This window comes from Labeo rohita, chromosome 10 (assembly GCF_022985175.1).
Source record: "Labeo rohita strain BAU-BD-2019 chromosome 10, IGBB_LRoh.1.0, whole genome shotgun sequence".
Classification (NCBI taxonomy): Eukaryota; Metazoa; Chordata; class Actinopteri; order Cypriniformes; family Cyprinidae; genus Labeo; species Labeo rohita.
In genome coordinates this window covers 3310950-3574275 of record NC_066878.1, presented here as the reverse complement: position 1 = coordinate 3574275, position 263326 = coordinate 3310950, and the positions used below count along the sequence as shown (strand labels likewise).

At 36.8% G+C, this 263326-nt stretch overlaps 2 protein-coding genes across 5 annotated transcripts in view; both read right to left on the bottom strand.

Moving 5' to 3' along the window:
* smfn (small fragment nuclease) overlaps positions 1–750 on the bottom strand; it is a 3341-nt gene extending 2591 nt beyond the window's left edge. The window contains exon 1 of the mRNA XM_051120640.1: positions 495–750. Coding sequence (XP_050976597.1) covers positions 495–725 — 231 coding nt within the window. The 5' untranslated portion in view covers positions 726–750. The remainder of the gene's footprint in view (positions 1–494) is intronic.
* Positions 751–29751: 29001 nt separating this feature from the next.
* kirrel3a (kirre like nephrin family adhesion molecule 3a) lies at positions 29752–207973 on the bottom strand. Of its 4 annotated transcripts, XM_051120606.1 has the most exons (17): positions 207424–207972; positions 106982–107131; positions 93259–93408; positions 83198–83355; positions 77090–77240; positions 67708–67813; positions 58290–58438; positions 56475–56602; positions 55673–55799; positions 46636–46736; positions 41746–41944; positions 40679–40786; positions 38010–38093; positions 37723–37832; positions 36481–36567; positions 30548–31056; positions 29752–30434 (listed from the first exon to the last, which is right to left on the bottom strand). In XM_051120606.1, exons 1-16 carry the CDS (start codon positions 207470–207472, stop codon positions 30592–30594), a joined length of 2322 nt encoding a protein of 773 aa, XP_050976563.1. In that variant the 5' UTR covers positions 207473–207972; the 3' UTR covers positions 29752–30434; positions 30548–30591. The 4 variants fall into 4 exon arrangements, with proteins under 4 accessions (XP_050976563.1, XP_050976562.1, XP_050976564.1 ...); XM_051120605.1 differs by having other exon boundaries at positions 29752–31056; XM_051120607.1 differs by lacking the exon at positions 207424–207972 and adding an exon at positions 107396–107529 and having other exon boundaries at positions 29752–31056.
* Positions 207974–263326: the final 55353 nt, after the last annotated feature.

The window sequence follows — 263326 nt, the reverse complement described above, 5'->3', positions numbered from 1 at the left end:
ATATGCATCACAGAAAACTAGTCAATCCCACAACTGCATGATCACATTAGGCCATATTTAACTGTAAAGAGTTTCTGGATAAAATTCCTGCGTAGGCTAAATCCAAAACCAAAGACGACGTGCAAAAACTGGTAAACAAGCAGGTCAGCTGGGTATCAGCTGCAGTGATAATCTAAATCTAAATCTTGTCTAAAGTTTTTGACATGAATAGATTGTGCTGGACTTGCTATATAAGCAGATCGTACATTCGAAAAGGGATGCAATGATCATTTTGAATGTTTTACATACTGTATTTTATAAAAACCCATGCAAATTCATTGAGCATCCAACGTGAAAACAGCTGTCAAGCTCGATCACACAGGCGTTTGCCATGTAACGTTAGGCCTAACGTTTCGTTGAAAAAAAAAATCTTGATTTTCGATTTAAAAGCGAGTCAGCTAAATCTTATAAACAATGTACTGTCCTGTTTATTGTGTTTATCTGCTGCTGTTTACCTCCAGATCTACCCAGACCATCCGCTGCGCCAAGGTCTGTGACATCTTCCTGCTGTGAGGTCGTCTTGACATCAAACCCTTGGTGAGCACAAAGGTACATGGACTGAAGAGAGAGATATTGTGGGCTGTAAACACCGGTAGGGGTGTCTTAACCCGCTGTGATGACACACAAACTCGAGTCAGGACTCTGAATGCTGAAACACACGCCGCACTCCACATGTGTGCCCGCATACTGCCGTCTTCCGAACGAAAGCGTCGTAAATATCAGCGAGGCGCAACAGTGACGGGAGTTCAGCGGCAGACACGTTGATAAGTAAACTCCATGGATACAGCAGAATACGAACTTTAGCGCAACTCTGCTAATATTTTTTAGTTTGAAAAATATTACAATGAATATAATGTAACTTAAAAACTCAATTTTGATAGAAATTCATATATATATATATAATTATATATGATGTATGTATGTATATATATATATATATATATATATATATATATATATATAGTAATGATTTTAATTGGCCATATTACTTACAACTTACTATACCATATATCCATATATATGTGTGTGTATATAAATTTAAACTATAATTTTTAGAATTGGAATGGAATTGAAAAATGTTAATAGAAATTATAATATGTGTGTGTTCTTTTAATTTCTCTCTCTCTCTCTAGTAATGATTTATATAGTAATGATTTTAATTGGTCATATACACTACCGTTCAAAAGTTTGGGGTCAGTACATTTTTATTGTTTCTTTCTTTTTTTTTTTTTTTTTTTTTTTTTTTTTTTTTTTTAAGAAATGAATACTTTTATTCACCAAGGATGTAGTAAGTTAATAATTAAAAGTTTATTAAAAGTTAATAATAAATAATTTACATTGTTATAAAATATTTATATTTTGAATAAACACTGTACTTTTTAAACTTATTCATGAAAGAATCCTGAAAAAAAAAAAAATACACAGGTTCCAAAAAATATTTGGCAGCACAACTGTTGATATTATCCAACATTGATCATTCTAATAATAAATCCGCACATTAGAATGATTTCTGAAGGATCATGTGACACTTAAGACTGGAGTAACAGCTGATAAAAATTCAGCTTTTCATCACAGGAATAAATTCTATTTTAAAGTATGTTAAAATAAAAAACATTATTTTGTATTGTAAAAACATTTTGCAATATTACTGTTTTTTGTCTATATTTTTAATCAAATAAATGCAGCCTTGATGAGCATAAGAGACTTCTTTAAAGACTATTACAAGTCTTACTGACCCCAAACTTTTGAATGGTAGTGTATATACATAGTGTTCTTTCAATTTCTCTCTCTCTCTCTAGTAATGATTTATATAGTAATGATTTTAAATGGTTATATATATATATATAAACTTACTATACCACATATATATATATATATATATATATATATATATAATAACTTACTATACCACACACACACACACACACACACACACACACATATATATATATATATGTGTGTGTATATAAATTTAAACTATAATTTCAAAATTACAATGGAATTAAAAAATGTTAATAGAAATTATAATATGTGTGTGTTCTTTTAATTTCTCTCTCTATCTCTCTCTCTCTATATTCTAAATTATATATATAAAATTTAAAATTAAAATGTAATTTAAAATGTCAATTGAAATTATAATATCAAGAAATATAATATGTGCGTTAATACATTACTAGTAATGTTTTTTTTTTTTTTTTTTAGGTCTTTAAAATATAAAACATACATAATATATTAATTTAATACTTATATTTATATTTAAAGACGTATGCTAAAACATATGGTACACATAAACACTTTTTAAAACATTTTTACTTTTATGTATTTCGTACAAAATTGTATCTGATTCCACATGGACAAAACATCCGCCAAAATTAGTATAGCTGCATTAACGCACATCAGCCATGAGATGGCGCAGATGGACCATCACTGGAACTGAAAACATACAGCAATATGGAAAATACAGGCACATCCCATAGAGATGTTTACATCATTGCACATGTTGAAATCCAAAGTTTTGGTTTGAATGGTCTCATTTAGTATTGAATTAGCTTATCTTTGACAAACTGTTGTCAGGCGGAGATATTGCTTCACATTTGTGCACAGCCACACAGTCTCTAATAATTAAACTTAATGTTCGTCTTAATGGCCGGTGTACATCATTTGGCGTGTAATACAGCTTTCACGTTCAAATCAAGCGACATGGTCACCTAATCAATTCTGTGGTGTCTACCGAGCCTGTCTTGGATATGAGATCTCAATTCTAACACTAATAGCCAGACAGGACCGTAAACATCATATTTCAGCTCTGACACAGATAAGAATTTAATGGCTTGGAGTCACCCTGTGAAGTAATCTGTGTGATAAAAGCGAGCGGCCTCATTCAGACCAGAGTCTGACGGGAAATAGATAGATAGATAGAGAGAGGGGGTGGGGGTGCGACTGGGGGGGTGAGAGGGAATTAGGCTGGAGATGATGTCTTTCCACTTCTCTCTCTGATGGCTGTAGTCTAATAAAGGCAGGAGAATAATTAGCAGAGTCGTACAGATGCAATGCTGCTGATGGCCTCGCTCGCCGTCTGATGGCACTAGAGTAATGCGGCACGGGAAAGGCCTCATGATGCGAAGACAGCCTTCATTATTTCTCTCCCGCACACGCACAAATTCAAACAAGCGAACTGAAAAAAATGATGAAACACAAGGTAACCTGAGTTCAGGGTTAAGATAGCCCCGCCACCCCCTTAATATTGACTACTTCTTCTGTTATTCAATTGCAGAGCATTAATGTCCTGAAAGTAAGGTACTCACATTTCAACGGGCAAACACCTCTTTGAATATATAATATAATAGATGTTAAAGAGATTTGCACTATTATGGAGTCTCTTGTAAGTGGGAGGAATATTTTTGCCCGACAAAACACGAGTGATTCTGAAGGCTACGAGGCTTTTGCGCACTTCTGGGAGTCCATTTCTTGACATTTCAATCAAGTGAGGTTGCTTTAGCCCTCACATTACATTGTGGATCAGTTCAAATGCACTTTCAAGACCCGAAATTAAAACTTAATGTGTTTTATGTCATGTCAGTTATTCAACTACCCTCTACACTTTTAAAAATAAAGGTGCTTTAAAAGGTTCTTCACATAAATAAAAAACACAATTTATTGAGTCAGCTTAAAATAATTTGTTACCCTGCTGCCTTAAAATTTTAAGTTCAGTCAACTCAAATAAGTTTAGTCAACTTGAAATGTTAAGTTGTACTAACAACTTAGATATTTGTGTTTGCCAAACTTAACAGCTGGGTAAGTAACCCAGCTGCCTTAAAATTTTAAGTTGAATCAACTCAAATATCTAAGTTGTCACTTAGTATAATTTAACATTTCAAGCTGAATAAACTTTTTTTGAGTTGACTGAACTTAAAATTTTAAGGCAGCCAGGTAACAAATTATTTTAAGTTGACTCAACAAATTGTTTTGTTTTTTTACAGTGTAGAAGAACCATTTTTGGTTCCACAAAGAACCATTTAGTCAAATCTCTTTCTTACCTTTTTATAATCTGAAGAACCTTCTTTTGCCACAAAGAACCTTTTGTGAAACAGAAAGGTTCTTCAGATGTTAAAGGTTCTTTATGTAACCATATAAACAAAAAACATTCTTCTGTGGCACCGTGAAGCACATTTATTTTTAAGAGTGTAACGGTATTTACATACATGCATTTGTCAGACTTTTAATAAAAAAAAGTTAATTTAATTGGGAATTGAACCCATGAGCTTGACATTGTGAGCGTCATTCTATTTTTTTTTTCTTTTTTTTTTTTCTTTTTTTGCAGTAGTATCATAGATAACTTTTATCAATATTTCTCATCAGTTTTTATTTTTATATTTTCTGTTTTCTCTCAGAGTTTTAGTCATTTTGTTATTTTTCTTAGCTTTATATATATATATATATATATATATATATTATTCTAATTATTAATTTTATTTTAGTTATTTTAGTATATTAAGTTAAACTAAAATAAAATAGTTGGGCAACTACCTACAATGAAAAGTTTTTGATATTTTATTTTTACAATATTAATTTCAAGTATTTTTTTTATGATTTTTGTTTCAGCTTTAGTTTTAGTTAACCCTGATTGTTTGAGCTTTTTCCACACGTCCTTTGTTTAAAGTGTTTTTAAAAATGCTTTAAAAAAGTACACTGTAAAAAACAATTTGTTGAGTCAACTTACAATAATTTGTAACCTGACTGCCTTAAAATTTTAAGTTCAGTCAACTCAAAAAAAAGTTTATTCAACTGTTAACTGTGAAATGTCAAATTATACTAAGTGACAACTTAGATATTTAAGTTGAATCAACTTAAAATTTTAAGGCAGCTGGGTTACTTACCCATCTGTTAAATTTAGCAAACACAAATATATAAGTTGTTACTTAGTACAACTTAACATTTCAAGTTGACTAAACTCATTTTAGTTGACTGAACTTAAAATTTTAAGGCAGCAGGGTAACAAATTATTTTAAGCTGACTCAACAAATTGTGTTTTTTTATTTTTTACAGTGTAGTGTTGAAATACTGTAAAATTGTGGGAAAAGTAAAAAAAAGTGAAAATAATACTAATAAAAGTGTAAAAAATTGTACATAAATTGTGCAAATGTATTTTCTGAATGTTAAAAGTTTACTGTTGTACCTGTTTTTTTGTTTTGTTTACATTTATGCACTCTGCAGATACTTTTATCCAAAGCCACTTGCAGTGGCATTCAAGGTATACATTTAATCAGTACTTGCTTTCCCTGGGAACTGAACTCATGCACTTGGCGTTGTTAGAGCCATGCTTTACTGTCTGATGATAAAGGAAGGAGCAAGATGTACATTAGATTAGTTAAACTATGTACGCTTGATGAAAAATGCAAATGGTAGCAGCGTTGGCGTTTTAAAAAGGGCCATGCGGGTCGTGTTAAAAAACGACCCTTCGTGTCCGACATCCTGGAAGATGTTTGGGGTTGAGCCATGTCATTACACAGGGGCTCAAAGTGATAATCCAGCAAATGGATTTAAGCTCTTGAAAGCTACTAGTGCATGTCCTAATGCATCCGTCACTTCTGAACTCTCGCCAGATAAGAGGAAGGAAAGTGCTGGCTGCAGCCATAAAGTGGACAGACTAATGCAGGCCGGGCGTCTGATATCATCCACAGCACAGATCAGCTCACCCACAAACTGCTACTGTCACGAACAGCCACCGCATATATCAAAACGATGGAGACATTTATTTTAAAAGCATATCTTGCCTTCTGGATAAATGCCTGAAGTTCCCAATTCTAAACTTTTTGGCTGGGTTTCTGTTGACCCGGATGATTTGGCCACAACTTATTTCTAAAATCGGAAAATCGACAGGCTGAAGTCTGAAGTGCTTTCCACTCCAAAGAATACAAGGTGCAAGGTCACAGGAACCCATTAAAACTGTAAAAAACAATCCCAAATGATTGATTTTCAGAGAGTCGGCTGCGCACACCTTACTGTAAGGTGTAATTGCGGTGCGTTTGCGTTCGGAGCCGAGTGCTACGTGCAGGGCGGATGTGCCATGTAATGTTTCCAAGGTGATTTGTTGATCTTTTATCTTTAAAGGATTTTTGCAGGAAGGCTGTTTATGGTGCTCGAAATGCTAGTTCAGCTCTTCACTGACACTTGAAGGGATAGCTTTGTGTGAGGAAAGTAGCCACATACAGTATAGAGGTTTGCAATGACATGAGTAAATGATGACAGAATTTTCATTCTAGGTGAACTGTCCCTGTAATGAGGCTTTTTGGATCAGTCCTTTCCCTCCTAAAACCTTTGGTCCTTAAAAATCGTGGTTTTCTCAGTGCAGTAATGGCATATATATGTAATTGTTCTGATCGGCTGTCAAGCTGTCTGTGTTCACACTGTGGGCCAGTGTTTCTTGCACTGCTCTTCGTGAACGGTTCTCCCCCCCTGCTGAAGCTTCAGCGCCTAAAAAAAATCATATTTTACCTGAGCTGTCTGCATTGAATGTGATGCAATAATAAGACGTCTACCGCAAAATAATGGCTAGAAGCATATTTCTAATGAGTTCCATTTGCAGGCTGCACAAGTAAACAAAAATACAAAGCGACCACAGTCCAGTTCAAGAACAAATTACTCTTATGAGTCAGTACTTATATATATATATTTAGATAGATAGATAGATAGATAGAGTGATATTACAGTCCAACAGAACTCCAACAGCTGTTTCACCATTTGCCGAAGCATGTCATGGCGGATGTCCAAATCCACTACAATGTCTACAATGTTAAAAATAATACTCTTGTGTCACGGAATGTAGAGCTTTTCAGGCGAGAATGTACTTGTTTGGACTTCAAATATGTGGTTTGTTAATAAAGATAACATCTATGATAAGATAGCGTCTCAACTTGGCCAGATCTTTCTAAATTTACCGCTGGCTCAGATGTCTTTGCAGTGGTTAAACATGAGATGTAATTTGTTTTGGGTAAATCTAATGGGCAGTCTTTGGTCTCATTTATGTATTATTTGTTCCAGAACAAATAGTCTAAAAAATCTAATCATGTTAATGTAGATTCAGTGCTGTATATCAGAGACCTGCCTGTGTTTAGACTGAATTGCCTGAACTTATATGATTCAATAAATAATATTTAGATAAATAATAGTAGTATTTAGTATTAGGAAACAGTGTGTGTGCATGTGTTTTTTATGATGGTGATTTTAGTTACATTATTCTGCCATTAGATGGTGACGAGACTGTTTTACGAGTTATCAGTAAGGAAGTTATTTTTTCTTTCAAAACCAGCTTGTACGCAGCATCAGCAGCGCTGTCATCAGAAATCGCTCATAACAGATGAAAGGTTAGATAATCGAGTAGATAATCGACAAAAGAGTATCGGACATTGATTTATTGTGATATGAGATTGAAGAATGAATGCTGTATCCCAACAACGGTCCTGGAGGCCCCCCACCACTGCACATTTTGCACCTCTCCTTTGTCTGACACACCATTTTCAGGTCTTGTAGTCTCTACTAATGAGCTGATGATCATGTTTGATTAAGGAGACATGGAAAACATGCAGTGTTGGGGGGCCTCCAGGAATGTGGTTGGGAACTACTGCTGTATCAGATGCAGGTAATCATGATCTCTTAGTCAATCTTTCTCTCAATACTAAACATAACACACACTTTTTAATACAGCAATACAATAAGCTTTCAATGAAGCAACTCAACATTCCTTCGTTATGAGTTCTAATGTGATGTTTTGGAATTAGTATTGGAGGCTTGGGCTCAGCCGTTCATCTGTCAAACTCTGATTTTATGGCGGAAGGAAGCAGTTCTGCAGAAAAGAGGGCTTTTAAAGACCAACGGTTGTTATTTTATGTATTTACACACTTGTGCCATTGAACTGTTATATAAATGCAATATCACACTCGTAGACTTTACATATGCGACCTCATGCCTACAGCCAAATCACAGCCGTGCCGATATACAGCCATATCTGACGTCTATTGTATATTGCTTATATATATATATATACACTACTGTTCAAAAGTTTGGGGTCAGTAAGACTTGTAATAGTCTTTAAAGAAGTCTCTTATGCTCATCAAGGCTGCATTTATTTGATTAAAAATATAGAAAAAAAAAACAGTAATATTGCAAAATGTTTTTACAATATAAAATAATGTTTTTTTATTTTAACATACTTTAAAATAGAAAAGCTGAATTTTTATCAGCTGTTACTCCAGTCTTAAGTGTCACATGATCCTTCAGAAATCATTCTAATATGCGGATTTATTATTAGAATGATCAATGTTGGATAATATCAACAGTTGTGCTGCCAAATATTTTTTGGAACCTATAATTTTTTTTTCAGGATTCTTTCATGAATAAGTTTAAAAAGTACAGTGTTTATTCAAAATATAAATATTTTATAACAATGTAAATTATTTATTATTAACTTTTAATAAACTTTTAATTATTAACTTAATACATCCTTGGTGAATAAAAGTATTAATTAAAAAAAAAAAAAAAAAAAAAACAATAAAAATGTACTGACCCCAAACTTTTGGTAGCGGTAGTGTATATATATTGTGTGTGTGTGTGTGTGTGTGTGTGTGTGTGTGTGTGTGAAATAGTGAATATGAGCTGTCAAATCGGTAGACCAGTGATCTCGAAACGTAAAAAAAAAAAATGACGCAACTGAGTTCTTTTGTTGCAGTTTTGCTTTATAAAGACATACATTCATTAATATGATTCAACTCACATATAGCTAATAAAAAGTCACACATAAAGCAGATTTTAACAAAAGATATTAGAGTTAAAGTCAGGAAGGTCCGGTCCTTGATTCTGATTGGTTGAGCCACATTCAAAGCTGTTGCTAATTATTTTATTTAACAAACATACACCTTTGTTTACTTTTATGTGTTACATGGCGATCACTTTATTGCAACCACAACTTTCTATGGAACTACATTGTTTGGTGGAAGAATACTGTTTTTATTAATATTGTTACACTTTATTAGCGCTGTTTAATGTAGTAAAACCTTACTACGTATATGGAGTAACCGTTTTATAAAAACAAAAAGCCCCATGAAGCCGTGGTTTACAGTGAATATATAACAGCTAAGGCAGTTTTAGGCACTCCTCTTCACATCTTGGGGTTTATTGCTTTAGTAAAAAGCAATTTAGAAAATTGTTTCTAAACACATTATAAATGTTAGAAATGTGTTGCTGAAAACAAATTACAAAGACTGTGAACTACTGAATTGTGGAAACCGTTAAACAGTTTATCACTATTTTTGTGCTCAGGATTTTTTGGGTGGGCCTAAAATCAAATCTTGATGATGCAATGGAGCCACAGAGCACAGCCCCTCCCCTAACTCTATCAGAGCTAAAGCGCATATCTCGAGTTACTGTCATTACTGTTAATTACTATAGACTACAGTTTGCTAGCTAGCTATACCTTTGCCACGTAAATGCATATTATCGGTTGCGGTAATTTGCAAAACAGCTCAAGTCTCCTTATTAAAAATGTATTTGTATTTGACAGTTGAGCGAGGCGGCAGCTTTCCCACAAGTGGGTGTGGTTTCAGCACAGACCGCAGACACGCCCCCAGCATTTGAGAGCAGAGAATAGTGCTTATTTTTTATTTTTTATTTTTTTAATATAAAGATTTTCACTTATTTTATTTACTTGGTGTTTTTTTTTAACATTTAAATTTGCCTGGGTGGTTAATAACACATTTTTCTGTGGTGTGACAAACTTAGACCATATATTTATTATTGTTTTACACAGAGTTTAAGACTAACATTTTAGTCAAGAAAACATCATGGTTGTTTTAAACCAATAAGCAAGAGTCATTCTCCCATCATAGGCTTACTTTTAGTTTGCAGCTGATAAAAAGTAAATGCTGTAATGTTTCACTTTTTAATAAATATATATATATATATACCATGGACAAGCATACTGTAAGTAAGTTTAAGGGGAATCACCCAAGGCCATGGGACTTGAAAGTGGAACTTTAAATGGTATTTGTATTGAATGCAATAACCTGTGATGATCATTTAGTACAATTGCTCACAAGCACTCATCATAGTTTGACAAACTAAATCAATCACTTCACAGTCTCAGCAAAGCAAAAATAAAACTATCAAGTCCTAAAAGTAAAAACCCTCTGAAAAGACTTCAGAGCTGCTTTCTATTCAGAGGGAGTGAATCTTGTATGTGCAGGCAATCAAAAAAGAAAATGTGTTGCTGTCTAAGCTGAGACAGGGAGGGAGATCAAGAGATCATGTCACACTCTTTTTTGTTTTTTTTTTTAAAGCTTGCCAACACAAAGCCTGAAGGTCAAATCAAGCCTGGCGTCTAATCACTCATCCGGTGGTCGTCTGCTGTGATTGGTGCCCCTGAGGTGAGGGCAGGGTCTTTCACGAAATCCCAAATACCAGAGCAGAATTATTTGTTTAGTTTATCCGGATGCCACCTGAATGAAAATGAGCACTTCTGATTGGAGGAGAATTGCTTGAAGGGGAAACCAAACGCAGAAGGCACACACACATAAACCTGCACTGTTATATGCATATTTGCCTGTTAGAACAGAATGTTTGACATTGATGAGACATCTGTGATGTTTTGAAGAATAAACTTTTTCTCACAGCCGCATGGGTGTAGTCATAATAGTCATCGTGAAAACAGTAGATGCGGGTTTATGTTGCTCGTCTTCACCTGTGCGAGTGTCTGGGGTTTCCTGGGAAATGTGAAAATCCAATCTGATAAATTGTTTAGTGGCCTATGTGAAACCTGTCACTACAGAAATACTGATGGAAGGTGTTTTAAAGCTTTGCTACATGACTCATGATTATTTCATATCATAACATGGTCTAGGGCCATTCTGAGCATTGCTTAATACCCCAAACATCATATTCTAGGGTGTTTAAGTCAGTAGAAATCAATGCTACCATTGACCGAACAACCTGATATTTTTGATCTTTTGCTTTAAGTACTCCAGCATCTTCTATATTTTCCATTAGAGAACCTGGGGAGAGTTCATGGGAAGAACTGTAAAAATGTTGTTGGCCTAAAAAATATTGCCTTCAGCTTCCTTATAGCTTGGAAAAAATAACAGTATATAAGGAATCTGGGCTTGCAGAACTCCACAGAACATTTCCATGGAAATATTTGACATTCATTAAATTCTACAAATCCGTTGCATGTGTTTATTACACAATATTAATATAAATAATTTTAAAATCCATACACATTTTAAAAAATAAGGGAAACCAGGGAAAAGAATTATATATATATATATATATATATACACATCATATTTGGGCTAATTTGATTAAACCAATAACACTATTTTTCTCTGAGCTCTATTTATTTAATCGTATTCAAATCAATTTAACATAATTCCACAAATTTTCCCCAAATCAGCACAAGAAGTCTAATAATATTCTGCAAATTAGTAAGCAGCCATCTAGCAGACACGTTTATCCAAACTGACATGAAGCACATGTATTACAGGCCTTGAAAAAAGGTGTTTTATAATATCTAGAGAAAGCTGGCTGTTAGCAGTCACATTAATTTGCAGTTTTTCATATGGCACAGGAATTATGCAAAGTGCCTTGCTCAAAGGCTCATAATGGCTCACTCCATATGAGGCTTGAACAAGCAACCTTCTCATTGCCAGTTCTGATCTGTAGCCACGCCATGGTGAAACATATGGCCAGAAGTCCTATAATCCACTTTGATGCATAATTAAACCCGTGTCTAAACCAACAGTGTGACCAAGAACCACTGAACAAACACTTGGCCTGTAGTGACACACACACACACACACACACCCACACACAGACCTAGAGCACATACTGACATTCACATGGCCTGAGACAAAATCTGGATTTGCTTTTAAAGAAACAAACACAGGTTACAGAAACGCAGCATGTATGTGAATTAATCTTTTGAACTGGTTCTTTTGAATGATTGAGTTGAACTGATTAAAATGACTTGATTGTAAGAACTTTGGAGAGTTTAAATTGTGAGACTGATGAATCAAATCCAAACAAACACAAGATCTGACCTTTGTTATATAATCAGTTTTAAGGGGTTCCTGTAAGAAAAAAGACAATGTAAATATCTCACAGAGACTCTTAGGGAGTTATGACTCAAACAAATCAGCGAATCAGTTAAATGAACTATCCAAAGCATCCAACCTGACATTCAGAAGCACAACGTGTATGTGAATGAATCACTCTTTTAAATTCTTTTTTGTTTCTTTAGAATGAATCACTTGATTGTAACAACTTTTGGGAGTTTAAACTGTAAATGATGAATCAAATGCAGTCATGCACCATTTTTGCTATATAATCAGCATTATGGGGGTTCCAATTAAAAAAAGCATGACTCTCAGGGAGTTGACTCAAATGAATCAGTGAATCAGTTAAATTAACCATCTAAACAAACCAACCTGACATTCACACAGCCTGAGACCAATCTTCTTGGTTTTGAGGTAAAACATTTACAGAAACACAATACGTATGTGAATGAATCATTCGTTTAACCTGGTTCTTTTGAATGATTCAGTTACACTGAATTGAATCACTTGATTGTAACAACTTTTGAGAGTTTCAAGTGTAAATGATGAATCAAATGCAATCAGAAACAACTGACAATTTTTGTTATATAATCAGCGTTAATGGGATTCCTGTTTAAAAAAAAAAAAAAACATAAATGAAAAAAAGCATGACTCTCAGGGAGTTATGACTCAAACGAATCAATGAATCAGTTAAATGAACCATCCAAACAAACCAATCTGACATTCACACAGGCCAAGACAATATCTGTTTGGTTTTACAGAAACACAATGAATATGTGAATAAACTGGATCTTTTGAATGATTCACTTGAACTTATTCGCATCACGTAACTGTAACTTTTGACTGTTTAAACTGTGAGACTAATAATTAATCGAATACAATTTAGAAACGCAAGATTTGTAAATCTTTGTTATAGAATCTGCTTAAATGGGTTCCTGTAAGAAAAAGGAAGAACATGTAAATGTCTCACAGAGACTCTTAGGAACTTATGGCTAAAACAAATCAGTGAATCAATTAAATGAACCATCCAAACAACCCAATCTGACATTCACATGGCCTGAGGCAAAATCTGTGTTTGGTTTTGAAGAAACAGTTACAGAAACACAAGGTGTATGGAAATAAATAATTATTTTAAACAGGTTATTTTGAACTGAATCACTTGTAATGACTTTTGTTTAAATTATAATTCAAATTAAATAAAAAAAAACAACTGATAATCAGCATTAATAAGGTTACTGTTAAAAAAAAAAAAAGAGTTATGATTGAATTGAATCAATCAGTTCAATGAACCATCCAAACAGCTGAATGTCAGACACTGTTGAACCAGGTGTTTTTAACAATTATCTCAAACTGTAGTCACCAGTTGGTAGCCTTGGAAACCAATTTAATTCATTCTGCTCTTCCATCTGATTAGAAATCAATTTGAAACTGACTTACGACTTTTCCACACCGTTTTAGAAATGCTGAAGCGGTTTTGCCACTGCACAACCAATCTTTGGCATTAGACGCCAGCGGCCCAGGTAATTTCCTTTTCAAAGAACTTCGTTTCAAGCCACGGGTTCATCTGTGCAGACAATAAGGAAATTCTTTCACCTCAGTCCATTAAAAAAATATAAGCCACGAACACAGCACTCATTCCTAGAAGCACTGCTCTCACCCCGGCTTTTAAAGCTAAACCTTCATTTTAAAAGGCCCCATACCCTTTACTTTAATTAAAACCCAAAAACCCAACGGCACAGAAGCGCAGCACCTAAATCAATGGGGAATTTAAAAGGTTGAACCTTTTTATTTAGGAGATTTTTAAAAGTCAGGGTGATAGAGGATCTTTCCGAGATTTGATGCTCTGTTTTCATCATGTTGGGGAAATGCCAGTCTTTTATCTGCGCAGTCATTGACATCTCTGTTTCAGTCTGACGACTTCCAAATGAATCCATGTAAATCCCTCAGCTGAGATGAAACTGTAAAACATGCTCGTGAAGAACTGGATTAGCATGAATGCAGCTTTGTATGCCGCCAGCGTGGGGGTCGACCCATGCCGGCATTTTCCAAATGTCAATAAGCGCACGGTGATTTATCTTTAAGTCTAGTTGCAAAGTGCCCCGTGTCAATAACAGCTGTTGATGGAGCGTCTGCTCATGTGCCTTCTCAATGGCTTATAATTTATGTAGAACATAAAATACACAAACAGACCACGGCTGATCTGTGGGTCAGCAGAACCAGAGCCTGTGTCAAAGATGTAATTGAGACCTTTGAGATTGATGTCTCGCATATTTCTCCATAAAAAGGCCGGTGAATTTTATAAGCTACCATATTTCTCTGCATTTGTATTGATTGTAATTTTCTAATTTTATCCAGCTGGAATGATTTATCATATTTTTACATGTCTGCATTGGACCTACGTAACGGTCTCTTACATACACCTCTCCAACAATTAACTTCTAATATAGAATTTCTTCTTAACAAATAACTTCTAACAAAATGCTGCATGCTAGCAACATGCTGGTTTAAACAATGCAACTCATGTATTAAAGAGATACTTCACCTAAAAATGAAAATGCTGTCATTAATTACTCACCCTCATGTTGTTCCAAACCCGTAAGACCTTCATTCATCTCTGGAACACAAATCCGTAAATGGTGATTGAGTGTCAACAACACTGACTGAAATTTAATGACGTCAATGCTATAATGTGATTGGTTATTAAGAGACACGTGATCCAAGTTACGCTTTCTCCAATAGTAAATAATACACCTCATTCTCGGTGCGTTCCAAATGGGATATATCGCCCTCCAAAGGGCACTTCGTAGTGAAAACAATCAGGGCCGCCATATTGAAGGGTTGTTCCAAACGGAAGTGCTCAAAACTGGACATTTCAAAGGGCCATTCGGAATGAAGGATTTCGAAGGGTACAAATGATGGACACTTCGGGCCCCCATGATTCTATTGCGCTGATTCTTTCCATAGAAGGGCACTTCAAGAAACAGTTGTTTGGTCCCCTTCAACCCTTCGAAGCTCTTACTCCAGAGGGTAAACCCTTTGAAGGGATTAGGGCATAGGGATGAGTTCTTCCGAATGGAACACATGGCCTATAATTAGAAAATCTCTGACTATGCTTTCTTACCGGAAATAACGTCACATTTATGAAATGCGAAATATAAACCACACAAACCAACGTGATAAATATAATGACACACAATGGAAGATTTGAAAAGACAAACTGTTTTTTAGTATAATCAACATAAACACACATGGCTAGACAGGTAATGAGCACATCTAATTAACATTTACAATTTAATATTCAGCTAAAATTTTGTAAGAATATGTAATAGAACAATGTATTTAAAAAGAATAAAAAGATAATATCAAAATGAGATAGGTCCTGCCTGTTGATTATAAATTCCAGCAATGATGTTCTACAATGTTGTCCGTTGACGCTGTACGTAGTGATGTCACTGGAATTCTAGTCCCAGTGAGCTAGGGGACTTACTAGTGACTGAATTAGTGTACACGATATACTGATTCACGAGCTCGGGGGCTAGGGAGCTGATTGAGATGCACCCAAAGTTTGCTGAAATCACGTGACTTTGATTCAAGCTCCAAACCCCTGATTCAAAACAAAATGATTCATAAATGTTTTGGAGCTTAGTTTAGAAAGTACCTGTCACTTAAAGGAGAAATTTACTTCTAGAATGAAAATTTCCTGATAATTTACTCACCCCTATGTCATCCAAGATGTTCATGTCTTTCTTTCTTAAGTCAAAAAGAAATGAAGGTTTTTGAGGAAAACGTTCCAGGATTTTTATTCATATAGTGGACTTCAACGGGAGATCAACGGGTTGCTGACGTTGATTCAATATTGATTCTCAAAGGCCATAAATTGATCTTTTCTGTTCAGCAAACATATAAAACAAGATCTGATCAGGGTTGCCAGGTTTTCACAGGGTTCCCCTGGTAAATTCGTATTTCTGGGCTAAATATGACGTTATTGGGGTCGCGAACATCAAAAACAACCCGCGGCAACAGTAGTAAAGTTGGCAACACTGGATCTGATTAATGTGAATCTTGTCATTGGTCTTCTCCACTAGATGTCATCCACTTATTTACCTTGCGCGATGTTACAACAGAAAGCCTGTCATTCATTCAGTGCTTATGGCGGAGATACTGTTGACAAGAACCAAGAACAAAGCAATATGCGTGATTTGCAATGCTCAGGTGAAATGCTATAGTAATACTACAAATCTGCAGAAGCATTTGACATCACACGATTTCCGCAATAAATGAATGAATGGCGGATGGCGCGACACATGTTTGTTTACCACACACACACAAACACACACACACACGTTTGTTTTTGTGAATTGTGGGGACTTTCCATAGACTTCTATAGATTTTATACTGACCAAACGATATTGTCTATCCCCTAATCCAACCCTAACCCTAAACCTAGCCCTCACAGAAAACATGTTTGCATCGTTACACTTTCAGATAAACACCATTTACTATTTTTAATAATTTTTTAACATTGTGGGGACCGCAGGCCAGAAATTTCAGGTTTTACTATCTTTGTGGGGACATTTGGTCCCCACAATGTAGCAAAAACAAGTACACACACACACACACACACACACACAAAAGCGCGGACAGCGTTCGCTGTATTTTCAGCTCGTCTATATGACGATATGAGCAAATAATATCGTCTCCAGCCGCTCTGAAGCCCCGTTCACACTACAAGCGACACGCAGCAACAAAGCGACGCGATCCCATTCATTTTTAATGGAGAGCTGGCGATTTCCGGCGACAAGCGCAACATCGAGCTACAGCGACCGTTGGCGACCATGTGGGACGTGTCCAGCGAAGCGACAAAGTTCAGAATCCCTCAATTTTATGCAAATGAAGAGCAACTTTCAGGAGCAACAGCCAATAGGAAAGAAGACGGTAGAGCTCATGTGATCGTTCTCCTCTCAGCCATAGATAAACATACTCAATGAAAACAGTAGGCTCTGCTTCTCATTCGTTTTTGTTTGTATGTACAGATTTAATTTATATTTATATTATATTTAGTCTTTTGCCTCCAAAATGTTTGAATTTAGCGGCAAGAAACCTGATTCGCTGTCAAGGCAACCAGTAGTGAGAACGCCCACTAGCAACCTCGTCGCCAGCCTCTGGCAACATGCAGCGACAGAAGTTGCTGCTAGTGTGAACGGGGCTTGAGAGTCACTTCATTAGCATTTTACCATTTGACTTGAGAAAACTACAATCATATCACATACACAGCACTTGCAAGTTCTTAACGGCAACCCATCAAAATAAAAGTTTACTTTAACATTAAGAAACTGTCAGAACTAGATTACTATTTAGCAGTCTTAAGACTTAATGCAGCAACATTGCTACTCCTACTACAACTTCTACTATTAAACATTAATAAATCTTTATTTTTAAATGAGTAATCACATTTGTTTTCTTCTTAAGTTTTACAGTAAACCTCTGTTGTGCAGCACTTTGCCAAAAAATAAAAGGGCTTAATAAAGCAATAAGCCCCAAAAAGTTGGGTAAAGCACAGAATGACACACACCAAAACAAAAACAGACATTCTGACACGGAAAACACATTTCAAAATAGAATAACTGGCTGTAACACTTTTTTTTTTTTAGCCACAGACACAAAGGTAAACAAGCGTCTGCTACTACTTACGTGTTGCTTCTGTGGTCACTAGCGCCATTAGGGTAATTATTATGGTTTAGACATGTACAGTAATATCAGAACTATAAATGTATAAATATAAAATATGAATATAAATATAAAACGTTATTTTCATTATTGTAATGTTAGCACCCTGTGTCATAACTTACATTAATATGTAGAGACTTCACAACACCTGAACAACGTGCTAAAACACAATAGCATTGTGTTGGCTTGAAAAAATGTTTAGTTGGTTAAAATGCTGCTCAAATGTTATTATGAATCCAATAACTTCAAGAAGGTGAAGAAAAAACACCCACTTATTCTCGCTCTCCGTCTCTTCTTTTTTAAATGCTGATAAAGTCAACCTAATTAGTCTGTGATTGTGCAATCATGAACAATTATTGGACCGTCCTCATGTGCATAATACAAATGACAATTAATTACAGATGGTAATTGTCAGCGTTTGGTTAGCGAGCAGGTATCATGCCGTGAGGTATGTCAGACCTCATCAGGAGAACGAGACGGGATTTGCAGCTCATCGGCTTTCATCACGCGTGATGAAGCCGTCCATTGAGGGAAGTGGGTGTTTGGCTGCTTGAGCTCTGTAAAGTTTGTTTTTGTTGTGTTTATTATGTTTTTTTTTCTCTCTGTTGACATTTTGTGGTGCTATTTAATAATAATTTATCACACTGCAACTATTTGACTCATATGCTAGTATTAGGTTTGTCCTGAGGGAGAGAGCATTTGAATTTAAATCTCATAATATGAATTATACTGTCAAATAAAGGTTTAAAAGATTTATGCTCTGCAAATAGGAGCTGCAAAAAGACGACTCATTAAAAAAAAAAAAACAACTCTTTAATTTTTCAAGATCAATTCACCACTTCTGAAAGAGTGGATAACCTTAAACATCCATCTTTAAATAAATCATCACCTTGGCATCAACAATGCCGGTCTGAGATTGAGAGATATTTTATTGATCATCAACAGGGCAGTTAATGCAGAGGTGTTTGTGTCGCGAACAGAAATGAAACCCCAAGAGACGTTACAGAAGGACAGACTCATTCAAAACGCAATCAAGTTCTAAAGCAGAGCGAGCCAATTAAAACTGGAGTTTTACAAAAACATCTGTGTGTAGACCATTATGGTCATTATCTGTGAATAATGATCAATCCTCTTTCAGCTGGAACGAATGACTCATTTATGAGTAATTTTAGCTGTGTAAAAGCCTGGATATTTTGTGATTCTTCAGGTCAACAGACAGAACAATGGAAGCTAAAAAAGAAAAATTGACAAGCATATTGATTTGTGAGGGTCCTTTGGAGACCTTGGAGACAAAATGTCAGAAGTTAGTTTGCCATCGACCTGCAGCTCAACTGCCTTTGATATTAATTACACAAGGCAAATAGTTAAAGCAATACTGAGCCTGTCCATCATGCTAAATGTCTCTCTAGAATGGGGATAAAATCATTAGCCCATGTATGGGTTTCCTTTGTATGCACTAAAACCCGGATGACCGAGTGTGTTTGCCAAAATAGGGCCAATATTACATACAGTAACACACTTTAATCAGACTGTGTTATGACATTTTTACACAAAATTAGATTAAAAATGCAAAATACATTTAGCTTTTGGAAGCCATTAACGAAATTAAAAATCCAACATGGCCACTGTATTTTAGCGCTTATAGTTTTTGTTAATATTTTGCGGTTTTAATTGTAAAGTTTTACAAATTTTTGTATGTTTAGTAACAGCTAGTTTGTATTTTTAGTTTATATAGTTTTAGTTATTTCAGTACTTAAACTAAACGAAAAAGAGAATTTGCCTTATCAATTAGCTGAAGTAAAATCAATCAATCAATCAATATATATATTTTGTGAAGAGGCAAAACTCTCCAGTATGAGGAGTTCTGTCATATGATACAAATATTGCATGTATGTGCGAAAAAAAGGTGAAATCTACAATCGTTTACGCCCTTAAAAAGTGCTTTTTTTAGACAGGCAAATGTCCTTATAGACGCTTGTCGTACTTTGGACCAAGACTGTGCACAGTGATTTTCATGTTGAGAGAACAAATGGTTATATAGGAATAGCCATTTTTATGTTTTTTTTTTCCCTCTTATAGTACCACCAAGTGGGCAAGCCCCATGATTTTTTTCCTGTGACCTCAGATTGAGCTCTTACATAAGTGTTATGAGTTTGCCAAAGATATCTCATTCCTTTCAGGAGTTATAGGCATTTTACTAAAAGTGGCCCTGCCCCTTTAAAACGTTTTTGGTGTCCCTTTGTGACTCAAGAAAAGAAAAGCTCAACTTTTTTTTTGATAACTATTGATATTCACTCTCCAGAGAATCTTTCTGCACTGGTTTGGTTCCGATCGGGTGAAAAACCTAGGACTAGTTCGCAAAAGTAGGTTTTTCAAAAAATGCAAAATACCCAAAAATTTCATGATGGGTGAATCCAAGCATTTTGTCCGACGTGAGCCAAGGATTCCAACGTCATAGACACTTGAGCCTGCAGAGTTATGAGCGATTTAATACTTTTGATCACAGTAGTGCCCCCGTCAGGCCGATTGGGCTAAGCCTTAGTGGCGTTGTCGACGGTGTGAGTACTACCATCCCACCAAGTCTCAAGTTTATACGACTTACGGTTTGGTCTGCATGATTAATTTTACGTGGAGATTGCTGATCCTTGGCCATTCTAACAGTTACATTAGGGTTTCAACGCTACACGCTCCTAACCCCTAAAAAATAAAAAATAAAAATTGCAACTGTTATTATTTGTCTCATTTGTCCCACTGGAAATGGACAATCAAATGTATTGTGCCACACTTTGACTAATGAATTTTGTTTTTCTACTGACATTTAACCATTTTATTAGATATGGGAAAAGTCATGGAAATTAATAAAACGTTAAAAGGTCATGGAAAAGTCATGGAAATTTTTTTCTAGTCAATATGCTTTTTTTCTAGTCATCTTTTAGATAGGACATTAGATAGGACATCTAAGGACATCTAGGACATTAGACAGGCCCCAAAAGGACCCGACAAGAACAAGCACTCTGCAAATGACAGGGCAATGCACACAGTTCTGAAATCATATCATTTTTTAAAAAATAATTTGATAGACTGCACTCAAAAAAGTAATTTCTAGCAGAAGACTGCTAGCATAACTAGAAAAAAACATAGTGTCTATAGAAATTTCCATAACTTCTCCATGACCTTTTAACATTTCATAGATTTCCATTGCTTTCCCTGGAGTGAAAATAACGCTTTTGAAATTCCAGGATATTGTAAATCCTGATTGTGGGACTCCATCCAGGTATTTTCATGCACACACAGAAAATGTACGTACTGTAAAAAAAAAAAAAAAAAAAAAAAAAAAAAAAAACAGCGTAACAGAACATATCTGTTCACTTTTTCCACAAAACACTTTTTGTTTGACATACAAAGACTGAATTTTCTCAGTTTATGGCTTTTTTTTTTTTTAGTGATAGTTGTAGGCAAATGATTCATATTTTAACTGTGCATGTGTGAATCTTCAGACAGTGGCCCACTTATTTGTTATTCTCTGAGTTTTCTTTGAAAGGAAATGATGAATGAACCAAGCTGAGTCGCTCTGTCACCTGATCCATCTCTTTTTTCCCCTGTTCTCCGGGAGCTCCGCAATGTTTCTATTTGCCCTGCTCTCAAAAAGGTTAAGCAGGAAAGTCAAGCATTCTCGTTTGACAGCTCCGACACCATCAGCGGCTCAGAGGTCCCTTAACCTCGTTCAGAGCAGTTTAGCAGAGAGATGATCTTGAAGAAATCACCTTATTCTGCTGTCATGTGATGCTCTGTGTTTCTGAACTCATCTCAGCTAAAGGTTGCATAGTCATTTCTTTCCATTTTGTGACTTCCTTTTGCCATATGTGCAGCTGGGAAAAAAACAACAACAATGACAGGAGATGAGCAATTTTGAACTGATTCGTTTTTTAATATTTTGTGTTGTGCTTCTAATTGCTTTGTGCTGTTGTTGAGCAGCAGGTTGATTCTAAATGACACTTCAATGGTTCATTACACACTCACGAAAAAAAGTTTTCTACTTAATCATCAAGATGTTCTCAAGAAAAATAATCAGTCAAAAACAGGGTTATTGTTGTTTTGCAAATTTCATTTTTCAAATTAGTTTTAATGGAGCATAAATAGTTCTTATTTCATTTATACTTTCTGAAAATGATTTATTTTGTTTTTATTTACTATAGCATAATAGTTGTAGTTTTCATCACCAGCACCACACATTGTTCCATCTGTCTATGATACATAAAAATACATCAGAAACTGAATATTCAAAAATACAGTTTAAGTTCACAAGCTTAAAGGATTACTCCACTTACAAAATCATCCAAGATGTTCAAGTTTTTTGAGAAATACATTACAGGATTTTTCTCCATATAGTGGACTTAAATGGTGCTCAGCCAATTGAAGGTTAAAAAAGCAGTTTCAGTGCAGCTTGCACAAAGTGCAAACGTGCAAGAAAGCTCAAACACCCTTTACAAAAGAGGTAAAACAGCAATGTAGGACGTTTTTGAAGCGAGGAGAAAATGAGATGGGAATTTTTCGACATACCCTAACTGTCTTGAATCAGAGTGCAGAGCATGTGCATCGCAGAGCTAGACAAGACAAGCATTTGTCGTTAAAAAGTGTACAAGTATTACGTTTTTTAATTTGAAAATGATCGTTTCTTTAGATAAGACCCTTATTCCTCGGCTGGGATCATTTAGACCCGTTTAAAGCTGCACTGTAACTGCATTTTCAACCTTAAATCCGTTGAGCACTATTTAAAGTCCACTACATGGAGAAAGATCCTCAATAAATCATAATTTCTTTGCGACTGAAGAAAGAAATACATGAATATCTTGAATGACATGGGGGTGAGTAAATTATCAAGAAATTTGTAATCTAAAAGTGGTGACATTTTTTCTCTGTCTTCTGCCTTTGACAGCTCAGTGTAGATGTAAATACCTTTTTTTAAATATATAGGCTATTTTAGTTAAATTAATTTTCACAGCTAGTTCACATTGACTTTCACAGCTACAGTACTTCATTATTCACAGCATCAATTAGGCTGAATTAGAAATGTTTATTTATGTCTGTTTATAATACATGAATGCTAATTTAGAACTCGAATGCTAATTTCAAACAAAAAAGTGTTATTCTCGGAATTAACATGGATCAAAATCAATAAGCACTGTAAAAGCACGGTTTATTATCTCTAATGATTTTAGTTTTTACTGTAAAGCGTCACAACCGTAATAACTTTGGGGTACAAAGACAATAAATCACGTACTTTCGTAAGTATTTCTTCTCTTCCTCTCAGATTGTTTCTGTTATGAATTTTTTGTCCATTTAAGCGCCCAGATACAGCATGTCGTTCAGGAGGAAGGAGTGCAGATAAGCGGCCGGATGAAGCTCGTGTTTGTAGCGATGTTTCATCATACATTCAGAGGCTCGAATCATTTTCCTGCAGGTTTCGCAGAGCGCAGGATGAGGAATGACGACATTTATTTAGGGCTTCATATGTCATATTTCCGAGGCTCGCCGCATGCTGTGATCATCAGTTTCAGAGCGTTTGGAGGGATATAAATGTGCATACTTGTATCTTAATTTACATAAACATCTCAGCATCTGCTGTAAACTCTGTCATCGCGAGCGTGCCAGCGCGCGGGCCTGTGCAACTCTGACCACGCAGCGCGCCCGTGCCCGCAACCTCAACCTCACGTGGGCAGCGGCGATAAAGTTCAAGGCACGAGCTAAAAAGTTGTGTGCAGTGTGGATTGGGGTAAATTGAAGCATTAAGCTGCCATCACTTCTGGCCGTGTGCAGAATCAATAGATGCATCCTGAAAGTGGCTGCAGAAGTAATTTACTCAGCGCTGGTCACAACAGATAGGCAAATTCAGCTCCAGCACTCAGGGCTCCCACACACACAGCGCGGGCTGCTGAAGAATGTGCTGATGAAGGCTTTTCCAAATAGCTGCACTTACGAAGTGTGTGACTAGACTTTCGATTAAGATGACAAAGCCGGAAGCAACAAGGACTGTAATTTAATCCAGTCCAAACACGAGGCTCTGTACCTCGAGTAAGATCATCCTTTGAAGTCCATTTAGTTTCAAGATGGATCCGTCGTGGTCGGGCCAACCTTTAAAAGCCAAGATGATGGATTAAAGCCACAGTAGAACTCATTTGTATAAAGATGTTTGGAGGGTTTATGAAATATCACTAATGCTATCGCGGAGAGATTATATCAGGTTTGCATTTCCTCCACCCTGAATCTGACTGCTGCTTTATTCAAGGAGGGCTTATTCAGATCAAATTTAAATAGGGCGATCTTAGTCAGTATCATTTTGTATATGTATTTAAAGACTTTAAAGTAGGCATATTCCACACTCATGTATACATTAGCATTTAGGTATCATGAACTAATAACGAACAACACTGTACAGCGTTTAAGAGTAGCTGAATTATAAATACAGGCTGTAACCCGAGGCTTTTCGGTTCCATTCCTGAATTCAATTCCAACACTAATTAAACACACCAGAACCAGCTAATCAAAGTTTTAAGGATAACTTCATTACTACAAGCAGGGTTTTTGATTAGGCTTATACCTAAAATCTGCTGGCTGTGGCCCTCCAGGAACGTAACTGAATGTCTATGAAAGAATCAGCTCATTAGAGTCATTCGCTTGTGAATTGACAACCCTGGCCACACTGTATGGTTTTGATTCTTTGAAAGAACCACCTCACGCGAGTCATTCATTAGGAAATCAAACTACCCTGGCTAAGCTATATGTGTTTTGATTTCCCAAAAATAAAAATAACTCATGAGAGTGATGAGTCATTCAGGAACTGAACTACCCTGGCCATCAGATTTCTCTGGCTGCCTTTTATGTTGTTTATTCACTAAAAAGAAAACTTGTGAAAGTCATTTGTCCGTCAATCAGACTATCCTGGATGCGCTGGAAGTTTTTGATTCACTAAAAATAACCAGCTCATAGAGTCATGGTGCTGTATGTTTTTGATTCACTAAAAAGAACTCATATGCTACGCTTCTTGTTTGTTGAAGCATATAGCTGGAGAGGATAACTTTTTAGCATTTCTACATTTATGTATGCCTTTAGGTATCATGAAATAACAATGAACAATATTGTACAGCTTTTTTAATGTAGGTTAGGGGTAGTTATTAACACAGGCTACTTTATAGCCCGTAATCCAGGGCTTTTCAGTTACATTTGTGGATTCAATTTCAATCCTAATTAAACACCCCAGAACCAGCTTATCAAAGTCTTCAGGATAACTTAATTATTACTAGCAGGGTTTTTGATTAGACTTATAACTAAAATCTGCTGGTTGTAGCCCTCCAGGAATGTAACTGAATAACCATGAAAGAACTGGTTCCAAGTCATTCGCATGGGAATCGGACAACTCTGGTCACGCTGTATGGTTTTGATTCTTCAAAAGAACCGCCACATACGAATCATTCATTTGAAAATCAAACTACCCTGGCTGAGCTATATGTGTTTTGACTCACTAAAAAGAAGTCATGAAAGTCATTCGTTCAGGAATTCAGCTACCCTACCCATACTGTACGTTTTTGGCTCACCAAAAAGAACCAGCTCATGAAAGTCATTCCCAGACTTCCCTGGCTTCCTTTTATGTTGTTGATTCACTAAAAAGAACCGACCGTTCGGGAATCAGACTACACTGGATTCACTAAATAGAACTCCTGAGAGTCGTTCAGGAATTGGACTACCCTGACCATATTAGCCTATATATTTTTGGCTCACCAAAAAGAACCAGCATATGAGAAGCATTTGTTTTGGGAATCAGATTTCTCTGGCTGCCTTTTATGTTGTTGATTCACTAAAAAAATCAGTGCTGAAATGGTGCTGTATGTTTCTGATTCACTGAAAATAACCGACTCATATGAGTCATTTGTTCATGATTTGGACTACACAGGTGTCAAATGCTACACTTTGTTTAAGCGTAACTGACTCACGTGACTCATTAATTCGGAAATCAAACTACCCTGGCTGAGCTAAATGTGTTTTGATTCACTAAAAAGAACTCATGAGCATCATTTGTTCAGTAATTGGATTACCCTGGCCAAACTATATATCGAGAACCAGAAAGGCCAACTTTACAGGGGGGCCAAAACAAAAACTTACCATAGTTTGATCTGACTTTGTGTACTGACTTTAGTCGTTTATAATAAAAATTTGTACACTCATGGATGACAGTATTTCACAGTAGAAAGAGCTCATCAAGAGCTTTCATTTGACATATATGAAAAGTTCAGATGCAAAAGCCGTTAAGTACGTCTGACATTTTTCTTTAAAATGAGCATTCCTTTCTGGCTACTATGTATAGGTTTCTATGTAAGTACTGGTACTTCTCAATGGGTTGAAGCTGAGATTCAGCGCATTTAAAGTGAAAGTACTTGATGAACATATACTACATATATACATATATATTGATGAACATGTATACATATACATATAACATATATGCATCTCAATAAATTAGAATGTCGTGGAAAAGTTCATTTATTTCAGTAATTCAACTCAAATTGTTAAACTCGTGTATTAAATAAATTCAGTGCACACAGACTGAAGTAGTTTAAGTCTTTGGTTCTTTTAATTGTGATGATTTTGGCTCACATTCAACTAAAACCCACCAATTCACTATTTCAACAAATTAGAATACTTCATAAGACCAAAAAAAAAAAAAAAAAAAAAAAAAAAAAAAGTTTTAGTGAATTGTTGGCCTTCTGGAAAGTATGCTCATTTACTGTATATGTACTCAATACTTGGTAGGGGCTCCTTTTGCTTTTATTACTGCCTCAATTGGGCGTGGCATGGAGGTGATCAGTCTGTGGCACTGCTGAGGTGGTATGGAAGCCCAAGTTTCTTTGACAGTGGCCTTCAGCTCATCTGCATTTTTTGGTCTCTTGTTTCTCATTTTCCTCTTGACAATACCCCATAGATTCTCTATGGGGTTCAGGTCTGGTGAGTTTGCTGGCCAGTCAAGCACACCAACACCATGGTCATTTAACCAACTTTTGGTGCTTTTGGCAGTGTGGGCAGGTGCCAAATCCTGCTGGAAAATGAAATCAGCATCTTTAAAAAGCTGGTCAGCAGAAGAAAGCATGAAGTGCTCTAAAATTTCTTGGTAAACGGGTGCAGTGACTTTGGTTTTCAAAAAACACAGTGGACCAACACCAGCAGATGACATTGCACCCCAAATCATCACAGACTGTGGAAACTTAATACTGGAATTCAAGCAACTTTGGCTATGAGCTTCTCCACCCTAGGACCTTGGTTTCCAAATGAAATACAAAACTGTCTCTCATCTGAAAAGAAAACTTTGGACCACTGGGCAACAGTCCATTTCTTCTTCTCCTTAGCCCAGGTAAGACGCCTCTGACGTTGTCTGTGGTTCAGGAGTGACTTAACAAGAGGAATACGACAACTGTAGCCAAATTCCTTGACACGTCTGTGTGTGGTGGCTCTTGATGCCTTGACCCCAGCCTCAGTCCATTCCTTGTGAAGTTCACCCAAATTCTTGAATCGATTTTGCTTGACAAGCCTCTCAAGGCTGCGGTTCTCTCGGTTGGTTGTGCATCTTTTTCTTCCACACTTTTTCCTTCCACTCAACTTTCTGTTAACATGCTTGGATACAGCACTCTGTGAACAGCCAGCTTCTTTGGCAATGAATGTTTGTGGCTTACCCTCCTTGTGAAGGGTGTCATTGATCGTCTCCTGGACAACTGTCAGATCAGCAGTCTTCCCCATGATTGTGCAGCCTAGTGAACCAAACTGAGAGACCATTTTGAAGGCTTAGGAAACCTTTGCAGGTGTTTTGAGTTGATTAGCTGATTGGCATGTCACCATATTCTAATTTGTTGAGATGTGAGTGAATTGGTGGGTTTTTATTAAGTGTGAGCCAAAATCATCACAATTAAAAGAACCAAAGGCTTAAACTACTTCAGCCTGTGTGCACTGAATTACTGAAATAAATGAACTTTTCCACAACATTCTAATTTATTGAGATGCACCTGTATGTGTGGAGAGCGTTCACTCTGTATCGTTATTTCATTTTTGACCAAGATGGCTTTTGGAGACTTTTGATGAAAGTCAATTGTTTGGGAATCAGACTCCCCTGGCTGAACTATATGTGTTTTAATTCACTAAAAAGAACCAACTCATATGAGTCATTTGTTCATGATTTGGACTACACAGGTGTCAAACACTACAAGCTTCTTGTTTAAGCGTAAAACTGCTGAGGATAACTAGCATAATTTTAGAGGAATTGTAGTTGCTTCGTTATTATTCCTCAGTGCACAGTGTTTTTATTGAATTTCTATTGAATTTGCTTTGTCGTGACCCTAAAGATTCAGCAGTGAATGCAGATCCTGGAAAGGCAGCGAGAAACATACTGTTCATCAGTAATTTATGTTCATGCATAATACATCAAAATGTATGTAGAAATGAACATTATCCAATATTAAAAAAGGCTTTAAAATGGTTATTCATCATATATAATGCATAATATAATTTGAACAAATTAAACATTATAAATTGCTACTTAAGTCCTCTCTTTAAAACTCAGTTAAATGATCATTGTCCATCCTATCACTCATCCTTAAAATAAATCCTGTTTTTGCTACTGTACTGTTACGTCTCTACATATAAAATGCAATGCAAAGTGAATAAAACCCATCTGTTCTATGCAAATCTGACATTGTCTTAACAGTTGTGTAGAGTGACAAAAAACGTACACTGTAAAAAACAATTTGTTGAGTCAACTTAAAATAATTTGTAACCTGGCTGTCTTAAAATGTTAAGTTCAGTTTACTCAAAAAAAGTTTATTCAACTTGAAATGTTAAATTATACTAAGTGACAACTTAGATATTTGAGTTGAATCAACTTAAAATTTTAAGGCAGCCGGGTTACTTACCCATCTGTTAAGTTTAGCAAACACAAATTTCTTTGTTACTTAGTACAACTTAACATTTCAAGTTGACTAAACTTATTTTAGTTGACTGAACTTAAAATTTTAAGGCAGCAGGGTAACACATTATTTTAAGCTGACTTGTGAAATTGTGAATTGTGTTTTTTATTTTTTACGGTGTAGTCACTCATGTTTATTATTTTTTATTTTTGATAAAATCCGAGAGCTTTCTGACCCTGCATAGACGGCGGAAAGGTAGTAGTTTGGAAAGACATGACGGTGACTAATTACAGAATTTTCATTTTTGGGTGAGCTATCCCTTTAACTTGGATATTAAAGTTATCTAAAAAACTTTAAGTTGTTATATCTAATTGCAGCAGCGTTTTTAAGAAGCATTAGTTAAAACTTTCATAACTTAAAGTTATCTTACAGCATACATATTTCAGTTGGTACATTTGCGGTGACCTGCTGTTGACATAATCCGACTTGACAGGAAGTCCCTCCTTTCATAAAAAAGGTTGATGAACCAAAAAAAAAGAGAGGCCGCGTCAGCTTTAATGACCACAGAACATCCTTCCCACACACTGTTTTATTCAACACTTATTTTGTAACCATGATTATTTGATCAGTGTAATTGCTCTGATGCACAGCTCGAGTTAAAGTTTCACTCTGAACGTTCTGCAGGCTCATCCGTCGACGGGAGGCACTTCCTGCATCAATTAGGCGATGTAAACGTTTACGCCAGACATTCAGAGGGCTGCGGGAAAGAAAAGCTTACTTAAAACAGTGAGCTTAAACATATGGCAGCCTTAAAATAAACAGAACAAAACAAAGAATTCAATCATACTCCCACCAGAATGTGGAGTTTATGCCAGTGATGTACAGAACAACAACAACAACACATTGTTGGAGGTATAAAAGAAGCGTCTAACAACAGAGCGTCTGATTTCACAGGACATGTACGTACATAAACGCATTTATTAACCATGAAGTGTTGAAACGATCAGCTCACATTTAATACGTGTTGAGAAAATAAAGTACTGGGATTTACATTCTGGTCTCTGGCATGTAAACACTATGTTGTCCGCGTTAGCAAAGCTCCTGAAGAACTCTCCACACATGCAGTTTGGCCGTGTGTGTTTTTACACATTCGCATTATGCTGAAAAAAACCCTCCAAAGCATGAAATCGTAAAGACGAGAGACCACATAAGGAGAAAGATGTAATTAAAAAACAGTTTAGTGCACACAAGTGAGATCTATCTTACAGAGTCTTTAGAAAAGCACAGAATGATAATTTTTAGAGACGACCTCCGGAGGATAATTCATCCTCGTTTAGATCTCTTTATCAGCAGAGAAACACTACGGTTGGCATTGAACAGACACCCTTGTGCTTCGGGCCACAGTAGAAGAACTGCAAAACGGCCCAAGTTTGGCTCCTCGTTAAAAAAATGAACACAACCCTCAAGGTTCTCCCACAGTTCCAAGTTCCTGCATGGAACAGATTAGATGGGCTCACCGTGATAGTCTATGGCGACTGTGTGGATGGACTCCTGATTGTCATGTTATTGAACAACATCCATGGTTTGGCTTCCCCTGTTTTCAGTCTTCCAAAGAACATGAGATCTAAAAAACACATTACTTTTCAAAATATACAGAAAAATGAGCTTGAGATGTCGGTACTGTCTTTCCGAGCTTGGATTTGTTCACGAATGATGCATGAAGCATAGGTGACTCACCTTTAGTGTTTGTCCAAAAGCACGCATGACGTTCAAACCTCTAGTTAAACGTGCGTTTGCATTCGTTTCTGCAGCGGTCGAGTCAGGTCCGAGTTCTGAGACGACGACTGAGAGTAGTGGGACGAAGACGACACTGAGGCTTTGCTCGTTTTGTCGAACTGCACGTATCCGTCCTGCTTGCTGTAGCTGCTGACGCTGCTGTCGCACTGCGTGTCCTGGAAAGAGCTGGAATCGCTGAGCGATCCCCTCTGAAACTCACGTTCGCACAACTCGATGGAGCTGCTGCCCATTCCCAGTACGAAACGCTGGCTGTAGTCGTACAGGCGGTTGGGACCGGCGCCCAGTGTGTTGTAAATGTTGGTGTAAGACATGCCGGTGGGGACACGGTGTTTTCCGAGGGTCGCTGTGGCGGGGTTTCGGACTTCGGCGTTCTGGTTGGCTGTCAGGGATATGGTCGGGGTCGGCTGTTCCTTGAATGTGTTCACGCTGTAGTATCCGTTGGTCGGATCCTATGAGACATAAATACATTTAATCGATCACTGAATTATTTGCACTATTTTTATTCAAATGAGCCATAGGAAAAAAAGTAACAGTGACTTCATTTTCATATACGTGGCATTTTATCAGCACATATAACATAGGTTTATGGAAGCTTATTCTAACCAGGTAATTGCGACTTTTTATCTCACAAATCAATTTTTTTCCCCTCACAAATCTAAGAAAATGCGAGATATAACTGTGACATATACATGTAAACTTACAACTCACAATTCTGATCTCTTTTCTGACTTTTTTTTTCAGAATTGTGATATAAAATTGCAATTGTGAGTTATAAAGTCAGAACTGAACGATATAAATTCACAGTTATGACCTTTTTTTCAGAATTGCATAATACAAACTATCAATTCTTACTTTTTTCTCAAAATTGTGATATAAACTCACAATTGCGACTTATAAAGTCAGAATTGCGTGATACAAACTATCAATTCTGACTTTTTCTCCCCAAAACTGTGACATAAAATCGCAGTTGTGAGTTATAAAGTCAGAACTGCAACATATAAGCTCACAATTCTGACTTTTTCAGAATTGCGTGATACAAATGTAAACTCACAATTTTGACTTTTTTCTCTGAATTCTGTTACAAATTCACAATTGCGAGCTATAAAGTCAGAACTGCATGAGTTAAACTCGCAATTCTGACTTTTTTCTCAGAATTGTGATATAAAATCGCAATTGCAAATTAAAGTCAAATCTGCGAGATATAAACTCACAATTCTGACTTTTTCCTCAGAATCGCAATTCTGACTTTATAACTCAATTTTGAGAAAAAAAGTCCAAATTGTGAGTTAGTATCACGTAATTCTGAGAAAAAAAAATTGTGAGATTAAAAAGTCACAATAACATTTTTAAATTTTTTATTCAGTGGTGGAAATGGCTTCCATAAAGATATACATTTGCAATTCAGAGAAAAAGTCTGAACTGTGGGCTATAAATTCTGAGAAGAATGAATATTAATATATTTGCGAGAAAAAAGCCTTTTCAACCAAAAAAAAAAAAAAAAAGGTAATTGTGAATTTTTATACTTTTTATGCAATTTTTAACTGCCAATTCTGACTTTTCTCATAACTGCAATAAAAAGACAAGAAAAAAGCCAGAATTGCGAAAGATAATAAACATAATAAAAATAAAAAAACACTTTTTATCTTGCAATTCTGAGTTTATATCTAAATCTCTAAATACAGACTTTTTCGGTCAATTCTAAGAAAATCTGAATTGTGAGATATAAACTCAGAATTCACAAGAAAAAAAGTTTATTTCTGCAACATAATAAAAAAAAAATTCTGAGTTTTTAAACTCAAAATTGCAAAAAAAAAACAAAAAAACTGAATTATAAAGATATGAATTCACAGTTACCTTTTATTCTGTGGACGAAATAAGGCTTCAGGCTTTTTGCACTCAAATGCCATGCTACATAAACCATTTAATGAATTCTCGCTTCAAAGTAGTCAATGAATCATTAACATATCAAATGAATCTCTTTCTCTCCTGTTTATCTCAGTGTTTGTGGGCATTTCGCTGGATGTTTCCATGGAGCTTGTCATCAAAATCTGTTTATCTAAAGTCTGTTAGCACAATTATTCATTTTAGTAAACAATTATTTATATATTACAGGACTTTTACAGTATATACTGTCAGCTGGAATTAAAAGCAAAATGAGAGAAAGAGTGAAAGGAAACTGTAATTTTCCTCTCATGTATTTGTAAGCTGTAAAAAGCCAAGGTCAAGTTCAGCTCACACTAATTATAGGCAGCGTGACATGGAAATTAGGGAACAGACTGATAACTGTCCCACGCTAAGAAGATTACATGGTTTAGTGGTGTGAAACAGTCATCTCCAGCATAAACAGTCAAATCCTGTTATCAGCTAATTAAATGGGCCTTGACGATTCATGTCGGCATTAAATATGCCAAATAATCTCCATAAAATTCACTCACATTTTATTTTTGGCCAATTTCTATATAGATAACATATATCTCTCGCTCTCTCTTTTTAATCCTAGCGGCCTTGTGAGAATGCTGAGGTGAAATAACTCAGAGATTCCTGGAAAAAAAAAAAAAAAAAATATATATATATATATATAGTATGGTATGCAGTTTCACCACTGACAGAGTCAAGGCCGCACATCTCTGAATCATGAGGGCCAACGGCTTAATCATACTGGATGGAATAGAACATTTGAAGACTGAGAGACGATGATGGTTCCACTATGGAGAGATTGTTGAGGCAAGTGTGGTTGTTGAGGAAACAAGATGACCAACTCGATTTTTACATTTTCTTAAGAAAATCTGACTGGTGCGAATGCAAAACTCAAGGCAATTGGACTGAGTCTGTTTCCAAGTCTCTGATATTCTAGTTTATGTGTACTGTATATAGTTTTCTTGCACAAATTTTGCATTTACCTGAGAAACTTTGTGTTTTGCATTCCTCCATGAAACTTTGTTTTCTTTGCAAAAAGTTGTTCCCTTTAGAAATGTCGTGCTCTCTTTGCAAAAGTAACTTTGCATTTGTTTTGCAAAAGTTTTGCCATCTCCTGAAAAATTTAGCATTATCTTTGCAAATCTTTGTGTTTCTCCTACAAAAATTTGTGCTCTCTTTATAAACGTTTTGTTTCCCCTGAGAAACTTTGCGTCCTCTTTGCTCTAGCTTAGTGTTCCCAAGATAAACTTTGTATTCCTCCAAGAAACGTAGTTTTATTTGCTAAAGCTGCGATCCCTTTAGAAACTTTGTGCTCGCTTTGCAGATATTTTGCATTCTCCTGAGAAATTTTGAGTTCTCTTTGCAAAAGTTTCCCTCCAAAAAACGTTGTTTTCTTTGCAAAATTTGTATTCCGTTTAGAAACTTTGGTTCCTCTGAGAAATTTTGCATTCTCTTCACAAAAGTTTTGCATTCCCTTAAACAACTCTGCATTCATTTTGCAAAAGCTTTGCATTTTCCTGAACAACTCTGCATTATCTTTGCAAAAGTTTTGCGTTCCTCTACAAAAATATGTGCTCTCCAGTGTTGGGGAAAGTTACTTTTAAAAGTAATGCATTACAATATTGAGTTACTCCCTAAAAAAGTAACTAATTACGTTACTTAGTTACTTTTTATGGAAAGTAATGCGTTACTTTACTTTTGTGTTACTTTTTAAATCTGGGCAGGGCTTGCTTGTTTGTGTTTAATATAAAAAGTCATATTTTTGACAAACGTTAAAGCCTTTTCACACCAAAAGCCCCAGGCTTTGAGAAAAGTAAATTCACATCTGTACAGTAAACCGCAGAAAAAAAATGTCATATCACATCAGCAATGAAAAAAAAAAGAGAAAAATGTTAGATTATCTTGAGTAATTTTTGCTTTTCAGTATGATTGAACTGGATCATTGAAGGTCAACAGCAAAGAAATTGGTTAATAAAATAGGATTAAATGCATAAAGGATATTTGTATTATTTAACATATTTAATTATTGCAGGTTTGCATCATATTCTGTTGAATTCCACTGTTTTTATTGATTTTGAGTCAACATGGGGACAGGAGAGCTTTTAATCAATAAATGGGGGGAAAAGTAAATGGCGTTACTCATTTTAAAAAAGTAACTCAGATATTTTCTTGTCAATTAAAAAGTAATGCGTTACTTTACCAGTTACTTGAAAAAAGTAATAATATTACGTAACTTGCGTTACTTGTAATGCGCTACCCCCAACACTGGTGCTCTCTTCGCAAAAGTTTTGTGTTCCCCTGAGAAATATTGCATTCTCTATGGAAAAGTTGTGCATTTCTCTAAAAAACTCCCTGAGAACACAACAGTTTTCCTCCAAGAAACTTTGTTGCGTTCCCATGAGAAACATTGCATTCTCTTTGGAGAAAGGTTTTGTGTTCCTCCAAGAAATGTTTAATTTGCAAAAGTTGTGTTCCCTTTAGAAACTTTGCATTCCCCTGAGAAACTTTGCATTCTCTTTGCTAAAGTTTTACATTCCCATGAAGAACTCTGCATTCTCTTTGGGAAAGTTTTGCATTTCCCTGAGAAACTTTCGTGAGAAAGTTTTGTGTTCCTCAAGGAATGTTGTGTTCAGCAAACCCACAATTCACCATTCATGTTAATCAAAAAGTTGCATACCTACGTTTAATATTGACGGAAGAAAGTCATGTTCATAAACCTCTGGCACAAATTTGAAGCATAAAATCCTAAAATTTCTTGGGTGATTTTTCTAAATTATGTAGGTTAGTTTTACAAACCCTGTTGCATGACATTTAAAATATATTATTTCAAGATTCAATTTTTATTGTTAAATCACACTTATCTAAAGAAAAGTAGATGATGTTTTAACTTTGACAAATTTGTTTCTGTCTGTAAATGCGACTCAGTAGGCAGTCACAAAGCAAAGTTTCCACTTCTGGTTAATTATGCATGGCCTAAGCAAATTAAGCGTATAGCGTTAGTTTTGGCAAGTCACGTGAGTCGAGCTCGCATCGACTGACTCTCAGCTTATCACATCTACCTATAGGAATACAACACCTATCACAGCATTCCTATGTAAGCTCTATTCAGTATTATTCAGCAGCTTTTTCACTTGCTCAGGAGCAAAACACCCTTCTCCATCCCCAGCTCCTCCTTTCGCCACAGTCAGGACTTGGCTTCTGATATTCTTCATTGAATAAGACTCCTTTTATCTTGAATAATGTGTTACACTTAAATATCATTAAGTACATTGATATCTGCTTTGTTCTGTTCTTTTCACCCTGGGGGGGTTATTATTGCTGCTCTCCCTGCTCATTTATGACAGGCTGCATGGATGGGCAGTGAGTTTTTGCCCAGAACAGAACCATACCGCCAAACAAAACTGTATGCTAATTGTCTATCCCTTATAGTGGTCCTGACAGAAATATGACTAATGATGGACGTTTCGCCTTAAATGTGCAATTTCCAAAGATCCTAACAAGTCCTTGAAATATTAAGCTTTTGAAATGATCTGAAAGGCTGAAAAGTTCCAGACAAAAGTTCCAGACTGAAGTCTAGCCAAACAGCATTCATTAAATGAATTAGCATGCACATTCAACCAAATGCCTCAGTATTTCTCAATTACCAGAGGATATAATGAAAACTTGAGCTCTGGGGATCTGACATGCAGTCAGTCAGTATGACAACACGTCCATTTGTGAACATTTCTATAATGGACTCTGCAAAGAAAAAGAACATGGCAAGGAATTCTGAAAAAGTCAGAGAGCGAGAGTTCCCACAACTCTGCTTTATTAGATTCCGTGAGATTACGCGGCTGTTCTATTAAATCTGTTTTTTATGAGTATGATGGAGAAATGACTCTCTGGGGTTCTTTAATGGTGACAGATGTGAGTCCTGCAGAGTTCTCCCCCCGTCTCTCCATCCCTCTGTTCATCACCTTAATGTGTTGTAGCTCCCTCTCCTCCTCCTGCAGGACCTCCAACTGTTTCAACACCGACTCTTGCTGAAACTCGGATCGCTCCATCTACAAGCAGAAAGAGAGAAAGTGAGATGATGCGGTAGATGTGTGCCGAAGCACCAGTGACTGGTATTGATTTCAGCCTGTAAGCATGTGCGCGAGAATTTCAGCATCCAGCATGAACAGAAATTCCCTCAAAGCTCAGGTCTGATCCGAACCCGGTCAAAGTTCAAGGATGCTGCAGTGCTGCACTGTGATTTGAGTGCTGTAGGGCAAGAGGCGAAGCAAGACTCGAAGAAAAGCCATGTTCGCACTTACAGTGGCACATTAGCGAAATTTCGGGCAAAAAGTGGTCCAATGTATAACAGCTCATACAATGCTCACTTTTCGGTACTTGAAAATGTGCGAAATTCACCCTCACGCGAAACTCCTGATCATGCTGATTCCTATTGGAAAGACTCAGTTTCACCCATTCATCATGCAACGGTAAATGTGACTGCACCTTTACAGCAATAACGCGATCGGAGCTTGTCAAATGTGACAGCGATGTGGGCGTGTCCAGTGACTCAAGGTTGAGAAAAGTGTATCTTTATGTAAATGAGCGGTGATTCTTCATGCAAAAGATTCAGCGACTACCGATGGTATGGAAAACATGATCCTTCCTCTTTGAGACCTAGTTGATATGCAGGCAGAGGATAAAATATGCGTGGGAAAACTGTGTTGAAATTGACGTTATTCTGAGTAAGTTTAATTCATGCACTGATAATCGTTCATCTTGCTTGTGATATGGTGTATTATGCACTGCTATAATTTATATGCCAGAGTGTACAGTAAAAAACATATTACTTTTCAAAATAGGATTAAATCATTTTTTATTGCCACTGAATCTTATTTGTGAGCAGTTGCACAACCCACCAATAATGTGAGGTCATCTAGAGAACATCTACTAGCAACCAACATTACAGAAACAAAAAAATGAGGCTAACAACAGCAAGATACACTATCATATCTTGCATCTGTAGGATGAAAAGCTTTGACCTTGCAGATTGAAAACATATGCATATGTAGTGAAACTCCTCTGGCTTGATTTTGATACTCCATAGGAGCCAATTTACACTTGCAGTCAGAGCTGTTAACATCAGATTATCCGAGACGGATGCTTGAACCAGATGTAAAGGAAGTCAGAGAGAAGTGCAGGGGGGGTTCGGAGTGCCAACTCACCATCATTTGCTTCATGTTGCTGTGGTCTTCCGGTTCTCTGGCTGCGTTATGGTCCTTATGGACAATCTCCACTCGGATGTCGTTTTTAGCAGATACAACCCCTTTGAGATCTGGCGGAAATCGTTCTGATTAGCCACGGTGATGCGAAACCACACTACATCCTACAGCTTCCGCTGAGCTTTGACATGATTCTGAATATCCCTTGGCATGCAGCAATCGCTCGTGAACAACATGCACGTCTGTATTTTCCCAGAACAGGGCTGCTAAGAGGTGATAGAAGGGCTTACTTTCGCTTTTTAACGTGCCGGAGAGCTCTCGCTGCCGAGAGGAGAGGGACACTGGGAGTGATGACATCACCAGGTGCATGTCCTCTGTGGTACACGGTCACAACATGCGAAGAAAGAAATATCACTTGTTAAATGAGGTCTTTACAGTCCTAGCCAGATAAAGTCAGGCTGCTGCTGGTAAGGAGCAGGAGCTCAACGCTAATGGAGGCAATTTGCGAAAACTAAGATAAGACAATAAAGACCTCAGATAGACTAAGACGTGAGTGAGGTGCAGGTGTGCTCTTATCACTCTGTGGTACAGTGTTGGGGAAGCTACTCGGAAAATGTGCCTTGCTGAGCGGGTACCTTGAACCAGTTAAACTTTTGTCTACAAGTCTCCCTTTTAAACACATCTAGCTGCATTACAGGTTAAAGTATTCAAGTACACTGAACTAACCATGCGGTTTCAGAAATGCATGAACTTTCAAAAAATGAATGTGAGTCACAAGCAGAGTGAGTTTTCTGATTCACTTAAAAGAAAACATTTTTACATATAGAATATATACATTAATGTATAAAAGTTTGGGGTCCGAAATAAACTCTAAATACTTTTATTCAGTAGGAATGCATTAAAATGATCAAAACTGACAGTAAACAAAAAATTAAAGATATAAACTTGCAATTCTGAGAAATGAAATCAAAATAGTGAGATATAAAATCACAATGCAGCCTTTTTTCCAGAGAATCAGATTATATAAACTTGCAGTTGTAAGTTATAAAGTCAGAATTGCGAGATATAAAGTCAGAACTCGTAATTCTGACTTTTCTCGCATTTGCAAGTTTATATCTTGCAATTCAGATTTTTTTCTAGCAATTCTGACTTTTTTTCTCAGAACTGTGAGCTATAAACTCACAATTGTGAGATATAAAGTCCAATTTCGAATGGAAAAAAACACATATAAAGTCAGAATTCGTAATTCTGACTTTTCTCACATTTGCAAGCTTATATCTCGCAATTCAGATTTTTTTCTAGCAATTCCGACTTTTTTCTCAGAATTGTGAGATATAAAGTCCAATTTTGAAGGGAAAAAAGACTGATATTCTCTGAGAATTGTCAGTTTTTCTTTTTTTTCAGAATTGGATGATATAAACATGCAATTACTAGTTATAAACTCAGAATTGCGAGATATAAAGTTGGAATTGCAGGATATAAACTTGCAATTGCGATATAAAGTCAGAACTCGTAATTCAGACTTCTCTCACAATTGCGAGTTTATATCTTGCAATTCAGATTTTTTTCAAGCAATTCCGACTTTTTTTTGTGGGATATAACTTGTGTTTTAAAATCAGAATTGTGTAAAGTAAAAAGTAAAAAATATAAAGTAACAATTCAGACTTTTTTCTCAGAATTGGATGGTAAAAACTCGCAACTGCGAGTTATAAAGTCTCTTGCAACTGAGAGTTTATATCTCGCAATTCAGATTTTTTTTTCTATGAATTCTGGCTTTTTTCTCAGAATTGTGAGATATAAACTCGCAATTGTGAGCTATAAAATTCAATTTCGAGGGGAAAAAAGACTGATATTTTCTCAGAATTGTCACTTTATTTCTTACAAATTCTCACTTAACTCGCAATTTTGTGTTATAAAGTCAGAACTGTAAAATATAAAGGCACAATTCAGACTTTTTTGCTCAGAATTGGATGATATAAACTGACAATTGTGAATTATAAAGTCAGAATTCTGAGATATAAAGTCAGAACTCGTAATTCTGACTTTTCTCACAATTGTGAGTTTATATCTTGCAATTCTGATTTTTTTCTAGCAATTTTGACTTTTTTTCAGAAGTGTGAGACATGAACTTGCAATTGTGAGTTATAAAGTCCAATTTCATGGGGGAAAAAACAATGATATTTTCTCAGAATTGCCAGTCTATTTTTCACAATTCTCACTTGCAATTTTTTGTTATAAAGCCGGAATTGTGAGATATACTGTAAACTTGCAATTCTGAGAAAAAAGTCAGAATTGCCGTTTATATATCACAATTCTGACTTTATTTCTCAGAATTGAGACTTTATTTCTCTGAATAAAGAGATACATATAAATAAAAGTTTATATCACACAGTTCTGAGAAAAAAGACAGAATTGCAAGATTAAAAAGACGCAATTACCTTTTTTAAATATGTAATTCAGTGGCAGAATCAGGCTTCCATAAATAATGAATTATTTACGTAACTGAATAAAAACAGTGATAAATGGCAAAATCTTTTTGTAATTATTTATTTAATATTTAATTATTTATTTAACATTTAAGTCTATATTCATTTTAGACTTTCCTGGAGAGTTTGCGCAGCTGTAAGGCTTTGTAGATTATACTAGATTAAGTATTGCAGTGTTTTGTCACGCTACACTGCTAATTGTAAAAAAAAAACTTGTTAAAAAACTAATTTGACAACATCTGAGTTGCCGTCATGCTAAAAAAAAAAAAAAAAAAAAAAAAAAAAAATTAGTTAAGCGGCACTCCTTTTAATTAGCTATACTCCAACACTCTTGTGCATGTGTGGATAAAGTCGTGCTACATTGTGCAACACAGCATCACAAGTTGAGTCTAAAAACGGTGGGTGTCTCAGTGGACGTGTGGTGCGAGTCTCCTCTGTGTTTCTGTCTCTGTAGAAACAACGAGCTCACTTACTCCTCTGCAGTCGAGCGCAGCAGAAAGCCCCCAGGGTCCCAATGAGGACGATGAGAGCCAGGAAAGCTCCCACTGCAACCCCGATGATGACGGCCAAGCGCAAAGACCCTGAGGAGAACACAAAACCGCTGGGATCATCAGACAACCACTGACAAAACGTAGAGGCGATGCAACGTGCACAGTCCCGATCAGGAGCCTGTTTGTCACTTGAGGAGACATAATGAAGTCGTGTTCCAAGAGTCTTCGATTAAATCCTATGGGGATGAGCTGACCTCTTTGAATAACTCAGCTCTGCACCTTGGGATTCGCCTTTACTAGAAGAAAATGGGCCAGTATTTGAATAAAAAATACCAGCTAATTTCATTTAAATTTTTTGGAGAAATCATAAAGGCGAGTAAAAAGGATTAAGGGCTGTTTAAATTAGATTACAAATGGAAGTTCTGAATATGTCAGAATTCCATTAAGGAAATCCACAGATTTAAGTAGGTGACATTTACCTGAATAAACAGACTATGATCCAGTCTTTGCCCCAGTGCTCTGAAAAATCAAGTCGGGGTACTTAATCACTGCAAGACGTGAGTAAAACTCGCTTACACACACTTGAGGCATTAAACAGCGCGTCCTAACTAGACGCTGCAGTGGAATCTAATTTAGAAACAGTTTCTATTTCATAAAACTATGGCAATAATTATCTCGGGTACTGATTATGTGCTTTATTTAATGCTAAAGGTAACCTTTTAACAGCAACAATGGATAATAACAAATTAAAAACAAATTAAAGAACATAAATGTGAACTCAATATGAGCAAACAAGTGTATTTCATGACAAAGACTGTATCAGTCAGTCTGTATGTACTTTTAATAATGTTAAAATGGTTTAAAATTAATGAATTTGATTAGAGAGAGCACAGAGAGCCCACCCATATGCTCTTCCGATTGATTTTTGATTAATTCTGTTGCGTCTCGTAGCCATGTCATGGCTGGTCTGGACAGACAAATTGCTTATCGCTGGAATCTGAATCTGTTGCAACGTGGTTAGTTAGAATGCGGAGTAACTTGATTGTTACCTTGCTCTTTGAGGCGAATGATCTCCGTGTCAGAGCCGAAACTGTTCCATGCGGTGCAGTTGTAGATGGTTTGGAAGTCAGCAGGAACGATGTTGCTCATGGTGAGGGTGGAAATGACTCCGTCCTCTGTGCTCACAGTCTCTACGGTATAACGGCCCGATGTTCCAGATTCTAGCACTGTTTCTTTCCATGACCATGCCTGCAAAAAATATAAGCATGAGGGGTGGGAGGAAAAAAAACGATTCTCCGATGTATCGCGATTCTCTCTTCAACGATTCGGAATCCATTCTGAATATTTCAAAATCGATTCTGAGCTTGTTTTTCTTTCCCGTGTTTATGCTACGTGTGCGTGCTAGAGACGTGGCGGGCTTAATTGCACAGAATTTGCGCTGTGAGACACGTGCGCATTGCTTGACAGTTTGTGCTTCCACCTGCCGTGTTTTACTTTATATGCTTTCATTAATGCCGTTTAGAATGCAGTACTAATAGATGCACGAAACTCGCACACTGACAGACTTTCACGTGTGTTATGTATTTGCGGTTAAATGCATTTGCATTTTCAAATACTTATATCCAAAATTGATGTTCACACAGTCAGTTATGTTTTCAGAGCAGGACAAAACATCTGATATATTGAAATAGATCTGTGCATTAGTCTGAATGCAGTCTGTTAAAGTTGCCACTGTCTATGATCTCATCAGTAATAATCAAAGAATAATGCTGAGATAAAAAAAAAAAAAGAAAAACCCCTAACTATTGTCTGTAAACTTTCAGATACTTAAAGGAGAAGCCCACTTCCAGAACAATAATTTACAGATAATGTACTCACCTCCTTGTCATCCAAGATGTTCATGTCTTTCTGTCTTCAGTCGTAAAGAAATTATGGTTTTTGAGGAAAGAATTTCAGGATTTTTCTCCATATAATGGACTGCTTTGGTGCCCTGAGTTTGAACTTCCAAAATGCAGTTTAAATGCGGCTTCAAACGATCCCAAATGCGGTTGTAAACAATCCCAGCCAAGGAAGAAAGGTCTTATCTAGCGAAATGATCAGTTATTTCTTAAAAAAAAAAAAAATTTAAATACTTTTTTAATCTCAAATGCTCGTCTCGTCTTGCTCTGCCTTTGTATTCTGGTTCAAGACAGTTAGGGTATGTCGAAAAACTCCCATCGTATTTTCTCACTCGACTTCAAAAATCATTTCACAATCATTCAAAATCGCTGCAGAATTACTGACCCAGTCTTTGCAAAGTAAACATGCAAAGATGATCAAACACCCTTAAAAAAAAGGTAAAACAGCGAGAACATGAGGTGGGATGGGAACATGAGTTTTTGGACATACCCTAACTGTCATAAACCGGAAAAGAGCATTTGACATTTAAAAAGTATACAAACTGTAATATTTTTAGGGAAACAACCAATCGTTTTGTTAGATAAGACTCTTATTCCTTGGCTGGGATCGTTTACAACCACACTTGGGATCATTTGAAGCCTCAATTAAACTGCATTTTGGAAGTTCAAACTTGGGGCACCATAAAAGTCCATTATATGGAGAAAAATGCTGAAATGTTTTCCTCAAAAAATATAATTTCTTTACAACTGAAGAAAGAAAGACATGAACATCTTGGATGAAAAGCGGGTGAGTACATTATCTGTCAATTTTTGTTCTGGAAGTGGACTTCTCCTTTAAAGAATACTTATTATAAATAAGTAATTGTTTTAAAAAGTCCTTAAAAAGCCTGCTTATATAATAAAAAAAAAAGAATTTTGCACGAAATAAATTTGATATAAAATGTATATGAAAATGTAGCAATGTGCAGTAATATTGAAAACCAAGAATGTGACACATCTTGATAATGAAAATAATGAAAATCGTAATTGAACTGAATTGTGAAACCGAAGATTCGCACTACTACTTTTAAGATGGCAGTACTGACATACAGAGATTCCAACTATAAACAAAATGCATAGAAACGGCAATTTTGGTTAAAATGTATGTTAAAGATGTATTTGCACAGCAGAAGAATTAATTGGGGAAAAAAGAATCTGAATCGGATCGGATCATGAAGTGTCTCATGAAGATTCCCACCCCTAATAAGCATAAACAATTATATAGTTTATAAATAACGCTTTACTTAGTATTGCAAACTTTGAGGAACACAATTAAAGCAACTCAGTGCTGTTTTGCTATTATGGCATACTCTGTTTTTTAAAGTCAACCTACAACCACAGTAGGTCAGCTGGATTAATGCACTTTTTAGTTCAAACAGGCCTAGGATGAAAAAATGCTTTTGCGGTTCAGTCCATTCAGCCTCTTCCCAGCATGCTTCAGGACATGAATAATTAATACGGTTGCACTGTCTGACGGTTTGCCAATTTGATTTACACTTGTTGTCCTGTGATGTCAGGAGGAGTTTGTTCCTCTATTTAAAGTGATTGATCGTTTCATATACCAAGTGGTAAAGGTCTGTGTGTGGTGGTATTTCACAAGAGTTTTTTTCGCCTTGTGAGTGATCATGTGCTGTTGTCAATAGTTTAGCATAATGAGCACTTTAGTCTCGATAACGCACGTTTCGCTTAGAAAGTATGAGATTGTACATATAATTAAATTAACCATTTGTTACCATGTAAATATAGGAAACAATTTCCATGAAACTCTTCTTTGAGCTGCTAATTATGTGAGATGAAATTACAGCAGAAGTCATGGTAACTTGACATTTTAAGTTCAATTAAGACATTGAATTAAAAAAAGAAAATGAATTTAACGTGTACCTTCATTAAAGTATAATGTACAGGTTTTTTTACAGTCCACACGTCTAGAAATGACACACACCCACACAGTGTGAGAATCAGAGTTAAAGAGACTCAATTGACTGAAATAAACCCAAACGCTCAAACGATGAATCCTTTTTAATAGATCTTCAGTGCTTTAAAAGATCTGTTTAATGCGTTGAAGTCTAAAAGCATTAAACCTTTTTCATGGAGCCATATTTTGCACCTCTTAACTGTTTATTACCTAAACAGACAGACAGATAGAGGGTTGTCTCGAGTAGCTAGACTCTGGACTAGTTTTGCACTTATTCTGGCTCAGAACTGACCATTTAGACAAAAAGGAACCATTTGACCAACATGTGAAGTGAAAATCCACGGTACATTTTCTCTGTTTAGGAACAGATAAATATAAAACGAGGCATAATTTGTAAAACAAACCATCATTTAAAAGGTTCTGTAAGATTTTTTAAAAATGTTTTTAAAAGAAGTCTCTCATGCTCACCAAGGCTACATTCATTCAGTGAAATAACAGTAATAAAAGTAATATAATGAAATATTACTCAAATTTAAATGAACTGTCTTCTGTCTAATATATTTTGAAACGTTTATTTTTATAAATTTATTTCTGTGATCCAAAGCTGAATTTTTAACATCATTACTCCAGTCTTCAGTTTTACATGATCCTTTAGAAAACATTCTAATATGCTGATTTGCTGCTCAAGAAACATTTCTTATCAATGTTGATAACAGTTGTGCTAATTAATATTTTTGTGGAATCCATTGTCTTTTTTTTAACGATTCTTTGATAAATACATAAAAAAATGTAACTGTCCCTTTTAATCAATTTAATGCAAAGTTATTGAACTAAAGTATTCTTTAAAATTAGTAAAAAAAAAAAAAAAAAATAATAATAATAAAAAATCTAACTGACCTTAAAATTTATGGTAGTGTATAATAATAATAATAATAATAATAATTATTATTATTATTATTTAAATAATCATATTTTAATAAAACATGACTAGATTTAATGTTTAATGATTATATTAAATCATTATTTGTGAACATTAAATACTAGATTTTTATATTACTGACATGACTGAGGAATATTTGACCACTAAATATATTAATAGATGGATTAATACAAACAAAGCTTCTTAAACAAATAAAAAAAATATTACTGAATATTTACATGCATAAAATGTTACATATATTTACACTACCAGTCACGTTTTTGAATAGTACGATTTTTAATGTTTTTTAATGAAGTTTCTTATGCTCACCAGGCCTTTATTTTTAAAAAATAAAGGCTAAATGCCAAGCCTGCGTTTATTTGATCCAAAGTATAGTAAAAACAATAACATTTTGAAATATTTTTTATATATTTATAATATATTTTAAAATGTAATTTATTCCTGTGATCAAAGCTAAATTTTTAGCATCATTACCCCAGTCTTCAATGTTACATGATCTTTCAGAAATCATTCTAATATTCTGATTTGCTGTTCAAGAAACATTTAGTATTATTATTATAATCAAAATTTTAGAAATGAATACTTTTGTTTAGCAAGGATGCTTTAAATTGATCAAAAGGGATGATAAAGACATTTATAATGTATCAAAAGATTTCTATTTCAGATAAATGCTGTTCTTCTGAACTTTCTATTCATCCAAGACACCTGAAAAAAATTTCCACTCAGCCGTCAACATTATAATAACAATAAATGTTTTTGAACAGCAAATCAGAATATTAGAATGATTCTGAAGGATCATGTGACTAAAGTAATGATGCTAAAAAAATCAGCTTTAAAATTTTTAAATATATTAAACATTTTAAAATATATTAAAATAGAAAACAGATACTTTAAATTGTTTTTGCTGTACATGGATCAAATAAATGCAGGTTTGGTCAGCAGAAGAGACTTCTTTAAAAAAACATTAAAAAACATTTGACTGGTAGTGTAAAATATATTTATAAATATTTATAAAATATTATAATATATTTATAAAATAATGCCATACAGGTAAATGGAAATGAAACATTGATCTGAATATCACTGATATGATTCCGAAATATCTGACCACTGAATACAAATAGTTGGATGGACAGACAGGACTCACAATGCGGTCTGGAGGAGGGGTGCTGCGGATGAAACACTTGATCTGGCCCTTCTCCCCGTACAGAGCCTGCTGCGTCTGTGTGCTGGAGATGGTGGGAGGCCCTGAAACAAACAACAGACTGTCAAGCTTCCTGTCTGACAGCTGAACCGCCTGCACACCACATCAGCACACATCCTTCCCGAGAACAGAGATGACAGGACATACGCTTCTGTTTTCATGATCTCCAATCTGGTTTTGATCATCTTCTATCTTAAGACAAGGTGGAAGAGTAAAGAACTGGGGACAAACTTTTGCATGCAGTATATCACTGCTTCTTTGTCACTGACCGCCAACAATCAAGTTTACAACCAGCCAGCCAATAGTGAAATGAAGTCATTGTCATTCTTTTCAGCACAAACATGCTTCCTTTCTATGTAAATTAGGCTCATTATAGATTGTGCCTTATGCACAAAACTCAGTGCTATTTGACTGGCACAATTATCATCATTACGGTAAATGCAATTTCCTTTAAAAGAGATGTTCATGTACATTTTCCCATTTTCCATTGATCACTGCAGCCGCAATTCATCAAATGATAAAAAAGAGTGTTAAAACCACGCACACATCCAGAAAAAGCAAATTCGGGTGTCTGAATTGTGAGATTTTGTCACCGCATTCACAACATTACCTGATTTGCATACTTTGTTTGGTAAATCGGGCACTTAAACAAAAAAAAAAGAGTATGTGCAAATTAACAGACAAATACCGCAGTCACAAATTAATTCTTTGTGAACTTAATCAAACACTTGAGACTTAACTGTTTTGTACTGTGATTTGAGTGAAACAGATTATCGAAAAAGAATCTGATCTAAAGTCGACGTTTCTCAGAAAGATCATGATGGATTTCTTACAAGCACACAGTTTTTCATGCCATAAGACATTAATTTATGAACTGGAGTTGTGTGGATTACTTATGGATTATTATCAGCTGTTTGGACTCTCATTCTGATGGCATCCATTCACTGCACAATGTAAAAAATCAACTTAAAAAAAAAAGATGTTTCAACCTAAAAAAGTAAGTATTCGTGCTGCCTTAAAAAAAAAATATTTAAAATTTTTGATTTACTCAACTCAAATATCCATGTTTTCATGTAGTGAAACTTAACATTTTAAAGGCAGCACAAACACTACATCTAAACCTAACCTTACCCATGAGTAATCCCTAAAATCAGAGGGAATTATAGATGAATGACATGTAGAAGCACCAAACACTGATTGTAAGCCTAAACTTCACAAAAACTATAAACTCTTTGTTGACCCTATAAACAGGGTCAACAAAGATGTCGTACTTGGTAAAATCAGGTTCTGCGATCCAGTTGTGAGCAAGTGACATAATGCTAAATTTCTCCAAATCTGTTCTGATGAAGAAACAAACTCATTTGCATCTTGGATAGCCTAAGGCAAAGTTGATTTTCAACAAACTCTTCTAAAAATGTTAAAAATAAAACCTATGCATTGATGAGTCATTTAAATTAAAGGAGAAGTCAACTTCTAGAACAAAACTTTACAGATAATGTCCTCACCCTCTTGTCATGAACAAGATGTTCATGTCTGTCTTTTCTTCAGTCGTAAAGATAGGGCTGGCAAACGATTAATTGCGATTAATCACATACAAAATAAAAGTTTGAGTTTGCCTAATATATGTGTGTGTACTGTGTGTAATTATTATGTATATATAAATACAAGCACATTCATGTATATATTTACAAAATATTTACAAGTATATGTATTTATTATAATTTTTATAGAATTTATATAATATATAAATAAAAATATTTTGTACATAAATAGCATATTTCTCTTAAATATATACAGTAATTTGTGTGTATTTATATATACATAATAATTACGCACAGTACACACACATATATTAGGCAAACTCATCGATTAATCGTTTGCCAGCCCTAGAAATTATGTTTTTTGAAGAAAACATTTCAGGATTTTTATCCATATAATGGACTGCTATGGTGCCCCGAGTTTTATCTAGCGAAACAATTGGTTATTTTCATAAAAAAAAAAAAAAAAAATACAATTTAAATACTTTTTAATCTCAAATGCTCATCTTTTCTTGTTCTACCTGAACTCTGTGTATTCTGGTTTAGGACAGTTAGGTTATGTTGAAAAACTTGTATCTTCTCCCTCAACTTCAAAAGCCATTTCAAAATCATCCTACATCGCTGCAGAAGTACCGACCCAGTCTTTGCAAAGAGAACATGCAAAGAAGATCAAACACTGTTAACAAAAAGGTAAAACAGCAATATAGGATGATTCTGAAGTTGAGGGAGAACATGAGATGGGAGTTTCTCGACATACCCTAACTGTCATGAACCGGGAAAAAACAGAGTTCAGGGAGAGCAAAACAAGATGAGCATCTTGACATTAAAAAGTATATAAATTTGTATTATTTTTATTAAAACAACCGATCGTTTTGCTAGATAAGACTCTTCTTCCTCAGCTGGGATCGTTTACAACCACATTTGGGATCGTTTGAAGCTGCATTTAAACTGCATTTTGGAAGTTCAAACTCAGGGCACCATAGCAGTCCATTATATGGAGAAAAATGCTGAAATATTTGAAATGATGAAAAAAAAATTCTTTACAACTAAAGAACAACATGAACATCTTGGATGACAAGGGGGTGAGTACATTATCAGTAAATTTTTGTTCTGGAAGTGGACTTCTCCTTTAAGATCAATAAGACTCATTCAGAAAAGATACAATATTTTCATTCCATTTCATACTTACTTCAACGTTTCTTTGTCATAGTTTTTTTTTTTTCACGAATGCACCAAAGAGAGCTAAGGAGGGTGTTAAGATTTGTTATTCACCGAATAACAACTTAAATTTCGATCTGTTCCTCACTAAAAGCTATTATATGACTTCAGAAGACTTGAACATGGATTGTATGGACCACTTTTATGATGTTTTTTTGTCATTTTGGAGCTTGACAGTTCCAGTGCTCATTATATTGAAAAGTGGCGAGATATTCTCCAACAATTTACATTTTGTGCTCCGCTGAAGAAAGTCACAGGGGTTGGAATGACATAAGGGTAAGTAAATAATGACTGAATATTTTCATTTTTGGATGAGCTAGTCATTTAGCTCTTCCCACTGCATCTTATTCAACAAAACAGAAATAATGCTTAGAGTAAACTTCATAATTTCATAAATAATTAAAAGTTAAAGAGAAGGGGGGGGTGGCAGATAAAATCATAATAAATACAATCATAACTTTTCCATTTCTCCTTCCACAGCAGATTGAGGTTCATTATGTGTCTCTATACGAAAACAGATTTTCATTTTAATTGGAATTCTGGTGTCTCAGTGCGCGAGTACTATCCCATCAATTACAGATCCCAGCAGCGTGCAGGAGTCTTCTGTACACACCGAAGCTCCGTCTCTCTAGAGAGAGTGAGACAATGCTCTCGCTTTCCCCGGCACCCTCTTAATCACACACACGCTCAAAGGCTGCAGTCGGGCAGAGGGGTGGGACGCCTTTTCCGTGCTCTTCCAGCGGCAGTCTGTTCAGATCGTGTCCTCTGGGGGAGCCAAACAAATCTGACAGGGGATCATGGCCATAAATGAGGGCTGTAATTAAACAGCTTTATCTCTCAGGCTCAGACGGGAAACGAGCGGAGAAAGGAGAGAGAGCGGGATGTGAGACCGAACCGCACGAGGAAGGTGCAGTCACACGTCTCGCTCCGTGCTTGGCTTTCAACGATGCTCTGCTTGTTCTGTGGGAGAAATGAAGGCCTGATCATTTACTCCAAATGAGTAAATGAGGGTCATAGCATATAAAAAAACAACAAATGAGTGTTTTAAATAAAATGAAATTGATAGTCGGGGATACATAATAATATATAGGCCATTCTACAGAACTAGTTCAAAGTTAGTGTTGGAAATATCTTGAAAAAAATGTATTTTCCCACAAATTTTGTATGTCTGCAAACTGTATAATATCAAAGGTACACATTTCTAGTAATTGTGCAGCTAATTCTCACTAATTTTTCAGAAATTTTTGGAATATTTGTCCTCTTCCCAAATTTGTCACTACTGAAACACAGTAATATATAATTTAATAAGAAGGGTTATATTGACCTATTAAGAATTTGCTTGCATCTTCTTCAAAGTTCATATCATACTGATGTCAATCTTAAGGATTTATTAGTTTGAATATACATTGAACCAAACACTATCATAATATTGTCAGTCGATTAAATTTTTAAAATCTAAATCTAATGCAATTACATGACGTTTTGATTAATTAATTTTGAATCGCGTTATTTTTCATAACTAAATAATTAAGGTAATACGTTAAACTGACAGCCCTACCTATCTACTGATAATACAGTATGCTTTATTTTTGAAAACCATCCCATGTTTTGGTCGTGACTGTACATTTTCATTAATGACAATAATGCTTTGGTAGCGAACACATCATATTACAGAATTTTAGCTCACATGCTAAAATACTACTAAAACATATTAAATGACCAAAAACTTGCATAACTGTACTAATCTTTTGTTTATTTTCCTCAGATTAAGGATTATGTGTTCCTTAAACATTCCTTAAGTTACACAGATTTTCAGACTTCTGAACTTATTTACCTCTGAAGTGATGGGCCCTATCTACTCACACCTTTTAGCTATGAGAGAGAGGAACATATGAATATTTTCTGATTATAAATGTAGGAGTGTAGTTAAAATCAGTCTCAGTCAACGGACTAAAACATACACTGTTTCGGTAGTGACATCAAGAAGATTTTTTTGTAAAAACAACAAAGGAATAAAATGCAAAAATTATTTCAATATCATTTTCATAAGCTAAAATTCAGTGGTTAGCGTTTGGGACAGCCACCTCTTAGCTGAAAGTACTCAATAAAATGATGATTTTATATATATTAAACTTACTGATATGTTAAATATTATTGTGGGTTTCAACAGATAATAGAAGGATCCCAGTAAAAATTTAAAGTGGTCATCGGATGCTAAATTCACTTTTACATGTTGTTTGAACATTAATGTGTGTTGGCAGTCTATGTACAAATCTACCCTATAATGATAAAAATCCATGCAGTGTTTTTTAATTAATCTGTAAAAATAATATCCCCTTTTTCAAATCGAGCCATTCTCAGATGCCTGTTGTTGTGGCGTCACACCGACAGAGGCCGCACCCACGATAGTTGATTGACATGAGCGTTTTACCTCAGATCAGCTGTAACAGTCCGCCCTCTTTTGTTTCAATGCCGGAGCAAGGATGTAAGTTAGACAAGAATATTTCCGATTGTTGTTTTACACAACCATTGAGAATTTTTAACCAAAGTATATTATAGACTTTTTATTAAGACTCTAAAGAATCACATCAACTTGGGCATCCGAAAATGGGCATCCGATGACCCCTTTAAGATTTGACTACGTAAATGCCTTTTAAATGTGTTTTTTGGTTGTGGAACAGCAGTTTGCACCATTTCTGTAGAATGGCCCATAAACAAAAAATGAACAAAAATCAACATTTTAAAAGAGTGTCTGTTTGGTAGTCCTGTAAACCAGCAGTTCTCAACTATCAAGAAGAGATACACTTATAGCATATACTGAGAGGGTCAAAAAGGTTGAAAACAACGGCAATAAAACTTGTAGCTGGAGGACATTGGGTTGCATTTTATTTTGCGATTTAACCTGACCTCTCTTGTGTGGTGCTATAAACATTATCATTCATCCTTTCTTTACTTTCGGCTTCTAGCAAGTAAATAGACTCATCTAATGGGTGAACAGAAAGCAGCAGAAGCGAGAAGGACGGCAGGGAGCTGTTCAGAAAATGTTGCGAGTGGTTCTCGGACACAATTTGTTTTCAATGAGCATCAGAAATACCTAAACTGCATAGCAGGCTTCTGAAACTGCATTCTCAGTTGTTAATGAGTGTTTGTTTTCTTGTTGATTTTGAAGAGGCAGAACTAAGGTTAAAAATCATTGTTAAATTCACCCTCTTGCAGAGAGCAAACTGATCTTTTCATTTTTATCCTCATTATGAAAGCTAAACCTGAACCCGAAGCCGTGATCCATTAGAACAGAGTGTTTCTTGCTTCTTTGGATATGTTGGACAAGAAGGTGCAAAACTGGAGTACTATTTGAAGAAGCTTAAAAACAACTTTTTTCTTAGATAAGACTCACAAGCAGCATAGTGATTGCAGTGATATTGATCTGTTTCCATAAGGCATCTCATTCACGCACGTCTTTAAGGGGTCTCGTTATCAAAGACGCAAAATCATCTGTGTTTGTCAAAGAGACACTCTTGCAGCCTAATGGACTCTAATGTGGTTATTCATTAATGATCTATTATAATATCAGTAATCGTGTTTCCCGTTCATCATCTGCCTAATCCATCTAATTTCTGGTATTTAAGCACTAATGTGTCTCCTGTTTATTAGCATATGGCTGCATATTTCTTAAAGAGACAGTTCACCCAAAAATGAAAGTTCTTTTATTTACTCATTCTCATACCATTCCAAACCTGTATGGCTTTCTTTCTTTCGTAGGATGGTTAAACTAAAGCAAGCACAACAAACAAATCATCACAGATGAACTGGTGTCGCTACACTATTTGTATGTTTACTTCCCAAACAAAAGGTCATGATTTATAGGAGTAGATATGGGTCATTGAGAACAATCTCTGACAATGAGGTGACTGAGCTACATTATCATATAAACCTTAACTTTTAAGGTTCTTGATTTGCATCAGCAACAGAACTTGATTTACACTGTGGGCGGTTTTACAGACTGCATAAAACATTTGAGTTTGAAATGTTCAGTCTGACTGAATTCAAAGCATTTGTCAATGCTCAAGAGAAGACCTCAAGAGTGACCTTACACCCTTGTGTCATTGTAAACCTGTATTGCTTTGTTTATGTGGAACACAAAAGGCAATCTTTGGAATGTACACTACCAGTCAAAAGTTTTTGAACAGTAAGAGTTTTAATGTTTTTTAAAGAAGTCTCTTCTGCTCACCAAGCCTGCATTTTTTTGATCCAAAGTGCAGCGAAAACAGTACAATTTTGAAATATTTTTACTTTTTAAATAACCGTTTTATATTTGAATATACATTAAAATGTACTTTATTCCTGTGATTTCAAAGCTGGATTTTTAGCATCATAATTCCAGTCACATGATCCTTCAGAAATATTTTAATATTCTGATTTGCTGCTCAAAAAAACATGTTAAAAACAGTTTTTTTTCAGGTTTCTTTGATGAATAGAAAGTTCAGAAGAGCTGCATTTATCTGATATAGAAATCTTTTGTAACATTATAAATGTGTTTATCATAATTTTTGAACAATTTAAAGCATCCTAGCTAAATAAAAGTATTAATTTATATATTAATGATTAATGATGAATACTTATCCAAAAAATAAAATAAAATAAAATTAAATAAATAAAAATTTATGCTTACTATGCTGATTGATAAATGCTAATCGTTGGATCTTTCTATCCATCAAAATATAAAAAAATGTACTCAACTGTTTTAAATATTGATAATAATAAGAATAAAAATGTTTCTTGAACAGCAAATCAACATAACAGAATAATTTCTGAAGGATCATGTGACACTGAAGACTGGAGTAATGATGCTGAAAATGTAGCTTTGATGACAGGAATAAATTACATTTTAAAATATATTCAAATAGAAAACAGTTATTTTAAATTGTGAAAATATTAAAATTTTTTACTGTTTTTGCCATACTTTGGATCAAATAAATGCAAGCTTGGTGAGCAGAAGAGACTGCTTTAAAAACATTACAAATCATACAGTTCAAAAACTTTTGACTGGTAGTGTATATGCAACTTTTTCCAATACATCAAAAAAGAGATGATTGCTTTTCAAGTTACCGCATCACATTTGCTAAATTTATCCAATACTTGTTTCCTACTAATTTTGGGGTGCCAAAATTCCAAAAATAGTGTCTGTTTTGCTCAAGCATGTCACACTTTCTTACAAAAAATTATGTGCATTTTGTAGCAGAAAACTGGCACAAAGACTATTTGTTTAATTCTCGAGCCGATTTCCACATGTATGAATAAATATGAAGACATTTCCACTTGTTCCATTTTCTGTGTCATTTTCAAAGCTTACATCCATCAAACATCTCTTTTTGTCTTTCAGCAGTAGTACAGGTCTGAAACAGCATGAGGGTGAGTAAATGATGACAGAATTTTCATTTTTGATTGAACTGTTTCTTTAAGATTGGATTAGACACAAAGTCAGACACGCCAACCCGTCCCAGATCTCAACCTTGTAACACCACAAGAGGAAAAACAGCAAAGATTAAGAATTCATAGAGCGTTGAACAGGCTTATTGCCTCACAGGAGCAGGCCGGTGTTATTGCAAAGCCCTTAGGACTTAAAAGTTTCCATCAAAACAAATGGATAAAGCATACAAAGCTCCATAACACTTTTTCATGAGCTCCTCTAGAGAGAGAATAACCAATAAAATGACGCCTACAGCAAGACAAAACAAAACAACCAAAACACATATGTATATGGCTTTTGCTGGTATAGTATTCGAGCTGTCCAGAATGGCCTGTGATATGTTTTTTGATTACATTTCAGGGGAAGACACTTCTTGAAGTGTGGGGTTAATCAATATGCCCGTATTGATTCAGAAACCTGGTAGAGTCCTTAAAGCAAATCACGCGGCCTCATGTGCCCCGAGTCTGTCATCTATTGACGAGTGAGAAGAAATGATGAGAGCGATTCAAGATCATCTCTCCTGATTACGGCGCCCATATCTCTGAGGGTCATAGAGCATGTCTCGGTTATTGCCAAGCTAAACAGTGTAGAAAACATCCCCTTTAGCCTGAGTGAAATGTGGCCTGATCCTGCTTTTGAGAGCCTCTTCCAGCTCTTGTGAGTCAAAGCAATCAAAAGCCGAAGCAAATGAGAATTCACTGAAGGGTCCTGATCAGACGGACAGACTGAATATAAACAAAGCGCTGAAAATATTTACCGTTGACAGTAAGCGTGACCTCCTTCTCTCCCACTCCCACGCGCGGCACCACAGCTCGACATACGTATTTCCCGGCATCCTCCTGTCTCACAGCCTTTAGTGTCAAGGTGTTCTCGTTGCTTAGCACCTGCAAGGTAACAGATGTTTGAAAAAAACACAACGCCACAGTCTGAGTAAACTTTGTCGAGATCGTTAAAAAGTTTTCTCTTGCTTGTCTTTTTTTTTTTTTTTTTGAAGCAAATACATGAAGCAGAACTGCATCTATAATTAACCATCACTGTAGTCACAAATACAGCTTCTTTCTTGAGTCTTGACTTCATCTCGACATCAGTTGTGCTATCCTAACAGATGACGACCTACACAAACACAACGTGCTCTACTGAGGGTCCATTAGCCCTTGAAACTCAACTGTCACAGCTGTTGTCATCATCAAAAACAGATCAGTCACGTGTGCGCCGGATACATTCATCACGTCCAGATGGAGAACTGAATACAATTCTATAAATTAGGGCTGTGTGCGAATTTAATTGCGAATACACGTTAAATTCCAATTAGATTTGATTTGGTGTAGCAAACAGAATGCAGATTTGAAATTTGAATTTAAATGTAAGGAAGTTCATTGCCTTTACTGTGGCAGCCAACAACAGCATGGTTTAACCCTGCACACAATTTTATAGTTTGCATAGAGTTCAGTCAATATTTTTACCCTGTTTTAACATGGGTTTCTATAAAGACCATAACACAGCAATTTTTGCACATCCCTTTTATGTGTTTTATGAGCAGTGCAGAGTAAATTACGTACAACTCCATGACCCCTTTTCATCCATACAATGGTGAGCGAAGGGTTTCCAATCCAAGCGCAACTGAACATGGCATCAGATCCCCGATCCACCTGGAGGCTCTGGGGTTCAGCAGCCAGACGGGGCCCGACTACAACACAAATACATACACATATTATTTACTTTTGCTATATGCAAAAGAACATTCATGGAAGAAAAGACAAAATATTTAGAATGAATCATTTTTGAATAAACCGTTCCTTTAGGATATCAAAAGAAATATATCTACAGCGGTAGCCAAAATTATTAGAACACTAGTATACTCACCAGCTAAAAAATAGTTTTGCTGTAGTGTGTCAGTAGAAAATATTAGTTTACATTTCCAAACAGTAATTTTGCCATTAATTGTAATAATCAAAAATATGTGAGATTTTTGTTTGCACAAGGAGTCTGACAACAGCCAGTGCTCCACATAGAGATCTGATCTTATCATCCAGCCTGTCTGGAATGACATGAAGAAACAGAACAAACTGACTAAGACTAAATCCAGAAGAACTGTGGCAACGTCTCCAAGATGCTTCAAGAAACCTACCTGCAAAGCTACAGTACTGTTAAAAGTGCTGTAAAATGAGGATGCTATTAAAAATAATGTCGTAAATAGATTTTCTTTATTAATTAACTTCTATTAACTAAATTAAATCAATATTTGATGCTATTTGATTGCGTCAACGAATAAAAAGGAGACAAAAAATGTTAGGGAGGGGCGATTTGGGAAGAGATTCATTGCTGTGTGGTTAGGAGGTTAGATGCGTATATTTGAACTGTACCATAGCCTATTGATCTATCCGGCGGGACATAAGCTAGCATACATTTGCTGCACGTCTCATAAAAGATTAAAAAATGTCAATATCTGGGAGTAAGAAAAGAGCAGAAATATGGATAAATTTGACAACACAAAAGAGAACTCTATTCTGTCTGGTTTTCTGAGCACAGACACCCAAGCAGCGCCTCTTACACAGCACACGAGTACTCTTTCATGACTCTTAAATCGAGAAATACATTCAAAATGATGTTAAATTTTCCGTTTGGACGAGTGTTCACGTAAACACACTCGGTTACGTCTTAGGTGAACGTAAACAGTTGGGAGAATATCGAACATGTACTCATTTGTGTAATGGGCTTTAAAGGGACAACAGTCTAATTTAGTTGCTATTCTCTGTGGCGCTGATGTTAATCAAGCAAAAAAAGAAAGATAGAAATTCACTCACTGCTCTTGACTGAATCACTTTAGTAGCCCTAATAAAATAAACTAAATGTATTCATATCAATAAATATGTCTGCTTGAAAGAATGAAAAATGTGGTAAACAGGTTGTTATAAAGAATGCATAATTAGTCTACGTAACCATTGGCATTTCATTTTAGAGAAATGCTTAATAAATGCATTACACTGTAACTAAACCCATTCGATTTAAAATCTTATGATATTTAGTCAAATAAAACTAGACTAAAACTAAAAACAATTCAGATGACTAAAATATGACTAAATGGCATTTTAGTCAAAAGACTATGACTAAGACTACATCCAAATTTGCTGTCAAAAAGAACACTGTGTTTAAAGCAGCTTTTGTCCTAGATGCACTTGTGCATAGTTTTTCAGGTAGCTTTGCATGTAGGTCTCTTGAAGCATCTCCTTGTGCAAACAAAAATCTCCCTGGATTCTTAGAATTAATGGCAAAATGAATGTTTGGAAATGTAAACTGATATCTCCTCAAGCTGGTGAAAATACTAGTGTTCTAATAATTTTGGCCACCACTGTATACACAGCAGTTAAACTCACAGTAAACATCCACGTTACGGCTGATGTTGGTGCTGCCCAGGGCATTGGTGACCTCACAGGATACCGGCTCGGTGAAGAAGGAATGATCAACCAGCACCTCATAAGTGTCTCCCGTTGCATCTGTGATCATGTTTCCCCCCTTCGCCCATCTAATTATCCATCAGAGACAAAAACAGAGCAAGAAAATGAACAATGCTGATGGACGTTGCCATGTTTTTTTTTTGTTTTGTTTTGTTTTTTTCCCCCAGATCTGCTCTAAAGATCAAAGGCGACAAGAAAGGTTTTTTTTTTCACGGGCAAATGACTGAGATCATGTCTTATTTGCATGGTGTACTGAAACAACAAAAGCATCCTTAAGAGTGTCTAACGTAATTTTCAGGACGCCGCATGTGTTTTTTTTATTTAGGCCTTTTCATTTTCGTCCTGTCGGCAGGCCGTGTCTTCTTTGGCGGAAGAATAACAGGAACACATTAAGAGGTTTTTAGATGCTGCCTCTATCATTGGCACCCTTTGATGCTGCGGTCATTATAGTGAAATGTGAAGAGGAAAGGGAGAAACCACGGACAACACAAGCGAATGCTGCTGCTCGGGATTCAGATGGGAAGATCAAGCACTAAGCAGATGGACTTTTGTTTGCATCTGTGAAGTTAAAGTGGACAGTGTTACAAATAAAAAGAAATTGGTGTAATGAATGTACTCGACACAACTTCTTTTTGTGTTTGGTCTTTTCATCGTTTTTATTGGCAGCTGACGGAGTATAACAAAAGTTTCCTTTTTTTCTGCTCGACAAAAATATGTATTATGTATTATCATTATAAAATCTTATTTACAATGAATTATGAACAAAAAACTTGTGTTTTCTTGTTTACACACATTACTGTTTAAAACTTTGGGGTTGATAAAATTTTTACTTGTTTTGAAAGAAGGCTCTTATGTTCACCAAAAATACTATTTAAAAAACTATTATTACAATGTAAAAAAAAAAAATAACATAAAAACATGCTCAAAAAAATTCTTATTATCTTTTCATCCTACCTGTTCTCATAACAAAAACGTACCTGTGGGAACATTTTTGCACGGCGCGAAATACGTACCAATAAATACATATCACTGCAGTTTCCAACAGAAATTAACACTAGAGGTGGTAAAACAGCGAGCACTTGTAATCATTTTCATACACAGTTATGATTATAGCTCCATATGTTTCTCTTTCCGGAAGTAGCAAGGATTGCTTGGTAGCTTAGCCGGCACGGAATTGGATTTAGGATTCAGAATCCTTGGGTATGAATCCTGTGAAAAAACATGATCTCATGATGAAAGAGCTGAAAGATGAGAGATTGAAAAAAAGCTAAAACGGCATGCTTGTGATTGTGTTTTTACGTCACATTCAGGGTTGCCAGGTTTTCACAACAAAACCTGCCCAGCTGCAACTTAAAACTAGCCTAAAAGTAGCCCAATCGCATTTTTAAAATAATTGTCTTCCGGGGGGGTAAAATGCATGTTTTTGGCAGGGTTCCCCTGGTCAAATTAGCATTCCAGAGACTAAATATTACATTACTGGGGTTGCTTCAACCCACGGACATAAAAAACAACCCACGGCAACAGTGTTAAAGCAGACTTGGCAACACTGGTCACATTCGCTTTTGTTCATACTATCGGCTAGGTTTAGGTTTAGTGAAGATGGTACGTTATTTTGAAATGTCATGGAGCATTAGATTTATAACGCCACTCAACTATCATTTTAAGTCAGAACTGTGGTGACACGTACAAAACCAACGTCACATAAAACATAAACATGTCAGTTCATCTGTTCAGTGGAAAAAACACTTTTAGTGCCAATCAGTGGACATTTTACATCAAATATGTCTAAAAATGTACATGGCGGTGCATATTTTGCATCTCACGAAAAAGTTCCCACAGGCATGTTTTCCATGAGATCAGGTTGCTTTTATCCATGATTCTTTGATGAACAAAGTTCAAAAGAACAGCATTTATTTGAAACAGAAATATTTTGTAACATGGCAAATGTTTTGCTGTCACTTTTGATCAATTTAATGCATCCTTTCTAAATATAAGCATTATATTTTAACTGCTGATCTAATGGATGTCTTTTGCGCATTGTTTTGTCTGAGTCTCATGCAAATGCCTATTTAATTTTTAAAATGACTTGTCAAATTAAAGCTAGTCTTAAAAATGCATCTCAAGATGCACTCAAGAAGCTTGCTCTGTAAAATGAACACTAGATGTGGTAAAACGCGAGCACTTGTAATCGTTTTTTCGTACACAGTTATGATTACAGCTCCATATGTTTTGCTTTTCGGACGTAACAAGCTTGCTCATGCACAGCTGGCACGGAATTGGACTTAGGATGCAGAATCATTGGTATACGAATTGTGTGAAAATCATGACTCGTGATGAAATGAGAAAAAAAGAGAGATAGAAAAACAAGCTAAAACGGCACGCTTGCGATTGTGTTTTTATGTCATATTCAGGGGTGCCAGTTTTTCACAACAAAACCTGCCTAATTGCTACTCAAAACTAGCCAAAAAAGGAATCCAATCGCGTCTCGCAAAACTGTTCCCACAGGCATGTTTTCATCATGGGATCAGGTTGCTTTTTTCCATTAATCTTTCATGAATATCTAAAGAACAGGATTTATTTGAAACAGAAACATTTTGTAACATGGTAAATGTCTTGCTGTCACTTTTGATCAATTTAATGCATCCTTGCTAAATGTAAGTATTATGTTTTAACTGCTGATCTAATGGACTTCTTTTGAACATTGTTTTGTCTGAGTCTCATGCAAATGACTGTTTCATTTTTTAAATGACTTGTCAAATTAAATCTAGTCCTAAAAATGTATCTCAAGATGCACTCAGTTCCATTTCACTGCGCTTCGCCTAGTTGCTTTGAAACGGAAGAACAAGTCCTTTGTGAATGCCACCTCGCTCATGTGCACATCTGCTCTTACCAGCAGCTCTGCATGCCCACTTCGACCAAGACTCAAACTTACACTGCCTACATGCACACCAAGGCTCAATGTGTGCTGACCCCTAGGCCACGGCTCTAACACTAACTTTCTTTTCCACCAAGTTTCCTCTGGGTACAGTAGCCTCCATGTGAACTCAACCACATGAGAGAGATCCACACACAGGACAGGGCTGATGGCTTCACCTGCCAATCTCAAGACCAGCTAAAAATATGGCGAAGATGGGAGAAAAGAAAAGAGGCCAGGAGAAATTTTTTTCCACAGAGATGGACAGGTATGCTTTTCATTCATATATATGGGATTGTGTACGTGTAGCTAATCCAGTGGCAATTGATTAACCATCAAAAGCGTCTAACATGAAGAGATTACTCTGGATCACAGCGGGTCTCATCATGGATTCAAACAAACGGAGGAAAGGGCTTATTACATCCTGTTAGGAAAATTCAATTTCAACAATTCCAATGGTGCCAGTAGTCAGCGTAAGCTGTTTATGAAATTATTTTAATCCTGTATTTGGTGCTAAAATAGGAAAAAGTGCTGTGAACAATTTCCATGGATCTTTGACATTTAAGTGATTAACTGTCTTACTTTAATTTAATCAAGACCCAGAGAAGTTTGAAAAATTACAGCATCCTCCTGCCAGGGAGGCACTTTCTATAGCTCAGATGAGGGCTGAATCTTGACATATTCAAAGATAAAAACATTGTGTTATACACAGAGCTGTGACAACTTTATCTTGGCGAGAGATGTGAGAATAAAACAGTAAAGTAACCACAAATAAAAGATGTCCAAACCTCAGCCGGAAAGACAAACCGTGCTCTCAAACCTTCACAATACACAGATCAAATCCATGCGTTTGCTGCTTTCTCTACATAATTCAACAGCGATAGTATATGTACAAACCCTAGAATACAAAAGAATCCTCTGAAGGTGTAAGCCGATACAACACCCGTGGAAAAGAAATTGTTTGTTTTTTTTAAGATGCTGCAGGAGGGCTGTCTGTGATCCGCCGCATTTCGAATTAAAACGCTGGGTGGTACGAACCGTCTCCGCCAAAACAAGCAATCAGCCACGTGGACGCTGATGCCCACCGATGCCAAGCTGCAAAGCCACATGTTCACATCAAATGTTCGACACGCCCAACAGAGCGTCTTCCATTAGACACTTCAGAGGTGACAAATGAGGATAAGACAAGACAAATCACCTACGCCAGAACAAAGCCGCCAACACCAGCGCTGACAGAAAGCCCCTGGAGGGACACGAAGCACATACTTTATTCACAGGCAGAAAAGCGACGTGTCTGATTCCATCCATTCACGCCCCACTTTTCCACTCTGAGAGTTCAAGAAAAAAAAACAAACAATCGTAGCTAGAATTAAAATACGCTCTCTATTTTCTTCTTTATAGCAAGGTTGTGGATGCAGTTTTGAGCACAGTGGCTTTTATTGAACTCTTTGTGATGGCTTCACATTTCAAGGTGTTATTTTGGCGGAGAGAAGTCTAGGTTTAAGATAAACCAAAGGCCACATTCTTTGAAAAGAAAGAACGGAAGTTTTTTTGCAATTTCACTGTCACTGTGAATTTCACATACATATACACTGCCTCACTGTGACAATGCCGTGCTTTCTCTACTGAGTCCGGCTTATAGACATCATAAATGGCAGTTGTACTCTCTGTTATTTCATATATGCAGTAGGGATGTGCCTGAATCCGAATACCCTTTTCGGAAAGCAAATGACGTGTACTATGGGACCCCTAAAGGAAAAAAATATATATATATTTCAATGCTCTCTATCACAATTATATTGTTGGGTAATTATACTGTATCTTAATTGTGGGCATTTCAGTGTGGGGCACTGATATTGTTTTTTGAATGTGCACTCGCTTTTTACTTTCACTTTCAAAATTCACAATCACACATACTCTGTGTATACTATGGAGCGGCAGTACTTACCACACATTTTACATGATTAAATGTTCGTCAGTGGTGCTCAGGATATGCAAATCATTCAACATCAGTCTCTCAGTCACCTCTCCTTACTCTGTTTATGTGGAAAGTGAAATTGAATGTAATGTATTGTAATGTAACAGGCTATGTTCTTTTAGTGGCTCAGTAGAACGAATTATTCATTTCCCGTGCATTTCCGCTTACGGAATCACTATTCAGCACATCCCTAATATGTAGTGACGCTTAAGCGATATCATATGAACAAGAACGCTATTTTGATATTTAGACTGGCTGCATGATTTATTACAATGGTTCAATAAATGAAAATTACATTATTTATAAATAGTTCATTACTTGTTAACTAGTGCCAATCAAAGGCAGAACGGAACTAACCATTGTAATCAACACACTGTTTTGAACAAACATGAGTGATTGATTCAATGACTTATTTGTTTGATTCCTGAATGAATCAGCATTTGAAAGATTCATTTGAGTAAATGATTCAACAACTCGCTTATAAAGATGTTTAATTCCTGAATAAATCAGTGCTTGAATGAATCAGTTGACTGAATGATTGAGTGATTCACTTAAATGCATTTTATAACAGAATTTTATACAAATATTAAATATTTAAATAGTGAGGCCAGGATATTTATATCTGTATCATTTGCTACATTTAATTTCTTGTATAAAGTGGGGTTCGAATGTCTGAATCTACACTGAAAATATGTGATTCAAAACACTGGATTTAAATGTGGGAAAAAGTTGTGACTTAAAACTTATTTTAAATATTATTCTGTACTATTTGTAGGTCACCATCAGTCAGGAAATGTATGACATTGATCATGATTTGTTACAAACTGTTTTTCATTGAAACGCAAGATGTTCTCAAATCATGCTTGAAAAAACATGATCATTAGGTTCTATGCCAAAATGTGTCTGTTGTCATTAAAGCAAAATAGGGACATAATAAATGCTTAGTCATTTAAATAGGACATACAAATTCATGTCCGTTCTATTCACTCAAATTAAGCTTATAATATTGTTTGGAATGAAAAAATAGGTAAAAATGCTACTTTTGCACCCCACTGTTTCAGCATCAGCCATTGAAGAATCCATCGAGTCGATCACGTCATGCCAGATTCCATTAGACATAAAAACTGCTCTGCGAAATTATGAAAAGCCATGAATGAAAAATACTCAGGGTCTTAAATGGCCATCATGACCGCCGAACATAAAGGCTTTATTTCTGCTAATTAATTTACAGCTTCACTAATCTCATTTCAAATGCCACAGGAGGACAGTGATGGGTTTTATTTCTGCGAGCAGCTGGACTGGACGCCTCCAATAAGAAACGTTACATTTTGTCTTACAGAAAAACAAAACAAAACAAAGTTAAATTAATTTCCATATTTATGTAAACAAAATGAACATGAATAAAATATTGGCTAGTGAAAATAATCCTTCCTCTTTCTAGTGAGGCAGCTCTAATCCTCTCAGAGGAACGGTGTAATGCCCACAGGAAATCTCCCGCAATCAGTAATGACTTTCTTCGTAATTAGTTGGGCTTCTGTGTTCCTGCAGTGTGAATTCAAATGCTGTGTTTCTCTGAGAAGCCAGTCTCCGTGTGGAGAGCTTCCTCGCGCTTGATTGATGATTTCATGACATTACATTTGGCCGAGGGTTCGGGCTGTGGCACAGCGTGCATCTGAAGCCTGCTGCAGCGGGTCAAGGGACAGGAGACACAAAGTGTCCTCTGAGCTTTGGAGATTTTTTGTCCAGCTGGCTGAGGGCACAGGCACAAGAGTCTGGTGTGTGCCGGTCTGTGCTTCTTCTTTAGACCTCTCTGGCATGAATAATGTATGAAACTCTGATGGGGCGGGAGGTGAGATCATCTCTCGCTCTACGCTGATTAAAAAGATGTTATGTGTGACACTGTCTCTCTCTTTATGATGAAGACTTTACAGCAAAATCATGAAACAAAATGTAAACCAACAAGTCTGATAAAGTGGTGGTTTTCAGGATGTAATGATCAAAAACAACTGAGCACTTCAATGATTCCTCAAATCACTGTGTTATCACTTCTGGGAAGATTTTTTTTTTTTTTTTTTTCTGGAAGAAGTCTCTTATGTTGTTAAGTAAAAATGGTAATATTGTAAAAATTCTTATATTTTAAAATGTAATTTATTCCTGTAATAACAAAACTGAATTTTCAGCATTATTGGAAATCACTATAATATGCTGATTTGCTGCTCAAGAAGCATTTTTTTTATTGTTTTCAGTGTTAAAAACAGTTGTGTTGCTCAATATTTTGTTAAAACCATAATAGCATTTTTTACATGATTCTTTGATGAATTGAAAGTTTAAATAAACAGCATTTATTTGAAAAAGAAATGTTTTGTATCATTAAGGGCCAAGAAGGGCCGCTCTGGAAGTCTATGGCAGCGCGTAGAACCACTTGGGGGAAAGTTGTGTAATTTGGCACACTCATACAGGACAGTCTCAACGTAACCACAGCAAATTTGGAGTCTCTAACTCAAACTCTCTAGTGCCACCACTTGTCCAAAGTTTTACTCATGTTTATGCTAATAACTTTTGAACCATAATGCACAGAAGGAAACATCCTTTTGTTTATGCTATTTTTAATTGTTCGAAAAACCTACTTTTTCAAATTCGTCCTAGACGGTTTGTCTGATTTTCACCAAAATTGGCTCAGATCATCTTCAGACCATGCTGGCAAAATTTTATGGAATTGAAGTTGATTAGTCAAACTGTTCTTGAATAATGCATAAAGGAATCCTTGCAAAAAATTTGCACGCAAAAATGGATGTGGACGGTTTGGCGTATTGAGACCAAACTTGTTGTGTGTTGATGACCTGAGGCTACCTGCAGTGTTTCGGCGCAGTGCCACTTAGTGGTCAGGAGATATGAAAAATGGTTATTTTTGCTTATAACTTCTGAATGGTTTGACCAAAAACCACAAAAATGGTCTCTTTAGATTTGGTGGAGCATGTCAGCCATTTTGGGCATTAGCCATTTTGAATTTTGCGATCGCATGGCCTATCGTTACGAAACTAGCTATGTGTCTTCGGCACCATTCCCTGACAGTACTCAAAAAGTTTGTGGAAGTGCCACCTTGTAGCCAAAAGTTATTTTTCAAAAAAACGCTAATAACATTTCATTAAATTGGCCTATTGTCTGCCATTCTGATTAATGTTGAAAACCTACTTGTTCAAACTCCTCCTAGTCTGTTGGTCCGATTTTCACCAAATTTGAATCTTCAGATCATGCTGGCAAAAAGTTATGGATTTTGTGTCGATATTCGAAACGACTTTCGTTTAACACATCAACAAATTTGCTGGAAAGATGCCATCTGAGGCTGTATCTCTGCAAAGCTTTTACATACCAAAATTTGTATGTGCCATTGTCACCTCACACTGACCACACCACATCAATTTGGTAACAGTGCCACCTTTTCGTAAAAAGTAACACACTTTTTCGAACTCCTCCACGACCGTTCATCCAATTTTCACCAAAATCGAGTCAGATCATCTTCAGGCTGTGCTGACACAAAGTTATGGATTTTGTGTCAATAGATAAAACCATTTTTTGCATAGCAATGCAACAAATTTGAGCCATGATGCCAAAATCACTCCAAGGCCTTATCTCTGCAAAGCTTTGACATATTGACACCAAAATTTGTGTGTGTCATTGTCACCTCACACTTAACGTACCACATCGATTTGACCTATTGGTCAAAAGTGATAACCCATTAAATCATATTACCAGTGCTTGTTTTTTTAATTTTTAATTTTTCACCCGTTTTGACTAAAATCATCTTAAAATTACTTGCTTGCCTAGTGCTTGGCCCATAATTGCTGCTTGCAGCTACATTTATAAATGTTTTTACTTTAAATTTATTGCAAAAAAGAAAAAAAAAAAGATATAGTGTATACGTATCAAAACAAATGCATTAATTTGAATAAAATAAAGACAATAAAATAACTAACTTTGTTATCATATTAAAGTACTGGATCACAATTTATTTATTGGATCAGCTTTCACCACATTGTGATGCCACAACCAGAAATAAATAAATAAATGGAAAGAAATTAAAACTTGCTGTAGAGCCATTGGCCACACTGTTTTTTTTTAGACAAAGTAATGTACAAGTAAAAGCATGCAGAAAAAACATGAATTTCAAATTACTAAATTTGCATATGATTTTTGGGTGGTTTCAGAGCGCAAGCTCTCAATGTGTCACATTGTGCCTCAGTTGCTATTTCCATACAATCACGTGTTAAAGCAAAAACACATTAATTTATCATGCAGCTTTGCATGCATACGCGATGAACGTGTGTTCGCATGTGAAATTCATGTGGTTTTTCCGTGAAGGCATCAGGAGAAAAACATCAGGAGAGTGAAAGAATGAGATACTGAGATAGAAAACCAGTTTCTGGTCTGTGTGTGTGAGCTCTCACCTGTAATGAGTGACACGGGGATTCGCTTTAGCGGCACAGTGGAACTTGACCAGATTGCCTTCCAGAACAGGCTGCGGTTCCACAGAGAGGTTCACCAGTGGGAAATCTGGAGAAGCAGAGAGGGCCGGTCAACTTCAGCTTTTCCACAAAACACTCATTAATAAACACTCGTCAGAAAGATTAATTGCGGATTAAAGAACAAACTAAAAATACTCTAAAAAGTGGGAATGGCTTGATTATTCTTTTTCTCGGTAATGGGAGCTACTTTGCATTAAGATTAATTGGCGCTGTAACTTGCCTTCTAATTGCTGAATTAGAATTTAAACAACTTTTAAAATGAGCATGATTAAAGAGAGTTTTCGGCGAAACGAACAAATAGATTGATTACACAAATTAAACAAACAGCGGCCAAATTCACATTAAGCAAAAGCGATATTTACCCCCAGACTTTTTATCGAGCTGTTTCAGACAACAATTACATTTTATTTAGTTGAGTTTAATGCGGTGCTGGAATTCTCGTTAAAAATCTGGCAGTTTCAATTAAAACAAAAGAAAGTTTGAAATATGCAGGTTGGATCAAGGCTATCCCACTTCGTCAGAGTTCGCTTTCGCTCCTTCCTTCCCAATTACACACACACAAACCCCAACAGACAGACAGGACTGACAGCAGATAGACAGGAAGTGACAGCGGACAGACAGGCGCTGACACGCTCAGAGCCGAAGGAACTGTCTGTGAAAGCATGATTGTGCCGTGTGTTTGTTTGGACACAGGGCATGTTGGACATTAACTAGGCCAGCGGTAGAAACATCAGCGACATGCCGACAAATCACAGCGATTCCAGACAGCAGTGGTTCCTCCTGCTGTTTTCCCCCCCAAATCCTGAAACTTTAATATGAGAAAAGCTTCTACAATCTGCCCCAGTCCTGTCAAAGCGCAGTGGACAGATCTGTCACCTCCCACAGGTCTGAATGTGATTAGAGGCCTCTGGAAAGCCCAGACACAACGCTGGGTCTGATTTCTCATTAGCAGTCTGCTCCCGTCACTCGCCCAACGTATTTGTACCTGGGACAGATGTTTCATTCATAATGCCTTATGGCGCGGGACTAGTCATTTAAAACTAACCTGCAGCTTTTCTGCAGAACACTGAAAGGAAAAAGCAGCACATTCGAACACATTAGAGAAACAACAACAGCGATACGGCGCAAGCCGTTAGCAAATGAGAAATGGACTACTCGGACAACTTTCTACTTATCACGGCTCAGACGTTTCTATTCAGTGTACCGTGTGAGTTACTCATGAGAATGCAGATTAATACTACTTTTAAGGGCTGTCAGTTGATTCAAATAAAGAAGCGTGTTCTCTGCGTTAACATGAATTACCTTGAACCACCTAACGTCCAGTTGTCATCACCGTGAAAAATTTTTTTTTCAAAGCTGTAAATAAAACAAACTACTGGAGTATGATTAACAAGAAAATATTAGTTCAAAGCAGTTTCTAAATGTAAATTGTTTCTACAACAATTTCTTTTTTTCCCCCAGTGAACCTGTTGAGTGTCTATTTCTAAGTGAATATGACTTATTAAGAGGAATTGCTTGTGTGCATTGGTGCCCTTTTTCCAGTCTTTTAAAACAGATAAATAAATTGCATGCATTACCTGTCTTAAAGAAATGTATCAGCTTATTTAATTAAACAAATATTTAATTTTTAACAATAAGACAAAAGACATCCAAGATGTTCATGTCTTTCTTTCTTCAGTCATAAAGAAATTAAGACTTCAGTGTGGATTAACAGGCTTAGGATCCTAACTGAAGATTCAATTCAGCTTCAGAGGGCTGCACACGATCCCAGTCAAGGAATAAGAGTCTTATCTAGCAAAACAATCTGTCATTTTATCAAAAAAAAATAAATAAATAAATAATAATAATAATAAAAATAAAAAAATGTATAGGGTACAACAGAGTTAAAGGTACCTTTGATATTATTTTCTTCCAAACCACTAGATGGCAGAAAAATGTGGCGTAGCACACATAGCACTCCAAAACATCCACTTTTCAACATACACAAGCAAAATTTTCTGATCCTTGATGTGATCTAGGGCAGCAGCACAAAGTCGATTCTGTGCTTACTTGATCTAATATTTGATGTTTTTAAAAAATGTTGTCGATTTATGTAGCAAATGAGAATTGCTAAAATATTCAATATATCTTGAGACAAAGATCTTCTTAATGATTTTCAGTTTTGTTTAAGATAATTAAAACAGCAGTTTTTAAAAAACGAAAGAATATGTAAAAGCATGGTATTTGGGGTAGAAAGCGCCCCTACTGTTGGATCTAAAAGGCACAATAATTAACATGATAATTAATAAAAGACTGACTTTTTCATCCGTTGACATTGTTAGATTCAGATGGTAAATATCATATTAGAGATAATCACCATGTTTCGAATGAAACCATCATACTTAAAAACATGCTATTAATCATATCTTATAATAAAACTTGTAATAAAACTAATAAAAACTTATAATAAAACTAATACAATTTGCTTGTAGTACTGTAAATCTATATTAAATTATTATGGCATCTCCTTCAATCTTTAATCTTTACATTTAAAATGATTTTGTTCCTGTATTTTAAAATATATGTTTTATATTAACAGTTTAATGACAGTATATTTATTGAACAAAACATAAATATTTTATTTATCAAAATAAGCAGAAAATAGTATAAACTTTGCTAAAGTGATTATTTTGAACAAGTATTAACTTATACAATATTTAAAAAAAAAAAAAAAAAAAAAAAAAGTGAGCCCCCTTTTCCACCTCATACATTTAGAAGATTTTTAAACAAAATAAATGACTTGTATAACTTTTTTTCACACAAAATCTGTTGCTCCATAAATATTCAATGCAAATGTATGCATTTTTCTGCAATCATACACTTTGGGCACAGTGAAAAGCCCATTTTTTCTTAGGGGGTGCCTTTAGCCCCGTTGTACCCTATGCTTTTTTAACCACAAATGCTCAACTTTGACATTGGAAAGGTCACGTGTGACCTAGGTGGAAGTACCTACCGACCCAGTGTTTACAAAGCGAATGTACAAAGAAAGTCAAACGCCCTTTACAGCTAAAACAATGATGTTAGATGATTTTGAAGTTGGAGGAGAAAATGAGTTTTGTCACCCCACACTACCTTTTTGAATCGAAGTAGACGAAGAACCAAGCGTGACCTTTTCTACATTTTTACGTAATGCATGAAGTTGTGGACGTGCATTGCAGAGCTAGTGCAAGATGAGCATTTGTGGTTAAAAGGTATATCAATTTTTATTATTTTTTTTAGAAAATGACACATTGTTTTGCTAGATAAGACCCTTATTTCTCGGCTGGGATTGTGTAGAGCCCTTTGAAGCTGCAATGAAACTGCAATTTGAACCTTCAACCTGTTGATCCCCATTTAAGTCCACTATATGGAAAAAAATCCTTGAATGTTTTCCTCAAAAACCTCAATGTCTTTAGCTGAAGAAAGAAAGACATTCTTAGATGTTGGATGGGGGTGAGCAAATTACCAGGAAACTTTAATTCAGGAGTGAACTAATAATTTATGGCTAGAATACAGTATGCAAATTTTAAACAGATTTTAGACCGAATTTGCAGTCTGGGCAAATCAGCACTAGTTGGCGAAAGTCAGAGCCAGTCTGCAGATTTTGGGCAGTCTGAAATAACAGATTTCACAGAAAATTATAATGATACCCACTCTGATTTTTTAGCTTCAGACTATGATTCCAGATCTTCTTGCTGACACTCATTTATAGTGGCATTTAGAACAAATCTACAGAAACAAGCTGCGATATTTGAAAATGAAACTATGTCACAAGGCTCAGTGCAAATTAGTCCACATGGATTTCTGCGAAAACATACCAGGTCCTCAGATGGTACAGAATCAACACTGATTTGTGGTCATTCATTTTAAATGAAGTTTGTGCTGGACTGGGGCTTCACTGGGATTTAGGGAGGTTTCTAGGTTTCTGTAAATCCGAAAAAGAATCGCATGCAAATATGCATCCAAAACCACCACGTCCTCTAAACGTAGAGGCATGCATCTATTTTGGATGGAGGACTCAAGGGGGGATGCGAGTGAGTGTTTCCTTGAGCTTGATAAAGCACCTCTTGTCAGTTTCCTTTGTGTAGAGTGAGTGCGTTCACCCGACAGGAGCTCACGAGAGGCCTCCAGACGCTGCTCCATGTGCACATGTGGTCATTAATTATTCCTAACAAACAGCATTGTTTCAAACCCACTCTTATTTACAAGGCAATTACTTTGAGAAGCGGAGAGCCGCTCTCCTGGGTGCTAATTCTTAAACGAACCGGTACGCCAAGGCCCACAAGCTAACGGCGAGAAAGATCTTCACGCCACGTTCGAGCAAAGGGTCAGACGGCATTATCGGCAGCACTTGCTGTGAAGAATATTAGGCGCCTTTACGATAAAGCCAAATCTCTTTTGAATCGTAAGACGGAGGAAAAACTAAAGGGGATAAAGTGAAGTGCGGACGCGGATTGATGTGGGCTGCAAGCTTTTATGAAATATGAAACATGTTGTTTAATGGGGAAGTTTTAATTACTGAATGCGGTTCAGAGGCACTGATGACCTTTAAAGAGAGAACATGTGAATGGAAGGAGAAGACTGTTGGAGATGTGAATGTCAACACGTTGCAGATTAATTTGTGCATCTAGCCTATGAAGACTGGTTGAGTCCAGAGATCCTTTGTAAGGAGAGGAACCACCAAGAAATGAAATGTTTTTTTTTTTTTTTGAATGTCCGCTTCCATGGAAATAATCAATGGAATCTAGAATAGAAGTCTCGAAGGGTGTCAGACTAATTAAAAAGTAGCACCCATATCAATGAGGAGCGATACGAACCCTTAACTCTGGCACACTGGAAGACCATCTGCTCAGGGCCAAAATGATTAAAGAAATGCACAGAGAAAGAAATGGTTTCCCTGCTGAACAGACTGGCTAAAACCACTCTGCATTTACTAAATGGACCTGGTTGGTTTATTCTGGTTTGATGATGGTACAGCTGGAGTTCTGAAGAATTCCATCTGCACATTTAGTCCACTTAAAACCTTAAAAAGCATTTCTGGTACCTAGCATTTCTGGTACCTGAAAGAACTTTTAGCTTTCAGTGAATGATTAGAAATCCCACAAAATGACTGTATGGCTGACTTTTAATGTGTTAAATTAATTGTCTCAATTTACATTTTATAAAATGTAACTAATCTTTAGATGATGATTAAATTACACATTTCTTACTCGTTTTTCCTATTTGTTTTTATTTTTTTTTATTTTGCCTTGTGTTAGACATCAAAAATATTCAATATAAAATATATTAAAATATTCCATGTTATTTGAATTAATAATCATACTTATCATCTATATAATTTTAATATTTGCTAAAATATTTATTTAATATTTATTATATATACATACACATTTTTATTTTTGGTATTAAACGAAATGAACAAAATTTCAGCAAGGATGGATTAAGCACATCAAAAGTGATTGTAAAGACTTAAATGTAATAACATTATAATATTTTATATATACATACATACATACATACATATATATATATATATATATATATATATATATATATATAGATAGACAGATAGATAGATATCATATTGTAAAAAATTATTACTGTTTACATTGTTATTATATAATATAAATTAAATATAAATATTTATATATATAAATTATTCCACATTATTTAGCATTTTTTAAATAAAATAAAATAATATTTATTTTAAAAGTATATATAATAAACATTTTAAATAGTATATAATATATAAAAATTATATATATATACACATACATATATGTATATATATATATATATATATATATATACACATATATATATATATATATATACATATATATACACACACACAAACAAAAGATATTATACATAAATTATATAATTTCATTATAAAATTATTTTACAGTACACTTAAAAATATAATGCTAATATTTACAAATAATTTTTACCAATTTTTTATTTTTTCTATGAACTTTCAGCATTTTCAAACCTAAAACCAACAAGCTTTTATTCTGCTGGGTTGCCAGGTGCTCTAGTGAAGAGTGCAAGTGCAGCGCATCAGCGAATGAAATGTCACAGTTTTGTGTTTTGTAAAACTAGCAGCACATAGCCTAGATTTATACTTTCAGTTTGAATGGAAATCTTAATAGTGTTACAGTTAGAATGATATTACTAAAACGGTAACCCTACGTTAACAGCTGTCAACAATGTTAGTAAGCAAATGAGCGGTCTGAACTTATTTACACAGCTCATTTTTTTATTTTGGTTGCACATGCGCACTACTTATGTAAATTTAGCAGTTGAAAAGGGTTTTGTGGCTCATTACGATTCAGATTATTGTTAGTCAGAAGGACAACCCAAGTGGTCATACAGCAACGGTTGTGATTCACAGCAGGGTCAGTATAGATGAAGCTGGTTCTGCAGGAACCCTGATGAATAGGCCATTGCTTTCACAGCTAAGAGCTTATATGTGATTAGAAGCAAGTGTTTTCTGTCTGGTATGAAGAGAAGGGCCAGAGTACAGCGGAAATGTGAAAAGCAACACGCTTATTTAGGTCACCGGTGAGTCATGTACCCACAGATCGGCGCTGTTTATTAGCCATACACTTTAGGCGGAATGCTAAAACTTCAGACGAAATGAAATCTAAACATTCTCCCGTTCTGCTGATGAACTCTTGCAACTCTTTCACGTCGCTGTATTATATCAGGCCAGAGCAATTTATATCTGTTGTTGTTGGGCAATTACCTACAGAGAAGAATAAATGGAAAAAACAGCATGTGAGATATAATGAAACTGATTTCAGTAAGTAATCTCTGGGAACAGTGGAAAACATCTTTTGCCAGCTCTGCCACAAAACACATTTCCCTCATCGCACATCACTTAACAGCTGTCTTTTATAAATATTGATGGCATGAAGTGTTAGGAAAGCGCCCCTGGTGCCGGTTGGAGCTCCCTATGGGCCGCTGTGGCCCAAAGGTTCTAGCACCTCTCTGCTCTCAGTCATCACTTATTTACCCAGCACATGTTCTTCCAGTGTGTGGCCTACAGCGGGGTCTCCACTTCACTGAACTGTTTCCTCGCGTTAGACTGGCCACATCTCAAACGCCAGACCGCACGGGCTCAGGTTAGACACGGCGTAAATTATTCTGATAAAGATGGCTAAAGGGAAGTTCAAGTGAGCCTCCATGACTCGTGAGCTAAATTAATCTTGACAACAGCAGTTAGCTTATTTGTGGCAATTTCACTGACTTACACATACACTACTGTGGAATAATTAAGATTTAATAAAGTTTAAAAAAATGTTTCTTGTGCTTAAGGCTGAATGTATTTAAATACAGTAAATAATAATGTAAAATAATATTACAATTTAAAGCAACTGTCTTCTATTTGAATATATTTTAAAATATAATTTATTCCTGTGATGCAAAGCTGAATTTTCACCAAAAATTATGCCAGTCCCCAGTGTCACATGAATATGTCACATGATCAGAAATCAGTCTAATATGCTGATTTGGTGTTCAATTTATAACACCAAATGAATTTGTCTTATTAATATGGATAAATAAAGTTAAACACGACAGCATTTATATGAAATAGAAATATTTAGTAATATTAAAATTGTTTTTACTGTCACTTCTGATCAATTTAATGCATCCTTGCTTAACAAAATAATGATTTTTTTAGGTCTGTCAAATGATTAATTGCGATTAATCACATACAAAATAAAAGTTTGACTTTGCCTAATATATGTGTGTGTACTGTGTGTATATATAAATACACACACATTAATGTATATATTAAAGAGAAATGTTATTTATGTACAAAAAATTATATAAAAATTATAATAAATACATATACTTGTAAATATTTCTTACATATACATATACATGAATGTGTTTGCATTTATATATACATAATTACACACAGTACACACTAATTAATCGCAATTAATCGTTTGATAGCCCTAATTTTACACAAAACTTTTGAATGCCAGTGTATCATGGTTTCCACAATAATAAGCAATAAAAAAAATCAACATTGCTAATAAGAAATGTTTCTTGACAAGCAAATCAGCACATTAGAATGATTTCTGAAGGATCTTTAAGTGACACTTAAAACTGGAGTAATGATGAAAATTCAGGTGGTTCATTGGTATAAATCACACTTTTAAATAATAAAATACTGTAATTTTTATCAAATAAATGCCTTGGTGAACATAAGAGACCATTAGAAAATATATAAATATGAATTATTCCAAACTTTTGACTTGTAGTGTAGGAGAGTGGATATAATCTGAAACCTGGCTGATTTGATGTTCTCTAATCATGATTAATTAAACAAAGGATTTCATTGGCCCTCAAAGTGGCGACATCGTCAAAACTGACCAATCAAGGGCGCCTGCGCAATCCAGGGAGGAAAGAGGCTTACAGTTAAACTCTTCCATTGTTTTGCATGACAAAACGATTTGGGCCGAGTCTGGAGAAGGAAAAAAAACACAAACGTTTTCCGTTTTCCGCTTTCAATTCAGAATTTGAGCTCCATTGTGCTGAGGTGCATTCCTTCTGGGCAATAAAACATACTTTACGGACGTGAAGAAAGGAGCTGTCAGAACTTGTGGATCTTTCAATATGATATATTTTCTGCTTTATTAGTCAGACTTAATATCTTTCAACACTTGAGAGAGTTGAAAGAACGCCTTTGTTCCCTATGCATACATTGTCAGAAATATTTCATCAAGAGCTAATCTTCGCGCTGAATTAGTTAAGGCCTTTCATTTTAGTGCTTTCAGATACACTTTTGACAGACTGCTATAAATAAAAATAAACGAAACGCCTGTATACAGAAGCAGGATCTGGCCGTGTTCAATTCTTCCGACATTTAAAAACGAACAATTAGCACTTACGTCTACAATAACCGGCTTAAAGCTTAGAAACGTCCCTGTATGCTGCGTACAGAGAAACTGTCACTTTCACAATTGCTTCTCCAAGACAAAAAACAAGGCAAAACAAAAATTGTGTCAAGTCTTGTGTGTCTGTGGAGCGAAGCACGACATGTGCTCAGACATCAGATCGCATGCATACACAACGGCTGTTTGGATAAAGAAAATAGGACAGCACATAGCGGATTTTCACATGTGAATAATTTATCCACACAGACAGGAAAACACTAGAAACACTCAGAACAGAATGCAGGTCGCGGGATTTGGAAGGGGAACGTGAGCTTGAACGTGTCTGTCGCTAATTGTGTTTGAACAGAAGCGCGGTCGGTGGAAGACCCACTCACGTTGGATGTCGATGGTGACCGTGGCCTCCTTGCCGTTAGGCGCCGCTTTGTTGGAAGCACGGCAGGTGATCTGCTGGCCGCTCTCGATGTTCGACGCGGAGATGTGGAGCGTGCTGACCGTGCTTTCTCTTCTGCCATCTCGCAACAGCGTCTGCGTGAAAACACAAACATTGTGAGCCTTAAAGTGTCAGGGAGCAGCATTTTGCAGATGGTCGATCATATTCACAGGGAAAAAAAGTAAAAAAAAAAGCTAAACAATTCGAGATGGTCTATCCTTGGGCGTCCTCTTGAGCGTAGGTCAAAAACAGATTGCGGACTCGCAATCAGCTCCTCTCTGTTGGAAGTCTCAGAACAAACCATCTACCCAACAACCCTTGAGTCTCGAGTACCAAATGAACATGAAATGTTTTCTTTGTTATCAGACTAGCTCCGTGTTGAAATCTGTATTGAGGAATCTTTCATTGGAAGTTACACACTTCATATGTCAATCACAAAGCAGCTTATTCACGATGATATTACCTGCACTTTCGCGCTCTGGTATTCAAGCTATTGTGGAGGAACCGTGTTTATTGAGGAAAGATTATTAAAAAATTGGTACAGATATTTGAAGGATATTGACTTCATCTAAAACACCCGTCAGCCTCGCAGCTATAACAGCTTCTCTCGCAGAATTAATCAAATAACGCAATAAAGAGTGTTCAGAGTGGAGCTCGATTCCTGGAGAAAAATGAAAAATTCAAATCTCTCGTGCTTTTATCATCTGACATTTTTCTAAAAGGTAATTGTGTTATGATGAGACGAGGCTCTCCAGTCATTAGGCATTCACTGCATTCAGTTATAAATCAAAGTTTTAGGCACATAATCAAGTTAAACTCAATCCAAAATACAGACATGAGGATTTTTCACTGATTTTGAGAGATGAGACACAGCATTCCCATACTTTTACCTGCCATTTGTTGTGAAAACAACAATATTTCCACTTTGAAACAAGATAATCACTACAGTGTTCTTTACATTTCAACTGCTGTTCATTTTATTGGTACACTGAAAAAAAAAAATCTTTAAAAAAAGAAAAACTTTAAAAAATCTTCATAACAATTTGTACTAACACATTAAGTAAATTTTACAATCTAATTACTATTGAACTTAACCATTATAAAGAAATTAAGTATACATTACATAATTATATATCATTTCACTTACAGTTTTATGCAAAAGTTTGGGAACCCCTTGCAGAATCTGTGAAAATGTGAATAATTCTAAGAGAGATCCTACAAAATGCATGTGGTAATTTTTTAGTACTATCCTGAATAAGAAAATTTACATTAAAGATGTTTACATAGAGTCCACAAGACAAAGAAATAGCTGAAATTATTAAAATAACCCCCTGCAAAAGTTTGGGAACCCTTGTTTCTTAATACTGTGTGTGGTTACCTGGATGATCTACGATTGTTTTTGTTTTTTTTGTTTTGTGATGGTTGTCCATGAGTCCCTTATTTGTTCTGAACAGTTAAACTGAGCACTGTTCTTTAGAAAAATCCTCCAGGACCTGCAGATTCTTCAGTTTTCCAGCATCTTTTGCATATTTGAACCCTTTCCAGCAGTGACTGTATGATTTTGAGATCTTTTTCTTTTTACACTGAGGACAACTGAGGTACTCAAACACAACTATTAAAAAAGGTTCAAACATTCACTGATGCTCCAGAAGGAAACACGATGCATTAAGAACCAGGGGGTGAAAACATTTTGAATTTGAAGATCAAGGTAAATTGTACATAATTTGTCTTCCGGGAAACATGCAAGTATCTTCTGTTGCTTTCGAAGGGCAGTACTAAATGGAAAAAAATTATATTTCAACAAAATAAAAAAAAAAACTTGGACATCTTCATCCTGTTCAAAAGTTTTCACCCCCCCGGCTCTCAAATCTTACAGTCACTGCTGGAAAGAGTTCAAATATGCAAAAGATGCTGGAACACTGAGGAATCTGCAGTACCTGGAGGATTTTTCTGAAGAACAGTGTTCAGTTCAACTGTTCAGAAGAAACAAGAGACTCATAAACGAAAGGAGAATCAAAGATCATCCAAGTAACCACACACAGTATTCACAAACTTTTGCAGGGTGTTATTTTAATAATTTCAGCTTTTTTTGTCTTGTGGACTATATGTAAAGATCTTTTATGTAAAATATCTTACTCAGGACAGTACTAAATAAAAAAAACAGCATGCATTTTGAATGATCTCTCTTATTTTGTTAAAATTATTAAATTTTTCACAGATTCTGCAGGGGGTCCCTAAACTTTTGCATAAAACTGTATAAAATTAATCAAATCTACTTACCTAATTTAAGTAAATTTAACAAAGAAAATAAGTAACTTTAGCTTGGCCAGTAAAAAAAAAGTCAAAGCAATAATTTAATTTGACTTAATATAGCACATAAATAAGCCATGCTTTTAAAGTGTAAATAAATTATACAATAGATATCGTGTAGATACATCTACATTATCATTAAATTGACACTTATCCGAACACAGAGACTTCAATTCTAACATTCCGTGGATCATGTTTGAGTATGAATGTGTCATTCTGAGGAGAAAATGAACTCCAGATGGAACAAAACCACAAGCTACTAAATCTAACAACAAAAACGATGCTAAAACTGTGTAAATACAGCCGAAAAACAAGGGGAAAAGTCTACCTTATTAATTATTCATGTCCCAGTGCATGATGGGAACACCAGTATCAAAAAATCTGAACATAAATATTAGTAATCATAAATATTAGTAATCATAATAAATGCTTCTTGAACAGCAAATCAGCATATTTAAATGACTTCTGAAGGATCATGTGACACTGAAGGTTGTATTAACGGCTACTGAAAATTTAGTTTTGTCAAGACAGGAATAAATTAAATTTGTAAGTATATTAAAACAGAAAATGGATATTTTATATTGTAATAATATTTCACAATATTACAGATTTTACTGTATTTGTGATCCAATAAATAAGTAAAAATAGTAAAAATAAAATGTAAAAACTTTTTAAGGTCCCATAAATAATAAATATACAAACAAATGAAGCAAGTGAATCTGAGATGCTCCTATAGCAACACCACTACAACAAAATGGCTAATGCGCACACATCGGATAAGTGTGTGATTAAATGCATTATGGTTATTTTGTCAGAGCTGTTGATTTTCTGTCTGACTGTGGTGACAATTCAATAGATGAAGCTGAAAATCAGTGTGAAACCATCCTGTGATCTCAATTCATCCTTAATCGTGTTGACACACTGAGTTGCGGCAAGGAAAAACACACATTTACTGTGAAAACGGAGGAAGCAGGAGGTTGAACCAGCACCTCTGAACATGTTTAACAGATTAATCCAAAGCAATTCCTGTGTACATTCCTCTCCTCAGTTCTGCAGGGTGTTTTATAACACTCCTATTTTCATTAAAACGACATCTAATATCCAGTTTACACTGCCATGAGTTTAGAGACGTGAATAGCTTTGTTTTTATCTGTCTCATGGAGGCACTTGATTTCAGAAGGATTTAAAAGAGTCTCCCAAGTGTAGAACAGATTTGAAAGCACTACTTCTGTTCGAAAAAAAAGAGGTAACCTGTCTAGCTTGCTTGTGTCTAAATTAGGTCTGGTTAATTAATGAAGGGACTCTCTCCGGTGGGTGCTGAGGGGTTCAGCTTACTCAAAATGAGCAGATTACGCTCTCCAATCATAGTACGAGCGGCCCTTTAAACACATTTCCTGCTCTCTCAATTTTCTCCCTAAAGCTGACAAACTGAGCAAATTGCTGAGGAACACATTCATAATGGAGTGCTGGAATGTCTTTCCATTATGACATATTTAAAGCACTGCATTACAGCTTTACTTTGCCCCAAGGATTAAATTAAAAATTAGTCCTCACTTGTCATTAATTTGACAGAGCCGAGCGTTTCGAGGACACGCAGTCAGGCGGAGTGCAGGATTTCATGAGAGACTCTTTTTTTTGACAAGTAATAGAGGGGTAATATTGAAAATATCAACTGTAGGCAAAAAAAAAACAAAAAAAAAAAAACTGTCAAATATACAGGCCTTGTCTCCAAACCTACACAGTTATTCACCTAGACAGCATTTTTTGCTGTCATAGAAGCGCTTGAACCTTCAAATTGAATTGAAATGTTTTTAAACAGCATATGTTTAAACACTCAAATATGTATTCTTGGTCATAGGCACATTCAGGTCATGATTCAGCCTTCAACAAATAAACCTAGAACCTAGAAGTTTTTGAATGTTCTACAGTGCGACCAAAACTACTGCATGCGACTATCAAAAAATATGTGCGACTGACCCAATCAGCTTATTTGTGTTTACGCTGTGGGGAGCTTCAAAGGTTTCTATGTTTTTGCAACGCTGAGTAATGTATCACAGACAAATCTCTTTGAATCCTTTCATAAACAAAGTGTAGAGAGAGTGTAAATAAGAGATTCAGCGTGCAGTGCAGAGAGCTCCGTTGATTATAATGGACCTTTGTGAGATTCCGATGAGTGACAGCTTTAATGACTTTTAAGGGAGTTTGTAAATGAGATTTTGATTTAATACAACAGTTAAATAAACAAGAATTTAACATTAAGTGACACTGTCTGACTATAACACTATTGCCTGATTTTGCTCTATTTCATTGTCAAAAATAGTCTGAAACAAGTCGCTGAGCCGTTGCGCATCTCCATGCAAACACAGCGGTGTTTCGTTTATGAATAAACGTCTGTTTTTAAATTAATCTAGTGAGTCAATGATTCAATTTTCCATTCATAAAGACATTCACTTGGTTTATTCCTGAATGAATCAGTCTTTCGAACGAATCGAATGAATGATTCAGTAATTAAATCAGTGACTTTCTGCCACCTACTTGGAGACTTAGTTTCCTTTTTAAAGTATCTTTCTTTTAGTTATTTTAATTATTTAATATTACTGTATTCAAAAGTTTACACTTAAAACATTAATCTCAACATGAATTTATGAATTCGATTGCACTCATGCCACTGCTGCGCCTCATTAAACATAAGAAAATACACCTACAAGCCACTTTTGTATTCTTCTATGCCACCTCTGTACAAATTAATTTTGTTAATATTGATTTCATTTGATTGGTAACTTATTCTACTTGTTCTTATCCTGTTGTTTTAATTATAAATTTTAAAAAGCTTAAAAAATATAATAAAAAAATGACATAAAAGATGACACACTTCTAATAAAGTTAGAAAAATGCCATTACAAAGGTAAAAACAAAACTCCCCTGTAAATCCCCTGAGTCAAATACTAATTTGATCAGATTTTTTGATTATTGATTAGAAGGTGCTCCTAAAATTTAACTGTGCTCCTTTTTTTTTTTAAGTAAAAGAAAAGTAAGCATATAGCCCTGAACGAAACCTAAATCATTTAATACATCATTTTTGAGCATCACAGACTTGATTCACTTTGAAATGAATATTCAGTACAGTATTTTTGGTCATTATATGCATGTTTGAACTGAATCGAAAACAATTTCAGACGTTTTCGAGCATCAGATGCACAAGCTGAATCTAAAACATTCAAAACAACATTTTGGGAATGATAGATCACTCAATTTGAAATGAAACACTCAAGACAGTTTTTGGGAAATGTTTGAGCTCACAAATCTTTTGATCATTTGATCATTCAATTTGAACCAAACTTTTGAGACAGCTTTTTGGGGTATCACATGAGCCAAAACATTTGTGGAAAGCTTTCTGAATCAAATCAAAATGTTTCAGGCATCATTTTGGATGTCACACGCACATCTGAACTGAATCAAAATGTAAAACAAAATGTAAACATTTTTTTGGGTCTTACAGAAGCATACAAATGTTCAAAACGGAACATTCCATTATTCAGTTTGAAACCAAACACTCAATAAGATGCACATTTGAACAATCTGAAATGTTTAGCATTTTTTTGGCATAATAGTTAGATATAAATGTTCAGTTTGAAACAAAACACTTTTTTGAGCGCCATAGGTGCAATCAGTTGAAGATTTAACACATTTATAATGCCTAAAATTCCATCACGGTACCGCAAGCAGCAGGGATCTGCCGTACCTTGGTGTACGCGGCACCGTTCAGCACCTCTCCGTTACGGATCCAGATAATGGAGGCAGCCGGTTTGGCGTTGTCTGCATGGCAGGTGAGGTTCAGCGAATCGCCTGCACGCAAGCTCACCACAGGCGCTCCGATTATCACTGGGTCATCAGGAGGAACTGGGGAAAAAAATAAATTTAAAAAATCAGCGAGAAGTTTACCCTCTTGTTTCACAAACAATGGCACATAGTAAAAGAGAGAGAGGGAGAGAAATGGAAGGATGAGTCAAAAAAACAGGTTTCTGAATAGCGCTGATTGCAGTTCTCTTTTTAAAAAGCTCTGATCAGCCTGCTTCTCACTCAGACTCAGGTAAATTATTGATTGGGCACTCAGCTCATTAGGGAGCATATCTGGGGCAAGTCTAAATCAAAGGCAACAAGCAGCTGCTACATCCTGAGTGCTCCAGAGAGAGCACTGGAAAAAGAGAGAGGGCAGTAAGACGTGAGAAGAGGAGGGACTATTTGAGGGTGCCAGAACGGGCCGACTGGGGGGTGGTTGTTGTTGGGGGACGTCCCAGAGATGCTGACTTCATTAAGAGGGAAGCTGAGACTCCATTACTCATATCTTACTGATTAGACTTCTGCCAGCTTTTACTCTCGCCGAGATTTCTGGCCAATCAGACGGCACTCATAAGTTTGTGCAACTGGGTACTTCAAGGCGCCATGGTAACAGTGAAGTTTAGGGTGCAAAGGGGACGTTTTGACCATGTTTCTTCACGAAATGAAAGTCTCTGAGGGAGGACGCTGGACATCATCTCTTCAGATCTTTCTGTGTAGCACATCAGACCGTGGAGACTCGTCCCTCACGCTACGCGACGATCTCAGAGCACAGAGTCCTGTGTGATTTGTTAGCTGGTGTTTCTTCCCTGGAACCAATCAAGTCTCCCTCCGGCTTGAAAAAAATCATACGGTTCTCAGAACGAATGAATAGTTTTTCCCTTCTGCCTCCGTGTATAAAGGCCACAGACACATCTAGTTGTCAGCACGGTTTGGAGAGGGAGAAAAATAGAGAGAGTGGGAGAGATTAGAGAAAGAGAGAGATAAAGAAGGAATGAGGAAAAATGAAAAGTAGAAAACTGATTCGGTCTGTCGTGATGGAAAAGTAAATCTGTTTAAGTGTGCGCAGCCACACAAGCAGCTCAAGTATTATAAATAGGTATCAAAATTATGTAAACAAAAATTATTTGCAGTATGTAATAGATATACATTTAAGATGTTAAAAGATTTCTATTCATTAAAGAATCCTGAAAAATTATATTTGTAGCAACAGCCAATAACAGATTGTATGGGTCAAAATTATCAAATTTTCTTTTACGCCAAAAATCATTAGGATATTAAGTAAAGATCATGTTTCATGAAGATATTTTGTAAATTTCCAATTGTAAATATATCAAATTCTAATTTTTGATTAGTAATATACATTGCTAAGAACTTCATTTGGACAACTTTAAAGATGCTTTTTTTTCAATATATGTATATATATATATATATATATATATATTTATTTATTTTTTTTTTTCACCCTCAGATTCCAGATTTTTAAATATTGTCCTATACTAACAAACCATACATAAATGAAAAATGTATTTATTCAGCTTTAAGTTGATGTATAAATCTCAGTTTCAAAAAATTGACCCTTACGACTGGTTTTGTGGTCCAGGGTCACATATAATAAGAAATCTTTCTTGAGAACCAAATCAGCTTATTAGAATGATTTCTGAAAGATCATGTGACATTGAAGATTGGAGTAATGATGCTGAAAATTCAGCAGAAATATATTCAAATAGAAAAGTTTTTAAATTGTAATAATTACTTAACAGAGAGACAGATTATAGATAGATAGATAGATAGATAGATAGACAGATAGATAGATAGATAGATAGATGCAAATGAGTAACAGTAATAGTGGTTTTTGTTTTCCTACTAAAACAGTCATAGAAAACTGGAATGAAACCCCTTTTCTGCATTTAAATTAGCGTCAGATAATTCAAAGTACTTCCATCCACTCAGAATCCACTCTCATTTCCAGGAGCAATTAAAGTCAGTGTCATATTCCTTTCCCCATCTGGACATCAAAGCCATCCTTAACGGCTTGTTTTAACGCCTAAGTGCTTTGCCTGTTTAGAGCAAACTCATTCTGTTTTTTTTTCAAAGTGCTACAAACATAGCTTACAATTGCATGCTGGGATTGTTTTCCGGGACTGATAGACCAGAGGCTAAGTGTATGCAAATGAGCACAACAGTTAAGTCAATCAGTCTGTCTGCTCAAGTTTCAGTTATTGATGGGGTTGAATTAGAGAGAGCGCTGGCGTTGCAGTCCAACATTCAAGTCCTAGAATTCCAGAAAGCTAAGTGCCAATATATTATGGTGCGAATTCACACACTGCCATTTCCAAGCAGCTTTGGATGGCATCCCGTGACTCTCCATGTGGCACGGATCCCAGATGGTTCATGCTCTCCTCGTGAGCGCCAGAGACCAGAGTAACCATGTTAAACCTTCTTGTGACCGCCATGTTTGCAAATATGCCCTGGTGCGAGGCTTCCAAGCCGGTGCCTTAACGCAGCCAATCATCTTCTTTGTGTTGAGCCGGTCAACACGATGGATTAATCATCCCGCCGTAATTGCTGTTCAGAGTGGGGAGAAACTCTCACACGGAGCCTAACGAACAGCCAGGACCGAATTACTTCTGTCTCTGCCCTCTTGATACACCGGGCCCTTGAGACACCCCGAGTCATTCAGCATGTGGAAGGAGAAAAATGGAGCAATTTCATTTTGGAAACAAGAGAGAAGGGGCATTCTGGGAAATGTGACCTATTTTATAATGTACCTGGATTTGGTCTTACATCTGGAGATGTCTCTCTCTCCCTTTCTCGTTCCCTCTCTGTCTTTCTCTCGCAGGAATTGGTAGCACGGTGGATTAATCACTTTCATCCTGAGTTCAGTTGTTGTACCACACAGCGGCACACAGCCTTTAGCAATTATCCCTCTTTTTTGTTTTTATTTTTTCAGGTGTATTAACTAAAAATACTCACAGAGGTTCACGATAAAAGCCCTTTAAACAGAAGCAGATGTGATCTTGTTACCAGGACACAAACATTTATTTAAATAAAAGCATTTGAAGTGAAATATTCTTCTGTGTTGTTTGAAACTGCGCTCGTGTTGATCAGATAATGATGCTGTGGTGTTTCACCTTTTAAAAGTTCCCGCTCAAGGCCAGTTTGTTAACAAAGGGGCTGCTTAATTTCAAACGAACTGTAGGAAGTCCAATTAAAATCGAATAAACAAGGTGAAATAACATTTTCAAAAGTTTAAATGTTAACACAAGGGCAGGAAATGTTAAATCCAGGACTATTTTTATCATAATTAATGGAAACTGCATTACGTAAAGCACTAACCGACCTTGAATTGCACGTTCAACAACATAATCGCTGCACTTTTTATTGTCACTTTTGTGCAGTAATGTTGACTAAACAGCACAATGACCAAACGGCCTTGCGGCATTAAACTATCTGTTTGTTTTGTAATAGAAATCATTGTCTTACATCCTCCTGTCAGCTTATCAATGCGAGAGCATCCGACCGACCTTGGGCCTGTTTTTTTCAACTGTGAACAGTTCGCTCTCTCTTCGAGGGAAACAGCCTCATGTGAGACTTTTAAGAAATGCTGTATAGTTTGTTCACAAACATCTGTGGAAGGAAAGTTCTTCAGGTTTCGGTAGACACTTCTTTTAATACCGAAAGCTCTGGCCAATCTATCAGATAATTGACTATCATTAAGATTTCCTTCATTTCACTTAATACTAGTATTGTCATTTCACATTAATTTGTCTTAATTATTATATAAAGACAAGCTGTCATGTATTGAACTAGATCTACTGAGGAGGCAATGAATATTAAAAGTTCAATTACGCTTTAGGTTCAGCATGTTTGTTTTTTTGGTTATGACATGAATAGCGAGTATAAATAAATAAATAGATGTCAGCTTGATGAGCTTTAACTACAGGGTGCCGTTATTGACACAAGCGCTGAATTGAGAGCGAGCGATTTATCCCACTCCTTCTGCTCGAGTTCCCTTAAAAGCTTCTCTGGGAGGGAAGGCATGTCACTGAGACGTTTGATACTCAGAAACAGGAGTCATCTTGGGAGGACGCCCCCCTAAAAAAACAGTACAGCATGTACGGAGATGACACGCATGGGCAAGTGGCCCACACCAGAGAGCCCTTTGGCCTGAACAGGCCAGTGAACAGCAGCGCTCCGCTCTAATCAGAACTCTGTATCGTGTTCCACATGCCCTGTGGGAGCTCTACGGTACAGGAGGAGCCTGTCATTGTGCACTTTTTCTTTCCTGTTACTCTCTATGATATATCAATGTGATCTTAATTGGATTTGTATTTGTATGCGGTTACATCTGGGTTGACAATATCTACGAATGGAATTTCAGAGATATAGTAAACATGGTTAATATTGTGTTAATATTGTTTTTTTTAATTAATGTTTTATTCAGCAAAGATGCATTAAATTGATCAAAAGTGACAGTAAAGATGTTGTATTTTAAATAAAAGTTTTTGAATTTTCTATTTATCAAAGAATCCTGAAAAAAAAATCGCCACATTTTCCACAAAAATATTAAGCAGCACTAATACTATTAACACTAATAATAATATGAAATATTACTTGAGCAGAAAATCTGCATATTACAATGATTTCTAAAGGATCATGTGACTCTGAACACTGTAGTAATGATGCTGAAAATTCAGCTTTGATCACAGGAATAGATTACATTTTAAATATATTAAAATAAGTAAGTTACTGAATCAATAACACTCAAAGTCAATAATTCAATAACTTACTCATAAAGTGACAAATTGAATCAGTCATTAAAGACTTGAAGTAATCTGTTAATGAATAAATTGTATAAGTGTATGATTCATTGACTCATTCACAAAGACAGTCACTTGTTTTGTTCTATAATGAATTAGTGTTTTTGAATAAATCATTTGAGTGATTCAAATGACAAAGAATCAATAACTTACTCATAAAGTGACCAACTTAATCAATCAGTCATTAAAAACTTGAAATAATCTGTGTTTATGAACAAATTGGATGAGTGTATGAGTCAATGACTCATTTGAGTGAATTATTCATAAGACTCACTCATAGTAAACAAAAAAAAAAAAAAAATAAATCAAGACACTCAAAGACAATGAATTAATAACTTACTCATAAAATGCCCAAATGATCTAATGAATCAGTCATAAAAGACTTGAAGTAATCAGTTTTTTTGAATGAATCATTTAAGTGAATGATTCAAATGACTCACTCATAGCAAATTCAACTTTAAAAAAAAAAATCAAATCAATAACACTCAAAGACAATGAATCAATAACTTATTCTTAAAGTGACGAACTGAATCAATGAATCAGTCATAAAAGATGAAGTAATCTGTGTTCATGAATAAATCAGATGAGTGTATGATTCAATGACTCATTCACAAAGACAGTCACTTGTTTTGTGCTAGAATAAATTAGTGTTTTTGAATAAACCATTTCAGTGAATGACTCAAACGACTCACTCAGTAAATTCAAATAAAAAAACGTTGAATCAATTACACTCATAAAGACATTGAATCAGTAACTTACTCATAAAGTGACGAAGTGAATCAACGAATCAGTCATAAAAAAACTAAATAATCTGTGTTTATGAACAAACTGGATGAGTGTATGATTCCATAACTCATTTACAAAGACAGTCACTTCATTTTGAATGAATGATTTAAACTCTCAGAAAGAGACACTGAAAACATTCCTACGCACAAAATGAGTGAAACGTCTCAGTGTGGAACATCATTCAGCCAATCAAATACACAGACCAGAGCTAATTAATGAATGAATTAAAATATATAGTTGCCTTTAAATTTTAAATCATCATGTAGCTCAAAAAGTAGAGCATGGCACTAGCAACACCAAGGTCATGGGTTTTATTCCCAGGTAAAGTAAGACATTATAAAATATGAAGCTTGAATGGAATGTGCATTGCTTTGGATTAAAAGCATCTGCCAAATATGTAAATGTAAAATGGCCAACATAATTTAATAACTAATTTACTCACCAATGTGTACTGTTATTCACATTTAGCAAGTTAATTTTAGACACCGCATAAATCTCAGCTGAAGTTTTGCACCTATGTCACATTACTGAGAATTTTTATTCTGCTGTGACACAGTAGCATGATGTACCTGTCTGTGAATTCACATTTCTACGAGATGCAGATGTTGCTGCATGCCTGCTGCCTCTTCAACAAAGTGTAACATTTGAAATGAGGACCAGCTGTTGCAAACTTCAATACATTTTGAAAAATTCATATCACCAACTGCACTTGCAGACTGAGGTGATAATTCTTGCATTTAAAACCAAGGGTGCTATGTAGTGGGGGAAGGAAAAAAAAAAAAAAAAAAAAAAAAAAGCGAACAATGGCATTTGGCTGTTATTCGGGTTGAGACCTGTATCTGTGAACTCTGCATTTTCAATTTCATCACAGCATTGTTTGCTTTCTCTGTTCCCGGTCTGGCTGCGATATGCCTTTTTGCGGCCAATACTGGTGCTGACATTAACATGAGGAGACGGGGAACGTATTTGGACAGGGCTGGGTGAGTTAGCTTGCTGCGAAAGGGTGAGAAATCCGTTAAAAAGAAGGGGGTGGCGGGAAGACAACAGGACTTCTTTTCGCCACCTTTCCATTCTAGTTTTCTGAGAATCGGGTGATGATCCCTGACTGGTGTCTTATCCATGAAGAGGAGGAACCGAACAGCCTCTTTGAAAGACTACAAGTAATTGCCGTCTCCTCTCATTAGGACTGATGTTTGTCTCCCTCGGGGACGGGTTAACGTGGCTTGTTCAACACGCTCTTAAGGCAGAGGATAACATCTCGTACAAAGCTTTAATCCACTAGCTTTTCCTACTACTATGCTGAGAAGTTCACATGTAGGCCTAATTAATGTTACGTGACTGCATAATTAGATTCAAAAAGAGAGTTTTGTGGCTTTTAGCACATCTACATTACTGTTCAAAGGGGTTGTTTGAGTTAGTAATTTGGTAATGCTTTTGTAAAAAAAAAAAAGTCTCAAGGCCACATTTATTTAAATACAATAAAAACAGTAAAATAATTAAAATAACTGTTTATTTTTATATAATTGAACATAATCCTTACATGATCCTTCAGAAATCATTCTAATATGCTTATTTGCTGCTCAAGAAACATTTGTTCTTATTATCAATATTGAAAACAACTCCTTAATTGCTCCTTAATATTTTAGTGGAAAATGTGACATTTTTTTCAAAATCAATAAAAAATACAAATAAAAAGTTCATAAGAAAAGCATTTGTTTAAAACATAAATCTTTTTTTTAAACATGATAAAAGTCCTAACTGTCACATTGAATCAATGTGTCTTTGCTGAATAAAAGTCTTTTTAAAATAGTGCTGTTAAACAGTTAATCATGATTAATCGCATCCAATATTTATTATGTATATTAATACACACACATGCAGTATATATTTTGCAAGTATTTCCATGTATTTCTCTGTATATATTTATATTTGTTTAATATATAAATATTTTTAATATATAAACATATTTTTCTTAAATATATACATGCATGTATGTATATTTATATATACATAATAAATACACACAGTACACATACATACATTATGTAAACAAAAACTTTTATTTTGTATTATTTTTATTTTGCGATTAATCATGATTAATCGTTTGAGAGCACTACTTTAAAATAAATAAAATAAAACTTTTAAACAGCATGTATATTAGTTTTTTGTTGAATTAGGGTTTACAAACCAAAATAAAGACAGAAAGAATGCATTGATTTATGTAATTATCAACTAATTTGTTTTACTTTTTTGTTTTACAGATTTGCTCTGGTTGTGATTTGTGATTATTGCACATTACTTGAGTCATGAAAATTGAAAATGAAGAGCGTTCGTATTCATATTAACAAGAAATAATGTAGGATTGAACATGATTTTGTCAATGTGAATTGATTGTACAGTGATACATTTGCACTAAACATACCAGACTAGAGGTGTTTAGAGGGAAGGTGTTGAAACAAAAGAGCAACAAGTCAATTCAGTGAGAGAGAGCAAGTCATTTTCAAACTTTTCTCTTTGAAATAACCAGCAGATTGTTTCTAATAAGACCAGGAAAAGTGAATGGGTCAATTCTGCTTGTATGTTGACTTTAAGACAGTTTGACACATTGAACGAACTGTACTTTTGTTCCACATAGCCTTGTTTTCATTCGCATCAAATTGCGTCAAGAAGGAAAGAAAGCCTCTAATTAAGTCTGAAAGCAGCCAAATCGCACAAGCTCTTTAACTCCGAAGACAATGTGCAGAACAAATGCTGAGAGCTTACAGAAACACTGCAGTAGCTCTTTTTAAACAATGGTGACCTTTGGAAGTGGCTCGGGTTTCTCCCCACGGTTCACTGAGTTGCTGCGCCGCGGCTCTCGCTCTCTCTCCAGCTCCTCGCCTTGGCTTTAGGGGAATTCCTTGGATCTAATTAGCCTCAGGGGTCCTTCTTCAGCAATGTGTACCAACCCCATCTCATGTCTTATTCAGCAGCCTGGCCACCACAAAGCAAACTGGGTTACCCCACAACTCTCCTACGGCTGTTCAAAGTTCAAATGTCACTCCGGCAGGTCAGCCGGCCTCCCGCTGCCGAGTTCGCGCTCGTGTAATTGCAGAAGCGTGCGTCCGAAAGCGAGACTGATTGTTCGAGAGCCTTATTGCGAAGCCGTGCCGCTTGAAAGAGAATAAAAGAAAGTGTGAACTCCCTCAGAATTTGCATGAGGGCTCCGCGGGGGACCGGAGACGCCATTTAGTGACCGCTGCACACTGGCGTAGTGCGATTTGAGACCTAGGCATATTAATGCATCGCAGCCCTGAACTTACACCCAAACACCAAGCTTCAAAGCCAAAGTCGGGAAAAAGCCTCCACAGCCATTTTTCTCCGTAAGTGGCAAAGACAGGTTTGAGACTTCACGTGCCAGGCATCCAATCAGGCTGCAAAGACCACTCTAGATCTCTGCTGTCAGAAGGGAGATAGAGAAAGAGAGCGAACGAAACCAAACGGCGCATCTGATTGTGGTCACGCGCCGTCGTCCCCCTCGGGAGGGAAGTGACAGGGGATTGACGGTGACGGAGTCCCTACACGAGGTTCATTACCTCGCTCAGGAGCCGCTTGCGGTTTTGTATGCAACTTTTCAGAAGTAAGCCAGTTTGTGTGGGATTACATGTCAGGCTAATGGCTCTGCCCTGGGGAGCACGATGATTTGTCTCTGCTGCCACCGGACCAGCAAAAAATAAAAACAAATGAGCGGCCTCTCATCTATAATTAATCATTTTAATGGACCTAGAATCGCAGGCATCTTCGCTCGGCTTTAAGCGTCTAGACTCAGATTACTGGTTTAAAATGCTGTTACTCCGAGGCTGGCGTAATGAACTTATTCCTCTGGAATATATCATAGTTTTAACAAAGGAAAGAAAGAAATCGATAATGATAATCAGGCAGAGTCGGGCTGCCTGGGAGCTAAGCTGACGCAATGCATTTGTGTCAGGGCCTCTATCGATCGCAAACATATCTAATGTGTCTTATTAAAGCTGATTAGCCCTGATTTCAGAATATCACACATTTATCCGACTCAGAGATTGACTTTGTTCTTGTCTACATTCACAGTATTGCAGAGGCGGTGCTTTTTCATGCTTTCTTGTTCTGAGGGCCTTGCTTTCTTTTACTTCTTCCTGCTCGAGTGCTATTCTAGTTAAAGTATGTATTGATTTGTCTGACTGTCTGTCGGTTCATCCATCAATCCGTCTATCTGCACTTGTGCAAAAAAGGTTTCAATTAGAAAAGAGAAGCAAAAAGTGAAGCACAGAACTTGCTTGTGACGTAATGCACATATATCTATCCGTCTGTTTGCCTGTTTGCTGGTGTAGGTGACACTGACCCAGAACTGTGAGTCGAGCAGGTCGAGATCTGGTAGCAGCCTGGATGGCTTGACACTCAAAGCTTCCGTCATCGGTCAGTTCGGTCCTTTGGATCAATAGGTGATATTCTCCTTTGCTGTGGTCACCAATCACATCGTAGCGTGGATAACCTGAAACACAAGGTTAAATATGAAACAGAAACAGCACATTAACTTTAAAAAAAAAAAATCTGCTTTCCAAGCACTAAAATTTCTGCCCTCAAGCCCTGAAGTTACCCCGAGCATATTTGTTATGTAAAAGATCCAGTTTAATTGGTATGTTTGTTGTTATGAGTTTTGTTGCGTTTTACACTTTGTGCTGTAGCATTGTTAAATTGGAAGTCGCATAAGTGGATAAAATATTAGAAATGCACAAATAGGCCAATATTTCACTGCACAATAAGAAACAAGGCCTATTCAGAGTTGGCCCTGAATGATCTCCAGTCACATTTACTGTTGTCATGAAAGGAAAAACATAAATAAATTCAGTATGTGGCACTTAAACCTCGCAACATAAATATTCATCTTGACTTGTGACATAAAATATATTCACAGATCAAACTGCTGCACAATACCGGATCATAAATATGCTTTACACCGATTTGAAAAGACTGATTAATAGTTAAGTGTTTATTTAAAGGCATCTGATTGAAAGAAAGAGCATATACTATTGATTTAGTATAAAATGACTTTGTCCAAGGATCCACACACCTTTCCAGAGTACTATGGCTGATGAAATATGGTTGTAGATAGCAGGGTTGCAGATATACTCATATACACTAATCCAAAGTCTGGGGTCATGTTTTTTTTAAAAAAAAAAAAAAAGAAATTCAGACTTTTATTAATCAAGGATGCTTTAAATGGACCAAAAAAAGATCAAGAATTTCTACTCCAAAGAAATTCTGTTCTTTTGAACTTTATATTCATTAAAAAGATCTGAAAGAAAAAAAACTATTGCAGTTTCCACATAAATATTTCTGTCACGAATGCGGTCTCTGTGGCTCCCTCTGTCCAGCGCCAGCGGGAACCTTCGCCCGAATTCTGACTACATTACCCACAATCCCGTGCCTGGGGACTCACGCTTCCAGTTCCGGGTCGCTCTGTTCACTTCCCCTTTGGCGGCCATTTCAGCGTGCCACGCCGGCTCGCTCGTCGCGAAGTTTTGCCGGCTATGTCCCCAACTCTGAGCGTTTTTCTATCGGACTGCTTTACCGTTGCCAACCGGACTGTCTTTATCGTGTGTGAACTCTTGCTGCCTGCCCTTTATCGACCCACGCTATTCCCACGGATTATTGCCTTTGATCGCCGCCTGCCCCGACCCTTTGCATGGACTTATACTACCCTTTTGGTTTTGCCTTCACCACGATTGTTTGCCGTTGTTGACCACAGCCTGTTTAAACTGTCCGATTTAAATAAACTGTTGCAAATGGATCCAACGTCTCATGACCCCTCTGTAGCCTCATCACAGAAAACTTCGCCTAACACGGATCCAGCGACAGTCTCCCAGATCGCGACCGCTATGTCAGCCCAGGCGTCGATGCTGTCCCAACATCAACAGCAACTCGATCGCCTAACCACCCTCACGGAGCAGCTGGTTCAAGCCATCCAAGGAATGCGGGCCGCCCCGCCTCCCGTCCCAGTGCCTCCACCTGCACCACTCCCGGCGGTTCAACCAGTTACAGCCAGCCCAAAGCTCGCCTTCCCGGAGAAATTCGACGGCACCGCTGCTAAGTGTAAGGGGTTTCTTTTACAATGCACTCTTTTTGTCAATCAGCAGCCTAACTTGTATGCCTCCGACGAGAGTAAGATCGCTTTTGTCTGCTCCCTTCTGACGGGGAAGGCTTTAGCATGGGCTACCGCGGTCTGGGATCTGGGCCACTCAACTTACCCCACGTTTGCCACGTTCCTTCGGAGCTTTAAGGAGGTTTTTCAACCGACTCCTGACAGCAGCGAGGCGGAGGAGCAGATTGTTTCGTTACGCCAGGGCCGCCGCCCAGCCGCGGATTACGCGTTGGAATTCCGTACGCTGGCCGCTCAAAGCGGATGGAACGATGCTCCCTTAAAGCTCCACTATCGTAAGAGACTTAATCCTGATCTGCAAGTGGATTTGGCGTGCCGCGATGAAAGTCTGAGCCTCAGTCAATACATCGACTTGTCCATCCGCGTTGACAACGTGATGCGCGCTCGCAGACCAGCACGTCCCTTCACCATGCCGCTGCCGTCTCCACCCCCCGCGGCTTCTGGCTCCGAACCAATGCAGATCGGCACAACCAGGCTCACCATCGAGGAGAGGGAGCGGCGGATTCGTAATCGTCTCTGTCTATACTGCGGGGAGGCGGGACACATCCGGGCCACCTGTCCCACTCGACCACCTCGTTCTCCCACCTCGGTGAGTGGCTGTAGTACCTCTGTAAATAAGTGTGAGTTATCTGCGCTGCTCATCTGTGGAGAGAAGTCTATAAGGACCACAGCTTTAATTGATTCCGGCGCAGCCGGTAACTTTATAGACAAAGACTTTGCCAAAGCTAATCAGTTGCCTCTCCTTCCCTGTGTTTCCCCCGTGGCAGTGGCCGCCCTCGACGGCAGACCGCTAGGATCTGGACGCATCGAATACATCACCGCCGACCTCACCCTCCGACTTGAACCTGGTCACCAGGAAACCATCCGGTTCTTCACAATAACCTCTCCTCAGTCACCTCTCATCCTGGGATTCCCATGGCTGGATCGCCACGAATCCACCATCTCCTGGGCTAATGGCATCATCACCCGCTGGTCTTCATGCTGTCTCCGGTCTTGTCTTCACTCAGCCCCTCCGGCGCCGCCCGGTGCCATCACTTCAAGCCTAAACCAAACCATACCGACCGAATACCAAGATCTGCTTGAGGCCTTCAGCACCGCTAAAGCAACTGAGTTACCACCCCATCGACCAGGGGACTGTGCTATAGACCTCATGCCCGGAGCTCTTCCACCTCGAGGCCGTGTCTTCCCGCTCTCACAACCCGAGTCAGAAGCAATGGAGCGCTACATCGAGGAGGAGCTTGCTAAGGGTTTCATCCGACCCTCCACCTCTCCCGCTTCAGCTGGATTCTTTTTCGTAAAGAAGAAGGACGGAGGGTTGCGACCTTGCATTGATTACCGTGCCCTCAACGAAGTGACTGTCAAGTACCGATACCCCCTACCACTTGTACCTCCGGCCTTAGAGCAACTACGGTCGGCACGTTTCTACACCAAACTGGATTTACGCTCGGCCTACAATCTGATTCGCATTCGTGAAGGGGACGAGTGGAAGACTGCCTTCTCTACGACATCTGGGCACTACGAATACCGGGTGATGCCCTTCGGCCTGGCGAATAGTCCATCATATTTTCAGGCTTTTGTCAACGAGGTCTTTCGCGACATGCTGAATCGCTGGGTGATTGTCTATATGGATGACATTCTCATATTTTCTAACACACGTTCTGATCACATCCAGCACGTAAGAGTGGTGCTCCAGCGGCTCATCCAGCACAGGCTGTACACTAAGGAGGAGAAGTGCCTGTTCCACCAAGAAAGAATTGCCTTTTTGGGATACGTAATCAGTCCAGAGGGCGTCGCTATGGACGATTCTAAGGTAAACGCTGTACGGAACTGGCCCCGTCCCAAGACCCTAAAGGAGTTACAAAGATTCTTGGGCTTTGCTAATTTTTATCGGAGGTTCATACGTAACTTTAGCTCCATAGCCACACCTCTGACCTCCATGATAAAGAAGGGGAGTACCCGTTTAAGCTGGTCGCCAGACGCTCTACAGGCCTTCCAGGACTTACGTCAACGTTTTACCACAGCACCCATCCTCCGTCACCCAGATCCTCAGGTACCTTTTGTTGTTGAGGTCGACGCCTCCAGCACCGGGGTGGGAGCTGTCCTCTCACAGCGCCAGGGTCAACCTTCTAAGACGTTCCCCTGTGCCTTTTACTCACATAAACTCAATCCGGCAGAGAGAAACTATGATGTGGGAAATCGGGAGTTGCTCGCCATCAAACTCGCCTTGGAGGAATGGAGACATTGGCTGGAGGGGGCACGGCATCCCTTCATTATCCTAACAGATCATAAAAACCTGGAATATCTTCGCACCGCCAGGGTCCTTAATCACCGCCAGACCAGGTGGGCCCTGTTCTTCACCAGGTTCAATTTCATCATTAACTACCGCCCCGGCTCCCAGAATACTAAAGCCGACGCTCTGTCTCGGGTACACGAGCCTGAGCAGGTCTCCCAACCGACTGAAACTGTGCTGCCTTCCTCCATAATTGTTGCTCCTGTGGCAAAGGATCTCATGACCGAGGTCACGGAGGCCCAGGCCCAAGATCCTCCTCCTGTTGACTGCCCCGAAGGTCTCACCTATGTACCAGCGGTCCTCCGCAAAAGAGTTCTCTCTGAGGTTCATTCTATCCCCAGCTCCGGTCACCCTGGAATAGAGGCCACTGTTCACCTCCTCCGAAACCGCTTCTGGTGGCCTTCACTGCGTTCTGATACCATCACCTTCATCAAGCAGTGTGCAACATGTAACACCTCTAAGACCTCCCATCAACTCCCTGCTGGCTTACTGCAGCCTCTGCCAATCCCCAAACGCCCCTGGTCTCACATAGCACTCGACTTTGTAACGGATCTTCCCCCGTCCCAGGGACATACCACCATCCTCACTGTTATCGACAGGTTTTCCAAGGGCTGCCGTCTCGTACCTCTTCCTAAGTTACCCTCTGCGATGGAGACCGCAGAGGTCCTATGCAACACTGTGTTCCGGTTCTACGGGCTCCCTGAGGACATTGTCTCGGATCGCGGACCCCAATTTACCTCCCGCCTCTGGTCCAGTTTCTTCCGGTTGCTGGGCGTTAACATCAGCCTCACATCAGGCTATCATCCAGAGGCCAACGGACAGGTGGAGAGATTAAACCAAGAACTGACCTGTTTCCTGCGCTCGTACTGTCATGACCGCCAGGGAGATTGGAGTCGTTTTCTCCTCTGGGCCGAATATGCTCAAAACTCCATCCAGAAACCGTCCACGAACATGACGCCCTTTCAATGTGTGCTGGGCTTTCAGCCGCCCTTGTTCCCCTGGTCAGGAGAACCCTCCGATCTGCCCGCTGTTGACTCATGGTTCCGACAAAGTGAAGCCACCTGGAACCTGGCACACATCCACCTCCAGAGAGCCGTCCGGCGCACCCAGACCCAGGCCAACCGTCGCCGCCGACCGAACCCCCCCTATGAGCCAGGACAGTGGGTCTGGCTGTCGACCCGGGACCTACGTCTCCGTCTGCCCTGCAAGAAGTTGAGCCCCAGGTACGTGGGTCCTTTTCAAATAACTCGTCAAATCACACCAGTATCCTTTAGACTTGATTTACCCAGTCAATACCGTGTCTCACCAACTTTTCATGTGTCTCTGTTAAAGCCCGCTGGTCGCCCAGGAGGGACAGAGGTCCTAGACGAGACCGCTCCGCAGAGGCCTGCCCCCCTGATCATCGACGGTGAGGAGGCGTATCGAGTCAGTCTCATCCTGGACTCCCGACGCCGGAGCGGTCGTCTACAGTACCTGGTCGACTGGGAGGATTACGGGCCCGAGGAGAGGTCATGGGTGCCCGCAGAGGACATCCTGGATCCTTCGCTCACCGCTGAGTTCCACTCTACCCACCCAGATCGACCAGGGCCCCGAGGTAGGGGTAGACCCCGGCGTCGGTTGCCTCCTCGTGCCAGGAGGCACTCGCAGGGGGGGGGCTCTGTCACGAATGCGGTCTCTGTGGCTCCCTCTGTCCAGCGCCAGCGGGAACCTTCGCCCGAATTCTGACTACATTACCCACAATCCCGTGCCTGGGGACTCACGCTTCCAGTTCCGGGTCGCTCTGTTCACTTCCCCTTTGGCGGCCATTTCAGCGTGCCTCGCCGGCTCGCTCGTCGCGAAGTTTTGCCGGCTATGTCCCCAACTCTGAGCGTTTTTCTATCGGACTGCTTTACCGTTGCCAACCGGACTGTCTTTATCGTGTGTGAACTCTTGCTGCCTGCCCTTTATCGACCCACGCTATTCCCACGGATTATTGCCTTTGATCGCCGCCTGCCCCGACCCTTTGCATGGACTTATACTACCCTTTTGGTTTTGCCTTCACCACGATTGTTTGCCGTTGTTGACCACAGCCTGTTTAAACTGTCCGATTTAAATAAACTGTTGCAAATGGATCCAACGTCTCATGACCCCTCTGTAGCCTCATCACAATTAAGAAGCACAGCTGTTTTAACAATGATAATAAATGTGTCTTGAGTAGCAAATCAGCATATTAAAGTAATTTCTGAAGGATCATGTGACACTGAGGACTGAAGCAATTATGCTGAAAATTTAGCTTTGCATCAATGGAATAAATTAAATTTTAAAATATACTAAAATAGAAAAAAGTTCTTTTAAATTGTAGGGATATAACAATATCAAAACCTCATGCTACGATAATATCGTGATGTGAAGTCCAATATACACTATTTATTGCAATATTAAAAAAAAAAAGACAAATAAAGATATGGAAAAAACTGAAAATTTAGTACATTTTAAAGTTAAATGATTCTATCTAATGTTCTTTAAGAGTTCAAAATTAAGAGCTCCAACCCATGTTCTTAACTAAAAAAAAATTAAGTCAGAAAAAAAGTCAGTGAATTGACTTTTACCTGAACTTCAAAGGGGACTCAACCCTCTTTTAATCTGTGATATACTGTCTCAGTCTAAATTACATTCACACCAGTATTTTAGGAAGCCAAACAAATTTGAAAATTTGAATATAATAATGACAATACAATAACAACAATAACAGTAATAGCCATATTTTGTAAAACAAATGCTATATATATTATTTTTGCTTTACACTACAGTAGGGAAATTACAATTAATTTAATTTCTACCCTTGAAAGGGATATTTTGAATTTGGACTGCAGAAATGTTATCCATTTAAAGCTTTTATTTTGATGGAAACGGCAGTAGAGCTTTTGTTTTGAAGAAAAAATCTACAGTAGCTTCATTGAAAACACACCTCACTACAAATCTAGTGAAATGGCTTAATCATCTGCCATGAAAATGAAGCATAACTGGTGGCCATTGTGTTTCCAAACGTGCGCTAAACTCACAGTGCATGCCATAAATGAGCTCACTGCATTGTTACTGGCTACTTGTTTCGAAATGTGCAGCAAAAATAGACTTGATTAAAGGATTAAGCCATATTGTGTTTTTGGTTTTAGTTCATTTGACAGATACTGTGTCATAACGGCCCAAAACACACCTTTAAAGACCCTTGTGTTAGAATAAGAAGTTTAAATATATTTTAAAGACTACACTTTTTGCCCAGAAGACCTATTGTTTCATATCGTCACGTGGCCATGATAATATCAAGACAAATTTCACAACATTACAGTATTTTTGATCAAATAAATGCAGCTTTCGTAAGCATAACTGCAATTAAAGGAGAAGTTCACTTCCAGAACAAAAATTTACAGATCATTTACTCACCCCTTTGTCATCCAAGATGTTTGTGTCTTTCTTTCTTCAGTTGATAAGAAATTATGTTTCCTGAGGAAATAATTTCAGGAATTATCTCCATATAGTGGACTTCAATGGTGCCCCCAAGTTTGAACTTCCAAAATGCAGTTTAAATGCAGCTTCAAATGGCTCTAAACGATCCCAGCCGAGGAAGAAGGGTCTTATCTAGCAAAACGATCAATCATTTTCAAAAGAAATTGACAATTTATACACTTTTTAACCTCAAATGCTCATCTTGTCTAGGTCCGGGTGAACAGTTTTTTCCGGCCAATACGGTGAATACAATTAGGGTATGTCGAAAAACTCCCATCTCGTTTTCTTCCCCTTTTCAAAATCAGCCTACATCGCTGCAGAAGTACTGAACCCAGTGTTTACAAAGTAAACATGCAAAGAACATTAAAAGCCCTTTACAAAAAAAGGTAAAACAGTGATGTAGGACGTTTTTGATGTTGAAGAAGAAAACAGGATGGAAATTTTTCGACCTACCCTAATTGACCTGGATTACACAAAGTACGCATGCGCATATAATTATAAAGTATATAAATTGTCAATTTGTTTCAAAAATGTTTCACTAGAAGACCCTTCTTCCTCGGCTAGGATCATTTAGAGCCATATGAAGCTGCATTTAAACTGCATTTTGGAAGTTTAAACTTGGGGACACCATAGAAAGTCCACTATATGGAGAGAAATTCTGGAATGTTTTTGTTTTCCTCAAGAAACATAATTTCTTTATGACTGAAGAAAGAAAAACATGAAAAATCTTGGGTGACAAGGGGATAAATTATCTGTAAATTTTTGTTCTAAGAAGTGAACTTCTCCTTTAAACAAACAAATAAACAAACCTAACTGACCCTAAATGTCTGAATGGCAATTATGAAAATGAAATGTTTATAAAATTGCTGAAATAAAATGAAAAAGTGGCCTTCAAGAAAAAACAAAACAAACAGTGACTACAAAAGTGTAGAATATGGCATCTTCAATAAATGATAAATGGAGCCTCTGTAGCTTGAAAAAATTGGAACAACAAAATTGCTACATGATGCTCTACTCAAGACAGATGTCTCATTTTTAGTTAATCTGCTCATATCAGAAAACAGATCGCAGCCTGGAGCACGTTTAAATCTGAACATGATCTTGTAAACAGTTATCATGGCATGTCTCTGAAACCCTGGTGATCCTTTATATTAAAGACTGTTTGGCTGTCCTCTGCTATCTGGTAATAAGCCCCGTATTAGGAATCGATAGTGTCATTACTGCCTTCAGGTTTCCTGCCACTGGATCTTCTTTTGCCTTTTATTTAAGAGCTGTTTTCATTAGGGATTATTGAGGCATACAGGCGCCTCAATAAAGCTCTGATGAATTCCCCAATATGCTTGACTGGACGGCTTCAGACAATGGCTGTCAATTAGAAGAAACAATGTGAAATGACCCTATTAAAGGTAATGAATCCCACGAAATGGATTCGGCTTCATGTTGGATCAATAGCAGCTGCGATAGAGAGCTGGGACATGGATTTATCACACTGTGGGCATCTCACTGACACTCCAATGGATGGAAGCACGCTTGAAACTTGCCTGAAAGGAGGCAGATCAAAGCTCGGAGCGAGCGAACGCGAAAGCTGAAGGGGGAGAGATACACGGACGGGCATCCTAATCAAGCGTTATGTTCGCCTCAGCCCCGCTGACACAAAATCTGTAACTTCTCAAGCTTTGAGGACACGAGCCCCGAAAAGATATAGATATCTATGTCATATTGATCGCAGGACGTGTCATTTCGTCGGTGTGAAACTGCAGGTGATGAAACATAAGGCGGATTTGAGAAAAACCCAATAACGACTTGTAAAAATACACAAGTTGTTTTTGTTCGAAACAATCAGTAGGCTCAGAGCTGCTTTGAACACTCTAGTATCCGTTTACGTCGGCGCTCGACTTTGTTATACACTTTAGCGAGTGGCGTTTTCACATCCGCTTTGAAGCGAGACTGTCCGGTTGCCACTGTCGGTTAAGTATCACAGCTCTGTACTCGATTGTACTACGGTGCAATGATATCCAAGAGTCCCTGGACACTTATAAACGCTCGGAGAAAGAAAGACGCAGTGGAAAGGAAATTCAAGCCCTGAGAGGCTCAATTAAAGAGCGCCGTCCATGACTAAACGCTGCCTGGGGCCACGGCTAAAAATGACTAACTTCTGGAGAAACCGCCGTCCAAAATGAAAATCCTTTCTTGGTAAAGTATATAGTTTAAAATCACACATCACGAGAGAACTAAACGAGGCCTCAGCTAAAAGCTCAATCTTCAGATATTAATTGCTCACTTCTTGAAGTGCGTACGTGAACGCAATCAGCAACTATTGTTAGTGTTAATGACCTCTCGATCTGGCAATTATGTTTAACGTTAGCTAAATAGGATCTGATCGCTGTGCTTTAAGTTAGATATGTGAATAAATCATTGAATTATGCTTCGTTACACAATAAATATTTCAAAGAGCTAATAAGTTCAACTTCTCAAGCAAGCTGAAGCAAATTTGGAAGCAAGATTCACCAAATTGAAGCTTAAGGGATGATTGTGCAGTGAATTTGAATGAGACTAAAGTTTGTTTTGCATTTCATCTTTTAATCTGACAGTCCACTGCAAACAAAACAGTCAGTAAATGTGACGTAGTGAAGAAAGCCAGTCTGGTAATCACATCTGATTTGTTTGTGATTTACAAAACACGCCGAACTGATTTTGCAAACTTAAACCTAAAGGTTGGCCTTGCATAAGTGAGAAGTTTTCTGAGAACATTTCAATCCGTTCCCAGAAATTAATTTGTAAACCTCGTCGTGTGAATGTAAAACAGCTGCACTTGCGGCGCATCTCTCTGGGGTTCTGCGGATGATGAAGTGCTTGCCTTAATTAATGATAGAAATGCAATTAATTCTCGATTGTTGCTTTGCTTTGCTCAGTCTGACGGTACTTTTGACAGGCACTTTCTGAAACAAACAGGAAAACCTTCACAACAATCAGGAAAAGTTAGTGGTGGGAAAAAAGCTACAAGGCTGCTAGGTAAGAAAATGTCAGGGGAGGCATTCACAAACTGACAGAATGGGCTGTTGTCCTTGTATTATAGTGTCTTACTGGAGAAAAGACGAGACAAAGAAATGTCTAAGGCATTCAACGTCTCTGTAATGATACGAACAGATCTAGCAGAGACGTGCGAATATCTTGCCTTGCACTGCAAACAGAGCAAAGCAAACAAGTGTTTTACATATGAATGTCAATTTGAAAAATCATGGCGGAAATGAGCTAACATTTCAATATAACATTTTGGATGTACACATTTTGATACTTTCATGGTGTTCACTGTATTAATATTTTACACACTTAAGATGGGTACTGTGTAACCTTTTGTGCTTCGCTTCTGACCTCGTATTTGTTCCAGCCAAACAAAAGTTAAATTCTTCTGTCAGTGTAAATGCTGTTTTTGAGTAATTCTGATAATTTGAAAAGATATAGGCACCATTTTCCTGTAAAACAAGTATAAATGGTATCACAGCATTCCGTGGCTATACAGATTTTATTTTGTTCTCCCTATGATTATCATCTCATTGTTTTTTTGTTTTTGTATGGGAGGCCAAAACAGTCCAAAAGTAAAAAAAAAAAAACAAAAACAAAAACCCTCTGACTAACACAGCAGCACCTGTTGGCCATAAAACATGCATGACCCAAGGTTAAGAGCAGCAAACTACTACTCTACTAAACGCAACAGGTATTCAAACATCTCAGACAGATATATAGGGCCCTATGATTTCCACAATGCGGAAAAGTGAACAGAATCACAGAATCCAGTCATAAAAATGGAATTTACAGTTTAACGTGGAATGTCATGGAATTTTGGATGAATTAATCAAAGTATCAGTACACTTAAATCAAATCACGATATGGACTAGTATTTGTAAATAGTAAGCCCCAAAACGACTATTTAAATATGAATTCTGCACGTTTCTGTGTTAATAAAATAACGCGCAGACACGCGTTTTGTTTACTACTGTACTGAAGTGCGCGACACTTGCCGTCTCAGTTAAATGAGGACATAAATACATGAACAACATTTCCAGAACTGCTCTGAGAATCACTTCATGAGCATTTTACAGTATCATTTGATTAAACTATCGTCATATCATATACACATTAATTTAAAGGTATTCACAGCAACCCATCAAAATGAAAGTTCGGTTTAATGTGAAGACATTGTGGCAGAGATACATTACTATTGTTTAGTAGAATGTATGTAATACTACTACCGCTACTACTACTACTACTAAAATGATTTAAACCTCATTTTAAGGAATAATCATATATTTCTTTAATGCTTTAATTGTAATAGTCAATCCCCGTTATTTGCCAAAAATAAAATTTGTTAGATAAATGAAAAGATAAACGAAATTTATGCTTTATGCCTGAAAAAAAAAAAAAAAAAAAAAAAAAAAGAAACATTTCACAAGGCTATTGTAAGAATAAATGAAACTTGTTTTTATACATGTAATAAGACATGCTAGAACATAGAATTGGTAACAATAAAACATAGGGTGGGCAAAAATAAAACATTTCATAGAGCCCTAAACATATAATTTTTGTTAAACTTTTAATAAAACTAATGTTAAATTGTTTAAGTTTCATGATTTTAATTAATTAGACATGCTTTTTGATTGCTAAAATTTAATTTAACCATTAAAAAGAAGTCCAGAAAAATTAAAACGGAAAAAAACAGAATCCTGAGAAATTAAAAAGGACAAAAACGGAATTTGGAAAAAAATAAAATGGATTTCATAGGGCCCTAGCTATAGTCGCTGATCTGGTGCTTCAAACTTTATGTTTGAAATTTTTTTTTTTTTTAAAAAAGAACGGTTGCTAAAGAAAAACAATGTTTATATGACTAAACCAGTAAGAAATTTTGGTAACACTTTATTTTACGATTTCTTAACTAGTTGCTTATAAGCATGCGTATTACTAGAATATTAGCCATTATTTATTAGTACTAATTAAGCACATATTAATGGCTTATTCTACATGACCTTATTCTACATTCCTAATCCTACCCAATACCTAAACTTAACAACTATCTTATTAACTATTAATAAGCAGCAAATTATTTATTGAGGGAAAAGTCATAGTTAATAGTGAATAAGTGTTCCCTATTCTAAAGTGTTACCAATTCTTTTTTTCATTATTCAGCAAAGATGAATAAATGAAAGTTAAGACATTTACAAATTTACAACTTTACAAATTTTCTATTCATCCTGAAAAAAAAGAGAATAATTTATAAATTACTTTGTTCCACAAAAATATTAAACAGCATAACTGTTTTCAACATTGATAATAATAAGAAGAAATGCTTCTTGAGCACCAAAACAGCATATTAGTATAATTTCTGTAAGATCATTTGACATTGAAGACTGGAGAAATGATGCTTAAAATTCAGCTTTGCATCACAGGAATACATTACATTTTAAAATATTTTAAAATAGAAAACTTTTATTTTAAATTGCAATAACATTTCACATTACCCCTTCAGTGCATTTTTGATCACATAAATACAGCCCAATGTTATGTTAGTATAACTGAGACAGTTTTGAATCAGATGTGCAGATTTTGAATTAGTTTTTATTATTTTTTCTTTTTAAGTTTTAGCTGTGTTTTTGTTTTTATTTGTTTTTGTCTTTTTATGGTTTTAGTTAACTATAATAACCCTGATGCAGGCTTGGTGAGAACAAGGAAAACTTTTGAATGGTAGTGCAAATGATTTATTAAAGTTAAACAGAGTTCTCTACCTTACTCCATTACAGACATTGTTTTCATATCAAGCTCTAAATGATTCAAGCCGTCTCTTGGAAAAAATTGAAGGCCAAGTTTTTGTTCTACAATGACAAAGCAGAGAAAAGATCTATAACTGTTTCAATCTAGACTTGATAGACATTGATTGTACTTTCTTATACTTTGTACACATAAATTGCAATTATGTAATTATATTAAATTAGAAATCAACTGCAATTATGTAAATCAACCAACTTCGCATATGCGATCAAGCGTATATGCAAGCAACTGACAAACAGGGACAAGCCACAAGAGGCCGAGTTATTTCACCACAGGTTAGGATACGAAACAGACTGCAGCAAAAGTTCTTACCTGACATGTCTCGGTTGACCCCCAGAGCGAGACCGTCTTTAACCCACAGCACCATGCCATGATATCCAGTAATGGAGCATGGCAGGGTCACGGGCTGCCCGGCCACCACCACCAGGTCATGGGGCTGCTGGATAAACACAACGCAGCTTCCTAAAACAGAAAGGAGAGAGAGAAAGAATGAACGAGGGAGGTCACAATTATAAATCATCAAATACAATTTGTCAGAGCTGGCTGCTCCTGCCAGAGGATGTACAAAAAACAGCCTTTTACTTGAGGATCATTATTATGGCTCTAGTAAATCTACTCCAACTCCCAAAACTCACTTTGAAGAATAAATCTATAAATTTCAACTTTATGTCACTGGAATCCTTAATAAAGTGCAGTGACACACAGAAGTACGAGTAGGTGCCTCACAGTTAGGAAAGCTGAACATGACACTGCTGAGATCCACAAGACTGCAGCATCTGCACCATAAATCAGTTGGCGGCTAGCAGCCGAAGCTCCTCAAACTCCGCTCTCGCTCACGGAAACTCGGCTTAGCAGGCAAAATAACTTTCCCGACGACGAACCACTCCGGCGCCGGGTGACAGGTTCGGCGGAGCCCCGGAACGGCCGCTCGCAGACGGCTGTTCACCTTGAAGTCTAATAGAATGAGGTGCAAATGAAAAAGTGCCCTGAAGGTAAGCAGTCTTCAATACGGGAGGTGAAAAGTATGTGTTACCTTTCTCATTAAATTGCAGACGGAGACAGACGGAGACAGACGGAGTTATTTTTTGCCGTACGGGGGAAGCGGATAAGAGCATCAATAGAAAGCGAATATGTATTTCTCTGAGAAAATATTCACAGAAGATTCTCAGAGAAATAAACATCTAGTCCTTTCAACAGTCACTTTCCCTCACCTTTTTTGGTCTTTTAATGTGAAAACAGTTGACACATCAGAGAAACGGAGGAGCCTTGCGCATCTCCCGAGACCACTTTGGTCGATTTTTGTCTTAAATTCAATAAAGTGCAGCACGGCGAGGTGCATCTTTCATAAATAGCACTTGGCCTTCCACTGATGTGGCAGGATTTCTGCGGGATGGCGCTGTAACACAGCTGAGATGCCAAGCATATATTTTCTCTTTGTATGTTGCTGTCTAATTTTGCTGCTTAAAGTTAACACCAATTCTCACACTTGATTTTAGTTCTGTTGAAAAAGCTTAGCCTTAAAACTTACTTTTGTTTGCGCAGCAGGCTTAATGGAGTTCTCAGTTGTGTGTCATTTGAATTTCACCTTTGTTTCTGAGATTTCACCTGAAATTTCTTGGGAGTAATAAAAATAGACACAGCCAAGACACACACATAAAGATGAAGAGAATAGCATTACATGAAAAACGTTCTTAATAAAATGTGCTTTTGGTTATATGGTGTTATAATGTTACAAAATACTGTTCTTTCGAACTTTCTATTCAAGTTGTAGCTTTAGAAAGAAATATGTTATTTGATTCAGCATAAATTTATTACACAAACATTCAGGCTGCCACGGCCTAACGTAAACTATGAAACACAAACGAAGATAATTTGAGAAACATCTCAGAATTTTTCTGTTCATACAATGAAAGTCATTAGTAACCAAAACAGTGTTGTTACCAATCGTTTTCAAAATACCTTCTTTTATGTTCCACAAAAGAAAGGTTTGAAACGACATGAGGGTGAGTAAATAACAGAATTTAAGTTTTTGGGTGAACTATCCCTTTAATGTTTTTATTATTATTTTTTTTTTATGAAATGATACTCTAAATACAAAACTAAATCTGCCTGCAGGTGGCGGTAAATGTCTATATGAATCATATATTTGATTCGTTCAAACGGCTGATTCATTCAGGTGAATGGCTCTATTTATGAATGGGCCTTTGAATCATTGGTTCACATGATTCATTTAAAACGTGGATTCATTCAGAATCTAACACAGCTGTGTTGCTCTGAGATGTGCAACAATTCTGCTATGGCTTCAAAGGTAATATGTTCTCTGCAAGAACACATAATATCGTGTTTAAAATATAACATAATATCAAACTTCTTATTTACTGAACTGTTGTAAAAAAAAAAAAAAATCACATTTTAGATTGTGATAGATCGGGACAAAATCATCACTCATATCATATTGCGCTTCCTGCCCGTGTGATACTGTGTGATATGTGATATATATAAATATGAAACAACTCATGCAGGAACATTTTTGCCCCAGTATCTTGAATTTTTGGGCATAACTGCATTTATGGTGTTGTTGCCCTGTGTCATATTTGTCAACAGTCAATTTTATGAAATATAAGATGATGTACAGGTCTGGGGGTGAGGCCAGCACGTTAACTGTGTTAAAATATTTTAAACTGACAGCTCTAATTGATACTAATAAGAAATGTTCTTGTGTACCAAATCAGCATATTAGAATGATTTCTGAAGCATCTGACATTGAAAACTAATGTAATGATGCTGAAATTTCAGCTTTGCTATTAAAGGAATAAATAACATCTTAAATATATTAAATTAAAAAAGTTATTTAAAAGTGTACTTTTATTTGTTTTTTGATCACATGAATGGAGCCTAGGTAACTTCTTTTAAAAACATCAACCCAAACTTTTGAACAGTGGTGTAAAGGCACTCATCCATAAAATTAAAAATAATTGCTATTATTTTTAGCATCTGTGCTTAATTTTGTTTTTTGTTGAAGGTTTTGACTACACTATTCACTGTAGTTTGTAAGTGACACTAACTAGCTTGTTGCATTCAAATAGTTGAGAACTTTTGAAAGTCTTTAAAAGGAACCCCGGGTATTAACTTTTATGGCTTGTAATGTAACAGAAATAATGTCTCTTACTAAAATATGTAGTAGAAAACCTATGAAAGATTTACGTTATTTAAAAAATCTACATCACTTTATACATATTTTGGACTATGGGTGGCCCCATTATTTTGATGACGTGAAACGGTTGCACTCTGTGAACGAATGGTGCTACCTGTTGCTACTTTTAACACCAACGGAAAATGAAATACTGATATGACGCCACACAGTGCGGCTTTCGGTTGTCATTTTTAATCAAAGGGCAACAAGAGAAGCAATGTACGTTTTCACTGCTTTCCTAGCAGAAAAGAATGAGAAGATAAATGTGGATGAATAAAACTTCCTAAAGACCAGCGTCTTTGTTCTTTCCACCCTGATGCCTTTGAGGCTTTTAGTAGACCACAGCTCCTGAAAGAGCTTACAAAAAGCAGAGACAAGAAATGCTAGATGCCATCCTGGCAGGATGTAAACATGTCGACACTTATATCCATTCACCTGTAAGCTCCTTCAGTAGCTGTGGTCAACATATCTGTATTTTATTTTTCGAATTGTATATTCAGAGTTGTGTTGTGGTAAAAATATCAACAGATAGCACCAGTCGCTCAACGAGTGCAACCACTTGACGTCATCAAAATAATGGCACCTTCCACAGTCCAAAATATGTAAAAAACAATGTGGATTTTTAATTTACGTAAATCTTTCACGGGCTTTCAACTACATATTTCAGCAAGAGGCATCATTTACGTTATATTAAGGTATACAAGTCTCAATAACCAGGGTTCCCAAGGCATTCTTGATCCGTATGATCTTTCCATCATTGAATAAGTAATGCAGAATATTCCATTTTTTAAAGCTTCAGAAAAAAGTCTTTTAAAGTCATATGAACAGACAGAAATTTCATCAAGAGTCATTGCTCACAACTAGGGTTGCAAAGGGGCGGAAAATTTCCGGTAAATTTCCGGAAACTTTCCATGGAAACTTTTTTTGGAAATATTCCAATTTGGAAATTTAACAGAAATTTACAGGAATTTATGGGAATTTATGGGAATTAATGGGAAATTTGGAGAAATTTAGAGAAGCTGTATCATAAACAAATATAAATTTCAACATTTTGTTTGATTATAAGCTGACATGCATGCAAACTAATACAAATTTTAAAAATGACATTTTTTGATTTTTTTGGAATCTGTGATGCTTTTTTTCCTGGATTTAACTTAAAAAGAACATAATTTATTCAAAACTGAAATCTTTTCTAACAATATAAGTCTTTACTATTACTTTTTATTAACTGAACACATCCTTGTTTAATAGAAGTATTGAAAAAAAACATACTGACCCCAAACTTTTGAACAGTACTGTACTGTTAAAAAAGGACTTATATTTTAAATAAATGCTGTTCTTTTTCATTAAAGAATCCTGTAAGAAAAGGGAATTTAAAAAAAAATATTAAGCAGCACAGCTGTTTCCAAAATTGATAAATCAGCATTTCAGAATGATTTCTGAAGGATTACATCAATGTTACAGTGAAGACTGTAGTAAATTCAGCTTTTTTCATAGCAATACATTATATTTTAAAGTATATTAAAACAGAAAACCATTATTTTAAATTGTAATACTTCACAATATTACTGTTTTGTTCTGTATTTTTGCCGAAAAATAAATGAAGGCTTGATGTACATAAGAAATCGTAAGAGATGTTCAGAAAACATTAAAAATAGGAATGTGTCCAAACTTTTGACCAGTTCTGTACTTCTGTATGAAACTGGCTAGCAGAAGGTATAAGGAATAGCACTGCAACTTAAGCTAGCTAGCACATGATACTTCCTAAATAGTAAATGAAATAATGCTAACTAGCTTAGATTGTTCATATCTGATTTACTGGCCAGCTACTGTATAAACACTGGGACATGAGATATACTGTATAAACATTTTGGTTTTTGCTAGTTAAACTAACCTAAACTTACTTACTTTACATAAGTAATATCAAAATTTAGATGTCGCCCTTGGGCTCAAATGCAGCAACTGTGCCTTCAAGAGAAAATGGGGGGAATTCCCCCCTTAGGTGACTACTAGGGGAACTGTGTGGGGGAGGGTTGTTTTTAGACTGTTTTTTAAATTATTATTATCTCACCTAAATGTTTGCTCAGTCAGTGTATTTGTTTTAACAATGGCATAGTTTAGTTGCACAGTAGCTTACACACAGCACAAGGAAGTTTTAAACATATATATTTTTGTAATATTTATGTAATTTACATGAACACTAACCATAATATATTTTGATAGTTTGATCTGTGCATGTTATAGAGGAATGTACAGTGGATGTAGGGTGTGTGGCCTTAACAGCCCTGCAGTAAGCAGTGTGCATGTGACTGAGCAGTGTGTAGGTCAGAAATTGAACTAAAATTGCATTAAACCTGGTTGTTTTATCCAAGATTATGCTGCAAGTTTTTCTTCTCATCTACATTTACATTCCCAGTTCCTGCAATTTTGCAAATTCCCAGTTTATTCCCAATAATTCCCATTAATTCCCATTAATTCCTGTTAATTCCCATATATTCCCGTTAATTCCCATGGAAAGTTTCCAGTCTTGAAAATTCCCGGAATTTTGCAACCCTACTCACAACTTATTTCCCTCAACCACAGCTGTCAAACTTAATTTCTGTTTATTCGAATATGGCATACGAAGACGAATCAAGTGATATTTTGACAAAGCTGTACTACATCTGTCCCATTCACTGAAAAAAGAGCAGTGCAAACATTCTGCTAAAAATCTCCTTTTCTGTTTATCATAAATAGGAAAATCATAGCATAAATGTTGACAAATGATGGAGAGCAAGTAATGACCACATTTTTATGAACTATTACTTCAATGAAGGATGGAGTGGGAGCCAGGAGAAGAATGCAGGCAATAATTCCCACATTTATTCAGTGTTTTGGAGTGATCTTCAGAGTTGCCCTGGCATTTCAAATACTTATGAAACTGACAGTGCACAATGATGAAATGTCACAGACAGTCCTCCAGCGACAAAGTAATAAATACATTCAAAGTTTATGATAACTTGCAAACTTCATTAAAAGTTTAGGTTACAGAGGAGCGGGAACGTAAATATTATGCATCTGCAATAACTTCCAAAAGTGGCAGCGTTTAGAAGTCGTTCTCACCGCTGACCTGTCTGAATATGTGAAAGTTGAACAAAGATGTTGTCCAGACTCTCCCACATAGTGTGAAGAAAATCACAACTAATGAACAGCACTGCTTTCAGAGCTTTTGTGTTGGACTCAGACTAATCAAAGAGTTAATATGGAATGTTTTTTAAAGGAGTCTTTCGAAAGATTTGTTTTTATTCACATTATTCTAGAACTGTGTTTGAAAGGCAAGTCTGCATGTGTGCCACTTTGAATGAATGCAAGTAATTTAGTGCTTTTGTAATGCATGACCTTTACGTAAAAGGACTTTTGCCGTTTTATCCACGTTTTGAAAATCTTCATACGAACAAACAGATGCAAAACGATAAATACACATCACCGTTTCCATCCGAGGCATCACAGCATCTTTTGTTTATGAGACCCAGCAGTTGTGTTTCATGAAAGCAGACCAATATCCACAGCAGGGGCTCTAGGATCCACGGACACCTCTAATGAGAGCCACAAATAGATAAATAAATCCAATCATTACATTCAGAGCTTTGGCGCATCCCCTCGCAGTGGGCAAAGCACCCCAAGTCAAATCTAGACAAATGAATTTTGTTATTGGATTCCTGCGGTTCCATTTCCTGGACACAGATTTAAATATCACTCCCAGAAGACGTCAATTCTGAGCGTAACAAAGGGAGAGAAAAACAGCATGCAGGCAGGGCATTGAACGCTCTCAGAGAAAAGAAACCAAGCGAGAATGAGAGCGAGAGCAAGATGACGGGGAAGTTATTTACAAGATCAACATGTAAGATTGATTGGGTTTATTGTATTACTGCCCTTTAGAAACCTACTACAAAAGTTACCAGAAAAAAAAAACGGCTTATTTGATAGGGACTCAAGCTTGGAGTAATACTGCAACATATATACCAAGATGGGTTCTTAGGAGTTTTGCATGAAATTGATTTCCCAGGGTATCATTTCAGGAAGTGTAAAGTGTCTTGTTGAAGAGAAATGGTTTCTTGTGTCCACAGAGCACAGGCATTCAGCTTTTTCGTGGGGTATATACAATAACAGAATTCTTTTAAAAAAAAATCCAGTATAGATTGTATAGAAGAAAATATATATATATATATATATATTTTTAAACACAGAATAACTAGAAGAATCATTGATGAATTGTGCACAGTAAGAGCAGGGTTATTTTATTTAATAACTATTAAAAATGATAAAATTAAACCAAATTAATCTGCACAAAAGTCTGGGATCAGTAGAATCTGTTTTTAATAATAAGAAATGTTTCTTGAGCAGCAAATCAGGATATTAGAATTATTTCTGAAGGATAATGATGCAGAAAATTCAGCTTTGCCATCACAGGAATAAAATTGAAAAAAAAAAAAAAAAATGAAAAATTGATTATTAAAATTGAAAACAGTTATTTTAAATCATAATACAATATTACTATTATTTTTAACATATTTTTCATAAAATAAATGCAGCCTTTGTGAACATTAGAAACCTTGTTCAAACATATAAAAAAATCCTAAAGACCCCAAACTTTTGAACATTAATGCTTTTATAGATCACTGTACACTGCTAGTCAAAAGTTTTTGAACAGTAAGATTTTTAAGGTTTTTTAAAGAAGTAATTTCTGGTCACTAAGCTTGCATTTATTTGATTCAAAGTACAGTAAAAACAGTAAAAAATATATAATTTTTGTAATATTTAAAATAACTGTTTTCTATCTGAATATATTTTAAAATGTAATTTATTCTTGTGATTTTAAAGCTGAATTTTTAACGTAATTACTCTAGTCACATGATCTTTCAGAAATCATTCTAATATTCTGATTTGCTGCTCAAAAAAACATTTATTATTATTATCATGTGGAAAACAGCAGTAGATTCTTTTTTTTTCAGGTTTCTTTGATGAATAAAAAGTTCAGAAGAAGAGCACTGATCAGAAATGGAATTTTTTTGTAACATTATAAATGTCTTTATCATCACTTGTGATCAATTTAAAGCATCCTTGCTTGAAACAAAATCTAGTCATCAAGGAATTTTGAAAAAAAGTACTCAACTATTTTAAATAATTAATAATAATAACAATGAAATGTTTATTGAACAGCAAATCAGCATATTAGAATGATGTCTGAAGGATCATGTGACTCTGAAGACTGGAGTAATGATGCTGAAAATGTAGCTTTGATCACAGGAATAAATTATATTTTTAAATATATTCAAATAGAAAGTTATTTTAAATAGTAAAAATGTGTCACAATATTACCGCTTTTGCTGTGCTTTGGATCAAGTAAAATGCAGGCCTGGTAAGCAGAAGAGATTTCTGTTAAGAACATTCAAAATCGTACTGTTATTTTTATAAAATAAACACGGCCTTTGTGAGCATAAGAAACCTTGTTCAAAAACATGGAAAAATCCTACAGACACTAAACTTTTTAACAATTATGTATACAGTAGCAAGAAAAACGAGTTGTTATGAATTCTGCACAATAAAACGTGAGACATTTGCAATGAAAGTAAATATGCTCCGTTTTTAAATACGGTGAATATTCACTTATCTTTTATGCTCATCCTCGACGAAGCGAATGGTGAACTAATCTAGACTTTATGAGCTGGATTTAGATGCTGTCTGAATATCTTACCTGTGGAAGAGCAGAAGCAGCTTTATTTAACTGTGGCTGTGGAAGCTAAAGGGTCAGCTGAGAGGAGCAAAACGCCTGCAGTAAACAGTGTCAGCAATTTATGCCTGAGTGCTGCTGATGCTACAGCTCATTAAAAAAACGGCCCTCTAGCATCCTTACCACCTCCAGAGAGAAAGACAGAGAGAGAGAGAGAGAGAGAAATGGAGGAGCCTTTTGTGCAAGAGGCAATCAGCTCTGTTGTCTTGTTGTCAAAGGACTACTTTACCACAGCGCTTCAGAGGTGTTTAGAAATTGCGTGTCATAAGCCTCCAACGGTACGGTGAAATTGGTCAAAAGCCAAAGGAAACAAGATTACTTTATTGTTATTCTTCGAACATTCCCGTGCTTTACATCAACGTGAGATGAGCGAAGTGAGCAGCTACCTCAGGTACAGAAACACGTGGCAGATTAATGTAGCGGCTGGAACATTTTTCTTCTCGGCTCACAAAAAAGTGAGCGTTGTTAAAATAGCTCATAATTGGGGAATAATTCAGATTTTTTATGTTTTTGAAAAAAAGTGCTCACCAAGGCTGCATTTATTTGATCAAAAATACAGTAAAAGCATGAATATTGTAAAATATTTTTACAATTTAAAAGAACTGTTTTCTATTTAAAAACATTTTAAAATTGTATTTCATTCTGTGATGGCAAAGTTGAATTTTTAGCATTATTACTCCAGTCTTCAGTGTCACATGATCCTTCAGAAATCATTTTGATATGCTGATTGGTACACAGCTATTATCAGTTATCGTTGTTGTTAAAACATTAATAATGGTTCATATTATTATCCATGTTGAAAACAGCATCTTAATGCTCTTGTGAAAACCATGATAGATTTTTTTCCGCAGGATTCTTTGATTAATAGGAAAGTTCAAAAGAACACAATTTATTTAAAATATATATTTTTTGTACTATTATAGTTATACGGATTGTCAGAGCAATTTTGAGCATGCTGAATAAAAGGATTTTATTCATTTATTTGCCTTTTAAATATCTTTTTTTTTTAATCTTGCCCCAAACTTTTGAGTTGTAGTGCATCATGGTTTCCACAAAAAAAAAAATGCAGCAAAAACTGTTTTCTACATTGATAATAAAAATTAATGTTTCCAGCAAATCAGCATGTTAGAATGATTTCAGAAAGACATATGACACTGAAGACGTAATAATGCTAAAAATTCAGATTTATGTTAAATGTTAAATGTAATACTATTTCACAATATTACTTTTTTCTTGTATTTTAGATCAAATAACTGCAGACTTGATGAGAGGCTGCTTTAAAAAAAAAAAAAAAAAGATAATAATTAAAATCTTTATATACATATATATATATATATATATATATATATATATATATATATATATATACACATACATATATATATATTGTTTAGAACATGTATTCATTGTTTTAATCCAGTACCGAAAAATATCAACAAACCATAAAAACTGGAAGTATCCTAAAGCATCACTTTCGCACTGCTGATTTGTTGTCCTCAGGCCTGCAGTCAAAAATAAGGCTTCAACTTGTTCCGCTAAAGAAGGCCTTGAAAGATTGGGAGTAGTTTTGGAAAATGCTGTGCAAAATTGCACTTGCTTTCGAGGAGCGAGAGCTCTCCCGTATCAGAAAATAAGTTCGGCTGGCCTGGCCCTTGCCACTCTAAGCAAAAGACATCGTGCACGACAGAAGTGGAACATGAATCACTTTGATTTCTGGATTGATTTCTCAACTGAGTCTTCAAAACTCACAAATTCAAAACTGAGCTGTTAGCCAAGAGAAATCAGAGGGCCTCCAATTCCACCCAGACCTCTCTACTCTTCAAAAGATGGACATGGTCTGAATCTTTCTCCCGTAAAATTCAAACACTCGAGAAGTTCAACTCCCTAGGCCTGAATACTGCAGAAATCGCTGTTCTGTGTGTTGCATGGCTTGGATTTGCCCAATGAAATAAACATGAATCTGCACAGTACTTATTGATCTTCATAATGTGCTTTTATGATTTCTGAAGAAGCTTCTTTCTTAACTAACCTGTACTTCAAAGCGTTTACAAACCCTTTAGCCCAACCTTGAGACGCAAAAGGACACAAAGTATAAAGAAGCCAAAGATTGATCTTTTTGCCTGGCTCAGGTTGATCATGGCCTTGGGAGGAAGACTGATATCCACTGAAAGTTCACAATAATCAGCAGTTATAGCTCTTTTTTTTTATTAAATACGCCTCATGAGATCAATTAACAATGAAAATTATTTGGTGTGCACCAACATACGGAAAGACTTCAAAAAGAGTCCAACAATACAGGAAACAACAACATGCACACACATTCTTCTGAGAAAAATAAAAGTGATTTCACTATGGATTGAAGTCATTTCTGAAGGGAGATGACATCTATTTGGGAAACCAGATTAAGTTGTGTCATGAAGATCATCTATTCTGTCACACTGCTAAACTCCCTTCACCTGAAAACTCACACAAAGGCCTTTTAAAGCCCAGTCATGTCCATCATGCTGTGAAATGCTCCATGAATATCAAATAACAACCTGGTCTCATGACAAAAATGTACATGGAGGAAGTTTTTTCGCAAGACATGAAATAAGTACATATCACTGCAGTTTCCAAAAGAAATGAACACTAGAGGCAGTAAAACAGCGAGCGCTTTTAATCATTTTTGTACACTGTTATGATTACAGCTCCATGTTTCGCTTTCCAGTGTTTAATGTTTAATGTTATGAAAAAATGTACAGATTATGTACTCACCCTGTTGTCATCCAAGATGTGTTTTTCATTCTTCAGCCGTAAAGAAATTTTTTTTTGAGGAAAACATTTAAGGAATTATCTCCATATAGTGGACTTCTATGGTGCCCGTGAGTTCGAACTTCCAAAATGCAGTTTCAATGCAGCGTCAAAGGGCTCTAAACAATCCCAGCTGAGGAATAAGGGTCTTATCTAGAGAAACGATCGATGATTTTCTATAAAATAAAAATGTATATACTTTTTAACCGCAAATGCTCGTCTTGTCTAGCTCTGCCATGTGCATGTGTACTCTGTTCAGTCCTGTTCAAGACAGTTAGGATAGGTCAAAAAACTCCCATCTAATTTTTTTTTGTTTTGATTTTGACTTTCTTTGCATGTTCACTTTATAAACACTGGGTCGGGTACTTCTGCAGCGATGAAGGACAATTTTGAAATTGGAGAAGAAAGTGAGATGGGAGTTTTTCAACATACCCTAACTGTATTGAACCGAAATGCACAGAATACACACAGAGCTAGAAAAGACGAGCATTTATGATTAAAAAGTATATAAACGTTTTTTTTTAAAGAAAATGATATATCGTTTCGCTAGATAAGACCCTTATTCCTTGGCTGGGATCATTTAGAGCCCTTCGAAGCGGCATTTTAACTGCATTTTGGAAGTTCAAACTCAGGGGCACCATAGAAGTCCACTATATAAAGATAATTCCTGAAATGTTTTCCTTAAAAAAACACAATTTCTTTACGACTGAAGAAAGAAGACACATCTTGGATGACAACAGGGTGAGTACATTATCTGTAAATTTTTGTTCTGAAAGTTAAATATTTGACCCTGTTATGGAATGGTACCCATTCACAACACTGTGTTTTTTGTTTTCAATTTAACTCATTTTGAAAGTTTATTTAAAAGTTTATTACTAGAAAATCCCATATAAGACAAATAGAAAATGAAACTGCTCATATAAAAGGCTGACCTTCTTAGATTAACCTCCATTAATCAAGTTTTTCAATAACAAAATGTGTCATTTCTTTTTAAAGTCTATAAATGTTGATGTTTGTTTGTTTCTAGAAAACTGCAGAAAATGAACGGAAAAATAAATCAGCTCATAAGAAATTTAATTTGACCTCTTGAGATTAACCACTTTGACTGACCATTAAATAAACACATGAATAAATTCAGAAATTTTATGCCCTGTTTTGTTCCCACTTCATGGAAAGTGCCAGATACCCAGGCTTCACTGGAAACCAACTTCTGTCGAGAGTTTAACTATCATGCTGAATTCTGAATTCGACTGCTCCTCTGACAGATAAGATCAAAACAGGTGCATCTGAACATCAAAGAGTGCAAAACTAGACCAGGGTCTAAATTACAAATTGTAATCGGCAACATTATGGTAATTTGCAAAGTGTTCACGTATGCAAATCACAAAGCAAACCGCTAGGCAAATAAGTCGTTCCGCTCAAGGAGTTAATGATTGTGTATTGGTGACAAAATATACGTTATTTTACATACAGTGTATTTTTTTTTTCCGCTGGGAGGTTTAGCATGTGTGTTTATAAAATCATTCCAGAAACGCCAAAAACCAGCCCGGTGGTTTTGTTTGGCTGCGGTAGCATCTCATGGAGCTCCAGCTGCTCCTGTGTACAACGAGGGCATGGCTGAATGTAAACTCAAGGCCTCCTGCACTCCTGCCTGATTCAGCCACCCCCTCTGGCCTGCGGAGCTGCCCGGGGCAATAATCCTGCTGCCTGACACTCAAAGAGCTTCACGGGATTCTGCTCCCTTCACCACCGGCTCCACATTCACTCACAGAACTGTAAAGCAGCCACAAGGACACATCCACACACATGTAAGCGCACACACAGAGAACGAATTTAACACAAAGCCTTCGAAAGCAGATTTATTCTTTACATAGTTGATAATTGTCCTTAAATTATAAAGAGGGGGAGGTGAGACGAGGACGTGTTAGAATCCTAAAGGAGTTTGTCAGACTTTCGCTTGCAAATTACTTTTTAGGGCAGAGCAAAGGCTGGCAATTGTCACACACTGTGATGACAAGCGATAATTGCAGTTTTAACATTGCCGTAAAGCCAATCCAGCGGAAAAAAAAAATAATAAAAGGGGCAAAACACTCCTTTCTCATTAGCGGCAGCATTTGGGCCCCGGTCCCGCACAGACAGGGCAGACCAAGCTCCAACACGGCTAATTACTGTGGGAACCTGGGACCACAAACTCTGAGGAACCGCCTCACCTCTTAGCAGCCGTGGAAACTTGTGCATTTCCAGTAGACGCCCCTTGTATGGCACGGCACCTACTTCTAATAAAACACCAAATTGTTTGACAAGCAATTTCTCAAAGCACCTTTATGTCCGCAATTACTCACCGTCTGACATCTCGGCCCTCATATTGCATTAGCACATGGCTTTTATATGTTGTGCGGCTCTGGGGAAAACAGAAAGGCACAGCCAGCCTCAACTCATCACGCTGGGCTGCGTTCCGTTTCGATACGTATGAACTCAGGTGCATGTTTTTGCCTCGGGAACCCACGCGCGCCCGCTGTAGCATGTGATTCGCGTTGCGACGTGTCTGACGTCCCCACCTGCCGGCCCGCCACTTAGGAAGGGCGAGTCGCAGTGAATTACTTCAGCTCCGAGAAGCGCCGCTGCCCAGAGGAGGATTTCTACTCCAGCTCAGGATCGGGTAAATTACCACACCAACAGTTCGCTCGCCGCTACGTCACTCCAGCAGAACTAATGGAGCTAATCTACGGTCTAAAGGTCGAGTCGGGGAAGATTACAGTGTAGTCTTGAACTGACAGCCTGACCTTATCATGACTAATGCCCCTGTGCCTATCAACACCTGGCTGGAACAGCATGCTGTTACCTGAGTGCTATTGTGGTAGAGGTGTTGAGGTATTTATAACAGAAAGCATGACTACCTGCTAGGAAACCTGTTTTTTTTGACAGCTAAACCCCTTAAGTTCAAAGTATACTTCAGTTTTGAAACATATTTTTAGTGTATGTGCACAGCCAAACACACAGCCTTTCAAATTATAGTCCATTAGCGTGCACGACCACAGGTGCTCATGGCCACATTGTACATATTCGATCCCTCATTTTGATTTATTTTAAATGAGGCAACAATCTAGGACAATGCGTCCACGACTTACTAAAACAAAGAAACAAATTCTTAATTTGTGACCCTGGACCACAAAACCAGTCTTAAGTAGCAAGGGTATATTTGTAGCAATAGCCAAATATACACTGTATTGGAAAAAATTATCGATTTTTTTTCTTTTATGCCAAAAATCGTTAGGATATTACGTAAAGATCATGTTCCATTAAGATATTTTGTAAATGTCCTACCTTAAATATATCAAAAGTTAATTTTTGATTAGAAATATGCATTGCGAAGAACTTCATTTTGACCATTTTAAAGGTGATTTACTCAGTATTCTGATTTTTTTGCACCCTAAGATTACAGATTTTCAAATCTCAGCCAAATATTATTCTAACAAACCATACACCAATGGAAAGCTTATTTATTCAGCTTTCAGATAATGTATACATCTCAATTAAAAGAAATGACCTTTGGTTGGTTTTGTGGTCTAGGGTCACACTTGTGAACATGATATAACTAAAACAAAGGAATGAATTAGAACAAAGTGGTTGATTTTCTAAAACAAAAGAATGGATTTGTAGTTTGTTGGCAAGGTTTAATTAAAATGAGGGAACAAAATTGTACTTTTTGGTCCAAAACAGATGTAGGAATTAGTACATTGTGTGTACATTACACATAATTTAAAAAAAATGCTTAATGCTTGTTCAGCTTACTTGAAACAACTACATTCTTGACATTTTCTTACCTAACTTATTTCCATTATGTTCAGTCCACTTGAATTTGTAAATATTGAGCTTAATCATTTTGTGTTGGGACTACATGAATCATTTTTGTTCCCAACATGCTTTGCATTGGATCGCATTAAGAGGAAAACGTGTTGAAAAAAAGTGGTCATTTTAAGTGTTTTAATCAAAGAAAATTACATGTTAGAGTTCTTATACATGTAACGGTAAGTAATTTTTGAGATTTAGAAGAGGTTTGGAGATTAGAAAAAGTTTTGAAGTTACCACTGTGCAGAATAGTAGCGCTCATGATTAGGGTGCTGTCAGCTTCACTGACTTCATAATTCATTCAGTGAACAATAACTATGCTATGCCAGTTCTGAGATCAGTCTTCTTTGCTCAACTCTTATGCTATATATTGCAACTATGAATGAAATTGTTCTTAATGTTTCACATGTGTTGCAAAATACTTTACCATTAGAATGTCAGTGGGTGTTTTTGCTTAATATTTAAAGAACACCCTGTTCAGTGAATTTAAGTAAGTTAAACTTTTCCACGCAATTAAATCAGATACAACAAGACAAAATCAAGTTCAATTAAACAAATAATGTTTTGTTGAACCAACTAAACATTGTTTAACTGAACTTGTTTTAGTCTTGGTGTATGAATCTGAACTAATTGCGAGGAAAAGTTTACTTTAATTTATTTAGGTTCACTGAACAAGGTATTTTGTGTAGAGTGTAGTGTCTCCACAATGTACTAAAATGAACAATTATTAATTTATTGCCATTATTTAACTGAAACTAGGGAACAAATTTGTACAATGTGTCCTCAATTTACTAAAAATTAGTAAAGCAAAATTCTTAATTTTTGGCAATGATTTATTAAAATGAAGAAATGATTTAGTGCACTGGGCCTCATTCATGAAGCACAAGCAGAATGAATGTTTGCGTAAATCGTTTGTAACGCCAATCTGACGTAAACTTTCAGATTCTTTCAAACTTTCAAAATGTTAGTTGGTATGAAATAAATTTACACCTGATCCCTACAACATGCAAATAGTGCGTAAAACATTCTGTGTACTTTTTAGAAAACTGATGATACTGAATTTTAATGCACCGCCATAATACTATTTTAAATAAAGTTCTTTTGACCTGTTTTTTTTTTTTTTTTTTCAACTTTGGGTAAAATGCAGCGCTCGTCCCTGTCACTTTTTACCTACCCGTCCAATTAATGGAGGAGGGGCAGGACAAATACTACATTGACCAACCATTCTATTTTTACAATGACTGAACAACAAAGAAGAAGATTGGGTTTTAAAACACATAACTTTTGCTATGATTACGCAATTCATCGAAAATTGAGACTTGAAAACAAGTAGATGTGTCTTCCATCTAATTAATAGGTCATCTACGTATACATATCTATGGTTGTACCTGCATGAATGGTCATGTGACATGCATTTTCGGTTGTGTAGTCTGGACGGAGATGGTTTCTGAAAGGTTCCTGACAGTTGCTAGTTACTTTTATTTTATATTCACTAATATTCTTCAAAATGAGACTCTAGTAGTACATTACTGCCATGGATCATAGCAACCAAAACGTCTCACCTGGAAAAATCACTGTGCATTCTCAAGCGCCACCAGCTGGCTGTTTTCATACAAGTGTCTGGCATTTTTTCCAGCTGGCTAAAAACGCTTTGGTGGACATTAGTTAGATATTTATTGTTAGGCATATGGCCCATTAGTCTTTTTTTGCATTTATGCAATATACTGGAGCCAAACCTGAGAAGGGAGTCCAAAACTTTCCACTGCGTTCCTGGACATGTAATTTACGCAGTTATAATTCATAGGCGTGGATTATGCTAATTGTGAATGAGTGTGTACGCATGACGTATTTACTAAAGATTGGACTGCATTAACATACACTTTTCACTATCAAATCTGATGTTTACCAAGCATTTGTGAATTTGGAGGAGCGTTTTCGGGAAGGTCTGTTTTAAGCGCAAATTACTCTAAATTTACTCATATGTTTTCATTATCAAGGCCCAATTTACTTAAACAAGGGAACAATTAATTAATTCATGACCACGATAAATATTCTCGTGTTACACTATTTGATTAGTTCTTCATCAACTCACAAACCCTCTGCAGTTCCCTTACAAAGCTCAAGGGCTTCACAAACCCTTTTTTTGGAAATTCTATCTATGGTAAATATCGCACACCTACAAACACCTACAAACCTCCAGGCAGTCCAGAGGACGCTGTGTCTTCATTATCCATAAGGAAAAAGGTAAATTAACACAATGCCAGTGAAACGGACTCCTTCAGTGCTCTGTTTCCTGAGTCTCGGCTCAAATGTCAGCGGGGCTGCTGTGGCAGGTTAAGTAATGTGTCCCTTGCAGCTAAAGCAGACAGGCTGTGACACTGCCATGGCTCTCCTGTACCCACCTGGCCCGGGCAGATCCATAACCCTGTGTCTAATGGAAATGTCAGAAGTAGCGTTTGAGCCGCAGTCACGCGCCCCTCCCAAGGCGCACGCACATGCGACAGGCTGTGTCATAACCAGACCGCTCTCTCGTCTCTGACAGACCGCGCTTGGCAGCGGCCCTGCCTTCTCCCTCAATAAACAATCCCCGACAATGTGGGAACAGAGACCACCCGCCGCGAAAACAACGTGGGATGGGGCCTAGTTTTATCTCGCGACTCAAAATAGCTTCTGTCTCTGAAACCGCGCTCAGGTGCCCTGTCAGCTTCCTGCGACAGCAAACGGCTCAGAGAGAAAGAATTAATACAACAGCGTCTGAGTGGGTCACAATCAAAGCACGCTTACAAATACTGTTTGGGAATAAACTTCAAGTTGCACATCCACGGATGGAGCGGCGTTCCCCGCGGACAGATACAGAGAGAGAGGGCGCTTTCTGCTTCTGGAATTCAGAATGAGATTCATAGATATGTTTCTATTTACAAGCTCTCACATATCTGGGATAATCTGGTGAAATCTTTCATCAACACATATATTTAAAGACAAAAAAGCATTTACTGTGCAGTTTACTTAAGTGTAAACACATAGTATTCAGTGGGAAGTAATGCAGGGCTAGTTCTAATTTTGAATCATCTGTATTTGAAGGAGAAGGGGTGAAATATGTTAAAGCTACATGTTAAGCTAACCTAAGAATATATGAAACAACTGTACTTGTGCCAGTCTACACTGAAAAGATTCAAAGCCAAAATTCAATGTCAATTCAACAACTAATGTCAACATTAATTTGATGTCCAATACAGAAGGAAGCTGACATTAATATTTTGTTGTTTTTAGGTTGTTTAGCCAAAATCCAATGTTAAGTCAAGATTTTCATTCTCAACCAAAATGTAACGTCTGGTCCAACATCAACCTGAAGTTAACTCAAATGTCTCATATGACTCTTTTGAACAAGTTCTTTTTGGTGAAACCAAAACAATACAGTGTAACAATGGTCAGATTCAGAAACATACGACTCTGATGAACCAATTCTTTTTAGATAATCAGAAACACTGTTTAAACATTGGGGGGTGGAGTGGGGGGTACAATTCGCAAACAATCAAATGACTATTATGAATAAATTATTTTTAGTGAATAAAAAACATTCTGTGCAACAAGTGTAACCTGATTCACAAACAAATGACTCTTATGAACTAACTCGTTTTTAGCAAATCAAATAACACTGTGCAATCAATGTAGTCAGATTTGCAAACAAACAAATTGAAAAAGTTCTTTTGGTGAATCCAAAACAATACAGTCCAATAAGGTTTGTCTGATTCAGAAACATATGACTCTCACAAACTTAATTCTTTTTAGATAACACAGTGAAAACAATATAGTCTGAGGCATTGGTTCTTTTGAGTCAGATAACACTGTGCAACCAATGTAGTCAGATTCAAAGACAAATGACTCCTTTGAAAAGGTTATTTTCTTGGGTGAATCAAAAATTACACAGGGCAATCAGCATAGTCCAATTCACACACAACACAATTACTATTATGAATCAGTGCTTTTTAGTGAATCAAAACCATACAGTGCAAAAGCATAGTCTGATTCACAAACAAATGACTCTTTTTAGGAAATCAAAAAACACTGTGGAACCAATGTAATCTAATTTGCAACTCTCTTAAACAGGACTTTTTTTTCCGGATCCAAAACAATACAGTGCAAACAATGTAGTCAGATTTGCAAACAAATGACTTTTTTTGAAAAGGTTATTTGTTATTTTGAATCAAAAACCATACGGTTCAAGCAGTGCATCTGCATCACAAACTATATAATATAATAAATGAAAAATGCCAAACTGAATCAAATCGAAATAAAATGAAGAGCTCGTGACTCAGAATCAAATAAAAAAATCAATACCTATAACTTAATAACAACATACACTAATTAACTGCAATTAAACAAGGAACATTTATCAATGAAGTAAAACTGGGTCATTTTTGATGATATGTTGCCTAAATATCATTCAAATGCACCAAATGATTAATGTTCGGTTAGCCTGCGAGTAGAGCTCCGGCTGCCAAACAAATCAATGCAGCCCGGCAGATCCCTGATTTTAGGTTATGCAGGTGTCTGTGGAATTCAGTGTTGTTTGTGCAGGCTTGCATGTGCTCTTTTGTGAATATTTAACTATGTGTGTGCGTGTACATATTCTGTATGTGTCTGATGTGTGTGGAAAGATAGCAGATGATTCAGAGAGAAAGAGACGGCACAGAAATTATAGCTCAGAACAGCCTCCAATTGCCATCAGGGACTTTGTAAGTCAGCAATTAGAAACACACATTTCTGTGATTAGTTGAAACTCAATGGGCCAGCAATCATGTCATAGTGAATCCTGTCAGACGCACAATCTCTTCCACTCTCAGGTTAAAGAAAGACCGCTAATCACAGCAGACCACGCACACCGCACAAGACACTTTCACTTTTTCTTTATATTGAGTTGGAAATAACTTGGCCAAAAAAAAAAGTGGGGGCAAAGGTTTTTTTTTCCCCCAGCCAGTTTCATTTCTCAATGTCAAGCCTTCGCCTTGCAAAGCTCAAGGGATGTTGAGCAGCAGGTTTTCTGTAGCCCTATAGCTGCTGGATGATTTTTGAAGACATAGATCAGTTCTTGGCATGTTGTAGCCGAACATATGTCACGATCTGTCATTGTAGTCTTAGTTAATGCTAGTCCTGCTCCGCAACCGACGTGTTACTGAGGCTGTTTTTGGCTTTACCGATTCAGAAATCTGCTGGAAGATTTGACTGGAGTCGTTCCAAGATTTACAAACACGAGGGAGAAAAAAAACCTTGGATCTGAGTAATGGACTAACTGGCAGGAGGAGACGGATCAGATGTGACAGATTAAAAGCCAGACAACTGTTTGCTGCATGTGTGTTATTAACTAATTGTGTTGTTAAAATATTACATCTTCGCAATGCGTTTAATAAAATTTCAGGCTCACGCCATATCAAATCCACACAGACTGTATGCTAAAACTTAACTGGCACTTTAATACACGAATCCTGTGAAATTGCTGTAAAATTGAAAGATTAATTTCTTTTCTGGTAGAGGTAGCACATTTGTTTTCCAGACAAGTTTTTACATATTTTATATGTACTGCTTCCATTCACAGACCACAACCAAATCACCATTAAAAACTTTAATTGCAACAGCTCCTACTTCAGACTTTGCTTCTGCTATGAAAAACAAAAGGAAACCAAATGTTTTTCCTTACACTGAAAGGGAATTATGTCTGTCAAACTCAAATAATTATTGTATAATAAACATTGCTTAAAAATTCAGACACATCAACTGATCAAAAGTGACAGTAAAGACATTTATAATGTTACAAAATAATGTACTTTTGAACTTTGGGGTACTCTATTTGACATATGACATTCTATTTGAAGAAAAAAAAAAAATTTCACAAAAATACTGAGCAGCACAACTGATTTCAAAACTGACAATAACAAAAATAAATGTTTCTTGAGCACCAAATCAGCAAGGATCATGCGATACTGAAAAGTGGAGTAATTTTGCAGAAAATTCAGCATTGCATGACAGGCATAAATTTAATTTTAAAATATATTCAAATAGAACAGAGTTGTTTCAAATTGTAATAATATATCACAATTTTACTGTATTTTTTATTAACTAAATACAGCCTTGGTGAGAGACTTCAAAAATTTTGAATGGTAGCCCATGCTATGTTTGACATCTATCATGCCAAATACTATAAATTTTCACATTTTACATGACCAATCATGTTTAAATATGTTAAAGTGTGAGCTAAGGTGACGATTATTTGTATAAAAAAAAAAAAAAGCTTAAATTTTCCTTCACACAGTGCAATATGACCTTCCAATACTTTAAAGTGCACAAGCTATATGGTTGACCATAATGACTTCTCTTTCATTTTTCAAGCGTTCTCTTTGTCATTTTTCAAGCTTAACAGCGTCCATCCCCATTCTCTACCATTGAAAGGAAAAGAAAACCCTAGGACAATCTGCTAGGCTTGTTATTTTGTGCTTCACAAAAGACGGTTTGGACTGACATGAGGACGAGCAAAAAATAGCAATGTTCATTTTCAATGAGTAAACTAACTCTTTAAGTCATTGCAACAATAGACTCGGTCCACAAAAGACCTTTAAATGTAAACACAGGGCTAAATTTTCCGCAAAGTCTCTTTTTTTACACAAACGTATATGCACACATACAGTACACTCACAATAAGCATTCTCTTCTAGGTCTCCTTTACCATGAATGCCATCCGATACAAGGCAAAAGTAAAACTGTGGCCACTTCACCTTGGCCTGCCTCGACAATACTGACAATACACACAGGAATCAGAAGGGTTATAATATCAGATTAGCTCTCAAGAGTGTTTTAAATGGACTAAATGGAGTGTCAGAGAGGGGCCAGCCGTTGTGCTGAACAGTCTCTCCACATGTCAATCAAGCACTTGAATGGGAAAGCTTTGGACTATGGGTAATCTTTCAATACACAGAAGGGGGAAAGCACAAAATTCATTGACATGCTTTTCCAAGGCCCTCAAGTCCTCAGAAAACATGACTAAGACTTTCTCGAGGTGCCTGATGTGAAATATCAGGAGTGTTTGCTCAGAATTATGGACTTTTCATGACGGATTATTAATGTCCAGTTTAATGTCACGGCTATTTAGAGCGGTCAGGGGTGAAGCTGGACTTTGGTTATATAGGTTTTTGAAGTGTTAAAGCAGTAGTAAAATAAATAGTATATTTGTATCTAAGCATATTAATATAATTAGTATATATGCAAATAATACACTCTAAAAAATGTTGGGTTCAGTTCGTTGGGTCATTTTATTGGGCGATTTTTTATATTTTTTTGGGTAATTTTTCTGTAACTATGCTGCTGTGCCATTTTTAAGGCTGTTTTTTTTTTTTTTTTTTTAACCCAGTCTCTGATGAAACAACCCAGTTGTTGAGTTACAGTCAGAGCGTGGGCTTTTTGAGTCCTCTACAGGAGAGAGCGGTTCTCAGCGCCACCGATTTGGTGCATTTCTCCAGCGAAAAAAACGGTTTATATACATTTTATTTCATTTATAAACTCTTTACTGTGCTGTAAATTCGATTATTTTACGCAACAGAACATAAGGACGAGATATCAGGTTGTTTTGCACTTTTGCCTTGCATAAAATATCGTTACATGGATTTTTATTAGTTATAGTACAGAGTTTATTTAATTTGATGTTAAAATATGTTCTCTAATGTCAGTACTGTTTATGAGTCAGTCACGGTGAAACGCAAAGCCGTGGTCTGAAGTTTTTGGCAAACAGCAGCCCTTCACCGGCTCAGATTTCGGCAACACACTGGCAATAGTTGACTTAAATAAAATAACCCAGCATGTTTGGTAAAAACATTTAACCCAACCAGCTGGGTCAAAATAACCTAGCATGTGTTCTGTCCTATATTTACCCAGCGCTGGGTTGCCAAATAACCCAAGTTGGGTTGTTTTTAAGCCAGCTTTTTTTTACAGTGTACATATTCAGGACTTACACCATTCACAAAAAGTTAGGGATATTTGACTCTCAGGTGAAATTTACGGAAAATGTAAAAAGTTTATGCTACAGTGATATTATATCATGAAAGTAGGTCATTTACAATAGTAATTTCTTCATCTTAAACTATTTATTGAAATAACAGCTAATAACAGTGGTGGGTATATCACAACAAAAAATGTCAAATGTCTCAATAACCTGTCATGCATCCTTGAGCATCAGTTACAGCTAGACAACAACGTCTCATGCTGTTCAAAAGTCAACTTATTGTCTGCTGAAGCATGGCATTTCACTCCTCTTGAAGGGCTGCCCTCAGGTCATTGAGGTTCTTGAGTGCAGGGTTATGACCCTCTCCATGACGACTCAGCAGATCCCATAGGTTTTCTATGGGATTCAGGTCTGGAGAAAGTGCAGACCACTCCACTTGAGGTACCCCAGCCTCCAGCAGCCGTTCCCTGATGATGTGACCTCGATGAGGTGGGGCATTGTCGTCCATGAAGATGAAATCAGGCCTGTGTTGCTCATGCAGAGGCACAGTGGCTGGATTAATGATTTCAGGTGGTATTGGCTTGTCACAGTACCATTCACTAGGTGTATTGACTAGACACCTGCCCAGACTGTAATGACCAGGGAGACTTGCATGGGCCAGGGAGCATTTGCGGTGGATGAGGAACCAGTGCTGTACTCTGATGGAAGTCATTTCACAAGAAATGCAGAAATGATGGCCAGCACTGCTGCTGGAGACGTCAAGGAGAACGCCATGCATCAGCCACTGTTGTCACCAGATGAGCCTTTCGAGGTGGTGGTGTTACAGTCTGGGAAGGATACAGTCTGGGAATACAGAACTGCCCTACACCTTGTAAATAGTACCGTAACAAGCCAAAACTACCTGAATAACATTATTAATCCAGTCATTGTGCTTCTGCATGAGCAACACAGGTCTGATTTCATCTTCATGGACGACAATGTCCCAGCTCACTGAGGTTGCGTCATCAGGGAATGGCTGCTGGAGGCTGGGGTACCTCAAATGGAGTGACCTGTACTTTCTCCAGACCTTAATCCCATAGAAAACCCACCACTGTTAGCTTTTTACCCACCACTGTTAGCTTTTGTTTCTATAAATTGTTTGAAATGAAGAATAACAGCAAACTGGAACATCTAAAATGTATTTTTAATTTATAAAACATTATTTTCTGAGCTGAAACCTCAACACATGACTTAGGGTAACTCATTGGCATCACAAGTTCAGAAAAGTCACAAACCTCATTTACTTGCTTACTTGCTTTCTGAAAACACAGCCGAGACTCTCTTGAGGTGCCTGATGTGAAATATCAGGAGTGTTTGCTCAGGATTATGGACTTTTGATGACGGATTATTAATAGTCAGGTTAATGTCACAGCTGTTTGGAGCGGTCAGGGGCGAAGCTTCATTTTGGAGTGTTGTGTACATGAAGGTTCTGAAAATATGATTTAACTAACCTCACAATACAATAAATAGGGTGAAGGTGAGAGTTCCTGTGTGGCAAATGCAAGAACTCTACAAACAGATAGATGACAGAGAGATAAGGAGAAGACAAAGACATACAGAATCTTCACGACCGCTAATGATGAAAAAACCTAGTTAAATTAGCTTCATTACTTCTGAAAAGGACTGGAGATGCAGGTTCATTCAAGGTGATTGATTGAAGCAGCTCATGATTTTTCTTGAGATTTATTAAATTAAGTCAATCACAGCTCAAACACCTCTGCAATAAGTCCCAGAAAAAATTACGAAAAAGTGTGATACTGTACAAGAAACAGAAACAAAAACTTCAAGGCCTCAAACCCATTTTCTAAATAACTCGAAGAGTCATGGGTGAATGGAGTGATTTATCCAGGCTTGTGTCAGCTGACAGTTCTGAGGGAAGCTAAATGATTCCTGCACCCAAGTATTATTGAGGTAATCTTAGAGGTGGGGGGAATGGAGATCATCCATCAGTCAGAAGGGAGCCATTTTTAGCTCTAAGAAAACACATGTCATTCATTTTCCTGCATGTCATGTCATATCTGGAAGATTCTGGACTTGTGAGTTAATGGATTGATTTTGGGTGACCAAATCTGATCCCTGGAGTTCAGTCACAAACCAGCAGACGCAAGAAAAGACAGTGCTTCATTTGATTTCCTGCTAGCGGTGAGACTTCATGAAATGAACATTACTTTAGGTGTGGGATCACCTGGGATTTTGTCCTCTACACCTGTGACAGGTGAACAGTGAGACTGAAAATAGCACTATGAATGATCACCAGTACAGGCTAGAATTTACTAGTTTCTGTACTTCACTACTATTTCAACTGTTTACTGTTTACAACAATAACAATTTTTATTGCATGGAAAAAAAAACTGAGCCATTTATTTATGTTTTCAAAAGATGTCTTTGACACTCACCAGGGCTGCATTTGGGCTGTTGGCATGACATGGCATTTCCACTTTACACAAGATAAAAACGAATATAATTACTATTGCTGTAAATCATTAAACATTTCTTTGTCCTACATAGAACTGTTGTTTTAAAAGCTGCAGTGTCATTCGATTTTTTTTTAAGTTTTTGAGCCAAATATCAAAATTGTCCTATGGTGTGACTGTCTCAAGCATGGTTCAATAAATTACAACTTCTATAAATGAAAAATAAAAGCATAAAAATGTTAATAAATACCTCTGGCATAATTGTCTATTATGCCATTTTTTTCATCCATATATTTCTGAAAGTGTAGGAACTTGATACATTTTGTCTCTGAAAACCATGTCCTTTGGTGTGGCACCATATCCTGATTTTAAATCGGCCAATTCCAGAAAAAAAACCCCATTCATGAGCATGTTACTGAAGCCCCTTGTCAAACCCATGACATGTGCACATGGCCAATTCTTTACTCAGAATTGTTCAAATATTTAGATTTTTTGGAACCACTACAAAAGCATTACGTTTTGTTGTTCTTTGGTGTGACACCCCTAAATTATATTTTTTAAATTAAATACTGTATGTTAAACCACATAATCATGAAAAAGTATGCACATGTGTCTTGCAAACCGCTAATGACAGGTTAGCTTGCAATAGCAAAGCCATTAATTGACACAAAAGGCTGAAACTTCCAGTGGTGTGACAGAAAATGTCCTTCGGTGTGACGTCTGTATTGTCACACCATAGGACAAAGATGTCACACCAGGTCTCTTAAAAAACATTTTAAATAATGAAATAATATTTGTTTAAATTCTTTTGTCATAAAGTGTCATAAAAATAGGCTAGGAAAGTTTCAGTAACATCCCGATATACTAAAAGAGTGAATTTTATTGATGAAAATGATTATGTTTTGTCCTTTAGATTGACATAATGTCCCATGGTGTGACATAATGTCCTATGGTGTGACATAAAAGAACCACAAATTTGTTTTTATCTCAAAATATCTTTAAAAAAAGTTGAGTATTGCAATAGGGGAGATACAAATATATCTCTTGTCTTAAAATAGTTTAATTTTCTGCAGTTTTGAACAGATGACAGCGAAGTTTGTCTTGAAATTTAAATATTAAATAAATAACACTATATGAAAATAAGTGTCTAACGATGAAAATAAATCTCTCTCATGCTATTTATATTATTAAGAGGGTTTTTTTTTTTGTCATTTTTGCTGTCACACGATAGGTGTTGTGACAGCAAATGGTACAGCTCAGTAAAAATGAAGAAAAAAAAAACAAACAAAAAAAAAACTAGTCAGCTACCTATTTACTTAATCCACTTATTATCGTGAATACAATTCAAAAGAACTATTTATTCCTGTTGATGGCAAAGCTGAATTTTCAGCATCATTACTCCAGCCTAAAAACAGCCATGTTGATTAATTATTTTGGTTAAACCTTTTTTCAGGATTATTTTGATGTAAAGAAAGTTTAAAAAAAAGCATTTATTTGAAATAGAAATCCTTTGAAACATTATAAATGTCTTTACTTTTGATCAATCTTTAATGCGTCCTTGTTAAATAAAAGAAAAACCTTGCTGACCCCAAACCTTTAAACGGTGAATGGTTCATGAATGGTAACAATAGGGGCAATAAATACTGCTCAAACGTTAAAATACTGAGTAGTGAGCTGTAATTTGGTGCTCAGTTACATACAACAGGAAAGCCTTAGGCTTCTTAACCAGCAAGACAACCTTACTCAACCAACATAAGTTGACTGACTTCATCAGATACTGGGGTGTTCACACTGGGAGTCTGTGTTCCTCACTAACCTCTCTCATTATTAGATAAGAAACCCTGTAGTTCTAGCAGCAGACATGACAGTAGAGCAAACCCTTTGACGTACCCCCTGTCAGACTCTGGGACCGGTGGTGTGGTACTCATGTCATTTTCAGACGACCATCAGCCTCAGTTTGATTAAAGACTTAAGCAAACTTGCAGGGTGATGCGGCCGTCATTTGAAAACTGTAATTATTTCTCCTCGCAAGCCAAAGGCGGCTGTTCTTTTATTAGGTTTCTGTTTAATCACCCTCGGATCTGAATTCCACAAGGTTTCCCCATTCATTAAAGCAATTAGGATTACAGATCAGGATGAAGTGTCATCTATAGACAGAACAGATGACATATTTTCATCTAGCCATTAGTTTGTTCTCTCCGATGCAGCCAATCAGAAAGCGGAGACTCTGTGTACACGTAACCAGCGAACCCTTGTCAGGCTACGACCGGAGACCGGCGGCGCAAACCCTTGAAAACGACAGACACGAGGAGTCACGTTAATTTGAAATTACTGATACGTGAAGAGCACGACGGCCTGCGTGCGCGATATCAGAGAGCGCATGACACGCGTGTAAGCGTGCCGCCCGGGGTCCGCGGCTCACTGGAGGCAGGGAGTAACTGGTTGCTGTGCGAGTGTGTCAGAGGTCTGACGGATTCGTTTGGACAGGAGAGCATGAGCGCTGCCACACAGCATTAGACTCAGGGCAGGAGAGTACGGCACACAGGAAGCCCACACAGAGAGGCAATCACAGATATAATACCGCATCCCGCTCTCGCTCTATCTGTCTCTCTCTCTTTTTCTCTGGGGGGGTCAGTCAGACGCTGCGGGGAGAGTCTGTCAGTATGACTCGGTCTTTGAAGCCGCTGTCGAGAGAGAGAACATACACTGAAAGATGGACATGGAGACTCTGAGAGCGGGAAACGATTAATCGAAGCACAAGGTAATTAGTAAGGCTGCTGACATTTAGTAAGGCTGTTTACGCTTTCTCTAAATCAAAAATTGTTTAAGCAAGAAGCTCGCTTTTTTTTTCTTTCTTTCTTTCACAAAACTGGAAAAATAATAATCTGACACACTGAAACAGTGCATTTCAACTCGGCCTACAAGTAAAAGCAAGTCTCAGAGTCTCCCACCACTACCTGTCATCTGAATTACTGCGAGCCCTCAGCAGAAACTTCAGGCCTAAAAAAAAGAGAAAAGTAAAGCAAAAAACATCTTACATGATATTTTATCATTTTAAAAGGCAGTGTATGAAAATTCGGTATCAGATCATGGCAGAATGTTATGTACTGTAGAAAACCTTTTTATTCATCCCATATGATTCCGCATCTCTGTGATTTTGTACAGATAGATTACACATTCCACTATGATCTGATATCATCCGAAGAGCATCCAAATTAAAAAGCATTAAGTTATTAGAAATTAATTTACTACCACATTTAATCACATTTGCTTGTAAACAACACAAAGTCTAATGCACGTCTCAAGAGAGCATTTAGACCCAATTTATGTGCAAGCACATTTGCTTGTTACATACAATATTTAGCAGGTAGAAGGGATGGGCTTCATACTTTAGTATGTTATTTAAACGGTGCCAGAGGCAAAGGGGATAGCGATTATTCAGAACAAGACACCCTTTCACATGACTAGCATTAACATTCCCAACGCACTAAACACCGTGAAGTGAAAGTGCTAATGTACTGTAAGATAACATGAAAAATACAAACAATTTCAACTCTGAGTCAGTTTTCTACTGACCTTTCAACACAGCCTGTGATTACTGGACAATTCACACAACGTATCATTATGTAACGTTTCATATGGAGGACCAAGAGATTCATGACACTAGTTTGAAGCATGGCTGTGCCATGCAGAATTGAACTGAATTGAGAATGTCTTCAAATTTCAATTCTGTAGATAAGTTTGAATAAAATTTGAATTGAGGTAGCAAATTTGAAATGTTAAGAAGTTTAATTAATTGAGTTGAATTAACTCAAATTCATTTTTTAATTCAAACTTTGAATGTTTGCTTTAAAAAGGTTTTGAAAAAAGTTTGAAATGCCTTTAAGTTTGAAGATTTACAGGCATACTCGATAGAATTATAGGATAGTGGATAGAATAGAACAGACAGAACAACAGACAGAACGATAGAATAATAGACAGTACTGTAGAACGAACAACAGAATCATAGAACAATACATAGAACCATAGAACGATAGATAGAACGACAGAACGATAGATAGAGTGATAGAATGATAGATACAGAGAGATAGATCTATAGAACAAACAATAGATGGATAGATAGAATGACAGAATGATAGAACGATAGACAGATAGATAGATAGACAGACAGACAGACAGACAGATAGACAGATAGTGTTAGAACGATAGACAGATAGATAGACAGACAGACAGATAGAGTTAGAACGATAGAACGACAGACAGACAGAGACAACGATAGAACGATAGATAGATAGACAGAACGAACGGTAGATAGATAGATAGATAGACAGATAGATAGATAGATAGATAGATAGATAGATAGGTGTTAGAACGATAGAAAGATAGATGGATAGACAGAACGACAGACAGACAGACAGACAGACAACGATAGAACGATAGATATAGATAGTGTTAGAACGATAGAATGATAGATGGATAGATAGATAGACAGACAGACAGATAGATAGTGTTAGAATGATAGAATGATAGAACGACAGACAGACAGACAGACAGATAGACAACGATAGCTAGATAGCTAGATAGAACGATAGATAGTACGATAGCTAGATAGATACAAAGATATATAGAACTATAGAACAAACAACAGATGGATAGATAGAATGATAAATAGATAGAACAATAGAACAATAGATCGATTGATCAATAGCTAGAACAACTGCTAGATAGAACGACTGATAGAATGATGAAAGGTTAGATAGAACGATAGATAGGATTTTGGCAAATTTATATTCACATTCAGGAATTATTTTTTTTTTATTTTGTTCAACCCTGTTTCTGAAAGAATTGACATTGAAGCTCGAAAATTATCCAAGAAAAGAAATGCAAATGAAGCTTCACTAATCACCAGAGGACCTTGCAGATTCACTTGCAGCTGTCCATTTTTTCCTATTGTTCACCATTAAAAAAAAAAAATCAGACATCTACAAGTGTTAACACTCTGCTGTGGAGTAGAAGAGAACAGCGGCTCAAGTTGCTTCTCTCTCGAGAGTGATGCAAGACAGCCCAGCGCAGGAGAAGGACGCTCACAGTATGGCGTAGAATTGCTGAGCTTTTGTGTTGTCTTGTTTTTCTGATTAGCTCTGACTGGAGCAGCGGGACCCACAGAGATGAAAGAGGAAGTGAGCACACGCTCGCTGCTCTCGGGGTGAAAGGCTGTGACAGGGGGACTGGGACGGAGCAGGTGAAGGAACGCAAGGTTCACTGAGCCTCCGTCTCTCATTCATCACTGTTATATTCTTACTTGATCTGTCATTCTACAAGGGGAAAGAAATCTCAGATTCTACTCATGGTCTAAAGCCAGTTTATGCATTTTCAGTTAATTTAGAGATACTAGAGTCTCTGGTATTATGCAGCGGCACAGATTTGCTGACTAAACACAGACTTTCCTGGCTGTATTAACATGGAAATGTGAGACAAACAGCCAGAGCGTAGTGCGGTTAATTGGATCGGATGCCGGAGGATCGGGAGCCCTCCTCCCTGGGGCCTCAGCAGTGCTGAGATGCACTTTCAGCCCCGGCTGAGGCACTCCAAAGCAGCAACGTCAATTTACATCACCCATCAGGTGTCACGGTAGGTTACGGCTCGCACTTGACGGACCCCCGCTGCGCTTTGGGTCTTTTAACTCTCGCTGACAGACCAAGGGCCGGTTCCCTCCGGCGCCTGTGGCCTCTGCTCTGTGGACATGGGGGGAAATAAGGTCTGTCTGCTTTCCTGAAGACAGTGTAAGCTGGGCAGAAACAGAAAGACGTAAGGAAACTGCTGCAACAAAACAAATATTATATTCATTGTAATTAAGGGATAGTTCAACCAAAATAAAAAATTATGTATGCTGAACAAAAGATGACATTTTGAAAAGTAACGATAACCAAAAAGTTTTGGTTGCCATTGAGTAAGGAGATATTTTAAAGATGCTGGTAACTAAACAGTTTAGTTCACATTTACTAATAAGATATTTTGAAAAATGTTGATAACCAAACAGTTTAGGTTCCTACTTACTAAGGAGATATTTTTTACAGTTTTGTTCCCATTAACTAAGATACTTTGAAGAATGTTTAAAAAAAAAAACAGTTTCATTCCTATTAACTAATAAGATATTCCGAATAATCCTGGTAACTAAACAGTTTATCTCCCATTTACTAATTAGATATTTTGAAGAATGTTGATAACCAAACAGTTTCATTCCCATTGACTAACATGATATTTTGAAGAATTCTGGTAACTATATAGTTTTAGTTTCCATTGACTAAGGAGATATTTTGAAGAATGCTGGTAACCAAACAGTTTAGTTCCTATTTACTAATAAGATACTTTGAAATATGTTAATAACCAAACAATTTTAGTTCTCATTGACTAAGGAGATTTTTTTAAGAATGCTGGTAACAAAACAGTTACCTTCCCATTAACTAATTAGATATTTTGAAGAATCCTGGTAACTAAACAGTTTAGTTCCCAATTACTAATAAAATTTTTAAAGAATGTTGATAACCAAACAGTTTCATTCCCATTGACCAAGATAATATTTTGAAGAATTCTAGTATAGTTTTGTTTCCATTAACTAATAACATATTTTGAAGAATGTTGATAACCAAACAGTTTTGCTCCCACTGACTAAGAAGATATTTTGAAAAATTGTGGTAACTAAACAGTTTTGTTCCCACTGATTAAAAGACTATTTTAAAGAATGCTGGTAACTAAACAGTTTCGTTTCCATTTTCTAGTAAGATGCTTTGAAAAATGTTGATAACCAAACAGGGCTATGTATCCCAAAATCTTCTTAAGCGCAAGTTGATCATAGCTCCATTGGTTTAAATGGGTCCACAATGTACTTAGGCTTACAATGCTTTTGGGAAATGCAGCCTAGTTTAATTCCCATCAACTAAGAAGATATTTTGAAAAATGTTGATAACTAAACAGTTCTTCAAATAAACAGCTGCGTTCCCATTTACTAATAAGATATTTTAAGGAATAATGGTAACCAAACAGTTTTGATTCCCAGCGAGTAAGAAGATATTTTTAAAAATACTAGTAACTGAACAGTTTCTGTTCCTATTGACTTCTGTTGTATGGACAAAAAACATTCTTTAAACATTTTTCTGTGTTTAGCATACAGGTTTAGAATGACATTAGGGCAAGTAAATGATAACATTTTTTTATTTTGGGGTAAACTATCCCATTAACAGTAAAAATAAGTTGTGCATTCAAGCACCATGTACAGCCACTATCTGGATGCAGTAATGACTACAGAATGTGTAATTTAGCAAAAACAGGGCGTACGTTTGCTGGGGAAGTTGTTAAATAGAGGAATTGCATGTGATTTAGGGGGGGGGACAAACTTGCAAATGTAATTGAAACTATCAAGTACCTGCAGAGCTACGGTGCTTTGAACTCTCACAAATACCTCAATTCCCATTTTAATGGCATAATCCCACCGCAGAGGATTTTCAACACAAGCAACAAAGCTTCAAAAGGCAGTACAAAAAAAAGTAGGCTATGAGTCACAGAGAAAAAGACGATTAATTTAAGTACACAAAAACTCAAATTTTTCACTCCGGGTGGAAGATTTCAAACTATGACCGTGTTAACGAGTTTTCAGCCTGCCAAATGCCATGACAAATTCAAATAAATAAGATCAAGATAATGAACCCTAAGGACTCTATTTTAAGTGCAATGCGATGGATCACACATGCAATATCCATTGTCAAAAAACAGAATTACCATATCAAGGTTTAATTAATTTTTTTGCAAAAAGCATGTGATCTAAGGTATTCAAAGCTCCATTGCCTGAGAACCACGTGGCTGCTTTAGCATCTGGTTCACAAGAAGTTAATCCCAGCACGATTTTCCAAAACACTGTTTAGTTTTGTACAAAGTATACAAAAATCAGATTTTTTTTTTAAAATGAATGCTCTATTTATTTTACTTATTGTGAGCCAATACACCACAACAACTTAATCGCTCTAACAACAGCTTTTACTTTTCAAATTAATCAAATCAAATGTTCATGAAACCAGTGCCTGTATCAGGTTTCACAGCAAATAAACAAAGGAACGAACAGCAGAAGAGATGATACTGTATGACAAAGGACACCACAGATAAATCTACAGATAGAAGAAACATTTGCTTGTTTTTATATTTTCCATTTTCATTTAAATTGTAAAGTTATTACATTTTCATTGTTTTTGTCATTTTGTACTAGAGGTCAACGGATATTGGATTTTACCGATACCGATAACTAGGTTGGACCACACTGGCCGATACTGATTACAGTTTTTCTCAGTCGCTTTGGTGCATTTCTCACAACACTATTTACATTTGCACAACGTTCACTTCAACCTCCACAACATTTAGTCATTTGTGCACATCATAGTAGCAGTTTTTCATTCCTTCCAACAAATTGCAAATGCTTTTGGACATGCATCAATTGCTTTCATACAACTCTCTGCTGTTTTATAACATTATCATTGCTTATGTCATGTCAGTCAAAATTAACTAAACTTGTGAATGCTGAATAGTCATTCCATATAAAACTAATAGTCCTCATTTCATTGCTTGAGTCATTACATACAAAAATGTTGAACTAGTTGTCAAAATCTGTCAAGCAAATTTTATAAAAATTTTTAAATCTTTTTTTTCCTGAAAATGTCTTCTAAATTGAACAATTTCTCTCAGGTGAACCTCATCTTTCACTGATGAGAAGGGGTGTGTGAAGCATTAGTTGCAACCAATGATAAGCCACTTCTCTACAATCACTCAGAACTGAATCCCATAAACCCCCACTTCACAAGCATATATGAACCAAGCAGGACATAGTGTGTAACATTTCTACAATACTGTGACACAGAAATGGAAGGTCAGCCTCGTGGAAGAGGGGTGAGGGTGCGGGGAGGAAGGGGAAGGGGACAAAACAGGGGAAGAGGTAGAAGAGGCCAAGTACATAGGCGGATTCCCAATGAAATCAGGGCTACAATTGTGGATCATGTTGTCAATCATGGCCTCACAATGGCTGAGGCTGGTCGAAGGGTGCAGCCAAATGTTGGGCGAACCACTGTAAATTCAATTATTCAAACTTTTCGTCGGGAGAACAGGTGTGTATAAATGGACAGTAATTTAGCACCAAACAATCTGCACTGCACTACTGTCATTGTGTCATACATGAAGCTTGCAGTGGGACAAGAACTTGTCACTTTTAACATTTTACATTTAGACTTACAGCTTTACTGCATCACAGATTTAGTGTATTGTAGTGTTACAGTAAAGATTTGCCATATTTACTGTCATTTTACTCTGCACCACATAGGATTGCAAGACAACCTTGCAGAGGTGGAAGAGGGCCCCTTTTTACTCCGCAACAAGAGGAAGCCATTTGTGCAATGGTGATTGCAAACAATGCCATAAGGTTGAGAGAGATACAAAGTGCTGTTATAGAGGATGACAACATCTTTGGGAATATTGAATCCGTTTCAATCGCTACAATTGACAGAGTGCTCAGGAGAAATGAAATTAGCATGAAACAAGTGTACAATGTGCCATTTGAACGGAACAGTGACAGAGTGAAGGAGATCCGTCACCAGTATGTACAGGTAAAACATGTATGTGTTCTATGCATACTCTAATGTTCAGTGCTGTAAACTGTTTACTTTGTGTAGTGTCATGCACTACACTTACATGACAGTTCTGTGTATGTGTATTCACAGTGTATACTGTACAATATGTTGTCCAAAATGCATTGTTACACAGGAAAAGTTGTTATAGTTTTTCTCGCTCCCTCTTCTGTAATAAAGCGTGTACTGGAGCTGGAGGCCAGGGAACCGCTGCACACATTCATATACCTTGATGAGGCGGGTTTCAATCTGGCAAAAGGTAGAAGACGTGGAAGGAATCTCATTGGACAGAGAGCAACCATTGATGTCCCAGGCCAACGAGGAGGAAATATTACTATGTGTGCAGCCATCTCAGAAAACGGCGTCCTCACCCATATACCCCCTCTTGGTCCATACAACACACAACATCTGCTGACTTTTTTAGACACTCTTTACAGGGACATAATCCCTGAGAATGAGAGGGGTCTAACTGGAGACCATCTGAGTAAGCATGTTGTTGTTTGGGATAATGTGCGTTTTCACCACTCAGATGTTGTCAGACAGTGGTTTGCAACACATGATAGGATGCTGGTGGAATATCTCCCTCCCTACTCACCATTCCTAAATCCAATAGAGGAATTTTTCTCTTCCTGGAGGTGGAAGGTATATGACCGGCATCCACATACCCAAATGGCCCTGCTAGTGGCCATGGATGCAGCATGTGATGACATCACAGCAGAGTCCTGCAGAGGGTGGATTCGCCACTCGAGGAGATACTTTCCTCGCTGCATTGCAAGAGATGATATTCGCTGTGATGTAGATGAAACTATGTGGCCAGACAGAGAGGAACGTCTGGATGTGCATGAATGATTTACAGACCTATGTATGTTGTAGGTTCAGTTCCAATATGTACTGCAATATTGTTTACAGTTGTGCACAGCTCTACCCAAAGAGAGTTTATGTTTGTTGTAAATAAGGGTGTATTTATTTCGTTTGCTTTGCTTTGAATAAATTAGAATTGCAAAGAGCATATGCAGTAAAAATGTGAAACATACATATTCAGTGTCTTGTACTCCGATACCTCACTAAATACAGTAATGTCTAACTTTATTGTAGTTTTCAAATGGCTGTGCAAATAGTATATAGTGCTGTCTTGAGCATTTTCAGGAAGTGTCACCAAAATCTGACTTTTTTGCATTGGAAAAAATTTACAGAGTAAACTGTCATAATGAAAACATGACAAAGCCATTTGACTATCTTGTTCATAAACAATGGTGTCAGGACTTTTCATCTTGATGACACTGACACTTTCATTGACATGAATACTTGCTTTTGAGGAATGAGCTATCCATTTTGAGCAAGTGACACGCTTTTGCAGGTTATCAACTAGGTTTTGCAGTTTGTACTAATTGTTTTAAGAAATGCATTAACTGTTGTGCAAATGTAAATAGTGTTGTGAGAAATGCACCAAAGCGACTGAGAAAAACTGTAATCGAATGGAACGGAAAATAAATAGTGCTCTACTATTTACAAAAAAAAAAAAAAGTAGCCTACTGAACCATACTTTGTAAATGAATACAAATATTAATATTAATTATATATTGATCATTACAGTTAGTTCACTGTTCATTAATGTTAACAAAAGCAACTAAAATTTTTAAAATATATCAGTAAATGCTGAAATTACACTCTAACAAGGAACAATACTTCTATTCTACAGCTTTTATCAATCTTAATTTTACAAATGGACTCATAATGTAAAGTGCTACCATTACATCAACAATCAAGCTAAAGATGGCCATCTTTACATATCTACACTAAGGTTACAGTATTGAAATTATATACATATGGTTATTGTGTACTTTTACAATTTAACTGCTTCTGTCCTAGAACATTTGTGGTTATCTAATCAAAATATAAAAATATGTTAGTCACACAACGGGCAAAAGTGCAGCACCGCGTCTAGAAGAACTTGCATCTATCCGGTATCACACACACTGGACGCGTCGTGTTCAATTCAACCGGCGGTCTACAACACTTTATTTGATCACCAAACGGGCAAAAGTATACTGCTGTCCTTTCTCCACTAATGCAGCATTTAGTCAACAAATTCATCGCTTAGTAATGACATGAAAACATGCACTACACTATACTGTCAGTGTTGCTCGTACTGTATAACAAAGACTATAGGGACTTTGCTGTATAATGACGAACTTCTCAGCCGCTCCAGCAACGGACCCAACCCGAAAAAAAACTATCGGTTTAGATTTTTGCCGATAACCGATAGTTCCAAATCAACTATCAGTGCCGATTAATCGGCAAAACCGATACATTGGTCGACTTCTATTTTGTACTTTTTAAAATGTCTATTACAGTTTAGTTTAATTTTTGTACATCCAAATAATAAATAAAGCTGAATTAAATGAATAAGTTAAACAAATTAAAAATTTAAAATGTTGCTTTGGCAATTAGCTGAAATACATTTCTTATATGTTTTCTTTCATTATTTTATTTTCAAATATAAGGTTTATTTTATTTTAAGTAACTAAAATATTTTTATGGTTTTAGTTTCAGTTAACTATAATAACCCTGATTAAAAGAACATAAATGTTAAAGCTCCAGGTTTTGTTAACTTTCGGATTTAGTACGCTGAAAGCACCTGCTGGTGCAATTCCAAAACTAACTACATTTTCAGATTTTGAAAGTACAAAAACAAATTAAGTTCTGTGCTTTTTGTTCACATTTTTACCTTCAACCTGTGTGTATGTTGACTTGAACACACAAGCAATGCATCCACTCATCTGGATAACAGCTCTTTAGTTCTTGGCGAAGGTATCCTGGCGTTTGCGCTCTGCATTTTGGAAATAAACAGGTTCTGCACACTTTTCCTGATTGCTGAATATGATGATCACCGCAATCAGCCAAATCATCAGCAGACAGGTTGGGTACATGGAATGGTGTTTGCTCTCAGCCGCACGTTTTTTTGCATCTGTGAGTTATCCTGTCAAGTGGCCCGAAAAAGCATGTCACCATGGCGACTGCCCAGCTGAGTTTAACTCCAGCCTAAAGCGAAACCTCTTAGTTGTGCAAAACAGAAGACATCCTCACCCAGTCAGATGTGTCTGGAATGAGGAGAAACGCTGGGGTTTTTCCATAAAATCACAGTTGCGATCAAATGCAGTCGTCAGTGCACGCCGATCTGCACATTTTAATTGGATTGCAAAAAAGTGGCATAATCAAGAAGCCCTTCCTGATTAGATTTAGTCTTCCTGACTTTTTCTTGACAAATATGATGATCAATGCATCAAGCGAGAGATGTCACGCTCCAGAGGCGGTGATTTTTCTTCCATTTGCTCATATTAATTAACTGTGCAAACACACAAATTATTTTAAACGAGTGAAACCGTAAAATGGAAGACAATGGAATATCATTTTTCTGTAGCAACTAAAATGATGTAATGAGAAATGCTTTAGCTCAATGCACAAGGGTTGCGGTGCCCAACAAAAGCGATCAATGTGTTTTAGCCATGTGAAGTACAGAGCTGAAAATGCAGTAGCATGAAACGTGAGATGGATCGATACTCGTGTGGAAACACATTACTGTAATGAAACAATCCTTTTATTAAACCCTGGTGCGACTCATTTACACTTATTGATTAGACTTAGTTTTGTTGCAATCAAGTCGTCATACACATCCATGTTAACAAAAAAAGGCTAGTTAAAAAAATGATTGTAGTATTCACTAAAGAGTATGGCTGTACAAAGATATTTGATGAAAATTTTAATATACTTTAAAATATAATTTATCCATGTGATGCAAAGAATTTTTATCAGCTGTTACTCCAATCTTAAGTGTCACATGATCCTTCAGAAATCATTCTAATATGCTGATTTATGATTAGAATTATCAATGTTGGAAACAGTTGTGCTGCCAAATATTTTTTTTGGAAACTGATTCTTTTTTTCATGATTCTTTGATGAATAACAAGTTGAAAAGAACTGCATTTATTCAAAATACAAATCTTTTCTAACAGTAAATCTATGCTACCACTTTTTTATTAATTTAACACCTCCTTGGTGAATAAAAGTATCCATTTCTTTTAAAACTTTTAAACAGTAGTGTATATTGTTAGAAAAGCTTTCTATTTTAAATAAATGCTGTTCTTTTTAACCCTTTACAGATCAAAGAATCATGAAAAAAATATCACAGGTTCCAAAAAATGATATATATATTAAGCAGCACAACTGTTTTCAAACACTGATAATAAATCAGCATATTAGAATGATTTTTGAAGGATCGTGTGACACTTAACTGGAGTAACAGCTGATAAAAATTCAGCATTTGAAAGTACATTAAAAAAATTTTTATATTAAATGTTATATTATTATTTTAGACACTGTAAAGAAAATGATTTTTGGAAGTTGTAAGTAAAAGATTATTGGAGTATGATTTACAAGAAAATACTATTTTAGATATTTTATTTTAGTTATTTTAGTGTGTTATTTGGCTTTCCTTTGTAATTATTTGTGAAATTTTCTAGCAATTTCTGAGTGAATACATATACATACAGTATGTATATATATATATATATATATATATATATATATATATATATATATAAATATAACTGAAGAGACTGAAGATCTTTGGGGGATGAATAATAATGAGAACTTTTCTTACTGAAGGCCATTGGACAGCTGACAGTAATTGTTTGATTTACTGATGAAGGCGGTGAATTTGTTACACTGTGACGGCTGTAGCGGCAGTTGATGAAATTACAGACACAACTTCTCAGAGAGAGCTTACCATGCTGACAGTCAAAACAGCACAACACACTATCCTCGCCAAGATGCTATGGCTCTTAATTCATCACCCTTAAAGCCAAAAAATGAATAAATAAACGAGTCAGCCTTACTAAGAGACTAGTTGGTTGGTGGCCAATAATTGTCCGATTCAATGCCATACCTAGAAAGGATCCTGTTATATTTTTGTATCTAATGACTCTGCCAACTTAAACACACACAGAACAAGTCAGATCCTAAAAGGATGTCTTTAAAATAGAGATGGAAAAGGTTTGGCTAAAAATGTACTCCATGGCCCAGATTCAAACGGAGACGTTAGATCAGAAGATCAGCAATTTTACGAGTAGACAATTAGATGAAACTTCCGCACGACTGCATCTGAGGTTTTCTCTGTACCATCAGAGGAGCGGCATGACAGTTTGTTCATGAATCTGCGGTATTAAAGTGAAACGTGGGGGAACTTCTGTGAATAAAGCGTGGTGGAATGTTTCTCTAAATTCTTCAAGTATCCAAGTTTAAACAAACAACTCCTTTTGAAGTTCTAACAAAAATCTCAGAGTCTTCTTTAAAAGCATCTGTATTTCTGCTAGGAAAAATGGTCTGTAATGGTATATTATGGCATGTCATGTACAAGAGTGAACAAAGAATCAAAGTTTCAACTTCCTAAGGAGGCGTTTTTGTACTATTCAGGTGATATCTGGCACAGATTTATACTTCATACAAAGTTTTAAATTTGCACACAATCACATATACTAACTGTTCATAAGTTTGGGGTTGTAAGATACTTGAAATGTTTTTAAAAGAAGTCTCTTATAATCACCAAGACTGCATTTATTAAAAAAAAGTAAATATGATTCAATTCTGATATATTATTATAATTTAAAATAAGTGTTTGCTATATGAATATATTTTAAAATAACACTTATTCCTGTATTTGCAACACTATAAAAAACGAAACGAAAAAACACAATTTGTTGAGTCAACTTAAAATAATTTGTTACTCTGCTGCCTTAAAAATTTAAGTTCAGTCAACTCAAATAAGTTTAGTTAACTTGAAATGTTAAGTTGTACTAAGTGACAACTTAGTTATTTGAGTTGACTTAAAAAATTTGGTTTGTTAAACTTAAAAGCTGGGTTAGTTGCCCAGCTGCCTTAGAATTTTAAGTTGAATCAACTGAAATATCTAATTTCTCACTTAGTACAACTTAACATTCTAAGTTGACTAAACTTTGAGTTGACTGAACATAAAATTTTAAGGTAGCCGAGTAACAAGTTATTTTAAAGGAACCGTATGTAAGAAATTCATTTCAGTTAATCATAAAATGGCCCTGACATGTCACTAGACATTAAGAAATCATGTTCATTTCAAATACTTATATCACTGACAACAGTGGTCCGGCCAGGATATTGTCATTTAAAAGTGAACTGATGTTGATGTTGTCATGTTGTGTTTTGGTCTGAGGCACCACCCTCCAGCTATCTACCAATCACGAAGTCAGTAGAGTTTCGTCATCCGGGTCGCCAGCTAGTTACAGCTGCAGCTACAAACGTGTCGGATAAAACATGTATAAAGTTACGAAACCTAAAAGACCTCGTTATGAATCCGAAGTATGTCGTGACAAAGTCCGAAATAAAACAAGGATTTGTATAGAAGATGCCTTTGACAGACGGAGACGGCTGAAAACGGAGAAGAATTTTAACACTAGAACCGCCAGAGGTCGCTGTATACCTAAAACCGCCATGCGGGTAAATTTTACCCACGCACAAACAAGTGTTTTGATATGGCTAAAGAAGATTTTATTTCACTGTATTATACCACTGTCTTGATAAAGAAGTGTCTAGTGTCATAAAAAAATGATTGTCTAGTCATCAACTTATATTTTTGCCCTGTTGTTTTGTTTATAGATTTTTGTGCAGTCTACAGTCCGTTTTCATAATAGTCAATTTAACAAAAACAAGACTGCTCTGACAAAGGGAATTAAAAGGAAGTAACTACATAATTGTGTGGTGCAATATAAGAATTTGTTGTCATTATTCAATAAATTAAGAGAATTCATGTTATTTAAATTACTAAAATAGCCCATAGACAACGTGTAATAATAACTCGCACACTGCATATGATGATGCGATGTCAAATTCAAGTGCACAGCTTCACCTAAGGAATGATTAATTTGTTTACTTATATCATTTATAATTTGAATAAGAGAACAACACAAATAAACTTAGGGTAATCAAAAAAAAAAAAGAAAAAGAAAAAAAGAAAGGTTGTATTCATTACACAGATCTGATTTTTTTTTCAGGAAACGGACAGACTAGAATAAATAGCAACACAGTAGCGAACAAAAAACAATAGAAATCGCAAAACAAAAATTAAATAAATAATTCAAAGTTTTAACAATATGTGTAACGTTAGGCTAAAACATCTAAATATAAGATCGCTGTCAGATGAGCCGTCAGACGCTGAGCGACCCAGGACGCATAACAGACTCTCCAATAATCATGTATTTAGTGCTTCTAATACCTCTTCGGCATCAATAAACTGCCTTCTTTTACTCATATTGACTTTATTTGTGAAACTGATAACCACTAATTCAGTGAGTAAAAGGCGCTGCCTAGCAATGTACACTGTAAAAACATAACCGGCAAGATTATGACAGTGCGAAAATACAGGCATTATATAGTGGGTAAATTTGACCCGCGACGGCGCTTTTAGGTATAAATGCTCCGTTTTTCGATCTGGTATTATCTAAACACTTTTTAACACCAGGGGATTTTAAATTACACAATTTTAGTAAAAGTCAATGACTGGGAGGGTTGAGTGTTTTATGGAAATTAAGGTATGTACATTTGAATAACAGGTACGGGTATTGACCCCGTGGCGGTTCTAGTGTTAAGACAGATGCCAACGTTGCTAATTTTCTCCTGGACAGGTAATGTTTGTTGGTATAGGCTGTAAAAGCCCCGTGCTTCCGTACACAGTGGATTTTCCACGGTCGCCCGTGCTAAATGCGTTCATAAAAAGCTTTATATCGCACCACTAGCACGGTATGAAAACAATCTATGTTCCGAATGAAATGTGGTATTACAGTACATCTTTACGAAATATTTGGCTAATCGCCTTTAGTAAATTTTTGTGACACATAATTACTTCGCAAAACATCTCTCCTGAAGCATAAACATAAGTAACAGAAGAAAAAAAAACTTATTGTGTAGGACTCGTCACCATTGGAAGCTCCTTGTAGCAGCCTACGTTCCTGCGGAATCCTGCAGCTTAGCTGGCAACCTCGAGTCAGGGGGGGAGGGGGAGGGGATACGCCGTTCTACAGTATTTTGAAAGTGATTGCAGTACCAGTTTTGGCCACAATCCTACATACGGTTCCCTTAAATTCACTCAACAAATTGTTTTTTGTTTTTTTACAGTGAATGCTGAATTATCAGCACATTACTCCAGTCTTCAGTGTCACATGATCCTTCAGAAATCATTCTAATATGCTGATTTGCTGCTCAAGAAACATTTCTTGTTATTATCATATATAATTTTATCAATGTTAAAAACAGTTGTGAAAACATTTTTTTGGAACATTACAAATATCTTTATTGTCACTTTTGATCAATTTGTTTTTGAATTGAATTTGATAAATATTAAACCAAGTGCACACAAATGATGTGCTCAGCACCGGAAACACAAGATACATTGGTCACTAGCTGGTCTTTCCAACAAAGTCACGTCTTTCTGGGCAGCTCCCACATGCTTACTTCCTGTCCGTCAAAACAAAAGTATTCGCTTTCAGTCTCCTAGAATGTCCTAAAAGCTAAAAGCAGACATGGAATATGATCTCCCTGAGTGCCGTGTGTGTGTGTGTGTGTGTGTGCGTGTCATCGTGCCATGTCATGCTGTGATGAAGACGCTGGTGCATTTTTCTTAAAACAAAGCAGGCCCAATATTTACCACAATGGGCAAAATAAGAAACAGTCTCCATAGTAACAACGAATCCAAATGGCTTAAGTCATTTTGTTGTCAAAGTCATCAACCATTTCAACCAATGACCAGCCAGGAAGTTGTTCAGATGTGTAATGGGCTAAATTGCTGAAGGACTCTAAGCAGTGAGTTGAAGTTATAATCACAGGACTCTCCGGCTTTCTAATTTCTGACTTCCTTTCAGCAAAGTTCTGCTCTGAGCAAGAGTTAAGCTTTTAGCCGTCATTTTATGGGATGTAGTTAGGCAATTCAGTGATAATCAAAGGAATTTTGTCTTTTTCTTTGGTTTTGCATTTGGACAAGGCTGATGAATGCATGATATGTGTGGTACTTTCAAACAAAGTATGAATTGTCCCTCCTGTTTTGAGATGAAAGCGTTTGCTATATACTATGTAAACTGCACAAAAAGGTTCCTTATTTCAAATATAATAATTATTCCTATATTACAGACTAGTAAATTATTTAAATAACTGAAAAATCAATGGCTGATTCATTCAGGAAAAAAGCAAGTGACTCTATGAATGGGAAATTGAATCATTTACTCACTAGATTTGTTTAAAAACGCACGTTCATTCATACACTAAACAACGCTGTGTTTGAATGGAGATGCACAGACTATTTTGATGATGAAACAGAGCAAAATCAGGCAATAGTGTTATAGTCAGACGATGTAAGTCACTTAATATACCTTGTTTATTAAACTGTTGTAATAAATCAATATCTCAGTTACAAACTCCCTTAAAAATCATTAAAAGCTGTCACTCATCTTAGCCTAATCAATGAATCTCTTATTTACACTCTCTCTACACTTGTTTATGAAAGAATTCATGAGATATGTCTGTGATACATTACTAAACGTTGAAAAAACACATAGATACCTCCCCACAGCCCAAACACAAATATGCTGATTGGGTCACTTGGACATGGTGCTCCTAAATATTTTTTCATAGTCGCACACAGTATTTTTGAGTCGCAAATGAGACTGAAATGGCAGCACTGTAGAGTCCTGTAACCTTTTTAACAGCCTAAGAATCAAAGACAGTTGTGCACAACTAAGAGAAGTGATCCTATTTAGCCCACATACCTGTAAGTGCATGTTTTATAAATACCCTTGCAATCATACTTGAATGTTTTGGCCATAAACTGACACAACTAATTGTTTTTTAACTGAAAGTGTAAAAAGTGTGTTTTAAACTTCTGAAAAAATCCCCACTACTTCAAGTAAAATCAAACAAAGAACTAGTGATGTCATGTCAAACAAAATCAGGCCAAAATGAAGTTTCGGGAGTTTAAAACAGCTTGCCAACTTTTCTATCATTCAAATTTGTCTAAATGTCTCTCCCAGTATCCTGCTGCGCAGGTATTTTGAACTGTTTTTTACCTCTAAGCAAAGAATGAAAAAGTTCACTGAGAGTAGATCAAGGCCTTCAGGATGTGATTTATTATTCTCTGAATTTTTAAATTATTATGCATACTCTGCCAGTTCTGTGACCAGACACTAGAAAAACAATGTGTTTGGAGGAAATTTAACATGACCTTGGTTCTGGCGGCTCAAATGAGTTTTGATGAACAGTGCCTCTTCATTGGTCCTCCAGAGTAGGAATGAGCAAAGGAATCATGGATGCCTTCACCTCTTCATCTCATCTCTTCCAGAGCATCAAGGCCTATAGGTCGCATTTGTTTTATCACCCTCTAAATTTTAAAAATATTCTTCCAACAATGTGATTGGAGGACACATTCAACTGACAGAAATGACAAACATTAGCATTTGCTGTGAATAATTTTCTCTTATACTCATGTCTTTTTAATTGCTCAAAATACTTCAATAGAAGTGCACTTCTATGGTATGTGGGCTTACCAGGGTCACGTCCCCTAATAATGATCGTTTCTGGTGCAAGAAACATCCTGAATAAATAAAAAAAAGGTTATGGAAAATAAAGTAAATAAATGGAAAAAATGAATGTGAAATCATTATTCTAACCAACCGCTAGCTCTATCACCACAAAGTAATGTACTGTTGAGAGCTTTTCTAACAAAGAGTGACCTTAACCTTGAGAGAGCCATCTTTAGTTCACTTACACGCATACATATACAAAAAGGCAAAAAAAGGTTCTGCCTGAAAGCTTCCTGAGTGCTCTTCCATTTTTCAGCTCAAATCTCAGGTGTGTTGCGGATGAGTAGAGTGGAGCTTTGTGTAGACAACAGTCGGCCTCAGCATCAATAACAAGCGGGTGTCCCTCTGGCCTGCCGTCAGCACCTCTGCCCCGCCTCCTCCACCTCCTCCTCCCCAGAGAGTGACGGAAACACCCCAGCAGCCCCGTACCGTCTGACAGCTTCATCAGAGCAGCTGCACACCTGTCAGGCCGCTGAGTTTGCACACTCGCCCCCTTTCCGCATTATCATAGAGCAGCGGCAACTCTCAACCACAATCACGTCGCGCACACACAAACACCTTAATGACCCAACACACACACAAACACACACCCTAATTACCTCACACACACACACACCGCCTCGGCCTGGAGAAATTACTTATTGACTCCAACCTGAAGGTTATATGACGGCCTGTTGTTATGGGTGGGAGAGTTTGATACAGGGACGTGCTCTCGTACCCATGACAAAAAATTCAATACGCCTTTAATTTTATTATCTCAGATTTGCATAATGATTGCTCTGCAGTGTAATATTGCTCCGGCTGCAGAGTCTTTAAACACATAATTATTTGTTTATGTTATTTTTGGGGGTCTCATACGAATCAGCTAAAAGCTGATCTTGTTACAGAGCTTGTTCTTGTGGAATTATGCAGATATGTGAAGTTTCATCATAAAAGTTTTTGTTGTGCAAAATGCGAACTACACAATTAGCATTTTCATTCAGTTGGCCTCATGAATATGAAATAAGCAACATGCTTTGCATGTCACGGCGATACCAAATAAAACTGTAGGTTTAAACTAACCAACTGCGTAATATCCATTAAAGCATTTGAGTGTGAAACAATCTCAGGTATTAAAAAACTCAGTAAACATGACCTTGGTTCTGGCGGCTCAAATGAGTTTTGATGAACAGGTAATGGGCCTCTTCATTGGTCCTCCAGAGTGAAATGAGCAGAAGAATCATGGAAGCCTTCACCTCTTTATCTCAGAGCTCTGCCTGTGATTATTCAGCTATTAAAGCCTGTGCGTTTGTTGCCCGCCACGTACGTTACAAATTTGTATTGAACTGTCCCTGTGGCACGAGCATGGAAGAGAGAAAACTAAATGGAGCATTCGCTGAGAGCAGGAGAGGTGTGCGCGGAATACGCGTTTAATCTTCAGGATCTAGTAAATAAAGACGAATTGACTTGTAAATCCATGTGCTTGTGTTCTGGATCTGATCTTTGCTGTTTGTCACAGAGGTTCAGCCTACTTCAGTGAGCAGACACCTGTGGAGGGAGCCGGGTGGTTAAACGAATGGTTCACCCAAAAATGAACATTTCGTCAGCATTTACTAACCCTCATGTCATTCTAAACGTTTATGACATTGGTTAACCTTCAAGCTAGATATTTTCAATGAAACCTGAGAGTTTTCAGTCTCTTCTTTAAAAGAGCTTTGAGTGTACACAATGCAATATACAATGAAAGTGCTACATCAAATGCCTCATTCATTCATATGAATCAAGCTGTTGATGAGATATGATCACTTTATATTCAGTGATGGGAATAACGACATGATAAATGAACTAACGGCATTTCTTTTTTCAGTAATCAAATGAATTACTGTACCGTTTTCCCCGTTACAAAGCCATGTCCTACGGCATAACTAAGCTCACTGAAGCAGTTTTCATCCAAGTAGGCTCTCTCTCTGCCATAGGACCTGCTAAGCTGCGCATCACATTGCGTTGCATTCTTTTCTGAGATAAATTCTGGCTTATTCCTCTTAGTGTGTCTTCTTCTAGAAATGAAAAGTAGCTGAGATTAATTTAGCTGAGATGAATATTCACGTATGTTTACGGAGGTGACGAGGGTGTTAACCTACATGTCCAGGTGTCGCACGTGGATGTTTAAAAAAGAGCCACTCATGGATGTGATTACATTAGAAATAATAAGTTAAGATAGGAAAAACTGGAGCTTGTGTTGGTATAATGCGGATTACTTCATCAGAGAATATTTGTTTTTGATGTGACTTCATTTAAAAGTAGACATTTTCAAACTTTCTATACATATACCTATGTCTGTGAGGCAGGTATTCAGCACACCCTGTTTATTTTCTTTACAAAAGCACGTTGTTTTGTTGTTATGATGACTAAAGTAGACTTTGCGGTTTCAAATGACAAAGTGATATTTAGCCCCTGGAAAGTGTCTCTCACATTGTCTCACAGTAACATTAAAATAGTGTAGATTAGTGTACAATTCTTTATTTGTTTAACGTATTTAATATTGGGGGCATCCAAGTAATTTGACATATTTGAACTTTTTTTTTTTTTTTTAAAGTAACAGGTTACTTTAAAAAGTTACTTTCCCTGGTAATTAGTTACTTTTATAATGATGCAACTCAGTTACTACTAACTCAGATACTATTTGTGAGAAGTAACTAGTAACTTTAACTAATTACTTTTTTTAAAGTAACATACCCAACACTGTTAATATTATAAACAGATATAATTTAGGTTTTTATTTAAAGGGATAGTTTACCTAAAAATTTTAATTCTGTCATTAATTACCCACCCTCATATTGTTCCAAACCCGTAAGAATCTTCGGAACAAAAATTAAGGTATTTTTGATGAAATCTAAGAGCTTTCTAACCCTGCAACGAAACTGACATGTTCAAGACCAAGAAAGGTCATAAGGACAGCATTAAAATAGTCCATGTGACCTGAATGGATCAACTGTAATGTTACAAAGCTACAAGAATACTTTCTGTAAACAAAGAACAGGGAAAAACTGACTGACGGAAAGAAGACTGACACAGAAGAGAAGAAATTGTTGAAATAAAGTTATTTTTGTTTTCAATGAGCACAAAAAGTATTGTTGTTGCTTCATAAAATTAAGATTGAACCACTGATGTCACATTACCTATTTCAATAATGTCCTTACTACCTTTCCTGGCCTTGAGTGTGTCAGTTCCGTTGCCGTTTATGCAGGGTCAGAAAGCTATTAGATTTCATCAAAAAAATCTTAAATTGTGTTCCGAAAACAAATGAAGGTCTTACAGGTTTGGAAACAACATGAGCAATTAATGACAGAATTTTCATTTTTGGGAAAATAGTGCACATCATGTGAACATGGAAGGTCTCTAAAGGAAGGTTCTGGGTTCCGTTTAAGTTAAGCTTAGATGATAATTAACAACAAATGAAAAAACTCTAATCCACTTACAGTGGAAGTCAATCGGGAAAAGCAGTACAGAGACTTTAAAACTAAAAATATGCAGCTTGCAGTCTTGACAAAGCTACTATGTGAATTCTTCCTGAAAGCATAGGTTTTTCTTAGTACTAGCAATGACAATAACACTCCAAGTGTAATATGTACACAACAATAAATCCTGTACAGTCATGTGTCTTATCTGTGCTAAAACAGCTCAAGTTCCATTCTTCAGTCTTCACCACAATGGTGAAGAACATAAAACATTAAATCTAACTCAAAAACACTAAAACAACTTTTCTAAGTCTTAAGTCTTAAGAAAGGCATGATGGGAAATGGAAATCCCCTATCCAGTTTTAGGCTTGAATGGTAATGTCTTTGAGCTGAAGTAGTTTAAATTAAACAAACAAAAAGTAATGTTCATTTGCATCAACTAAATTCATTTGTTACACCAGTGACACAACAAAGAAGTTAATTAACTGCTTCATATCAAGTAACAAAAGTACTTTAAAATAAGCGACAACCTATACTGGCTTTTTTTTTGCTCTTTATGCAAGTGTTACAGATTTTCTTGGCTTGACTTGAGTTGGCACACAAAAGCATGTCATATATGCTGTCAATAGCTCAACATTAACAAGTTGCTTTGCATAAAAGAAACCGTTAAGTAGCAAAGTAACGTCAGAATCCGAGAAGCAATGGCTGGCTGTTCTGTACGCAACCCAGCATGATCCCAGAGACGACATGAATATTTTTCAGTTTCACTCCTTCCTTCATTTCCACTGTCACCACTTTCCTTAAACAACATCCAATTACGCCCCCACACAACACTTCATCCACGAAAATCCATCTGGCAAACCAACACGTGTGCTTGGGCTTCAGATCTGATAATGAACATTCAGTTGGGCGGCTTCAGCTAGTCTAAATTTCTCAAAACAGTAACGTCAGGTACTTAAAAATCAAGATTTTACTTTGAATGATAACAAATATGTTTATTATAAAATATAAAAAAAAAAATAACATTTAAAAAGGTTCTCACTACATAATTATACAAGGCACTTAAATGCCGACATGGATACGAGTCCTTTCTCACTGAGATTTTGGACGTCACTCAGAATGTCTTATCAGCCCGAACAACCCTGGAAATCATTTGATATATGCAGGATTTTAAGGTCAGCTTGGACTGTGCAGGGGATTAGGCTGGATCCAACACATCCATTTTGGGTCAACAGTGCCAAAATCCTAATTAGCATCCTGTTGCTGCCAGCAGGACATTTGGACTGGGGATGAATCCAGTGCTATTATTGAGGATGTAAAAAAAAAACCTACCAACCTGCCAATGTTTGTGTTGTGCTTTTTGTTTGGGTGCACCTGCTTCAGCATTGTGGGCCGCTTGGAAAGCATCAATTCACACGTTCAAATACACACAAACGTTGGCTCTAGAAGACTGCTCCCTTTTGCTCTCCATGCTGCGGAGGTGAAGGTGAACGTAGGCAGATAGGTGACCAGCTCAAAGCAGCTGCTATCAGCCTGCAGCAGAAGTCAAACGCAGACCCCCCGCCTGCCAAGCAGTCAAGAGCTCTCACCTCCCAGACAGCTGAATCCTGGCAGCCATGGCAAAGCTAGCATTACAACAGCAGCTGGGTCCATGAATGGGTTGCAATTACAGCCATTAGGATGTTTAATTAACAGATTGCTGTCAGCCCAAGCTAAAGACTTGCCCCCTTCCACCCCCGGCCCCTTCTGAAAGACCACAGACCCCGGCCGTGGTCCGGTGGGCGGATTCATTGCTAAAACACGAGGTTCTGGTTGCATCAGATTGAACGTGCATTTGAGATTCAAATATTATGTTAAGCGATTCTCGCATGAAGAGAGTGCAAGACGCTCAATCTGACACAACACCTTCGCTTAGGAATGATCAAAAGTGCACATTTACCAAAGAAAGTGATGCATAAAAACCAGGTAAACACAGTTTGCCGTTTCTGACATACAAAATTCACGGTAAAACGAATCAAATGCCTCATTAAGGAAAGGTGAATAGGGTAAAAAGTAACTAATAGATATCATCAACCTTCCCCAGTTGATTGATTGCAATAAGAATTGCAAACATTTTTTTTGTAGCACGTTTTCTGTAATGTTATGTTTATATATGTAAATGAGGCATTATCTAATTATCCACGCATACATTTCCAGAACAGATGAGGAAACATTGGATAAAGTCTTTTTAAAGTTTTTTTTTCCCTTCTTTTTCTTTTTTTTCCTTTTGTTGACATATTAGAATTTTTAGAGAGGGGATCTGGAAGGATTTATTAGCACTCCACAAATCAAAAGGAAAAAAACGGTACATTTTGTAGAAATAAAATGTTGTGCAAAATCAGGCAAGCATTACATGAACCAACCTCTCTTTAAAAACTTTCTGAAAATAGACAGAAAAAAAATGTGGTGCTACTAAAGTGGAGATTCATTTGGCCAAAAAAAAAAAAAAAAGAATTAAAGCTCACTTCCAGAAAAAAAATGTGCCCCCTTGACATCTAAGATGTTTGTGTCTTTCTTTCATCAGTCGATAATAAATTATGTTTCTGGAGTTCAATGGTGCCCCCAAGTTTAACTTTCACAATGCAGTTTAAATGCAGCTTTAAATGGCTCTAAAAAAGGGTCTTATCTAGCAAAACGATTGGTCATTTTCAAAACAAATTGATGGTTTACATACTTTTAAACCTCAAATGTTAGTCTTGTCTAGGTTGTTTACCTCCACAACTTTAAAAGCACGTCCTACATCGCTGCAGAAGTTCCAACCCAGTGTTTACAAAGTGAACATGCAAAGAATATCAAAAGCCCTTTACCAAAAAAAAAAAAAAAAAAAAAAAAAAAAAAAAGGAAAAACAGAGATGTAGGAAGAAGAAGAAAACAAGACGGGGGTTTTTCAACATACTCTAACTGTATTGACCCGGATTACACAGACTGTGCATGTTCATAAATGAAACAAAACGAGCATTTGAGGTTAAAAAGCATATAATTTGTCAATTTGTTTCTAAAACTTCACTAGATTGCTCGGCTGGGATTGTTTAGAGCCATTTGAAGCTGCATTTAAACTGCATTTTAAAGTTCAAACTTGGGGGGCACCATTGAAGTCCACTATATGGAGGGAATTCTGGAATGTTTTCCACAAGAAACAATTTCTTTACAACTGAAGAAAAACATGAACATCTTGGATGACAAGGGGGTGAGTAAATTATCTGTACATTTTTAACGGACAGACTGGATTCGGCTGGATTACTTGTGATGTTTTTATCAGCTGTTGGGCCTCTCATTTTGACGGTGCCCATTCACTGCAGAAGGTCCGTTGATGGCAAGTGATGTAATACTAAATTTCTCTCTGTGTCGACGAACAAGCTAACTTGTCTACATCTTGGACGGCCTAAGGGTGAGTATTCGGTGAACTGTTCTTTTAAAAGTATGTTTCAGATGTCTAAAACAAATCCAAATATTTGCCCGTAGTGCCTTGCCTAAAAAAATAAAAAGAATGAAAATTACCTATCTGTATAAAAAAGGGCTGTTGTTCAGAGCTGTGCTTTCAGAAAGTTCAATTCTCTGCAGTTCTGAGCAAGTTCATTAATTTTTTCAAGCCTGAATGTACAGGCAAGCTTCAGGATGTGTTCGCTGATGAACTAGAACCAAAGAGAAGTTCTGATTATCCCACAATTTCCCTTTTACAGCTTCATTTATCCAGCGCACGCAGCCCCTGTGGACCAAAGCACTTAAAACGAAGACAATTATCATATTCTCATTTCCTTCCTTACATGCAGAACAAGAGACAGATCTGTGCTCTCAACGGGCAGTGGTCTCTTAAAATTCTGTTAAAAGATCCAGACTGGGACATAATAACAGAGGAGCGGGGAGAAAGAGCGAGAGCGCGAGAGAGCACGTTTCCCCAGCATGTGGCACTTGTCCATGGCTTATCAACCGAGCTATTTAATTGAATCTAGAATTCTAATTAGCATGCATCCACTGCGAGGCTGATCCATCGGAAGGGGGAGGCAATGCTAACACGGTTTCCCACAATGCTTCTTCGGCGGACCCGCAACAACCCCTGTTTACCCCTTTTGATAGTGACCTGCGTCTACGAGAGGCACCCAGCAGGAAAGGAGATGAGTATGTACATCGCGTGTGTCTCTCTGGTTAATTACAACACAAGTTATGTGTGTCAGTATTTGTATGCCGTCCACATCACCGACAGCACTTAGTGGGAGCAAAGAAACCCAGTGGACTGATTCTTAATTGTGCAGATGAGACAAAAGGTGATCAAACGATGCACTTTAAAGACTGTGGGCGCTCTAAATTTATTAGCAATCTGATGCAGGGGTTGGGAGGCTTAGTTTTAATACATTTTTTAACTTGTTATAAGTATAAACATCTGCTAGTGTTGCTTAAATGTAAACTTATGTTTATATATGAAGAGCTTATTTGCAAAAACAGATGACTGTTTTGAAAAATCATGTTTTTTATTATGATATGTTTTTTTATTGTGTTTTATTGTTAGTTAGCTATATTTTTTTAAGGTATTTATACTTCATCACAATAACCCAACTGCAGTTTGGATGAGATGAACTGGAATGCACAATGAATATATACAGTAGTACAGTATAATATATATACAGTATTCAACGTTTGAAGTGGATCAAAGATGAAGTTTTACTAACTTCATCTTCACAAAATTTACTTAAAGTCAGATAACAACGTCTTACTGATTGTAGGCGGGTTCTTTCATCAAATCTAACAGAAAATATATTATTTGTAGCTTGCTACTGTTCTTCACTTCACCTTAATATAGATATTAGGGGTGTAACTGTACACAAACATGATGGTTCAGTACTTACCTTATTTTTGATGTCAGTTCAGTAGTTACAGTACAGCCAGTACTGCTTTTTTTTTCAGTAAACAGCTTCCTGAACACATTATTGCGTTTTCTTTAAATATACAGAATAACAATACAGTTAATACAGGATAAAAATTGACTGTAGCTAATGGGAGCTTTATTACTTACACATTAATATAATATTAATTACAATTAACAACAGAACAGAAACTAAATTATGCAAACATGTAAATATGTAAACAAGCCAGTTTTTACATTAATTTCTAATTATAAAATGTATATTAATTGTTGAAAAATAACATTAGATTAAAGAATTAAAACATTACTAAGTAAAAGTAAAATATAATGTCAAAAGCAATTTGTTGAGTCAACTAATTTGTTACCTCACTGCCTTAATTTTAAGTTTAGTCAACTTGAAATGTTAAGTTGTACTAAGTTACAATATTTACGATATTTAAGTTGATTCAACTTTCAATTTTAAGGCAGCTGGGTAACAAACCCAGCTTTTAAGTTTAGCAAACCAAATTTTTAGTTTAGTCAACTCAAGTATCTAAGCTTAACTTAGTACAACTTAACATTTCAAGTTGACTAAATTTGAGTTGACTGAACTTGACAGTTTAAGTTGACTCAACAAATTGTGTGTTTTGTTTGTTTGTTTTTGTTTTGTTTTTTACAGTGAATATTCAGCAAAAAAATTTCTCCAGACTTAATTTCTCTTGCTAAATCCCTTGTCCGAGGTAAATATAATATAATATAATATAATTCTTTGACATCTTTGTGGTTGAAATACTGATTGAGTGATTATGAGACGATGTTCACAGATGTTTATTTTATGCTATAACTACACTGTAAAAAACAATTTGTTGAGTCAACTTAAAATAATTTGTAACCTGGCTGCCTTAAAATTTTACGTTTAGTCAACTCAAAAAAAGTTTATTCAACTTTAAATGTTACATTATACTAAGTCACAACTTAGATATTTAAGCTAAATCAACTTAACATTTTAAGGCAGCTGGGTTACTTACTTACATCTGTTAAAAAGTATCTGTTCTGTCACAATAAAGAGCATCAAAACCACATTTATCATTTAAATTATCTAATAAAATGGAGAGAATTTGAAAGTTGAGAATTTGTTTGTTATTTAAAAAAAAAAAAGTTTCAAAGTTCCAAACATGCAGTGGTTAAAAAAACAAAAACAAAAAAAAAAACACATGTTCCATCCACATGCACTAACCTGAAATGCCCATACAGAAAATTTTAAGTAGGAATATTATATGTGTACCGTTACACCCTAATATTAATTTTACTGAAACTATCTTTAATAGTTTTATTTTTTATCAACTTCAACTATATATATATATAAGTTGCTGTATTTTTGATCAAATAAATGAAGCCTTGGAGAGCATAAGAAACGTCTTTCAAAAATATTTTACCCCAAATTTTGAAAGGTACAAATATGGTCAGTGAAGTAGTCAACGGTAAATGAAATAGTAAAACAAAAACGATAATAAAAATGGCCTGTATCTGTATGACTCCATATAAGCACTACAGCAGGCTCCTGGTGCACATGTTCCCTTTGTAAACAGCATCCTGACGTAACACAAAAACTCACAGGAGAAGAGCTTCTGCATGGTGCGAAGCGAATGACAATTCACATCTGTTGTGCACGTCCTGCAGCGGGCTTGAACGGATCAGTGTGGCTTCCACTGCCACCCTGCAAACACGTTCAGTCCTGCAAACATCAGATCTCCAGGACGCACGCAGCAACACATCCATTCACACGCTCACAATCCGCATCTGGCCATCACATAGCGACGAGTGACGGCAAGAAGCGAGGTTCAAAAACTCTCGTCGCTGAAGCCACAGCTCAGAAGACTGCAGTGGGGTTCTTTCCCCCACGATTCTCAGTGTTTATTAATGCCCGTGTAGCTTTGCCACATGAGTGACAGTGATTGCTCCCACTCATTTCTGTTTTAATGAGGAGATGGAGAAACAGGGAGACCGCAGCACAACTGTCAGTCAACGACCCATCAATGTGACATGATCACACTCCCGCTGGTTGGCAGCTGACGGCGGCGGCGGCGGAGGGGAGGGCATGTTAGTTCTCCTGGCGCTGTCCTGGGTGGAAGGTTTTCTTTGCTTGGGTCACGGTCCCCACATCACCGCGCCTCATTAATAAATCCCTCCTTACCTGTCAGGCTCATCACTGCTGGCTGCTCTATGTACTAGAAAGGTGACGGCCCAAACGTCAGATCGCACGTCAGAATGAGACCCCGTGAACCCAGCCAATGCTCAAAGGACTCTCTAATGAAGGACTCTTCAAAAACATTGTGCTATAATCGAGACACTCTCAATAATAGAGCTGGATTTCTAATTAAATCTTCTAAATATTTAATCAACCGACATTAAAATGAATAATCATCTCGTTCTGCGCTGGGTTTGACCAAACAAACAGTTCCAAAGCCTGCTGAAACCCAAGAGCTGTCAGGATGGCATTTGGAAAAAAAAATATATATATATCTTGGCCTGGTTTTTATCTCTCTCACCTGGTTACCTCAAAGCATTTCAGGTCAGAGCTGTTGTACAGATAAAGCATTCTTACTTATAAAGTTTTGATTATGTGGGGGAGCCTGGATGGGAAAAACTGAAAGTTTCAAAGCTTGGATGATATAGACTTCATAAGTAACAAATTATGCATTAGATCTCAAATGAAAGAAAATCTTGATATTAAGAAATTCTCTTTTGTTCCTCCTAGGCAGCTACAGAACGAGACTGAATGGAGAACAAATGTTCTCCTCCTGTATTTTTCGACGGTAAAAAAATCTTTCACCAGTGCCTCCATAAATAGGTCTCAAAAATGTCTCAAACTGTGCTCAGATTTGCTTTAGGCTGCAATCATCTTTTAACAAATTTCAGTAAGAACTCAAACCCCTAAGGTCAAACGATCTGAATTGGGCTACTAACATTAGAACCAACATGAAATGACTTTCACAACTCACTGAACTTCCGTAACGTGTTGCATTGCAATGAAACATGTTCAATTGGACTTAAATGTTTCTATTACCAAATCAAGTCATCATCAAGCCTTGACCTTGCATTCAAGTTTTTGAATACAATTGAATAACTCTGTATGAATAGTTAATATAAATCATACTACGATGAGACTTCAAATCAACCTCATGCTTGGCCATTGCAGACCTGTGGAAAAAGAAATGTCTGTGAGAACAAATACAATGTTGAACAAATACGCAATTGACCCTTCACAAAAAGCTTGATTGACAGGCGATCTGACCAAGCGTAACATCAAATCCACTATTTTGTCCAGCAAACAAATCACACAGTAGATTAACTTCGGTGGACTTAAACTTCAAAAGTTCTGCAGTTGAAATAAAAGACATTCTGATGTTAATTCTTGTTTTTTCATGCTTCAAGTAAATAAGAAAAGATCGATTCACTTGTTAACTGATCTAAGGCAATACAGCGATCAGTCACGAAATGGTATTTATTGTTTGAATTTCTTACAAAAATGAAAATTTTACAGCTTAGACCTTGTTTGATACTAGAAATCACTTAGTCTGTCAGCATGTTGTCAGTTTCCTCTTTGTTTCGCAATGTATTTTTCACTGTGTGAGAACATGATGTGTAGTGTGAGTGTGGCATTGTTTGTCGGACATAACAACAGTAACTAAGGAGGGCGGGTTTTGTGAGCAGTCAATTGTAACTTTTGGAGCAATTTAGTCCTTGTTAAAACTTTATTATAACTTTATAGATGCATGAAAGTATATTACAATTGTAATAAGATTTTTAAAATAAAAATTGCAAAATGAAGACTTCAAATTGTATATTTAAGTTTTGAAACTGGTCTGCTACTTAAGCAGTAGCTTCTGAGCTAAATTTGAGTCAGTATCTCCTCTTAAAGCTTTAAAGCTACAACCACCAAACTTGGGTCAGACCTTCAGACTGATCTGCAGATAGTTGCTGTATTTTTTCTGATTGATTCAGCTTAGGGTTTTCGAAAACCAGAGTATTAAATCCACCCAAAATCCCATACACTTTCATTGAGCGGGTGAAAACTTTTCAGAATTAGCTTTATTCGCCAGGTGTGCACAAACACACAAGGAATTTGTTGTTGTTTCTTTAGATGCTCCTGGTGCATACATGCATACATACATACATATCTGACATGAGAACAAAAAAACATTTAAATAAAAACTTAAAATAAATAATAATGTGTATGAATCTGGAACAGAAGATTTAAGTACAGATTTGTGCATTATTTACTCTATGTACAGCTGTATAAATAAAGAGATGTGCATATCTATTTACATACTGATACTAGAGAATTTTATGAGATTTATGCTGTATTTAACCTGTCAATTGCTATAGCAAAGCTTAATAACTCTCTAATGAAAAAACAGCTAAAACCAGCTTAATCTGGTTGGATTCTTTGGCTGGTCTAGCCGGGAGACCAGCTTAAAGACCAAGCAACCTCAAACTAGTTGAGACTAGACAAACAGCTTGGGCTGGTTTTTAGGTGTTTTTGCTAAATCAGCTGGTTTTAGCTGGCTTTTAACAGTTTTCTTTCTTTCTTTTATGGCTAAATAAGCTGGATTTGGCTGCTTTCTCAACTCCACTTTAAAACATGCTAGCAACGTGTTAAATCATGCCTACAGCATGCTAACACTGTGCTGAATCATGCTAACAACATGTTAAATCATGTTAGCAATGTGCTAATCATGTTAGCATGAAACTAGTTTTCTGACAGACATTATTGCCTTTAAAACATTACAACTTTAAAACTACTTCAATGTATTGAAACATTTTCAGACTTTCTGGCTCGTCTCTTTCAAGCCAACTTTAAAGTTTGTCATTCAACTTTATTCATCTAGTTTTATATTGTACTGTTTAAAATTTGGGGCCAGTTTTTTAAAAGAAGTTTCTCATGCTCACCAACGCTGCATTTGCGTAATCAAAAATACAGTAAAAACAGAAATCTCAACAGTTTATTCCTGTGATGCAAAGCTAACATTGAGTAGTCAGCATCACATGATCATTCAGAAATCATTCTAATATTCTTATTTGCCACTCAAGAAACATTTCCAATTATTATTAATGCTGAAACTAGCTGAGCTGGTTAATATGTTTGTGAAAACCACAATTTGTTTTAAGGATTCAAGGTCAAAACAAAGCATTTATTCAAAATATAAATCCTTTATGACATTAAAAATGTATTTACTGTCACCATTAGATTAGTTCATCTTTAGTTTAAAGCTGAAAAAGTGTCCTTATTTCTTTCCAAATAAATAAATAAAATAATCTTATTGATCCCAGATTTTTGGACAGTTGTCTTGAGTCATACCACCTGAGGGTACCCTATGTTGTTTGAGAACCACTGACGTAAGCAATTTTAAAAGAAACATCTGAAAGTTGATGCTTGAAAGAAACAGCTGCAAACTCCATTTAGCCTCCTGAGATATGAATGAGCAACTTCTGTGTTTTTCAGTTTTCTTCAGGGTTCATCAGATAGACGAATCTGACCAAACTAAAAACTTCCTAAAAGTTTTCCAAATACAGACATTTCAGCAAGCAAATGGGGAAAAAAAAAAAAAAAAAAAAGAAAAATGACAAAACATCTCCGTTCAGTAAAATTAGAAACCAAAGCTCTCAGATCAGCACAAAGCACACAAATGTACCTGCAAGATTGTTTAGACACACTGTGCATTGTGCAGCGCAGGCACTGTTCATTAGGAAACTCTTGTAAAACGTTCTCATCCTACCCATGTGCTCTCATGCAGAAAATGAATCTATGTAGCAACTGCAGAGAATCATAAACACATCGGGGTAGTCCTTCCTCCCGCTCCCTCCCGCTAGTAAACAGTCTCACACACTCACTCACTCACTCACTCACTCACACACACACACACACACACACACACACCCTGGACAGGCTGCAGGGTAGCGTGCAGTTCTCAATGTTGCATCTGTGCATAATTAAGGGCCAGACGTAATTAACTAGCGCCACTTTAGCCATGAACACACACACAAAACAGTCAATAACAGCTAATTCCGTTCGTCGTTCCTGTCTAAGGAGCGTACGGTTTTAATAACGGAGAGTGGCTGTGAGAGTGGACAAACTTGGATCGTTTGAAACGGGAAAAAGAGAAGGAGGATAAATTAAAAAAAACAGTGAGGCAAAAAGACTCAGCGGGGTGGGCGGAATCGGTTCCATTCCAGCCCTTTGTTTGTGCATTCATCTGCATTCTGGAGACAAACTCCTATTAAGTCCATCAGATGCAAATGAGCAGGGAGACAGACACGCTGCCACGGCGTTGCCTGCAATACAATCAGAGCAGCCTTTGGCTCCTGCTCTGTGCATTTAACCTGCTTCAGTGCATTTTCATTAGCAGACGGGGCTCGGCTCTACCTCCCCCCCGCTAGAAACAGCACCCGGCAGAATTAGAAAACTCCGAAATGAGCTGGAACATTACGCTCTCCTGTTACTTTTGTTTGTCTTTGATCAGACGCGAGGCTCTTTTTAAAAGAAGCTGGAGGCTGGTCATATTGTAATAGACTGAGCAGAACACAGGCGCTGTATTGTGGAAGAAATGTTATGTGGTATATATATATATATATATATATATATATATATATATTTTTTTTTTTTTTTTTAATAAGTGTGATCAGTCGCATGCAGGTGAGCCAGTCAAGTGAGAGCGTATAATGACATATTCAAGGTTCCTTCCTGCTGGCTGTGTTCTGTTCTATAAGGTTATTTGTGCAAAATCCAGTAGAGGAAAATGAGCTTTTTACGACGTGCGAGTGTGTAAATGTGTGCGGACACCGAATAGTGAGATATATGTCACCTCAAATGACTAACCGCCAAACTGAGTGCCTGCTTACTAGTTGGAGAAGTTTTTAAGGAAACTTTGAAGTGCAGATTAGAAAGGACAGATCTTTGAACATCATCATTTAGTCACCCTCATCTTGTTTCAAACACCATATCTTCAAAAAAAGTAGTCCATACAACTTGTGTGCAATATTTCATATCTTCTGAAGCTGTATGATAGCTTTGTGTAAGAAATTCAGCCTTCCTTCAACTTCAACCTTGTCTTACTGAGATCAATCACATGAAACTTGAGAACTATCAAAGTCCTTAGAAATATAAAAGCTGAATAAAGCTTAAGCTTTCCATTCAAGTTTCCATTAAAGTTGTTTCAACTTAAGTAGGTATTTGTGCTGCCTTAAAATTTTAAGTTTAGTCAACACTAATGTTAAGTTGTACTACATGAAAACTTGGATATTTGAGTTGAGTAAACTTAAAATTTTAAAGGCAGCACGAACACTTACTTTAAGTTTTTTTTACAATTTGGTTGAAATACAACTATTTGAAAATCTATAATCTATGGGTGCAAAAAATCAAAATATTGAGGAAACCATCTTTAAAGTTGTCCAAATGAAGTTCTTAGCAATGCATATTACTAATCAAAAATTAAGTTTTGGTATAGTTACGGTAGGAAATTCACAAAATATCTTCATGGAACATAATATCCTAATTATTTTATAAAAGAAAAATCAATAATTTTGACCCATGCAATGTATTTTTGGCTATTGCTACAAATACTACTGGTTTTGTGGTCCAGGGTCACATATTACAACTTGACTCAGGCAATTGAACGTGTAGTCCTGAACATATTTTTGGGGTGAAATCCAGTCATTTTAATAAGAATCTGTACATTTTAGAATTTCATGTATTTCATGAAATTTCAAAGTAACAAATTTCCTCACACATTCACCACATGGACCAACAGAAAGCTCCTTGGCTTGAATGTAACCATACCTTAATACTAACTGTTTCCATGTGGCATGATGATTTGGGGACATTTCAGAAAGCCTGAAAATTCTTCCATATTGTGCATTTGACTTTCTTCCATTCACAGAAATATGAGTGAAACATCTTGGTGTATACAGTGTTGGTAACAATTTAGCATCAGTGAAATCTGCCATGACAGTTTAACACGGCATGTTGGCAAGCAGATTAAATCGATGATTAAAATCTGGTCTTTTCTGTACACAAACAAGTCATACAGTCAACTTATACAGCATTTTTGAGCCTCTGGTCACCATATGCTTTCACTGTATGAATCATTATACAGAAGTTCACCTTTTGTGATCCCGGGAATAAAAGAAAGTCATTAAAAAGGCATAAGGGTGAGTAAATGGTGACAGAATAATCTTTGAGTGAAAAAAATGGCTGCTACCTTTAAGTCAAACTGGAATTATGTGGTTTAATTAAGCGAAAGACAGACAGAGAGAGACATGGAACAGACAGACAGATGTCAGATACATCTGATAAAGAAAATGTGTGAAAACCAAGAGCATCTATTGGAAGTGTCACATAGAAAATGTGTTATTTTGCTCATCATGAGGCAAAATTAGCCTTTCTTGGTTTACACAAGTCAGTGAGCAAAAATAAGTAAATGCAAAAAGAAGATGAAAAGGGATCATTAATCTAACCCTACCTCCAGCCTTTGTGATACAATCGAGTTCTCATTAGGCCGTGATTGAACAAACCTTAGTTAACGAGCTCCAACTCACTGCTTCTTAGAAAAGCAAACGGCAACAGAAAGTCGCTGAATTACTGCAAGTAACAAGGCTGTTTTATGTGCAAAGAGCGACTGTCTGAAATGAAAAATGGCAGGAGTTGTCGCCACTTTCCTGCAGCTGTTTGTTAATGATGTGAATGATAATGGTCTCAGAAAACATAATCACACTTTAAAAAGAAAAATAAATAAATAAAAAAGGACAGCCATTCAACTAATCATCTTAAAGCCAGACATTAATGCAATGACGCCAACCAAAAGAAGAACATCTAAAAGTTTTTTAAAAAAAGCTCCCCCGATGCTTTTAGTCCATGAAATTGTAACTGAATCATATAATGGAGTCATAGACTGAAAATACTCTCATAATGTTAGATCTTTGATCTAAACGAGATGGAGAAGCAGGCAACTGAAGAGGAAGAGAGAATAGATTAAACGTAAACAAACCCCTTGACTATGACTGAGCCACTTCCTTAGAACGCACTGTTCTTGCGTTCGGAGAACAAACGGTTAAAGCGGTTCTACGGTGTTGCCCATGGACAGGCATAGCGAGCGGCCACCCACACACCTCAGCACACACTCTGTGAAGTGTTCGGATGCGGCAGGGCTGGGGGTTGGGTGATGCTTTCCACATACGTTACTGTCTCTGTCAAGAAGTTTTGTCTTGATTCTCCTTTTATCTGCTGACCTTCACAGATTCCAAACCCATCCAAAAAATAAAAGAAAAGAAGCAAAAAAGAAAAGAAATCATCTTTCTCTTACAATGACGTTACAGGTTTACTGAAGCCAGCTGGAAAAGCAGTTTGACGGGCGAGTCGCTGCCTCCTTCTGAAGCAGCGAGTTTCCTGTGGGTTCGCGACGCCAACAAAGGATGTGTTTTCAAAGGTGGCTCAAATTTAAAGCATTGCGCCACGCACCCTACTGTCATGTACGGCTGCTTTAAAACCATTGATTTTTCCCCCTCTCCTCATCTTCGACGTTCGCTCGATCTGCTCAGAAAGTACATAAACATCGTAACTATGCTATGCTGTTAAAGCAGAAGACAGGTCGCAATACATGCGGCTGGAATCAAAAATAAACCAACAACAGATGACAGATTGTTTACAGACTGCTGGAAGCTAAATAACACGTGTTATTGGCTGTCAGCAGCATAACCAAAATCAATAGAAGTCGGCCACAAATTGCTTTTACAGAAAGGTCTACTAAATTACGTCGTCTTCGGGAAATTCAAAGAAGGGATTGAGAGTCAAAAGTCACATTTGAGAAAAACAAACATGTACGGGCTGCAATAAGCGTGTTGTTCGCACATGCCAAATGGCACTTCTCGGCTTCGGATTTGTGAAATGTTGGACTGAAGTTTGTTTTCATTAGTATGCGAGGCAGAATAATCTACCACGCGTGACCGCGGGAGGCTTCGGGCCCACCGGTGCTACGCCGTGGCATGATGATCAGCATTACAAATTCTCCAGTGTTGCTGAGAGGAGAGCAGTCTGGTGCAAAATGAGATGCGGTTTTTCGTGGCGATGACCTCAGAAGAGCACCAAATCATGTAGCCACCGAAACAAAAACAGGCCAAAGACCATCTCTCATTTCGACGGGGATCCTGGATTAATCAAAACGAGTTATTGTATGAAGATGGGCACCTTATTTCTGTGAGCCGGAAAAAGCCAATCAGAGGGCAGTGAGCTGTGGGCTTCATCCATTTCGTGGAGACTGACATGTTAGCGGCAGTCAGGCAGAAGGCCCCACTTCATAAATCAAACCTGACAACTCCCTCCGCGCGGACGTCAAGCACAACTTTTATTTCCCCATTCCCGCACGACACGAAAACATCATCATCATCACAGACCGCAGAACCGGCATTCCGGACTTCTACGCCGGACTTTTCCCCGGACTTCATTATTAGTGTGACTTAAAACAGATTAGACACAGATCTCAGCCCTATCAACTGTTTAGATGGCGTCGTAATTTTGTCCGCACACGTTCTGCACCTAATCTCACTTACTTGGAGTTGTTTCAAGCATGTATTGATTTTTATATATCTCATATGGTCTTATTTGTGGCTGCATGGTGCAGTGCGCATTATTAGAATTCAACAATCAAACGGTGTTGTTATTCCCCAGGTTCATGTATCAAACGAGGAGGGCACTGTGGGGAGAGACGATGAAATCAGCCAAGCAATTACCCGCACAGATGTTTAACTGCAGAAAATTAAAGCAATGTTAATCAAGCGTTAAACATTTACAAATTCTCCCTCCCTGTACAACCCAATCTTTCCGTTTAACTTTGGCAAGAAACGGGTTTTTATTTCAGTGAGATTGTTAAGCTTAAACGCTTTAACCCTCTGAGACCCAAGTATTGATACTGGCGTTACAGTTTCTTTTCTCTTGCGAGTGTTGTAAGAAAAGCACTGATAATAGTCATAATGACCAGTGCAGTACACAAATGAGCCAGTTGTTTTAACAAATCAGCCAAAAGAGTCCTGAATTATTAGTCTAGCTAATCACTTCATTGACTTTATAGTTTATTGTCCATTATTTGAAAAGTGGATTGGTCAGTGCACAGTTTGATTGATTGTTATTTATTTTTCCCCTAATTGTTTTTTATTTATTTATTTATTTATTTTCCTAGATTCTGTTTTAAATTGGTTTTAAAAATGGTTTAAATGTAAAAATTACTCAAAAAAACATGTCTACATAATTGAATTCGTGAGACTTTTTAACAGCAATTTATTAAAAGTTTAACCAAAATTACATGTTTAGGCCCTATGGAATGTAGATTTTTTCTCAAACCTTCTCAAATTCAGTATTATTTTTACTAAATTCTGTTTTCTATTCATTCTCTGAACTCCATTTTAATGGTTTCATTAATTTTTTTCTGATTTTATTGTAATTAATATATATATATATATATATATATATATATATATATATATATTATTTATTTATTTATTTTTAAGAAATACTGTGCTGTGTTTTTACATTTTTCTGTTAAATAAATACTGGTAAATATTTTTTTCTGCTAAATATTCTTAAAAAAAAAACAATGCTTTAATAATAATTTAATAACTATCATTAAGTAACTATCCATAACTATCATTAACTATCAGGCCTACATTAAGTAATATTTCTGTCACATTTTCAAGTAAAAACAAATGATTATTTTGACGAGCTGAAGACCTTTTGAAGTTTCTGATTTCAATTTTCTTTGATTTTATTTTATTTTTTAAATATTATATATATTTACATTTTTTTCTGGTAAATAAATTCTGGTAAATAAGTTTTCTGGTAAATATTTCTGGTACAATGTTTTCTTCATAATTTCATAACTATCATGCCAACATATATGTGACCCTGGATCATAAAACCAGTCGTGAGGGTCTTTTTTTCAAAATTGAGATTTATACATCATATGAAAGCTGAATAAATAAGCTTTTCATTGATGTATAATTTGTTAAAATAGGACAATATTGGCCGAAAAGTCCGGAATCTGAGGGTGCAAAAAAAAAATTTCAAAATATTGAGAAAATCACCTTTAAAGTTCTTCAAATAATGTTCTTAAAGTATATTACTAATAAAAAATTAAGTTTTCATACATTTACAGTAGGAATTTTACAAATTTTCTTAATGGAACATGATCTTTACTTAATTTCCTAATGAATTTTGCTATAAAAGAAAAAATGAATAATTTTGACCCATACAATGTATTTTTGGCTATTACTACAAATTTTGACAATTGTATACGATACGACAATAGTTTCTTCCTCAAAAAAAAAACGGTAAAATGCTCTTAATTGACTCTCAAAAGAGTTCTAGAGATGATGTTCACATACTCATATGCTTCAGTATAAGTGTAGTAAACAAAAACGGCGTGTCTGCGCCATTCATTCACACAGAGACATGCAGAACATACAGTGTTCATATTTATATAGTATTTTTGCATTCTGATTCAAATGTACTGAACTACTTTTAACTAAATTATCCAAATTTTGGCAAATTCCCTGACATTCTGTGTTATGCAGTAAAATCCATTTTTAAAACTGGACTTCACAATTCAGTCCACGTTTTACGCATCGTGGCCTTATGTTATTGATTGGTCTGTTGATTGACTGATTCTTTTATTCATTCCTTTTTTCCCCACTACACCATTCCTTTATAATTTTACAAGAAAAGGAAAAGTCATTTCAAGTAGCCTTTGTAAAAACAACTTAACATCCATGTCCGGTGTTATTGGTGCAGATTGTTTTGTCTTAAGACATTCAGAGTCCGTCTAGGCTCACCTTTCATTTAGATCAGTGCAGCTTTGCCAGCACTTTAGAAAATAATGCCTCTCCATTCCAGCTCTTCACTGATTCGCAACTACTGCGCTGCATTATAGAGCACAACAGAAACCATCAGAATACATAATAGACCATGAAAATATTCTTTCATCTTAACGTGAACGAAGGAAAACGCACAAGAGTGTGATTTTCTCTAATGTTCCTGCGATACTTATGTTCACTTAGAGAAATATACCCAATGATTCATAGGTCTATCAGTCAGAGACAAAAAACAGCTGCTTCTGAGAAACAAACTGCATCGGAAATGTGAAGCAAAACAGGATGCTCCAAAGGATAGGTTAGACAAAATGTACACAATTTAGCTGTCAAAGCAAGCTGAAATAAAAGTATATTCTGTTCATGCGTCGTATATCATTGTCAACAACGGTTCCTGCTAGGATCAAGCAAACTGAACTTAAGTCAACAAACAAAACACACTGAAAAATCTCGCTAGAACAAATGTAATTAATCTCATTTTCTTGTTTGAGCTGCGTGACAAACATAATTGCACTTAAAGGGGAAAAACACAGTGTGAATGTTAAAAGCTCTGCAGTTAAATGTCTTATGCTTTACAAACACTATCTATCTATCTGTCTGTCTATCTATTGCTTTCAGAGTTTAGATTTCATTGCTTTCTCCAGTCCTTCCGAACAAACAACTACTCAAAACCTCTCACATTAGGGTGTCTGCTATGATCTCGGCTCCCTGGAATACTCTTGGTATTTGGTCAAACGCTCGTCACCATAATTAACAGCAAAAACCCCACTCATGCTACACAAATATTACATTTCTGGTTTCCAGCAACGAGATGCTTCATTATTAAGGAAAGGCTTCTTTCTGATCCGACACGTTTTCCTTTTCCCTGTCAGAGCTTTGGCTCTTGCTAATTGATATCCCGTTGAGACTAAGTGCCTAAAAAGGTCATCCTTTCTTTCTGTGGACAAATTGCCCAATCCATCCACAAAGGTCAAACTACCTAGCTAGAATCTCAGCTTGAATGTTTTTAACTGAAAGTTGAGATGAAGTACATCTTTGCGTGTTAGGTTCCCTGTCAACGCCTGCCCCAAGTCATTATGTGGATGTACTTGCATCTGAACTTCAATATGGAGGCAGAAAACACTAGCGATGGAAATGTAATTGTTGGTTGTCTTCTGTCTATTCCTCTGAAGCCCTTGAGAAAAAAAGAAGTGACATGATGACAGCCTAAATGGACTAAATCAGAAGCGAAATAATTGAACAGTGCTGCTCCTCTTCTCTATAATGAGTCTAAGACATATTAAAATCCATAATAATTGTATGCCATCAGATCAGACCTCTCGTAAAACTCTGAGCAGCCAGCTGCTCGCCACATCTGTCCATCTGAACCTGTCAACAATTACTCCCCAGGAAGGTAGGAGTGTGGTTGAGCAATTACAGCATCTTTTTTTAAGTCGTGAACACAATTTCTCACACAATCACGCCAATCCTGAGGTTAATTAATAAACTGCTTCATCTGCTTTGATCAGCGGAAAGGTGAGGATGGAAAAATCAGCATTACTCAGACGCTCAAGAACGTTTTGTGCTGTAGGGGGTCTGTTTCCATAGAGAATAAAAAACTCACGTACACCTTTTAACTGGCGAGTCCTGTGCTTACAAAGTCGCACTGCGACTATTTGTCGACCAAATTACATCGAGGCGAAAAAAAAAAAAAAAAAAAAAAAAACTCAACAAAAGGAAACTTAGAATGAAATAAAACCATGCAGAGGCAGTTAAAACCTTCAACTTTCAAACACTTGCCTGTGTTGTGCTGGAAAAAAACTAGCTACTCCTCGTTTAGAGCAGTTAAACTACAGTCACGCTACACTCTAAAAAATGATGCTGGGTTCAGCCCATTGGGCCATTTTATTGGGTTATTTTTTTTATATTTTTACCCAGGTGCTGGATTATTTTTTTAAACCCAGATGCTGGGTTCAGCCCATTGAGGTTATTTTTTTATATTTTTTACCAAGGTGCTGGGTAGTGTTTCCTGTAACTCAGCTGCTGGGTCATTTAAGGCTGGGTTAAGCCCGTCTCTGACAAAAACAACCCAGCTTCTGAGTTACAGTCAGAACGGGTTCAGGTTCTAAGCACCGGCGATTTGATGCACTACTTCAGTGAAATAAAGGTTTGTATACATTTTATTTCATTTATAAAGTCTTTACTGTGTTGTATATAGTATTTTTTATGCAATGCAACATAAGGACAAGATGTCAGCAAGCTGCGTCAGCAGCGGTTGTTTCGCAGTATGGAAACGGCTTTTGCCTTGCATAAAATAAATAGATTTCATTCGTTATTGTACCGAGTTTAATTCAGTTTGATATTAAATATGTTCAAAATAACGTTATGTCAACTGCGATAAAACTTTGCATTGTTATGGACATTGCCATCTTCAAAATCTTTTTTAGTTACACTACGCTTACAGATTTTATTTTCGATCACAAAAAGTTACTCGACTTTTTTAATGAAGTTTTCAATATTTCTGTAAACTTCAGTAAAATAGTAAACAGTTGTCAATCCCAAACACTGACTTTGAACAATTCAAATCTCAGAGTCATTTTGTTTTGACCAGGTGAATGAACTATAATTTCAAATTCCCTTCATGGATTTTCTCGTGTTTTTTTTCCAGAAAAAGCACACCGCTTTGAAAATGCTGTGGTACTGAAAAATGTTGATAGGTTTGTAGTGTAGCCATTTCTAAATAGTTAGAAATGTTGCCGAGTTTCGCAGGATGGAAACGGCTTTTGCCTTGCATAAAATAAATTGATTTTATTCGTTATTGTACAGAGTTTAATTTAGTTTGATATTAAATATGTTCTCTAATCTCAGTACTGTTTGTTTATGGGCAGGTTTTGGAGTCAGTCACGGCATGTTTCAGCTACAAGTGAAAAGCGAGGCCACAGTCTGAAGTTCGCATCTACCTCGCAGAACAGCAGCCCTTCACCGATTCAGATTTCGGCAATGCACCGGCATGAGAATTAGTGCTACTTCACTAAAAAACGATTATGGAGAACTGTTTAATACACTAAAATTAAAATGCTATTTTTAAATGTTACATTTTTTATGTCCTAAATGCTTGTTAAACATGTTTAAATGTATGTAATATTGTACTATGTATAGTACTATAGTATTATAGTACTATGCTGTATTCAACCACATAAATTCAATTTGTCTTGTATTTGTCCATGTGTGTCCTTGCTTAATAATAAATGTTCATCTTTTTATAATTGCCATTGCCTCTAGTAATTCTGTCTGTGTTTTTTTTAAAAGTGCCAGTCCATTTTAAGCCAGCAATATAATAATTTTTAAACAATAGTTGACTTAAATAAAATAACCCAGCATGTTTGGTAAAAACATTTAACCCAACCAGCTGGGTCAAAATAACCCAGCATGTGTTCTGTCCTATATTTACCCAGTGCTGGGTTGCCAAATAACCCAAGTTGGGTTGTTTTTAACCTAATATTTTTTGGACTGTACCTTAAAAAAAAAAAAAAAAAAAAAAAAAAGTTAGCTACACTGCAAGTGGCACCCGGTGTGGTCTAAGAAAAAGTATCTAATTATCTTATTGAAGCTATTAAAAGGAGCCAATGTTTTTCGCTACATTGCCACAGCAGCAAATTACGGTCGATAGTCCTGTTTTAAAGTCCTAAATATGGTTAATAGCACACAATCTGGTCATTAACAAGAGCAATAACAACATTTCCCAACCAAGGGACTCCTTTAAAGGGATAGCGCACCCAAAAATGAAAATTATGTCATCATTTACACCCTCAGGTCGTTTTAAAACTGCCTGCCTGACTTTCTTCTGCAGAACATAAAGGAGAAAGCCTGTAAGCCTAAGCTGTGTAAAGGGAACAACAAGTTGTCAGTCACGTTGTATGGTGCCACACTGTTCATATGTATGTATGTGCGTTGACATTTTCATGTGGGAATTCAGAATTCAGAATTCACAACTCACAGAGCTGGAGATATGAGTGGTATTTCATCTGAAAGTTTCACATACAGCTACTGTTTTTCTACTGACGCTGCTGCCATCAGTCTGTGCATACTCTACTGCTTCAATCGTTAATTAAGATTTGACAGATGAACTCGCGCCTTGATTGGAGTTGCTTATTAAATAACTGTGATAAGACTTTGCATTGTTATGGACGTTGCCATCTTCAAAATCTTTTTTAGTTACTGTCACTACGCTTACAGATGTTATTTTCGATCACAAAAAGTTACTCGACTTTTTTAATGAAGTTTTCAATATTTTTGTAAACTTCTGTAAAGTAGTAAACGGTTGTCAATCCCAAACACTGACTCTGAACAATTCAAATCAATCTCAGAGTCATTCTGTTTTGACCAGGTGAATGAACGATTTCAAATGAAATGATTCACTACAATGAATCAAATTCCCTTCATGGATTTCCTCGTGTTTTTTTTCTGGAATAAGCACACCGCTTTGAAAAAGCTGCGGTACTGAAACATGTTGGTAGGTTTGTAGTGTAGCCATTTCTAATTAGTTACTCCCCAATGGCCTTCATACAAAATTGGTATTCATCCCAAAACAAATTGTAGCAACAATATCTAAACAACACAGAAACTTCCACTCTGAAAGTATGGAGACATTCCTCTCTGTGCAGTAATTACCATCAGCATAATTTATTATGCCACATTACAATGCAATTAGGCTGAATTCTAAAGAGGGGGTGGAGAATTCTCACAACCCATCAAGGTCTTGGATTGTGGAAGTTTCTTGCACGTTTGTGAGTCGATACAGAAGAGCCATAATGTGTGACGTTTTTTTTTGTTTGCTTGTTTTTTTTTGTTTTTTTTTCCCCATAGAGTGGGTTCTGTTTGTTGCTAAGAATGTTAATGTGAATCGTCTAACAAGCCTGTCGTTGCCGGGGTGTGCGGTGCGTGTCAGGCCAGCCAGCAGAGGTTAACATAGCTTGGCTAATGAGCCTCGACCAACATTAGCGCAAATGAAGGGGCAGATTCTATCGAATTCATGATGGAGTTATTGAACGGCACAGTGGCAGAACGTCACGTCTGAGAGACTCGAGCAGTCAGGGTAAATTGAACTGATGTCACATCTACTCAGAAAAGCAAACAGCAAACTTGTGGAAAGCCAAAGAGGCATTATTATGGTTTGCAAAAGTTTTCCACTTATATGGAACATTGATTATGGCAGACATTACTGGACATTAGAGAACAACAACATTTGTACAGAAGTAGGCAAAACACTGGGAGAGCAGAACTGTTCATGTCTCACTATTGAACCCTGATCTAGCATTATCAATTCACAGATTTTAACCTGTTCAACACAGTCGATTAAAGACTGTGTGTCAAGGACTGACACTGAATAAAGGCATTATTTTGGTTTTCTTTGTGCAAACAGTTTTCTTATAGCTTCACAAAATTATGGTTGAACCACTGATGTCACATGGATCATTTTAATGATGTTCTTACTACCTTTCTAGCCCTTGAATGTGGTAATTACATTCTGTCTATGCAGACAGAAAGCTGTCGGGTTTCATCAAAAGTATCTTAATTTGTGTTCTGGAGAGGAACGAAAGTCTTACAGGTTTGGAACGACATGAGGGTGAGTACTTATGACAGAATGATGTATTTTTGAATAGAGAAAACAACACAAATTGTATTTTTGAACTATCCCTTTAAGCAGATGTATTCAACATTTCAGTGGCATTTTATCCACTTTTAACACTAATAAAGCTCAAATGGTCTGGACCACAATATCAGTCATAAGGGTCAATTTTTTGAAATTGAGATTTATACATAATCTGAAAGCAGAATTGATGTATGGTTTGTTAAATAGGACATATTTGGTTGAGATACAACTGTCTGAAAATCTAGAATCTGAGGACGCAAAAAAATATATAATTAAAATACTGAGAAAAATCACCTTGTCCAAATTAAGTTCTAAGCAATGCACATTACTAATGAAAAATTAAGTTTTGATATATTTACAGAAGGAAACTTAGAAAAAATATCTTCATGTAACATGATCTTCACTTAATACCCTAATGATTTTTGGCATAAAAGAAGAAAATCAATAATATGTCAATGTACTCAATAGTACAAATAATAGTTAATTATAATTTGTTTATAAAGTGTCTAGCAAATCGGGCTGGCTACTGATGCATCATTCCTGATTCCTGTTTTTGTTATGATTAACATTTTTATTCAAAGCAAGAGAGAGAAGAGATTTCCCATTTTGGTGTTTACATCAAAATAAATTTACTAAAGTGATTTTACATGTATATAGAAAGCATATTAAATGCATAAAGTGTCTAATGTTTCAAATAACTTAAAAATGTGTGAAATAATGTTCCATCATCATTCAACATATATTTATGTAAAAATTAAACAAAATTGTAATCATACTACAATGTAATATTTTACATGATTAAAAACTTAACTGACAAATGGGTAAAACTTGGAGGTTTCAAGGACAGTGACAAAGATTGGTAAAGATTTAAAATGACAATTAATTAGTTTTGAGATATGCACTGTGATCTTTAAATAGAGTCCTTGAATGTCAGCTAATGATTCTGATTCTAAATATGCATGACAAGTATTTTTGGTATATAATCTCCTGTACACTGAATGACATTTTAGTGAGTGTCTTCTGAAAATCATGTTTAAAAAAAATAAATAAATAAATAACAATATAAAAAAATATTAAAATATAAAATTAAACAGAACACATTCTAATAAAAAGAAATTAAAGCTTTATTAAACCTTTGTTTTGATGTTTGAAAATGTATTTTCATCTCTTTTTACCCATATATGTTCAGTTTTTACCAAATTCATGCACTTATATGAACTGAATTTAATTCTTGAAAATGAAATACTGTTGCTATGGCTTAAACTCTCATTCACACATCCTGAGCGAATCCATTACAGTCCATTTTCCGTACCAATCCCGAGGAGCTACATCACATAAGCAAAAGACAGCTGACGTTAGCATTGAGCTGATGAAGTCTTTGATATACACTTTTAACACGACAAAAGTTCAGCGCTGAAATATTCTCTTTTAAGCTGATTTTTCAGAGCGGTGAGGATCAAAGTGAGACGAGCTTCATGTTCATTGTAATTAGCGGAGCTCTCTGTCACCTGTGACTAATGAAACAGCCCTTAAAGGGGGGGCAAAGCACGGGACTAATTTCGTGGGCGGCCGACTATGACCCTGTAACTGCTTCACTCGCTGTGAAATAAGAAGCAGATCCCATAAAACTAAGGTGTTCTTTTTGCCTGGCTGAAGTAATGTGAGGTGGGTTGTCTCTGTAATCGGAAATGTGACCTTCTGTGCCCTTCAGAGTTTCTCGCCTTAAACGAAATTGTTGGAATTTTGATGCTTTTAATCATATACATTAAAGATCTTTAAGACATTTTTCATTATATTTTTCAAAACGTTTTTGTCCTTTTAAAGTTTTAAAAAGGCCACATGAACTCAATTGACGTAAAGCTCAAGCTGTGTCAAAGCAGAACATATACACAGCAGGCTCAGACATCAACAACTGACTAGCTGTTTTTAAAGTGTTCTAAATTTCTCCAATTAAATCCGTTTTCTACATAGATGTGGCCGTGTTTTGCCAAAACATTCAGAGGATTTCACTAAAAAAAGAAGAAATTAATGGACAGATGATGTAGGACGAGTCAGAGTAAGTGGTGCATGCTTTCATCACATGTAAATGAGAAGATGAAGAGCCTCCTCGAGCAGAACAAACTAGGACAGTCTCAAAATTCATTCAAAGAGGGTCACTTACTTATGCAAGCCGTACTACGATAAAAGCTTCCACGGGAGGACCAGATGCATCAAAAGATGCGAGAAGATTTGATGTGCGGGGCTCGAGAGGCCAGAGGAACACGGAACGAGATTAACCTGATCCGAGGAATAAAAGTCGGCAAAATAAATGACTGGAAAAGTGTTTCGAGGCACACTTATTATGTTATTTATGCGCTTACTCCATTTATTTATTTGTCTGCTTGCTTGTTTCTTTTTTTGTTTGCTACGAATACACAGTTCCCCGCTTAAAAGGAAGATGTTTTTCCTAAGCTTTCAAAGACTTGCTCGGTTGCACACAGTGCGTTACCGCAAGACTGCTATTTGTGCATGTTAATTATTTGAGCTGACACCCCCCGGCAATAAGCCACTGCTAATATCATGATCGGCTGGTGCTAATTCAAATTCAATTGCAGTTTTCTTCGTGTGCCTCTTAAGACTTTTACGTCTGACCTCCACTGACCTCTTAGTCAGAGACCCTGGGCAAGCCATGACATGTGTTGACGGAAGTTCATTAAAAAAAAAAAAAAAAAAAAAAAAAAAGAAGAAGAAGAAAGAAAATCAAAATAGTTTCATTGAAAATCATCAGTGATGCTAATGAAATCTGCCGGTTCTGGAAAGCAGCGGATGACTGTCCTCGACCAAAGAGCACCCCCATAAAGTAGACTCTGTTCCCACGCTGCCCATTTACCATATACATTTTTACTGGAGCCCACTTTATGTCGAATAGCGAGATATGATCCTCGTGCTTTATTATATCTCTGAGGTACAAATTTCTGCATCTCTTATTCAAGCAACTGCAGGATCCGAATATCCTCCTATTCACAGGAGAGGGAAGCTTCACAACAGTTCTACATTCTGCCGGCGGGCAAAGCCAGAAGCTGCTTTACAAACAGGCAGCATGTTTAATATTCATCGCTCTTGGGAAGCTCTGGGAAAAGATAAAGTGAAATGTCAAAGGGTAATGAATGCCCCGAACAGGACTACAAAGAGGTGTGGAGTCTCGGGGAACTTTTGCATATACCTCGAACTTTATGGAGTCTGACTTTCAGTTTTGGTCAAGATGAGGAGGTAAATCCAAGAATGGTCTAGCCTTGAGTTGATGGATCAATGAAATGTTTCTATTTTACACACAAGCCTCATGAAAGCGGTGCAGGTGATCAAATTGCTAAATGAAATGCTAACAAATCAGGCCTTTAATTCATCAGTGGTGAGCAGAGATTGAGTATTTCTTACTTTATGCTCTCACAATGTGCTTGAGAAACAAAAAAATAGCTTTTTCAGCTAACAAAGAGCAAGGAGTCTCAAAAGTCTCAGGAAAATAGATATTGCTCTATTTCTTCATGTCCCCTGGTCCTGAGCATTTTCTAACTTAATAGGTTCATTATTGTATGTCAGTGTGTGTCTGAGAAACTAACACACAGGCAATGCCATCAACAAAATGCTATCGGGTTCATAGGGTTTTGAAACAAACACCCTAGAATACCCTGAGAATGAGCAATGGTGATGCTTGCCTTAGCAACAAAACACTTATAATTATCTGGCAAAACAGAAACTCTAAAACATAGTTCACTTGGAAAGACTAAACAGGTCAGTAGAGCTCGATATCAGTCTCCTCTATGGCTTACCCTTACAAAAAAGTTTGTTCAAATGTGTTGTTAGTATACTTCTTTTAAAGGAGAAGTCTACTTCTAGAACAACAATTTACAAATTTACTCACCCCCTTGTCATCCAAGATGTTCATGTCTTTCTGTCTTTCTGTCTTTCAGTCGTAAAGAAATTTTGGTTTTTGAGGAAAGCATTTCAGGATTTTTCTTCATATAATGGACTTCAATTGTGCCCCCGATTTTGAACGTTCAAAAAGTATTTTAAATGCAGCTTCAAAGGGCTCTAAACGATCCCAGCCGAGAAAGAAGGGTCTTATCTAATGGAATGATCAATCATATGTTTCGAAAAATAAAAATTTGTATACTTTTTAAGCACAAAAGCTCGGGTAGCACAGGCTCTCGGATGCGCGTCCAAGGGTCGTTCTTGAACGTTTTGTTCATTTTGAACGAATCTTTAATGTGACTCGCGAAGAACGAGTTGTCTTGGGGAGTGATTCGTTCAGTCGTACATGTGCAACATCGTATTAAGTTCTGTACTGGAATTAGTTCACCTGTTTTGAGTCTTTGGGTTTTTCGAGTCATTCGTTCATCTTATGGGGCTGTCACGTGATGCTGATTTTGCTAAAATTAAAAAAATGACGCGAAAAAAAAGATTTGTTCATTTTGCTGAACGAGACTCAAAGGTCCGAGTCGGTAAAATGATCCGAACTTCCCATCACTACTCCGAATTATGTCTAAGTTCATTGTCTGTGTACTCCGGCTAAAAAAGGTGGAGTATGGCGAAAAACTCTTATTCTCTCCTATATCTTATTTTCTCCTACAACTTCAGAATCTTCCGACACGTTGTACCTTTTTGTTTGTAAACAGCATTTGACTTACTGGCACTTCCTTAGTCTTTGCGCGTTAGCTTTGTAAACACTGGGTCTGTAGTTCCGCCTACATTCGGTGTGACCTTTCGACATGATTCAATACGTAGCATAGTGAACGCGCATACCAGAACCTGTGCTACACAAACTTTTGTGCTTAAAAAGTATACACATTCTTATTTTCCGAAAAAAATAACCATTTCACTAGATAAGACCCTTCTTCCTCGGCTGGGATCATTTAGAGCCCTTTGAGGCTACATTTAAACTACTTTTTGGAAGTTTCAAATCGGGGGCACAATTAAAGTCCATTATATGAAAAAAAAATCCTGAAATGCTTTCCTCAAAAACCATAATTTCTTTACGACTGAAGACAGAAAGACATGAACATCTTGGATGACAAGGGGGTGAGTAAGTCATTTGTGAATTGTTGTTCTGGAAGTGGACTTCTCCTTTAAACTAAAAATAGACACTTTATATATACACAAGTATACTTTTAGTCTACTTTTTATGTACTTCTCAGAAATGGGCTTTATGTACTTCTCTGAAATATACTATATAAAATGACATTTAAGTATACTTGACTTATACTTTGGAAAAATAATCTGTTTTCATTGTTATACGGTAGGGGCACTAATACACATCTTCTGTACAGAATTTCCAAAAAAAAAAAAACACAAGTGAAGAAGAAACTGAAAAAACAGATGCTTCTGTTAATCTAACAGGATCAAACATAAAACAGCATCAAAACTGTGTAACGTTGTGGAATAAAATGATGACCAATGAAGAGGTAATAATTACTGTCAAGCTTTGGGGTGTTGATTAACTTCATCTACGTTTTGATTATATCATTCTGAATCCAATTCACTGTCTTGTTTTCAGCTTTTTTGTTCAAAATATTGTTTATTTCTTTATTTTTTATTTATGAAACTTACCCACATTCAAGTGTTTAAAAAAAAGAATGCATGAAGCTAGAACAAAACTTTTTTTTTTGTTATATGACATACATATAACAAAATATATACAAAACAGTAGTATAATTAAAGTATGATGTAAAGTTCACTTAAAGAAAACTTATGAGTATACTTGCAGTATAAAGCTACCAAACTAGTAGTTTACTGAGACTACACTAAAAAGGCTACTACAAGTATTTAATTAGTAAACTATCAGTATACCTATAAGTTCACTTTTAGTATAGTTGCAGTATAAGCTAAAATATTGATGTAAACTAGTTGTGTACTGAAACTTTACTACTGTTACACTTTAAGTAAACTTAAAAGTATACTTTTATATACTAGAAAGTGGGCCAATTTAGTCCCATGGAGTACTGAAATAGTAAACCTACAAGTATACAACTAGTACACTGATATTTGTATATTTAAAGTATACTAAAAATATATACTTCAACTTTACTTAATAAAACAAACTTAAACTTGTATACTACTTTTTGGTAAGGGTATTTCTGTAAAAGAATTCTAGATGGATCTTTCGGGAAGAAAGCAAATTCTATCATTATTTACTCACTGTCATGTTGTAACACAATGTCTCAGTGGTTGTGTTTTCTTTTTTTGTCCACAGTGAAAAACACTGGGGTCAATGCTGTTTAAAAGGAAGTCAATCAGGTTCAGAACAACAAGAGGGTGAGAAAAAGGCAGAATTCTAATTTGGAGGTCAACTATCGCTTTAAGCTATTTTCTTTTAAGAGTAATGAAGGATCATGAGTCAACTAATGGTCCAGCAATCAACTAGTCAACTACTTCAGTGATTCCCAACATGGGGTATATTTTTTATAGACTTAGCAAATATCATTCCTCCTACCTAAAATTACCCCCTACCTGGAAAGATTTTGCTTTATTAAAACGATAAAATTTAAATTAGAATTTAATTGGACTGCATTTATAAATAAAATTAGTTGTTATGTTATTCTCAAGAAAGTTTCTTCTTAATTATCCATATAACCATTACAACCCGTGAAAAACAGGCCCAGGTGTCTCATTAAATGAAGTTATTTGGCGAGTCTTTTTAACACCTAGTAATGATTTCTTTTCTTTTTTTTTTTTGAAGTTTTGAAGTGAATCAGTATAATAATGTCCACCTATTCCTCAAATAAATGCAGCCCAGCTTTTGAATGGCAATGTATACATTACTTATTTTTCTCAATTACATTGTAATCTGTTTAGCAACTCTTCGGCAACCAGAAATTTACTCTGTGCTTTTCAATACATCGGAATGCATCTATATACAGGGGTGCACAAGTTTTTTTTAGCCTGGTTCTCATTAAGAGTACCTGGAGATTTGGACATAACGTGACCTATTAACGATAACTCTAAAAAATATATTAATAATATTGATAAAAAAAGATTGGACTTTATTGCTTTTTTTTTAAATAAAATAGTAAACAAAATAATAAAGTGACACACATATACACACATATATACATACACACATATACACATATATATACACATATACACATACACACACACACACACATACATACATCAGGGTTTAATGCTGCCGAACGAAGAGCGTCAGTGAATGAAATGTCACATTTTCGCACTGTGCTTTGAAAATGACAGTGAATAGCCTAAAATTACGCTTTCAGTTCAAATAGAAATCTTATACAGTATTATAGTTTGATGATTCAAAATGGTAAATGTGCATTAACAGCCATCAACCATGTCGATACACAAATGCAAGGCAAAACTAAACTTATTTACACAGTGCACCACTTATATGCACCAGTATGTAGTTGCATATAAAACTTTAGAGCTAAAAACTGAAGCTGTGAAGATGAGAAAGAAAAAATCTGCCAGGCACACACAATTAACACTTATCTAGACTTATGTCTGACTTGCAATGTCATGCCACGTGCGGAGCATCATTTAGTACACCCAGAGCACCAGAAGGCCTAACAGTAAGTCACTCCAGTGACAGGGTTTAACCAAGAAACCCTAAAGAGACGAACGAGAAACAAATAAAACAAGAATCCTGGAACACAACAAGTCAGTCAGCTCAGACCGAGAACAAAACACAGAACAAAAAAAAAAAAAAACAGACTGAAGCATTCTGACCATGGAGGACATTGTTCTGTAGTCATCTTGGCTAACCTGTGCGTACGAATTCCTCTGAGAGTACATGCTTAACATGGTTGTAGGACAAAAGGGTTTTGTCTTTATCTGTCCTTGTTAAGTCCAGCTGGAATCAATATTCCTCTGTTCGTCTTGAATGGGCAATAACAACAATTCCTCAAGCTTTTATGCACAGGTTAGCGTATTCCTCGGGTGAACGGAGAGACACATGGAAGAGAAGAGAAGAGAAGAGAAGAGAAGAGAAGAGAAGAGAAGAGAAGAGAAGAGAAGAGAAGAGAAGAGAAGAGACTGAAGGAGATGATGACAGACTGAAGGAGGCAAGAAGAGAAGCTGAAGGAGATGAAAAGAGATCGAAGGAGACAAGAGGAGAAGAAACTGAAGAAGACAAGAGGAGATTGAAGTGACGAGAAGTGAACGATCAATCGGAAAAGAGAAAAAGTGATCAACTGATCGGAAAAGAGAACAAAGCTGAACAGAAGACATCAAAGGATATGAGAAGAGATCGAAGGGAAAAAGAAGAGATCGAAGGAGACGAGATGAGAAGAGATTGAAAGAGAAGAGATCGGACAAAGCGAAAGGAAAGAGATAGCAGAGGAGAGGGTGATGGCAGTCACATCAGAAGAGCGTGTGGCAGATTGTGAGGATTTAAGGATTTCAGAGGAAGGATTGCAAGCTGTGCGTGGGGATCTGTGAGGAGACTGAGACCAGATGGTTGTGATTCTGGCACAATTATCCCCCTCTATTGTTACTGATCTCCATCATTCTGTCTCTCCCCGCTCATCTCTGCCTCTGCCAACAGCCCAGAGTCACTTAATGGAAAAATCTTTAGAGTGACTTAAAAATGTTAAAGGATGAACTGCACGTGAGCGAGTGTGTGCGCATACATGACCTTTAATCTATTAATATCCAATAATGGCATAACAACAAATAGATTGTGTGAATGCATTGCTCATTTACTGAACCTTAATATTTGCTGCGCAAAAAAAATTAAGCATTTAAATACAAAACATCGATGTGATGTTCAAAGTGAAACAGAGTAAGTCCCATCGGGAGTTGAGTGGATTGCAACATGCTGCCATATTATTGGTTAATATTATTTTTCCCCACCCACACAGTCTTGATTACACAAGGAGAAATGCAATTTCACGAGCGCAAAAAGTTATTGCATTTCCATGAAACAATTCGCTACAAACAAGTTTATCTTCAGAATAAAGTGCACTGATGAATCATCTTCAGTAAGTTCTGGGACTTTTATTAAAAACTAGATAGTGTCAATTTTGATTTTATGTTGACTTACTGAGCTCTCAGCAGAATGATGCAAGCACGAGCAGATGGCCGAATGCTAAACCTGAGAGACATTGAGTTTTCTCTGAAAAGATTCTCTCAGTGTCGACATTTGCTGCTCCTGCGAGAGACAAGCCTAAGGACGGAAACACATCAAGAAATATAAGCGAAAGGGTTCAATTCTAGTAGAAACAGCACCTCGGTGTCGCCTGCAGACTCCAGTTTCTCTGTGGAGTTCGTGTGGCCTCTCGTTACCACCTTTAATGTCATCATTTACTTTTACAGCTGCCATCATCTGGTGTTATTTCTGTTTTTCAGGAAAAGCAGACATCATTTCGGTGTTTTCATTCAGAGAGTAACCTTCTAGCATCCAGCTCCGCCGTTCCCAAGAACTTTGATGAAATATCACAATAACAAGTAACACAGGGGGCAACGGGATTATGGGACGTGTAAACAGGCAGTTTTCAGCAGGAGCTGAAGTCAATGTAAAAATAGAGCATGACAGCGTGAAGGTTTTTTTTCTCCGTCAAGTATAAGTACAAGTGTTGTGCTCTTTGAAGTGCTCTGGTTTAGAAGAACCTGAGGCAGTTTATTGTAATTATTTAACACTTAGGCCCACCAGACTGAAGCCGACAATGTATTTTTCATGTTTTCACGACAAATTATGCCTCAGACTCTGTGGATAAAAAAAGACACAGAAAGACTCATTATTTCAGTATATTTTCTTTTCTTTTGTCACGGCTTAATTCAACATGTTTATTCTTCAAAGTCAAAGTAATTATTTGTTTTTGCATAGTCTAAAAGCAAAGCTTGCTTTGGATTTTTGGTATCTGCCTCTTGTTGGTGTCTCCATCAACAATTCACAATGAGAATATTAACAGACTTACGGGAAAGTTCACCCAAAATAATAATTACGTTATGATTTACTCCCCCTCAAGCCATCCAAGGTGTATGAGACTTTTTTTTTTATTTCAGACAAATACTATCTGAGTTACATAAAAAAAAAAAAATGTCCTGGCTCTTCCAAGCTTTATAATGGCAGTGAATGGGTGTTGAGATTTTGCCCAATAAAGTGCATCCATCCATCATAAAAAGTACTCCACATGGCTCCACATACTGATGCATTTGTGAAAGAAAAATGTCCATATTTAAAACTTTAGAAACTGTAATCTCTAGCTTCCGCGAACTGTCATGCGCACGTTTATGAAAGAATGGCATTCCAGCGATTGATGTAGGACGTAGCATAAGCTCCGGTGAGAATATACTAGTCTCGTGAGAACCATGTTTTGTTTACAGCAAAAAAAAAAAAAAACAGTCTCCTCTTGGCTTATATCAAAATAAAATCTTTTGACATTTTTCTTCACAAATCCTCAGTTTGTATTTCTAATTTGTGACCGGTGTTTTGTTTTGCTCTCTCCTCTGCGCTTCCACGTTCGTTACCAACATCTCCCGCTGAAATGCCACTCTCTCGTGAACGTACATGGGGCCTATGAAAAATTCCGTTTTATTTTTTTCCATTCAGTTCTGTTTTTCCCATTTTAATTTTTCTAGATTCCATTTTTTTTCCATTTATATTTTTAATGGTTACATAGTATTTTATTAATCAAAAAACATGTCTAATAATTAAAATTATGAACCTTAAACAATTTAACATCAGTTTATTAAAAGTTCAACAAAGATTACATTTTTAGGGCCCTATGAAATGTTTTGGTTTCTGTTGTTTTATTTTAATTTTTCAAATTCTGTGTTCTAGCATGTCTAATTATTTGAATGCATTTATTCATTTATTCCTACAATAGCCTTGTGAAATGTTCATTTTCTCAGAAATTCTGTGTTGTGTATTTGCATTTTTCTGGTTATAAAATGAAGGCATAAAACATTAATTTTATTTATCTTTTAATTAATGGAAATTAAATTTTATTTTTTGGCAAATAATTAAAACATGGAATAAATATATGATTATTCCTTAAAAATAAGGTTTTAGTAAATCTAGTACTAATAGTAGTATTACGTATATTTTGCTGAACAATAGTAATGTATTCCTGTCACAATGTTTTCATATTAAACCAAACTTTTATTTTGACGGGTTCCTGTGAATACCTTTAAATTGCTGCACTGTAAAAAACAAATTGTTGAGTCACCTTAAAAAAAATGTGTAACCTGAACTGATTTTATTCGTTATAATACTGCTTCTAATTAATTTGGATGTTAAAATATGTTTTCAAACCTTTGCACTGTTTGTATATTGCCAGGTTATAAAGTCAGTCACAGCATTTTTCAGCTATGAGTGAAACACGAGGCAGTGGTCTGAAGTTCGCAGTTTGCGAAGCCTGGAAGAGCCAGGACATTTTTTAATACACCTCCAATTGTCTTATACATCTAAAATGGCTTGAGGGTGAGTAAATCAAGGGGTAATATTCATTTTTGGGCAAACTATCCCTTTAATAATAGCCACCCTTTAGGGCAAATAAGTTTTATATTTCACTGTGGTATAATGTATAATATATAAATATACAGTACACAATGAGGATTGTGCCATCACAAGCCATGCAAAATCTCAAGCCCAAAAATTCTTATTCAAAATGTTTGTTGGCATGCACCATCCTGCTTTCCTTCAGCCAGTTCTACACTTCACACTTTTGCTGACTCGCTTTCACGCCCCAGCAATCAAAGCCAAAGTTCAAAACAGCACATGTCCAACATGTCTGACGCAGCTATAGAAATGACACGGCTTGTCTCGTCCAACTGGCCAGAAAACAGAGCCCGAGAGAAAAGGCGAGTGCTTTTGAGTGTTTTAGAGAAGCCTGTGCCAAGGAGTCTTCCCGAAGGCCAAAACCTTCCTATCTACACCTGATCTGCAAAGATTGCTCATATCTGTGATGGAAAAATTAAGTCTTCTACAAATAGTACAAAATGCAGACAGTTCCAGCTCTAAAATCTAATGCAATGAGCCATAGTCACACACCTGTGATGACACATCAACTCATTTCTATAATACAGCGTTTGCTCCACATGATTTAAAGCACTCAAACACATGGCCTTGACTAGCTTATTGCTTTGGTAAAAACTAAAATAACACATTTTGTGCTGTGGTTTCAATGACAAGTTGGGTGCGAAGACAAAGTGCCTTCTCTTTCTTGCTGAGATAATTATCACAAGCCCAACATATGTATCTCCTCATAAGTCATCTGGTAAGAAACTGTCATGAATTACAAGAAGAGAACAGTAAATGCAAGAAGACTTAAGGCAATCCTGTGTCATAAAGCACTGAAGTAAAGTCAACCACTGGGGTTTGCCCTGTAGCATTAAGAGCTCTGGGGAAATCTCAGAGTATCTGACAGCTCAACAATCCTCTCCTCTCTCATCTTACAGAGTGCATTTACAGGCACAATCTCAAACCAATTATACTTATTAAACCCACTAATGTATAAGGTCATGCAAACTCCTTAAACTATGTGCTTTTATTGATGAAAGGCTAAATGATGACAACTCACCAAGCAGTGACTCTTATGAGCCAGTTCTTTTCAGTGAATAAAAAAAGTATTTGCAGCTTTCAAGGACAAGAAAAATGACATTACAATGTAAAACGTTTTTACCAGTTTCAACTTAAACACTTAAGTTTAGCAGCTGCCTTAAAATTTTATGTCAAATCAACTTAAATGTACAAGTTATTTCAACTCATAAGTTAAATCAGCTTAAAAGTACAAGTCATTTACACTTATTTTATTGTAGCATGTTGAAATGACTTTTAAAAGAGACTTTTAAACGTCCAGTTATTTTCATAAAAAAAGATACAATTTATATACTTTTTAATGTCAAACACTCGTCTTGTCTTACTCTGCCTGAACTGTTTTTTTTTTTCGGTTCATGACAGTTAGGGTGTGTCAAAAACCTCCCATCACATGTTCTCCCTTAACTTCAAAATCATCCTCGCCGTTTTACCATTTTTGTTAAGGGTGTTTGATCTTCTTTGCATGTTCACTTTGCAAAGACTGGGTCGTTACTTCTGCAGCAATGTAGGATGATTTTGAAATCATTTTTGAAGTTGAGTTACAAAATATGAATGGAGTTTTTCGACATACCCTAACTGTCTTGAACCAGAATACACAAAGTTCAGGCAGAGCAAGACAAGACGAGTGTTTGAGATTAAAAAGTATTTAAATTGTATTTTTTTTTAATGAAAATAACCAATCATTTTGCTAGATAAGACCCTTCTTCCTCAGCTGGGATAGTTTACAACCACATTTGGGAGCATTTAAACTACATTTTGGAAGTTCAAACTCAGGGCACCATAGCAGTCCATAGCATATATGGAGAAAAATCCTTAAAGGGGTCATCGGATGCCCATTTTCCACAAGTTGATGTGATTCCTTAGGGTCTTAATGAAAAGTCTATAATATACTTTGGTTAAAAATTCTCAGTGGTTGTGTAAAACAACACTCTTTTTACCTTGCTCTGCAAAAATGATCCCATTCTGAGGGGATTGCTCCTGTAAATGCAAAGGGGTTCTGCTCGCCCCGTCCCTCTTTTCTCTCTGTGGAGTGACGAGCCTGTTTACTTTAGCCGCGTTTACCCTCTAAACTTGCTAACTAGCACATTATTAGGAAAGGCGATCACAAAGATTCATAAAAAAAACCCTTATACTCACTTCTGCTGTAAGTGAAGCTGGATCACGAGTGATTTGCGCAAACATAGACAGATATATGTAGATCGGGAGCTGCATTCTCTTCACAAACAAACATCACCACTGCATCTTCAGCGGCTCAGATGTCGGGAGTAAATGATGACCACTATGTTCATTATTACATCCAGCAACACCACACCTTAATTGCTCAGCCAGAGATACTCTTGTCTAACTTACATCCCTGCTCCGGCATCGAAACAACGGAGGTCGGACTGAGACAGCTGATCTGAGGTAAAACGCTCATGTCAATCAACTATCGTGGGAGCGGCCTCTGTGGGTGTGATGGCACACCGACAGGCATCTGAGAATGGCTCGATTTGAAAAAGGGAATATTATTTTAACAGATTAATTAAAAACCATTGCATGGATTTTTATCATTATAGGATAGATTTGTACATACACGGCCAACACACATTAATGTTCAACCAACATGAAAAAGTGTACTCAGCACTCCGATGACCCCTTTAAAGTGTTGCTTAAAAAAAAAATTATTTACGACTGAGGAAAGAAAGACATGAACATCTTGGATGATAAGGGGGTGAGTACATTACCTGTACATTTTTGTTCTGGAAGTGGACTTCTCCTTTAAGTTGATTTAACTTAAAATTTTAAGGCAGCTGCTGAACTTAAGTTGAAACTGGAGGAAATTTACACAGTGTATAAGTAAAATAAAGCCAAATGAAACATAATCACATGACGAACAAATCAGGATGTTGTGCAGAATCTAATTGAATCTGGAATCCTGGAACAATAATCACGTGTCAATATGGGATAAAACAATGTTTGATTTTTGAACTGAATTTTGAATTTTTAAATTAGTTATCACACATGACTTATGATAATGATAATGAAAACCAACATCTGTAAGACCAAATAATTTAATGCAAACTAACATCAATAGAACAAAAAGCACAGTGTGACCGACTCTTAAAACTTTTCAGTGGTGTCAAAACCATGGCCTAGTGGTTCAAATCTGAGTTGATTCATTTTCCAACCCCATTACCCCTCTACTCTCCACTACTGAATCAATAAAAGTGTAGAGAAAATACAACTGAAAAGAAAACTAACCCATTAATCCAACCCTCCTATCTCAGAAGGTAAGTCAGGAGTGTGTAAGTGTTTGTGAGTGGAAGAGAAATTGTGTAGCTAATGACCATCCTGCCCTATAATTCAGAGATGAAGACATTCTCTCTGGCCAGCAAGAGGGAGGCGTTCAGGGCAGATGGGTTAAAGAAAGAGCAGTAGCACCGTCAGTACGGAGTCAATGCTTCGTCCCAGCGCTCCTCTTCAATCTGCCAAACACACAGCAAGTCAATGTGCAGCACGGTCCCGCAAGGACAGATTAGAAAAGTACGAATTACGAGGGAAGGGGTAATGCGGAGACGGTCTCTGAACTGTGCGTCTTGCGGAGGAAGAGATTTTCTAATCATCGAGTACTGGAAGCCCTGAATGACATGTGATTCTCAAAGACATTTGTCTGTCAATGATTTCAAAGGAAGCATATGTCTCAACCTTTCCGTCACGTCAAATTGCTTCACATTTAAATGTCTTGACAGGTTCTGTAATTCCACGGGGACAAGCAAGGCTATCTGTTGTAAGTCTACGGCACTGCCCAGTGGCCAAAAGACCAAGTGTGAGGGTTGAGTTTGACAATTTGAGCTTTGACTATATGTTTTTCTGAAGCATTTTTTCCATCGTAATGCACATTTTTCCCAGTCAACACATGGACGGATGCTTTCTTCTCACATCAGCTCTCTTAGCCACAGGAGATGTTTTCCCTTCAGCTTGACCCGTGACAACTGACAAGCTAAATTAAATGTTGTCTCCACTCTTTTTCGCACCTATGCCAACATTCATACTCTTTCACGCCCCTAAAAGCCAGGAGTAACCGTGTGAGCACACTCTCACGGGTCCCCGGTGTCCTCTTGCTATCTGGCATTAAAGACCCATCACAGCAGCGTGTCATATCTCCTTGTTTGCCCTCTGCAGAAGCTGTAACTCTATCACTGGCCTCTGCCTCTTGGACCCTCTGGACACTAGCGGTATTAAAACGACAGAGATCTTCTGAGGGACCCTGGGTTTGTCCTACTTACATCACAGGCAACTGGAGGAAACCTCACTGCGGTCCAAAACAACCTTGCCATGGGCTCGAGTCCCATGCATCTGCCTCAGAGACTGAGCTGTGACCTTCTCATTTCAGTCCCGGACCACGTTTTTATGTTTGTAAAAAAGGAACAGATAAAAACCCCACTAGGAAAGTAAAGTTACAACAGAGATCTTTTTAATAGCTGAACTGCTTCTCCTAGATTGAAATGAGAGCCAAATGCACATGTTTTCTTGAAAGTACAGTTCACCCAAAAACATGAATTCATAATTTACTCACTTTAAACAAAAGAATATACATCTCAAAATGTAATGACCGAACCTTTATTTTTGGCTGAACTCTTCCTTTAAGTATATTTTCCCTTTTTTCCCTTCTGAGATATAGACCCTTCAGACCCAAGACATGCCTTCTTTAGAGTTTCAAAAGAGATGTCAGCAATGTCAAAAACTGCTGAAATGTGCAAAGATGCCAAAAAATGTACAAGAAAGGAAGGTCAGATTTTAATAAGAGCTGAAAGATTTTTCTCCAATTTTCCTCCAAGGCTAAATTATCTAAACTATGCTATCTGCATTAATTATGGTTTATAATTCTGTCGATACAAACTGTGTTCCCATTTTTAAAGCTGCATCCTTCGAGGGATGCAGATTTCAAAGACCATGCCTTCGAAGGCCACAAAGGTTAGGCCGAGCATTGTTAAATAGGACAGATGCAAAGGCCTGATCTTATCTCCAAGTAACTACTGTTGATGAGCGGCAGTACTTCAGTTCAGTCTTTAAATGCAGTCTTAAGCCCTATTCGGACGGTAATTGTTTTTCATATAAACGTCTGTAAAAATAAAATTTACATATCACCTCAGTGATAAATTGTTCTCTGATTCTACAAACCCAGGAACCTGCTGCTCTATAAATAAAATGAATTTTATTTACAAATGTATTCTTATAAAAAATGTAAAATGTATTTTAAAAATACTCATTTCAAATGTATTCTTAATATTCCAAGCATACTTTATATGATCCTAATTATTATTTAATTAAATTTCCTGTTTAAAAATAGGGAAGTAGTCGCACTATAGTTATATACATTTATATGCGATATAGTTATGTATATATCTGTATATAATACACATTTTAAAAATGTATTGCATAACTGCTGCTGCCACAATAAAGTCCAACTTCGAATGTTTACATGCTTTTCTTCTCTTTTCACTCCTACTTGCTATGGTGGAGCAGTTACGAAGGACTGTTTTTTTAAATACTTTCCAGCATTTCAGAAATAAATATGCATGAAAATTACAGGGAAGAAACAGAGTTACCGTACGGTGTTTGGCAGTGGTCAAAAAGGTATTAAACATTGAATTTTGAATTCATTTCTTCTCATAAACGCAGAGATGTGGATTTGGACAGCAATTAAATTACCACACAGCCTTGGTGTTTGTAAAAAAAAAAATAATAATAATTAAAAAATTTAAAAAAAACGTAGGTAATTCGGTCTGGATTTATATTTATATCTCTTTACTTCTGTAATTATTTGTATAATATTTAAAAGTGTCACTGTGTTAAGGTCACTGTAGAATATTTTCATGAAAGAAAAAACATTTCATTATTTCTTTATTAACTACTTGAGACTTGAATTAAGCTTTTTTCTTGAATTACATTCAACAGTATTATTGTTACTATTAGTGTTCTTGAAGATTAAGTGAGCACTAGATGATGGCAAAAGTAATCTAAATATAAAAAACAACTTAATGTCTGATGCTGTCATTATCCAGTATATACCTACCCAGTATCTATTATTTAAAAATTGCAGTGTTGGGGGAAACTTACTTTTAAAAGTAATGCATTACAATCTCGCACTGCTCCCTAAAAAAGTAACTAACTGCATTACTAAGTTACTTTTTATGCAAAGTAATGTTACTTTACTTTTGCATTACTTTTTCTCATGCTCTGGGCTGAGCATGCTTGTTTTTAATATTTAAAAAAAAAATGCTTTTGGCAAATGTAAAAGCCCTTTCACACCAAAAGAGAAATAAATTAGCCTCATGCTGAAGGAAATGTAAATTTCAGCTATGCTGCCTTTCTCGATTGCATGAATAGACCAATTTGGAGTAGACGTCACAGTTACGTCACTTGCAGCTGCGCGCGCATAGTGGTTGCAGAAAAACACTGGTAACAAGTGGAGGTAATTGGGTAAAATCCATGGAATAAGCCTTTTGATGTCAAAATCGGAAAGCAAATCATTTATAGAATACTGTCGTCAAAGACACCATTTGATGTTTAAACGGATGTACTATGGATGAAAACTGCTATGATTACTCTACTTTTAAAGCATAAACTGGATTTAAACAATCGGTCTACATAATATTCACATATGCTGTTAATAGGGGTTCTATTAACAGCATATTGTATTATTTCTACAGTTACAGCATGAAATATTATTTAAACCTATTACTATTAACATTTTTACATAATATTTATTTTTTTAATCTCACAATTCTGACTTTTTTTCCTCGCAAATGCAAGTTTATATTTCCTAATTCTGACTTTATAACTCGACTGAACTCAAAAAGGGTGAATTTGTCAGTTCTGAGGGAAAAAAGCCAGAAGTGTGGGATAAACTCCTATTCTGAGCTGAGGGGAAAAGAAAGAATGATGAGTTGTTTTTTCCTTATTAGAACTGTGAGATATAATCTCAGAATTGCGAGAATAAAGTCAGAATTTTGAAATCATATTCTGAGTTGATTTTAAACAGTTCAGACACAGATTATTTTGTTGTATATTAAACAGTAATGCGTTACTTTACTAGATACTTGACAAAAGTAATCTGATTACATAACTCATGTAATGCGTTACCCTCAAGATTGCTGATTTGTCACATAACCACTTCATTATGTGGCTTTAAATGATACTACTAATGATTTTCACATTAACAGTAACTTCAATGGATTTACTGAAGACAGTAAGATGAAAAAACAGCTCAGGTCAATCCATTTTTACAGCTAAGTGTCTTTTACTGGAACAAAGTTATAAGATCTGAAAATTACAGTATGCTTTTATAGCACCTAGAAGGAAAAATTAGATTTCTCATAATGACCTCTCTAAAAGAAAGATAACTGATCACACCCCAGCTTTCCTGAGCTATAAAAGAGCAGCTTCTGAGAAATGAAAATTTCCGCTGGGCTTAACATGATACTCAAACTCCTTACACACTGTTTTCACCTCAAAAGAATAATAATTTGTGAAAAATGGAGCAAAATAATGAGTGAGAGAAGACAAGAGAAGGTGTAAATCTTAATATGCTCAGCAAGGTATGCGTTTCTGTGTTTCTCAGCTCAATGTGACACCGGGAGTGACGGTAGATATATGATAATGTCTTCACGGAGAGAAGATGCATGAAATGAAAGTCCAAAACTGTGAACGATATTCTAATGGACTCTCAGGGTTTTATTTGTTGTTCAGAATGTTTTCACACCTTTAGTCCCATTTAAAGGAAACATGCAAGTATGGAACACCATCAGTCTTGTCTCCATCTTTCCCCGTCTGCCGTCTGCCATCGTCTTTACCTCCCAGATGATAATTTGCACCAGAGTCCCATTTGGGATGTTTGAACACAGCAGTCCGTCTTTGCTATTTACCAAACCTGCTTCCATCATCTAACGCACAGCAGAGGCTGGAGTTGGACCATTAGCACTAGGACGGGGAACCCCAAGGGCCAGAAACAGGACCACATGCCTGGTACAACCACCAGCTCAGCAATACACGCTATACAGCCGACCTACAAATGAATTCAGAGAGAGCACATTTATGGCCTGCAAGCAATCAGGAGCTGCAGGGGTTCAGAAGAATGCAGTACCAAGTTAAAACGCCCCGCTTGAAAGTTTCCTAGCCAGAAAAGGCTTCCGATTAGCCAGAGTGTGTCCATCTGAAATTCTCTTCTACCTGAAAAATGCACTTTGGATGATCGTGCTTCAAAGCCAAAGATGATTTAGCTGGACTCCCAACCTTCGCGCTGATGCATGTCCCTGAAAAGGAGCTTTGCGGATGTTCCGAAAAACTGCTAAGGCTGTAGAAATGACAATAAATGAAAAAAAAAAAAAAAAAAAACATCTACAGATATATAGAGCATTGCCTCTGATTTAGAAAGTGGTAAATGCTGGAAGGCCACCTACATTAGTCATATCCTCTGGGACCTTGATCTTTAATAAGCGTAGATGGTGTCACATCATTCCGTACGCTTAGAGCATTAGACGGCATTCATGCGAGGACCTCTGACGGAGAGCCTATTAATTATGTATTTATGCTTTATCAGTGCCTATGGGACGAACCCGGCTCTCTAGTTTTGTTTTCGAAAATGTTTATTTGTGCAAAAGCATTTAAGTTGTCTGAAAATGGCCCTCTTTTGTTCTCCTCTATAATAAATTCATACCTTAAATGGAAGATAAATAACCACATACAGTCAAGGCTCATGATAGCGAATTCAGGGTAATGTATCATTTCATGCAGATTTTCTGCCGAGACCCTCCGAGACGCATCATAATTCATAGCAAAGTGCATTTGATACATTTTTTTGTTGGAAATCGTTGATGCGAGTATAAACATTTGAAGTTACAACATATTCCTCTCTCAGCCCTTCGGAGAAATATCTTCAGTAGAGGAGTTAGAGAAGGTTTTAGCAGCCTAAAGGGAAATATTTCAGCAGCGTGAAAATACAAGCATTATTCTGCTGTATATGAACTGCTGAAGAAATAATTTTCTTTCCATTTAGCAGAGGTCAGCTGGACTCTGTGGATGTCAATAAATATCGATGCTTCGAAATTACAACGACGCTCTTCAGTTCTCTGTTGCCTTTGTTGTTTCTGCTGAATAACCATCAATACATGTAAAGTTGAGTTATTGTTAATGTTCTCCCTGCAAAAAATATCCGTTATCAAAATGCTGCAGAAGCCTTTTGTCTCACAAAAGAATCAAACTCTGCCTGTCAAAGTTGAGGCGTGCCTGTCTACTCCTTCTCAACCTCGTTTCATCTTTCTCCAGCAATCTAAAAAAAAACAGCTTTCAAACAGGAAATGGAGCTTTCAGTCCTGAAAAGCTGTCAGGCAGGAACACAGTCGCACCTTCAGTTCAGTCTCACCTGCTTTGCTGAACCTCAAGCGATGTCATTCGACAGATGCATCATTTTCAAAGCGCACTTAAGAAGACGGGGTTCAGCCTACTGGCTACTTTAAAAAAAAAAAAAAAAAAAAAAAAAACTATGTGCTCTCTAGATCCGTCTGTGCGCTATCTGATCTGGCTTCATGGCTTTTATGAGATTACTGCCCAGTCGTTCTTCATTACAGACCATTATCAGTATTGATAAGGTGAAAATAAACTGCACTTAGCTCAGATTTTCTGTTTATCAGCCCATACTCGGCTCAAGCCGCAGAGGACTGACAGGATCTTAACAGAATCTTGCTTTAGCTCCAACGCCCTGCGTCACTTCATTCGTTCGCGGGACGTATCTGATATTAAAAGAAGCCGGTTTCGTGTTTTTTGGCTCCCTCGAAACAGGAGGAGTCAATTCACTCAAGCTGCACCATTTAGCTTTGGTTGGCGGCCAAGCGGGCGTGCCGGACGGATGCGTCCGCGCTTCATGTGTGATTTTCTGCGGATGTTTCAGAGCTGCTGATTGAATAAGAGTTCTGCTTTATTAAATCATGGCACCACAGCAATCGAGGCAGCCATTCAAAACGAGCTCTTCTTAATGTACAGATGGCCTCGTTTACTGTGCTGAAAAAAGCACGGCTGTAGCGCACGCAACAGAAGTTGCTCGTTGTTCTGAGGTAGGCTAGGGGTTTAGACGCAAATCAAAGACAAACACTCAGACAGCTGAGTCTCGGACAACTTTTTTTGATTTCGGAGTGAGGGAATGATTCAATTTCAAGATTTAATAAAAGCACAGTCTCACAGGCTTTGCCAGATGAATCTTTATCTTACTGGATTTCGCAAGATAGAACGCTAGGGAACAAGCCTGCTAAAACATCTAAGGTTTATACAAGACTCTAGCAAACAATTACTGTACGTTCATTTCAATAGTTGCCACAAGGCTTCCGGAATTCATTCTGCATGCTTTACCGACCACCGCAGACGTCACCGCTCGAGTCTCCGGAGAGTAAACTTGGGTGTTGGGCCTGTTTCAAGAAGAACATTATTAGAGGTTCTTTATGGGAAATGCTTTAAGGCTTTCAAATCTGCCTCGAACAAAGAGAGACAACACAGAGACGCATGCTGAGAACAATTATTATAAGCTCCCGTGGCGACTACTTGCAGTTCCCATCAAAAGATGCCATCAAAGCATTCGGTTTACTAGCACAAAATAATGAAGAAGTATTAACCGCGCCTCACGGGGTTCAGATCACACAACGCTCCCGATAGAAGCCTTCGTCTTGCAGCAAAGCATCTTGTGTTGTGAAATTGGTCACTCTGAAGTGCACCGTCAGCCTCTTATCGGAAATGTGACCACAAAGCAATCCGGGGATTTAGAAGGTGAAGTTACAACGACGGCTGTTAAGGATGCATTGTTACCCCAGAAAAACATACACAGAATTATCTAAAGGTAAGAGGACAGTAACCCCGCCCTCCATCGCTCTTGTGTAGTCAAAAGATTGATTTGCATTTAAATAAGCCAGGCTTATGCTTGTATTGTGGCACTCATCCGTGCTGCGGTAAACAGGCTCGCTATGTAATGCCACCAGACTCCGAGCTCCAGAGCTGTCAATCCAGGTGTGCGATTGTCCGTGGCACAAACCTCCTGCAGACACAGAAACCCTTATCAGATCAAGCGTTTCACATTCAACAACATAAATCCGAGCGGAATTTACCAGGCCTGCTTAAGTCTATCTCTCAGAGTCTGTCGGGTTGACATCCAAACAACTGCTTGCAATGCAACGCAAATATGTGGCAACGTCACATTGATTCATAGCTGCAATATAGCGCAAGAATAAAATGATGCTGATGTTTTTTTAAACTACCCCCTTCAGCAAATTAGAGAGAGAAATAAATGATCAAATGATTGATTGCGCAGAGTGAGGAAAAATAAGCTCATATACACACAGATGAACTGCCACCCACACACACAGCAGGGACCCTCACACACACACACACACACACACAGGGTTGTTCATATACAAACATGTCAAGAAAAGACTTTGTTATTACCTGCTTAGATCCCATTAGACCCGTCAATGCTTCAGTGTGGGTGAGGAGGAAGAAACTTTGATGGAAAGTGTTAAGTGACATTTAAGAAAATCTGACGGCCTTCAAGCTTTAATGTGATCTAATTAACCCAGAGACAAGAAGAGCAGCACGTCTACACTCCCAGCTGTCAGTTTGCGAGATGTGCGGCAGCCAGAAACACTGATAAAATGTCAAAGTCTCAGTAACAAATAGCCTTTCTTTTTATTTTGTTTTACGAGGGTTGTTCGCGCATCCGGTCGGCATCTGTGGAAATGCCCTCGGAATGATGGCAAGCCAGTGAAAATAACACCGCGCTCTTTCTGTCTCTGCCGTCTTTCTGAGTTGTGATTTTCTCTTCACTTATTTATGGGCTAATCCATCTCTGTCTGCCTCAAATCAAATTACATAAAAAACAAATAGAGGAGAGAGCACATAGAGGCTGACCCCCATCCACACGGGCCGTGCCGAAGTCGGGTACGCACTCCGCCTCATTCCCGGACTGACCCGGCCCGAGCCGAGCCATCACGCTCAACCGGACAGCAAGAAGGATGAGACCAGCTGGGAGAAAATTGGTGTTTACCTGGGTGCTTCACAGAGCAGATTACACTTAAATACCACATTGCAAGCTGAAGCTTAAATGCAGCTTTGAGGCAGTGGAGAGTTCAGAGATGTGTGAAATAAAAGAAAGAGGTGGGAGAAAATTTAAGCTTCTACCAACAAAAAGAGATATACAGCCATGCATCTGTAATGCCTGGACAAGCTGAACTTGGAAAGCACAAACGAACACCATAATACCACTTTATGAACATCAATGGAGGCTTTCAGAGTCTTTAATATGAGCAGGAAAATAGTCTTTTAGAGATCTTATCAGTCCTTCTATGTTCAGGGCTTGACAATAAGGACTACCCGATGACCCGTGGTCAGCAGGAAAGATGTTCAAGACAGCTGACAAAATGCACATTTAAACATTCAACCAATTTTAAAGTGCAAGAAGACACGAAAGAGAACTTAATCCCGTACTCACACACTGTCTGAGATGGCTTTCTGCGCACACACACACACAAAACCACATACTTAAGCCACAATTGAGTTCTCTTTTGCATTTTACCACACTTGAACAGACAAACAAACACACAATTATGTCAAAATGGCCATCTTGGGGAGTATCCTCTTAAATACAGTCAGTTATGATTGTAAGAAGTTGGTATAAAATGTGTGTGGATGTGTGTTAATATACTGAATCTGTGCATTAGGTCATAAAGTGACAGCAAATAATATACCTAATATACCTGCTGCCATCTTTGTCCTTAATGTTATTCATACAACAAAGAAAAAAAACACTGCTCTTGACTGTAGAAGCACTTTTGGGCCCGGTTTCATAGACAGGGCTTAGCCTAAACCGGGATTAGGCCATAGTTCAAATTAAAACATTTAAGTAATTTTTATAAACGTGCCTTAGAAAAAACACTACTGGTGTGCATCTTGAGACAAAAAGGCACTGAAATATTTTAAGATCAGTCAGTGCAAGTTTCTTCCCGTTAAAACAGCTGCTTAGACTTACATTTTAGTCTAAGACTAGGCTTAAGCCTTGTCTGTGAAACCAGTGGTTGTAGTTTTAATAAAAATCAGTGTACATTTAATCTATACAGTGAATTATTTTATTTAATTTCTTTTACATTTTGACTATTTCTTAGCTTAACACTACTGTTAGTTCAACCTAAAAAGTCTTCATTTTATTATTTATTATTATGACTGTTTTCTTGAATAATGTTTAAACCTTATATTAGTCAAATCTAGTTATTTTAGTTTAGTTTAAGTTAGTAGTTTTTGCTGAGGTTATGGGTCAAAAACAATTCAAACAATAACTTTTTGAGGATGACATGTAAAAGAATCTGAACCACTGGGCCAATCAGGCCAGTAAAGAACTGTGAAATTTATTCATTAATATATCTCCCACTTTTTGTCTTGTAGAAACCTTATTTATTAAAATACAACGATCAAAAACAACACAAAGAATAACTTTTTCTTTTTCTCCAATAAAAATTTTGGCAGTGCAAGCGAAAAATCCGAGCAGGCCAGCAGAAAAAGTCTGAGGGGGCTGAGCTCTCACGAACTAGTATAATCGAGGCAAAAAAAAAGCATCAACTATGCATAAAGGCGCTCAGTTTCCAGCATTATCAGAGTGCCACAGCTGTAAAAATCTAGCCTACATAATACAACCCAAGCTGCTTACAGACAAAAGGCCAAGGTGGCTTGTCAAACAACAGGCGAGATGCCCCCACAGTCCATGTTTTATGAAAGACAAGCTCTGATTACAATATAATTGTTAGCAAGCGTTGACAGCATCTTGTATGGCAGCATGTGGGCCGCACAAAACCATGCAGCGCTCCGCTGCCCCCACGGCTGCAAGCCACTGCTGACAATGCTGATGGTGTTTATGACACTTAAAGAGGAAACACGATGCCTTCTGCAGCAATCAGGAAGTTGTGGAGTGCGGTGGGCGGGATCTGGGAAACTCAATATTTGCTTAGTTCAACATGCTGCGACTATCTGTGACGGAGCTCGAGCTAAAACATTGTTTTAAGAGTTGCACTTATTTTGGCGACCGCTCTTGAGTCTCTTTGAGCTGGTTTGCCCGAGGGTCCGTTTCACGGGGTCCTTGGCTGCTCCTTGTTCGGCGAGAGCTATAAGTGGAGTCTGGGCCAAGCGTGAATGAGATTGTCCCTGTCGCTGCGGGGGAAAGATCTGCCGCTCCTCCTCACTGCTGGGGAGGCAGCAGGGCCGCGGCGCAGATAAAGGGATCAGATGAAGGGTGTCAGATCGCATCGACTTTTCCTCTCCTTCTATTTCCCTGGCCACAGCACCGTGATTCAACTGTCAAGAGATGCTAAATAAACCCACCGTTCATTTGTAACACAAGAGTTGGCCATGGTTAACAAAGCATCCCTGGGGACTGGTACAAACACAAGTCTCACCTGATAGCATCTCGGCTCACCAGAGGAACAGTTTCTCTGACGGCGAGTATAAATAACCGTTACTTGGATGAATCTCTCAGGTAGGCGTTTGGAAGAGGACGATCGTTAATTTTACATATAGTTTCGTAAACTGTCCGTGAAACATTTCTCGGTTTGCTGAGATGCTGTAAGGTAACACAAACGTGAAGCATGGATAGAAGCAGGAGGGGGGGCTGCAGTATATCATCAGTGTATAAACTCTAAGTTCTGAGCCGTTGAAGTGCAACACCATGTGCATATGGCGTAAACAACTCTGCAGCAAAAATCCTGTCAGTGTTTCCTCTCAGGTCATAAAAAATGATTTTCAGAGTGATGGCAAAGCACTCCCTCTCAAGACTCACACGAGGGAGGTACAAAAAAAAAGAAAAGAAAAAAAGAAACAGCCCTGCGAGGCTTAACATCTCGGCACACAGACTCATAAAAAGCAGTAATAAACCAGAAAGCCTCTTGAGATTTGATGTTCATTCGCTCAAGTGTGCATGCGGGAGCCATACCGGAGGCTTTATTGCTGGTTTCAGATTCAAATGAGGAGTCTGGCCCATGCTGGACCTTAAATGTGAGCGTTCAGGGGTTCGTCTTCGGGTTATTTCAAGCTTACACAATCAAACAACACAGAATCTCAAATGAGGGCTGAAGGGAGCAGAAGTCACGGCGCTTTAAATGAAAACGGGTGTCGGGCTGTGATCTCCGCTGTTATCTACTCCAAAAGCTTAAATCAGCAAGGAAGACGGAAAGGTTAAGAATGGCTTCTAACCTCAACAAAACCACTCAAATATTCACACACATCTTACTTTCTCTTAGATTTTTTATGAACAGCGTACTGTGTGCAAATTATACAGTGACTTTTTTTGAAGGGTGTCAACTTCTGAATTTTAGCAGAACAAATTTCTATGAAATATTTTCGCAGAAATTAAGCATTTTATTGTACCTTTTTTTTCCCGCTCTCTTTTCGTGAACATTAATTACACTGTAGAAAAAATATGAACTTTCCTGGCACACTTGAAAATTAAAATCATGTGAAAACTTACATATTCATATGTAGAAAAGTCACGTTCTTTAAAGATCCTGACTTTTTGTTGACTTCGTTTAGAAGGGTGCAAGTCTTAATTTGGGAGGTCAAAACCCCCAAACCTCCCCAATTCGCACACAATTTATGACTGATCGCATATACATACAAATTCTACATGAAACCGAAAGAAAAGTTGCAAAGTGATGACTACACTGATTAGAAGAGTTATCATGTAGTTGCCATGTCACACAACCGATGGGAGCAAATCTGTACAGCACAAATCTAATCGCCGGGAACGGCGAGCCACCACAAACAAACAGCATTTCATGCAAAATACATAAGACGGGTAACACTTCAAATCATTAAATGATGTCTTTCAATAAACGAAACTCAAATATCATGCACTCAGCGCACTTTTCCCTACGTCTGAAGTAACTGGCAGGTGAATATGATGCGTAATGTAGAGTATTTGTAAAAACTCCGTTCACATACCGAACCCGAGCAGCCCGGAGATCAGCAGCAGCAGCACCCCGGAGCGCATCGCTGGAGTCGGTGAGGATCTCTTCAGTAATGTGATGGTTACCGAAGCAACGATGTGCGCTCACTGCGGTCCTTCAAAGTTGGGAGCGCTGATTTCTTCCAAACGGTCGATCTGCTTTTTCTGTTGATTCTGTCCTGCTCCTTTTTCTACGCTCTTCTTGCTTGGACTGATATCAGTGCTTAAATGCAGCCTGTTCTCGTGCGCTGTGTCTCGAACCCGGTGTGCGTTCTCTCACTCTGCCGCTCAGAGCGCATCAGTGTCCGGCTCACTCACAGTTAGCTCCATACTCTCTCACTCTCTCCTGCACTCAGTGGAGGATGAGGCAGCCGTGGAGAACAGAGCGCTGAACGGCTTCGCTCCTCCTTCCTCCGTCTCCTCCTCCCAGCTCCTCACAGAGCGTCTCCGACACAAGTAAGCCGCACACAATTTGAATTGAACGAATTAAATGAAAACCATTTTCAGTTTAGGAAAGAAAGCCGGATGGTTGGTCGTCAAACGCCGTGTTAAACTGAAGCATGTTCTGAGGTAAATATTTTTCTTTGGGGGTTTCTGTCTCACCATTGCAATGAAATGTTGAGGGATGTGATAGTAAATCATACCAACTGCAAAAATAAGTAATAGTTGGGTTAAAAACAGACTAACTAGTAGCCCAAACGGATAAACGCCTTCCTCTGGCAGTGTCTGACCGTTACGACCGTTACTATTTAAATTGTACTCTTGAGACGCACGCGTTCAAACTTGCTAAGTCCTAATAAGTAGAGAAATCTACAAAAATATTTGGGTTATAAATAACATCACTAGCTCCGGAAATGGATAGATAAAGCACACTCCCAAGTTAGTCATTTTCACTTAGCTCAAAGGAAAACGCTGCAAAACAAAGAACTGAAAAAATTGGATAGTTAGGCTAAAAATAAGCTAGCTAGTAACCAAACATTAGTTGATGAACCATCAGTCCCACCATACTTGTACTCTTGCTGTTTTGTTAAAAAAAAAAAAAAAAAAAAAAAAACCTTACTGAATAAAAACTGGTAGATTTAAAAGTAACCAAACTATGGATAGCAACAGCAGCTTGCAGAACTTTTGCAAAACACTTTAAAATGTCAAAACATGTATAGAAGCTCTTTACACAAACTAAAGAGCTTCTATACAAGTCTTGACAATTTAAATTGCTGTCGGAGTTCAATAAAGCCCAGGCTAGAGAAAAAAGGCTCTTTTCGTAATTCTAGTTTTATGACGACAGCTGTAAATTCTCTTACTGAAGGATATGACAGAACATGTGTTTGCTATCGATTGTATACAAATACAATACATTGCCCAGAGGCATTTTGTATTTTCCACAAACATTGTGGATTCGTCTTTCCTTTTTGAAATCAAAGCAGCTGACTGACAGAACGTAGGTTGTGCTACCTACCTCCTGTCAGGAAATATCAGTAAAACTAGCAGAAACCGATGCAGAAAACTCACATCTTCTCACAGTTCGACTGACTACTCATTATAGTTGTGCTACTTTTCCTTCTATGTATCTCACTGGTTCACTTTATACTTATAGGTCTTTTGTGGGTTTCTAAAACTTTTGGTTTCCAAAGCTCAGACTCCATCCTATGACGACTGATGATAGTAGTAATGCTTTCCCTTGTTTTAACCGCCTTCCTCTGTCTTTTCGTGAACTTATACCCAACCCGTTTGCACACTGCTGTTAATTAAACACCTCTGGACTGGGCTAATGGTCATCTGAAGCTCAATTAACAGCCTAGATGAAGCTATTTGCTTCACTTAAGTGGTTTTATTAAATTAACATGCTGCATATTTGAGTCGAGGCACCACTTAAATGGCTTAATATATAGGCTGGCCCTTCCCAAATGCTATCTTAACCCCTAGCTGTATTTTATGCACCTATAAAAACTACATTACACTGAGATCATTTTAAAGCAATAACAATTTGGTCAGGTATATACACCAAAACCAAACTCGCACTCCAGACATCATTCGTGCCAAAGGTCCCCTCGATCTGACTTTACTTTGAATGAATGAGTTCTCATCAGACACAAACTCATCTCTTTTCTTGCTTCATTTACTTGCTGTCACTCTGTAAAATCTGTGGTGCATTAGACGTCTGTTGTGACAGACTGTATGTGACTACATGTTCACCTCTGACTGTGTCTAAATCTCAATTTAATAACCATGTCATCATGACATACTACGTTTGTTATGACATATCCTCAGTGAATATGTCATCATTTTCGCAACATAATGTACAAGCTAATGAATTTCTGAACATCATATTATCACAACATAAGCTAGACAATCATAGGCTAACTTACTCATAGCATGTTCTTATTTAGTACTGTAATAGTTCCAAAAAATGTCAATGTATACATCCAATATCTGAGACCTACATGTTTTCACAGCTAAAATGCATCACCTACATTCAGTTAAAGACCACATGAAACAATGTTCACAGTTTTACCTTCATAATCTGACATATTTCCAAATAAAACAAGACAAGATGAAAAACTATAGGGTGGGATATATAATTTTATCCATAAAAAACTGACTGAATTATAAAGGTGGGGAATAGTGAGGAATTGCCAGGAATTGAAAAAATGCCAGGAATTGGTGACATCAACCTAAAAAGTAAAGTCGTTTCGTTCATTAACATAGAATGTTACATTACATTTTAATGACAGACTATAAAGGCAAACAGCCTTTGCCCTCGGATAAAATTCAGTGAATTGCATAAAAAGACATGGAATGTGTATTATGAAATTAAATTGGGTTGGTTTCTATTCAACATTGTATTTAATAACTTATTTTGAATTGCTTCCACTTTTTGTTTCCAATATCAGACAGATTAATGTTTTTTCTGCTTTCTGCAGGTCTTAAGTCTAAATCAAGTCAAATTAAGGCCTTAAAAAGTTTTTTTTTTTTTTTTTTTTTTTTTTTTTAATTATAAACACTTCATTTTGATCGATTTCTCAGAAAACAACTCGTTTCATATTGCATCAGTCTTGATTTAAGAGTCTTTAGACACTGAAATGCAGTGTCATCAAAAGGTACAGTATATAAAGTAATGGAAATCTGTAGAAAGTTATATTTCAAACTTTAATGTGTTGCTAAAACTCATTAGGCTTCCTAGACATTTATATTTAGAAAACATTTTGAAATATCATGTTCCCTTTAATTTATTCCCTAAATTATCTTTAATTCTTGAAAAGGCTTACATTTATCTTTGTAAAAACAGCAGAGATTGTTTTAAAAATCACACTCAGTTTCATGATTTAACATGACATCCTTTCAACATCACAACAGAAGACCTCCAAAAGCCTGAACTCCAACCTCAGCTTTTTCATTGGTATTTTTAGACATCAGTCACTCTTAGTTTCAATTACCATGTGACTCTATGAATAGAAACTAATCAAACATACTCATTTCAGTTGCAGAATTTCTTTTAAACTTCTTTTGAATTAGCAGGCCTTCTGTGTCAACTGAACATTTTTCAAATATGCAGAAGGAAATGTTTCATCGCAGTCAGGCAAACCAGGCTTTTGTATATACATCATATCATTTTCTGTCTAAAAGAAACAAGATACCGAATGTGAAATATGAGGTTTCAGCAAGTGTTTCTAAAAATCATTAAACACCTTTGACTCATGTTTGGGTCACTTGGCAGAGGACTATAAATGTTCTCACTGTGCCATCTGACATTGGAAATGCATCACTTGGGCTTGACATGGAACAGCTGGCTAAAAAGTACGCATAAAACATTAAAAGCACTGATAAAAGCTTGAGGAAACTGAACTTATTCATAGCTTTACTTTTAGTTACTGTGGACAAAAACTGCTCTGAATTAGCATCCAAACTTGCCATATTCCTCCAGAAAATAGACCTTTACACAGAGGGTGACAGATAGCGATTGTGTATAACTCAATTTCAGAACATTATATTGAATAATTTAACATTATGAATATAGTTTTTTTTTCTCCAATGGCTCATGTACTGTACTCGTCTCATTTTCTGCGTTTCATTTATTTATCTTCAGTTCGATATTCATAAATATGTATTGGAACTGCCACAGTGTACTCATGGAACAATATCAAACAAATGTTCATCAGTCTGAGAAATTTTAATCTCCAGAGTCTGTCTTTATGGGTCCTGAAATTCTCAAAATCAATGAATAACTTACTCAGGTCTCAGTCGGGTCTTCATGGGAAGAGAGAAACCACAAAAAAAAAAATTTGATATTTTCAGGTCAAAGTGCTTAAAATGCCAAAGAAGTTCATATTTTCCTGTTAGTCGTGTTTGCATGCGAATTCAATTATGTAAACAGCTCGTAGGCTTACCTCTATAAAACAACGAAGGCATAATTTATGTAAGCAGAGGTTTTGGGAGGTTGCAGTGCCAAGTGCTCGTGAATGATAATCAGCTGGTTTCATGGTTCATTTAGATCCCAGTGGAATACGTGTGGCCAGATCCACCACACAGTGAGAATCATCCCCATGAAGAACGCCCTTTTGTATGATATTTAGCATAGAATATTACTAGGGCTGTCCATTGAACATGTTAATTTTATGCTATTAATAAAACATGAATAATGCAAGTAAAACCTAACCCATGTATTCACAACTACTGACTCATACCAAACATATATTTTGGAGTGTGCTTTCAGTAATTTTGACCCAGAGATGATTTTCTTTTAATGTTATCGCATTAGACTAACACTTACTGACCCAAATTTCTATATTGACGGGCCTACCAAAAATTGCTTATCCACAAGTTTCCTACGCCCCATGAGGCCTTGCGTCAAAAGTGGGAGTGTCTTCCGGTTCAAAATAAACAAGCGGGACGTGACACTCATTCATTCAACAGCTGACAGGAGTGACGGGCACATGAAGCCTCGTGAAGCACTGAGACTTGGTGGTTAGTAAAAAATAAAGCAGCCAAAAGACTAAAGCTCCGTCAGAAGAAACATTCACCACAATTTCCATAGATCGGTCCATGTTATATGCACAAATAAAAGCCTAACCGTGTGCGTGTTTGTTTGTTGAATTTCGGACTCTGATAAATTAATTCACCCATTGAACAGTGCCATTAAATGTCAGTACGAATATCAATATGATGTAATAGAAGAATAATGTACACATATATTAATTGCATATATATGGCATATATTTAATTTTCCTGAAATAATTTGTATTCTTCATTATACTTGTATGACTGGGTAAAATGTAATTATTAAATAGGTCCCAATGAAAATGTACTCGCAAAGTCAGATCTGGGGGGTCGAACATTAGGACACGCCAAGTGAATCGCGCACATTACTGGACAGAAAGTGAGGCTTTTACGAAAGGGATTTCTATGTTAACAATCGAGGCTTCATCTGGCGTGCCCTTTAACACAAGCTCTGATGTCTCGGTTCAAATATCATTTCACTAGTTGACAGTCATTCAAGATTTAGCGATTCGAACTTGCTAATGATGTGGGAACACAAATTCGAAAAGCATATGTTGTCCATAAGAACGTAATGACATCTCTCATAAAGGTGTGCATCAAATTAAACAATTGTCTAAAAAACACTTAGCCTCTTCGCTAATTAGCACACAAACACCATTGGTATACTACGTCCGCCGCCTCACCGGAAGTTGTACCCACGTTCTTTTTTACAGTAGCATCCCCCGGTAACTTGTGGATAGGTTTCTCATAATGGTACATTATTACCTTACGTTGGATTCTATATAACTCAGTCATTTTTGACTGGGATCACCATATTAGATAAAGGATTTTCAGCACAGCACAAGGGTTAAAACAAATTGTTAACAAGCTGCAACACAAACATTACACTTTCCTCATAAAAGTGAGCTTATGTACTGTAGTAACTTGCATTTTTAACGCAATAGTTATGTTAAAAATCCATAATTGCCATTTCATATCTGAGGTATAACTGTATGCGATGTATATTTGAGAACAAAATGGGAACGTCTTCAGGTAACGTTTACTACAGATCTTATTTCACTAAAACTTTCACTAATTATTTAAATTCATTAGATATTCCCAATGGAACCTATTAGCATAGAATCTCGTTTCCAACTCTGAGGACAAAAAAAAAAATTTGGGGAAAGTTTAAGATAATAAACAGTTACACCATAAGATATAAACTCAGAAATCTGTGATATGTGGCACCTGAATAAACTCTCAATTATGAAAAAAAAATATTATTGCAATTAGGAGAATTAAAGCCTCCATAAAGAGATATGTGTGTGGAATACGTGTGACTAGATCACCACACAGCGAGAATCATCCACATGAAGAACGTCCTTTTGTATGATATTTAGCGTAGAATATTACTAGGGCTGTCCATTGAATATGTTAATTTTACGCAATTAATAAAACATGAATAATGCAATTAAAACCTAACCTATTTACAACTACTGACTCATATCAAACTTGTATTTTGAAGTGTGCTTGCGTTGTGTTCCGGTAATTTTCTTTTAATGTTAATCGCATTAGACTGAATATTACTGACTTCAAATTTCTCAAAATGGCAAAAAATAAATAAATAAATAAATAAAATAAATAAATCCCCATATTTCTAAATTAAGGGGCCTATCAAAAATTGCTTATAAAATTCTCATAATGGTACATTATTATTGGATTCTAGATAACTGGAAAAATAAAACCTGTGCTTACTGAAAGAAGCTGATGAAAAGATTGAATCCAAGATTTGGTGATAGCAATGAGAGATTCACAAAAGGTCGGGCATTTTTGATTGAGATCATTAAATTAGGATTTTCAGCACAGTATAAGGGTTCAATAAAGCAATAAGCCCCAAGAAGCCATGGTTTACAGTGAATTTATAACAGCTAAGTGGTGTTGTTAGGCACGACATGAAGCAGAGTGCCTAAAACCCCCTTAGCTGTTATAAATTCTCTATAAACCACGGCTTCGCTGGGTTTGTTGCTTTTATAAAACGGTTATTCCATATACGTAGTAAGATTTCACAAAATAAAACCAGACAAATAAAGTGTAATGATATTAATAAAAACAATATTCTTCCACCAAACAATGCAGTTCCTTTGAAACGGTTGTGGCTGCAACAAAGTGGTTGCCAAGCATCAGAGAAACGTAAACAAAGATAAATGTTTGTAGAGTAATTTTGCTTTGAACGTGGCTCAACCAATCAGAATCAAGGACCGATCAGTTTTATAAATAAATTGTTAACAAGCTGCAGCACAAATACTACAATTACCTCACAGAAGTGAGCTTATGTAGCAACTTGCATTCTTAACGCAATAGTTATGTTAAAAATCCGTAACTGCTATTTCATATCTTAGGTATAATTCTACATGATGTATATTTTAGAACATAACCGAAAAGTCCTTAGGTAACGTTTACTGGAGATCTTATTTTACTAAAACAGCTATTCTTAACATTCATAAGATATTCCCAAGGGAACCTATTAGTACAGAAGCTTCCAACTCTGAGGACAAAAAAGGGTAATTGTGGGAAAGTTTAAAATGATAAATAGTCACACTGTAAGATATAATCTCAGAATCGCACCTATGAGTAAAACTCCCAATTACAAAAAAATATTACTGCAATGAAGAGAATTAAAGCCTCCATTAAGAGATATAAAGTAACATTGTTAGATACAAATATGCAATTAGGAGAAAAAAGTCGCCTTTCCATTTACACAAGACTTGCATCCAAAGACAAATGACCATTTTCACCTTGACACAGCACCTTAAAAATGTCTTCTAGAAATCTGATATAAATAAACTTTTTGTTCTGTTTCATTGTGTTTTCCCCACATCTTTTTCATGCATGTTTTCGTGCCCATGGTTACAGCTTAAATCGCCTCTGGAGAACCAAGCATACTGCATATAAAACACCTGCCAAATTCAGATCTGATTTGAAAGAGTAGTTTTAAAGGTTTATGATCAAAATTTTAGTGAAATATTTCATTCTGAGAGATGAGGCTGTTGACAGGTGTCTTCCTCAATATATCTCTCAGGATGGGCAAATCTCTCGCCATTTGGATCCTGTCTGCTAGAGATAAATAAAATATCAGCGGATGTTTAAAGCGTTGGTAGGCCAGCAGTAATATTTCATCGGCAGAGTCGAAACAGATGATTGGTGCTGCGTTCACAGAAAAGCGAGGGTGCTGACAGGTCCACGGGAACTGCGGTGGAATGACGGCAGTGGGTTGCAGTCTTTGTCTTTATTCTGACGGGATGTGAGAAAAAAAAAAAACTGTTGTCATTCCGTTGCTTTTTGCAACGTGACATTTTGTACCTGTCAGTGGGCGAAAGAAGTTCTGGACTACGAGGTGGTAGACTCTTATATGCGGCAAAGAAGATGCTACAGGAAATGATGTTTCTTTGTGAAACAGCTAATCATGTGGACTATTTTTGACCAGTCGCCTTACATTCAGATCCGATGATGAAGCCGTGAGTCACCTCATCTTGTGACAGCAAATTTAATTACGTCGAATGAATAGATTGTTGCACCTTGAACAAATTGTCTATTCACGTTTCACCCTGACACATCAACCTGGAGAAATCTTTTTATAAGTAATAAAGCTGCGAGACCAATATGCAAGAAATGCCACATTAAGTGCACATGAAAACAGACTGAAATATACAACTGCCAGTGTTTACCTTAAGATCAGAAGATCTGTTTCTGCAGTGGGTGTTCACGTACAATCATGAAAAATAGAATTATGAGACTATGCATGCTTTAAGTTAAAGATAGAAGTATATTATGAAGCCATAGCAACCCAAATGAATACTGAATGCAAACTGAAGTCATGCAGATATAATGGCAGTAGCTCAATCGTTCTACAGTATGTAATCAAATAATGGCACCCCCTATAGTCCAAAATATGTATATAACAATGTGGATTTTTTTCAATAACATAAATCTTTCATGGGTTTTCTACCGTATTTTGGATGAAAACTGGGAGGTTTGTGACTGTCCCATTGACTGCCAGGTAAATACCACTGTCAAGACCCAGAAAAGTATGAAAGACATCATCAAAATAGTCCATCTGCCATCAGCGGTTCAATCTGAATTTTATGAAGTGACGAGAATACTTTTTGTATAAAATGTTTTTATTCAACAATTAGTCACCATCATGTCAGCGTAGCGCCATTTTGGAGAGTATCCACTGGACGCAAACTGCGTACGCCGGATACGCTGTTTTCGTTCAAATCAAAGTGTAAAAATACGTAGAAAACGCATCCGTGTGGTGCGACTGACACAGAACGGTATACGCAGTTTATGTCCAGCGGATACTCTCCAAAATGGTGCTACATTGACACAGGGGAGACAAACCGTTGTATAAAACCTTTTTTTTTCTTTGCGTACAAAAAGTATTCTTGTCGCTTCATAAACCACTGATGGAAGATGGACTATTTTGACAATGTCTTTCATACTTTTCTGGGTCTTGGACAGTGGTATTTACCTGGCAGTCAACGGGACAGTCACAAACCTCCCTTCATCCAAAATATCTTAAATTGTGTTCCGAAGACAAACAAAGCTTTTACAGGTTTGGAACAACATGGGGATAAGTGATTAATGACAAAATGTTCATTTTGGGATGGAGTAACCCTTTAATATCCAGCGTTCCCATTAAAAATCAAAAACTGTGTCTATTAAGGTTGGTTAATTCACAGTGAATAGGAGCAAGCAAAAAAATAAGTTTTAACAAAGATAAGTAAATGTGGTCAAAAATATATTGTCAATATAAACCAGAGGTCGCGTTAACCGAAAATTCTCCATCATCGATGGAATTTTTTTGAATCAGTGACAGAAAAATCTGAAGGCCGTCCGTCATTTTGACAGATTACACCGAGGGTGATCTATTGTAGATTGTAGCTGCAATCCCACCAGAACAAAATCCAGATCCAGAACAAAAACGAAACTGTCACAAATGTTTTCCTATGCATTTGATTACGCACAGGCGAGTATACAGACACTACAAAAATCTATGCCATGCCACATTAAAAAGTGCCAAAACGGTATTTACTGCTTAAACTTCATAATAAAATTTGAAATCTGAGACTTTCTTTCATGTCAAAAGTAACACAAAGCCTAGCCTATTGCTATTTTTTGGGAAGGAAGATGCACTATGCACTGTTCACTCATCAACTGAAAACACCATAGACCAAAAGATTGATTTTGAATTAAGAATCGATATCGGTTCATTGAGAAATTATTATTATTATTAATATTATTATTATTATTATTATTATTATTATTATTATTATTATTTTTGCCCAACGTATTTTGTTGTTTTTAAACACTACGGTGTCGTTGTGTAGGTTCATGATTAAAAGTGAAACTGTGAACAAAAATAAAATCAATTAAATGTGTTATTCTAATTCAAATATGAAAATTAAAAATGACGGGTAATAATAGATTATGACAGAATTTTTATGTCCCTGTCCTTCAAAATGATGGACAATGTTAAAGTCTAGCGCAACCTCTGATATAAACTGATGAGTGCACCTTAAATGGCTCATGAAATGAAGAATCAAAATGTTTTTGATATGTACACATATCAGAGGTTACTGTACCATAAAAAGTATACTGCAAGTTTCAAGTTTCAAAACTCAAAACAAATAGTTTTCTACTCTTCTGAAACACCCAGATTTGAAATTGGGGGATTTGTGACATCACGATTCTCCGACATGCCTCTTAAAATGATGTTTCCCCCCCCAAAGTGAAAATTACCCCATGATTTACTCACCCTCAAGCCATCCTAGGTGTATATGGCTTTCTTCTTTCAGATGAATACAGTCAGAGATATATAAAAAATGTCCTGGCTCTTACAAGCTTTATAATAGCAGTTGAGTTTTGAAGTCCAATAAAGCGCGTCCATCCATTATAAAAAGTACTCCACATGGCTCCAGGGGGTTTAATAAAGTAACCTTATAAAAAAAAAAACAGTTTCCTCTTGGCTTATATCAAAACCCTGAAACATGTGTCTTTACAAATTGTTGTTTTATAATTCTCATGATTGCGTTTTGCTCTCTCATGTAGTTAGCGGAAACGTAGTTTAGTGGGCTACTATTTCTGAAAGAGGTCTTGCAAACTTGATGAACTAACCTTCAGAAGCATTTATAAAAAAAAAAAAAAAAAAAAATCTGAAAGTGTATTGTAACGATTCCTTTAACATACTGTAAATATGTGCGAACCTTTAAGATTAAAAAAATTAAAGGCACATTTGTACAATGACGAATGTATTTATTTCTAATCCTTCATCATATTTAGATACCTTCGAATATTCAAAGTGATTCATAGGTGCTACTTTTTTGTTTGTGTTGATGGTTTTTGTAGTTTTCCTTCCAAACATATTTAGCCCTGATCTTACTTTTCACTCAGTTCAACTCACTTAAAGTCTCAAGAATAGAAAAGCTCTTTCAATGACACTCACAGTCTTCTCATCCCATTCATATCCTCACGGAAAGAACCCAGAATGTTGCCTTCATTTAAATATATTTATTATTAATTTTCCTGCATCTTTGTATGATGATATTCACATTCAGACTCCAGCGCTTTTGTCGTGCATACGACTCCACGGAATATCCTCCGAGCATGTGGAAGGAAGCACAAAGACTTAACGTTTAAGTGGACTCAGCGCAGAGTGACACTTAAATTAGTCTCCCATCTGCCCAGCGCTAATAGTGCAATTGTGAGCGCCGTGGGTACAAGGCAGGTCATTAAAACATCTTTAAAAAGTATAAGGTTTATTCAAGGCTGGTGATCAAGAGTCTCAGCCCTGACAGGTAGTCCGAGTTTTAGTTCTTGGAACTAAAAGAGTAAGGAAAATGAAGTCTAATTGCAAAACAACCATCAGGAACCATGTAGAGGAGCTAAAGTCCGCTGCCCTCATGCTGCTCACCACTTCCAAACAGATTAGAAGTTCAAACTTGGATCACTCTCAGGTTTTTCACTTCTTAGCAGCATCAAATATCAACAGCCTTCCATTTTATTTTTTTTTACCTCAGCTCTTTTATGTAGCTTTTAAAAGACCTCCACAGCGTATTTGAAGAAGTCACTGCATTCTCTACTGTGGATCTCTGAGAGCTCAACTCAGCGTTTGATGTTCTAACGTCTCTCTTTTCAAATCCACAGGGGGTCTGTTAGTGCTTGACAATGCAGACCAGGAGGGTAAAATTCCCCATTGTGCAGGTGAGATGATATTCGGTACTGAAACAGACTGCCTCGGAGCATGCACACGAGCATCTATTATCACTCTGAACTCTCCAAAAACAATCTAACAGGCCCTCCGGGCTAAATGACACACGGTAAACCCTAATGTCAAAGTTAATAAAAAAAGCATCAAGTTGTCCTAATTAAACATTACTTGAAATGTCACATTTCCTTGAACTTCTAGATTAAAAATAAAAAAGAATCACAAATTTGAGGTTAATATCTCTAAGTGATCAATTACGAAATACCACACTGTCTCTTTGATCTGTCTGAATCCATATGTTTTCACTGCAGCTAATTATACCAAATGATAAATCCTTAATTAAGCTAAAGCTTAGCGATGAACTTCATTATATTGTCTGTGATATTGAGCATTATAGCTTAGGGGAATACCCATAAGCCTTTGCACTTTAAATAATTCAAAAAGACATGCAAATAGAGAGCTGCAGTGATGATGTATTTTTGTAGGCCAAACAGAAAGTTTGCATCACCCTGATTCCCTTGATAAAAACCCAGGATTTTTCCATCGACTTTAGATGGATTGTTGCAGAAAGTAAGCTCTGTGACCAACAAATGCTTATGATTCTAAAACATTTTGTTCATTGTGAAAATCTTAAATACGAATTTTGCAGACTAAATACAGTTGCCAGAAGTAAAATGAGGAACAAAGATCACAAGTTTCAGACCCTTTCAGTCTACCTCAGTCCCATTCAGCCACTTGTTAACAATTGCTTTTTTCAAGACAAGTAAAAGCTTTAGCTTGTTATAGAATAAAATGTGAAAATGTGAGCTTGTGTTATCCACAGACCTTATTTCAGGCATTTAAAAGAGAAGTTCACTTCCAGAACAAAATTTTACTGATAATTTACTCACCTCCTTGTTATCCAAGACATTCATGTCTTTCTTTCTTCAGTCGTAAAAAAAAAAAAAAATGTTTTTTGAGGAAAACATTTTAGGATTTCTCTCCAAATGGCACTTCCAAAATGAAGTTAAAATGCAGCTTCAATGGGCTCTAAACATCCCAGCCGATGAAAAAGGGTTTTATCTAGCGAAACGATCTGTTATTTTCTTAAAAAAAAAAAAAAAAAAATTACAGTTTACATACTTTTTAACCTCAAATTCTCATCTTGTCTAGCTCTGCGTGAACTGTCAATTCCGGGGTGCATGACAGTTAGGGTATGTCGAAAAACTCCCATTTTCTTCTCCAACTTCAAAATCATCCTACATCGCCGTTTTACTTTTGATCTTCTTTGCACGTTTACTTTGTAAACACTGGGTCAGTACTTTTGCAGCAATGTAGGACGATTTTGAAGTTGGAGAACAAAATGAGACAGGAGTTTTTCGACATACCCTAACTGTCATGAATCGGAATACACCAGGTTCACGCAAACTAGACAAGATGAGAATTTGAAGTTAAAAAGTACATAAATTGTCAATTTTTTAGGAAATAAGCAACCGTATCGCTAGATAAGACCCTTCTTCCTCGGCTGGAATTGTTTAGATGCCTTTGAAGCTGCATTTAAACTACATTTTGGAAGTTCAAACTTGGGGGCACCATTGAAGTCCACTATATGTAGAGAAATCCTGAAATGTTTTCCCTCAAAAAACAATTTCTTTACAATTGAGGAAAGAAAGACATGAACATCTTGGATGACAAGTGGGTGAGAAAAGAACCCATAAATTTTTGTTTTGGAAGTGAACTTCTTTAAAGTAATTTAAAAAATTGACAATTTATGTGTGTTTGATCAGGGTTGGAGCTGAACTCTGCAGGAAGGTAGATCTCCAGGAACAGGGTTGAGCACCCCTGATGTAGGCGGAAATACGACCTAGTGTTTACAAAGTGAATGTGCAAAGAAAGTCAAATGCCATTTACAAAAAAAGGTAAAACAACGATGGTGGACTACTTTGAAGTTGAAGGAGAAAATTAGATTTTCGCCCTACCCTAACTTTTTGAACCAAAGTACACAGACAAAGAGCTAAACACACGTGACCTTTCCAACATGATTCCAACATAATGCGTCAAGTTGTGCATCAACATTACAGAACTAGTGCGAGATGAGTATTTGTGGTTAAAAAGTATGCACATTTTTAAGAAAACGACAGAAAACAACAGATCGTTTCGCTAGATAAGACCTTTATTTCTTGGTTGGGATAGTGTAGAGCCTTTTGAAGCTACATTGAAACTGCAATTTGGAAATTTTAACTACTGGGAACCATAGAGGTCCACTATATGGAGAAAATTCATGGAATGTTTTCCTCAAAAATCTTAATTTCTATGTGACTGAGGAAAGAAAGACATCATTGGATGATGTGGGGGTGAGTAAATTATCAGGAAATTTTTATTTTTAAATGAACTAATCCTGAGTTTTAAAATGACATGTTCCTGGATCAACACCCTTGCTGGTCCTGTCAACATTCCTGTTGGCCAATCCGAATCATAAGTTGTACACATAAATTTTGATTGTACAACTTAGTTTTTAGACATTTTATGTACAGTTGGCAACAAAACTACTCATTTAACTGGTTTATTAACTAACAGGTTTGTGCAACCAAACTATTCTACCCATTATAGCAGCAGTGATGATAAAATACAAAAGTAAAATATCAAAACGCAGACTTACTGTGTATCATTTGCTTTTTAGTTTATTGCACTACTGCAAAATATTGCTTCCTGTTGTTGTTAGTAAGTGAAAAAGAGAAATATGAAATTGGCCAATTGTTGAACACTGATCAAAATCACTTGAACGCACACCACATCGTAATTGCAATCTGGAATTGAACGCAGCAATAGACCTTGAATAACATTCTTATAAATGCATAATTTCCCTCAGATGTAAGAGTTTAAGGCAAGAGTTAGAATCCGGCCTATGATTGGTTGGTAAAAAATGCTGTTGCAGAACCAATAAAGGCTGTTAATGCAGGAACATATCCTATTTGGCTAAATCACATTGTGTGCAAACTGCATGAGTGCACAGTGGACAGAAAGAAACATGGTTTTCAGAGGAAGACGTGCGGCAATCCATGAAATGGACTGTGCTAGAGATGAATCAAATAAAGAAACAAATGAACTGACGCGGTATCTGGAGTTTATGAGTAAATTTATGAGCCGTGTAGTTCCACCGTTTGAATTTTTTATTAGTTTTGCCCAGGCATTTATTTTTATTAGTTTTGCCCGGGCTTTAGCTCTCATGTCAGTTTGAATAGAACACAGTGCATACATAAAATCTCAAAAGACCGCCAAAACTAGCCTCAGCAAAAACATATTCCTCTTTTTCTAGTTCACATATTGCTTCTTATTTTTATAATAAAATCATAATTGGTAATGAATCACGCTTACATTTTCTGCCTGTGCCTGAGGCATAAATACAGCTATGTTTTAACAAAAGAGAGTGCGTGCGTATCATTCGCTGTGATTAGGATTTGATATTCAAAGCACAAAGTTTCTTTCAGTGCACAATAATTAAAGCCGCACGATTCACAAATGGCTGATTTGATCACTGACGTTTGTTTAGATCCTAGAGACATCAGAACGCTTCAAAGACGAGCTCACTCCATAAAACATTTATGAATCGCACAATTTGTTAATTGCGGAAAGACTGGTTAAGTACGCGTTTGTATTTTACGTGTGGATTAGCCACGAGGGACTTCCACACCCTCTGCCTACTTCCTGCTGCTTAAAGGATATTGATTGTTCCTCAGAGCACAATCTGTCTAACCTGCAAACAATCTCGCTGCACAACCGAGAATATCACTGTCACTGCAGACACTGAGATGCATTAATGTGTTGCAAGGTTTAAGAAGAAAATGGAGGGTCGGGGGTGTTTAAAGACCCATCTAACCCTCATCTAAAAAGCTAAATACAGAGCATATGAAAAAGAGCAAGGGTGGCTCTGATGATACTGTAGTCATTCTTCTATCAGGCAGATGATGTACAGCATATGTCTGCATAAACAGGCCATTAGATGCCAAAAGAGGTAAAATCTGTTCTTTCTCTTGAGGTGTCATCAGTCACAATCAGGCAGTTGTGAAATTGATAGCGGTGTCCTGCAGTGTGACTTTTTTTATACTCCATTTGAATCTATTTCGAACAAAATTCTTCTGATATGTTACCAACATAAAGAATTCAGACTTTTTCTCGCAATTGCGAGTTTATAGCTCAAAAGTCTGACTATTTTCTTAGAACTGTGAGATATAAACTCACAATTCAGAGAAATAAATACAGAATTGCAAGATCGTCATAACATGACAATTATTGGCTTATTGGTACCAGTCCGAATTTATATATCAGTTCATCCTCACCGTTTCTGCCACAGATTAAAAAAAAAAAAAAAAAAAAAAAAAAAGGTACAAAGGTTATTGCGACATTTTCTCTCACAATTCTGACTCTTTTTCTCAGAACTGCGAGTTATAAAGTCAGAATTGCGTGACATTTCGCTCTTTATTTCTCAGAATAGTTTATATAGAGTTTATATCTTGCAATTCTGTAAGTCACAATTCTGAGAAAAAAAAAAAGTCAGAATTGTGAGATAAAGTCACAATAATCTTTTATTTTTTAATCTGTGGTAGAAACAGGCTTCAATACAAACTGTGAGAATTAACTGATAAAAAAATTCGGACGGATGCTGATAAGCTAATACTTATTGTCATGTGACCAACAGCTGCTGAATGTCTGAAAATATAGAATTCTGTATCATTTTATTTACTATATGCTAATTCCTCAAAAAATAAATAAATAAAACAAACACTAAAATCTGCAAGTGATTCAAGTCATCACAACATTATAATGTACAATATATTTTAGGATTTTTTTCAACCATTTTTCAATAAGTTTCCAATTGTAAATATTATTGAACATGAACGAACAATGAAAAACACTTAATCTTTGTTGATTTCAACATGTACATTATCTGATTTAATGAACCTGAACATAATCAATGAATAGTCAAAGGTAAATCAAGGTAAGTCACAATAACCCTTTATTTTTTAATCAGTGGTGGAAACTGTTTCTGTACAAAACAGGGAGGATAAACTGATATACAAATTCGGATTCATAATGATAAGCCAATAATTATTGTCATGTTATGACCAACAGCTGATAAATCTCTGAAAATATACAAATTTGTACTATTTTATTTACTATATACTATTTCTTTTAAAATAAATGAAACACTAAAACTACAAGTGATTTAAGTCATCACAGCATTATAATGTACAGCATGAAAAATCATATGGATTTTAAGATTTGGGTAAAACTTTACAATAAGTTTCCAACTGTTAATATGTGACCCTGGGCCACAAAACCAGTCATAAGTAGCACGGGTATATTTATAGCAAGTTTAAATAAAAAAAAAAAAAGACAATTATGGTTTTGTGGTCCAGGGTCACATATTGTTTAACTTTAATGAACAATGAAAAATAATCTTCATGCTGAATTCAACATGTACCAATACATTATGAAAATCAAAAGTTGTATCTGTATTTAATGGGCCTGAACATTAACAAACAATGAATAGTCATATTTATAAGCTTAATAAATCCTATTAATGTACTAGTAATGTTAGTTTAATCAATAATGTCACTACATAACTAAAGTTAACTAATGGCTTATAAAATAATGTTAGTGTTTATATTAAATTATTAGGGTTTTTAAACGTGAACTTTAAGTGGGTGTTAGATGATGGCAAAGGTAAATCTAAATGGAAAAATAATGAAAATAAGCACGTACAATTGACTATCCAATACAGATTCATAAAAATCTCCACTGATAACCAGTATAGTACCAATAAATCAAAAATCCATTAGAAAGAAAGAAAAGACATTTATAATTTAGTTCTTTTGGGAACAGCACAAGATTTGACAGAACTTCACATATTTCATTCTTAAGCGCTCAGAGCACAATAAACTCAAGACTGCATGGAATATTTACCTCAGAAAATGTCACACTGCAGGACCATTTAAATAAACAGCAAAAAGGTCAAGGCATCTAAACTACACTTTCCCTCATTAAGTCTACAAAATTGAACCTAAAAGGTTGGGGGGAGAAAGTTTATATCGATTTCGGGCTTCATAACTGTACATAACCACCCGACTGTTACAGTGGAATATTCTATTAATGAATGAATCTCTCATTCTCTATTCCTGCACCTCTTCTGCTGTCTGTCTCTCTTTCTCTCTTTTGCTCTCTCCTCAGTTAGTGGCAGCGCTTGTTATAGGAGTAGAGTGACTGCCAGATTGTGTCGCGCCAACTTTCCAGCTCATGGGATCCGGTGAACGAGTTTTTATCTCCCCCAAACAGACACATCCGACTGCCTCCTGAGGGCTTTTATGAAGAGGTATGTGGGTGTGTGTCTACAGAGGAGATTTGAGTTTGAGGTTTTATTTGCAAATTACCCAAATGCTTTCTTTCACAACGTCGAGGTCCTGTTACCGAACTGACTTTTTTCAAATTGATCACTCACTCACAATATATTACATGTACTCAAATGCTTCAATTCAACTTATCTACTCATTTTTTCCCCCCTCAGTGAATAATTCATTGCACTGTGCCTTGGCATCATCTTCACTATGTGAAATTTAACCTCAAGCATTATGGCTTCAATTTAATGCCCTATTGTCTGATCAATAGGAAAGAGAATGTAAGACTGTTTACATGCAGAAATAATTAAGAGTTGAGGGTCAAGCTCAAGCTGTCAGACACCTAATTATTTCAGGGGTATATCAAATCAACATCGGTCAGAGTTTGGATCAAACTTTCTGCTTCATCCAGTAAAGCAACGCCTAACCTTTGACCACCTCTTGGCAATTCAAAACAGCTCTAGACTGATCCAGCATCAATTTGCTGGTGTCGCCAGGGTCAAGAAACCTTGAAAGACCACAGTAAATTAAACTACCTAATCTACTCATGCCATTTTCCTGTTTTTAGTGATGAACATCTGCTTGACAAGGTCACCTGCAGTAAACATGAACACCTGTTCCTGGTCTTATCGTGCATGATTCACTAATGCATTTATTTAGCATAAAAATGTCTTTGTAATCATTCTCATCCTCATCATCAAGGCTGAACAGGCTATATGTCACGGTGCATTTCATTTGTACTCTCGAAAATGCAGAGTTCCCAGAAGGAACTTTTAACTGGGAACTTAGAATGCTATTCATTTTTTAAACGCCTCTCTCGTGAATGCGCGTACGACAGCTAACAGAAGCAAGACATTACAGTTTATAAAGATTTAAACCGCTCCAGGCCTTTATTAACCCTTCAGAGCTGTGTGGAGTACTTTTATGATGGATGGATGCACTTTATTAAACTTTATTTTATTTTTAATATAACTCCAACTGTATTCACCTGAAAGAACAAAGTCATGTACACCTAAGATGGCTTGAGGGTGAGAAAAACCATGCGGTAATTTTTATTTTTTGGTGAATTATCCCTTTAACTGCACTTTTATATTGTGGCTATGTGTTTCTACAGTTTCAGGAAACAGTTACCATCTAGCTTCATTTCTCCAACGATGCATCATACTATGGTAGTTAATAGGGGTGTAACAAATATGACAGTTCGAGATGTACCTTGGTTTTAACGTCATGGCTCTGTATGATTTTGGTACAGCGGGGGGAAAAAACGAAACTTTTTTTTTTTGAATAAACAGTAGTTTACGGAACAAGTTGATCTTTCTTTAAATGCATTCAGTTATAATTAACATCTAAATCTACTTCTGTTTATGCTTTAAACTATAGGAAGCCCTTTTACAATATAAAGGTACAATTAACAACTTAACCCAAACTTAAATTTAATTACTATTTATTTTTAAATATAATAACCAACACTTAACTTAAAAAAAAAAAAAAAAAAAAAAAAGTATGCAAACATGTAAATTGCACATAATGCACTTTTAAATTAACTTATAAATTATACAAATTCTATTTGTTAAAATATATTCAGTTACACAGTGGCTGTCATAACATGTTTCATAACAGATTAATTTAAACATGCATTAAATTAAAGTCCCCCTGTAGTCAAAATTTTTATCCCTGATCTTATAAAACTGATCTTTCATGAAAATGAAATATTTAAATGTTTTTTCTTGTGAAAATAATTTTCTCATGCCTTAAAACAGCTTGAATGTAACTCTACCCCCCTTGCCTCATTTACTATACGCGAGCTATGAATATGCAAATTAGCCACGCCCCCACACAGTCACACCAGCCAGGGCCCCGTGATCCACTAACTGAACTGTAGTAAACGCGATATAATGGCGAAACATGGATAATGACTGATAAAACTATGTTTTTACTAGCGGACAACTACAGTGGATACTGTAACATTTGTTAAAGTTACTTACTTGATGATGTTGTGCCTCAAAATGCCTTGAAGGCTCGAATGCAGCCTAGTTTGTGATTCCAGTTCGCTCCCGCGAGCATATGCGAGTAAAGTGCAGACAGCAACATGTCTGACCCCGGGCTACTTTTACACTGTTGCCGTGGGTTATTTTTCAAGTTAGCGATTAGCGCCTAGCGGTTGTGCTCTATTTAATGCTCTATATGGTCTATTAAATGCTCTATTTAATATTTGGTTTTGTGCTGATAATCCTATTGGTATATTTTGCATGCTAATGATAGGAATCTATCCTTTGACGTGATTGGTTACTGAAGTTTGTGACGTAGGAAAAAAGGGCTGTTTCAAACCGTATTTCTGGGACAGCCTTTGGGAAACTACAGTTTTAAGGAGAAAATACTCAGCAGTGGTGTTGATTAAAGAACTGGCACATGGTTTGTCTCAAAGCATATTAAAACACCACATAGACAAATAAACAACATAAAAATCTTGATTTTCACTACAGGGGGACTTTAAGACTAACAGGTACAATATGTACAATATAATGAGTATTTAGTGTAATATTTCATGAAATGCTCTTCTCTAGACTTAATTTCTCTAGTGAATTAACAAGCTGTGGACACTGATGACTTGCCTGAGGTAAATGAAATGCTACGTTACGTTTTATTTCCATGCTGTTTGATGTCGTCTTTCCGTGGTTGAAACACTGATTGAGTGATGACATGAGGCGTAAGATGTTGATTCATTTTTATTCACGTTAATACTAGTACTACAGAGGAAGGAATGATCGCGTTCACTCGCGCTCCGCTCTGCTATTTGAACAGACTCCATTTGCACTGCACAAGTATGCGGTGCGTTAAAGTAGAAGTCCACTTCCAGATCAAAAACTTACAGGCAATGTACTCACCCCCTTGTCATCCAAGATGCAAAGAAAGTATGTTTTTTAAGGAAAACATTTCTCCATTTAATGGACGCTATGGTGCCCCAAGTTTGAACTTCCAAAATGCAGTTTAAATGCGGCTTCAAACGATCCCAAATGTGGTTGTAAATGATTCCAGCAGAGGAAGACAGGTCTTATCTAGTGTAACAATCAATTATTTTCATAAAAATAATACAATTTATATACTTTTTAATGTCAAACACTCATCAACGTCAAAATCATCCTATCTCACCATTTTACCTTTTTTGTTAAGGGTGTTTGATCTTCTTTGCATGTTCACTTTGCAAAGACTGGGTCAGTACTGCAGCGATGTAGGATGATTTTGAAATGATTTTTGAAGTTGAGGGAGAAAATATGATTGGAGTTTTTCGACATACCCTAACTGTCTTGAACCAGAATACACAGAGTTCAGACAGAGTAAGATGAGACAAGCGTTTGAGATTAATAAGTATTTAAATTGTATATTTTTAATAAAAAAAATGATCGTCTCACTAGTTAAGACTCTTCTTCCTCGGCTGGGATCGTTTACAACCACATTTGGGATCGTTTGAAGATGCATTTAAACTGCATTTTGGAAATTCAAAAACGGGGCACCATAGCAGTCCATTATATGGAGAAAAATCCTGAAATGTTTTCCTCTAAAAACATACTTTCTTTGCGACTGAAGAAAGAAAGACACAAACATCTTGGATGACATGGGGTGAGTACATTATCTGTAAATTTTTGTTCTGGAAATGGACTTCTTTAACGGCTCTGACGCAGCCACCGGAGCTTACCGCATCCACTCTAGTCATGCTTGTGTTTAAACCAGCATGTTTCTGAACAATCCCAGAAGCACGTTTATACAGTGATCTGTCATGCCACATCAAAGAGTGTCAAAACGCCATTTATTGTTTGAATTTCCCGGGGGGAAAAAATGCTGTACTTGTTCGGTACACAAAATTTTCGGTACGAATGTGTGTAACGTTAAACCTCTAGTAGTAAAGCAATGTCATTGTAAACAAAACGCACTGTTGTGGGGTAACAAGAACAAATATTGATTTCATATCCAGAACCCTCCGAAACAAATCAGGCACTGGCAAGATACCCACTATAATTAAATTAAATATCTGCGACTTAATTTTGTTAGAATGGCAGTTAATAGAAAAATAATGCTTTTTGCTGCCAGATGGTGTAGTTACACATTCCAGCACGGGCTAACATGGCCATGCTATCCACAAAAAAAAAAAAAAACTTTGCTGGCGTTGTTTCAGGACTACAAACTCCCATTCAGGTCTGGTATAGAATGCTCACTTACAATTCAATTCCCTATGGATAAAAATCAATCCAACCCTAGGCTAACATAAGAAACGGGTTGCGAATATCACTTTGTGTTGACTGTAAATGGTTGGGATGTTTGCTGCGTGTCAAAACCCAGAGCAAACAGTGCGTATACTCCAGCATGTCCCATCTCACGCAGAGTTTAATTGAGATTATTTTCTACATATCAAGCCAATACCGGCTGATCACAGTAAGTGTTTCAACCTTGAGATGTCCTCACTGACAGTCAGAGTGCTTCAATCCATCTGATCATTATTAAAGCATAATGAAGAGCGCAATGACAAGAACACAGTTTTAAAAGCGTTCACAAAACATTTCCTTTAAAGGTTGCATCTTGCAGCACTTATCTTCTGTTGCTTACATGTTACAAAAAAAGGTCTTTACAAACTATCACCAATTACCAGCGTGAAAGGAAATCAAATGGAGGATCAAATTGAAGATCCAAGTCAGAGTTCAGGGTGAATAAACTCTTGTTGATTTGTTTTTGTTGACCTATATGAAGTGTTTAATAATGGCTAAGCTTCACATGATAGATGCAGACCATCTAATTTTTGTATGGTTTTGTATTAAGTAGAAACTAAAAGACTCATTTGTAGCGTTCAACCATTTTCAGACATTCAATCATTTAGAGAAATGTTTATTTGTTTATTTTTTTTAATTAAATTACCTGTTACCTCCTTAACTAACGAACATAGAAAATATCATGCAGTATGTCATTATAAAAGCTTTGCCTTCCGGTAAAAGCTTGTTTTCATAGATTAAGCCTGATTATATCTTACATGATGTGCATGACTGGAACGCTTATACGAATGTTTAATGTTATCATCACAACTTGCTGTATAACAAACTAAAAACAACTAACATACTTAGCACGTTTGACCAATTGACACCACACATCAATGTCTCACGTAGTGAAAAATACATCAAGGAGCAAAAAGGAAACTGACAAAGTGCTGACAGAAAAGACAGAGAAGGTTACTTTACTGTATGAAACAAAGTCTCAGCTTTCAAATTGTGTAATTTAAGAAATGTAAACTATAAATGAAGAGTTCAGATGCAAAACCAGCTAAAAGCTATCTCGATAATGATACAGAGTGAATGCTCTCGACACATATTATACGTCCATCAAATACTTTTTTTCAAACTCGCTAAAATACCAGCCTCAGCCCAATCGGAAGTACCAGTACTTACATAGAAACCTATACATCTGAGCCTGATAAAAATGCATTTTTTAAAGAAAGAGGTCAGATGGATTTAACTGGTTTTGCATCTGAACTCTTCAAATACTGTTTTTTGTCTCTTTAATGTGTTGTGACAGATCGCTGTAGCACCTTAGTTCAACTGGAATGTGAAACAATCATCTTTTACTAGTTAAAAAGAACAAAATAAACATGAAGGAAATGTCAATACACGTCATTTTTCAAGTTTAAGTCCACCAAAGTTACTCTACTATTCTATCAGATTTGCTTGTCGGACAAAATGGCAGAGTCAGCGATATGATTCGTCACATCGCCTGTCAATCAAACTCCTTGCGAAGGATCAACTGACACTGAGTGTCCGTACACCTGACTACTATACAAAATCAGCCTCTTTTGCAAAACTCCTAAAATGTACCTGTACATATAATTCCAAAATTGTTTCTTTTTCATACAAATAATGATTACAGGGATAGATTACTGCTTAATACAGAATTATTTTCACACAGTTCCTTGCGCAATACCACGTTATGACCTCAAAACTCATTTTTCATAATACATTTGTAAACTAACAAATATTCGCATTACATAGGCCTAACTAGCTCTATATGTATGGTTTTTCTAATATGGTAAACTTGCTTGATAACCCACCTGGTACAACATTGCATTTGCAATGCAGAGCATTTGGTACAAGTGACAAGTCACAATAAGAGTTCAAATACTTGTAGAAACAAGCTAAAATAGCATGCTACTTCAGCAAATGCATTTCTCTTGTTTTTTTTTTTCAACACTGGGTTTATGGTAGGGTTTAGTGAAGGTATGTTGTGTGTTAACCTTTTAGTACCACTCATCAGCCAATTTATTTCTGAACTGCCACAATACGTACAACAACCAATGCAGTGCCACTGGAAATTTCACAGACAGTGTCACAAAACATGTAAGCAGCAATGTAATTTTGTTTTTCAGAGACATCACCACAGGCACATTTTTCCAATGATTTGGTATTTTAGGCAGCTGAGAAATCATTTTCAAATTGACCCTGTGCTAAGTTCCATCATAATATTAATGGCCGTTCCTACTACTATTTGCTGCCATCTGCCATTTTCTCTGATAAGCTTAGAGTTTAAGCTTTTTATGTGTTTTTACGGAAACAAAAGTACAGTAAAATGCAGTTAAAGTGATGCAAGGTTCCCCAAAGGAGGATTTTTGTTCCTTTTCAAATCTTTGAACACAAAAAACTAAACTTAACATATATATTAACATATTTAACATACATTAAAAGTTTGGGTAAGAAAAAACAAAAAAGATTTGGATACATGATAGATAGATAAGCTTATATGAGTGAGCCTTTCACAAACAGCTTGATTGACAGGTGATCTGACCAATCATAACACTGTATCTGCCATTTTGTCCCGACACGACACATTAAAGAGCCACAAAACAGTATTTATTGTTTGAAAATCTTAAAAAAAAAGACATTTTAAAGCTGAGACCTTGTTTCATACTAGAAGTAACTAGTAATCTTGTCTGCGTGTTGTTAGTTTCCTCTTTGTTTCGCGATGTATTTTTCAATGCGTGAGAACATGTGAAGTGTGAGAGCGGCACTGTTTGTCAGACATAGCAACAGTGACTAAGGAGGGCGGGTTTTTACGAAGTTTCAATTAGCTAAAATATTTAATAAACACACCAGGTTCTTCTTTCCACAGCCACAGCTTCTATCTGGTCCTACCAACAACTCTTGTCTGACCTGCATGAACCTCTTCATTGCTGGGATTATAGTAGTTCTCTGCTCCAGCAGCCAAGTGATGATCAACATCCCAACATCGTACAGAAACAAATCGTTAATCACGGTATTTTACCCTCCCACCACTTTGAGTGCGAGTGTGTGTTATTCAGCTAGGTCTTAAGCCTCTCCTGCTTCTTTATGGCTGACTGGCTTCTTATACATTTAACTGAATGTTGTATTAGTCATAGTCAAAGTGCAGAATCCATTTCCCCCTTTCTAAATAACTAGGCGATGAATGAGCTCCACCATCCGTAACAGTTTCGGATCTGCTCTACGGAGAAATCGGTCCAGAAGTAGAAGTGTTTAATCTCTTTATTATCTTCGCTGAAGATTATTTGATGGAAGGAAAGCCATGTCATCTGATAAATTTAAGTGTGTGCGAGTTTACTCACAGCTCTGTGTGATGTCTTCCTCTGGAGATAAAGCCGGCAAACTGACGAGGGCTGACGGATGAAGAAAATGTGACTCTGGCGCGCTCGAATTTCGATTACGCCGCCATTATTGCAATGTCATATGTGTCTGATCTCAAGTTTGCGAACACATGATTGGCATAACCAAAGACTCTAACATCTTAACCTGAAATCGAAATGACGGCCGCTCTTCTAAGAGGCTTAGAGCACCTCTCCAGCCCCAAATCTTTACAATTTTGATTGGTGTTGAGATTAATTCTCAGATAGCTTGATGCAGCTATTGCTCTTCTTTGACAGCTTGACAAGCCTCACTGACACGGCTGTTCATCTCTGTGGACGGCTGAACTGTTCCTGCCTGCCAAATCATCTCTCTCCTCTCTCAGCCTGAAAAAAACAGTGAATATGTCTGAATAATATACTTCTTCTGTTCCAAAACCTAAACTTCCTACCTAGACAGACACTAAAGGTATGCAACATTATGCTGCCAGCTAAGAAACCATTTAAGATAGTGGACAAAGTGTCTTTAAATACAGGTCATTCAACATAGGTGTACATAGAGTTTTGCATTGTTAGCTTAGCAACAAGCTAATACTTAAGGGAGACATACACAGCTCAAATGCATTGATTCCTTAGGGATGCTTTGGATACATTTAAATAATAAAGTAATCCAATTAAGCTATTCATAATGTAGTCATAAAAACCAGAAGATAATTAGCAATTCCAAGCCATGTGTTCCCCAGGTAGCTGGTTTCTAGGAGGCTTTTAGAGTAGCACTGTAAAATAAGGTCTGTGGTTGACATTACTACTATATTAAAATGTGAAAGTCTGTTTGATGCATTACATATAATCATGCCTCAAACATCAATTGAAACCACTCTGTGCTTTAAAAACATAATTGCTAACTCTTTTATGGGTTTGAAACATGACATTTTATCTGGGTAACAAAGAAAATTATACACATTTGTGCCTTAAAGGGATCTTGACATGAGAAATCAAATTTGCCTTGATCTTTTGGCATATAAGAGGTCTTTGTACCATTAAAACATTCTGCAAGTATCATACCTTAAAACTTCCTCCTTATAAACAAAGCATTTTTTTTTAATCAAGCTCCAAAAACAAAATGATGTCACCCAGGTGCAGTCGTTTGCATAAACGCTGCCTCCAGAGCAATACATAGACGAATAGTCATCTTCTCACCATTGGCTTCGCTCACCATCTTTTAGTCGCTTAATGGCTGTCACCTGATTATGCTGAATGCGTCACGTCAAACGCAAATTGGAATTACAATCACTGCCGCTATCTTGTCTACACTAGATACAGTATACAGATCAATTGAAAATTATACATTAAAAATATATAAATTGTATTTTTTTTTTTTTTTTTGGAAAATAACATTGTTTTGCGAGATAAGACTCTTCTTCCTCGGCTAGGATCATTTAGAGCCCTTTGACATTGCATTTCAACTGCATTTTGGAAGTTCAATCTCAGGGGGCACCATAGATATCCATTATATGTAGAGAAATCCTGAAATGTTTTCCTTAAAAAAATAAATAAATAAAAATATGAGTAAATAATTTCTTTATGACTGAAGAAGGACAGACATTAACATCTTGACAAGGGGGTGAGTACATTACCTGTACATTTTTTTGTATTGGAAGTGAAGTACTCCTTTAACATTATAAGTAAACTTCAAGGAACACATTCAAATAATCAAGTCCATGTCATGACCCCTTTAACACTTTCGGCACATTTGTTTCTGTCAGTAAAGCTGAATTTACCATTTGTAGCTGTGTTGCACACTGAATGTATCCAAGCTTTTTCCTTTGCTAAAAGACTGAAATATTTTAGAACACATCTTAGATAGACAATCCAACAGGTAAATGGATTCCTCTTTGCAATTTTTCCCTGGGGGTTGGAGGTGGCAAAGGGTAAGATATTCTTGTCTTTCCTTGCGTTTCTGATTTGTCATGTGATTAAATTCATGTGTCATCAGGACACTGCAGCACTTTTGGGTTGGCTGATCTGGCTTTGAAATTCCAAACTGAAGGGTTTTAAATGAGATTTCTCACCATATTTGGGCTGCTTTGAGTGATTTGTCTATTACGAACTGAGGGGAAATGTAGTGTCCACTGGGCTGGAAAACTAGAGATTGCCAATGTCTCAGCCTAGAAGTGATTGCATGACTTTTAAAAAGCGAATGCATGAATCATGCAACTCCTGCATGTTTTTATCTGCTCTTCATTTTGCCAGCATACGCAGCATTCTTTATTTAAGATTGTCCTCTTGGATGTAACATACATATATATATATACACAAAATGTTCCCTTGAAATTGCTAGTTCACCAGCATTATCACTAATTGCCAATGTTTTATATGGCAACATCCATATAATCCTGTATAATGATGGTAATTGCCTGAGAGGCTGACCTTTAACCGTAGGATGTAAGTGCTCATCCAAGACTCCCTCTGTCTTTGAAAATGATGTACATGTAAAAATATTTTAAATTAACTTAAAGGCTCCCATTAGAACCAAAAAGCTTCTTACAGCCTGATGAGAACTCCACTTCCAGAACAACAATTTACTCACCCCCTTGTCATCCACAATGTTTATGTCTTTCTTTCTTCAGTCGTAAAGAAATTATATTTTTTGAGGAAAACATTTCAGCAGTTTCCCCATATAATGGACTGATATGGTGCCCTGATTTTGAACTTCCAAAATGCAGTTTAAAAGCGGCTTCAAACGATCCCAAATGCGGTTGTAAACGATCCCAGCTGAGGGTCTTATCTAGCGTACCTTTTTTGTTAAGGGATGTTTTTTTGCATGTTCACTTTGCAAAGACTGGGTTGGAACTTCTGCAGTGATGTAGGATGATTTTGAAATGATTTCTGAAGTTGAGGGAGAAAATACGGCATTTTCGACATACCCCAACTGTCTTGAGCCAGAGTACACAGAGTTCAAGGACTGCAAGGCAAGACGAGCATTTGAGAATAAAAAGTATTTAAATTGTATTTTTTAATGTAAATAACCGATCGTTTCGCTAGATAAGACCCTTCTTCCTCAGCTGGGATCGTTTACAACCACATTTGGGATCGTTTGAAGCCGCATTTAAACTCCATTTTGGAAGTTCAAAAACGGGGCAGGATAGCAGTCCATTATATGGGGAAAAATGCTGAAATGTTTTCCTCAAAAAACATTTCTTTATGACTGAAGAAAGAAAGACATGAACATCATGGATGACAAGGAGGTGAGTAAATTATTTGTAAATTGTTGTTCTTGAAGTGGAGTTCTCCTTTGAGATCTACAAAGAACATTTGAATTCTCTACTGGGGCTTTAAAGAACCCAAACCAACATATAACTGAGAATGAAATACATAAAGTTATTCAGTTTGTAGTCCTAAAACAGAAAAAAAGCCTTTGGGTTCCCTTAGAAATTTGGAAAGTCTTCAGAATTAAAATAATGTCTGTGGTTAACATTAACATCAAGCTTTTCAATATAAATACGAAAAACATATTTCAGAACATCTGAAACCACTGCTTTCAAGTCGCTACCTAAAAATAGCCTTTAAAACTGACACCAAACACATTTTAACCTCCAGAATAAGCCAATTAAAATGTATCTGCTAACATAAAGACAAATCATGTGTTCTTCAATGTTAGTATTAAGAATAAGCACCAAGTTAGAGACAAAAAGCCAAAAACACTGGAAAGAATCCACAAACAACGTCTGAAGAACCTTTCTTTTTAAGACCGTTGCATTTGCCTATTGAAAATCACTTCAAAACAGACATGTTTACTAGGCCACCAAAAGATGCTGGTCTCACGAGAGGATTTTATTAGATTTTCGTATTTTTTCTAGCGAGGACGATTCGAAAAGGTTTGAATAATTCAAAAGGTGTTGCGTCCGTTGCTTACGGTTTGCAAATCTGCTGACCTCTTGTGCTTAAGCTAGAATTACGGCCTTAAACCTCTCGCTGGAGCAGCACAGAGACTTTTCCACCAATCTATATAAAACCCTCTGAACCTACGAGCGCCCATCTTTCTCTCTTGAGTTCCAGCGCCTTGCACATGAGTGAAAATGATTGCTGAAAAATCCCATCCAAGAGGTGCAAACAGGGGATGTTAATAACCCCATTCAGATATCGAGTACGGATGCACTCGCCTTCGGCAATAAACGGCTCTGTCTGCTCCAATCCCATTCACTTCCCATGCAACATAAACATCAAGGAGAGCCCCAGGCGATTTCGTCGGGACTGCGTGCCGTCGCCTTTTGAAAAGGAGGAATAAAACAAAGGCAAACAAACAAGCCATTAAAAGGCATCGGGCGGCAGGGAGCAGCGGCGTCTGTGAGGTGTGAGGCCTCTCAAGCTTCATTATGACACCGCGGGACAGAGGCGGACAGTCAGGCGATGATGCATTCAGGGTCTCGTTAGCGGGCAGACGGGGCAAGGAACAGGCAGGCATCAGAGACTCGCGGGCTCATTACCACGTGCCGCAGAGTCTTGCGTGCGTCGAGTCCACGTTAGCAGCCGTCGCATCAGTGCTGCATATCTGATCATCTGAAAATTATTCAATCCGTATGTGCTACCTGCAGGCCAAACTCAGCCCAGGCATATTGATTGATTCAAAGCAGAGCAACAGCACGCTGACCGGACGCTTGCGGTTAGTGCCTTCCTGTCAGAGACGTGCGTTAGGAACCGAGAAAAATAAATAAATAATTAAATGCCTCTCCATTTCATAATGAGACACTGACGAGAGGAATCAGATCTGTCGGCGGGTGCGTCACGCCGGAGGTCGCTGATGATGTTTTGATCGATTTATTTAGAGATGTGCTGGGTATTTTTGGCCACTTGAAATATTTTACACCTAAATTAATTAATAGCATTGTCAACAAATACAGTGTTTGTGAGTCACATCAGCTGTTTAAGTCCATATAAAGATGGTCACCATATTCAGATCACACAACCAATTAAATACTACACACTATTTTAGGTATTTGATTAAAAGATTCACTTCCAAAAAAAAAATCCTGATAATTTACCCCCATGTCATCCGAGATATTTTTCTTTCTTTAGTCGAAAAGAAATTAAGGTTTGAGGAAAACATTCCAGAATTTCTCTCCATATAGTGGACTTCACTGGGAGCCAACGGGTCCAAATTGCAATTTAAATCCAGCTTTAAAGGAAACAATTCCAGCTGAGGAATAAGGGTATTATCTAGTCTAAAATAAAAATATTTATATACTTTTTAACCACAGATTGTTCATCTTGCACTAGCTCTACATCATGGATTACGGAGTCACATTGGAAAGGTCACTCATGACATAGGCATGCTGTTTGACTTTGGATGCAAAAATGAGATTGAGGTTTTTTTGCCCTACCCTACCTTTTTTTAACCATAGTATATAGACAAAGAACTAACTATGCGTGACTTTTTTATGCATGAACTCACGGATTCACATCACAGAGTAGTGCATCATTTGTGGTTAAAGAAATTCCTCGGTTGGGATCATATAGCTAGGGCTAGGGCTTGGCGATTTTATCGATTTAATTTTTTAGAAATCGAGGAATCACGATTTTGAATAGAAATATTACCAAACATTAGAATTAGACACTTTGACAATATGCCAATGATAACAGTAAAGAAAAAAGGAACAATCTGACCACGTCGTCACACGTGATTAACCACTCACTTGTGATGCGCTCATAACAGAACACACTTTTGTGTTGACAAAGTTTTTATAATGCTGTTTTATGCATGAGACACTGCAAGAAACGTGAGTGCAACAGTCAAAAGTGTCCATGCTTACATGGAAAAAAAATAAAAATCAAAAAGCAGTGCAATTGAATAAAATCCTGTGAAGAACTACTACTATATGTCTGATATTTCATGTTTGCATCATGATCACAAGCTGAAAGGTGCTGTTCATTGTTTTTACAGAATATTTATAGTAAATAATAGTCTACTGGTGTGTTATACCTTAAGTTATTTTGAATTTGAATTATCTTGACTTTTGAGATTGTTTTTAAAGCATATTTCTTCACATATAATATGTGCAAGACAAGTTTGTACAAGATGTAGTTGTAGTTCATGCATCTTTTCTGCAAAGATATTTAACAAGTGATTTGTTTAACATTTAAATCATATTAACATGTGGGGTGCACTTGGAATAGAATTTTAGTGGGTTAATAAAGAAAAAGTTACTTGAATCATGTTGTAGTTACATTTTCAAGTCATCGAGATTTTAATTTTTTTGCCATATTTTTCAATGCATATTTTGATTTTGCATTGAAATCACAATTTGGACTTGGACTTTCAACACACTGGCTCCCATTAAAGTCCACTATATGGAGAAAACTCCTAGAATGTTTTCCTCAAAAACCTTACTTTCTTTTCAACTGAAGAAAGAAATGATATGAAAAGACATGAACATCTTGGATGACAAGGGGGTGAGTACATTATATGTGAATCTTTGTTTTGGAAATGGACTTCTCCTTTAAGGAACAAGTTAATCATGACAAACAGATACACATCAAATAGATACACATCATACGTTTTGCTCACTGCTGGATCCAAACCACTAGGTTTCAGTACAAATGAAGACCACTCTTGTATCCATAACCCAACACGGAAGTAAGCTATTTCCTGTCAACATGTGAGACTTCCAATTCATTAGCCGCTACGATGAAAAATATTTAGGGTAGGATTCACTTGAAAGAAGTGAGGAAACAAATTTCAGTTTCTCAAATAATTACAAAGAAACAGCAACTAATCAAATTGAACTGAACATTCTGAAGTATTTATAAATAGCAGACACTGTTTTGTACAGCTAAAATAACTAAAAGCCATGCACATTCAGGTGAAAAATACCTGCGCCCACACTTACATTAAGTTTTCTTTTGTGCCTAAAACAACTTTCTTTTGACTTTTCAGTTAAGAGCTCTTGTTTTCCAATCTTCCCCTCCTACTTTTCACGATTCAATCAATTTCCACTTAAAAATAAAATCAAGTCCCACCATACAACATCCTGTTTTACCAGAAATATATCATTACGCATTTACATTACGGGAGCAAAATGAGTTGCGAATGGCATTTCATATTGACTTTAAGCTAAATTATTAAATTATTAAAAATGCATTTACTCTAATCTGTTCTGTTCATGAAGTGCAGCATTAGTGGATGCGAGACTCTAATGACTGTTTTTATTCATTTGCACCATCGTATATAACGCACCCTATTTGAAATCGACTGTTCTAACAACGCAAGAGTGACAACACCTCAGTCTCACCTCAGAATTTTATTTCACACGGCTTCCATTTCCCAGATGCACTAACAAGCCCGGCTTTTAGCAAAAGGTTATTGATTTTGAAACCCCAAAATTAGATTTAGGCATTCTCTATGCGGGGAGAAAACAGGCCTGTATATTACATTTAAATGTGCGCGTGTATGTATAGCATCGAGCTCAGGGAGGCTTTATATAATATCTAGACTCTTTCAGCCCTCTAATTAGTGTCTCTCTCTCATCTAATGACACACGGTTCTGATAGAGGAAGCCACTCTGGGGCTTCTTTTGTCCTTAGGGATGTTATGATCTACTAATTAACTAATGGCCTCAAATTCAGCATCATTCGTCATCAGTAAATCGCTAACAATTTCTGAAAGAGATGCAGGGCTTTTAAACAGGTACTTCTGAAAGAAATGGAATAGAGGGGTTTGTAACAGCACCATTGGAATAGATTTTGTACACCTGCCTGAGGATGTTTCTCAAAGAAGAGAGCCGAGCACTAATGGGGATTATTCTCTGCGCTGTCTGAAGTGTTTATGAGAAACCTTGTGGGCCAAATATGGTTAAAGGTGAAGCAAGCAATATTTTTTATGCTCCTATCACAGCATAATATGCAGAGACGTTTATAAGGGAGATATTAGTATTCCGACACCCTTGAAAACATTTTGTAAACACTGCAGCAACACTGACTCAATGTTGTGACTATGAGTTTTTCAACCAGTGGCAGATGGAAAGAGCATTTGGGAAAGTTCTCAGTAATCTTGTATTGTGTTTTATTTATGAATAGCTTTCTCTAATAAGTGATTCTCAAAGATGAGGATGACTCTATATTTTATAAAAGCAGACTTTGTGTTGCTATAGGCTGCATTCTTGCCACAAACAGTTACCATGTTATTTTCGGATTAGTCAAGCATTCTTTTTATTATTAACGACAGCCGCAAAAGGTAAAAAGAATAATTCAGAACAGCCCAGTTGAACGTATGACCCCTGAGTCGCAAATGCATAATGCATAAACATGACTTTGCGTGGAAAAAAAACAAAATATCACAAAAACATTCACCTCTGCAGATGAATAAGCTCAGTGCAGTTTTCTGGAACATCATTAGAGGATGCAACCTGGGGTGTTTAGACTTTCATCATCAGAAATGATCATGAGGTGCCCCAGCAGAGGCTGATCAGATCTCTGCTTGTCTTGATGGCATGGTGCCACCGGCTATGAATCACACCTACAGTTTCCTTTCAACCGTCGGCACTGCAAGTCACCTGTGAACTCCTTGCCTTATTGGCTGCAAAGTCGGTCTCGTAAACTAAGGGACCTATTTCAATAATGACAAACCCGTAGAAATCCCACATTAAAGTCGCACGAACAGGAGGTAGTTCAAATTGTGACGTACATCGGAGTGCAATGAATTCTCGAAAAAGAATAAATGCATAGCAGGTCGTGGTTCTATGCATCGGTTGCTGATTGGATGTTGAGATGAAGGTGTTGCACTTAAAAATGGAAACAGATGAACGTGAGCTCACAGGGGCGGGTTTAAACGGACCAAATGATTGAAGAATTCTTGCATGCAACACCAGAGAGAAGTTGTTTCAATGGAAGATCCAGTTACGACATTTTGATTACAAAATTGTTTTTTTTTTTTTTTTTTTTTTTTTTTAAAAAACAAAATATACATGGATGACTCATTCACAGTAAGATCTAGAACATGCATTTCAGAAAATTCATTGGTGAATTTGCATCTTTTGCAAAGATTTGCATCTTGTGCTACAGATTTTATTTGTGCAGGACTCTATGACTTATCCTAGACTAATATTTTATGAGGATAATGCAAATTTGTCAATGATTTGGCTGAAATATTCAAAATGCTAATCTTAATTGTATATTCAAGCACGTAGATTGTATAAATAATTTCATGAATTTCTAGACAAGTTCATTCTTAAAATTAATTATTTCTTTGTTAAAGTTTTATTCTCGTTGATGACATTTTTGTTTAAATTTTAGATCTGGTGGAAATATTAGGGCCCTAAGAAATCCATTTTATTTTTTCCCAAATTATGTTTTATGTTTTCCAAATTCCGTTTTTTTCAGTTTTAATTTTTTTGGATTTCGTTTTTTCCAATTTAATTTTTCTGGACACTTTTAAATGGTTAAATTAAATTTTAATAATCAAAAGCAAGTCTAATTAATTGCAATTATGAAACTTACACAAATTTAACATCAAGTTATTAAAAGTTTAACAAAAATTACATATTTAGGGCCTAATTATTTGAATGCAAACAATTTTTTTTTGTATTATTTTTATTATTTAAATTTTTTTTTTTACATTTATTTTTTTCTGGTTATCAAAATAAGGCATAAAATATTAATTTAATAAAAGTTACTTTTAAAATTAAAACATGAAAGAAATATGCTGTGATTATTTCTTAATAAAATAAAGTTTTAACAATTTTAGTAATAACAGTAGTAGTAGTATTACGTACATTTAACTAATATAATATATGTTTTAAAGTTAAACCAAATTTTTTTTTCGACGGGTTGCCGTGAATACCTTTAAATTTTGGGGTGTATATGATATGACGATAGTTTCTCTCAAAAGTAAAGGTAAAATGCTCATGAAGCAGTTCTGGAAATGTTGTTCATGTATTTATGTCCTCATCTGGCGAGATGGCAGACACTGAAATCACTGCGAGCATCACGCGCACTTCAGTCAACGTGTAGTAAACGAAACCGCGCGTCTGCACCATTCACACACACAGAGAGACTCAGAACATGAATGATTCATATGTAAATAGTCTTTCTGCTTAATATTTAGAGATACTAGTCCATATCACGATTTTATTTAAGTGTAATGACCTAATTATGATTAATTCGCCCAAACTGACAAATTCCATGATATTCTGCGCTATACAGTAAATTCCGTTTCTATGACTGGATTCCACGATTCTGTCAGCGTTTTCCATGTCGCGGAAATTTTAGGGCCATAAAACATGCATTATGTTTTAGAAAACAAAAAATTCTTTTGCAATGCATGTACAACGTTCTACCTGATCTCATGACAAAAACATACCTGTGGGAACTTTTTCACAAGACGCAAAATACTTACCAATAAGTACAAGTACACTGCAGTTTCCAACAAAAATGAACACTAGAAGCAGTAAACCAGCGAGCACTTGTAATCATTTTCATGCACAGTTATGATTACAGCTCAATATGTTTGGGTTCTTGAACATAAGCTTGCTCAGTAGCTCAGCCGGCACGGAACTGGACTTAGGATCTGAAAGAGCTGAAAGATGAGAGATCGAAAAACAAGCTAAAACGGCATGCTTGCAATTACGTTTTTATGTCACATTTGCTTTTGTTCATACTATCAGGTTTAGATGTAGTGCAGATGTAGTTGGTACGTTATTTTAAAACGTCACGGAGCATTAGAGTTATAGTGCCACTCTTTGGCCATTTCAAGTCAGAACTCTGGTGACACATACAAAACCAATTTTGTATGAAAATGTACCATATGTGCGAAAAAACCAAACGCTCTTTTAGTGGACATTTCACACCGGAAGTCATGAAACGTACATGCTGGTAAGTTTTTCGCGTCTTGCGAAAAAAGTTCCCAGAGGTGCGTTTTCATCATGAGATCAGGTTGACAACGTTTAACATTTGTTACATTAAGGACAAGATTTCCCATAATCCATTTGTTGCAATGTTGTTGCAACACTTTAAAACACTACCTTCTAGTCCAATCAGAGTCCAAGTCATGCTTCAGGCAAATCAGGAACAAATGCTAATGCAGAATTTAGTTATTCATACCTAAAGTCAGTCATGAAAGCTTATTTAAATGAAGACAGATCAATCTAGTTTGCAAAGATTAGGTGCAATTGCTCACTGTAAGTAGTTCCTGAATAGAGCTTCTCTTAGTGTGCACTTTTAAACCAATTTGAATAACTTCCAAATTTACCCGCACATGAGGTGGCATCAGCATGGTATCATTTCAAAATCATTTAATCGGAATATACGCTTGAAATTGCTTTTCTTTATAGATGCGCAAGTCAGTGTTTTAGAATGACATCTACTGAGTTCCTATGCTTTTTGTTAAAGTCTCAGTGAAGCGTTTCTAATTCTGGATATATTTACACCAGTCTCTTATTTGAAACAAATTGGTTTAAAATTAAGTCAGTGATGCCTTCAAAAGAAATAAAAAAATATTAATAATGATTTCAATAGAAAGAGTTCCTAAAGAAAATCTTACAATGGGCTTTTTCATGGATATTTCATGCTGTTTTTCTACCTTTTCTATGCTGTTATTTTTAGTGTCTTGTTTGTAGAATGTGAGTCAGTGGGGAAGACGGCCTCAGGCAAGCGTTTGGGCGATGGTGTCCTGGTGACAGACCCCTCTCTCCTGTGGAATGAAGCTTGTCAGAAGACATCAGTGTGATTCTCCTCAAGAGAACATACTGGCCCAATCTGCATCACTAGCTGAGGTGGATGGCTGCCTGTGTCTTGGATCGCACGAGTTTGGAATACCATTATTGCATTTATTAACACGCAAATCCAGAGCCTGATGTTTTAAATCTAATATATGCCCAGGTCCTTTCCACTAGATTGTCTTCGAAGTGTCTACAGGCAGACGCCCACACCGTAGGAACAAGGCTCTCTGAACTACAATCTAATTTACATGTGAATTCCAGGACAGACTCTTTGTGTGCATGTGTGTGTGTGTCTGTATGTTCCATCGGGTCTATAAATGTGGTCTGGACTGAATTGGCTAATTAGACACAGTGGAATATGAAGAGGGATGGTGATTTGAGCATGCAGCTGAAGTCTCCAGGGCAGCAGCTCTGTGTTTGTGTTGTTCCGGGGAGATAAATGCCTCCTCGCTGTCCATGTGTACTGTTGTTCAAAACCCCTGATGAATGATCTTCCCAGTGCCATCTGAACATGTGCATTCGTTCTAAACACAGCCGGAAACAGATCCGCAGATCCCTTATGCAAAAGCCACCATCGCAGAAAACATGCTGATGAACAGGCTCATGGGTAAACGAGCTTTGATACTAATGAACAGTGGGTAAATCAACTAAAAAACAATCTATTTAATACCCCGCAATTATGCGGCTCTCTGAAATACGCGATTCTGGTCAGTCACTATATCACCCCACAGTCTTTCTTCTTATGTAAGTTCATATTGATTGATTTATTAGCCATGCAATAAGTGGGTTAATTCTACACTTAGTCAGTCAGTCATTAAATATCGCTAAATAAAACCCTTAAGGGTAAAACAAAAGCACTGCATTTCACATCTGGGTCATGATCACCCTGTCAGGCTTTATGCTGTAATGATTGACCTCGCCTCATCTCAATTTAACGCCAAATCTCAACATCAATATGCAAAGTAAATGAATTTGACAATAACTGTATTATCATAACACAGTCGATAGATAGAATAGTTACAGAGTAGCTATCCAAAACACAAATGTATCTGCATTTATACACTTCTATAACAAGATGCGCTATATTTAACATATTTCAATATTATATGCACGCATAAATCATGATACATGAGCAACCTGAACGAAGAAAACTTGCGCGCAGGTGTCAACATTAAACGCGTTTAGCTCGTTATTAAACTCCGAATAGTCATACAACGTCCGACAATACAAATCATGTATTTTCATATTTCAGCATTGTAACACTCCTACCAATGCTGAAACAAAACGTCACTTAATATCTCGTATTTCATAACTTTCAAACGCCATGAAAACATACCTGTCAGCCGTCCCGCGCATCCGCCATGTTGGAAACGTCAAGATCCGCACGTAAACACATGAGGGTTGATTGAGAGATGAGGTCTATTTAAGCACTTAGTTTAGGCAGTTCTGCACACTGCATATGGATTTATAGGTTAAACATAGCATTGCTAATCGACCATCTGAGCATAAGCTTCTGAATTAAGCGACAGGACTATGAGATAAATAAAAATCTTGAAAGGCATTTAATATTCAAATTAATATATTTTGGGTCATTCTATAATTGTGGGTGCAACTCATGTTGGAGAAGTACATTTTTAATATATCTTCATCAATATAAAGCCCCAATGCCCAATTTTCTAGCACACAAATATATTTTTTTCCAATCACACTATACTATATGTTGAAAAAGCCATATCTTTTGTTTAAAAATGATGTTCATATCATATCACATACAACACTGGTATTCTGCTGTCTGATTTTGTAAAGTTGCTTATTCTACTCTGCATTTAAGCATGTAAAATACCTCAAATATAAATTAATTTCATAGTTTTGCCTTCAGATAAATTAGGTTATCAAGACATTTGGGTGTGTGCTTAAAAAATAATAAGTGTTTATTGTAATATAACTTGTTTATTTGTGTTCCCCCTCAAAAAGGAATGGTTTGTCCCATTCTCACATAATTTGCACAGTATGATGATATTTCCTCTAGAAGCACATGGATAAAACACTAGAAATTATATTATCTTTCCCCTAATATCAGTGAAACTAGCAAACCTGTGTCAAGAGTGTATTATTTGACTGTCAAGTATTATAGCTGCAAATTTTAACAAGACAATTTAACTAAAACTTATGTTTTGTTTATGAAAATATACTAGGCTTCCATGTTGAGTAGGCCCAAAACACTAAAAATGTCAACTGAGTTACCTATCAACTGTGTTACCCAGTAAAGACAACATGGTGGACAGTAGCAAACATAGATGGTATTTTATGCACATATTCCTACAAATCACCTTTATTTATATAGCAGTTTATACAATATATGCTGTTTCAAAGCAGCTATGTAAGGTCATGTTTGGGTTTTTGAGAAACAGTTGACATTTGACATTGTCAAATTCTAAATGTACCCCTAATTTTAGAATGACCCATTTAACATTATAACCTAGTGTACTGCAGTAATCATTTCTATGGTAATTTCATTGAAGATAAAGCATAAACAAGTATTAAAATTAGATAAATCACCTGAAATTAAATAATATAGCTTAATTTACTTTTTTATTATAATAAACTGAGCTCAAAGAGTGCTACAGAATGATTACTTAGGTGAGGTGAGCCAGTTATCTCTCAGAGTTCAACCACATAGATATGAAAAGTCAATAACTCTTGATTAAGACTTAGAACAGTGGGAAATGCCATAAAGTATTTCTGTCGCACATGACTTCTTCTCTCTTGAAAACTATTAAACTTATTATAGATTTGATGCTTTCCACACAAAAAAAGTTTATTCTTCTTTCCTTGTTGTTGTTATTAACATTAAAAATATAACAGATACTTAAAAAAAATCGTTCAGATGAGTTTCACACAGATTCTTTCATTCCACTAAATAAATAAAAGATTTAATTAAATGTATTGGTATCCCACAGCTTGATTCCAATACAATAACATGTTGATGTTATTAAGTTAGGTGAAATGGAAATTATGCAAAACTTCTGAAAGCGCATTTGATTTTCAAGATTTCCCAAAAAGATCTAAACAGTCGACGTGTCCGATAATTGTCCAATTATGGGTCGATCGTTGATCCGTCATTAAAGCGTCAAACAAACCGGAAAGCTTATGAGCTAATGCGTCAAGCTGGCACATCATGTGGAAGCATGTGTCTTGCTTCACTGTAATAAGGAACAGATGTAGGTAATGCAACAGCAGGTGCGGTTAATGGTTCTTTTCCACCCCAGGACTCCATGCAATATCAAAAGTTCCTAAAGCATGGGGTAATCAATCTTCTCTTATCATGGTGCCTCTTATTTTGTGTGAAGTAGAGCATCATTGACACTCTATCTTTTTGACAGTTTCTTTTTAAAATGTATTACATGATGAGGGATCTTTAACTACGACCACAGCGAAGCCATTCTAAATTGCTTTGAATCAAGCGTTCCCTCACAAAGACGTTATCTTATTACAGTGTTAATTGCTTCATGTCACAGAATATCTTTGCCCTAGAATAGATATGACAAATAAATAAATAATCCCAGCGGATAGTCTTTAGCATGTACGGTCGCATTAAGCATTGTCAATAGATCTATCCCTAAGCTTATCCTATTTCATATTCAATATTTACCCATATGCTAACAGCTCTGGTTACCCTTCCTGACCCTGTTTGTGGTTAATGCATGACCTTAGCATGCTACAGTTTGTCCAGTCATTAACCTTCATGTGAGTATTGGATACAGTGGGAATCAGATCCATAAAACAGGAGGTACAGATGGGTTTCCAGATGGAGGGCTGAAAAGCAGAGACTCAGCTTCCATTTTTACAGTGTCATTTAGAAGATTAGACACACAAAGGTGTGTCTGCAGCAAACATCCCTCAATATTTATCCGAACAGAAATTTTATTGGATCCACAGGTTACGTGGCGACGGCTAATGAAAATGTCTCTTTCGCCAATAATATTTCGATTTCAAAAACATCATTTTCTGCTGCTGTGAATCTCAGAGCGGCCCACATGGGGCCTTCAGTAAAACAGATGGACCTCTTTATCGGATGCTGAATTGACCAATTTGTTAATGAGCCCTTAAACCCATGTTGTTAAATATTTTAGTGCAAAGTGGTGAGACAGAGCAGAGTGGAGTTATTAAACACACAGCTTTATCCCGACCAACAAAAATCAAAGAAAAATCTAAAGCGTGATATAATCATGTTCTAAATGCAATTTAACCTAATAGAATTTCATTTTCAGAGTGGTAATCAATGTGAAATGCATCAGTTCAAGAAGAGTCACCCAAAGATGAAAACTGTGTCATTATTTTGTCTTTATTGTTCTTCTGCTGAACACAAAATAAGATATTTCAACAAATGCATGTAACCAAACTGTTCCCAGCAGCCGCTGACTTCCATAGTATGGAGAAAGTACTATAAGTCAGTGGATACCAGCAACCATTTGGTTATCAGCTTCTTTCAAAACATCTTCTTTTATGTTCAACAGAAGAAAGAAACTCATACAGGTTTGGAACAACTTGAGGGTGAGTAAATGATGACAGTCCTACAGTCATTTGAAAAAGTTTGGACACCCTATTGAATTCCATGGTTTTCTGTATCAGGACATCATTTTAAAAAAAATGGTGCTTGGCTGGTCTTATTTTGAAAATAAAACCTCAGATGAACAACAACACATGACAAATTACACCGTGTCATTATTTACTGAACAAAAATAAAGCCAAAATGGAAAAGCCATGTGTGACAAAGTTAGGACGTCCTTACTGTTAACATTGGAATTAAGACGGTAAATCACAGTCAAGCACTGCTAATCAAATACCTTTGATTAACTGATCATCAGCAAGTCTGAGAGCATCTATAAAAGCATAAGCTTTGGCAGTTTGCTGGTCTGGAGCCTTCAGGTGTGTGTTAACACAATGCCAAGGAGGTAAGACATCAGCAATCATCTTAGAGAAGCAATTGTTGCTGCCATTAATCTGAGAAGAGTAATACGGCCATTTCCAAACAATTTGAAGTTTATTCACAAGTGGAAGACATTTAAAACAGACACCTCTCCTTCCAGGAGTGGACGTCCCAGAAAATTTACCCCAAGATCAGACCGTGTAAAGCTTAGAGAAATGGCAGACAACCCAAGAACTACACCTCAGACTCTACAGGCCTCAGTTAACATGTTAAATGATAAAGTTCATGAGAATAGCATTTGAAATATATGGGACAAAAATGTCATGTTTGGAAGGCTTGGCAGAAGAAAACCTCTTCTATCTTAAAAAAACATTGCAGCACAGTTTAGGTCTGCAAAGTTGCATCTGAACAAAACACAAGTCTTCTAGAATAAAGTCCTTTGAACAGACGAGACCGAAGTGGAGATGTTTGGCCATAATGCACAGCGCCAAGTTTGGTGAAAACCTAAAGAGCATATCAGCACAAACACCTCATACCAGAAGACAAGCATGCTGGAAGAGGGCTGATCATTTTGGGCTTGTTTTGTAGCCACAGGACCTGGGCACCTCACAGTCACTGAGTTGGCCATGAGCTCCTCTGTATATCAAAGTATTCTAGAGTCAAATGCGAGGGCATCTGTCCGACATCTAAAGTTGGGTCAAAATTGTGTCATGCAGCAGGACAATGATCCCAAGCACACCAGCAAATCTACAACAGAATGGCTGATAAGAATCAAATGCTGTGGTGAGAGCTGTGCATAAGCAAATGCCCACAAACCTCAATAAACTGGAGCAACGCTGAAAAGAAGAGTGGTCCAAATTCCTCCAGAATGATGTGAGAGACTGATAAAGTCACACAGAAAATGAACGCTTCAAGTTATTGCTGCTAAAAGTGCATCTACAGGCAATTGACTCAAAGGGTGTCCTAACTTTGTCACACATGGCCTTTCCATATTGGCTTTATTTTTGTTAAATAAATTATGACACAGTGTGATATGACGTGATGATGTTTATCTGATGTTTACCTTTATTTTCTAAATTTTAAGACCTGCCAAGGACCAGATAATTTTTTATTATGTCCCGATACAGAAAACCATGAAATTCAATAGGGTGTCCTAACTTTTTCACATGACTGTATCTCCACGACGGCATTGATTGCTTGCCAGAATGAATATGAATATTTCGATATAAACGCAAACATTTCTTCCAAGACCAAATGAGCTACGTTCTTAAACACAACAGTCAATTATTATTATTATTATTATTTTGTTACTATTCATTACTATTCTTGATGCTTAAATGAAACATCTCCATTGAGTCTCCTGAGCTAAAGCAATGCCATTTTCCTCTGTGTTACCTGTCCTTTTTGAAAAGCACGAGAGCCGCTATTGGCTGCGCGGGAGATATCGATCTGCACTCGTATCTCTGTAGAACCGGACTGAGCATCATCTCTCTTTTAAAAAGGTTCATTCACAGGCCACATCTGCGCAGCGTCTCGGCCCGCAGCCGCGGCAAACGTCGTCCTTTGTAGAGTCCGATGGCGCGAATGCAGATAGATTAGCCCATTCCTTCCCATCTAGGTTTGTGTTACAGGATCTCCAATATGTTTGCCGTGAGATTAGTTTCAGTATCACTGCATTGCATGGAGGAAGTGCGCTGTGACAGAGCCGCGCGGATTTCTAATCTTGTCTGTGCATAAATCCTCGCCTTATCTGGAACCTGCCTTCTCCTGCCAAAAACACTGAACCTTTACGATTATAACCGGCCCTCTGCGAAACTATCCGTGGCCGTGCTGATAGAGCCGCTGTTGGGTTTTGAAAACAGGAGCTGTTCATTTTAAAGTGCCAGTCTGCTACAGCTGTCAGACTGAAAAGGTTTGGGTAATTTTAGAGGTGTCAGACTCAATTTCATAACATTGTCACTGATGCGTATTTTCATAGTGCTCCTCATCTTTTTACACTCGTGGCTGATTTGGAATAAAAATATATTTTGCCTCACTATAATTCAGGAGTGTTTACATTGGGCTGGCTTGAGTTAATAACATTTTAGAGGGCTATTTTGCACATTTTATGAGCGTCGGCTTTGTAAAAAAAAAAAATATTCAAAGGCACAGAGAGCGCTGCGTGTCAGCGACAGCATCCATACACCAACATTCCCGCCGTTTGCCAAGCCTCTTCTTCTCTGTCACCAATCAAGAGGTCTCCGTTTTCCAAAGGCGTTTCACTAATTGAACGTGACATAATAAGGACACGTTCACAAGTGGGATAAATGGAGAGAGCAGACAGGAAGAGGAGATGACATGAGCCATGTTTATCATCGGAATGATTGATGTGTTTTCAAACCTTCTTGTCATGTAAACTGTTCCTGACAGTGCGTTCTCATAAAAGATCAAAAAATCTCAAGGCTTGATGAAAAATGACAAGACCCGATACACTATTTTCCTATCAGACGCCGAAAGTGCAGGGAAGGTTCAGTTTCAATGGAGCTTGAAATAGTATCATGCAAATTGCGCGTGTCTCATTTGAAACTAAACAAATCATTTTCTCAGAAGTATTGCGGGAGAGCGCTGTGATATTCCCTTCCCGCGCCGAACTATGCGTGCGCGCGCGCGCGTGCGTGATGCGAATTCAGCCGGGGGATGTTCGACAGAATGCGCCGGTTAACGCAAAATGATCGAGACAGAAAATATGATGAAGATATGATTCTCAACTCTTGATTCTCATTCATTGGATTTCTCAGTGAGACTTCCAGACAATTTTGCATCAGAAAGAAATGCTATTTTCTCCCTGAAAGAAATCCCATTTTCAAAACACAGAAGTGCAAATGCAAATATAAATGGTACTGCCAAAACGCCAGAAGATTACATGTCATAATTTTTGCTTTTTGCTCGTTTATTCATAGTCTTAAGTGAAACAGGCAGAGCTGGAAGCACATCAGTAGGGATCAGACCGCAATAGTCCGATGATTGAAAGCCAATTAGAGACACGCAACATCGTCTAGATTCCAGCCTACCTACAGCCACAGTGTAAGCAATGCTATCCTCAAACGCTTGAGCCCTGCAGAATGCAGCCGACTATTTTCCGACAAGGACCTAAAGTTGTTGTCTTTGAACTGAACTTATTCAAAAAGCTTTTTCTGAGAAATCCGCAGGCGGCTGGGGAGAAATAAACAACCACCTGTGGCTCTTGATGAGAGCACCTTCACTAGCAATTACTCTCTAAATTTAGCCTAAGCAAATTGTATGAATTAGACCGATTCTCTGTGCAGCTCAAAAATAACCTACCTATAATGAAGGCCACTGAATCCGGAGTGAAAATTAATTGCTATTCGGGGAAAAAACTGACCATCTCTTGTAGGCGATGCCTTAAAAATGTTTAGTGATATTCTAAGCTTTAATATCTTTAGTTCTTCATTGTAGATATGTGTATATTGCCTTCGGTGGAGAGCAAAAGCGAGCATTCACAATGTATAGAATTTAGCATTTAGTTCCACACAGCTATGGTCGGTGGAAAAAGTGACATACAGTACACACTTTGTCTCAGTGGAGTTACCTGGGGTTAAGTGCTTTGATCAAGGGTATGGTACAAGGGGCTAAAGGCCCCTGAGGTAAAAGGCACTTTTGATTTTATTTTCTCCTGAAACACTTCATACAGCAGCAGCACGGCAAAATGTTTCAGAGTCATTAGTCAGGGCAATGACAAAAGACTGATTGTCATGTAATTTGAAAGCTCTAGATGACAAAATGTTATGAAAAACTAAAGGACACTGAAATACAAAGAATACACTTTGTTCCTTAAAATTGTTCCCTGGAGAAAGCATTATTATGGATAGAGGTCTTTAGCCAGAAGCTATGGTTTGAAATTAAAAATGTCTTAAAAATGAGTTTGTTTGTAACAACACACAGCTTTTCACTTCAAAAAACGTTAAAGGAGAAGTCCACTTCCAAAACAAAGATTCACATAAAATGTCTTGTCTTTCTTTCTTCAGACGTAAAGAAATTGTGTTTTTTGAGGAAAACATTTCAGCATTTTTCTCCATATAATGAACTGATATGGTGCCCCGATTTTGAACTTCCAAAATGCAGTCTAAATGCGGCTTCAAACGATCCCAAATGCGGTTGTAAATGATCCCAGCCGAGAAAGAAGGGTCTTATCTAGTGAAACGATCGGTTATTTTTATAAAAATAATACAATTTAAATACTTTTCAATGTCAAACACTCGTCTTGTCTTACTCTGCCTGGACTGTTTTTCTCTGGTTCATGACAGTTAGGGTATGTCGAAAACCTCCCATCTCATGTTCTCCCTTAACTTCAAAATTGTACTATATCGCTGTTTTACCTTTTTTGTTGAGGGTGTTTGATCTTCTTTGCATGTTCACTTTACACTTCTGCAGCAATGATGATTTTGAAATGATTTTTGAAGTTGAGGGAGAAAATACGACCTGAGTTTTTCAACATACCCTGTCTTAAGCCAGAATACACAGAGTTCAAGGAGAGCAAGGCAAGACGAACGTTTGAGAATAAATTGTATTATTTTTATGAAAATAACCGACCGTTTCACTAGATAAGACCATCCTTCCTCGGCTGGAACTGCATTTAAACTGCATTTTGGAAGTTCAAAATTGGGGCACCAAAGCAGTCCATTATATGTAGAAAAATGCTGAAATGTTTTCCTCAAAAAACATAATTTCTTTATGATTGAAGGAAGAAAGACATGAACATCTTGGATGACAAAGGGGTGAGTATTATATGTAAATCTTCGTTTTGGAAGACTTCTCCTTTAATCGATGGACTGGAGTCGTGTAGATTATCGTGATGTTTTTATCAGCTGTTTGGACTCTTGGCGGCACCCATTCACTGCAGAGGATCCATTGGCGAGCAAGTGATGCTAAATTTCTCCAAATCTGTTCTGATGAACAAACACATCTTAGATGGCCTGAGGTTGAACTACTCCTATAAGCAGGTCTTTTAGCTCCATTGTACCCCATTAAAGCGCATTGATCATCCTTTGCAAATTAAACTGCAAAACCTTATGACTGCAGCATTTATCCTTGAAATGGAGATGAGCAACTAAATGTCATAGCGAGATCTTTACAGTACGAGTTCTCTCACAATAGCACAAATAAATGGCAGGTTCACAACTCGCACATAACATAACATAAAAGACAAATATGTTCGAGAAAATGATGCTTTGTTGAAGAAAATATCTTGCCAAGAGCCTGTGAGATAAACCTCAGACAGTTTGCTTGCAAAAGTTGCTTTATTTAAAGCTATTTTTATCAAGTTGATGCAAACTATAGGTGTTAGGTTAGTAAAATAAGGCTTTCTGTTCAATTTCTTCATCTGGGTTTCTGACTGTGGGGTGCGACGCTGCGTAGCTCGAGTACAAAAGCCTTTCCTCAGTACAAACAGCGGTTCATTCGTTTCTGAAAAGCCTGTGTTCCCGCGCTCCCTCCTCAAAAGGTACGTATCAATAATGTGAACGCGGCTAATGGAAGCGCTCCCTTCCACGTTCACATCAAAACGCACCCAGGTGGAGCGGCTCAACCAGCACTGATGTGAGAAAAGCGTTCCCAGTCTTTCAAAACATAATCTACATAATTTACCCGACTCACTAGATCTGTTTAATATTGATGTGGTTTGGAATTTTGCGGGAACGGTTGTATTGATGTGTGCGTCAATGAGACAGAAACTGTGAGGAGCGCTGTAAAGTAAACACAAAGGTTTGGAGTTAAACATCAATAGTGCCTTAGAATTTCAGAGAAAGTATTGGGGTGACATCTTTATGTTTTTAACTTATGCTTTCTTAGAACTGTTTCCAGATACTTTTCTTGTCTGTCTTAGGAAGGAAACATACCTCACGATGATACAGAGAAGTAGTGCTTAGACAGTACATATTTCTGTCTTGTGTTGCTCTGGTGGTAATCTCAGTACTCTGGGAGTCTATAGAGTTACCTTTAAATGTCTTGAAAGGCATAGTTCAGGCAAAAATGAAAATTCTGTCATCATTTACTCACCTTCATGTCATTTCAGAAATGCATGACTGACTTTCTTCTGTGAAACAGAAAATGAAGATATTTTGAGAAATACCACAGTGGGTGGCACTGGAAGTCAATGGGCTCCTCAACATTCCTCACAATTTTTCATGTTCTGCAGAAGAAAGAAAGTCATACAGTTGGGTGAATAAATTGTGACAGAATTTTAATTTTTGGCTGAACTATATCTCTTTCAACTTGCACTGTCTCAGCAAACAGCCAGGTTGTGCACTGTCCAGAAATGAATGTGAATTGAGGAAGCAAATAGAATTGACGGTGGAATTTTAATGCAAGGAAGTCTGAATGAAAAAATGTTGTTTGAAACCTTGTTGAAATGTTCTGAAAAAAGTAAAAGGCTCTTTTGACCCCCCCTTATCAGAAGAAGATATTTTGAAGATTGTTGGTAACAAAGCTGCTTTGGTTACCAATGACGTTCATTGTATGAACAAAAAAATACAAGGATGTTTCTCAAATGATCTTCTTTTATGTTCCATAATTTATATTAGGCCATTGTAGCCTAAATGTTTATGTGTAATAAATTCTATGTTGAATCAAATTAAATATTTATTTCTAAAGCTACAATTTGTAATGTCTATTTGATACTTTCTCAGTTAACACCAAAATAGCTTTAAAAAATGTTGTGGGCATTTTCACAGTATTTTCAAATTTATTTAGTGATTAATTAGAGTAATTAATCAAAACATCATTTAATTAATTAGATTAAAATTTTTAACTTCAGAGGTGGAGTTTATCCACACTATTACATCTAAAAGTGGCACTTTCCAAAAGCTGTCATTTTGGCAGACTGTCTTCAATATAAGCTGATTTTAGACTAACGAGAATGTTTTGTAGGCAGACTAGCTTCAGTATAAGCTGATTTTAGACTAACGAGAATGTTTTGAGTTCTGAAATGTACACAATGTTTTTTTAGTAATATGATATCGCACAAATGTTAAAAGATCTAGGGAATTTTGTAAGAAGAAATGTTTTCAGTCGACTTTCAAAATGTGCTTTGCTTGAGAAAACGATTGATTGATTTAGACCAGGGGTGCCCAAACTCGGTTCTGTTGGGCCGATGTCCTGCAGAGTTTAGCGCCAACTTGCCTTAATACACCTGTCTGGAAATTTCTAGCCAGAAATTGTCTTACTATAGAGAGATGAGAGGGTCTGTATTACTTACTATTTGAGAAAGCCTAACAGCTAACTTGGATCACCTGCCCCTTAATAACCAATCACATTACAACCTTGACGTCACTGAATTTCAGTCAGAGTTTTGTGACACTCATTCGCCGCTTATGGATACCATAGGAATGAATGAGAAGTGCTGTAAGCTGAATCTCACTTGTTGCAAAAAGTCAGTGACTTCTCTTATAAAACAGCCTTTTTTTTCATGGTAAACTGTAAAAATAATTCAATCCAGAAGTATTGTTTAGTGTAAAACATTTTAGAAGTTTAGCAGATAGGCTGTTAAATAAGAAAATAAGCCATTTCCTCTAAAAAGCTGTTTTTTCAACGTAGTACAGCTTCTCCTCCATTGACTCCTTTACCATGTACCGCTAGACCGGAAGCGTTAGCTTTAGCCATTATGCTTTTTTGGCTAATGGTAGAAGGCTTCTAGTGGCTTTATTCTAGCATGCCTAGTAAGAGCTTGATTAGCTGGTTCAGGTGTGTCTAACGGTGTGTTTCCACTACAGCATAGTGTGCAGACCAAAGCGGGCATTTTCAATTCATTCCTATGGATGCTGAGCGTAAATGCTCTTGAGGTGCATTATGGGATTGAAAGCAGCACAGAGAAAGCGTTGAGAGCGGCTGAGCGCGTCAAAAAGGTGGGGCATTCCTCAACTCAATGCAAATCTCGAGCACAAAACACCGGGCATTAACCAATCACTGTGAAAAGTAAATTTTGACGTATGCTTCCGAGTGTTTGTGGAACTGGTGGATTACTAAGCTGAAATCACATATCATTGAAAAAGTCATGCAAAAGTAAATGCACCTTGCATGCTTTCATTATATGCTAGTGTTTAGTTTGCGAACCATGGTTAAAATAAGAAAATGAAACGCTAACAGGGTGTAAACATTGTTTTTCAGAGGCGTGCTCTGCCCGTATATTCACACGCCCCAAAGCAGTGGCGTTGTAGCGTCGCCGGCGGCACTGAGCGTGGTTTTGACTCTGTAGTGGAAAAGCACCATAACTGGTGTTGGAGCTAAACTCCACAGGACACCAGCCTTCCAGGACCGACTTTGCGCACCCTTGATTTAGACGCAGTAGATTTGCATTAAAAAGCTTTTCTTGCTCATGAAATCACCCACATGCTAACGAGAACGCACAACAATGGTGATTCATAGCATTAGAGCACAAGCACCAAGGCTGTTGTGGATCCCCTCTCCTGAATCCCTCTGTAACTGGGACGAAAATTAATGTTGTTTGGCAAATAAACAATTTACGAACAGTTACATATGTGTTCCCAACATTTCATTACTTATGCTTTATTCTACACCTTAAATGATTTGGGTATGCAGAGCATTTACAGCTTACAGGGGAGAGTGGGGTAAGTTGAGCCACCCCCTGTGTCTTGGCAACTGTATACTTTTACTATCATGTGATCATGTATTTTGGAATCACACATCATTTTTGCCAGACTGTGAAAAGGAGAAACGCATGAGAGGTGTGGAAAGCACCCATTTACTTTAAAAACTGTTTTTGGCTGTCAAAGTAAAAGTTTAGCATAACAGATGTAATGGCTGTTACATCAAAGCAAATTTATTCAGGTCTAAAAATATTTATGTTGCATATAAATGATTAAGCAACAGATAAAACCATGTCAATTTACAGTAGCTAAATATTAGCCTGAATTGGTAACTAGTTAACTAGCTAACTAGTTTTTTTTCCAAAATGCCAGCTATGGGGCAAAGTGGGCCAAATGCTGTGGGGTAAGTTGAGCCAGCGCTTTAACTTACCCCACCATAAGGCACTTAAGTTAAATCTCTGAAGTATAAACTGGAATTTTAATGTAATATTATTTGTAGTTGAGTTGATAGGGACAGTGTACAAGTGCACCAAATCCTTCTCTGAGAACCAGAAGATGCTTTTCATCACATAATAATCAAATATATCTTTCCACCTGTAGTCCCTAATGGCCTGTTCGACACGGCAGAAAAAGTACCATGCTAAGAATCTTTTGGCTACAATGTTTATTAGTTTCAGTGACATTTATTCCTTCATTCTAATTCAGATTTTATTTAATTTTACTCAACAGACTCTCTGTTTAGTCTGTTCTTGGGAAGGTTAAAACATTGGTGTTTAAATTAAACTTTCAGAAATTCAAATAATTAAAGATTGAAATTTAAACTTCATTTGATTGGTTTTATTTCCAGTAAGTTAGCTTTAAGAAAAGAAATATGACTGTTTGTAAAATGAAATTTGATTATTAAGATTTTTAAAGAGGTCAATTATTTTTAAAATTTCACATGGGTTTTAGTCAGATTCAGTCAGATGGTCAGTTATCACTTAGATGCACTGACTTGGGTCAACTTACCCGTAACCTGGGGCAAATTGAGCGACAGGAACACTTTTATAAGAAGCCATGTTTTTTAGAACCCTTTGTCATAAATACATTCTAAACATTTAAAATGATAGGAAACATCCTTAAATTACTTCAGATACTTTCATTGTACTTTTCCTTTATCTTGAGGACCACATAAGTAAAAAATGTCTCATCTTACCCCACTCTCCCCTATAGACAGAACGCTCTGAGTATGTAGACAAGCGGTCAAGTGCAAAAACAGCAAGTGTGGATATCGGACGGATGCTTTCACTCTCAAAAGTTGTTTTCTTCTTTATACTATAGCACCCCTTGTGGTGGTCTTACACATTTCAGATCTCAAAGTGGAGCTCACGTACCTGGCTTGCATCCTTGCGTAGAGTATGTTTCAGGCGTTAACTATCAAAAGCCTGTTAATGCTGTTTAAGGTGACCGAGGGAGTAATTATCACTCTAAACAGCCGTTGAGCATTCATGCAGAGCCGCGTGCGCATCGCACCCGCCTCGGTGTGATCTTCATCTCAATTAACTCCTCCCCTGTCATCAGCATTCTAATTATGACAACCAGGTGCAAACAGCATGTAATCCTGTTTGTCACTCCCTGATCGGGGTTTTCAAACCTCTCATATTTATCATGTGAGCTGGAAGGGGAGGTGAGTTTTTGTAAGCCTCTGTGCCTGGGGCAAACGCAGGTGGGAAGGAGAGAAACATAGAGTTTGTGTGCTGAAAAGAATCACACACATGTGCGCAGATGCCCTTTTCCCCGGTGGGCTTCGTCCCCTGAATTATTCTTCTGTGTAACGACTGTCATGAGCCACGCGGCGGTGACAAGGGCCAGCCTTTGATCCCTGTGACGTGCATCTGGAGAGATCCGCCGAGACGGGCGCATGACTGTCAGCTCTCCGGCGTGAGCGTGTTTTTGGGGTTTGTGCGGGGCTCAGGATGGGAGGAAGGGCTGACAGTGGCCTCTTTTTCCCTGCAGCCTCGGGCCTGGTGCAAAACATACATGAATAAATCAACATGCTCTAAAAGAGGACACGCGCACAACTTCAAATCAAGCTTCTAAAGTTTGGCACGTTTTTTGATCTGCAGAGCATGCTGGCTCCTTTCTCATTTCACTGAGTTGTCATTTTCTGGTGTTAGTAATGTAACTAAGGACTATATTTTCACAAGTTAGCATATGATAATATACACTACAATTCAGATTTTTTTCTTTAAAAGAAATTAAAAGATCAGTTTACTACCAGAATAAAAATTTCCTGATACTCACCCCCATGTCATCCAAGATGTCCATGTCTTTCTTCCTTCAGTCAAAAAGACAGGATTTTTCTCCATATAGTGGACTTCAATGGGGGCCAATGGGTTGAAGGTCCAAATTGCAGTTTCAATACAGCTTCAAAGGGCTCTACACGATCCCAGCCGAGGAATAAGGGTCTTATCTAGCAAAACGATTGGTCATTTTCTAAAAAAAAAAAAACTTTTAACCACAAATGCTCATCTTGCACTAGCTCTGCGATGCATTACGTAATCACGTTGGAAAAGTCACGAGCGGTTAGTTAGTCGAGCTAGTGCAAGACCAGCATGTGTATGATAATATGATGTTTGTGTCTTTAATTTACTAAAATTACTAAAGACGCGCAGTGAAGAATTAGCGCTGAAAAGGTGCGGACACAGTTATTTTTGTGCCTGACCCTATTGAATATGCATTTGTAGGAGTTTTACTTTTAATACTCTCCTCCCAGAAATCTTTTATGGGAGGACAGTATTAAAAATGCATCATGCAACGTGATTTACTAACGTTTGGGCATGTAAAATTACTGGAATTTGCAGCATTATTTGACGCCCAAAAAAGCATGTCTTAAAGCAGGTCGACGACTGGTCATTTTCTAAACAAAATACAAATTTATATACATTGCCCTCCAAAACTTTGGAAATGCCCTAGAAAAGTGGGGCTTTGGACAATATTGACATGAATCCTTTGTGATAATTTTGCACTGATAAGGAACAAAACACAAACTACGAAAACATATTTTATTACATGAACAGTTTATACATAGATAAAATGTACATTATCGATTCATCACAATATCTATCATTAGCAGCTATTACAGCTCTGCATAATCTGGGCCTAAATTCATTAAATTCTAAACTTAATTGGTAATCAGTTGTTCAAGCTATTAAGGTGTGCTGACCCAAAAATCTTTTAAAAACCTGGGCCAAGTTTAAACCAGTAACCAGGCATCACGGCTGGCAAAGGGGCATGTCTGACTTTGACATGTATATATTGCCATTATGAAAATTATTATTGCTGGTCTTTACTGATAATGTCAAGTTACTTTAATGTATTATGTAATGTATACACAAAAAATGATAAGAATTCATGCTGATATCGTCCAAAACCACACTTTGGCAGGGGTGTTTTCAAACTTTTGGAGGGCAGTGTACTTTTTATCCACAAATGCTCATCTTGCACTAGCTCTGCAATGCGTTTCTATGACTTCACGCATTGCGTAATCATGCTGGAAAGGTTGTGCGCAGTTAGTTCGTCTCCGTACTCCAGTTCAAAAAGGTAGGGTAGGGCAAAAAACTCCATCTCATTTTCTCCTCCAACTTCAAAATCATCCAACATCATTGTTTTCCCTTTTTTTGTAAAGGGCGTTTGACTTTCTTTGCACGTTTGCTTTGTAAACACTCAGTACTTCCGCCTGCGTCACGTGTGACTTTACCAATGTGACTACGTCATGCGAGAGTTCAAGCTAGTGCAAGACGAGCACATATATAATAATATATGATAATATGATGTTTTTGTCTTCAATTTATAGTTTATAGCTCTGTATAGTTTTGCTTCAACCCTAATCAAACACACCTGCACAAGCTAATCAAGGTCTGAAGGGTTATTAGAAAACAACAGGCAGGTGAGTTTTAATTAGGGTTGGAGCTGAACTCTGCAGGGCTGCAGCTCTCCAGGACCAGAGTTCGCCACCCCTGATATAATGGACTGATATGGTGCCCTGATTTTGAACTTCCAAAATGCAGTTTAAATGTGGCTTCAAATGATCCCAAATGCGGTTGTAAACAATCCCAACCGAGGAAGAAGGGTCTTATCTAGCAAAACTGAAGGTGAGATGATGTACATTAGGAGTGTGAATAATGGTTTATCAGTTTATTTTATCAATCTTGAGCTGTCACCAAGAATGATGGGAAATGTAGTTTTGTCAGGCAAGACTTATGCCTCATAAACCAGGAAAATAAGTTGTCTTCATCATCACTACTTCCATTCACACTAATTGATTATGATCAACACCAATTAACTTCCAGCATGATTCTTAAATTGACATGCTGCTGACAAATTCTCTTGATTTCCTGTTGGTGTTCACATGCTCGCATCTCGTAAATACAATCATTC

What these genes read in the sequence shown, in the direction of transcription:
- kirrel3a (XM_051120605.1), bottom strand. Translation starts at nt 207,472, where the DNA reads ATGCGCTCCGGGGTGCTGCTGCTGCTGATCTCCGGGCTGCTCGGGTTC. An exon ending in CTGCGCTCGACTGCAGAGGA is followed by an intron (nt 38,094 to 40,678) that starts GTAAGTGAGCTC and finishes CGTGTACCACAG; the next exon opens with AGGACATGCACCTGGTGATG. An exon ending in CGGCACGTTAAAAAGCGAAA is followed by an intron (nt 37,833 to 38,009) that starts GTAAGCCCTTCT and finishes GATTTCCGCCAG; the next exon opens with ATCTCAAAGGGGTTGTATCT.